At 46.9% G+C, this 288358-nt stretch overlaps 1 protein-coding gene and 3 long non-coding RNA genes across 12 annotated transcripts; 3 read left to right on the forward strand and 1 right to left on the reverse strand.

Annotated features, from left to right (window-relative positions):
* Positions 1-32365: 32365 nt before the first annotated feature.
* GRK3 (G protein-coupled receptor kinase 3) lies at positions 32366-196163 on the forward strand. Of its 8 annotated transcripts, none has more exons than XR_013390519.1 (23): positions 32369-33964; positions 66348-66424; positions 113879-113952; positions 124181-124282; positions 125219-125293; positions 131060-131121; positions 132646-132697; positions 134102-134193; positions 135022-135121; positions 143399-143477; positions 156430-156560; positions 161470-161564; positions 163514-163621; positions 169077-169143; positions 170681-170781; positions 171851-171917; positions 172168-172263; positions 172870-173032; positions 186409-186545; positions 186717-186752; positions 188687-188800; positions 191086-191937; positions 193125-196163. XR_013390519.1 is itself a non-coding variant. In XM_028703679.2 (23 exons), the coding sequence occupies exons 1-22, from the start codon at positions 33852-33854 to the stop codon at positions 191245-191247; spliced, it is 2103 nt and encodes a 700-aa protein (XP_028559512.1). In that variant the 5' UTR covers positions 32369-33851; the 3' UTR covers positions 191248-191254; positions 193125-196163. The 8 variants fall into 8 exon arrangements, 7 of the variants coding, with proteins under 7 accessions (XP_077773886.1, XP_028559512.1, XP_028559511.1 ...); XM_028703679.2 differs by having other exon boundaries at positions 191086-191254; XM_028703678.2 differs by having other exon boundaries at positions 191086-196163.
* A 40133-nt stretch (positions 196164-236296) lies between these two features.
* LOC144325186 (uncharacterized) lies at positions 236297-239945 on the reverse strand. Its single transcript, XR_013390524.1, has 2 exons — positions 239900-239945; positions 236297-236852 (listed from the first exon to the last, which is right to left on the reverse strand). It is a non-coding gene; the product is annotated as an uncharacterized LOC144325186 (long non-coding RNA).
* A 416-nt stretch (positions 239946-240361) lies between these two features.
* LOC114589712 (uncharacterized) lies at positions 240362-246910 on the forward strand. Of its 2 annotated transcripts, none has more exons than XR_013390522.1 (2): positions 240362-240623; positions 246707-246910. It is a non-coding gene; the product is annotated as an uncharacterized LOC114589712 (long non-coding RNA). The 2 variants fall into 2 exon arrangements; XR_013390523.1 differs by lacking the exon at positions 240362-240623 and adding an exon at positions 241204-241656.
* Positions 246911-254267: 7357 nt separating this feature from the next.
* Positions 254268-257636, forward strand: LOC114590099 (uncharacterized). Its single transcript, XR_003704938.2, has 3 exons — positions 254268-255191; positions 255405-255515; positions 255896-257636. It is a non-coding gene; the product is annotated as an uncharacterized LOC114590099 (long non-coding RNA).
* Positions 257637-288358: the final 30722 nt, after the last annotated feature.

Here is a 288358-nt window from a genome sequence, read left to right on the forward strand (position 1 = left end):
CCGAGACCAGGAAGAAGGGACGTTGGATGGAGATTGGAAGAAAGTTTATAAAGAAAAATTGTTATTTTGGGAATTAGTGTAAATTAATGAATATTAGGGAAAATGTTGGAATGAAACTATCTGGCTTTAGTAGAAATGATATAAGGAGTTATGTATAAATAAGTATTAAGATTTAAGCTCTAAGGTATTTTACGGTAAGATAAGGTTAAATAAATTAAGGCAAATTGGTAACAGAATATGGTGAAAGATGGAAAGGATCTGCTGAGTTAAGTAATAGGTTAGACTGTTAAGATAAATTATTTAATAAAAATTGAGAAAGATGGAAAGAATTTGCTGAAACAACTAATTAAGCTAGAATACAAAAAGGGAGGTGTGAGGAGGTCAATGAAACAAGCAAATGAAAGGTAAAGATATGCAATATGGGATTTGTATTTTTTTCTTTTTGTTGTGTTGTTGTATTGTTTTTTTATTTATTTTTTTCTTTTTTATGTATTGTAGTGTTGTTTCTTCTTCTTCTTTTTCCTTTCTTTTGAAACTCTTAATAAATATTATTTAAAAAAAAAAAAAAGGGGGGGGGGGAGACCGGATATTAACAAGCTGGAAGGTGTGCAGAGGAGGGCAGCCAAGGCCTAGTTGGTGGAGTTAGGGATGTTGAGCCTGCAAAGAAGAGACTGCGAGGGGACAGGATGGCCAGACGTACAGGGTATGAGAGCTGTCATCGGGAGGTTCTGCCTTCCCCAACAAAAGGCCTGCCCCCTCCAACAAAAGTCCTGGCTTCACCCATGGTTGGACTAGATGAACCTTCTATGATTCTAAGTCTGTTGGTGTCTTTAAAAGACTGACTGTTGCATAAACTCCATTGGACTGGTGTTGTGAGCGTGAGGGTACTACAACAGACTTGGGAGTTTGTATGTGTGTTGTTCAGCTGAGTTCATTTGCTAGGAGGCAGGCATTGTAGGCATGTTGCCCATGTTAATCCCCTTCTAACGTGTATATGTGGCATGACCATGTATTTATATGCAAAGGTAACCTTGAGCAAATAGACTGGCACCTCCGCCCCAGCGCTGGCAGAGTTAGTGTTCCTTTAACAAATTATGGCAGGCAGAAATTCAGCAGGTCAGAACTAGCCTATGGGATTTAAATTAGGGTTACCAGACGTCCCCGTTTCCCTGTTTCCCGGGGACAGTCCCTGCATTTGCAAATAAGTTCCCTGGAATGTCCCCGGATTTCATCTAATATTCCCGGGAAATGCAGCAGCGGCAGTCTCAGCAGCCCGGAGCAGCTGGCTCTGGCTGGCTTCAGGAGCTGCTCAGAAATCCCCATATGATGGTGGTGCAGGGGCTCTAAGATGCAGCTCCCGGGCTGCCTCCACCTTCCCTGACCCCAGCAACTAAGCTGTGAAGGGAGGCTTCACGATGCCTATCAGAGCTTGCGTGCAAGCAGGAGGGGGCAGGAATCTCTCAGTTAGGCAATGGGAAGCCTCCCTTCCCAGCTGAGGGATCCTCACCCCCTCCTGCTTGCACACAAGTAGGACTGGGATTGGGGCTGCTCCGATGGGAAGGGAGGCATTATGCTACCCTTGCCTCGCCACCGCAACTGCTCTCGGCCCTCCTTCTCCGCCTTCCATGCACACCGCTTCCCCACCACCTCCACCACCATCGAAGAACCAACAACTCAGGGGCTGCCCAGGGCTCACGGGGAAAGGAGATAGAAGCCTCAGAGGAAGGGGAAACGTGGCTGTTGAGGTCAAGGCAGCCGCCGCCCCTCTGCCACCGCCATTGCTGCAGCATCAACGTCCTGAACATGTAGTATCTATTTATTTATTTCATTGAAAAAAATATGGTAACCTTAATTTAAATTCCTACCTGTAACAGTTTAAAAAGGTTGCAGATCCCTTTGTGTGCACTTACTGACTTGAATGGGACAGCATGTGCATAAGATTTCAGATTGCGTACACTTGTATTTGAACTTGGTGGAGCTTACAGTTTGAACCCTGCGTGTTTGCTTAGACGTAAGGCCTATTGGGGCAGCTCAGCCAACCCCACCCTTTTCCTGTAGTCCATGGGCAGAGCACGTATCTAGGGTGTCAGGTGGGGACACCAGTGCAAAACAGAATGTCCATATTTTCATCTGAAAAATGTTGGCGTCAACAGCTGTTAATAGTGATGGGCAAATAGAAACTCCAGGTTCAGAGACAGCAGAAGAGACAATTGCCTTCATGCCTTGCTTGTGTGCTGGTCCTGTGGGTTTCCCTGAGGCGTGGTCCAAGTCCAGTCCGAGGTCGAGGGTGCAGTATTGAGGCCGTCTGTCAAAGTTGAAGCTGGGTCCAAAGCAGGGAGTCGGGCGAGGTCAGGAGATCTGGCAGGACAGGGTGCAGGCAGGAACTGGCTACCAACAACGTTGCTCCCGCAACCTGGGACTGGGGCTGCCTGGGTTACCGGACCCAGAGGCAACCTCAGCTTCCCCTGATGGGGCTGAGAGTGGAGCACCTGCAGGCAATGGGTCCTCTATCACTTCAGGAGCCAGAGCAGACTCAGCTGGTGCCTGCACCTGAGGATCCAGCACAAGTGAGGACCCTTCAGGCTCAAGCCCCAGCCCCGGCTCAGCTGCTTCTGGAGGCAGGGAATCCTGTGCAGGTTGGGGTTCCTCAGCTTCAGCTTCTGAATCCGAATCCCAGGCCATCACAGCTTGTGATGGCCTTTGTGAGAAGCAGGATGAGAGTCTCTGGACTCTTTGCCTACCACCCCACCTTTGTTGTGTAAAACTCACCCGTGGTGCTCCTACCATGGTGCCCATGTCCCAGCCAAGGACTATTTTTATCCATCTCCTTTGTTTATAGTTTTGAGTGTGGTTTTAAATCTTCTCCTTCATGTGAAATATATTTTCTTCCCTCCAATAATTTTCCATTTCATGGTCTGAGCCGCAGCAGCCAAGTCTCCAGATTAGAACTGAGAAGGAAATGAGCTGTGACGGATGGACCCCTTGCCGTGGAGGGTACCAGGCCTCTTTCTTGTCAGTTGGGGGCCTGAGCGGGGTGGCCCACAGTTGAGGGAGGTGGAGGGGCTGTCTTTGCAGCCCTCAGCCCAAAGAGCTACTCAGTAGTCCTGTGAGGGTCAGAGGAGGGTGGCATTCACTGCTGCTCTTTAGCACCACCAGGCTCTCATGCCCAGGCTAGCCTCTATCCAAAAGGAAGGTGCGTCCCAATCCACCCACAAGAAATTCTTCTCCAGCCTCATGGGAATGAAAAAAGACTGAGACATTCCCCCCTGAGGTGTAGTGATTAGGAAACTTTACCTGTTGAATGTCCTTGGCACACAGCTCTTAGAACTACACAGCCCCTGGCCTGCTTCCTTGCAATCTAAAATACATAGCACAAAAGGAAAAAGAGATGAGGAGGGAAGAGGATATCCTGCTCCCCAACATAAATCCTGGCTGTGTCCATCCTTAGTGGGGCTGCTGGAAGGTCATGGGTGGCAAATGAGCAGCAGCAAGTGAGTGGTCAAGTTGGTTGAAGGAAGCAAAGAAAGAAAGAAAGAAAGAAAGAGAAAGAAAGAGAAAGAAAGAGAAAGAAAGAAAGAAAGAAAGAAAGAAAGAAAGAAAGAAAGAAAGGAAGGAAGTGTTCCATTTTGGGAAGTGTGAATGATGGAAGTTTGCAAATATGAACTGAGCTTGCAGGGCAGCAGCTGAAGAAGGAGCAAAAGAGTTTTCTTGTGTGTGTGTTTCTCTGTGGCTGATTAGCTGCTCTCCCTGTGCAAAGGTCAGAGGGGGCAGGGTTTCTGTTGAGTCAGGTGATTAGCTGTGGGAGGAGCTTATCAGAGCTTGCAAGGCAGCGGCTGAAGGAGGAGCAAAAGGGTTTTCTTGTGTGTGTGTTTCTTTGTGGCTGATTAGCTGCAGTTTGATCCATCTTTTAGATTTAGGGGAGCTAGTCTCAAACGTTTGTTGGGGGAGACCTAGGTTTTTTTGGGAGGGGGGTTATTTGTCCTGTCTTCACGCTTTTTAAGATAGAGGACCACTGTAGCCACCCACAACGACACGTTCTCAAGATGGAGGGTGAGGGAACAGCTGCAGTCGCCTGCGGTTCCTGCGCAATGTTTGCCATCTTGCCAAAGGTTGCAGGCAGCTTTACCTGCAGCAATTGTATGTTGATTGCCCTCTTAGAAGACAAAGTCCAGCAACTGGAGGAACGTGTAGCTACGCTCCAAAGAATTAGAGAGCTGGAGCTCTTCTTGGAAGCAACAGAGAACACCGTCTCCACCAAGGAGGAGACAGGGGACACTCAGTGGATTAGTAACTGGCTGACTGACCGAACCCAAAGGGTGCTCATCAATGGTTCCTCTTCATCCTGGAGAAGAGTGACTAGTGGGGTGCCACAGGGTTCTGTCTTGGGCCCGGTCTTATTCAACATCTTTATCAATGACTTGGATGATGGACTCAAGGGCATCCTGATCAAATTTGCAGATGACACCAAACTGGGAGGGGTGGCTAACACCCCAGAGGACAGGATCACACTTCAAAACGACCTTGACAGATTAGAGAACTGGGCCAAAACAAACAAGATGAACTTTAACAGGGAGAAATGTAAAGTATTGCACTTGGGCAAAAAAAATGAGAGGCACAAATACAAGATGGGTGACACCTGGCTTGAGAGCAGTACATGTGAAAAGGATCTAGGAGTCTTGGTTGACCACAAACTTGACATGAGCCAACAGTGTGACGCGGCAGCTAAAAAAGCCAATGCAATTCTGGGCTGCATCAATAGGCGTATAGCATCTAGATCAAGGGAAGTAAGAGTGCCACTGTATTCTGCTCTGGTCAGACCTCACCTGGAGTACTGTGTCCAGTTCTGGGCACCACAGTTCAAGAAGGACACTGACAAACTGGAACGTGTCCAGAGGAGGGCAACCAAAATGGTCAAAGGCCTGGAAACGATGCCTTATGAGGAACGGCTAAGGGAGCTGGGCATGTTTAGCCTGGAGAAGAGGAGGTTAAGGGGTGATATGATAGCCATGTTCAAATATATAAAAGGATGTCATATAGAGGAGGGAGAAAGGTTGTTTTCTGCTGCTCCAGAGAAGCGGACACGGAGCAATGGATCCAAACTACAAGAAAGAAGATTCCACCTAAACATTAGGAAGAACTTCCTGACAGTAAGAGCTGTTTTGACAGTGGAATTTGCTGCCAAGGAGTGTGGTGGAGTCTCCTTCTTTGGAGGTCTTTAAGCAGAGGCTTGACAACCATATGTCAGGAGTGCTCTGATGGTGTTTCCTGCTTGGCAGGGGGTTGGACTCGATGGCCCTTGTGGTCTATTCCAACTCTATGATTCTATGATTCTATGATCTTTCTCCCTCTCTCCCAGAGAGGAGACCCTCCTGCCATGTTTGGGTCAAAGGCATGTTTCTGCAGGAACATTGTTTCTGCTGATCCTCACAGCTTTGGATTGACTGGAGGGTCTGTGCGTTGGCTTCCTCTTCAAAAGAAAACAGATCTTCATACTTGACAGTGCCTGTGTCAGACTAGTTAGCTGCAGCCAAGCCTGGCTGACCTACCCTCCTAGTGCCCCCAAACACGTCATCCTAATATAACTGTTGCCTAGGGAAGGGGGGAATAGCACAAAAGAGTGATCATTAGAGAGCCAGCAGGTGGCCACCAGGCATTGTATAATATCTGGTAGCAAAAATAACTGCTTGGAATTTCTCAACAAATGTCATTGACGAGAAACAGCAGGTGCAATCCCCCTACCCCTCCCAAAGCAGAGAGAGGCAAACTCTAGATGTTGTTGGACTCTCAACTCCAGGCAGCTCCAGGCAGCATGTACAATGGTCAGTGAGGAAGGGAATTGCAGCCCAGCAAGAGCTGGAAGGAGACATAGCATGTTCCCCATGTCTTGTGAAAGAGATTGTGGGAACAGGATTCTGTTCTTGGTTCATAGGGGCAAAAGAAAGCAGAGATTGACCCATTAGAAAAAAGCATCCCAAACCCACCATTGGATAGAACCCATGAAAATGTCAAGAGGTTCTGGCAAGTTTGTTTGAGTCCTCCAGAATGCTGTTGGGAAAGATGTTACCCAAAGCAGAGGGCAAGGGGCACAAGGAGGAACAACAGCCAGTGCTTTTTAAAAAAAAATGTTTAGGGGTACTCTCATATTGACTCAAGAAAATCGTCATTTTACTGTTCAAATCGGGGAAAATAAATACAGTAGATGGAGAAAAGTACAGAGATCCATAAAATGTTTTGGGGTATGCGTACCCCTGTGTACCCCCAGAAAAAGCACTAACAACAACAACAACAACATGTACAAATAATAGGCTGATGGTGTAGTCACAGGAGAGCAGGGCAGATCAGCAGACAACAGGTAAAAACAGGTAAAAACTCAACATCAGCAGTTCAGCAATTTCAGATATCCTCTGCATTTGAACTCTGCCACAACTTCATTCATTCCTCAAAACCAAACAGTGCAAAAACAATTTCACAACACAGAAAAAGAACACAACAGCAAATATAACCTAGGGGATTTTTTTAAAAAAATATTTTAATTAAGTTTTACATAACAAATTTAAATTCAAACAAATCCACATCATCATTTAGGATTCCCTGAATCCTTTGACTTCCCTCTGTCCTTCCACGGTTACCATTAACAACCCCCGCCCCGCTTATTTTCTCTATTTTTTAAAAAGAATAGTAATACGTTTTTCCATAGTTTTTCATACATTACAAGCATTACTTCAATCCTGCCAAAGGAATTTTTAGTTGTTTACAGTATTCTCTTAAATACATTATAATTTTTTCCCATTCCTTCTTAAAATTCTTCTCTTCCTCATTTCTGATTTTCCCAGTCAGTTTTGCCATTTTGGTGTAGTCCATCATCTTCATCAGCCATTCATCTCTGGCTGGAACTTTATCTTCTTTCCATCTCTGGGCCAGTAGTATCTGCGCTGCTGTCATTGCATACATGAATAGTTGTTTCTGCTCCTTCAGAATCTCTGTACCTAGAATAGCTAGCAAAAAAGCATCTGTTTTTCCCCACAAATGTTATTTTAAACATTTTTTTCAACTCTTTGTAAATCATTTCCCAGAATGCTTTTGTTATCTTGCACGTCCACTACATATGGTAGAACGTGTGTTCTTTCTCCTTACATTTCCAGCAAACATTTGAAGCAGTTCTATACATTTTTGCTAATTTTACAGGTGTTTTGTTGTTTAGTCGTGTCCGACTCTTCGTGACCCCATGGACTAGAGCACGCCAGGCACTTCTGTCTTCCACTGCCTCCTGCAGTTATGAGAAAGGTGAATCCCACGCTAGGAATTATTAGGAAAGGGATTGAAAATAAAACTGCCTATATTGTGATGTCTCTACAAATTTGGGTTGCAACCAGACTTGGAGTCCTGTGTATAATCCTGCTGGCCTCATGTCAAGAATGATTTAGTAAAGGTTCAGAAAAGGGCAACCCATGTGATCAAGGGGACGGAGTGTCACCCCTAGAAGGAAAGGTTACAGGATTAGAGGCTTTTATGTTCTGATGAAAGGCAAGCAAGAGGTGACATGCATCACAGAATTATAGAATTGTAGAGTTGGAAGGAACCACCTTCCACGAGAGACCGTTCCACTGTCAAACAGTGCCAGAAAGTTCTTCCTGATGTTTAGTCAGTATCGCCTTTCTTCTAACTGGAAGCCATTGGTTTGAGTCCTACTCTCTAGAGCAGGCAAAAACAAGCTTGCATCCTCTTCCATGTGACAGCCCTTTAGATAGTTGAAGTCTCCTCATTTCCAGACTGTTGTTGTTGTTTAGTCCTTTAGTCGTGTCCGACTCTTCGTGACCCCATGGACCAGAGCATGCCAGGCACTCCTGTCTTCCACTTCCTCCCGCAGTTTGGTCAAACTCATGCTGGAAGCTTCGAGAACACTATCCAACCATCTCGTCCTCTGTCGTCCCCTTCTCCTTGTGCCCTCCATCTTTCCCAACATCAAGGTCTTTTCCAGGGAGTCTTCTCTTCTCACGAGGTGGCCAAAGTATTGGAGCCTCAGACTTCCGGTCGGCGCCAGCGTTTAATGGCGGTCCTTGCCTCGAGCTCCGAGGGAGGACTGCTCCGCGAGTTCGTGTCTGACCCGCTACGGCGAGCGGGGGACCCCTAAAATCACAGGCGCTGAAGCCTGTGAACAAGGAGACTCGGCGGGCACCTTTCGCACCCCCGGTACTGCAAAAGAGCCTTTTTAAAGGCTCCGGAGCGGCATCGGGTGTGAGCGCGGTGCTGAGAGTCGTAACCCAGCCTGCGGAGTGAAGCCGCGTCGCCATTGAACGGAGAGCGCCGATTCCTTCCTGAAACTGGAATCTGACCATAAAACCCGTGAGTAAGACTGACAGACGTGAACGGGATATTTAAATTGAATTCTGGAAATTTGGCTGAAAACGGGAAAGGCATAAAGTAAGGAAGTCTGCCTCCCCGGACTGCATGGCAATTAAAGCAACGAAAGAGCAAAGCTGCACTTAAATGAAGGCTAACTTTTAGGCTGTCAAAACCTGACATCTGACTTAAACTTCCCCCCAGTAAGCAGGAGAAGGGGGGAAGGAAAATTGGAAATTGTAAACCTGCTTGAAGTAAACTGAGGAAAAAGATCTTCCACTGTCAAAACCCTGAGACGGGCTGCCGAAGTAAGGCACCGGGAAAGTGAACTGTCAATTTAAACTGGATACAAAGTTGGGGTTTTGACTGAAACAAAGTTATGAGACTTTAATGGAGCTATTTTGTTGAACATCTGAGGATACTGAAACTGTAATAAGAACTTTAACTGTGGACTTTTGGGCTCTTTGTTTTTGGACTCTTTGTTCTCTGTCTCATGTTTTTCTGACTTTTCTAATTGGATACAACTAAATGCTCCCTCTAGAGGATTTAAAGAGAATCTGCTACAGTGAGAGGAAAAGAGTGGAATTCTCCACTTGCAAGCCTTTCCTGTGAGAACTGACCTTGAGGATATGAGTGGCCAACCAGAAGAGATAACAACTAGATCAAAAGCAAAACAAACTCAGCAAGCTCAAAAGAAAAGGGGTTCGATGCAAGGCACAACACCAGCTGGACAGGAAAAAGTAGCAACTGCATCTATGGAGTCAATGACACAGGCATTGCTCAAAATAAACCAGTCTTTGGAAGCATTGACAAAGCAGTCAGCGGAGAACTCAAAAAAATTGAATGATTTGACAACAAGATTGGACTTGAATACGGCAAGTGTAGCTTCTAATACAGAATCTATAAATAAATTGATTCAAGAAAATTCTGAAACAAGAAAGATTGCTCAAAGTGCAAAAGATACTGCAGATGAGACAAAGAGGGAGCTTGCACCAATTACAAAAAAGGTGAACGAACATGATGCAACTTTATCTTTGTGGGAACTCCAGAGAAAGGAGAAAAAATTGAAATTAAGACTGGTTCCAGAGAATGAGAAAGACAATCTTGCGGAATTCCTCACAGAAAACATTTTGGAATTTTGGCAGGACGAGTTACAGGAGGAAGAACTTGAAATAACAACGGCCTTCCGGCTGGGCAGAAGGCAAGGTAAGAAGCCTAGGGATTGCCTGATTACATTGAGATCCAAAGAAGAAAGAGACAAAATACTAAATCTACATTACCATAAGGCCCTTGAAATTCAGAATCGTCAAGTCCAGATCTTCAAAGACATCCCTAAATACATCTTGGAGGTGAGGGCCCTCTACAAAGACTTGGTTTACCTGCTGAAGAAGAACAATATACTCTTCAGGTGGGAGTTCCCACAAGGATTATCTTTCAACTACACAGGAAGGAAGATCAAAATAAAAACAGTTCAAGACAAAGAACTGTTTTTGGAAAGATACCAGGAGGATCTGCAGAAAGGAGTAGTAGAAACAACAGTAGATAAAGAATCGACAGATATTGCAAATCTCTCATTTGGACTTTTACCACCATCGGAGGAGGAACAAAAACTTGGAGCAGTTGGAGGAATAGGCACATAGTAGTAAAATGTCTCTGCAACTTCTCAGCTGGAATTGTAATGGCCTGAACCTTCCCAGAAAAAGACGCCAAGTTTTCCATATTTTGAAGAGAGAGCAATTGGATCTAATATGTCTACAAGAAACGCATGTGACCAGGATACACAGGAAATTACTTGTAAATAAGAGACTTGGACAAGAATTTATCTCATCAGATAAGGTTAAAAAAAGAGGCGTCGTGATTTATGCAAAAGAAAAATTGGCTCCTAAAATGATATTTAAAGATGAACAAGGAAGATACCTGGCAATAGAAATACAAGTTCAAGGAGAAAAAATTATGATATTGGGAATATATGCACCAAATGAAGGGAAGGCGGAATTTTTCAAGAAGTTGCATGAGACTTTAATGGACTATTTGGATTTTAAAATTATAATGATGGGAGACATGAATGGCGTTGTCTCCACTAATATGGATAAGGCACAGAGACAAATAATTTCTAAGGATGGAAGACTACCAAAGACTTTTTTCGAAATGACTGAAACACTGGACTTGATTGACATTTGGAGAGTAAGGAACCCTCTGGAGAGGGAACCTTTTTCTCTGAAGCCAAAATGACATGGACAAGGATCGACCAAATTTGGGTAACTAGTAGCATGGCACCGAAGATAAAAAAAGTAGAAATCTGCCCAAAGACTTGCTCCGACCATAATGCCGTGAAGATGGAGATGAAACTAACAACAACTGGAACCTTCAGATGGAGGATGAATGACACCCTATTTAGAGATTAAGAGATCTATAAGAAGGCCCAAAAAACACTGAAAGACTATTTTGAGATAAATTTGAGAACTGATGTGGAGAAAAGAATAATTTGGGACGCTAGCAAGGCCGTGATGCGAGGTTTCCTAATACAACAAAATTCCATAAAGAGGAAAAAGCAGAATGAGAGGAAAGAAAAACTTTTGGAAAAGGTAAAAGAAGCTGAAAAGAAATTGAGGTCCAAACCAAAGTCTCATGAGATTTTGAGAGAAATAAAGTATTACCAGACGCAATATATGGAATTGATGAATCAAGAGATAGAATGGAAGATAAAGCAAATGAGACAAAGGACATTTGAATCGGCAGACAAATGTGGAAAACTTCTGTCATGGCAACTGAAAAAGAGACAAAAACTGAATACTGTGACAAGTTTGGAAATGGAGGGAAAAATTATCCACAAACCAAATGAGATAAATAATTGCTTTCAAAGTTTCTTCAGGAAACTATATGCACAAGGGCCAGTCAATGAGCAGGAAATAGAAGAATTTATTAAAAAGTATGGATTACCAAAGATCTCAGATCAAAGTAAAATGATTCTGAATGAGAAAATAACAGGACAAGAAATAGAGGATGCCATTCAGAATATGAAATTGGGAAAATCTCCAGGACCAGATGGTTTGACTGCTAGATATTACAAGGCACTGAAGGAATGGATAATACAACCATTGAAGGAGGTCTGTAATGAAATTTTGGAAGGGAAAAAGGCACCCGAATCGTGGAAAGAAGCTTTTATTTCACTTATACCGAAAACTGAAAAGAACCAGGTTAAAAACTACCGCCCTATATCATTACTTAATGTGGATTACAAAATCTTTGCAGACATTTTAGCAAAAAGATTGAAGAGAGTTTTGGTAGAGGAGATTCACAAGGACCAAACAGGCTTTCTCCCAGGGAGACATATGTCGGACAATGTGAGGAACATTATAGACATTTTGGAGTTGCTGGAAGTGAACATTAATAGAAAGGCGGTGTTAATCTTTGTGGATGCGGAGAAAGCCTTTGATAACATTTGTTGGACCTTTATGAAGAAGAATCTTCAAGGGATGGGGGTAGGCCAAGGTTTTGAAAATGGTATAGGTGCTATATACTCTAAGCAAAAAGCAAAGTTGATTGTGAACAATGTGGTTACGGAAGAAATACCTATAGAAAAAGGTACACGACAGGGATGCCCAATATCACCTTTACTTTTTATAACAGTCCTGGAGGTTTTGTTAAACATGATTAGAGGGGACCAATTGGTTAAAGGAGTTCAGGTCGGAGCCAGAAATTACAAACTAAGGGCATTTGCAGATGACTTAGTATTGACTTTGCAACAGCCAGATACTAGTACCAAAAGAGTATTAGAACTAATTGAGATATTTGGTCAAGTAGCAGGATTTAAGCTGAACAAGCAAAAAACTAAAGTGTTGGAGAAAAATCTAACAATGGCAGAAAAAGAGAAGTTTCAGAGTGAAACAGGTTTAGTAATAACAAAAAAGGTGAAGTACCTGGGTGTGAACTTGACTTCTAAAAATGTGAATTTATTTAAAGACAATTATGACAAATGCTGGACAGAGGTGAAGAAAGATCTAGAAATATGGTCAAGGTTGAGACTTTCCTTGTTAGGCCGAATTGCTGTCATTAAGATGAATGTATTGCCTAGAATGTTGTTTTTATTCCAGACACTCCAGATCTTGGACAAGATGGACTGTTTCAAGAGGTGGCAAAAAGACATATCAAAATTTGTCTGGCAGGGCAAAAAGCCCAGAATAAACTTTAAGATCTTAACTGATGCAAAAGACAGAGGGGGGTTTGCCCTGCCGGACCTGAGACTTTACTATGAATCGGCAGCGTTCTGCTGGCTGAAACAATGGCTGCTTCTTGAGAACACAGACATTTTGGATCTGGAAGGGTATGACAATAGATTTGGTTGGAATGCATATATATGGTATGACAAGGTAAAACTGCATAAAGGCTTTAAAAACCATATTGTTAGGAAAGCATTGTACAATGTCTGGATAAGATATAAGGATCTACTGGAAAGTAAAACTCCCAGGTGGTTATCACCAATGGAGGCTAAAGAGACAAAAAAAACTTAATATGGAGTCCAAATGGCCAAAATATTGTGAAATTTTAGAACAAGATGGTGAAAGAGTTAAATTACAGAGTTATGACAAACTAAAGTCTAAAGTACGAGATTGGTTGCATTACCTTCAGATAAACGAGGTATTTAAACAGGACAGGAAAATAGGTTTCCAGATGGAGAGGTCGAAATTAGAAACAGAATTGTTAGAACCCAATACTAAGAACTTGTCAAGAATGTATAATTTGCTGCTGAAATGGAATACACAAGATGAAACAGTAAAATCAGCTATGATCAAATGGGCACAAGACATAGGTCATGACATTATGTTTGATGATTGGGAACAGTTATGGAACATAGGTGTTAAGTTTACGGCTTGTAATGCCTTGAGAGAGAACATAATGAAAATGATCTATAGGTGGTACATGACCCCAGTCAAACTTGCAAAAATTTATCATTTGCCCAATAATAAATGTTGGAAATGTAATGAGACTGAAGGTACTTTCTATCACCTTTGGTGGACCTGCCCGAAGATTAAAGCCTACTGGGAAATGATCTATAATGAAATTAAAAAGGTCCTCAAATGGACATTTCCTAAAAAACCAGAGGCTTTTCTCCTGGGCATGGTGGGCCAATTGGTGTCAAGGAAGGACAGAACTTTTTTCATGTATGCTACTACAGCGGCAAGAATTCTTCTGGCAAAGTATTGGAAGACGCAGCAGCTACCCACTCTGGAAGAATGGCAAGCGAAGGTGATTGACTATATGGGAATGGCAGAGATGACCGGCAGAATCCGTGACCAGGGGAGTGAGACAGTGGAAGAAGATTGGAAGAAATTTAAAATATACCTTAAAAACTGTTGTAAGATTGATGATTGCTGAGATGTTATGGTGTTAAGAAACAGAGAATTGCAGCTGTAAATCATAAGTTTAAGGAAATTATAACGAAAATGAGTTAATTAATTGAATGGAGGGTTGCTGAGAAAGGGTAAATATAAGGATGCAGAAAAAGGGAGGTATGGGGAAGTCCGGGAAGTAAGATGAATGAAAATAAGTTTAAGAAATTATATATGTTTATTTGTTTGTATGTTTTGTTTTGTTTTATTGTGTGTTTTTACTATATGTTTGGAAAATTAATAAAAAATATTTAAAAAACACACACAAAAAAAACAAAGTATTGGAGCCTCAGCTTCACAATCTGTCCTTCCAGTGAGCACTCAGGGCTGATTTCCTTAAGAATGGATAGGTTTGATCTTCTTGCAGTCCATAGGACTCTCAAGAGTCTCCTCCAGCACCATAATTCAAAAGCATCAATTCTTCGGCGATCAGCCTTCTTTATGGTCCAGCTCTCACTTCAATACATCACTACTGGGAAAACCATAGCTTTAAGTATATGGACCTTTGTTGGCAAGGTGATGTCTCTGCTTTTTAAGATGCTGTCTAGGTTTGTTATTGCTTTTCTCCCAAGAAGCAGGCGTCTTTTAATTTTGTGGCTGCTGTCACCATTTACAGTGATCATGGAGCCCAAGAAAGTAAAATCTATCACTGCCTCCATTTTTTCCCCTTCTATTTGCCAGAGGGTGATGGGACCAGTGGCCGTGATCTTCGTTTTTTTGATGTTGAGCTTCAGACCATATTTTGTGTTCTCCTCTTTCACCCTCATTAAAATATTCTTTAATTCCTCCTCACTTTCTGCCATCAAGGTTGTGTCATCAGCATATATGAGGTTGTTGATATTTCTTCCGGCAATCTTAATTCCAGCTAGGGATTCATCCAGCCCAGCCTTTCGCATGATGAATTCTGCATATAAGTTAAATAAGCATGGAGACACTATACAGCCTTGTCATACTCCTTTCCCAATTTTGAACCAATCAGTTGTTTCATATCCAGTTCTAACTGTAGCTTCTTGTCCCACATAGAGATTTATCAGGAGACAGATGAGGTGATCAGGCACTCCCATTTCTTTAAGAACTTGCCATGGTTTGCTGTGGTCGACACATTCAAAGGCTTTTGCATAGTCAATGAAGCAGAAGTAAATGTCTTTCTGGAACTCTCTAGCTTTCTCCATAATCCAGCGCATGTTTGCAATTTGGTCTCTGGTTCCTCTGCCTCTTCTAAATCCAGCATGCACTTCTGGGAGTTCTCGTTCCACATACTGCTTAAGCCTTCCTTGTAGAATTTTAAGCATAACCTTGCTAGCGTGTGAAATGAGTGCAATTGTGCGGTAGTTGGAGCATTCTTTGGCACTGCCCTTCTTTGGGATTGGGATGTAGACTGATCTTCTCCAATCCTCTGGCCACTGCTGAGTTTTCCAAATTTGCTGGCATATTGAGTGTAGCACCTTAACAGCATCATCTTTTAAAATTTTAAATAGTTCAGCTGGAATACCATCACTTCCACTGGCCTTGCTATTAGCAGTGCTTTCTAAGGCCCATTCGACTTCATTCTCCAGGATGTCTGGCTCAAGGTCAGCAACCACACTACCTGGGGTGTACGAGACATCCATATCTTTCTGGTATAATTCCTCTGTGTATTCTTGCCACCTCTTCTTGATGTCTTCTGCTTCTGTTAGGTCCTTGCCACTTTTGTCCTTTATTATGGTAATCTTTGTACGAAATGTTCCTTTCATAGCTCCAATTTTCTTGAACAGATCTCTGGTTTTTCCCATTCTATTGTTTTCCTCTATTTCTTTGCATTGCTCGTTTAAGAAGGCCTTCTTGTCTTTCCTTGCTATTTTTTGGAAATCTGCATTCAATTTCCTGTATCTTTCACTATCTCCCTCGCATTTTGCTTGCCTTCTCTCCCCCGCTATTTGTAAGGCCTCGTTGGACAGCCACTTTGCTTTGTTGCATTTCCTTTTCATTGGGATGGTTTTCATTGCTGCCTCCTGTATAATGTTGCGAGCCTCCATCCATAGTTCTTCAGGCACTCTGTCCAGCAAATCTAAATCTAAATCCTTAAACCTGTTCCTCACTTTCACTGGGATTTGATTTAGATTGTATCTTACCAGCCCAGTGGTTTTTCCTACTTTCTTCAGTTTAAGCTTGAATTTTGCTATAAGAAGCTGATGATCTGAGCCACAGTCAGCTCCAGGTCTTGTTTTTGCTGACTGTATAGAGCTTCTCCATCTTTGGCTGCAGAGAATATAACCAATCAAATTTCGATGCTGCCCATCTGGTGATGTCCATGTGTAGAGTCGTCTCTTGTGAGCCAGTGTGGTGTAGTGGTTAAGAGCGGTAGTCTCGTAATCTGGGGAACCGGGTTCGCGTCCCCGCTCCTCCACATGCAGCTGCTGGGTGATCTTGGGCTAGTCACACTTCTCTGAAGTCTCTCAGCCCCACTCACCTCACAGAGTGTATGTGGGGGAGGAAGGGAAAGGAGAATGTTAGCCGCTTTGAGACTCCTTAAAGGGAGTGAAAGGCGGGATATCAAATCCAAACTACTCCTCCTCCTCCTCCTCTTCTTCTTCTTCTTCTTCTTCTTCTTCTTTTGTTGGGAAAGCATGTTTGTGATGACCAGCTTGTTCTCTTGACAGAACTCTATTAGCCTTTGCCCTGCTTCGTTTTGAACTCCAAGGGCAAATCTGCCAGTTGTTCCTTTTATCTCTTGATTCCCCTATAATGAGAAGAACATCCTTCTTTGGTGTCACTTCTATAAGGTGTTGTAAGTCTTCATAGAATTGGTCCATTTCAGTTTCTTCAGCACCAGTAGTTGGTGCATAAACTTGGATTACTGTGATGTTAAACGGTCTGCCTTGGATTCGTATCAAGATCATTCTATCATTTTTGAGATTACATCCCAGTACAGCTCTCGCCACTCTTTTGTTGACTATCCTTTTACAGGATTCTTGCCCACAGTAGTAGATATGATGGTCATCCGAACTGATTTCGCCCATTCCCGTCCGTTTTAGTTCACTGATGCCCAGGATGTCAATATTTATTCTTGTCATCTCATTTTTGACCACATCCAACTTACCAAGGTTCATGGATCTTACATTCCAGGTTCCTATGCAATATTTTTCTTTACAGCATTGGACTTTCCTTTCGCTTCCAGGCATATCCGCAACTGAGCGTCCTTTCGGCTTTGGCCCAGCTGCTTCATCAGCTCTGAATCTACTTGTACTTGTCCTCCGCTCTTCCTCAGTAGCATGTTGGACGCCTTCCGACCTGAGGGGCTCATCTTCCAGCGTCATAACTTTTATATGCCTGTTGTCTTTGTCCATGGAGTTTTCTTGGCAGGGGTACTGGAGTGGCTTGCCGGTTCCTGCTCCAGGTGGATCACGTTTGGTCAAAACTCTCCACTATGACCTGTCCATCTTGGGTGCCCTGCACGGCATAGTTCATAGCTTCTCTGAGTTATTGAAGCCCCTTCGCCACGGCAAGGCAGTGATTCATGAAGGGGCATTTCCAGACTAAACATACCCAACTCCGTCAACCATTTCTCCTAAGACTTGGTTTCCAGCAACTTGACCAGCTACAAAGCCATCTAACAGTTACCTCATCCAGTCCACATTTTACCAGCTTCTCTACAATAATATTGGGGGGAGGGGCTTTATCAAAAGCCTTAATGAAACTCACAGCATTCCTCTGATCCAACAAGCTTGTAACTATCAAAAAAAGAAATGAGATTCATCTGGCATGACTTGTTTTGGAGAAACCCATGCTGGGTCTTAGCAATTACAAAATCCTTTTATAAGTGCTCACAGACCAACCGTTTAATTATCTGTTCTAGGACCTTTCATAGATTCATTGAATTGTAGAGTTGGAAGGACCACAAGGGTCATCTAGTGCAACCCCCTGCAATGCGGGAAACTTTTGGGACTCAAATCCATTACCTTGAGATTAAGAGTGTCATGCTCTACCAACTCAGCTATCCCAGGAGATTTATCAGTGCTAAGCTCACAGAACAAAAGTTACCTCTGTCTTCTTTTTGCTCAGTTTCTACATTCCAGTTATGAGTCTCATCCCACCATGTTTCACTAATGCCTATTAGGTCATATTTTCTATTTTGTATTAAAAGCTCAAATTTGTCTTGCTTATTTCCTGTACTCTGTGCATTAGTATAGAGATACTGTAATGGAAATCACAAGTCATTCCCTCCAGCTGCTTCCTTCTTGTTTCCTGCCCTTTAGCAGGGCATAAAATTATGTGGAGAATCTGAACAGAGAGAAGTTTTTCTTCCTCACTCATAAATAATGCTAGAATCCAATGGAATGATCCAAAGATGCTGAATGTTGAAAGATATAGAACAGATTAAAAGAATGACTTCTTCACAAAGTGCATAGTCAGACTATGAAATTCACTCTCCCAAGAAGTAGTGATGGCTGCCAACTTGGATAGTTTTAAATGACTTTTAAATTTACTCACAATGCCCCAGTGTAGTATTGTCCAAGGGAACTGTGGTTAACTAAAATAGTGGGTGGCTCACAGCTGTCCACCTGCCAGTGATAAGTCCTGCTAGGGCACCAGAAGCCCCAGCAACTGTCTGGTATGCCAGTCCTGCACATGGTTTATATAAGCCTCATATCATTGAAGTCTGGTAGAGTCCACATTTTGAATCAACGTCTTTATAAGGAATAGAGGGGATGCTCATCAAATTTGCAGCAGGCACCAAACTGGGAGAGGGAGCTAATGCTGCAGAAGACAGAATCAGAATTCAAAATGACCTTAACAGATTGAAGAACTGGGCCCAAGGTAACAAGATGAATTTCAATAGGGACAAAAGTAAGGTTCTGCAGTTAGGCAGGAAGAACCAGATGCACAAGTATAAGATGGAGGCACCTGACTTACTAACAGTACATGTGAAAAGGATCTTGGGGTCTTGGTGGACCACAAACTTAACATGAGTCAACAGTGTGATGCAGCAGCAGCAAAAAAAAAAAAAAAAAGCTAATGTTCTTCTAGGTTGCATTAAGAGGGAAGTCATAGTCCCACTCTCTTCTGCCTTGGTCAGACCACATCTGGAATACTGTGCCCAATTCTGGGCACCACAATTTAAGAAGGATGTTGACAAACTGGAGGGTGTGCAGAGGAGTGCATCCAAGTGGATCAAGGATCTGGAAACCAAGCCTTATAAGGAATGGTTGAAGGAGATGGGCATGTTTATTCTGGAAAAGAGATTGAGAGGAGATATGATAACCATCTTCAAATATCTTAAGGGCTGTCACATGGAAGAGGGAGCAAGCTTGTTTTCTCTTGCACTGGAGGGTAGGACTCGAACCAATGGCTTCCAGTTAGAAGGAAGGAGATTCTGACAAAACATCAAGAAGAACTTTCTGACCGTAAGAGCTGCTTGTCAGTGGAATGGTCTCCCTCGGTAGGTTGTGGACTCTCTTTCCTTGGAGGCCATCTGTCCTGGATGCTTTAGCTGAGATTCCTGCATTGCAGGGGGTTGGACTAGATGACCCTTGGGGGTACCTCCCAACTCTTTTATGATTCTAATCTGACCTCTGCTGTGATAAACTCAGTGGAAAGCCTTAGCTCTCACTCTCGCCAGCAGTCTCCTACCTGCTTCTACTGTGATGTGGAGATAAGAGCTTCTTCTTCTTTGGCGATCAGACTCCAGATCTGAAAGCAGGGGAAGGCTGAAAGCACAAGCTTTGCACACAGAAGGTTCCAGTACATACTTTGATAACCTGCATGGGAAGAGATGTAAAAACTGTAACAAAGTGTGTGAAAGGATATTGTTAGGAGAATCTGCTTACTCAGCCTGTATTACAAATGTGTCAATGATGTTATGCAGGAAAAACTCTTCTTTCTGAATCAGGCATCCAGCTCTGATAATGCAAGCTTCTCCTCTGAGAATGTGACTTAATTTCTACATGTGTAAAGAAAGCTAAGGTGAGGGAATGCCTTTCTATAAGCCTGTGCATTTTATGGGTCTGAGCACTCTTTCTTTTATGGGTTCCCAGTAGCCACTGTTATGACCAAGTAAGGCCTTCTCCAACATCACGATGATGCGATTATTGAGGACATCTACTGCAGACACCCTTGCTCTCCCTTCTGATGGCTCTTCCTCTTTAAACTGATCTTGGGCTGGACAGTCTTTCAAAGAGAGGACTGCTTCCAAATAGCGGACTGCCCTCTTTCAAACAGGACACATGCAGACTTTCCTTGAACATTCAAAACATGCTACATAAGTGCTGGTTTCTGATTGATTTGTTTTTTGAAATTGCATTAGCACATAGAACCCCAAGGACCTTTCTGCTGGACCTTCGCCACCTCTCCTGTAAGCCAGCTGGGGACGTGGAATCTCTCCTCTTACCTGTTGCTGTGATGCCTGAGGACTTGAGTGGCATTCCCAATAAGGTTTTAAAAGGGACCCCTGATCATTAGGTCCAGTCGTGACCGACTCTGGGGTTACGGTGCTCATCTCGCTTTATTGGCTGAGGGAGCTGGCGTACAGCTTCCGGGTCATGTGGCCAGCATGACTAAGCCGCTTCTAGTGAACCAGAGCAGCACATGGAAACATCGTTTACCTTCCCGCCGGACCTATTTATCTACTTGCACTTTGATGTGCTTTCAAACTGCTAGGTTGGCAGGAGCAGGGATCGAGCAACGGGAACTCACCCCGTCGCGGGGATTCGAACCGCGACCTTCTGATTGGCAAGTCCTAGGCTCTGTGGTTTAACCCACAGCGCCACCCACGTCCCTAAGAAGGTTTTAGAGGACTATTATAGAAGGTGATTAGTGCTAAAATTAGTGCCTGTGGGCTGAGATGGCTCTTTTTTTGTTGAGAGAAGGAAATCCTCTGGGTGATCCACTCTTTCCCTGGCCCCCACAAGGAATGCAAGCCCCAACCTTCATTGCATGGATTGGGGGATGAGGCTGTGGATTGTAGCTTTACTGCACTGATGCACACTTCTAAGTACACCCGTCATTAACAGAGCTGGCTTGGGCTGGGTGTGTGTGATTGTGATGGGCAGTAGTGGAGGAAGGGGGGCGGGGGAGGTCTGCCCCGGGTGCCATCTCTAAGGGGAGTGACAAGAAGGCACCTTGCAGGGGGCACAAGTTGCTGCCATCGTGCTGCCACCGCCACATGCAGAGGATCCTCCGCTCACAGCTGTGGCGGTGGCAGGATCCTACTGCCGTCTTGCACGGCGCTCGAGCGGTTCGTATGGCACTCATACAGATCCCTCCGCTGCCACTGCAGCCATGAGCAGAGGATCCTGCTGCCATCTGTATGGCACTTAAGCGGCTCCGGAGGCAAACTGCCCCACAGCGCATGCACAGCGCCATAATGTACTGCAAATGTGCATGCACAATATGTAGTAGCACCGCGCATGCGCCGTACATATGGTGCAAGCGCCGCTGGGCAGTTTGTCCTGCCCCCAAAACCCTGCCCCGGGTGCTGGTTAGCATTCCTTTGCCCCTGGTGACAGGCAGCTTCTGTCATCCATCCATGAATGATTTCATAGGATCCTAGACTTAGGTGAAACTTTGCAGGACATCTAAACCAACCCTCCTGGAAACCCAGACCCAGAGCACCCCTAGCAGATGGCTGCCTGGTCACCCCATATCTAATGACTGAGTGCTGCTGACTCTCCATGGTGGTCTTTGTGCAAATATGACAGAGAGGGGCAAGTAAAGCAATGGGGGGGGGGGTTGTGGAAACGCTCAAAGTGCATTGGGGACCTCTTAGTTCAGAACAGGGATGAGGAACCTGGTGTCCTCTGGAATGTGCTATTGGATTCCGGCTGCACTCTTCCCTGTGACCAGTGGCTCTGCAGGCTGGGGCTGGTGGGAGTTGGAGGGCAGTAATAGCTGGACAAGCTCCACGGGTCACCAGTACTAAGGTGGGACCAATACTGAAGCCTGTCAGTTACATGGTACAGTGCAGAAAGTGGTTGGAGAGTTTCACATGCAAATAGAACTTGGGCTCCACAAATGAAATTGATGCGCAGTAGACTCAGGACAAACCAAAAGTCTTCACACTATGCCTTATGGAACTCAGCACCATTACCAGGTGGGGTGATGGTCCCTGGCAGAGGGCTATAGGTGGTCCCTGGTGTTATAAGAATTCTAAGGTGTCATTAACAAAATGAATATTCATAAGTGCACAAGGTAAACACACATCCATAAGTATATAAACCACATGTCTGAAATAGTACAGGAGAGCAATCCTGAAGCCATTTTGACTCTTAATGACCCCAAATATTTCTCTGCAGAAGGAAGTATCTTGGAAAAACCTTTCCCAATAGTTCTTTTCACTTACAAATCCTTCAAATCCTATCTTACGGGCATATTATCTGTTGTAGATACCTCTTTCTGTGAGGTATGATGTTTTTACGTGGTCTTTGACTAAGGTAGGCATAGGCAAACTCGGCCCTCCAGATGTTTTGTGACTACAACTCCCATCATCCCTAGCTAACAGAACCTGTGGTCAGTGGCTTGGGCAATTTCAAAAGTCTTTGTCAACTGGGACCTCACCTCCTTGCAAGTTGCAGGGAGGCAGGGGGGACTCTGTTGCAACAGAAAATTAAAGATCTGCCTTGCTTTGATTGGTTCCCGCCTCCATCCCTTCTTATCTGATTAAATGATGGGCTATGGGGACACGGAATCCCATGATGGGGAGTTGGGCTGTAAAAGCCAACCCCATTTTTTTGTATAATATCAGTATCTATTCAAGAGCCCTTGCCTGGAAACAGGGCACCACATGGTGCCTTCTGCAGAAGAAACCAGAGGCCTTTCTCCTTGGAATAACAGGTTCTGAATTGCCAAAAAAAGATGTAAAAGTATTTTTGTACGCCACAACTGCTGCACGGATTTTATTAGCCAAAAAATAGAAAACACAAGAATTACCAACGGTAGAAGAATGGCAGATGAAGATGATGGACTTTATGGAGTTGGCTGATCTCAATGGGAGAATCCGCGACCAGAAAGAAGAGGAATATCAAGAAGATTGGAAGAAATTTAAAGACTATTTGAATAAATATTGTAATATTAAAGATTTGTAAGTACTTTAAAGAACTAATTAGGCCTAGGATTAAATTAGGATTAAATAAACAAATAAGAAACAGTACGATAAGAAAAGTTAGGAAATTTGATTATGACCAGAATATTGTTATATGGAATAATGATATTGGAAACTGCTACATTCAATTACAAGGAAATTCAGTTGGAAGAGATTAGAGGAAGTCAAGTAATATGTTTATGAAGTTGGATTTTAATTAATTAACTTATTGTATTTATGTATGTGGTGGTATAGGTGAGGTCTGTAATACTTTATTTACTTTATTTTATTTTCTCTTTTTATTTTATTATTGTCTTCTTTTTTCTGTTATGTTAAAGTTATGTCTTTGTATGAAATTTAATAAATGTTATGGGGGGGGGGGAGTTGGCAGGGGAGATGCAGCTCCTTGGGAGGAGAGGAGGAGGAACAGATGGCAGGTTGCAATTCCTTGTCTCCCACCATCCTTGCAGAAGTCAGTGCCACTGCGGCTTTCAAAACTGCTGAACCAGCTGGGCAGGAACTTGAACATGGAGCTCTCCAGGCTATAAAGCACTCCCAAGCACATGCTTATCAGACATTTAAGCATCTCTGCCCCAATAATATTTCGAATTGTAGTTCACCTCTCACAGAACTACATTTCCCATCACCCTTAACAGACACATTTCCCAAAACATTGGTGGGGGGCAGTGTGTGTTTGCACGCATGCGTGTTAAATGAATGGTTTGCACACAGCCACGGCAGGATGTTTTTGCAATACTCATTAAGGTGCATGGCATTTATGCAAGTGCAGGAGGAAAAGAAATGGTTAAACTGTGGCCCATCTAGCTTTGCATCGTCTCCATGGGCTAGTTGTGGTTCTTCAGGATTTCATGCAAGGAGACTCTCCCAACCACATGTGCCAATTTGCCCCCGCAATAGAGGGGGCCAAGGCTGTGCGATATCAGTACACCCTACAGCCTGTGCACATGACATCCGCACGCCCAGCGTCATGCTCATGCCATGCGCACATGCCCCATAGCGTGCTGACATTGCTTTGAGGGGGCCTGGCCCCTTCATTGAAAATATTTGAGTGGGCCTGGCCTGCCTGCCGCCCCTACTTGGTGAGACTGCTCCCAACCCTACCTGGAAATGCCTCTGAGGATTGAACCTGGCATCTTCTGCATGCAAAGCAGACGCTCAATTGCTTCCCAACGGGCCTTCTTGCTTTTTTCACATAAAAGTCTGCTCCTGGTTAGCTTTCTTCATTTCAGAAGCCTAATTAAAGTGGAAATAAGTCATTCTGTTGCTGCTTTTGTTAAATAATTGGGAATCAGAAATCCTTCCTGCTTTACTGCAGATTGCCCAGATATCTACTAGCTAATCCTGAGATCTTCCTCCTGATGCCTCACTGCACAAAATCACCCCAGAAGTCGATCCAAGATGTGTCACACCAAGTCCTGAATACCTTGCTCCAATTTATATATTTGCCCTGCCAATATGAACTTAGAACGTTTTCCTTTGATAACAATGCTAGCACTTTTCAAAGCCTCAAAACCGCTGGCTTTTTTCTTCTTCCTACAGTGCTAGATTAATGTGCCTCTTCTCATAAATGATTCCGTTTAGAATTTTCACACAGGACTGCTTTCTATTGCAGTGTTTCCCAACCGGTGTTCCGCGGCACACTAGTGTGCCGCGAGACGTTGCCTGGTGTGCCGCGGGAAAAATTAAAAAATTCGAAAGATATCTGGAGAGGCGGCCTTCAGGCGAGTTTTAATTTTCCTTCTCCCACTTAATGCCCCACGCTCGCCCGAGCAGCTTGCAGTCCTCGGTAACCACGGCGACCCGAGGGAGGGGAGGGAACAGGGAAGTCGAGGGCGGCGGCGAGCCGCGATGACGTCAGTGGGCCGGGCCGCCTCGCCCTGGCACGGTGTGAGAGCCCCGGCTAGTGGCGCGAGCTTCGGAATAAGTGGGATCCGCGTGCGCAAGACCGAGATCGCGGGTAAGGAGCTCAGCCCTGGGCAGGAGGAAGCAGGGCCACGCGTGCGGGCCACATCCCCACAGAGAGCGAGCCTCCCCCGGCCCACCACTCCGGGCAGGTCCACTCGCATGAGGGGGCGGCGATGGCGACGGCCGGCAGCTTGCCTGCAATGCCATCCCTCGAGCAGGCGAGGAGCCCGGAGGCTACCAGATGCGAGTCCTCTTTCCCACCCTGCTCGGGAGTCCAGAGCACTTGGTCGCATTCAGGATCTAGAGTGGGGAAGCGGGGCTTGTGTCTGGGCTGGACACATTGGGCTGCCTGTGCCGCTCGACCTGCGGGGAGAAATCAGGGTGGGAGTCACGACCGTGAGGCAGGGCTGCCAAGTGTGGCAGAAGAGGACACGGCCGTTGCACCTGTCCTTAGGTAGGAGCTTCTTCCGTGTCGACCTGCTGCCCTAAAGTCTTGGCTTTTTTCTTGGCTTTTTGGCGGTTGGCACAGAAGGAAGGCAAGGGGGAGCGGAAAAAATTGAAACTTACACTTTCGTGCGTCCCTCCCGGCGTGACGCTGCGCGCTGACGTCACGGGGCTGTAATGGTGGTGTGCCTCGAGATTTTTTTCATGAAACAAGTGTGCCTTTGCCCAAAAAAGGTTGGGAAACACTGTTCTATTGAAACAACAGTCAATTATTCTGAGAAAGTCAGTGAATGGATGTAATATGGTGTATAACTGATGTTGTCCACTATCCCCCATGATCACAATCAATCTCAGAAAGTCATTAATTCTATTTTTGTGAGGGGGTGGGGAAATAAATTTGTGTAAAGCAGAACTATTAAGGCAATGCTGCTAATGGGCTGGTGTTGGCTTTTCTCTTTGCTTCCCAATTAGATGGTTGTCTGGATATTTAGCAACAAGTGTGGAAGATCATTTCAGCTGATGTTCTTGTCATGAATGTTTCATGCCGAAAGTGTTTCAGAAGGGAACAGTTCCTTTTCCTTGGAAAAAGAAAGAAAAAGTTCATTTGAAGTCATAACCACAGAAGGTTACAGAGATCAAGATCTGATATATAGCCCATTTTATGAGCATGGCAGTGAATAATGTAAAATATAGCAAGGATTATTTATTTATTTATTTATTCGTTCATTTGTCAATATGTGCACATGACTTCTGCTTTAACAACAGCTTTTGGATTTGAAAGCTGAAATGAACAGAATCTCAAACAAAATTTGCTTTGGAGATATAAAAAATGGGAGAATTTATGGAACATACAGGACCCGTTGGAAAGAAGCTGGAATGCAGGGAGCCAGTGCAGGAAATAGCTATGGAAGGCAAATCCCTACAGTTACTGGAAAAATCAGAAAGGAAAGCTGTTTTGCTTACGGAAGAACTAAATGAAGCTAGGGTCAGAGAAGATGGAAGACATCTACAAGTGGTGGAGCTTAAAGGTAAAGAGATGGCTGCAAGACAAGAAGCTTCTAGGCCATTGATGGCTGGTGTAAGAATTGGAAAAAGCATAGAAAGGACTTTAATATTAAGATCTGATGGAATTTTTGGAAAGAATTTACTGAATTGTGATAAAAGGGTTATTGGTTTGTTTATTTTCTCTCTATCTTGCCTCTTTGTTTCTTGTTTATTATTATTTATTAAATGTGTATACCAGCCTATACCTCCCTGCTGCACCAAGGATTCCCTGCCCGAGCTGCTTCAGGTTGTGGCGGATGTTCTCCTGAAGACACCTAGTTTGGTTGTCCTAGGGGATTTTAACATCCATGCTGACATGACCTTACAAGGGGCTGCTTGGAACTTCGTGGAAAGCATGGGCTCCATGAATAAGTTTGGCCCAACTCATAGTCATGGACATGCCTTAGACCTGGTGTTCACCTCTAGTGATGTGGGTGATCTGACACTAAGTAAAAGTGAAACAAAAGAAGTGCCATGGTCAGATCACTTCCTGGTGCAACTGGACTTCTCCGCAACCCTTCACCTCTGCAGGGAGGTGGGACCATTTCAGATGATTCGCCCCCACAACTTAATGGATCCATTTGGCTTCCAGGAAGTGGTAGGGGATGCTTTATTCCATGTTGATGGTCTTTCAGCTGATTCCCTGGTAGCCCATTGGAATGCGGAGTTAATCGCATCTGTCTATCGACTGTCTGGCTCCGAAGCGCCCTCTCCGATAGCATGGAGCCCGGACAGCCCTATGGTTTCCCCCGGAGCTGGGGGTGAGGAAACAATTGCTGAGACGGCTAGAGCACCGGTGGCAGAAAACTCATTCTGAATCGGACCGGACACAGGTTAGAGCTCAACGTTGAGCCTACCAAGCGGTGATAGCGACAGCGAAGAAGACTTTCTTCACCGCCTCTATTGCACCTGCAGAAAATAGTAGCAGGAGACTCTTTCAGGTAGTTCACAATTTAACGGAACCACCTTTACCATCGGGGCCTTGTAAAGACCCCAAGATCTCCTGCAAAGATTTCGCGAAGTTTTTTTCAGATAAAGTCACTCAGATTCGGAAGGAGGTAGGCACCACCATGGGAGCAGGGCCGGGTCGGGAGAGTGCTAGAGCCCTGTCTGGTCGACTTGAAAGGAATCAATTTCAATCCGTTACCCCTGGGGATGTGGACAGGCTGCTTGGATGCGTGAAACCAACCACCTGTCTCCTTGATCCTTGCCCATCCTGGCTAATAAAAGCAAGCCGGGAAGGGCTGGGCGATGGGCTCTGTGGGGTGGTGAATGCTTCCTTCTGTGAGGGAACGTTCCCAGACCCGCTGAAAGAGGTGGTCATTAAACCGCTTCTTAAAAAAACATCTTTAGACCCGGCCAGTATGGCCAACTATCTTTTTTTTTAAAAAAATAATATTTATTACTTTTCCAACAATTTAAACACTACAAAAAAGGGGGGGAAAATACAATGCCAAAACACTACATAACACTTAACACATTAAACTAACAAAACAAAACAAAAAACACATCAAACCACATCGAACAACATCAAATCAACAACAATTTCAATATCTTATCTTTCATTCACTTATTTCAACGACCTCCTCACACCTCCCTTTTTGTGTTCCACTTCTGTTAATTGTTTCAGCAATTCCTTTCCATCTTCCTCTGTTTTCTATCCTATAATTATCTTAACACATTCTAACCTTATTTTTTCCTTTAATACTCTATTAATTTTATACCTTGTTCCTTATAACATTTCTACTAAAGCCATATAACTTCATTCCAACATTTTTCTAACATTTATTAATTTTACAATGTTTCTGTAGATAGTCTTTAAACTTTTCCCAATCTTCTTCCACCGACTCTTCTCCCTGGTCTCGGATTCTGCCAGTCATTTCCGCCAGTTCCATATAGTCCATCAACTTCATCTGCCATTCTTCCAGAGTGGGTAAATCTTGTGTCTTCCAGTACTTTGCAATAAGTATTCTTGCTGCTGTTTTTGCATACATAAAAAAAGTTCTATCCTTCTTTGGCACCATTTGGCCGACCATGCCCAGGAGAAAGGCCTCTGGTTTCTTCAGAAAAGTATATTTAAATATCTTTTTCATTTCGTTATAAATCATCTCCCAGAATGTCTTAATCCTTGGGCATGTCCACCAAAGGTGAAAGAATGTACCTTCAGTCTCATTACATTTCCAATATTTATTATCAGGCAAATGGTAAATTTTTGCAAGCTTGACTGGTGTCATGTACCACCTATAAATCATTTTTATTAAATTTTCTCTTAGGGCATTACATGCCATGAATTTCATACCTGTGGTCCATAACTGTTCCCAGTCAGCCATCATTATGTTATGTCCAACATCTTGTGCCCATTTAATCATAGCTGATTTCACCATTTCATCCTGAGTGTTCCATTTCAACAGCAAGTTATAAATTCTTGACAAATTCTTGATTTTTGGATCTAACAATTCTGTTTCCAATTTTGATTTTTCCACCTGGAAACCAACTTTTTTGTCCAAATTGTATGCCTCCATTATTTGGTAATAATGGAGCCAATCTCGCACTTTGTTTTTCAATTTTTCAAAGCTCTGCAATTTTATTCTGTCTCCATCTTGTTCCAGAATTTCCCAATATTTCGGCCATTTGGCCTCCATATTGAGTTTTTTCTGTGTCTTGGCCAACTATCGCCCAGCCTCAAATCTTCCATTCTTGGGCAAGGTGATTGAGCGGGTGGTTGCTGAACAACTCCAAGCACGCCTGGAGGATGCGGACCATTCGGATCCCTTTCCAATTGGGATTCAGGCCTCACCATGGGACTGAAACTGCCTTGGTCGCGCTGGTTGATGATCTCCGGCAGGCTAGGGACGAAGGTGAGAGCTGTTTCCTAGTTTTGCTGGATCTCTCAGTGGCTTTTGATACTATCGATCATAATACCCTTCTGGACCATCTAGAGGAGCTGGGAGCAGTTGTGCTGGACCCGAGGGGGGGGGTTACCGAGAGGCGTGGTCAGAGTCCGGTCCTGGGTCGAGGGTCTGGAGACTGTCCACCAAGGGCGAAGCGGGGTCCAAAGCAAGAAGCCGGGTGTGGTCAGGAACTCCGGAAGAACAGGTCTGGGTGCTGGCAGAAACAGGTTTCCAACAACGTTGCTCCCGCAACCTGGGACTGGGCTGACTGGCCTTTATCTCCTCTGAGGCCAGGGGCCGCCCCGGCCCCACAGGTGACCCGCCTCTCCTGGCCTTAAGGCAAGCACTCCTCCTGAGAGAACTTAGTTCCCTCCGCCTCTCTGCCCTGAGTCTCTGCAGCTCAGGAGAGGCTGGAGGGTTACTGGACCCAGGGGCAGCTTCACCTTCCCCTGACAAGGCTGGGAGAGGAGCACCTGCAGGCAATGGGTCCTCAATCACCTCCAGAGCCAGAGTGGATATATCTGGTGTCTGCTCCTAAGGATCCGGCACAGGTGCAGGCCCTTCAGATTCAAGCCCCTGCCCCGGCTCAGCCGGCCCTGGAGGCGGGGACTCCTCAGGTTCAGCTTCTGAATCAGATTCCCAGGCCATCACAACTGTTATACAGTGGTTCCACTCCTTCCTCATGGGCCATGTCCAGAAAGTGGGGGGGGGGGATGAGTGTTTAGACCCCTGGGCTCTCACTTGTGGGGTGCCTTAGGGTTGCATCTTCTCCCCTATGCTTTTTAACATCTACATGAAGCCGCTGGGAGATCATCAGGGGCTTTGGGCTGGGTGTCCATCAATATGCGGATGATAACGAGCTCTACCTCTCTTTCAAATCAGAACCAGTGAAGGCAGTGAAGGTCCTGTCTGAGTGTCTGGAGGCGGTTGGAGGATGGATGGTGACAAGACAGAAGTACTGTTTTTAGGGGACAGGAGGTGGGCAGGTGTGGAGGACTCTGTGGTCCTGAATAGGGTAACTGTGCCAGGACCAGGTACGCAGCCTGGGAGTCATTTTGGACTCGCAGCTGTCCATGGAGGCACAGGTCAATTCTGTATCCAGGGCAGCTGTCTACCAGCTCCATCTGGTACGCAGGCTTAGACCCTCCCTGCCCACAGACTGTCTCGCCAGTGGTGCATGCTCTAGTTATCTCCCGCTTGGACTACTGCAATGTGCTCTACGTGGGGCTACCTTTGAAGGTGACCCAGAAACTACAACTAATCCAGAATGCGGCAGCTAGACTGGTGACTGGGAGCGGCCGCCGAGACCATATAACACCGGTCTTGAAAGACCTACATTGGCTCCCAGTACGTTTCCGAGCGTGTGGGACGCAGGTGGCGCTGTGGGTTAAAGCCTCAGCGCCTAGGGCTTGCCGATCGAAAGGTCGGCGGTTCGAATCCCTGCGGCGGGGTGCGCTCCCGTCATTGGGTCCCAGCGCCTGCCAACCTAGCAGTTCGAAAGCACTTCAAAGTGCAAGTAGATAAATAGGGACCGCTTACAAGCGGGAAGGTAAACGGCGTTTCCGTGTGCAGCTCTGGCTCGCCAGAGCAGCGATGTCACGCTGGCCACGTGACCCGGAAGTGTCTCCGGACAGCGCTGGCCCCTGGCCTATAGAGTGAGATGGGCGCACAACCCTAGAGTCTGTCAAGACTGGCCCGTACGGGCAGGGGTACCTTTACCTTTACCTTTACTTACGTTTCCGAGCACAATTCAAAGTGTTGGTGCTGACCTTTAAAGCGCTAAATGGCCTTGGCCCAGTATACCTGAAGGAGCGTCTCCACCCCCATCGTTCTGCCTGGATGCTGAGGTCCAGCGCCGAGGGCCTTCTGGCGGTTCCCTCACTGTGAGAAGCCAAGCTACAGGGAACCAGGCAGAGGGCCTTCTCGGTAGTGGCACCCGCCCTGTGGAATGCCCTCTCATCAGATGTCAAAGAGAAAAACAAGTACCTGACATTTATAAGACATCTGAAGGCAGCCCTGTTTAGGGAAGTTTTTACTGTGTGACATTTTAATGTATTTTTAATTTCTGTTGGAAGCTGCCCAGAGTGGCTGGGGAAACCCAGCCAGATGGGTGGGGTACAAATAATAAATAATAATAATAATAATAATAATTAAAGAGTGGAGGATACTTGCTGCACAAAATCCTTTGCTGACTTGGTATATTTTCTAACGAATGCCTTCATGTACATCAAGGATATCCAAAGATACAGTTGGGCTTGTGGAAAATGAAAATGAGTTAGGGTACATTGGATAACTTGATTTGGATTTGCTGTGCCAGCTCCAGATGCAGGAAAAAGCAAAATGTTTGCTGCAATTTAATAAAGGAAATAATTAAGGGGGGGGGAGTAATCCAGCGTACAAGTTTCCAAGAGAGAAGGCCCTGGGCTAAAATGGTGCTTGCCACCTGCAACTTTTATAAGGACTTTATTATTAACTATGTCCTGTTCTAGAAATGCAACTGGGATGCCTGTAGGGGAGAGTGGCAAAGATGATGAAGTACAGTGGTACCTCGGGTTAAGAACTTAATTTGTTCTGGAGATCCGTTCTTAACCTGAAACTGTTCTTAACCTGAAGCACCACTTTAGCTAATGGGGCCACCTGCTGCTGCCGCGCTGCCGGAGCACGATTTCTGTTCTCTTCCTGAAGCAAAGTTCTTAACCCGAGGTAATATTTTTGGGTTAGCGGAGTCTGTAACCTGAAGCTTATGTAACCCGAGGTACCACTGTAGTGGAAAACAAGTCCTTGGAGTTGGCTGGCCTGGAGAAGAGCCTATTAAGAGGCAATATGATGGCCACCTTCAACTATGTGCAGGACTGTTACACACACAATGGATCAAATTCATTTTCTGTTGCTCCCAGAGGGTAGCTATTGAACCAGTGGATACAAATCAGAAGGATTTATTAGGAAGAAGTCCCTGGTGGTTTGAGCTTTTGGACAGGGGAACCGGTGGACTCTCCTTCACTGGCAGTTTTTGAGCAGGGGCTGAATGGCTACTGCTAGTAGGGGGCTAAACAAGATGATTCCTGAGGTCTCTTCCAACCCCAAGTTTCCACTTTTATTTAAAATAATGACCTTTATAAAGCTTACCTGGCTGATCTGAGGTGCCCCTTTAGTTGAAACCCTTTTGCACTATATATTCAAGGCTGCAGTTGTTATATACTGTTTTTAATAATAATTGCCTCCCACTGAGGCGTCCAGGCTCACAGGTCAGCAGGAGAGCAGCAGCTTTCCAGGCAGGTCGGAGCTTCAGTCTGCAGCACCTCCAGTTTAAAAGGAAGGATTAGGCCTCAGCTATGAGGAGAGGCTTTTCTCTTCCCTGGTGGGCTAGGAGATGAACCAGGGGCCCGACTGCTGGCCTAAAGCAGCTTCCTCTTATGCTCCTGGATGAAGCAGAACTTCTAATCGGAATCAGAAGCCCACGGTCCATATTGCGGATCAGTAAATCGCTTCGTGTGAGGAAGTGCAGCGCCTCGCAGGAGGCCGCTTGGAGGCAACCACGCGCGGTGCCTGCCAGCAGTCTGGCCCCTCCAGCGCCCCCGCCCCACTATTCCGGAGCGGCGAGGAAAACGATCCAGCGCCGGAGTTTGGAAGGCGCCGCCGCCTCGTCCTTGCAGTCCTTCTCCTGCTCCTGGGCCGGGAGAGGAAGTTCAGCCTCGGCGGGCAGAAGCAGCAGAAGCCCGCAAAGGAGGAGCGGGGGGCAGCGCGCGAAGGCGGCGGCGGCTGCTGCTGCTGCTGCTGCAAGGAAGCTGCGTCGGGGCGTTTGCGCCGGATTGCCCAGCGGCAGCGACCCTTCTTCGCCCCCCCCCCCGGGCAATAGGAAAGGAGCCGCCTTGCGGGGCGGCACAGCTCTCTGCTCCCCCGGCGTGCATTGCCCTCTCCGGGCATAGGCTGCTTTTTCCTTCTTTGCAACGGGCCCCCCCAGCCGCTCTCCCTCGCTGCCCCTGCCGAAAGAGGGGCGCTGAGGGCGGGGGGAGCAGCTCCGGGGGGGGGCCTTGCCTGCGCTGCGCCCCCCCAAGCCTTTCCCATCTTTTGCTCCCTCGCGATGGGAAGGCGGCGGTGGCAGCAGCTTCTTCTTCTTTGAGGGTCTCGGCTTGGCGAGGAGGGGGGGGTCCCCGGTAGCCTCCCAGGCCACGGGGGGGGTGGCCCCCCAGGACTAGCAGAACTCCGAGCCCCCTCCCCAGCCCAGATATATAGGGTGGGAACTGGCAAGGCTTCGGGGGACCTGGAGGAGGGGAAAGCGGGGCCCAAAAGGGTTTTTCGGGGGGGGGGGGGTTAGGCCGTAAATGAATGGGAGCGGTTTCTTCAGAGCAGGGGAATTTCGTGTGAGAGAGTTTAGGGGGTTCATTTAGAAGAGCCAAGGTGAGGGGGTAGTCTATATATAAAAGGAGGGACGGGGGGGGGAGTCTGTTGGTCATTTTGTGGGTGATAGGGGGACAGTGTTCATTTTAGCCCCTATTTGGAAATGGGGACATAAAGTGAGGGTATTGGGGGTCAATCATAGGATCCTGGGTTAGGGGGGTATGCCAGTTAGCAGGGGAGAAGGGCTTGCTTACATGGGGGGTCCTTTGTTTTTAGGGAGGAGGAGGGGCTAGCCAGCTGAGGGGGGGGGGCTCCTGGGGAGAGAAGGAGGGACACCCCACCCCCACCTGACAGGTGTTTTTTGCCAAGTGCGGGCCCTGGCCAGAGTCCCAGGCCAAAGGCCCAGGCCTGTGGGCAGCCAAGATGGCGGACCTGGAGGCCGTGTTGGCGGACGTCAGCTACCTCATGGCCATGGAGAAGAGCAAGAGTTCGCCTGCCGCTCGCGCCAGCAAGAAGATCACCCTCCCTGAGCCCAGGTGAGAGTGGCTGGTGGGAGGTGTGTGTGTGTGGGGGGGCTTGCAGTGTGCTCCTCCTCCCCGCCAGTACTTTATTTAATTTATTATTTATTTGCTTCATTTCTATCCCAACCTTTTCTCTTTCCAAGGAGTTCCACATGGGTGTAAATGGTCCTTGCCCCTCCCCGTTTGATACCCCCACGACAACCTTGTGAGGTGGGCTAGGCTGGCTGGTCTTTCCCAAGTTCTAATCCTTTTTTATCCTGACAGCAACCACCACAATCCTGAGAGGTAGGCTAGGCTGAAAGACAGTGCCTGGCCCAAGATCACACCCAGAGAGCTTCGTGGCTGAGTGGAGGGATTTGAACTCAAACCACTGTGCCACGCAGGCTATCTCTACCACCCCCACCGCCAACACCTGCAGGCCAAAAGCACCTGTGATGGAACTCTGCCAAGGAGGATGAGCCAGGATTAGTACTGCCCATCATCCTTGTTATCATCAATATTATTACTGCATTTCTGTCCCACCTTTTCTCCAAGGAGTTCCAGGGTCCTTGTCAGACACTAACTCCTGCACCACCCTGGCTCCAATTATGAGTCTCCCCTTCCTATGAATATCTTCTAGAGCCTGCTTCTCCTATCCAGATACCCCTCTCCAATATCCCAGATACAACTCCTCCGCCATGACGGCTGACTGAAGGGTCAGCCAGGATAGATCCCTCTTTGCTCTTTCCCAGCACCATACTTTTATAAACCCCTCACCCTTGTCTCCCCCAAATTGCCCCCCAAACCAGCACTCTGTGAGAGTTGGGGTACAGTGAATGTGAACCAAATGAAGGATTGCAACCCATCCCCCTTTTTCTTTTGCATGTGGTCCGCTTGGATTCCCTTCAGGAGGTGGAAGCCGCTTCAGGTCTTTGCATTCCCCTGACCTTGGCCTTTGACTGCTCTTAAGTTATGTTTGATTTATTTATTACATTTTATATCCTAACTTTCCCCCTGTGGAACTCAAGGTGGCATGCATGGTTCTCCCTTCCTCATTTCATTTAATCCCTACTACAACTCTGAAGTAGGTTAGGCAGAGAGGTAGTGACTGGCCAAAGGCCACCCAGTGAGCTTGGTGGCTGTGTGAGGATTCGAACCCTTGTCTCCCAAGGTCAGAGTCTAACACCTTTAAGCATTACACCACACTGGTGCTTAAATCACACAGTCACAAGACCATCCAAGAGCATAACCCAAGAGGGTCTGAGCATATCTGGTTTGACTGCACTGGCTACTACTGATTAGTTTGGGGACTGGCTTTTGACCTATAAAGCCTTAAGTGACTCAAGATCCTGCTACTTCAAGGACCGCCTTTACCCACATGAACCAACGTGGACTCTGCCCTTCCTTGTGGTCTTTGTGAGGGAGGCAGAGAGGATGTCAGCATGAGAGTGGGCCTTTTCAGAGGGGGTTCCCTGTTGGCAGAATGCTCTCCCCAGGCTAGCACGATTTTAGGTGCCAGGCAAAACCACCCTTATTTAGGCTTCTGGTTTTTAATTGCAAGGGTAGTTAGTTATGCCAATGACCTTTGCTTAGCCACTGAGGATGAATCATAGAATCATAGAGTTGGAAGAGACCACAAGGGCCATCGAGTCCAACCCCCTGCCAAGCAGGAAACACCATCAGAGCACTCCTGACATATGGTTGTCAAGCCTCTGCTTAAAGACCTCCAAAGACGGAGACTCCACCACACTCCTTGGCAGCAAATTCCACTGTCGAACAGCTCTTACTGTCAGGAAGTTCTTCCTAATGTTTAGGTGGAATCTTCTTTCTTGTAGTTTGGATCCATTGCTCCGTGTCCGCTTCTCTGGAGCAGCAGAAAACAACCTTTCTCCCTCCTCTATGTGACATCCTTTTATATATTTGAACATGGCTATCATATCACCCCTTAACCTCCTCTTCTCCAGGCTAAACATGCCCAGCTCCCTTAGCCGTTCCTCATAAGGCATCGTTTCCAGGCCTTTGACCATTTTGGTTGCCCTCCTCTGGACACGTTCCAGTTTGTCAGTGTCCTTCTTGAACTGTGGTGCCCAGAACTGGACACAGTACTCCAGGTGAGGTCTGACCAGAGCAGAATACAGTGGCACTATGACCTTTAGGTGAAGTGGGGATGGTCTGTTCATTTTAAATTTATTGTCGGATGTTTGCTGCTCTTTTCATCTAATGCCTTTGTCATTTTATTTTTTCCTTCTTAAGTAGCTTTGAGGTACATGAGTCCAAAAATGTGACAAATAAATAGAATAAATAAAAAAGTTTATAATGACCCCCCTCCTCTACATAAAAGGATTCCCACCCCCACCCTGGCAAGTTGTTCCAATGATGCTTCTTTGGCTTCAGTTGTCCTTCATCCTACTACTCTTTTTACTATTATTTAAATTAAAATGATACTGTTATTAAGTGACCATAGTAAACCTCCACTTATGGTTGGTGGATGTTTTGTGTCCTTTGGTGGTGTCCACAACCAGACACCTGGGTCATATAAATAATCAAATTGATCCTTTCCATGTCAGACCCTTCCCCTGACCCCCTCAACTTAAAGTTTGACAAAGAAATTATGAAAATAGCTGGGCTTTTGTAAGGCTTTTCAGAGCTGCTGTCCCTGGTAGCAACTGTCTTTCTCCAGTGTCACCAAAGTCAGCGTAAACGTTGGCAAGCACCTCTGCTGCAGCGCTTTAGTGGGAATTCACATCTTGGTCTTCTTCCTCTACCTGCTACTCTTAGCTACCTTGGTACCATTCTCCTTGGCCTCCAGTTGTCTAAAATCTTGAGTGGCCAAGGTTTTCCCCCTGCCCCCCAAAGTCCCCTTAGAGATGGGACACCCAGACATCTTATTCTGTTTCATGGGAGCTGATGTGAATATACAAAGGTGCCATTGGCCCATTCATGCCCAGCTTTCTCTGCTCTGACCAGTGGCAGCTCTTAAAGGCTTCAGGACTTTCCCAGGTTTGTTCATCCCCCTTCCTTCCTCCTTTTAGCTGGAGATGTCAGGTCTTGAACCCAGAACCATTTACATGTAAACCTGATGCTCTACCACTGAGCTGTGTTGGTCCTTTTTGTTAGGCTGCTACTTCTTCCTGGAATGGTCCTCCCTGTGATTGGATGGGGAACCAAAAGCCTCCTCTCTGCTTCCAGGGATTTAAAAGCCTCCCTCCCTCCCTATTTTCATCCAGCTACTCTTATCCCTTTGGGGGATATTTCTGTCCCTGATTCCACCACCCCCCCCGCCCCTCCTGAGCTCATCAACTTGTATCTAAGCTTCCTAGGGAACCAGTGTGGTGTAGTGGTTAAGAGCGGTAGACTTGTAATCTGGTGAACCAGGTTGCGTCTCCGCTCCTCCACATGCAGCTGCTGGGTGACCTTGGGCTAGTCACATTTCTCAGAAGTCTCTCAGCCCCACTCACCTCACAGAGTGTTTGTTGTGGGGAGGAAGGGAAAGGAGAATGTTAGCTGCTTTGAGACTCCTTCAGGTTGTGATAAAATGGGATATCAAATCCAAACTCTTCTTCTATTAGCACCTCTGTGTCTTCTGCTACAAATCACTATCCCAGCCATGTGGGATGTTCTGCACCCTCTTTTGACTCCATGTCAAAGGACAGGTACAACAAACACTTTCCTGATTGCTGTTTGTAAAAAGTACAGAAAAAAAGGGGAGTGGGAGTGGTAATTGGGAGTTTCGTATATGCCCACATCAGACCACCTAGCTTAGTATTGTCTACACTGACTGGCAGCAGTGTTCCAGGGTTCCAGGCAGCTGTCAGGGATTGAACTTGGGACCTTTTTTTATACAAAGCAGAAACTGCCCTTGCCCATGGACTTGCGTTGGAAGGCTTCAAATTGCCCGAGACATGGACTTCAGAATTTGGGAATCCTAAAAGGACATGTGGACTGTGAGATTGAAATGTTTCTGATCAAATGAGGAAGTGTGTTGTGAGGGAAAACATTCTTTCCCAGGAAGAGACCATATTTCTCCAGTTATCTTTAGACAGGGTGCTGAACCAGCAATAATACTGGCTTCCTGCAGCTCCGTTTCTCCATGTGCTTGACTTCCATGGAGCCCTTCGTGGTCAAAGTTCCTGTTTTCTACCTTGTTTTTTTGGCCTTGTTCGTGCAAGTCTGGGTTGCCTTGCAAGGGGGAAAGAGCTCATCCTTTTTGGGATAAATGTAGATGCATTTCTTTCTTGAAAGGTAAAGGGACCCCTGACCATTAGGTCCAGTCGTGGCCAACTCTGGGGTTACGGCGCTCATCTCGCTTTATTGGCCGAGGGAGCTGGCCAGCATGACTAAGCTGCTTCTGGCGAACCAGAGCAGCGCATTGAAACGCCGTTTACCTTCCCGCCGGAGCGGTACCTATTTATCTACTTGCACTTTGACGTGCTTTCGAACTGCTAGGTTGGCAAGAGCAGGGACCGAGCAACGGGAGCTCAACCCGTTGCGGGGATTCGAACCACTAACCTTCTGATCGGCAAGTCCTAGGCTCTGTGGTTTAACCCACAGCGCCACCTGCGTCCCATTTGTCTCTTAGAGGACACGTAAATGTTCCCTCCCTGAACTGATGGTGAATGATGTTCCTGCTCCTGTTTTTTAGGCTAGCCAGGAGATCAAGAACTGGAGTATAGCTAGAGGGAGGAAATCTCTCCCCGCCCCTTTAAGGTGGGCACTGTTGGGGTCATTTCACATGGTTTTAAGTGCACCATCTGTGTGTGTACATTTGAGTGCACCTTCTCCTGTGTAGGACAGGCAATTACCAGGCTGGCTTGTTAAATCTCAATGAGTCATCACCATTATCCCTTGCTGGGTTTCCTTTTGACCACTTACTTGACAGGTATATCTCTATTTCTAGACCAGGGGTCAGCAAGCGTTTTCAGCAGGAGGCCGGTCCATTGTCCCTCAGACCTTGTGGGGGGCTGGACTATATTTTTTCTTTTGGGGGGGGGGAATGAACAAATTCCTATGCCCCACAAATAACTCAGAGATGCATTTTAAATAAAAGCACACATTCTACTCATGTAAAACATGCTGATTCCTGGACCATCCGCAGGCCAGATTTAGAAGGGGATTTGGCCGGATCCGGCCCCCGGGCCTTAGTTTGCCTACTCATGTACTAGACAGGCAGGGCTGAGTCTTACGCATGCACTGAATGTCAATGCTTCTGGCCTAGGTGGCTGTGGAGGGATGCGGTGCTTGTCTGCTCAGAAAGAGAGAGATGACTGTGCTGATGCAATCATAGACTGATACCCAGACAAGAAAGAAACACCCCCATGTGATACTTGCTGTTGAAAGGGATGGAACAACTGCAGTGTGATTTAGATCAAGTGCTGAGCAGCACTGGAGGTTTTTCCTTTTCTTTCAGGAGAACATTTTTTTCTTTTTTTAGAAAGAGTATGAGGCAAGGAGAAAAAGGTCTACTCTCCTGTCCTTCAAAGTTAGGGTTGGTTCCCAAGTGTAGCATATAGGTTTTTTAAAATCCTGACATTGGTGTTTTCTGCAAAAGAATCTAGTGAAGAAGCAACATTAAGATGATGTTGGTGCAAACAAATGCATTGGCCTTGTTGGTGCTCTTGTCAGCTCCAGTCTGGTTGGCTGGCCTGGCAGGGAACAGGGCAAGGAGAGAGCAGTTTTAAGTGTGTGTGTATTTATGTTTGTGAGCCAGGTAGCTCCCTGCTCAATAGGAAATATTCCTGAGAGGTAATTGCTGAGTGATTAGGGGCAGGCACACCTGCAGTGATCCCCTCCTGCCCTCAAATCACGTAGATCAGGATGTGTTTAAACCAGATTCTTTAGCTTAAACATAGATTTCAAAGCAACGAAGCCTATTTGGTTTTTATGTATGTTAGCTCCACTGCTTGTAGGATCAAAGAGGTGAGAGCAGGCTTTCCTAATTAGATTACAGGTAACAATCTTTGTCCTGGGAAATGGCTGAGAGCTTAGGTGTCCTGAATCCTTCAGAGACAACACAACAAATGGCAAATGACAACAGGATGATGAGAACCCCAGGTGTTTCCTTCCATGTCTCACCTGATGTTTAATATGCTGGCAGTGAGCTTTTGAGTCATACAGATCTCTTGAAACCAAGGAAAACAGAAATTTCCAGATGTGCACTCCCAGGACAGTTGCCTGGATGTTCACTCCTGCACAAACCTGAGAAAAATGAATGGCTCAAATGGCAGAGCTCATGCTTTGCGTGTCCCAGGTTCAATCCCTGGCAACATCTCCAGGTAAGGTTGAGAAAATATCCTTGCCTGAAACCCTTGAGAGCTGCTGCTGGCCAGTGAAGGTAATACTGAGCCAGCTGCTTTAATGGTCTGACTTGGGATTGGTGAGGCAGATTCTGATGGGATCAGAAGTTGCACTCACTTCAGTGGGACTTGTGCAAGGAGCTGGGGGGGGGTTCTTTTGCCTCTTAACTTTTGCTGTTCAGCAGCCAACCTCTGTCCCAGCAGCTCCGCTGGCCCTCTGCCTCGTCCTGGAACTGCCATTGACTTTGTGTGTCTCAGTGACTGTTAGCCATGGAGTTGGCCATCTTTCCTCATGATCAGTCTTCATGTGCACATGTAGGGGATTTTCTTGCAATGCTGGCAGCCATGGGGGCAGCCTGCACATGAGGTAGGTGACATGGTCCTCATACTGAGCTACTGCAGTAGTAAATTTGAACATCTTGTAATTGGCCACTCACCCTGGGCTTAGCAACAGTTCCCAGCAACTTAATTCAATCTGCCATTTATTCATCTTGTCTCACACAGGGTTCATTGGTAGGTTTTGCTTCGCTCGTGTCCTTCTGGAAGAATTTAGTTAGATGGGAGGGCCTGCAGCTCAGGGCGAGAGTGCCTAAGGTTGCAAGTCTCAGCCTGGCCCTGTGCTGGGATGTTTCTGCTAGCCAGGATTGTCTGCAGTGAGCTAGATGTCAGACATGGAGTAAACAAGATGGAGGAGGGCCCACAGCCCAGTGTTAAGGCATCCCACTTAAGGAGGGGAAAAGAGCAGGGCACAGGTGATTGAAAAAGGAGCTGAATTTTTCCTATAGGTTGTAACAATTGTAATTGATAATTGCATTTGAGTAAGATGGCAACCAAGGAGCAGACAACACCAACGATGACTAGGAGGGCACTCTAGTCAGTCCCACTCTGAATTATTTGATATGATTTCTGAGATAAAATCAGATTTGGCCAAGGAGATAACACAGCACTCAGACAAATTAGCAGATAACTTACTAGCCCGAATTGATAAAAATACGGAAATGGTGACACAATTGTCAAGTACAGCAGTACCTTGGGTTAAGAACTTAATTCGTTCTGGAGGTCTGTTCTTAACCTGAAACTGTTCTTAACCTGAGGTACCACTTTAGCTAATGGGGCCTACCGCTGCCACTGCGCCACCGCTGCACGATTTCTGTTCTCATCCTGAAGCAAAGTTCTTGACCCGAGGTACTATTTTTGGGTTAGCGGAGTCTGTAACCTGAAGCGTCTGAAAGGCTTGGAGGAAAAATCAGGGAAACTGGAGACTGAAACCAAAGATTTAAAAACTTTCAGGAACTGCCAAAGGAGGATGTGTCCTGGCAGACAGGAATCATTTGCGGATTCTCTAGCGGTCCTTGAAATGAAACAGAACAGACAGAGAGAATGATGGGCGTCCCTGAGGAGGGTGAAAATGACCTGAAAGAATTCCTTTCATTGCTCCTTTAAGAAGGCCTTCTTGTTTCTCCTTGCAATTTTTTGGAAATCTGCATTCAATTTCCTCTATCTTTCACGATCTCCCTCACATTTTGCTTGCCTTCTCTCTCCCCCCCCCCCTCGCTATTTGTAAGGCCTCGTTGGACAGCCACTTTGCTTTCTTGCATTTCCTTTTCATTGGGATGGTTTTTGTTGCTGCCTCCTGTATAATGTTGCGAGCCTCCATCCATAGTTCTTCAGGCACTCTGTCCAGCAAATCTAAATCCTTAAGCCTGTTCCTCACTTCCACGGTGTATTCATAAGGGATTTGATTTAGATTGTATCTTACCGGCCCAGTGGTTTTCCCTACTTTCTTCAGTTTAAGCTTGAATTTTGCTATAAGAAGCTGATGATCTGAGCCACAGTCAGCTCCAGGTCTTGTTTTTGCTGACTGTAGAGAGCTTCTCTGTCTTTGGCTGCAGAGAATATAATCAATCTGAATTCAATGCTGCCCATCTGGTGATGTCCACGTGTAGAGTCGTCTCTTGTGTTGTTGGAAAAGAGTGTTTGTGATGACCAGCTTGTTCTCTTGGCAGAACTCTATTAGCCTTTGCCCTGCTTTGTTGTGAACTCCAAGGCCAAACTTGCCAGTTGTATCTTTTATCTCTTGATTCCCTACTTTAGCATTCCAATCCCTTATAATGAGAATAACATCCTTCTTTGGTGTCATTTCTATAAGGTGTTGTAAGTCTTCATAGAATTGGTCAATTTCAGTTTCTTCAGCACCAGTGTTTGGTGCATAAACTTGGATTACTGTGATTTTAAAAGGTCTGCCTTGATACTGGTGATTAAAATGAACGTATTGCCAAAAATGTTATTTCTATTTCAGTCAGTCCCAGTGATAAGCAATATGAGATGCTTCAAAGAATGGCAGAAAGATATCGCGAGATTTATCTGGAAACGGAGGATACTGAGAATAAAATATAAACTCCTTATGGATGTTGAAGAAATAAGAGATTTCTCCCTACCAGATTTAAAGTTATATTATGAAGTATCTTGTATCTGTTGGATTCGGGATTAAATTAGAAAACACGGACCTTCTAGATTTGGAAGGGCATGACAATAGATTTGGTTGGCATGTGTATTTATGGTATAATAAAGCCAAAGTCCACAAAGGATTCCAGAACTACATAATAAGAAATGCAATTTTAAAAGTATGGGAGAGATACAAGGATTTACTAGAACAAAAGACACCATGGTGGATCTCACTGACAAAAGTAATATCAGTAATATCAGTAAAAAAAATGAACATGAGCTGTTAACAGAAGTGGATAATCAATTAAAGTTGTAAGATTTTGAGGAAATCAGCGAGAAAGTTATAGATTGGTTACAAAACTTTCAACTAAATGAAACCTTTAAAAATGATAAAAAGAAAGGATTTAGTTACACCATATCAAGATTTCAAAGAGAAATAGTGGAGGATAATATAAAATTATTGTCAAAAATTCCCATTGCTGTTGGAATGGGAAACAAAAGACAAAGAGGTTAAGTGTGTAATGATAAAGTGGGCAAAGGATCTGGGACATAACATACAAATGAATGATTGGGAAAAACTTTGGAAGGCGGATCTCAAATTTACTGCATGTACCACACTGAAAGAGAACTATATGAAAATGATGTATTGGTGGTACTGTATATAACACTGGTAAAACTTGCTAAATAAATACTGGAAATGCAGAGAAAAAGAGGGTACATTTTATCATATGTGGTGGGAATGCAAGGTTATTAAAAGCTTCTGGGAAATGATATATAATGAATTGAAAAAAATGTTTAAACTAACCTTTGCAAAGAAACCAGAAGTGTGTAATAGGAACAGTAATTCCCAAGGAACTGAAGAAATTACTTATGTATGCCACAACAGCAGCCCGGCTCCTGTTAGCCCAAAGATGGAAAGAATAACAGTTGCCAACAATAGAAGAATGGCAAATAAAACTTATGGACTATGCAGAAATGGCAAAACTGATGGCAAAATTAAGAGACTCTGACAATGAGAAGTTTAAAAAAGAATGGGGGAAATTTATTGTGTACATGCAGAAATACTGTAAACAAGTTGGTACATTGGCAGGTTTAGATTAAGCACTTGTAAGTCGTAAATAATTAGATAATTAGATAATTATTAGATAAAGGTGTAACAAGTGGATAAAAATGATAACAAAATGCAGAGAATGATGTAAGATGTAAAGAACCAGTAGAAGGGGGTGGAAGGAAGTCTTGAGGTTTAAAGAACCTCAAAAGAAGGTTTGTAAAATAGTAGATTTTTTTATTAGAAGTATAAATGTTAATGGTGGTTTGATTTTTGTATCCTTATTTTATTGATTATTTTTTGGGGAAAAAATTATTTACAAAAGAAAGAAAGAAAGAAAAAGGTGCCTCCTTTGAAGAGTCACTGCCCATCAGTATTAAGCCAGAGGGACAAGTGTTTTGTCTTGGTTATCAGAGAGCTTTGTGTGCCCAAGAGACATGTACCTTAGTCTTGTTTGAGGTCTGAGCCTAACCATTTTTCAATAATCCTTAGCAGAAATAAAATAGTTTTTAAAACAGAGAATCATTTCCTGTTTTAGACAGCTGGATGGCTCCATTAAAAAGTTTGTCTCCCCCGTTCCAGGTTGTTGCTGGTATATTTGTCCCCCTAACTCTGAGCAGGACAGGATGGTGCACATTTGACTATCCTGTGTTGTGTTTCCAGGGTGAAAGCATGTGACTTTGGTAGGTCTGTCCAGGGGGGATCACAGCTGAATCCAGATTAGCCCTCAAGTGTAGCCTATGCTAGCTGTTTGGTTGAAGGAAACTGATCTCTGTACAACATGATGTTGGGTTGGGTTGTTCCTTTAAACCAAGAGGCGGCAAATTGTGTAGCTGTTTATCTGGAGCAGGTGATTAGCGACTGTGCTTTGTTCCAGTTACATTATCACTTGAAAGAAATACACCAAGTGCAGTTTGGTTGCTCCTTCATGGTTTGTCAGCTGTCTAAAGCTACGGCACCTGCCTTCCATAGGTAAGTTGGGTCCTAAAGGAAGGAAAGGACTTGATGGAATGGAAATTTTGAAGCTCCTTTCTTGTTTTATTGTGGCATAACTGAACTGTTGGCTCAACTGACCCCTACACACACAAATCTTTTTTGTGCTGTGGCCTTTGTAGCATGAAAGGCAAACATGAGTAGTTTATTGGCCGTGCTTAGGGGAGTTGCAGAAGGTTGATTTCAAGGCTATTTACTAATGTATCATCAAACCTTTTATTGGCATCACATACAAGCATACATAGCAAATCAATACAGAATTACCACCTTCCCAGTGACACAAAACATTTGTCAAATGAAAGAGGCAAAGCAGTCTAACATTACATCTCTAGGTCTCCAGGGAGATCAGACGTCTGCAATGTGTTTCAATGACAAAAAAACAGATAAAGATATTTAGCCACTAACTTGGTGAGCTCCTGATTATTCCCCAATAATAGAAAATATATGACCTCTGACTCTGGTTTCCATTTGGGGATGCAGAGTTGTTCTAGGAACTGCTGGTGGAGATCCACATATAGTTTACATATAAGAACCATATGTGTAAGAGTTTCCACCTGATGGACTTCACATGGGCAAATTCTTTCTCCTTCCACCATTCCCGAGAAGCTTCCCCATAGGAGGTTTGAAGGATTTGAATTAAACCTGGCCAGCGAAAATGCCCTTCTTTCTTGAGGATTAAGCAAAAATGCAAGATAATTGTTGTTAATTTCATGTGCCCAAGAAAGTTGAAAGTTAAGAGGGGAACATGTTTTCGCTGCTGCTGCTGTTAGTTCCTGGCGTTCAATGTCCCACAACCTAGTTTTTATTATAGCCTTGGCAGATGGTGGGGACATCGATTGCAAAAATTCCACTGACAGCCCAAGTTCCTGTACCGTTAGATTAAACCGTTGTAGCCCTGGGAAAAGAAAAACTTCACTAAGGAGAGGATCTTTTTAAAAAAAATCATTTTTATTGATTTTCCAATAAAAAACATCCAATTAATATATCTAATCATAATACTCCAATTAAAGTAAAAAACTAAAATAAAAAAGACCAAATTATAGTCCAAATTATAATTATTTTTTCAGAGCTCCCCACAGTCTGGATCTCTGAAGCATATCTCCACATCTCAGTCCTGCCTCTCCTCGTTGTTTCCATATTTTCCACATCTCGATTTTGACGCTTTATAATTCTCCGTCCCTGAGTCCACGATTCTCAATCATGTCAAACATCATATACTTTTATCCGTCGAATACAGCTTTATTAGTGACTTGTGATCTCGGTCACACGCAGTCTGTAGTCCACTGGCAGCAGGAGTTCAATATGGGTATGTCTTTGAGTTAACATCTTACATCAAAAACCTGACAGTACCTAACTATCGAAGGCTTTTCACCAAGGCCAGACTGAATGTCTTCCCCTCTGCAGTGCTGGATGGTAGGTTGAGAGGAGTTCCCTACCAGGACAGACTTTGCTTGTGTGCTCAAGACATCGATTCCATAAATCATATTTTGTTACATTGTGCGAAGTATGAGCAGGCCAGGGCTGAACTGATACTACCCTTGCTGGTGCCTTTCCCGGGAAAGTCAGAGGCTCACTATGTCAGGTTCCTACTGGAAGACCGGACAAAAGCTAGAACGTTGGCAGTGGCAAAGTTTTTATCGGTGGTTGCAAGAACAAATGAGCCCTATATTCCAAACAAAGTGCTTGATTAACCTGGAGGTAGGCTGTATGAACTCTGTATTGATTTGTAATGTTTTGTTGGTCTCTGGACCGTAATAAAGATTGTTGTTGTTGTTGTTAGTATATATTTTTCCAACTGTCTTTTTATCAGCGCAGCTTCCTCTGACTCCGTTCCAATCCGGGATGTTGTCCAAGTCTGTTATCTAAAGTTTAATGGCGCAGCAACTCCCAATCATTAATTGTCCAAACCTTCCTTTTGAGCTTTATTGAACCAGTACCTTCCAAGTTAAATTGTTAGGCAAAACTGTTTGCAATATTACAATGTAGATAAGCTGTATTTCACAAATATCAGTCATTTGGCGATCGATCAGCCTTTGGAAACCGTGCTCTCCCCCCTCCAGACCCTAGAGGGAGGGCTGCTAGACACAACTTAGCCTTCTCTCTTGCTCATAATGAATATAAAAAAATCTTCAAACAGCTGCACTGTATATTGTTCCAAGTTGTTCTCTCAAATCATTGCAAAATCAGCCAGCACATAACTCCTGCTTCCCTTGAAGAAAGGGAGGAATACATTTTTACGTGCTGCGTCATATTAGCGGCATCTTGCCTCCTCTTCCATCTTTATCAAGTCTTTCAAGTCTTAAGTAAAGCTGCTCAATTAAATGCCTAATTATAAATAGAAGTCCATCTGTACTCTTTTTTAAAAAAAAAGTTCTTAATGAGGCTTGGCATTGAAAACCAATTGTAGATGTTAAGTGGGGGGAGGGGCATACCAAACACCTCCGTTATCCAAACTCCATGATGATTATCTTTTTGAAGTCTGAGCTTAAACCCCCAGGGACTGTACACTTCTGCAGGTTTTTTCTTAAGCTTCTTCAATCCAGTCCCATGTCTGTTTATTGTCCAAATCTGTTCATTTTTTCAAACAGATGTTCCCGGCTAGGAGAATGGCATTGGAGAGTGCCGGCCGTACTGTGCTCTGCGACCCAGTGTTCTGCCGCTTGCACCTTGATGCAAGTCAGCATTCTCGGACAATCTGCGGGTCTACGAGACAGTCCTCCCCCAACCTGGGGAGTCTGCCAGGGCTAATTACCCCCATATCAGCCTTGAATTACTGGCACAGCTGGGGTCCGGCTATATGGGAGTCAGCCATTTCCCACCGCCGGAAACAGGAAGCTCCAAGGAGAGGATTTTTATCTGTTGTGAGGCAGATGTTTAACCAGCATGTAAGAAATCTCACCCAGGCTATGGTTGACCTCTCTCTAGACACAAGGCTACATAGGGTACACAACGTGGGACAGCAAAAATCTTAAAAAGGAAAGCTGCCTTTACTCGTTCTACCAGCTGGGTAAACCCTGGCAGCCAGACTGGAATTCCGTAGAGCAATTGAGCTATAACTTTGACGTTGAAGACCTTGAGGGCAAAGGGGATATGTGAATTACCTTTTGTTAATAAAGAAACACATTATGGCATGCATAGACATCTTACTGGCATTCACCGCTGTTGCACCGTGCGAGGACCATAGAAGCCTACGATGGAATGTGATTCCCAGGTAGTTGAATTTGAATACCTACTGGATGGGTTTTCCACCAAATACCTAGCTATAGCTTTTGCATGAATTCCCAAAAACCATTATTTTGCTTTTATCAAAGTTCATGCACAATTTCATTCTGGACAGATAGTCAATTCAGGAATTTAACAAACGTTTTAGGCCAATTCTTGTCCGTGAAAGCAAAATCATATCATCTGCATATAGAAGGATGGGAATGCTTGATGCGTTGAGTTTTGGGCTGTGGGCATCCATCTGTTTTAGTAAAGAAGTGAGGTCGTTAAGAGAATATTAAAAATAGAGGGAGCAAGTACACAGCCCTGCTTTACTCCTCTGTTTATAATGACAGGATCTGTCATTACATTCGTTGGTGTTGTTCTTATGCAACAGGTGTTCTTTGTGTAAAGATTTTTAATCAAGTAAAGTAATCTAGGTTCTAGGCCCATTGTCTCTAATTTGGACCATAACAGCCCCCTGTCAACAGTGTCAAAAGCAGCCTTGATATCAAGGAAGGCTGCATAGAGACATTCTTTATGAAGCCACGTGTACTTAGCAGCTAAATGAGTTAACACCAAACAGTTGCGTAAAGTAGATTTCCCTGGCCTGAACCCTGCCTGCTCTGGACCTATGATGTTATTCTCATCAAGCCAAATAGTTAGTTTATTTAACAGATGTTTAGCATACAATTTCCCGATGCTTGACAGTAGACTAATTGGCCGATAATTGGATGACAGCTTTTTGTCACTCTTTTTAAAGATTGGGATAATTATAGATTGCTGCCATGAGTTAGGTATGATACCAGATCTATCTATCATAGTGAATAGTTCCGCTAGTATCAGAGCCCACCACTCTGGCTTGGCATTGATCAGTTCAGATGGAATAGCATCAGGGCCGGCAGCCTTTCCTGCTTTCATCTGGTCAGTTAAAGTTATAACTTCAGTGATGGAGACAGGGTGCCACTCATCCACGAAAGTAAAAGTGGTACGGTCATGACTATCTGGTAGAATACAAAAAAAATTCCTTCCAGTAGCACCTTAAAGACCAACTAAGTTAGTTCTTGGTATGAGCTTTCGTGTGCATGCACACTTCTTCAGATACAGAAGTGTGCATGCACACGAAAGCTCATACCAAGAACTAACTTAGTTGGTCTTTAAGGTGCTACTGGAAGGAATTTTTTTTGTTTTGTCTATGGCAGACCAACACGGCTACCTATCTGTAACTGGTAGAATACAGTCATCAAAGAAAACCGCCTTAAAATGCTCTACCCATGACAAAGATGGAATCAATGTCAGCGAATCATCCTGTGTCTGTGGGGAGACTGCTACAGCCTTCCAAAATTTCTTATGATCTTTCATTAGGATGGCTGAGAGTAGCGTATCCCAGCATGCCTGATTATATCTTATCCGGCTGAGCTGGATAGTTTCCCTAAGTTGTTGAGATCTGGAGAAGTAAATGTCGGGCAATGGAGAACTGCCCGTCTCTCTGAACTCTATAGATTCTCCTAACCTCAGTTTTAATTGCTATGGTTTCTTTGTCAGTCCAATCGCAAAACCCCCTCTTCTTAGGTGGCCTGTGCGAGTGTAAATGGGACAGTTCAGTTGTTAAAGTGTCAATAAGTTCTTCAAACTGAGAGACTCCAACAACATGGAAAGTTCACCTTTCTCTACCGCAAACAAATGAATCACACTGTCAGAATTCACCAAGCTTTGGAAAAGAGATAGTGTATGCTCGTTAACTTGTATCCTTGTGTGCTGGAGACTTGGTTCCTGGGGGGATGGATTAATTAACTCTTCTGACTTCCTCAATGGAAAGACAAGTTTGCAATGTAGAGGGAGATGGTCATTGAGCATAGGATCACCTACGTAGAACTCAGCCACATAGGGCATCAAATTAGTGGGTATCAGAATATAGTCCACCACACTATTTCCCTGCAGGGAGATATAGGTAAAATTCCCAGAGCCTTCCCAGTCAGTTAGCCCATTGAGCCACGTCAGGGCCCTGGTGGTGGTCAGCTTGGTGAGTCACAGACCAGCCAGACTGATTACTGGATCCTGGGATCTACATTCCCCAAAACAGAAGTCTGGGAGAACAGAGGTATCCAAGATTTCCCATGCTTTTGTATACACTTCCTACCCTTGGCCTAGGCGGGCATTAAAGTCTCCAGTCAATGTAATAGGTAGGTCAGGGCAGATGAAGTCCAGATTCTTGAGCACATGTGCAATAAATTCCCATTGTAGGTTCTTGGCTGTGACAGTAAGGAGTGGGAGGGATATACACATTGATCAGTAACATTTCCTGGCATACTAGCTCTATCTTTGTTACTAGTAATATACAGCTAGCATTTGCACAGCTGTCAACTTTTCCCTTTTCTTGCAAGGAATCCTATTCGGAATAAGGGAATTTCCCTTAAAAAAAGGGAAACATTGACAGCTATGCATTTGTCGACAGGATGTGTTCACTTTTTATATGGGGAGCCACCAGGGTTAACAATCCACCCGAAGGCCTACCTTTCTTGTGGCTTTTGGTTGCTGGAACTGAAAAGGCATTAAAACCTGCAAGTTTGATGTGACGTAATGACCAGGTTTCTTGTAAACAGACTACAGTGGTACCTCGGGTTACAGACGCTTCAGGTTACAGACTCTGCTAACCCAGAAATAGTACCTCGGGTTAAGAACTTTGCTTCATGATGAGAACAGAAAGCGCACAGCAGCGGTGCAGCAGCAGCGGGAGGCCCCATTTGCTAAAGTGGTGCTTCAGGTTAAGAACAGTTTCAGGTTAAGAACGGACCTCCAGAATGAATTAAGTTCTTAACCCGAGGTACCACTGTATATCATGTGCCCTTATTAACTTTGTAGAGTCAGGGAGACACAACTTAGAAAACCACCCTGCCACATTCCACGATAACAGCTTCAAAGAGGAATGTTACACCAAGTTCCCAGGCATGGCATAAAGTCAATCTAGGTGCATGTCGGAAGGTTGGTTATCACTTGGAGCCCCAGACGGTTCCTGTTTATTTCCTCCACTACCTCTGGGGCGCCAGTTGTTAGTCCGTTGACCCTGGTGTCATCACTTCTTGAACTTGCAACTGTCATCTCCTTGATCGTGCTCAAGTTAGCGATTTGATGGGTGAGTTCACTAGAACTTGGAGCAATGTTAGAATTATTGTTGTTGTTGTTTAGTCGTTTAGTCGTGTCCGACTCTTCGTGACCCCATGGACCAGAGCACGCCAGGCACCTCTGTCCTCCACTACCTCCCGCAGTTTGGTCAAACTCATGCTGGTAACCTCAAAAACGCTATCCAACCATCTCGTCCTCTGTCGCCCCCTTCTCCTTATGCCCTCCATCTTTCCCAGCATCTTTCCCAGTTAGAATTATACTCCCCTGTAATTTCTCCTGGAGCCAGTGTTAGCTGATTTGCTGAGATCATGGGGGGGGGGGGCTTTATAAAAGACAATTAGATCTATCTCTGACTTTCTGTGTGTCACGTTACCCTTGGGAGGAGTGTCATTTGTCATTGGCTGAACAGATTCCAGCCGGGGTAAATAATGGTGAAATTCAGGATCTGCCAGAGGTCTGATGGATCTTTGACTTATCTAGATTGGGCTGGCGTTCTTTATGTGTTTGGCCTATTTGCTCTGAAGTTTTCCTCTCCAAGGGAGTATTACAGCTGGGTTCACTGCACATATCCATCTTTGACGGCCCTTCTGAATGAATCGTGGCCCTATGACAAAATCTCTTCAGCAGAGAGGGCATTGGTTTCTTGGGGCTGATCGGCTATACGGCAACTTTGGTAGTAGTTGTTTTCGTTCCGTATCTTTAAAAACGTGCCTCAAATCAATATTATAGTCCTGTAAGAGGGCCCTATAATTCAGGAGCTTTTTAGGAGTAGCCGAGTCAAAAAATGTCAGCATGAGTCTAGTGTGCTGGGGGTCCGTGCAAAGCAAGTTTATCGTGATCAAATTGTCGCACTGGATGTTTAGTAAAAGCTTAAAGTTTCTCTTCACGCTGTCAATTGATTTCCAGTAAGGCAGCTTACCACTGAAAGGATATATATCAAGAGCTACTTGAGTGCTTTGTAGGCTTAGGTCCCTACTTTCACTATTGTTATTTTTACTATTTGTAGTCTCTTGGTTATCAAGTCCAGACCGATTACACGCCTGTACACGATGGTCATGGGGGAGGGCAACGCTGTGGTTGGCCTCTTTAGAATTGAGGGTGCTACTTCTGGTCGCCAGAAGCACCAATTCAGTCAAAAGAGACATTACTTTTTTAATTTGCTGTTAATTTCCTCCACTGTTCTTGCAGTCAGCAAGCAGTGGTCTGCGAGTATTTCCACATAGAGCGGTGCCCCCTCTGATGTTCATTGGATAGTTCATGGGCACTCGTCTCAGCATTCTTCCCTGGGTGATCTCCACCCATTAAAGTGTTCCCACCTACCTGGGAATGTGCTCTGTTGGATGTGGTGGGTTCTGAATTCTGTGCTCTTACAAAATCATCCAGTTTACTCTGCTTGCACTTCTGCTGTGGGCTCACTTGTGGAGAAGAGACTGGTTGCTTCTTTTTCCTAGTCATTTTCCTGGAGATGCAGCCACTACTAATTTCAGCTGTGAATCCGAAAGCTTGGCGTCCTCCTAAAAGAGAGCAATTAATCTCCACTCCTGCTGATAAGTAGTTGGTAGATTGAGTTGAGCTGGAGCTAACTCCCCGAGACTTTCCAGGACTTTTTCTAAGACTTTTAACTTGAGCTTTTAACTCAAGCTTTGTGAATATATTAGTTAAGGAACAGCTGCCAAATGTTGTAGATAAAATACTGAGGCTGATAAAAGCTGAATAAAAACTGATAAAACTAATAAAAACTAATAAAAACCGCACAACTGCTGCGGAGCTCAAGTCAATGCTTCCACTAACGACGCCATCTTGGTGCCTCTCCAATTTACTAATCCTATTTGCATGTCACCCAAATAATTATTGTTTCTGGCTAGTTTACTGAAACATTAGACAGATACAGATACAGAACTTTACAGAACAGCAAGAGTAGTCTAAACTCACCACAAGCACAGCAGCCAAAACATTTTAGGATTTGAAATGCAGGGCTAGGAAAATGGTGCATGAAGAGTCCAGAAGGGACCTGGTCATCTGCTCTTTCCCCCTTTGGCCTCATTCCCTTTCTCCCCAGAAGGCCTGTGAGATCTTATTTCCAGCATGAGAGTCAGTTTGCTTTCTCCTTGAGATGAAACATGCCTTGAAAGGAAGGCCTGCCCCATTTCAGTGACATCCCACATGGTCTGGTAGATGTTCTGGGGCACATATGGGCAGGCAGCCTGCAGTGTTTGGATTCTGAGTGGCTGTGGACCTGGTTTCATCATGGGAGTGGCAGAGAGAGAGACTGGGGAAGGAAGGTAGAAGGAAAAGTGGGTGGCCCTGCCCATCACCATTAAGTGTCCTGGCAGATTCTCCCCATTTCTGAACAACAATAGAAGTTTCTCACCTGTGTTTGAGAGGGAGGGGGTACTTTGGAACATGGAGAGGACCATACATGAAAGGATTTAATAATTTATTTTGCTTTTCAGTCGGATAAGCAGCTTGTGGCTTCTGCCTGTTGTGCCACTTTGTGGGTTTCTCCAGGTCACTTTCTCCTCTAGGAATCCTGAGAATGCAAGATGCATTGTTCATTGCTAGTAAAAATTCTGAAACTTTCCTGGGGGAAGTGTGAACATGGGCGTAGGAGGATTCTGGTGATAAATCAAAAACTAAGAGGCAGAGTTGACTCTTTTATTAGAGGAGGTGAGAAATCACCATTTAGCAATTTCAAATTGAGCCAGCAGAGTTTAGGAAGTACCCACCCTGTATAGCAACCTATATCAGATCTCCAGAAGTTCTCTCCCTCTCTCCAGAGAACTGGTCTGGGAAGATTCCATGGTCAAGGGCACCACCCCAAAGGCATCAGCTGGGGGTCATGGGTCTTGGTGAGAGACTTCCATATTCAGGGCTTGACAGATTACAACACAACACGTAGCACCCTGGTCCTCCCCCCACCCCCGCCATCCCTTGGGTTGTGGGTGGAATGCCAGGGGACAAACCATTCAGAAGAACTTCCTGAGAGTAAGAGCCGTTTGACAGTGGAACGATCTCTCTCAGTAGGCAGTAGACTCTCCTTCCTTGGAGGTTTTGAAATGAAGGTTGGGTGGTCATCTGTCAGGGATATTATTGAGTTGTGATTCCTGCATTGCAGGGGTTGCACTAGATGACCCTTGAGGGCACATTCTGACTCTACAGTTCTGTGATTTCATGATTCCTTCTGAATGACTTGTCCTGGATTTGATTTTAGTTAAGCTAGCTAATTTGCATAAGTTAATTTGTTTTAGGGGGAGTGAGACAGGCCTGCCCAGGAGTGAGCCCCAGCCAACACTAGGGTGGAGGCATTGGGACATCCAATCTCAGTGATCATGGGCAGGAGGAGGAGTTACACTAAAACTAGACCACGTCATTACCAAGTAGGCCAGTTTAGTCACTGTCTTAAGGCTGTCCCTGCCTCCAGGTCTGGTTCTGACCAGAAGTATACAGGTATCATCAAGGCCTGCAGGACCTCAAGGTGGTGCTGTGTAATACCAGGTAAATGACCAGTAAGACCAGTGCCATCCATAATCTGATTGTGGATGGTAGAATTGACCAGGCATGTATAACAGATACCTGGATGGTCATGGCAGGTGGGCCTGTTCTTGCTGCTGCTTGTCTGCCAGGCTTCTCTTATACACAGCAACCCGGGTCGTGTGGGCAGGGAGAGAGGGTTGCAGGGATTTTTAGGAAGTCATTAGTTTGCACCAGGCGTCCTATTAGGGAGACCCAGTTTCCTGAGTGCATGTTCTGGACATTGGGCAGTACTGGATTCCTATTGGTGTACTGACCTCACCGTTACATCAGGGATTCCCTACATGAGCTGCTTCAGGTCATGGTGTATGTTCTCCTGGAGACACTTAGTCTGGTGGTCCTAGGGGATTTTAACAGTCATGTCAACATGACCTTACAAGGGGCCACTTGGGACTTCATGGAAAGCATGGCCTCCATGGGTCTGTCCCTGAATAACTCTGGCCATACTCGAATGCCATGAACATGCCTTAGATCTGGTGTTTACCTCTGTAGACGTGGGTGATCTGACACTAAATTCCAGTGGAACAAAAGAAGTACCATGGTCTGTGACCCTTCCCCTCCGCAGGGAGGTGGGATTGATTTGAATGGTCCATTGTTGCCACTTAATAGATCCAAATGGCTTCTGGAGAGTGGTAAGGGATGTTTTATCCCATGTTGATGGCTTCTTAGCTGATGCCCGGGTGGCCTGCTGGAATGCGGAGCTAACCAGGGCTATGGACTGCCTGGGTTCATCCCCCCTCTGCTGCAAAAAAGGCTACAGAACAATTTACAGTAAAAAGTAAAAGTAAAAACACAATTTAAAACACAATTTTAAAAGAAGAATAAAAGGCCCCTGCAGCTCTATGGAGGATGGTTGCGGTGCAAAAAGCAAAGGTAAGCAAAACCAAAAGCCTAGTTGTGCACAGAATGCCTCCTGCATGTGCTCGGAGTTCCCTTTGGGGTGGCTCAATCACACACTCTTTTCTTCTGCTGCACAGATTGAGTTAGATCAGGCATAGGCAAACTTGGCCCTCTAGATGTTTTGTGACTACAACTTCCATGATCCCTAGCTAACAGGACCAGTGATCAGGGATGATGGGAATTGTAGTCCCAAAACATCTGGAGGGCCGAATTTGCCTATGCCTGAGTTAGATTTACTAGATTTTTACATTGTGAGTTGTAAAACTGGTTCTTACATTAGAATTTATGGTTTGTGGAGAAAACTCTCTGCTAGAAAATTCTCCGGAGAATATTCTCCACAAACTTTATTTTTTTTTTAATACTTTTAATACTTTGAAAACCTTAATAAAAAGTATTTTTTAATACTTTGAAAACCTTAATAAAAATTTATTATTCTCCACAAACTTTAAACTCTAATGTAAGAACCAGTTTTACAACCCACATTAAAAAAAATCTAGTAACTAATATGTCAAGCTATGATGTTACCAGTGTAAGTAATTGTTAAGTTGTGGGCGAACATATCAGACGACACAGCGGTTCTTCAAACAGCTCTTGTTTATTCAGAAGCCAGAAGAGAACTGAACTGAAGAGCTCAGTCAGCCTGCTTATATAGAGCTCCAGAACAATGTAACTGTAGCAACTTTCTAAAACTATCCAATCACTGAACGTCACTTTCGATCCTTCATTTGCATAACTATCTACAGTATCCCCCTGCTGGCCCAGGTGAGAACTTCAGTACATAACAGTAATGAATAGTGATTTTTTTGATCCAGTTACGTTACTGGGCATTGTGTCATTTACCGTTGGCAGTTTTGAAATGTGAGCTACAGAAAACATTTTTTTAAAAAAAAGCTATGCATTTAATTGGATGAACATTTGAATTCATATGTATTTCAACTATATGTAATAGCCTTTTTTCTATTTTGCGGTGACCTTATTCTTAGCAATTCTATATCCTTGGCCATACAGTGTGATTTTTTTTTTAACAGAAAGTAGCTTTAATGGTTTATACACTTAAAGTACCTAGGTCTATACAGTTATATGTAGCAGCATGTGAGGTGGCCTTGATTTAAACAGTTAACATTTCTATATTTTTATTTAGTGCCAGTAACTGATTTTTGCAGTGCCATTCATTGGTACAAGGTGCCTGTCAGGGGTTCAGGGACAGAGGCACAGGTGAGGGAGGAGACAGAGAGCGAGGGGGAAGAATCCCAGGGCAGCGAGGAAGAGGATGACGATGACTTGAGGGATTCCGTGAGTCTTTCAAGTGAATCGGAGGATTCCCAGAAGGGGGCGCCTGTGGTCAGGCCAAGGGGAGTCACAGGGGGGACTCGTCAGGAGCAGGGGACCAGCGGGGGAACCCAAAGTGGGAGCTGGGAGTCGGGACCGGCTTCTCCGCCAGAGCGCAGTGAAGGGGGTGGAGATTCCAGAGTGACAGGAGAAGCAGGTCCGAAAGCAGAGAGGGAGGGGAGATCGGAACAAGACATCCTCCAGGAAGGGGAGGGGAGTAGTGCAGGGAGTAGTGTAACTGTCAAGAGGAAGGTTAGCGGTTGCGAACGCGCGCCAAGTTCAAATGTGGAGGCGCGCGGAAGAACAGGGAGCCCGGAGGAGGAGCCAGGTCCCAAAGCACGCAGGAGGGGGGAAGAGCTATCTGGGGATTCCGCGTCAGGGGAATCCAGGAGGGGCGAAACCCCAGGGGGCAGGAAGACCCTGCGGAAAAGGAAGGAAAGGAAGAGGTGGAGCAGCACAGCCCTCTTAAACTGGTACAGAGGAGGGACTGACTCAGAGGGGACTTCAGCGGTCTAAGCGTAACAGACGTGGGGCTGCGCGCCTCGGCTGTGGAGCGTACAATGAACTTCAATAAACATTTTTGTATATAAACTGGACTTGGCGTTGGTCTCTTGTGAGCTGGGACCTGAGGCAGCCCTGACAGTAAGTCCCCTCTCAAAAAGAACGCAAATTTTTTTTTGCAAAGCTCACGAAGTTTGGCAGCCATGAATGCGGAGGAACAGTTGGCAGCCCTCTGAAACGCAGTCTCCGAGCTTTCCACTGCGGTAGTGGTCTCCCAGAAGAAGAGTGAAGAAGCGGAGGCGCGATGCCACGATCTGCAAGTCAGGTGGGAATGTGCGTGCAAAGAGGGGTTCCCGGGGTCCAGATCAGAGGGAATCGGACTCGGAAGGCGGGGGGGCAGTTTAGTAGCCCACTTCGATGGGAACCTGAAGCACTATCCCAGTTTCAGAGCAGACGTCGTATATGCGCTGCATTTGCTTCAGAAAGACTTTAAAGATGAGGAGGAGAAAGTGGGTTTTATTGTGTCCCACTTGCATGGGGAAGCTAGAGCCTGGCTGCGCAATTTGTGGCGCGAAGATGGTCCTGCCCGCAGAGATTCTGACGAATTTATCAAAGCTATGGACGCTTGCTTCCTATCTACCGTGGACGTTGATGTGGCGTGTCGGGAGATGCATGGATTGCGGCAGGGCAAAGCAACAGTGCGTCAGTACCATTCTCGCTTTTTTGCATTGCTGAACGTACTGGGTTGGGAAAAGGACTCCCAAGCAGTGAGAGATTTGTTCTGGGAAGGGCTCCATGGCTCCATAAAGGATGAATTGGCCAGGGGAGACAGACCTCAGACCCTAGCAGACGTCGTGCAGAGGGCACTCCCGATTGGAGTGCGGCACGAAGAATGTCCTTGGCACAGTGAGGAGGGTCGCCAGGTGCGCGCACCAGCTAAAGCGCCTCCTTTTATTCCCAGGGATCTGGGCCGTGCGCATCCCTCGCCTCTGCTGAGGCAGGGGGAGGAACCGATGGAGCTTGGTGGTGCTAAGGCTCAGACAGCGGCCGGAGCCCCAGCGTCTGGTGCAGTCAAGGCGAAGCCTCCTAGAGGGAGAAGGAAGTGTTACATCTGTGACAGTGTGCAGCACATGGCCAAAGAGTGTCCCCAGAGGCTCCAGAAGCACACTGCAGCATTAGCAACAGTAACAGAAGAGGTGCTTCACGGAGAGCAGCTTCAGGGAAATGACAGTGCCTGGCTGGAGTCAGCGATGCTGGGGCTCAGCCAGGCGAGTCAGTAAAGCAGTCCCCAGCGATTTTGCAGCATACAGACCCCTTACCACCCAAGCCGGTGGTGCAGCTCACTGCAACGCTCCAGCTGCCCAATGGACCCACCCTGGAAGTCCCCATTACAATCGACTCCGGTAGCAACGCGGACTTCGTGGGGGTGCAGTTCGTCAAGCAGCATCGCATAGCGCTTCTACCAGCCACACTGCCCCTGAACGTCGTCACGGTCGATGGCAGGAAGTTGCTGGGCGGGCAAGTGGTGCAACAGACGCCACCCATGGTGATGCAGATTGGGAATCATCGCGAGGTCATCAGCTTCAATGTCACCCGCCTGTCAGACACGCCTATAGTGTTAGGCATGAGCTGGCAGGATAGACACAGTCCAACATTAGCGTGGTACCAGCGGCAGCTCACCTTTGGCTCATCTTACTGCGCACAACATTGCATCCAGACAGGCCAGGAGGAGGAGGGCCAGGAGGAAGGGCGGCAGTTACACCTCAGCATGGTGCAGGCAGTGCCCCACAAGTACAAGGGGTTTTTGGAGGTCTTCTGCGAAAAGGAAGCTGACCAGTTGCCACCCCACCGGCCCTACGACTGTGCGATTGACTTGTTACCAGGGGCGACGCTGCCGACTGCCAAGCTGTATTCCATGTCTGAGGATGAGATGCAAGAACTCAGGGAGTTCATAGAGCACAATTTGAAGCGGGGATTCATCCGGGAATCCAAAGCAGTGGGGGGCAGTCCTGTGTTTTTCGTGAAGATACCTGTGTAATACCAGGTAAATGACCAGTAAGACCAGTGCCATCCATAATCTGATTGTGGATGGTAGAATTGACCAGGCATGTATAACAGATACCTGGATGGTCATGGCAGGTGGGCCTGTTCTTGCTGCTGCTTGTCTGCCAGGCTTCTCTTATACACAGCAACCCGGGTCGTGTGGGCAGGGAGAGAGGGTTGCAGGGATTTTTAGGAAGTCATTAGTTTGCACCAGGCGTCCTATTAGGGAGACTCAGTTTCCTGAGTGCATGTTCTGGACATTGGGCAGTACTGGATTCCTATTGGTGTACTGACCTCACCGTTACATCAGGGATTCCCTACATGAGCTGGGGATTCCGCGTCAGGGGAATCCAGGAGGGGCGAAACCCCAGGGGGCAGGAAGACCCTGCGGAAAAGGAAGGAAAGGAAGAGGTGGAGCAGCACAGCCCTCTTAAACTGGTGCAGAGGAGGGACTGACTCAGAGGGGACTCAGGGTAACAGACGTAGGGCTGCGCGCCTCGGCTGTGGAGCGTACAATGAACTTCAATAAACATTTTTGTATATAAACTGGACTTGGCGTTGGTCTCTTGTGAGCTGGGACCTGAGGCAGCCCTGACACTGCCATTTATATTTGACATACTGAAATATATTATCATATAACGATAATATATTTAATGTTAATGACTTCTTTTTTCTACCTATGCATATAGTTTTGTTTATCAAGCTGTGTTTTAGTCACCAAAACAGTTATTAAGTGTTAGACCTATTAGAAGCATTAAATGCATTAAATGAATATTCTCCTATTTTAAATGAAAATTATCTAATATTCTCATTAATCAAGAATATTCTCGAGAATGTTCTCCAAAAGATTATTCTCAAGAATTTAACATCACTAGTGTGAGCCTCTTTTCCACAGACACAGCCTCCATCACGTTCTCCTGGGGCACCTCATGATCTCAGGCTTAAGCACTTAAGAGCTCTTCTGCGCTGGCTCTTTGCTGTTTTAAAGAAGAGTAGATATATTAATTGACTCTCTTTCTCATGCATTATGAATGAGGACGGGGCACAACTTGTTGATCAGAGGATGGTTTGGAGGAAAACAAGAACAGTCACAGGGTTTGAAAGATGGGAGAGTTTGCCTGGTCAGTGAGAACGGAAGGTGAACATTTTCAAAATATATAAATCTGCAGAGGCCTTCTTGGTTTAAAATTGCTGGTGTTTGGGATAGGAGCTACAGCTGTTGGGTTCCTGTCAACCTTTAACCTGTGGTTAAAGGGTTGCTTAAAAAAAAGAAAGAAAAGTCACTCACCCCACTCCCTCTCTTCCAGAATCTCTGGAAAGCTGTTGCTAGCAGTGTTGACATTACTTTTTTTCACTTCAAAATAATGAATGAACTTTATGAGACTAATTACATAAAATGAGAGTTTTGGAAGGCCTTTCCCAGAGAAATGCTTTCAGCTATGAGTATAGAGCATTGTATAGGTGGACACATTTACAAATGGCTCAGCAATTTCTTCTTGTTTCAAAGAAACTGGCTTGTTTCTGGTATGAACTGGATGTGTTGAACTGGATGGCCTTTGGTGTATCTAGCTTGGAGGTTGTGTTGGAGGTTGTGCTATGAGCAGGCATTGTCAAGGAGGTGGAGCCAGACTTACAAACCATCTCTTGCCTAATCATCTGTGGTGAGTAAGAATCTCTAGGCAACCAGCTTGGAAGCATGTGTAAACAGAAAGAGACTTGGTTCCTTTGACGTGCTACTAATAAGTGACCAAAGGAATGCCTGGGTAAACAACTTGAATAAAATGTTTTGCGATCCGGTTATACTTTTGTGATGCTAATTTGCAAGGCAGGGCACCAGTGCCAACTTGCACCTCACTCATTAAAAGCCTGGCACACCTAACCCCAATGTGCTTTATTTGTCCTGATGCATAGAGCACAGCAGATGCCAAAATAACTGCAGTCACAAGGTGACAGAAGAAAGTGGCTGTTGCTCAAAAGAAAGGGCAGGAAGCTTTTTAAAGCGACACTCATTTCCAGCTGCTGGGGTTCTTTGGGTGGGAAATCGCTTCTCCCCTCCTGCCCCCCTTTTGGGATGCCTTCCGTGAAGGGAACTGCTTGAAACAACATTAGCTTGAGTTTGAGCTACAGAAATGAGTGTGCCAGAACGGGACCAACCTTGGATGAACCAGGCTACTGGTGCTGGGTCAGCCAGAGCTCCCCTGTAGCCCTTGGCATCATCTCTGGTGGAATAGAGAAGTGTGTCGCCATGCCACACCTTAGATCTTTATGCACCTCTCCTGCTGGGCAGGTAGACATCTTAGCATGGCAGCAGCAGCAGCAGGTGGTCTGGCTGCCTTCCAGTAGAACTAGGAAACAGTCCCAGCTGTGCACAGAGGGCAGTTCTGCTGCTTTGACAAGCTGCCTGCCAGGCTTTGACCAGGGCCAGGCTACAGGCAGGCCTGGTTGTTTGCCCAAGTAGAAGCAAATGTCTTAAGATTTGGCTTTCTGTCCAGCAGTGCCTAAGAAATGCAAACAGGTCCTTGCTAGTGTGGTTTTCTGTGTGCAAGATATTCTCATGGTCTTCAGTACAATTTTTACAGACCTGTACTGATTCCTCCCTATCTCCTTACAAAGTCCTTTCCTCAGCATCTTCTTTCAGCCCCCACTGAAATATGCAGGGATGATTCATTCCTACTATCTCCACATGTGACTAATGTGGCGATCCTCATTTATTTGAACAAATGGCAGGTCTTGTGTTCCCTTTGGGAAGAAGCACCTCTCCATTTCTTAAGAACACAAGAAGAGCCTGCTGGATCAGACCCAAAGGGGCACGTCTCGCCCAACATCCTGTTCTCAGTGTGGTGTAGTGGTTAAGAGCGGTGGACTCGTAATCTGGTGAACTGGGTTCGTGTCTCCGCTCCTCCACATGCAGCTGCTGGGTGACCTTGGGCTAGTCACACTTCTCAGAAGTCTCTTAGCCCCACTCACCTCACAGCGTGTTTGTTGTGGGGGAGGAAGGGAAAGGAGAATGTTAGCCGTTTTGAGACTGCTTAGGGTATTTCTGCCTCAGACCATGGAGGCATAGCTTAGCTTTAAAGTCTCCTCTCCCTTAAAGACTTCCTGTAGTTGCAAAACATGGCCAAGTCCTAGCTGCCTCATGTTTCCTACTGAGTTGGGGAGGCAGAAGATCAAACCTTCTCAAGCTGGTCCTAGTCTGCCCTTGTGTTTTCCACCCCCATCGTTCTGCCCACACACTGAGGTCCAGCTCCGAGGGCCTTCTGGTGGTTCCCTCACTGTGAGAAGTGAGGCTACAGGGAACCAGGCAGAGGGCCTTCTCAGTAGTGGTGCTTGACCTGTGGAATACCCTCCCATCAGATGTCAAGGAAATAAACAACTATCTTTTAGAAGACATCTGAAGGCGGCAGCCCTGTTTAGGGAAGTTTTTAATGTTTGATGTTTTATTCTGTTTTTAATCTGTTTGGAGCTGCCTAGATGGGCTGGGTAAACCCAGCTGGATGGACGGGGTATATTATATGCATAAGCAAATGAACCACAACTCATTTGTAAGACAAACCAATCCTCACATCTGGTCACTCACGCAAAGGCAAAGAACCGTTTCTGCTGATGGCATTTAAACATGAGCTTGCATGTTGTGAGAGGTGGGGATCTTAGCAGGAAGAGGGCAACCCAAATGATCAAGGGCAAGGAGCAACTCCCCTGTGAAGAAAAGTTACAGTGTTTGGAACATTTTACTTTAGCGAGTGGTTTAGAGGTACTGTATATAAAATTATGCATTGTGTGAAAAAAGTTCATTAACAGGGGGGCTCACCCCCTCCGCCAGTTTATGCACTGTGAAGAATCCCCCACTTCTGTATGATTCCTATAAGTATATTTCTAACCACCAAAGGCTATCTCTTGGATTTAGTGTGAAGGAATTCTTAGGAACTTGGAAACTCAGGCAAAAGTTGAACAAAGAAAGATTTATTTTACAGAACAAAGTGGATAAAACAAAGGTTATATCAGGAAGCAGTGTTCTTTCAGAAAATGATTAACTTAATAGTTATATTAAAACTAATGGATGTGACAGGCTTCTAATCAAGCACAGCTTCTTTTAAACTTCAGTTGCTTATGTTCAGTTATTACGTTTCAGGTAGATGTTACAGGTTTCTAGACTAGATGGTAAATGCTAAGCTTATTTTCAGTTATTTCACTTCAGTTCCTTAACTCAGTTGCTGTGTTTGTGGCGTTTGCCCTCCTAGGTGTGTGACATCATACTGGGTCACAAGGAAAGGGTTAACTAAGTGTAAAATGATTAACCAATAGGAACCCAAGGGGAGGGGTTAGAGTTAGAGTTGTTAAGAAGTCAGTCTGGAGTTAGAGAAGAGAGAGGGAGGATAAGTCGGTGGGTTGGGCAAGTCTGATGTGAGAGAGTGAGAGAATCTGTTAAGAGGAGTCAGTTAAACAGTTGGGATAATCAGTCAGAAGGTATTAGGAAGGTATAGGCCGTAAAGAAACTAAGGTTAAGAGACTGACAAGAAAAATTATCTGAAACCATAAACTTGTTAATGCTTATAAAATAAACTTGGTTATTTGGTTCAATTTTAAAAACTGTCTGGACTCAGTGTGTACCCGAGAGTAACGGGCTGGTGGCAGCGGCGAAGCGAGCACGGTGGCACAGGAATCAGTAGACTGTCAAACGTCCGGGGACACTGTGTGATCGCCATAGTGTTACATCTTAATACTTTGGTTCTTAAACCAGGTGGTACTTTCTGTCAGTTACCCAACCTTTTAACAGTCACACCCCTGAGGTGCTTCAAATAATACAACAGACCCAGGGGATCCCCACACCCCTCTTAACTGGACTTAGGTTCTTCTTTTCTTTCTAGAAGATGTCTCCTCTCCTGACTGGAAGGAGACCCAAGGAGACAGCTTCTACTTCTCCTGGCTCATGCTCAGCCCTCCAATTCACTCCTCTCTGAATACTCTCCCAATACACACAACATTGTCTTCCAGCCTAAGCTCAGAGGCTCTTTTCTCTAGCTGTAGATATTTTCCTTAGGGTACATGTTCCACACACTGATCAGAACCAAATCCCTCCATCTCCATCTCTCAGAAACAGCCCCTTTTATTCTCCCTCCCAAAGTGCTGTCTCCACCCCCTCTGGCTTGGTGGCCAATCAGAGAGAGGCTCCAGCCCCCTGGTGGAATTCTGAGGCACTGCATCCCCAGATCCTGGTCTCACTCTGCTGTCCATCACATGCACCTTCCCTGTTGGGCTGCATGCACACAGGTGGAGACTACAGCTGCATAAGAACTGCCTCTGTTCTTCCCTCTTCAATCTCCTCCTGGTTCTGGGAGAGGGTGGGGAAGCATTTGGCCCTTCACTTGCCTGATCTGCCTCTTCCTCCTCGTCTACCAACCCATCCTGAACTCTACCCTCCAACTCTGAAGGTTTTCCTGCCTCTGCCTCTTGCCTCCTGGCTGGTTCACAGGGCCCCTCTCCCGAGTCAGCCAGCAGCCCCCTTCCCCTGGTGCACACTCGCCTGGGTCCTGCCAGTCCCCGACAGCTACTAGTCATGGTGGTTATATTCTGCCTCTGGTACTGGAGACAGTGTGCCTCAAAACCAGTTGCTGCGGAACAACAGCAGGAAGGGGCAGTTGCTAATGCTGTGTGTGTTTGTGGGCTTCTCAGAGTCATGTTTACAGAAGATGTGCCCTGCTGGATCAGGCCAGTGGGTGTCCATCTAGTCCAGCATCCTGTTCTCACAGTGCCAACCAGATACCCCAGTGGGAAGCCCACAGGCAGGATGCAAGCCCCACAGCACTCTACACAATTGTGATTCTCAGCAACTGATATTCAGAGGCATACTGCCTCCGACCATGGAGGTTAGAGATGGGGAAAGAGTAGGGGGGGGGGGATTTCAGGAGTAAAGCTGAATGGCCTGGTGGGAGAAAGTGGAGCAAAACAGGAGTTAGGGGAGAGATGGCGTCAGAATAATGCAGGATATGTGGGGGAGGCCAGAGAAGGCCATATGCAATGAAATTTGAAATTTGCAAATTATTTTTGCCTACAGTCTCCCTCTCCAACTGCCATCAAATCACCAATCATGTATTTTTCCACTGACATAACTGTAATGGGTTTAGGGATTGCTCGTGCGTAAGTTGCCGCCACTCCTGGCTAGGTTACCTGGTTAACCCTTTCTGACTGAACAGCCTCCAGCATTGTGACTGTCTCAGTCGCTGGCAGAATCCGTCAGTGGGTGTTTCTTGAACCTTTTCCAGCATAAAAGCTGTTTGACGCCAAGTCTCCTCCTACTCTCCCTGCGTGGAAGTCTTCTGCGCAGGGAAGGTGTGGGCAGCGGAGTACCCGTACTTTCTCCGCTGGTCTCCGGCGAAGAGTCCTGGAGCCTCCTCTCCGATTCCCCCATCTGCCCCCCTTCTCCACTGGTGTTACGCTGATTTCCTTCCCAGCAGATGGGCTGCCTCTCTCCCTGCTGGGACCCTCTCCAGCATCACTCTGGAGCCTTCCCTCCGCCTCTAGCTCCGATGGCAGTTCCCTGACAATAACTGATCTGAATTCACTGATCTGGTGGTTTCCAGTGCTGCTGTGGTACAAAAACATAGAATTGAGGCACAGATCCTTAGGGATCCTCACAATTATTTAAAAGGGATCCCCTCCAAACCACCAACAAATCTGTTGGGAGAGGAGCAAGCAAAGTGGGTGGTGCCCACGGCCCTCTCTCAAAATCCCAAATATGTCTACTGGCCTCCAAAAGGTAGCAACCACTAATACTCACATACATGCATGTGAAAGTGAATCCCATGCAGACATTTTCTGTTTGATTTATCCATTTCTGATTGAAAACCAAAACCCCAAATCCTTCAGGATGACATCTTCAGGGTTTTGTAGTTGATTTGGCCTGTTGTTCACCATATCTATCTTTTAAAGGTACCTTTTTATACCTCTCTTTCTTCATTTCCTTGTTGTGTGTGTGGTTGCAAGGAGTAATGTGTGTCTGTGATTTCTCTTTCAGTATCCGCAGCGTGATGCAGAAGTATTTGGAGGAGAGAGGTGAATTAACCTTTGACAAGATTTTTAGTCAGAAGATTGGTAAGCCATCGTGTGCTTTTTTTTACTCCTCCCACGCTGATGTTCAGAACTGCATGCTATAAATTGGTGTTTTCCAAAATGTGGATATCTGGGGCGGAGTTGTGTGCTTTCCTGAGGGGAAATTGGGAGGCAAATGGTGCTTCACATACAAAGCAAGATGTGAGATATATTTTTGATAATGTGACAGAACAATGGACTGCGAGTTAAGAGCCCAGTTGGTTTTTGATTCTGGGATTTTTGTTGGAAATTGGGGTGCAACTCAGCTGGCAGAAAAGGATTTGCATGTGCTTAAAACAGCAAGAGACCTCCTGACTATCCCTGTACCTTTGACCTCTGTGCTGACCTCCCTATCCTTCAAAGTTTGGACTGATACAGCTTAGGTTGCAGCCTGTTTAGAGCTCCATCCTCCTCCTTACACTTCTCTCTTGGACCACAGAGAAAAAATTATCACTGTCTTTGTCTTTTCTAGACTAGTTAGTTAGTTTAGAAACATTTATTTCCAAGTTATGTACTTCCTATGATAAGCAATTTTGTTATTTTTCTTACTCTGCAAGCATCTCCGTCTGTGTGTGATGGCAACAGGTAAAGTCTGCTCTCCAACCAGCTTCACAAGCCATACTCTGCACATGGTGCGTAACAACAGACTCCCAATAGATCTGTCCTCTTGGCTCAGGGATAGGACTGTGCTTTCCTGGCAAGGGTGGGGCTTTTGACATTTCCCACTGGATCAGCTATGTGTAGCAGCTTTCCCCAACCTGGTGCCCTCGAGATGCTTTGGACTACAACTTCCATCAGCCATGACAATTGGCTGTGCTGCTTGGGGCTGATGGGAGTTGACCTCTGGAGGGCTCCAGGTAGGAGGAAGGTTCAGCTGAAGCCTGGGCCTGTGATCTAACACCTCCCTTGTGGGTGTGGGAAGGGGTGTCAGTCTTCCATGGGGCCTCCCCAGTCTGAGGAACATAGACTGATGGATGCATCCAGTAAGGTGGCTCGTGTCCAGGATGGTAACTTGATTGCTCAAGGCATGCCACCACAACATCATACAGTTTGGAAATGTTTGCCATAGCTATGCCTTGTCTGTTTTTGTGGAACCATAGTTCTAACTGTGGCTTAGCAGTGCAAGTGGTTGGGATTGCAGTCTCAAATCTTCCATTCTTGGGCAAGCTGATTGAGCAGGTGGTTCCTGAAGAACCCCAGGTACTCCTGGAGGATGCAGACCATTTGGATCCCTTCTAATTGGGATTCAAGCCTCATCATGGGGCTGAAACTGCCTTGGTTGCGCTGGTTGATGATCTTCGGTGGGCTAGGGACAAAAGTGAAAGCTGTTTCCTAGTTTTGCTGGATCTCTCAATGGCCTTTGACACCATCAACCATAACATCCTTCTGGACCGTCTAGAGGAGCTGGCGGCACTGTTATACAGTGGTTCCACTCCTTCCTCCTGGGCTGTGTCCAGAAAGGGGGGGGGGATGAGTGTTCAGACCCCTAGGCTCTCACTTGTGGGGTGCCTTAGGGTTCTGTCCTCTTCCCCCATGTTTTTTAACATCTATATGAAGCCGCTGGGAGTGATCATTAGGGGGTTTGGGATGAGTGTTCATCAGTGTGTGGATGATACCCAGCTCTACCTCTCTTTTAAATCAGAACCAGTGAGGGCAGTGAAGGTCCTGTGTGAGTGTCTGGAGGCAATTGGAAGATGGATGGCAGCTAACGGACTGAGGTTGATTCCTGACAAGGCAGAAGTGCTGTTTTGGGGGGACAGGGGGCAGGCAGCTGTGGGGGACTCCTTGGTCCTGAATGGGGTATCTATGCCCCTGAAGGACCAGGTGTGCAGCCTGGGAGTCATATTCGACTCACAGCTGTCCATGGAAGCGCAGGTCAATTCTGTGTCCAGGGAAGCTATCTACCAGTTCCATCTGGTACGCAGGTTGAGATCCTATCTGCCCACGGACTGTCTTGCCAGAGTGGTGCATGCTCTAGTTATCTCCTGCTTGGACTACTGCAATGCACTCTACGTGGGGCTACCTTTCAAGGTGACCCAAAAACTACAACTAATCCAGAATGTGGCAGCTAGACTGGTGCCTGGGAGTAGCCACCAAGACCATATAACACTGGTCCTGAAAGTCCTCCCAGTACATTTCCAAGCATAATTCAAAGTGTTGGTGCTGACCTTTAAAGCCCTAAACGGCCTTGGCCCAGTATACCTGAAGGAGTGTCTCCACGCCCATCGTTCAGCCCAGACAATGAGGTCCAGTTCTGAGGGCCTTCTGCTGGTTCCCTCACTGCGAGAAGCGAGGTTATAGGGAAGCACTCGCTCACTGGATCACATTGGATCACTCACATTGTCGTGGTGGTGAGTGGTGCCCTAAACCTAGGTGCCCTAAACCTAGTCTGCCTCCCTTTTCCCCTGACCACCCAGTAGTCGTAAAAGAAAATTGAAGTTTAGAACAGGGAATATATGGACTTTGTCAGATAACACAGATAATAAGCATCCCGAACGCAGAACTTGCCATCATTGCAAGACAGCTGTGACGTTTTAACATTGATCTTGCAGCGCTTCAAGAAACTCGAAGATCAGGTGAGGGACTACTGAAGGAAGAAAAAGGAGGCTACACATTTTTCTAGAAAGATGTACCTGAACAAGAACATCAAATACATGGGGTAAAAAGGTAAAGGAACCTCTGACCGTTAAGTCCAATCACGGACGACTCTGGGGTGCTCATCTTGCTTTACTGGCTGAAGGAGCCGGCATACAGCTTCCGAGTCATGTGGCCAGCATGACTAAGTTGCTTCTGGTGAAACCAGAGCAGCGCATGGAAATGCCGTTTACCTTCCCGCTGGAGGGAAGGTGCCTATTTATCTACTTGCACTTTGTGCTTTCGAACGGCTAGGTTGGCAGGAGCGGGGACCAAGCAACGGGAGCTCAACCCATCGTGGGGATTCAAACCGCCGACCTTCTGATTGGCAAGCCCTAGGCTCTGTGGTTTTAGACCACAGCGCCACCCATGTCCCTTAGATGTGGTAGTGTGATGGCCTGGGAATCTGATTCAGAGGCTGAACCTGAGGAATCCCAGCCTGCACAGGAGTCCCCGCCACCAGGGCAGGGGCTTGAATCTGAAGGGCCTGCACCTGTGCCGGATCCTTAGGAGCAGACACCAGATATATCCACTCTGGCTCTGGAGGTGATTGAGGACCCATTGCCTGCAGGTGCTCCTCTCCCAGCCTTGTCAGGGGAAGGTGAGGTTGCCTCTGGGTCCAGTAACCCTCCAGCCTCTCCTGAGCTGCAGAGGCTCAGGGCAGAGAGGCGGAGGGAACTGGGTTCTCTCAGGAGGAGAGCTCGCCTTAAGGCCAGGAGAGGCGGGTCACCTGTGGGGCCGGGACGGCCCCTGGCCTCAGAGGAGATAAAGGCCAGTCAGCCCAGTCCCAGGTTGCGGGAGCAACATCGCTGGAAACCTGTTCCTGCCAGCACCCTGACCTGCTCTTCCGGAGTTCCTGACCACGCCCGGCTTCTTGCCTTGGACCCCACCTTGCCCTTGACGGACAGCCTCCAGACCCTCGACCCAGGACCGGACTCTGACCTCGCCGCATGGTAACACCCCCCCCCCCCCCGGGACCAGCACAGGTAGGCTTTGCTATTAAAAATGATCTTGTGAGGCTCTTGTCATAAGTTATCTCCCGCTTGGACTACTGCAATGCGCTCTACCTGGGGCTACCTTTGAAGGTGACCCAGAAACTACAACTAATTCAGAATAACACTGGTCCTGAAAGATCTACATTGGCTCCCAGTACGTTTTTAAGCACCATTCAAAGTGCTGGTGCTGACCTCTAAAGCCCTAAATGGCCTCAGCCCAGTATACCTGAAGGAGCGTCTCCACCTCCATTGTTCTGCCCGGACACTGAGGTCCAGCTCTGAGGGCCTTCTGGCGGTTCCCTCACTGTGAGAAGTGAGGTTAGAGGGAACCAGGCAGAGGGCCTTCTCAGTAGTGGCACCCACCCTGTGGAACGCCCTCCCATCAGATGTCAAGGAAATAAACAACTACCTGACTTTTAGAAGACATCTGAAGACAGCCCTGTTTAGGGAAGTTTTTAAATGACTGATGTTTTATCATGTTTTTAATATTCTATTGGGAGCCGCCTAGAGTGGCTGGGGAATCCCAGCCAGATGGACGATAAATAAATAAATAAAATTATTAATCATCATTATCATTATAATCACTATTGGCATCAGAAAGTGTGTGTCCAGCTGTTTTGGGGAAAGCGGATGGTTTTAGCTGTCCATTGTTAACTCCAGCTGCTTTTCAGCTTTACTCACTTGTAGGGCTAACAGGCTTATCTTCTAGAGCAGGTGTGGGGAACCTTGAGTAGCTGTTGTTGGACTCCAACTCTCACCAGCCCCAGCCAGCGTTGGAGTCTTTAAAAATAAATTTATGGTAGTTGCTGTCAGTATACCTGGTTACATCTAGGAGCAAGCCCATGACTTACAATAGGTTCTGGGATATCTTCCTTGGGACATTCCTATGCATGCTCATGGTCTTCTGAGCATTACTCTGGCACCCCAGGAGCTGCCACAAAAATGAGATGGCTCACAATTTTCCTTCACCTCATTTCTTTAACTCCCATGGTGCAGGATAGAGAATTGAGGGAATATTTACATCACAGACTAGAACGGTCAGTTCCATTTCCCTAGAGAGCCCTGTGAACTGTAGTTCTCTTTTTTTTTAAAAAAAAATGATATTTATTAGAAGTTTAACAGTTACAAAAAAAAGGGGGAAAAAGAAAGACAATAAAAAGTTACAATACATCAAAAATAAAAAGAAAAACAGAAAACAATACAGCAAAACAATAAGAAAAACAAAAACACTTAAAAACACATCCAATATTTCCTTATCTTTAGCTTTCATTTACTTGTTTCTTTTTTTAAAAAAAAGATATTTATTAAGATTTTCAAAGTATTACAAAATGAAAAAAGAAAAAAGAAAAATACAAAATAAAAATAGTTAAAAACAATTCCATCTTTCCATTACTTATCTTTCATTTGCTTGTTTCCCGGACCTCCTCACACCTCCCTTTTTTGTATTCCAATTCAATTTGTTCGTTCAGCAAATCCTTTCCCTCTTTGTTTATCCTAGTCTTTAATCTTAAAATATAGTAACATTAAATTTTTATCTGTTAATAATCCATTTTTTCATATTCCTTATAGCATTATAGCTAAAAACCACTTAACTTCTTATCCAACATCATTCTAACATTCATTAATTTTACAGTATTTCTGTAAGTAGACTTTAAACTTTTTCCAATCTTCTTCCACCGACTCTTCTCCCTGGTCTCGGATTCTGCAACATTTACTTGTTTCATCGACCTCCTCACACCTCCCTTTTTTGTATTCTAGTTCAATTAGCTATTTCAGCAAATCCTTTCCATCTTTCTCAATTTTTGTTCTATAATATATCTTAACACATTGTAACCTTAAATTTTACACTTTGGCCCATTGACAATCTATTTTTACTTAGTTCTTTATAACATTTCTGCTAAAACCATGTAACTTCATTCCAGCATTCTTCTAACATTCATGAATTTTACAGTATTTCTGTAAATATACTTTGAATTTTTTCCAATCTTCTTCCACCGACTCTTCTCCCTGGTCTCGGATTCTGCCAGTCATTTCCGCCAATTCCATGTAGTCCATCAGCTTCATCTGCTGTGTCTTCCAGTCTTGTGTCTTCCAGTGCTTTGCGATGAGTATTCTTGCTGCTGTTGTAGCATACATATAAAAAGTTCTATCCTTCTTTGGCACCAATTGGCCGACCATGCCCAGGAGAAAGGCCTCTGGTTTCTTCAGGAAGGTATATTTAAATACCTTTTTCATTTCATTATAAATCATCTCCCAGAAGTTCTTAATCCTTGGGCATGTCCACCAAAGGTGAAAGAATGTACCTTCCTTACATTTCCAACATTTGTTATCAGGCAAATGGTAGATTTTTGCAAGCTTGACTGGTGTTATGTACCACCTATAGATCATTTTCATTAAATTCTCTCTTAAGGCATTACATGCCGTAAACTTCATACCTGTGGTCCATAACTGTTCCCAGTCAGCCACCATAATGTTATGTCCAACATCTTGTGCCCAGTTAATCATAGCAGATTTCACCGTTTCATCCTCAGTATTCCATTTCAACAGCAAGTTATACATTCTTGACAAATTCTTAACTTTGGGATCTAACAATTCTGTTTCCAATTTTGATTTTTCCACCTGGAAGCCTAGTTTTTTGTCCAAATTATATGCCTCCATTATTTGATAATAATGGAGCCAGTCTCGCACTCTATTTTTTAATTTTTCAAAACTCTGCAGTTTTAGTCTATCTCCCTCTTGCTCCAGAATTTCCCAATACTTCGGCCATTTGGCCTCCATATTGAGTTTTTTTTGAGCCTTTGCTTCCATTGGTGACAGCCATCTCGGGGTTTTATTTTCTAACAGATCTTTGTATCTTATCCAGACATTAAACAGTGCTTTCCTAACAATATGGTTTTTGAACCCTTTGTGTGCTTTAACCTTGTCATACCACAGATATGCATGCCAACCAAATACATTGTTAAAACCTTCCAAACTTCACCAAACTGGGAGGGGTGGCTAACACCCCAGAGGACAGGATCACACTTCAAAACGACCTTGACAGATTAGAGAACTGGGCCAAAACAAACAAGATGAACTTTAACAGGGAGAAATGTAAAGTATTGCACTTGGGCAAAAAAAATGAAAGGCACAAATACAAGATGGGGGACACCTGGCTTGAGAGCAGTACATGTGAAAAGGATCTAGGAGTCTTGGTTGACCACAAACTTGAAATGAGCCAACAGTGTGACGCGGCAGCTAAAAAAGCCAATGCAATTCTGGGCTGCATCAATAGGAGTATAGCATCTAGATCAAGGGAAGTAAGAGTGCCACTGTATTCTGCTCTGGTCAGACCTCACCTGGAGTACTGTGTCCAGTTCTGGGCACCACAGTTCAAGAAGGACACTGACAAACTGGAACGTGTCCAGAGGAGGGCAACCGAAATGGTTAAAGGCCTGGAAACGATGCCTTATGAGGAACGGCTAAGGGAGCTGGGCATGTTTAGCCTGGAGAAGAGGAGGTTAAGGGGTGATATGATAGCCATGTTCAAATATATAAAAGGATGTCGCATAGAGGAGGGAGAAAGGTTGTTTTCTGCTGCTCCAGAGAAGCGGACACGGAGCAATGGATCCAAACTACATTAGGAAGAACTTCCTGACAGTAAGAGCTGTTCGACAGTGGAATTTGCTGCCAAGGAGTGTGGTGGAGTCTCCGTCTTTGGAGGTCTTTAAGCAGAGGCTTGACAACCATATGTCAGGAGTGCTCTGATGGTGTTTCCTGCTTGGCAGGGGGTTGGACTCGATGGCCCTTGTGGTCTCTTCCAACTCTACGATTCTATGAAATCCAACACATCAGTATTTTCAAGAAGCATCCATTCTCTCAGCCAACAAAAAGCGGCTGATTCATAATAAAGTTTAAGGTCTGGCAGGGCAAATCCACCTCTTTCTTTAGCATCAGTTAATATCTTAAATTTTATACGAGGCTTCTTGCCCTGCCAGACAAATCTAGAGATATCTCTCTGCCAGTTCTTGAAACAGTCCATTTTGTCCAAAATTTGCAGTTTGAAAGAGAAACAGCATTCTTGGCAATACATTCATTTTTATCACAGCAATTCGACCTAGCAATGATAACTTCAAATTTGACCATATTTCTAAGTCCTTTTTCACTTCAGTCCAACATTTTCCATAATTATCCTTAAATAAATTCACATTCTTAGCAGTCATATTAACCCCTAGATATTTCACTTTCTTAACCAGTGTTAATCCTGTCTCCTTCTGAAACTTATCTCTCTCGATCTCAGTTAGATTTTTCTCTAAAACCTTAGTTTTCGTCTTGTTCAACTTAAAACCTGCTACCTGACCAAATTCTTGGATCAGTTCCAGTACTCTTTTAGTACTAGATTCTGGCTCCTGTAAAGTCAATACCAAATCATCAGCAAATGCTTTCAGTTTGTACTGTTTGGCTCCCACTTGTATACCTTTTACCAATTGGTCCTTTCTAATCATATTTAACAAAACCTCCAGTGCCGATATAAAAAGCAATGGAGAAATTGGGCAACCTTGTCGTGTTCCTTTCTCAAGATCAAATTCTTCCGTCACTACGTTATTCACAATTAATTTAGCCTTCTGTTCTGAATAGATTGCACCTATACCATTTCCAAAACCGTGACCAACCCCCATCCCCTGTAAATTCTTCTTCATAAAACTCCAAGAAATGTTGTCAAAGGCTTTCTCCGCGTCCACAAATATCAAAACTGCTTTAGTATTAATCTTCACTTGTAGTTTTTCTAAGATATTAATTATATTCCTCATATTGTCAGACAAGAAAACCCGCTTGATCTTTATGAATTTCTTCTGTTAACACCTTTTTTAATCTTCTAGCCAAAATGTCTGCAAAAATTTTATAATCCACATTAAGCAGTGATATGGGGCGGTAGTTCTTAAGCTGTGTCTTTTCAGTCTCTGTTTTCGGTATAAGTGTAATATATGCTTCTTTCCACGACTCTGGTGCCTTTTCCCCTTCCAATATTTCATTACAGACTTCTTTTAAAAGTTGTTGTCAGGGGCTCAGGAGCAGAGGCACAGGGGAGAGAGGAAATGGAGAGCGAAGGAGAAGAATCTGAGGGCAGCGTAGGGGAGTATGACAGTGACCCGAGAGATTCCATGAGCTTCTCCAGCGAACCAGAAGATTCCCAGAAGGGGGCGCCGATGGTCAGGGCAAGGGGGGTCCCAGGGGGGACGCACCAGAAACAAGGGGCCAGCGGGGACTCCCAAAGCAGCAACGGGAGATCAAGACCAGCTTCCCCACCAGAGCGTAGTGGGGGGGAAGAGTCCCATGTGTCAGGGCCAGCGTCTCCTCCAGCGGGGAGAGAAGATGAGTCAGGGCTGACCACGCCTCTATCGGAGAGTGGGGGAAGGGAGGGGAGGTCAGGTCCAGCTAGCCTCACCGAAGGGGGAAGCATTGACAGGAGCAGTGTAACGGTCAGGAGGAAGGTTGCCGGCTGGGCGCGCGCGCCAAGTTCGAATGTACAGGCGCGCGGGACAGCAGAAAACCCGGATTGGGAACCAGGTCCTAAAGCCCGCCGGAGGCAGGGGGAAGACTCAGGGGACTCAGCGTCAGAAGAGTCTAGGAAGGGCAAGACCCCAGAGGACAGGCGGAACCAGAGGAGGAAAGAGCAAAGGAAGAGGTGGAGCAAGGCTAGAGTCTTAAACTGGTGTCTGGGGGGAGGAGATTCAGACGGAGCTTCAGCGGTCTAGAGTTTGAGACGTAGAGCTGCGCGCCGCGGCTGTGAAAGCGAAACTGAACTTCAATAAAGACTTTTGTATATAACAACGGACTGGCGTTGGTCCTTTGTGAGCTGGGACCTCGGGCAGCTCTGACAGTAGACCCCAGCGGACAGGCGGAACCAGAGGAGGAAAGAGCAAAGGAAGAGGCAGCTCTGACAGTAAGCTCCGTCTCCATTATAGAATTGAACCCTCGCAGCTTAAGTTGATTCAAAAGCATTTATCAAGGCTATGGACGATTGTTTTAAATCAACAGTAGATGTGGATGTGGCCAGGAGGGAAATGCATGGGCTGAAGCAGGGCAAAGCCACTGTGAGACAATATCACTCCCGCTTTTTTGCGTTAGTAAATGTGCTGGGCTGGGAGAAGGACTCCGCTGCCGTAAGGGATCTGTTCTGGGAGGGACTAAATGGGGCCGTGAAAGATGAGCTGGCGAGGGGAGAGAGACCTAACAGCACCACAGAAGTCGTCCAGAGAGCGCTGGCGATAGGAGTGCGCCTGGAAGAACGCCCTTGGAGCAGGGATGAGGGACGTATGGCACGCACACCAGCCAGAACAACTCCCTACCCAGAGAGACAGGGCGCGCGCAATCCACGCCTCCACTAGTGGGGGGAGAAGAGCCGATGGAGATAGGTGGTGCCAGGGCTCAGACAGTGACCAGAGCCCAAACACCAGGAGCAGTCAAGGCGAAGGCTCCTAGAGGGAGCAGGAAGTGTTATATCTGCGACAGTGCACAGCACATGGCCAAAGAGTGTCCCCAGAGGATCCAGAGGCACACTGCAGCCTCAGCAACAGTAAGGGGAGCAGTTCAGCAGGGGGAACAGCTACAGGGAAACGACGAAGCCTGGTTGGAGGCAGAGGCACTGGGGCCCAGCCAGGCGAGTCAGTGAAGCAGTCCCCAGAGATTTTACAGCCCACAGACCCCCTTCCACCCAAACCAGTGGTGCAACTCACCGCATCGCTCCAGCTGCCCAATGGACTCACCCTGGAAGTCCCTATTACCATTGACTCTGGTAGTAATGCAGACTTTGTAGGAGTGGACTTCATCAGGCAACCTCGCATAGCGCTCCTACCAGCCACGATGCCCCTAAACGTCGTCACGGTCGATGGCAGAGAGCTACTGGGAGGACAGGTGGCACAGCAAACACCGCCTATGGTAATGCAAATTGGAAATCACCGTGAAGTCATCAGCTTCAACGTCACCCACCTGTCGGACACGCCCATAGTGTTGGGCATGAGTTGGCTGGATAGGCACAGCCCGGCATTAGCATGGTACCAGCGGCAATTGACCTTCTGCTCCTCCTACTGCGCAGAACACTGCATCCGGACCAGCCAGGAAGAGGAGGGGCAAGAGGATGAACCACAGCTACACCTAGGCATGGTGCAAGCGGTACCCAACAAGTACAAGGCGTTTTTGGAGGTCTTCTGCGAGAAGGAAGTGGACAAGCTGCCTCCCCACAGGCCCTACGACTGCAAGATTGACCTCCTGCCGGGGGCGACGCTGCCGACTGGAAAACTGTATTCCATGTCTGAAGACGAACTGCAAGAACTCAGGGAGTTCATAGATCACAACTTGAAGCGGGGATTCATCCAAGAATCCAAAGCAGTGGGGGGCAGTCCCGTGTTTTTCGTGAAGAAGAAAGACACACCCCAACGGAGGCTGGTAGTTGATTACAGAATCATCAATTCCAGGACAAAGCCCACAGCATTCCCCATGCCCAAGATCGACGACCTGCTCGCGATGGTGAGGAAGGGACGAATCTTCACCAAGTTGGATCTACGAGGGGCGTACAACCTTATACGCATGCGGGAGGGCGATGAGTGGAAGACGGCCATGTTTACGCCTTTAGGCACCTATGAATATCGAGTTATGCCGTTTGGTCTGCAAAATGGCTCCCATTGTTTGCAAGCCTTCATGCACCACGTTAGCGGGACTCCTCTACAAGAAGTGCGTATGCTTCCTAGACGACATCCTGATCTTCTCGGAATCGCAGGAGGCTCACGAGGGAGACGTCAAGGAGGTCCTGCAGAGACTACGGGAGCACAGACTTTACGCCAAACTGGAGAAGTGCCAGTTCGACATGACGGAGGTGGATTTCCTGGGCTACAAGCTGTCCGACAAGGGACTCGCCATGGACAGCACCAAGGTCCGCTCGGTGTTGGACTGGAAGAGCCCGCGCAATCGGAAGGAGGTCCAGAAGTTCGTCGGCTTCGCCAACTTTTATCGCAAGTTCATCAAGGGGTTCGCGATGGAGACGGCGGCCATCACGGACACCCTCAGCTCCAAGAAGAAGAAGTTCACCTGGACAGACCAGGCGGAGCAGTCCTTTCGGAGACTCAAGCGTCTCTTTGCGTCCGAAGAACAGCTGCTACACGTAAACCCCAGCAAACCAATGAAGGTTGAAACGGACGCCTCGTACAGAGCTGTGGGGGCGGTCCTGTTGCAGCAAGATCCGCAAGGGGACTGGAGGCCATGCGCATTCTACTCCAGGAAACTCAGCAAGTCGGAACAGAACTACACCATCTGGGACAGGGAGTTGCTGGCCATACATGCAGCCTTCAAGGCGTGGCGGCACTTCCTCATCGGAGCCAGACACACAGTGCAGGTCCGCACGGACCATAAGAACCTGGAGTACTGGCGCACGGCGCGGTTCCTGAACCAGAGACACATCCGCTGGGCGGAGTTCTTTGCGGATTTCGACTTCCGGATAGAATACATCCCGGGAGACAACAACGTCATGGCGGATGCACTATCCAGGAAGCCGCAGTATCTCGAGGAAGCGGCACCGGTGGCGGCCAAACACATTTTCGCACCGAAAGCGTGGGCCTGCGCTTCAGCCACCGTGGACCTGGACTCGGTGTGCCGCGCACTGCAGATGGATTCGTTCGCACAATCCAAGATGGAGGAGGTGCGAAGGGGCACAGCGAAGGACAACGAGTTCCAGATACGCGACGGACTGCTCATCCGCAAAGGGGCTCTCTACGTGCCGGGAGACGACCTCCGCGCGAAAGTCCTGCAGCAGTTACACGACGCGCCCAGCGCTGGGCACTTCGGCAAGGACAAGACGGCGGACTTAGTACCCAGAGACTTTTGGTGGCCCAAGATGACGGGAGAAGTCGCGGATTACGTCTCTAGGTGTGACACATGCCAAAGGGCCAAACCAGTACACAGGAAGCCGGCGGGACTGCTGGAACCGCTACAGACGCCGCTCGAACCGTGGGAGAAAGTGGCCCTGGACTTTGTCACAGATCTGCCCAGCTCGCGAGGCAAAACAGCGGTGCTCATGGTCATAGACCTGTTCACCAAGATGGCACACTTCATTCCTTGCGCGAAGGTGGCCACAGCGGAACAGACTGCCAAGCTGTTCATAGACCACGTGTTCAAAGTTCACGGCTTACCGTGGTCCATCCTGTCCGACCGAGGTCGCCAATTCATCTCGAGCTTCTGGCAGAAGCTGCTGGGCATCCTGAACGTCAAGATCAACTTAGCGTCGGCACGACACCCGCAGACCAACGGGCAAGCGGAGAGGGTCAATGCCATCATGCAGCAGTACCTGCGATGCTACGCGAATCAACAGCCCTCGACCTGAGTGGACTACCTACCGCTGGACGAGTTTGCCTACAACAACACGAAGCACGGGTCTACAGGGGTGACACCGTTCTTCGCCAACAATGGGCGGCATCCCAGAACCTTCCCGGGGTTAGAGACGAAGGGGGAGGGGGAGCCACGGGGAGCAGAGCACTTGGCAGCAGAGTTACAGGAGGTCCACGAGCAACTCCGAAGGCACTTGGAACTAGCAAAACACGCCTACAAGATGCAGGCAGACAGGCACAGGAGAGTCGGGGAAGACATCCAGGTGGGGGACTGGGTCTGGTTAGCAGCCCAGGTAGTGCCGGCCAGAACGTTAGCTAAGAAGAAGCTCAGACACAAGCAGCTAGGGCCTTACCAAGTCGAGGCACAAATCAATCCAGTGGCCTTCCAGTTGACACTCCCGGAGGGCTCCAGAATGCACCCGGTCTTTCATAGGTCAGTGCTCACACCCTACAAGGAACCCCACAGGTTTCAGGCGCCAGGGAACGCACCAGACCCACTCAGCAAATCACCAACAGGGGAGGGGTCACCGAGGGCGGCGCCACTCAACGAGGTCACGGAGATTTTAGACTCGAGATGGGGGGAAGAGGGAGTTGAATATCTCCTCGCCAGGGAAGGTACCCCGGCCAGCGCCAACAGGTGGGTACCGTACTATGCCGTGGAGGAGCACTACCTCAAAGACGAGTTCCATGCACTCTTCCCACACAGACATATGCCGGCAGATTATTTCGACGACTGGCTTTTCACACCCACACTTTCAGCCAGTACGTTCCAGGGGTTCTCATCAGCTGAGGAAACGGCGCCAGAAACAAGCTCCCCAGAGGGATCACTCTCGGGGTTTGTCACAGACCGCTCTTATTGATGGGACAATCAACCGGAGGTGGGGTGGAGCAGGGAACTGCTGAGGGGGCCCTTACACGCAGCATCACCCGAGGTAATGGGGAGGGAAGGACATGGACGTGTTGGGGGAGGATCCTGGGTTCGAGCACAACTGCAGAGAGATGGAAGCAGAGGAGATCGACGTCGACGAGCCCATTACGGGCTGGCCGGATCCCACTGGCCGGCTGCACACCAGGGGGAAAGAACAGTATCCCGCACTCACCCCCACAGCACTGGAGCACCCGGAACCCGCACCCGAAGAAGGGGAGGGGGAAGGGGGGGCTTCGAGGGGGGGATGGATGTCGGGCTCAGGAGCAGAGGCACAGGGGAGAGGAAATGGAGAGCGAAGGAGAAGAATCTGAGGGCAGCGTAGGGGAGTATGACAGTGACCCGAGAGATTCCATGAGCTTCTCCAGCGAATCAGAAGATTCCCAGAAGGGGGCGCCGATGGTTAGGGCAAGGGGGGTCCCAGGGGGGACGCACCAGAAACAAGGGGCCAGCGGGGACTCCCAAAGCAGCAGCGGGAGATCAGGACCAGCTTCCCCACCAGAGCATAGTGGGGGGGAAGAGTCCCATGTGTCAGGGCCAGCGTCTCCTCCAGCGGGGAGAGAAGATGAGTCAGGGCTGACCACGCCTCTATCGGAGAGTGGGGGAAGGGAGGGGAGGTCAGGTCCAGCTAGCCTCACCGAAGGGGGAAGCAGTGACAGGAGCAGTGTAACGGTCAGGAGGAAGGTTGCCGGCTGGGCGCGCGCGCCAAGTTCGAATGTACAGGCGCGCGGGACAGCAGAAAACCCGGATTGGGAACCAGGTCCTAAAGCCCGCCGGAGGCAGGGGGAAGACTCAGGGGACTCAGCGTCAAAAGAGTCTAGGAAGGGCAAGACCCCAGCGGACAGGCGGAACCAGAGGAGGAAAGAGGAAAGGAAGAGGTGGAGCAAGGCTAGAGTCTTAAACTGGTGTCTGGGGGGAGGAGATTCAGACGGAGCTTCAGCGGTCTAGAGTTTGAGACGTAGAGCTGCGCGCCGCGGCTGTGAAAGCGAAACTGAACTTCAATAAAGACTTTTGTATATAACAACGAACTGGCGTTGGTCCTTTGTGAGCTGGGACCTCGGGCAGCTCTGACAGTTGTATCAACCATTCTTTCAAAGATCTGTAGTATCTTGAAGTCAATCCATCCGGTCCTGGGGATTTACCCAATTGCATGTTCTGAATGGCCCCTTCTATTTCCTGTTCTGTTATTTTATAATTCAGCATTAACTTGTTTTCCTGGGAAATTTTTTGTAGTCCAAAAATTTCAAAAATTTATCAATATCCGTTTCTTTCTGTGTCTCCTGTGTATATAGTTTTTAAAAATACCTCTGGAAGCACTTTCTGATTTCGACTGGATTCTGTATATTCTTTCCTTCCACTTCTAAATTCGTAATAGTATTAAGTTTTTGTCTTTTTTTCATTTGCCAAGCCAACAGTTTCCCGCACTTGTTTGCCGATTCAAATGTCTTTTGTCTCATCTGTTTAATCTTCCATTCTATTTCCTGATTCATCATTTTCATATATTGTACTTGATATAACTTTATCTCTTTTAAAATCTCCTGCGACTTTGGTTTCACCCTCAGTTTCTTCTCTCCTTCCTTTATCTTTTCCAGGATTCTATCTTTTTTCTCATTTTGAGTTCTCTTCTTAATTGCATTCTGTTGTATCAAGAATCCTCTCATGACCGCTTTACTTGCATCCCAAATTACTCTTTTTTCCACAGTAGTGTTCATATTTATCTCAAAATAATCTCTCAAAGTTTTTTGGGCCTTCTTAGTGAATTCTTCATTCCTAAACAAAGTATCATTCATCCTCCATCTAAAGGAGCCAATTGGCATCAATTTCATTTCCATCTTCACGGCATTATGATCGGAGCAGGTTTTGGGGCAAATTTCCACTTTACTAGTCTTCGGAGCCAGTCCTCTCGTTACCCAAATTTGGTCAATTCTTGTCCATGTCATTTTAGCCTCAGAGAAGAAAGTTCCCTCTCTTCCCAGGGGGTTCTTCGTTCTCCAAATATCAACTAAATCCATATTTTCAGTCATATCAAAGAAAGTTTTTGGTAGTCTTCCATCCTTGGTGATTACCTGTCTCTGCCTTGTCCATATTTGTAGACACCACACCATTCATATCTCCCATCAAAATCATATTGTAATCCATATAGTCCATCAGAGTCTCATGTAACTTCTTAAAGAATTCCGATTTTCCTTCATTTGGTGCATAAATACCTACTATCAAGAATTTTTCTCCTTGCGTTTGAATTTCAATTGCAACGAATCTTCCTTGATCATCTTTAAATATAAATTTTGGTGATAGGCTCTCCTTTGCATAGAGGACCACTCCTCTTTTTTTGACTTTATCCGATGAAATAAATTCTTGGCCTAATCTTTTATTATTCAATAGCTTCCTGTGTAGCCTTATCATGTGTGTTTCTTGTAAACAAATCAAGTCCAAATGCTCTTTTTTCAATAAATGAAATACTCTCCGCCTTTTCTCAGGGGAGTTCAGTCCATTCACATTCCAACTCAAGACCTGCAGCGCCATCATGTGGTTACTTTGGTGCCCCCCCAGCTGCCCCCAAAGCTCGCTCCTCTTCTGTTGGTAGTGGTGGTGGCGCATTCACTGGGGGGTCCAATCCAAAGGATAATGTCAATATGTCCAACGTTCCCCTGTTTGGTGATCTTCTCTCCAATGCTCTTTGCTCTGATCCTCTATCTGGTGATCTTCTGTCCAATACTGTTGGCTCTTTTCCAATTCCCTTCTGCAGATCTTCTTCGTATTTAGACAGAAACTTTATTTTATCTTCTACTGATCTTATTTTTATTTTCCTTCCTTTAAACTGAAAGATAGGCCTTGAGGAAATTCCCACCTGAAGATAATTTTGTTCCTTCTCAGCAGGGCAACCAAATCTCCAAAATTGGACATAAGGTCCAGAAGATGTTTTGGGATATCTTTAAATATTTCCACTCTTTACTGTTGTATTACCAAAGTCTTCTCGTAATGCCAGCCCAAAATTCTATCTCTCTCTTCTTTAGATCGGAGGGTAATCAAACAGTCTCTTATTCTGTTCTTCTCCTTCTTCCCTCCTCTTCCAAGTCTGAAGGCCCTCACAATTCTAAACTCCTCTTTTTCCAAGTCCAAATCCCAAAAGTCTGCAAATTCCTCCGTGAGATAGTCTATCAAAGAGTCCTTTTTCAGTTCAGGTACAGCTCTGATCCTCAAGTTTGTCTGTTTTTCCTTGAGCTCAATCATAGAGAGCACCAACTTATGGTCCTCAAGTTGCTTCTGTAGGTCTGGAACTCTCTCTGTTTCCAGTTGAGTTACCTTCGCTTCCCCAGCCACAACTTTTTCCTTGACTTCCTCTGCGATCTGTCGAGTTGAATTAGACTCCTGAATCAATTTCTCAATAGCTTCTGTACTTGTATTAACTTTTTGTCCCAAACTATTTATACTTTATTAGGGATGCGGGTGGCGCTGTGGGTAAAACCTTAGCGCCTAGGACTTGCTGATCGCATGGTCGGCGGTTCGAATCCCCGCGGCGGGGTGCGCTCCCGTCGTTCGGTCCCAGCGCCTGCCCACCTAGCAGTTCGAAAGCACCCCCAGGTGCAAGTAGATAAATAGGGACCGCTTACCAGCGGGAAGGTAAACAGTGTTCCGTGTGCTGCGCTGGCTCGCCAGATGCAGCTTGTCACGCTGGCCACGTGACCCGGAAGTGTCTGCGGACAGCGCTGGCTCCTGGCCTATAGAGTGAGATGAGCGCACAACCCTAGAGTCTGGCGAGACTGGCCCGTATGGGCAGGGGTACCTTTACCTTTTATTTATACTTTGTGTATTCTGATTTATACTTTGTGTATTCTGATCTAATTTTTTATTCATTTGTTCCAATGATTCATTTATCTTGCTTAATGCAAGCGCCAAAGCCTCTTCTGATATCATTCCTTTTGATTTAGAGTGCGTTAATACAGCTGCAGATGGGGCAGGAGGGGCAGATGTAGAAGCTCTTCGCTGCCAAGACTTCCCAGACCTTGTTGTTTTGTCTTGGATTGGCGGGTCTATTTTTTCTTCTCCATCTGCCATAACACTTAAGCCCTTCAAGGTCAATTCCGCAGTCCCAGAGTCTTATCTTTAGAATTGGAAAATTCCAACCCTTGTAGCAATTTCAAAACCCTCCTCTAGAGGGAAATAGTTACTAATTATATTGTGTTAGTCCAAAATGCCACTTTTAAAAAAATACAGTTGCCCCAATATATTTGGTATCAAGTCTCAGTTACTATTACTCAGTTGCTTTTGCTCCTTTTAGCCCCTTTTGTAGTCAGAAGAGGATAATTGAAACAATGTATCACTCTTGTTTCACTAGCTGTCAGTGACGGACTATTCACAGTCTATGCAACACTCCAAAGTACAACAGTCTTAATGGCAGCCCGTTCCCAGATTCTGAGCGATGGAAATTTAGCTTCTTTCCCTCTTTTTTTGCAGGCAAATATTGTCCAAAACTCCCCCCCTCTTCTCCTGCTTCCAAGGGTTTTTTTGCTATTTTTAATGCTGGAAATTTGAACGTTTGAAATAGTCTTTCCAAGGCTTTAGCTTAAGCCTGTTTGCTTCCGACTATTTACGAAGGAGGAAGGCGGACTTCCTGTTTTAAGCCTCCCCCCGTTCGTTGCCAAATTCAACTTTTAAAACTCCAATTCTTCGCTTTACTCACGGGTAGTTACTTTTAGATCCAATTGTCCACAGGAAAAAGTCAGCGCTCTCTGGCAGTGGCTGTGTGGCTTCACTCCATGGAAGTAGCAGTCGATTCAAAGCACCGCGCCGCTCACCCCACTTCGCTCCGGATCCCCGAAAATGGGTTTCCCCGCAAGTAGGGGAGGCGCAAAAGGTGCCCGCCGAATCCCACGTTCACAGGCTTCACCCGCCTGTGATTTTTTAAAAAAATAATATTTATTCAAAGTTTCATCAATACATAAAAAAATCCCTAACCCTAACCCAAAAAAGAAAAAAGAAAAAAATACAAATCTCAGATTACAGTTTTTCATTTGCTTAATTCTTGAACCACCTCACACCTCCCTTTTTGTATTCTAGTTTAGTTCGTTATTTCAGCAAATTCTTCCCATATTTCTCAATTTTAGTTTAAATAATTAATCTTCACAATCTATCTTATTTATTAATCAGCATAACCTTTCCCTCTTTTAATATAATCTGTTATTCAATTTACCTTAATCTCTTTAACCTTATCTTATCTTAAAAATCTTATAATTTCAAAATTACATCACATTCATACATTTCTCCTTGAAATCATTTCTACTAAAGCCAATTTAGTTCCTTTCCAGCATATTCCCTCAAATTTCAATAATATTACACTAATTCCAAAATTAACATAAGAATTTCCCTTCATATCTCTGATTTTCATCCAACGTCCCTTCTTCCTGGTTTCGGGTCATATCAGTCCTTTCTGTCCATTACATAGTCCATCGGTCTGGTGTTCTAATGTCCGAGGCCCTTAAATCTCTTCTAGGCCCCTTCTGCAAAAAAATTTGTTCTTGTTTGTGCTTACGCAGTTCTTTGTCCATTGTTGGTTTCTGGGGGAGTCGGTCTCCGGAGTGTTCCATCCAGTAATGCTTTCCATTTTCCTTCATCCGATTGTCCCCTTCCCCCCAGTCCCACTCCCACTCTTCATCTTTGTAGTCCAAAAAGTATTTATCCAGAAGATAGTTGTTCACCTGTTTCATAGTCCCACTAGAGTTAAAAGCTTCCTTGACTTCAAATACTTCCCAGCACTCTCCAAGTTCAATCTTCCAACGCAGTAGCTTTTGTTCCTGCAGAACTTTGGATCTTTCCATTTGTGTTGTATAGGAAATAGCTACTACCTCTTCCTTCTCCATCTGCCCTTGGACTTGCCTTGTCAAACCAGATTCCTGAGTTAATCGCTGTGTAGCTTCTTTATCCTTGTTCCCTGTTAAATCATATTCACTGGCCACAGCACTCATGAAGTCCAATTTTTCATTCATCAAGCTCATTTTCTCGTACAACTGCTCCAGCAAAGCATTAGTCCTGCCAAGGGCAGACACCAAACCTTCCTGCCAACACATTTCTGTTCAAGAACAAGGTCAAACGGCTGTTCCCACGATCCAAATCTCGCATATGTAAGCTGCGACCGCAAACTGACAGGCTCCCTCTAGGGAACACAATTTCTATTTGTATCCATTTTTTTTAAAAAAAAGTATCCAACAAAGGAAATTACTTTCGATTTCAAGTCCTTTCGATTTCAAATACTTTGTTTCTTTAAAGAGCAAAAATGCAGAAGGTAGCGTTGAAGTTAATTTGTTTCTCTCTCTCTTTTTTTTGACTATCTGTCAAAGTACTCCACTTTCAATCAATGGACGTCTCAAGCAGTTTCTGTCCCGACACCCCATCCCCAGGTTTGGGACGGTGGAAACTTATATTCCTTTTCTCACTTCCTGCAGGATTAAACAGTCAAATTTCCCCCCCTTTTCTCCTGCTTCCAAGGGGGTTTTGTCGGTTATGGGTGCAGGAAATTTCCAACTTTAAAAGAGCTTTTCAGGCTGTTAGGTTGCAAGATCTTTGCTTCAATCTGTATACAAGAACGGGAGGCGGACTTCCTGTTTACACCTTCCCGCTTCGTGCCTAATTCATAAATTTGCAAATTTCTTAGTCCGATTCTCCGTTTTTACTCACGGGTACTTGATTTAGAGTCCAAATGTCATCAGGAAAAAGTCAGCGCTCTCCGGCGATGGCTGCGCGGCTTCCCTCCATGGAAATAGCGATCGGTTCGCTGCACCGCGCTGCTCACCCACTTCACTCCGGAGCCCCGAAAATGGGTTTCCTCATGAGTAGGGGAGGCGCTCTTGGTGCTCTGCCAAACCCCACGTTCCCAGGCTTCTTCCGTCTGGGATTTCTAGCGGGCCCCCGCCTTCACCGCGGCAGGAAGACCCAATTTCCACGGAGCCCATTCCTCCGGTCGGAGGAACTCCACCATTCGCCAATGGCGCTAACCCGGAAGCCCACCCACCTGTGATTTTTGAAGGGTCTCCGCCTTTGCCGCGGCAGCCAGACCCGATTTCCACAGAGCGGATTCCTCTTACTCAGAGGAATTCCACCATTGCCGATGGCGCTAACCCGGAAGTCTCCTGTAGCGCTCTCTCTCTCTCTCTCTCGTGATCACTCTCAGCCTTGCAATCATTCTTAGGATTTTGGGAGTAAGGACTGTCAGGACTGGTTGTTGTCCTCTTCAGATCACAACACAAACGCTTCTTGTTCTTTTATAACTTTTTGTTGTGTATTAACAAAACAAGCTTATAAACAGTTCTTCTCTTTAACTACTATTCCTCAGAGTCACTTACTGCAGCTACCTTCTGAGCTCTGCTTCTCCGTGACCAGCCACTCTCAAAATGGCGAAGGCGCCCTTCCTTTCGCTTTCCCGCTCTTTTTCCTACCCTCCTGGCTAGAGCTGGCTTGTATCTCCCCTCCTCCCAATCTGAGCTAGAACTGAACCCTTGCCTTTCCTGGGAACAGCTGGTCCCTCCCTGTTGTTCCTGTTAGATTCACTGCTTTCCTCCCGGCCTTGGGGAAAACATTCTCCCTCTGGGAAACTGGAAACTTCTAACTCTAACTCTTCCCTGACAAAAGCCATGGCATTTAAATATATAAAACCCTTCCTTCTCCAGTTACTAGGGCTGGGTGATACCTGGTTTTCAACATCACGATATGTAACCAGTTAAATATTGTGATATTTCAGTATATCACAATATCTGAAATAAGGCTGGAGCTATGTAGAGGTGAACATGGTCCTGGCAACTGCTATTACTTATGGCTCTTAACTCTAAAACTGATAAAATTTTACTTAACGTATTGTTGCAACTGTTGTGTTATAGTACTACTGTACCGATAATAGCACATTTTCTCTAAAATTAAAGCTGTGGAAGTAATTAGAAGCTAGATACCAAAGGTTCCCTAAACATTTAATTACATTACTAAACAAGAAAAAAGCAAATTCAATGTCACATTTTTAGATATTCAAATATAATTCACTATCGAGTCTTAGTTGAATGTATACATCGCACAACACCAGTTATTTGATTGTTTGTTAATTTTCTTTTCTAAACAAGGCCAAAATAGAAAGAATGGAATGGATAAATTTTAACAGAACAAAATATAAACAAAGTTTATATTTTTATTGCCAAGAAAATTTGCATTTCTTTTATAAACCAGGCCAAACCGGAAAGCATGGATAAAATTTTACAGAACAAAAACTATTAAACACAATTTATATTTTTTGCAAGGGAAATTTGCATTTTGGCGTTTTCTGGCAATAGAGATGCCCTTTGTATTTGAAGAACATTGCCAGCCGAGCTGAACACACTTTCAGATTGCACACTTGTTCTTGGAATAGCCATAAACTTTTTTGCAAGCTCCTTCAACATTGGGAAGGATGCCTAATGCGCCTTCCACCTCATCCGAGGGCATTTGTAAGTGTCCACTCTTGGCGTAGCCATCTAGGAGAAAATGGGCAGCATAAGGAGGTGGGGGGGGGGAGACACCCAGAAGAGGCTCAAACGCAAAGCGGGGTGGGGTTTTTTCCTTTTACTGTGAAGCAACTTGCAAGCCAACCAGCATCTCAAGAGCATATTTCCCTCCTGTTTGCGTCAGGGGAGGGGAGAGCTGAAGACTGGCAGAGTTAACCTGAGGCTGGCAGCGTAGGCTGGGTTAGTAAGAAACCTGTGGGCTGCACTTCTTCCCCAAAGAAAGGCACACACAACAAACACTGGGTGTTTCCCCCCTTTTATTCTGAAGAAACATCCGAAAACACACACACACACACACACACACACACACACACAGAGAGAGAGAGAGAGAGAGAGAGAGAGAGAAGCAGGGAAGGTGAATTGGGGCTCATTCACAGAGCAAGAAAGGGAGAGAGAGAGCGTGCAAGCGAAGCCCTGCAGGGCAGACTGAGCTCAAGAAACCTGGGGCTCCCGAAGCCTCTCTGGAGATGGAGATTGAACCTGGAGGCCCATTGCCTGACTAGGATGTGCTCTGCCACAGAGGTGTAGCCCTTCCCACCAAGCAGGTCAGGTTTTGCACACGGAAAGTTGAAGGGAACATTCCTTGCCTCAGGCACTTGGCTAGCAGGCCCATAAAGCACACTCCTTCCTTGCCCAGCTCCATGACGGATTGTTGGAACAGAATGCCAGATGCGTTGCTCTGGAGAACAAGCCCATCCTGCCCCGTCAAAGTAAAACTCTTGTTAGTGTTTCTGTCTCCCTGACACATCACACCTTCTGAATAATCCATGCATTGTTGCCTAGCATTGGTCAAATATGCACAGAAACACCACCAAATAAAGAGCTGTTGTGCAGCAGCCGGGAGGCCTCGCGGAGGCTGCTCTTGGTCTGTCCTTGGTGACCTTGAGCTCTTCAGTGTCTTTTGTCTGATGGAATCTGCTCTGACAAAGGAGGCTGCCGTGAGAAATCTCATCAGAGCCTGGTAACCAGAATTTTGCCATCAAAATGTTAGCATGTGTGTTGCCAAAATTCTGCAGTTATAACAATTGTCAACTGTCTTTGAAGCTGCTCAAGATGGCATAGATTCCCAGTTAAAGAATTGAAAAGTAGTTGGCATCTTAACTTTTCCCGTCAACCTAGCAGTTCAAAAGCACGTGAAAGTGCAAGTAGATAAATAAGTACCGCTCCGGCGGGAAGGTAAACGGCGTTTCCGTGCGCTGCTCTGGTTCGCCAGAAGCGGCTTAGTCATGCTGGCCACATGACCCGGAAGCTGTACGCTGGCTCCCTTGGCCAATAAAGTGAGATGAGCGTCGCAACCCCAGAGTCGGCCACGACTGGACCTAATGGTCAGGGGTCCCTTTACCTTTACCTGGCATCTTCACTTTAAGTGCCTGGCTTAGCAAGAGCGGACCCCTGCAGCTTCCTGTTTGCAAAAGAGGGATAAATGGGACATTGCCCCACCAACCTCGGCTACCCTCAGTAAGCCACCGCCTGCCTCCCTCCTTACATACAACCTGCACAGTGGGTGGTGCTGGAGGTTAGCTTCTTCCATCTTAGGGTTGCCTTTGAAGAACTCAGCAGAGGGGGACAAAAAAAGGTGTTGGCTCTGCCCCTCATTGGTTGTGACTCCACTTGCTGTTGACCTCCTTGTCCTCTACCCTGCCAGTACTTTTTTTTTTAAAGACTTTCATTAAGACTTTTGATAATACATTGTAATAATAGAACAAACTAAGTGTGAGAGAGAGAGAGAATACACAGTCCTCTTTCACGTGTAAATCTTGTCCCACACAGAGAAAGGTGATCCCTCCCAACTCTCACCTGGGAACTTCCCTTTCTTCTCTCATCCTCCCACCTGGGAGATACTCACTTCCGAGCCTCTCACACAGAGTCCTTCAATATCTAAACAGCAATCTGCATGTTAACCCCTCCTTAGATCTAAGTAGGGGACAACGCAAAATGCAAAAAGACAGAACAGAACAAGAAGAAGAAGAAGAAGAGTTTGGATTTGATATCCCGCCTTTCACTCCCCTTCAGGAGACTCAAAGCGTCTAACAATCTAACAGAAACGCAAACTCAGCAAAAAGAGAAAACAAGAAATGGAAAAAGGAAAAGGAAAGGAAAGAGAGGCAAGAGATAAGGATATTAAAGGAGATAATAAAAAAATTAAAAAGAAGAAGAAACAAATCAGAAAAAGGACTTCCTACTATCCCTCTGTTGGCTATACTGTATAAAAGTGTTCTTCAAGTGTTCTTCAAGATAGTCAAATGTTCAATCCAGAGTAATACCCAGTTGTTCCTCCCTCTGCTAGGCAATGTGCTTTCAGTCTTCAGTTTGGGCATTTCAAGTTCATTCATTTTTCTTTCAGAGCAAAAAGCCCAAAAGAGGTTCTCCAGTAATTGTTATAAATAAACATCAACCATAGTGTTCCTTCAGTCCCACATCACAACTTTATCTCCAATGTTAAGAAACATTCAGTCCTTGTTCCTTATTCACTCAAAAGTTTCTTCATTGTGTTTAATAATAATTTATTATTTATACCCCACCCACCTGGCTGGGTTTCCCCAGCCACTCTGGGCAGCTTACAGCACATAAAAAATTGTAAAACATTAGACATAAAATAATTATGATTACAATTACAATTTATTATTTATACCCCTCACACCTGGCTGGGTTTCCCCAGCCACTCTGGGCAGCTGCCAACGGAATATTAAAAATAGAATCAAACAATAAAAATTTCCCGATACAGGGTTGCCTTCTAAAAGTCAGATAGCTGTTTATTTCCTTGACATCTGATGGGAGGGTATTCCACAGGGCAGGCGCCACTACCGAGAAGCCCCTCTGCCTGGTTCCCTGTCTTCTTCTTTTGCAATCACTCATAGCCGAGTAAGATTGTTTTCCATAAACACAGTTTTAACAATGGGTTCGTAAGTGACTGTGGAGGCCAATTCTGGATCCACACGTCCTTCCACAGTGGGGACATTGATTTCTGGGTGGGACTTGATCATGGTGAGAGTTTACCAAGCATGCCTTCCTCTTAGCACACTTCTCCCTTTCATCCTGAGTTCGAGCGTCTTCAAAGCCCATGACACCTTTGGTAAAAGCTGTTCTCCAGTTGGAGCACTTGCAGGCCAGTGTTTCCCAGTTCTCAGTATTTGTACTACATTTTTATTTTTTAGATTTGCCTTGAGAGAGCCTTTAAACTTCTTTTGTTGACCACCAGCATTACACTTTCCATTTTTAAGTTCTGAATAGAGTAGTTGCTTTAGAAGACAATAATCAGGCATCTGAACAACATGACCAATATAATGAAGTTGATGTTGAAAAATCAATGTTTCGACCCTGGTGATCTTTGCTTCTTCCAGTACACTGGCTTTAGTTCACCTGTCTTCCCAAGTGCTGTGTAAAATTTTTCGGAGACACCGTTGATGGAATCTTTTGAGGAGTTGGAGATGGCGTTTATAAATGGTCCATGTTTCACAAGTGTACAGTAAGGTTGGTAGTACAATAGCTTTGTAAACAAGCAGTTTGGTTTCCCTGTGAATGTCCCAGTGCTCAAACACTCTGCACTTCAATTGGGTGAAAGCTGCACTCGCAGAGCTCAGGCAATGCTGGATTTCGGCATCAATGTGGGCCCTTGTGGAAGGATAACTGCCCAGGTAGAAGTGATTGACATTTTCCAGCATTGCACCATTGAGTTGGATTTGTGGTGCTGCAGAGGGATTGTTTTGTGCTTGATGGTGCAGCACTTTGGTTTTTTGGATATTGAGCAATAGGCCAAGCTTTTCATAAGCTTCTGCAAAGATATTTAGGATGGTTTGGAGGTCTTCCTCTGAGTGTGCACACACTACATTGTCATCAGCATACTGAAGCTCTAGGACTAAAGTTACAGTAACCTTACTCTTTGCTTTCAGCCTGCTCGATTAAAGAGCTTTCCATCTGTTCGATATATGATTTCTACACAGGAGCGGAGTTTCCCTTCAACAAAGTGTAGGATCGTAGCAATGAAAATAACGAATAGAGTTGGGGCAATAACACAACCCTGTTTAACACCTGATCCCACTACAAATGGTTCACTTTGAGAGTCATTGTTATCTGTGATTGTTGCTATCATATTATCATGGAGGAACCAAATGATGTTCTCAAATTTATCTGGGCAGCCAATTTTCAGAAGGACAGTCCACAGGGCATTATGATTTACAGTGTTGAAGGCCTTAGCTAGGTAAATAAATGCCATATACAGGGGTTGGTTTTGCTCTCTGCACTTTTCTTGAAGCTGTTGAGCAGTGAAAATCATGTCCACTGTCCTCCTAGAAGGTCTAAAACCATTTGGGGATTCAGGGAGGATCGCATTGGATATTGTTAAGAGATGGTTTGCTAAGATGCTTGCAAGAAATTTGCCAGCCGCAGCTAATAAAGAGATGCCTCAATAGTTTCCGCAATCCATTCTGTCACCTTTTTTAAAGAGATTGATAATTTTGGCATCCCTAAAGTCTGCTGGGATCTCCTCTCTCTCCCAGATTTTTTCGATGAGCTTGTGAAGGTGTTGTGCAAGTTCTATTCCTCCCACTTTGAAGACTTTGGCAGGTATCCCGTCAGGTCTGCTGGCTTTAGTGTTTTTCATTTGGTTAACAGCTGTTCACAACTCACCCAGATTTGGAGATACTGCAAGCTCATCTCTAATTTGTTTTTGTGGGATTTGTGAGAGGACATCAACAGCTACAGGGGAGTTGCGGTTAAGGAGTTGCTGGTAATGTTCTTTCCAGAGCAGTGCAATAGATTCTTTATCTTTTAGAAGTGTGGTACCATCTGTTGATTGTAGGGGGCATATGCCATGATTTATTGGCCTGTAGATGGTCTTTGTAGCCACAAAGAAACTCTGTGCATCATGAGTGTCGAATAAGTGCTGGATCTCTTGACCTTTTTAATAAAAAAACCCCAGGTGTTCTTTAGTTCTCTTGTTCTTCTTTGAACCTCAGCCTTAGCGTTGGCATAGGTTTTTTTCTTAGGGGCACAGTTTCTATCTCTTTGCCAGACCTGAAAGGCCTTCCTTTTCTTGTCAATACAGTGGTACCTCAGGTTAAGTACTTAATTCGTTCCAGAGGTCCGTACTTAACCTGAAACTGTTCTTAACCTGAAGCACCACTTTAGCTAATGGGGCCTCTTGCTGCTGCCGCGCCGCCAGAGCACGTTTTCTGTTCTCATCCTGAAGCAGAGTTCTTAACCTGAGGTAATATTTCTGGGTTAGTGGAGTCTGTAACCTGAAGCGCATGTAACCTGAGGTACCACTGTAATGAGTTCAATCTCACTGTCATTCTCATCAAACTGGTCCTGGTATTTCTTGGTTTGGTATCCAATAGTTTGTTCACAGGCTGCAGTAATGGATGTTTTTAACTTGGTCCAGTGTTCCTCGATGTTATCAGGGAACTCCGAAAGCAGATGGTCCTTAAGAGTCGTTTGGAAGCAATCCTGCTTAATAGGATCTTGAAGGGCTTGAGTGTTCATTTTGTGCCCTGGTTTCCTTCCTTGAAGCCTGCATTGAGGTAAAATCTTGATGGCCAACATGGAACGTATTAATCAGTGATCTGTCCAGCAGTTGTTGGCACTCGTCATAGTTCTGGTAAGGAGCACATCACGGCCATCTTCAGCTTGGACGATTACATAATCTAAGAGGTGCCAGTGGTTTGACCAAGGGTGCCTCTAAGATGTTTTAAATTTATTTCTTTGTCAAAAGAGTGTGTTGGTAATTACAAAGTTGTGCACTGCACATATCGTCAAAAGTAAGATTCCGTTCTGGTTGCTGTTGCCAATTCCTTCTTTCCTAATAGTCCCAGGCCACAGATAGAAATCTTGCCCAACTCCTGCATTAAATTCACCCAAGATTCCTCCTTAGGTGTCTCTGATAGGATGATATCCAGCCAAGAGTAAAAAAAAAAACCTTAATGTCTTCATCAGCATCCAGTGTTGGTGCGTAAGTCGTTCATTAATGTCGGTAGGGATTTCTGACAAGAGCTTCACAAGATGGTTTTTAATAGCAAAGCCTACCCCATGTACAGTGGTGCCCCGCAAGACGAATGCCTCGCAAGACGAAAAACTCGCTAGACGAAAGGGTTTTCCATTTTTTGAGTTGTTCCGCAAGACGAATTTCCCTATGGGCTTGCTTCGCAAGACGAAATGTCTTGCGAGTTCTTGCGAGTTCGTTTCCTTTTTCTTAAAGCCGCTAAGCCCTTAATAGCCGCTAAGCCGCTAATAGCTGTGCTTCGCAAGATGAAAAAACCGCAAGACGAAGAGACTCGCGGAACGGATTAATTTCGTCTTGCGAGGCACCACTGTATTTGACATTCTTGTTCCAGTAGACCTTTCTAGAAGAATGTCTGTTGTTGTTGTTTAGTTGTTTAGTCGTGTCTGACTCTTCATGACCCCATGGACCGGAGCACGCCAGGCACTCCTGTCTTCCACTGCCTCCTGCAGTTTTATCAAACTCATGTTAGTAGCTTCAAGAACACTGTCCAACCATCTCGTCCTCTGTTGTCCCCTTCTCCTTGTGCCCTCTATGTTTCCCAACATCAGGGTCTTTTCCAGGGAGTCTTCTCTTCTCACGAGGTGACCAAAATATTGGAACCTCAGCTTCAGGATCTGTCCTTCCAGTGAGCACTCAAGGCTGATTTCCTGAATGGATAGGTTTGATCTTCTTGCAGTCTGTGAGACTCTCAAGAGTCTCCTCCAGCACCATAATTCAAAAGCATCAATTCTTCGACAATTAGCCTTCTTTATGGTCCAGCTCTCACTTCCATACATCACTACTGGGAAAACAATAGCTTTAACTATACAGACCTTTGTCGGCAAGGTGATGTCATTGCAGTCTGTAGTCTCCAGCTACTTAATTCGACTGTACACACAAACACACATCTCTGCTCTCCCTGAGCAGTCCAGCATCAGAGTCTGCGACTCAACACTGCTTCAATCCAAAAGCGGAAGGACTCACTGAAACTCCACCCCGATTACACTCAGGACTGTCTGAGAACTGGCTCAGACTTCCTTTCTCACGCTGAGTAACATCACATGATGTAAACAATGTAACTGCTTCTCCGCTGTTTGTGGGAACTGAAATCCCAACACCATGACACCCCCCAGAAGCCCCACCCTACTCTGCCAATCCTAATGGGTGCCAGTCACCACTGTTATAAGGACAAACATAAAAAGAAAATTGATAGGAAATTGCTGCCTAAACGAGGAGGAGACAGTTATCAATGCCTCAGACTGGTGCTTCCCGAGGTCTAGTTGATATCTTTTTAAAACAAGCACCAGTTGCCCCTGATGATCTTCTGCACAACTGAAAATGAACAGGAGGGCTCTTGCATAGGTTGATTTCAGTGGTGACTATGCAGCAGAACTTCCTGGGGGATTATTGTGCACCCATTGGGTCAGATCGCTGGATCATTCTTCACCCCTCTCTGCTGTATTTTGATGCCAGCCAAAATCAGCCTGCTCTCCTTGCCTCCTTGGGGGTGGGAGGAGTCCCTTGTTAAATAAAATAGGAAGTGGGAAAATTTTAAGGCAGTGCATTTATCTAAAACCCTATTTTTATCTGCAATTAAGCTTCTGTTTATTATGTCCCAGTGCATTCTGCTTCCTCTGAGGCCCCCAGCTCTGGGATGAGAGTGCAGTTCTATCTTGAGTCAATGAACCACCTTTAACTTGTTGCTCTTCTCCACTTCCTGTTTGCCACAGGATGAGCCGGATGGCACGGGGCTTCTGGTTTCGAAGCGTTGTTTTCTTTTGCCTGTCCTCGTTTTAAAAAAGTCTTATTTGAACTCCTTGACCCATATTGGGTTTCTAAGCAGTTTAAAATTAGGCAGCAGGAATGATATTTGCCATGTTGAAAACATCAAGCGATACAAATGGTATTACTTGATCAAGGGCTCCTAAGAGGGGGATGCTGATAAGCCAGTGAGATGGGTTAGTCCAGGGGTCAGCAAGGCTTAGCTTGCCTGAGCTGGTTCACTGCCGTGGAGCCCTCTCTGTGGGCTGGACCGCGGGCACGCATGAGTGCGCACGCCTGCTATTACCGGCGTCTGCGCAGACGTGATTTCCGGCACTGCGGAAGCGAGCCCCCGCGCCATGCTGCACCAGTTTAGCGCAGCACGTGGGGGCTCGCCGAGCAGGCGGCTCAGTTCAGGGATGGCTCATAGGCTGGTAAAACAACCCCTGTGGGCTGCTTGTGGCCCATGGGTCTTTGGTTGCCGACCCCCGGGTTAGTCTCTGTTTCTTGTTAGCTGGTTTGCTTATCTGTGGTCTCAAAGCTTTGGAAAGCTTTTAAAATAGAATACAAGAAGGGAAGGCGGGTGGAAGTAAAGAGAATAAGGTTCTGAAAGTTATCAAAATGAAAGAGTGTTCTTTTTTATGCTATACTTTTTTCTGTATTCTTTTTTGTATTTTTTCCTCTTTTTTTGATATTTTATTGTTTGGATTTTTGAGGTTTGTCTGTTCTTTTTTGTGGTTTTTTTTCTGTTTGGTTGTTAATTCTTTGGAATTTCTAATAAAATATTATTATAAAAAAAAATCAAAGCTTTGGAAAGGATGGCCCAGAGCAAATGGCTTGGCACAGAATAATTTTCTCCCTTTGCGATGTGTTGCCATTTCTCCCTCTCCTCCAGTTTCTGGAGATCAGTTAGAGGGTGTGTGTGTGTGTGTGTTTCAGAGGGGCCCCATTCACCACAGCTTCAGCCCCTCTTGCAGTAGGTCAGTAATTGTGGTAATCAGGGGCTGCCCCAGTTCACTGGCCAAATAAATACCCAATTAGTTCAGCATTGTTTGCCTCGAGCTGCTGCATGCTGCTCCAGCAGGATCTTCTGCATCCCCAAGTAGAGCCTGCTTTACTTTTCTCTCTTCCTTCCCTGCCTGATATTCCAGCAGGATTTTTTATCATTAAAGCAAACGGGCCCAAGACAATGTGCAAGTTCGCAAGAATTACAGATGAAACTCTGCTGTTAAATAAAGGAAGCCTATGTGAAAATAAAACCGTGTTTAATAGTAAAATGGCTGGGTTTCCCCAGCCACTCTGGGCGGCTTACAATAGAATGTTAAAAATATGATAAAACATCAAACATTAAAAACTTCTCAAAACAGGTCTGTCTTCGAATATCTTCTAAAAGTCAGATAGTTGTTTATTTCCTTGACATCTGATGGGAGGATGTTCCACAGGGCAGGTGCCACTACCGAAAAGGCCCTTTGCCTGGTTCCCTGTAGCCTCACTTCTCGCAGTGAAGGAACCACCAGAAGAGCCTCTGAGCTGGACCTCAGTGTCCAGGCAGAATGATGGGGGTGGAGATGTTCCTTCAGGTATACTGGGTCAAGGCCATTTAAGGCTTTAAAGGTCCGCACCAGCACTTTGAATTGTGCTCGGAATTGATCCCATGCAACTTGACTACACAGGACTCTAGCACTCTCCTGCCCCAGCCCTGTTCCCATGGTAAAGTCTACCGCTTTCTGAATCTGAGCGACTTTATCTGCAAAAAACTTTGCAAAATCATTGCAGGAGATTTTGGGGTCCTTTCCAGGCCCTGATGGCAAAGGAGATTCCATTACATTGTGAACCACCTGAAAGAGTCTCCTGCTGCTGTTTTCTGCAAATGCAGTAGGGGCAGTGAAGAAAGTCCTCTTCACCATCACTGTCACCACTTGGTAGGCTCAACATTGAGCTCTAACCCATGTCCGGTCTGATTCAGAATGAGTTTTCCTCCACCGGTGCTCTAGCCGTCTCAGTGATTTTTTCATCGTTCTCAGCTTTGGGGGAAACTATGGGACTGGCTGGGCTCTATGCAACTGGAGAAGGTGCTTCGGAGCCAGACAGTTGATAGCCCTGGTTAACTCCGCATGGGCCACCAGGGAATCAGCTGAAAGGCCATCAACATGGGATAAAACATCCCCTACCACTCTCTGGAAACCATTTGGATCCAATGGTCCAAGTGGTGGGGGCAGATTATCAAAATTGATCCCACCTTCCTCAGAGGGGAAGGGTCACGGAGAAGTCCAGTTGCACCTGTTAAGGGCTTTATATACTAATAGTAACACCTTGAACATGGCAAATTGGTAACCAGTGAAAATCTCTGATCAGAGGGTCTGAGGGGCTTACACCTGTCAGCAACCGTGCTGCAACATTCTGCACTAATGGCAGCTTCTGGATCCAGCATCTGTAAAGTCCCACATTTTGTTGCATTGCAGTACAGTGGTACCTCAGGTTAAGAACTTAAGAACACCAGAGATTTTCTTCTAAATCTGAAGTGAGGACAGATAATTTATCTGTACAGTGGTAAAAAGGTAAAGGTACCCCTGCCCGTACGGGCCAGTCTTGACAGACTCTAGGGTTGTGCGCCCATCTCACTCAAGAGGCCGGGGGCCAGCGCTGTCCGGAGACACTTCCGGGTCACGTGGCCAGCGTGACAAAGCTGCATCTGGCGAGCCAGAGCCGCACACGGAAACGCCGTTTACCTTCCCGCTAGTAAGCGGTCCCTATTTATCTACTTGCACCCGGAGGTGCTTTCGAACTGCTAGGTTGGCAGGCGCTGGGACCGAGCAACAGGAGCGCACCCCACCGCGGGGATTCGAACCGCCGACCTTTCGATCGGCAAGCCCTAGGCGCTGAGGCTTTTACCCACAGCGCCACCCGCGTCCCATCTGTACAGTGGTACCTCGGGTTAAGAATTTAATTCGTTCTGGAGGTCCGTTCTTAACCTGAAACTGTTCTTAACCTGAGGTACCACTTTAGCTAATGGGGCCTACCACTGCTGCCGTGCTGCTGGTGCGTGATTTCTGTTCTCATCCTGAAGCAAAGTTCTTAACCCGAGGTACTATTTCTGGATTAGTGGAGTCTGTAACCTGAAGCGTCTGTAACCCGAAGTACCACTGTAATCCAGTCTTGAAGTACCCATTGTTGAAATAATAAAATATCTGGGGTCCTGCAAGTGCCTGTGAGCAGCAGAGAAATATATGGAAGCTATTTGGAACAGATACATGAAGGGGAAAAACAGAGGCTTTGTGGACCTGGCACAGTTCATGTCAGGCACCAAGGGCAGCTAACATGGTGCCCTGACAACAGTCCCAGCCAGCACTGCAGTGAAAGGCATTAAATGAGCCCAACGGTGAGAGGTGGAGACTAGTGACACCTGGAGGTTGGCTGACCGTGGCCATTTGTGGAGGAACAGTGCCTCGTGCCTTTCTCAACCAAGTTTTCGGCTAACAGCTTGGAGGAGTGGATACTACAGACTTCAATTGACTTTTGTAGCTTGAAAACATCTTAAGAGCTCTGCTTGAGTACCCTAATGTGGATCTACGTAGTCCAGCCTCCTGCTTGCCACAGTGGCCAACCAGATGGCCTTAGGAAGCCTAGAAGGGACAACCCACCAGGCACTTGGAGGCAGTTTACATTTAATGTGGTTCTGGTCCTATCACTGCTAATAGACATATACCAAGAGAGTCACGCTGGGCAGACCATGGTGGACTTTCTAGGTCAGCATCCTGCTTCCTACAGCCACCAACAAGATGCATGGAGGCAGTTGTCCTCTTCCTGCTTCCTCACACACTGACCTCATTTGGATGACAATGCTGAACTATGGTTAGCACAGGCTTCCACAACCTGCTGCCTTCCAGGTGTTTGTTTTGGGGTCGGACACTGAGTGGGGTGGGGATTGGTTTTGTTTGAGCATAATTGTTTTTGGTTGTTTTGTTTTGTTTTCTATCTTGTAAATGGAGGTTAGTATGAGGCTTGGGATTGCTACCGTGATGGGGCGAGGGAGGTATGGCGGTGGGGGCAGATGTTATAGGCGAAGGGGATCAAGATACGGATATGCTCGTACCCCTTCCAATCTGCGCCCCATCCCGAGAGACGAGGGTAGGGTGAGCAAGGATTACTCACCTCCTTCACTGGTGTTGTGCAATGCCAGGTCTATAGGCAACAAAACCGCCACCCTGCGAGATTTCTTTATCTCGCTGGGGGTCGACCTGGCTTGTGTGACGGAGACCTGGGTGCGCGAAGGGGTAACTGTTACCTTACGAGAGATGGCGCCCCCGGGTTTCTCCGTCCTCCACCAGTCACGGACTGTGGGCCAGGGGGGAGGGGTGGCAGTATTAATCCGGGAAGATTGTCCTTTCAGGGCTCTACCATCGCCATCGATCCCCGGCATTGAATGTGTTGGCCTAGTGTGGGGCTCCGAGGAGAGCTTGGCTGTCTGGCTGGTGTACCGGCCACCTAGCGCACCAGCAGCCACCCTGTCAGGCCTGCTGGAGGTAGTGGCCGGCTGGGCCTTGGAGTTCCCTAACCTATTGGTATTGGGAGACTTCAACTTCCATGCTGATGCCACTCCCTCCTCACAGGCTCTGGACCTGGTGTCTTCCATGGCGACACTAGGGCTCTCCCAGTTTGTTTCGGGCCCCACACATCAAGCAGGCCACACGCTGGATTTGATCTTTGGCGCCAGTATAGATGTGATCATGTCTCCTTCGATGAAGGTGCCATGGTCTGATCACTACGCTCTGAAAGCCAGGATTGACTTTCCACCCCCACCCTGCTTAGGTGGCGAGCCGATTTGGGCTCGCCCGCAGAGGCTGATGGACCCTGATAGATTCCGTCAAGCCTTGCGGGACCTTGCTCCCCCTGGCGACTCATTGATTGAGCTTGTTGAGGGCTGGAATACCCAGCTCCTGGCAGCCATCGAGGAGATCGCACCTAAGCGCCCTCTGCGACCCCGCAGAAACCGGGCTCCCTGGTTTACCGAGGAGCTTCGGAAAATGAAGCGGGACCTCAGACGGCTAGAGCGAGTATGGCGGGGTGCCCGTGACGGAGCCTCAAGAACATCTTATAGGGTTTTTATGAAAACCTATGAGATGGCAGTGAAGGCCGCTAAGAAGTCTTACTTCTCGGCCTCCATTGCATCCGCTAGCTCTCGCCCGGCGCAATTATTTAGTATAATTCGGTCTTTAACGTCCCTTGAAGGACAGCCAAATTTAAATAACAATCTGACACACAGCTGTGAGGCATTTGCGAGCTTTTTTGCGGAGAAGGTCCTGTTGCTCCGCCATGACCTCCCTGCCAATTTGGATACAATAAAGGAACTGGAGGCCCCTCGACTGTCCTCGGGTCCAGTATTGGACCACTTTGACCAGATATCTCCAGCTGATGTGGACAGATTCCTCCAAGCTGGAAAGCCCACCACCTGTCCTCTTGACCCGTGCCCGTCATGGCTAATTAGAGCGTGTCCAGACGAGGTGCGGGCCCCCCTGGGGGATATCATCAATTTGTCCCTTGGCACCGGGATATTCCCAGGGGAACTGAAGGAGGCGGTGGTGCGTCCGCTCTTAAAGAAAACATCATTAGATCCCTTAGATCTATCCAATTACCGCCCAGTCTCAAATCTTCCATTCCTGGGTAAGGTGATTGAGAGAGCGGTTGCTGAACAGCTCGGTAGGTTTCTGGATGAAACATCTGCTCTGGATCCATTCCAGTCCAGCTTCCGTGCTGGGCATGGGACCGAGACGGCTCTGGTCGCCCTAACAGATGATCTCCGCAGGCAGCTAGATCGAGGCGGGTCGGGGCTGCTGATTCTTCTTGATCTGTCAGCAGCCTTTGACATGGTCTACGTGGGGGTGCCCTTGAAACTGACCCAGAAACTCCAGCGGGTGCAGAATGCCGTGGCGAGACTCCTTATGGGGTCTTCGCTGCGAGATCACATTCATCCGGTACTATACTAGCTGCACTGGCTCCCGGTGGAGTACAGGATCAGGTTTAAGGTGCTGGTTTTAACCTTTAAAGCCCTATACGGCCTAGGACCCTCGTACCTACGGGACCGCCTCTCCTGGTATGCCCCACAGAGAAACCTACGGTCTGCAAATAACAACATCCTCAAGGTCCCAGGCCTCAGAGAGGTTAGGCTGGCCTCAACTAGAGCCAGGGCCTTCTCGGCTGCGGCTCCAATCTGGTGGAATGCTCTGTCACAAGAGACTAGGGCCCTGCGGGACCTGACATCTTTCCGCAGGGCCTGCAAGACAGAGTTGTTCCACCAGGCCTTTGGTCAGGGCGCAGCCTGACTCCCTCCTCTGGCAACCTGCACAGAATCTTGCCTAATCGGTTGCCAACAATTTGATTTTAATTAATTTTATAATGAAATGTTTTTAGAATGTTTTTAGAATTTGACTGTTTGACTATTTGTTTTTTTTTTTTATAATAAATTTTTATTAGTTTCCCATAAATAAAGAAAAACAAAGCAATAACATAAACATAATCAAACACAAAATCGACTTCCCCATACCACCCCCTTTTCTGCATTCTTGTTTCTAGATTTTTCAGCAACCCTCTGATAATAAACTTGATTATATTTCATAAATTTAGCTTCTGTTAGTTATTAATACAACTGTAGTTCTTTATCTCTTATAACTCTGAGCCCCTAATTTTCCAAATTACAACAGTTTTTGAGATAAGCTTTAAATTTGTTCCAATCTTCATCCACCGCCTCTTTCCCCCGGTCTCGAATTCTGCCAGTCATCTCTGCCAATCCCATATAATCGATCACCTTCGTCTGCCATTCTTCCAACGTGGGTAGATCTTGCATCTTCCAATACTTTGCTAGAAGAATTCTTGCTGCTGTAGTGGCATACATAAAAAATGTCCTATCCTTCTTTGGCACCATTTGGCCCACCATGCCCAAGAGAAAGGCCTCTGGTTTTTTAACAAAGGTTCTCTTCAGAACTTTTTTTATTTCATTATAGATCATTTCCCAGAAAGCCTTAATCTTCGGGCAGGTCCACCAAAGGTGATAGAAAGTTCCCTCCGTTTCATTACACTTCCAACACTTGTTATTGGGCAAATGATAGATCTTTGCTAACTTAGCAGGAGTCATGTACCACCTGTAGATCATTTTCATAATGTTTTCTCTTAAGGCATTACATGCCGTAAATTTAACACCAGTGGTCCATAACTGCTCCCAGTCAGCAAGCTCAATGTCATGCCCAATATCCTGTGCCCATTTGATCATACTGGATTTCACCATTTCATCTTGAGTATTCCATTTCAACAGCAAGTTGTACATTCTTGACAAGTTTTTAGTATTGGGTTCTAACAGTTCTGTTTCTAGTTTTGACTTCTCCACTTGGAAGCCTTTCTTTCTGTCCTGTTTGAATACTTCATTTATCTGTCGATAATGTAACCAATCTCTCACCTTAAACTTCAGTTTCTCAAAACTCTGCAATTTTACATTTTCACCATCTTGTTCTATTATTTCACAATATTTAGGCCAATTTGAACCCATATTCAATTTTTTCACCTCTTTTGCTTCCATTGGTGACAGCCACCTGGGGGTTCTACTTTCAAACAGATCTTTATACCTTATCCAAACATTATACAAAGCTTTCCTCACCATATGGTTCTTAAAACCTTTATGCAGTTTTACCTTGTCATACCATATATATGCATGCCAACCAAATCTGTTATCAAATCCTTCAAGATCCAAAATGTCTGTATTCTCGAGGAGCAGCCAATCTTTCAACCAGCAAAACGCTGCTGATTCATAGTAAAGTCTTAAGTCCGGCAGTTTGACTATTTGACTGTTGTTAGCCGCCCTGAGCCCGGCTTCGGCTGGGGAGGGCGGGATATAAATAAAATTTATTATTATTATTATTATTATTACTTGTGAAAGTTGCTTTACCACTAAGGGCACTAGGTGGGTGAATGCTGGTTTAACATTAAGGAAATAAGCCCCAGGCTTGTGTGTTCCCCTCTCCACTGAAGCCATGTGTATCGTAACTCACAATTTGAAGCTGGCTTGTTTGAACAAACCATAGTTTATCCTGCAGTTTATCCTGCCTTGGACATAATGACAAACCATGGTTACTCTAAAACAGGAAATGAATCTTTCTGCTCTTCTCTTTTTGGCTGCACTGGACTGTGGTGCGGGACTTGCTCAGATTCATTCCAGTGGTGGTAAACAGTGGTTTTTTAAGCATTATGTCCAGACAAGGCCACTCAAGGACTTTGGGGTTTACAGGTTGCCGTGTGCTGTGGGAATTCTCTGTGGGGCTTCAAGGGAAGAGCCAGGAGGAGGAAAGCTTAGGGTGTCATAGTTGGCAGTTAATTGAGTTGCTCCTTCCAAATTAGCTCTAGTTGCAAGAAGCAGTGATGACAAAATCCTGGCTGGCTTTACTGGATGGTCGGCCAAGTTTCAGCCCATAAAGGTGGTTATGTGAAAGAACTGAATTGGGGTGGGTTGCAGTATAGAAAGGATCCCAGTAAATGAAAGATAAAGCAGAGTTTTATGGTGACTGTGTCAACACAAGCAACTGATGATTCTGCCCTAGGAAACTATATGTACCGATCTTGATAAGACCCAGAGGGGGAAATCACACTATTCACCCAACAAATATTTGTATTTCGTAGCAAATAAAGCCAAGTCTGTCCATAAATCCATCAGCAAATGCCAAATATATTTTAAGGTTGTGTCGGCTTTATGGGATGTAACATAAACATCACTTCCTGTTTGCCTAGAGTGGACACAGACAGGGGGGTGGTGATCCAGCCAGCTGAACTTCCTGTTCCACCTGGTCTGGAGCATCCTCCCCCTGCTTGTGAACAGATAGGTGGGTGTGACCCTTGCAGACCCTACAAAAGGTCCAGTCATGCAGTCATCTTTCTCTTTTTGACTCTCTTCTGATGCCATTTCTTCTCTTGGACTGCATTGCTGGCTCTCTGCCAGCAGCACATGGGACCATCCTTACAAGGATGTAAGCCACACTGTAAAGCCTGCCTTCAGGAATCCAACTGTGAACTGAACGTGGGTAAACTTCTTTTAAAAGAAGCTTCTTGTGTCTTTATTCTTTTTAGAAGGGATAAAAGGGGTCTTACCAGGAACAAAATCCAGTCTGAACAAAGCCAGATTGGATTGCTTAAGTATAGAGATTCAAACAAATCTACCAACTAGCTTCCTGCTATATATTGGGGAATGAACTCTGCTGTATGACTCACTAGCATGAGTTAGGAAGGATATTTAATCAATATATCCTCTCCTAGTTTGTACAATATTCCTGCAGGCTTATTTCTTCTTTGACACTTCACAAAACTAATAGTATGTGCTTTGTGTTTTCAGGCTGTGGTTATTTTTAAAAAGTGGTTGCATACTGGTGGTGTCTTATGGATTAGGTTGTCCTGCTTTTGTGACTTGCAAGGGAGATCCACCTCCACCCATTGAATGTGTGAGTCAGCCGGCTGGAGAACGCTAACAGTATTTGCTGACTTAGAAAAGGAACTCTTTTTGAGGCTGTTCAATGTCTCCTAAAGACAAGAACTCTGGGGAAAATTATGTGACCGGAGTTGAAACAGGGTTGCCTCCAGAAACAATTGTTGCTGTAAATTGTAAATTGTTGTTGTAAATGTATTCCTACAATAAATGGAGTGAATGTAGCTCCTCGTTGGAGTTTTGTGAGGGGTTTTGTAACTCACAGTAAGACACAGGTGCACACCCCATAGTCCACCTCGCCACATTTAGCATAACCCAGTTTATTCATTTAGTAGGATGCTGGGCCTTGGGAAGGAAGAGAAGTGGGATACTTAGGTCTCTGGGATGTGAGCCTGAGGCAGTTGGGCAGGCTGCGGAGCAAAAGTGTGTTTGTGTGCAAGTGGGGTCTCTTTGCTGCTACATAAAAGCAGAGTACTGGGGACTTTCCATGAGCAGGATCTCCATCAAGGTGTTGTCACTGGGCTTACAGTACTGGTAAAATATATTTTCCCAGTGGTAGAGATTCCACTTAGAACAGGCCTCATCAGGTTCAGGGTCTGGCCACAGAGGCTTTTCTCACAAAAATGTGGTGGTAAAGAATATATTGAGAAGTCCCTCCTCTCCTTTGTGTGAGAGTTTAAAATAGTTGTGGAACTGATTTTAAAAGCTAATTTTAAGGTATGTGTTATTTTTCATCTATATGATGGAGACCTGTTGTACCAGTATGCTTTTGGGTAACTGGTTAGCCAAACAGTTTGACAGAAGGCAAAAGTTCTTGGGTAAACCCTTTTGCAGTGTTTCCCAAGGGGATTAAGCCAGTGGCATTCTAATTCTCTCAGATGCACATATGTTTGCTTTAGATCTACATTCCTTGCCACTGGGCTTTATCCGGGCCTGTTGGGAATTTTCTTCCGTAGAAATAAATTTACCGCATTGCTGCCTTTATTGTAGAGTATCCAAACATCACTCTATGCAAAAATTTCCTGGTGCACATGGTCTTGTGTGGGAATGTTTTGTGCTTCAGGTTTGGCAGCTTCCTTGCCTAAGTACGTATCCACCCAAAATAAGTTTTCTGTGCCCAATACTGGGCCAACAATGATTGGTGGGCCAGCACTGGCATCTGCAGGGGGAAAACAGCGCAGATGAAATTTTATTTATTTATTTTGTTAAATTTATGCTCAGCTTGATTGTAAAAAAACCTTAAAGCATTTCACAAAATGAAGAAAATCAATAAAAGTATTAGTAAAAACAACTATTTAAACTATTCAATTGGCGGTATACTAAAGACAGGGATGCGGGTGGCACTGTGGGTTAAACCACAGAGCCTAGGACTTGCCGATTTGAAGGTCGGTGGTTCGAATCCCCACAACGGGGTGAGCTACCATTGTTCATTCCCTGCTCCTGCCAACATAGCAGTTCAGAAGCACGTCAAAGTGCAAGTAGATAAATTACCTTCCAGCGGGAAGGTAAACGGCATTTCCGTGCGCTGCTCTGGTTTGCCAGAAGCAGCTTAGTCATGCTGGCCACATGACCCGGAAGCTGTATGCCGGCTCCCTCAGCCAATAAAGTGAGATGAGTGCCGCAACCCCAGAGTCGGTCATGACTGGACCTAATGGTCAGGGGTCCCTTTACTTTATACTAAAGACAGATTAAACCACACATCACATTCCACATAACTGGGTAGACTTGTTTAAACAAAAATATTTTTAGCAGGTGCTGAAAAGAGTACAGTTCTGGATCAAGTGCAAGCTTCTAGATCAAGAGCTCATTGCAGTAATCCAGCCTTGAAGTAACCAACACATTAACTACTGCAACAAGGCTTTCCTCTTCCAGGAATGGCCGTAGCTGCCAAAGCAGCTGCAGTTGGTCAAAGGCACTTTGAGTCACTGTGGCTGCATGAGCCTCCAGGGACAGAGCACCTCCAAGCTGCAAACCTGCTTCTTCAAGGGAAGGGCAACCCCATCCCAGGGAGGCACCTGGCCAATTTCCTGGACATGGGAGCTACTGACCCACAGTCCCTCTGTCTTGCCAGGATCCAAGCTCAGTCCAACCTCAGGATCCAACCTCATCCTTCTCAGCGCTGCATCCAAGCAGTGGCCCAGGGGCATTGCAGCCTCTCCCGATTCAGATGTCATGGAGAAATAGAGCTGAGCGTTACTGGCATACTGAAGAGGTTTGCATGGGGATAAAGTAGAGGAATTGCCAGACTTCCTAGACAGTCTTTCTAACCTAACCTGTGCTGATCTCTCCTGAATTGCTAGGCTGCTGTTCTTAGGGCCCCTATCTAGCTTCCTGTTCCCCCCTGCCCCATGCAGGGTGGTCAAAATATTAGGGTTCTGGGACTTCCGGGTTAGCGCCATCGACTAATGGCGGATTCCCTCTGAGCTCCGGAGGGAATCGGCTCCGCAGGATCGGGTCTTGCCGCTGCGGCGACGCGGGGACCCTTAAAAATCACAGGCGGTGAAGCCTGTGAGCGTGGTGACTCGGCGGGCACCATTTGCTCCCCCCCGACCCGCGAAGGAGCCTTTTTAAAGGCTTCGGAATGGGGGACGGGGTGAGCGGCGCGGTGCTGAGAGTCGACTGCTTCTCCTGCGGAGTGAAGCCGCACTGCCATGGTCGGAGAGCGCTGACTTCTTCTTGTGAGCAATTGGACTTTAAAGTAACAACCCGTGAGTAGTACGGAAATTGGAATTGTAAAGAATTTTTTTATGAATTAGGCACGATCGGGGAAGGTGTAAACAGGAAGTCTGCCTCCCCTCCTTGTAAATAATTTAAAGCAAGGACCTGCTAACTAAGGTCGAGAGAACCTTTTTGTTTTTCCTTCTTTGGTAAAAGATTTTAATTTCACGGTTTGGCAGCATAAGAAATCTTACTGGAGGATAAAGAGCTAACTTTTGGAACTGAAGTGCCACCCCCCCGGACTCAGGAGTGCTCCGCGAGAGAGCCTGTTGATGAGGTACTGAAGAGTTTGACAGCTGTCAAATTAGCTGTCAAGACGGAAAAAGAGAATTTTGTTTCTGTTGCTTCTGCTGGTTATGTTTGTTACAATTTTGTTACAATTTGTTGAAAACAAGGAAGAGCCGATATAAACTAACTTGATTTTTGGATTTGAACTGGAAGGAATATTAAGGCAGTGTTTCCCAACCGGTGTTCCGCGGCACACTAGTTGCCTGGTGTGCCGCGGGAAAAATTAAAAAATTCGAAAGATATCTGGAGAGGCGGCCTTTAGGCGAGTTTTAATTTTAATTTTCCTTCTCCCACTTAATGCCCCACGCTCGCCCGAACAGCTTGCAGTCCTCGGTAACCACGGCGACCCGAGGGAGGGGAGGGAACAGGGAAGTCGAGGGCGGCGGCGAGCCGCGATGACGTCAGTGGGCCGCGCCGCCTCGCCCTGGCACGGTGTGAGAGCCCCGGCTAGTGGCGCGAGCTTCGGAATAAGTGGGATCCGCGTGCGCAAGACCGAGATCGCGGGTAAGGAGCTCAGCCCTGGGCAGGAGGAAGCAGGGCCACGCGTGCAGGCCACATCCCCACAGAGAGCGAGCCTCCCCCGGCCCACCACTCCGGGCAGGTCCACTCGCATGAGGGGGCGGCGATGGCGACGGCCGGCAGCTTGCCTGCAATGCCATCCCTCGAGCAGGCGAGGAGCCCGGAGGCTACCAGATGCGAGTCCTCTTTCCCACCCTGCTCGGGAGTCCAGAGCACTTGGTCGCATTCAGGATCTAGAGTGGGGAAGCGGGGCTTGTGTCTGGGCTGGACACATTGGGCTGCCTGTGCCGCTCGACCTGCGGGGAGAAATCAGGGTGGGAGTCACGACCGTGAGGCAGGGCTGCCAAGTGTGGCAGAAGAGGACACGGCCGTTGCACCTGTCCTTAGGTAGGAGCTTCTTCCGTGTCGACCTGCTGCCCTAAAGTCTTGGCTTTTTTCTTGGCTTTTTGGCGGTTGGCACAGAAGGAAGGCAAGGGGGAGGGGAAAAAATTGAAACTTACACTTTCGTGCGTCCCTCCCGGCGTGACGCTGCGCGCTGACATCACGGGGCTGTAATGGTGGTGTGCCTCAAGATTTTTTTCATGAAACAAGTGTGCCTTTGCCCAAAAAAGGTTGGGAAACACTGTATTAAGGAACCAAAATCCCTCTAGAGGGGGTTGTAGGACATTACAAGAATGGCTGGAGAAGGGAAAATTCAGGCTGAACTGGACAGAGTATTTGTTCTCTTGGGAAAGTTACAAGGCCAAATTGATGTTTTGGCTACAAATGTTACAACTCTGGACTTAACAGTAAACAACATCATTGAATTTGATAAGGATTTGAATCAGGAAGCCTATTCAATTGGACAAAAAGAGAAACTTGAGAGCTTTGAGAATTTGGAGAAGGAGATATATGTTGTCCCTGAAGAAAAGGAAGGAGGAGCTGTAATTTTGCAGATGACAAAGGAGAGTTTGAGGCCTGACATGATGGCAACAAAGGAAAATAAAAGCTTGATGTGGAAAATTTGGCCTGAATTGGAGATTGAAAAATGGAGAGATCTCCTTATGTGGAGATCTGAAGACCTAAGGATTACAAATTTGCTTAAGGTGGAAGTTGGAGCTTTGGGGACATTTGGACTTGAAAGGAGTAAGAAACAAGATTCGGGCTCCACTTTTAAGTATGGAGGTCTGGCTGGAAGAAACATGGATCTCGTGGGGCCAGAGCTTCTCCGAGATTTGGTGTTCAATATTAAGGACTATCAAAAAAAACCGGCAGAGAGGAGTTGAGAGAGAATTAAGAGCCTTGGATGTGAGATCTCCAGGCTGATAGTAGATTAAGACTGATGGACATTTGTTGGGGACTGAAACCGGGAAAGGGGGGGTGGAGTCTGGGAATCCAAAGGGTACATAATTATAATCTGTTCTGTTTTCATTTTGTTTTGTTATTTGTATGAAAAATGGGAAATTCGTGGAAGGGAATTTGGGTCGACTTTAGAAAATATGTTTTAAGAATGAGTATTGATGTATAAGTATTGATGTATAAGTTTGGATAAGGCAAAATTGGATAAGGATTTGCTGAACTAATAATTTGAATTGGAATACAAGAAGGGGAGGTATGAGGAGGTCAGGGAAATTTGTTATTGAAAAATAAGTATTGTGAACTCTATGTGTTTTTAAACTCTTTTTCTTTTTCCTTTTTGATTCTTTTTTATTGTATTAAATTTGAAAACTTTAATAAATATCTTAAAAAAAACAAAACAAAATATTAGGGTTCTGTATCCAATACCATGAGGGTTTAGTCTGGACAGCCAATAAAATCCTGACAAGGACATTTACTGAGGCATTGCAAGACTGGTGCAACACCTCAACCAGCAAGGAGTTTGGGGTGGCGCACCAAATATGAAAACTGTGCATCATCCATACACTTCCAAGCAAAGGGGCAGTTATGTCCATCTTTGGCAATACTTCCTTCTACAAGCTTATGCTGGTTTAATCATGAGGCAGAACAACTTTCTTCTAACTTCCTTACCTCTTCTGCAGAGACTGAAATAGCAGGCACATCTCCTTTGCATGTCCATCTTAGTTAAATAGGATTAGGGCCTCTTTCCTGTGTCTTATAATGAACAAGCTTTTCTTCCCCTCCCCTGCACTTACAAGGAGGGGGGGGCTTCTTACACGCTTTAAGTCAAGGGTCAGCAACCTTTTTCAGCTGCGGGCCAATCCACCGTCCCTCAGAACATGTGGGGGGCCGGACTATATATTTGAGGGGGAATGAATGAATTCCTATGCCCCACAAATAACCCAGAGATGCATTTTAAATAAAAGAACACATTCTACTCACGTAAAATCACACTGATTCCCAGACCGTCCACAGGCTGGATTGAGAAGGCGATTGGGCTGCATCTGGCCCCCGGGCCTTAGGTTGGTGACCCCTGCTTTAAGTGCTCAGGTCAGTGCTCTGGCTGCACCCGGGAATTCCCAGGGAGGAGCTCTGGGAGGGGCCTTTAAGCTCCTGATGGTTCCTTAGTAGCTGTGCCCTTAACTGCCTCACACCTGCTGACATGTATTGTGGCCAGCTGTTTGGCAGCAGTGGGTGGTGTGGCTCAAATCAGGACCTGATAGGGCTGGCAGGCTGGCTGTTCCCCACCTCTGTGTTAGACATAAGATTTTTCTACCTTGCATTGCACAGAGCAGTCTTTGCCAACCTGGTGCCCTCCATATCTTTTGGACTAAAATGTAGCATTCCTTCCTTCAGCTCCAGCATCCATGTGGGGCTGCCTTTGGAAAGTGCTCAGAAACGTCAGCTGGTTCAAAGACCTGCAGCCAGATTGTGGACTGGGGCTGGTTATAGGGAGCAGACGACTCCCTTGCTAGAACAGCTCCACTGGCTACTGGTCTGTTTCCTGGCACAGTTCCAAGTCCTGGTTATGACCTGTAGATCCCTATATGGCTTAGGCCTAGTCCATCTGAAATACCATATTCCTCCGTATGAACCTGCCTGGGCTCTGAGATCTTTGGGAGAGGGCCTTCTTGGTGGTGGCTGCTCCCATACAATTTTGGAACTCCCTCCCTAGAGAAGTTAGACTGGCTCCTTCCTTGCTGTCCTGCTGGCAAATGAAGACCTTCGCGTTCCAACAGGGTTTTGGGAATTGGCTGCTTTTAAGGAAATGGTTGGTGCCATTCTGTTTTTGGTTTTTGGTTTTGGTGTAATTGTATGTTTTTAATAGATCTGGGAGAGTGTGTGTGTTTTAATTCTATTAATGTCTAATTGTTAAGGATTGTTCTTTCCCCATGTTTTTAGCAGTTCTAATTCTGTCTGTAATCTACCTTGAGTTCCTGTCAGGAAGAAAGGTGGGGACAACTAAATATATAACAACAACAACAACGTTATCTGGGGCTAATGAGAGTTGCAGTCAGACTCTAGTCCTCCAGCTGTGCAAGGCCTGCTGGCCTAGAGACTCCTGGCTTGCCTCTTGTTTCTTGTGAGATGAGAGAGAATCAGCTGCTGGGGCAAGGTGCCCCAGCCCAAGTAGGTTTTCTGTCACTAGATTGTAATGTTCCTTTGTTTGAAACCATTGCTTGAGTCAGCAGAAATGTTTGGAAAGCAATTTTGTGTAATTGTGCAAAAGGCTACGTCAGTGTGGTTTGAGTGGAACTTGATTGTGCCTGAGTAAAGTGGGCTTCTCACCCCAAGCAGTGGCGGAGCTTCATGCTCCGGCACCAGGGGGCGGAGAGCAGGCGGGGGCAGGGCTGGCACACCTCCTCCAGGGGCATGGCGCCCAGCACGGGCGGGGGGGGGGGCAGCCACGATGGCACCCCACTGGGATCATGCTGCTGGGGGCGGTGCACTCCCCCCGCACTCCTCTTCCTCCACCAGTGATCCCAAGGCTAATATTGAGTGCTCCTTCTCTCCTACTTGCTCCCAGTTTTAATTGATCATGAAATTATTTTTATCAAGTCAAATTCTGCATGATGGACATGTGTGACAGCCCGTATATCATGCACTTTTGCAGGTAAGGAAAATGTTTACGAAGGTAGAGAATGTATTGTTCTGCTGGTGTTAAGTGTGGACACTTTAAAAAATCGTCTGGTCAAAATTCAGCAGCAGGTTCCTTGGTAAATGGTTCTAGCCATTTAGCACCAACTGAAAACAGTGTTATATCATGCAAACCTATATCTTTCTGCATTTCCAAATTCCTGTTCAGACCTCAGTTTATCCCAGTGCACTGAGGTAGATAAGGACTTGCATGTGGGATTCCTTTATATGGGATTCCGTTTCCTATTACATTACATTCCTATTACATTGACAACACTCTTCTGTCTTTACTAGGGTTTCTGCTCTTCAAAGAGTTATGCCAAATGAACATGGAGGAAGGGGTTCCTCAGCTGAAGTTCTATGAAGAGGTAAGAGATCTGTCCTCTATGAGATTCAAATCTGGTGAATCGTGTCTGGATCTTTCTTCAACTTGGTAAAGGAATCTCTTCCCCCACCCCACCCCTCTTTTTTTTTTTAAAGAGCTAGGTTCAGGGGAAATTTTTGACACTACATGGATGGTGATAAAACAGCTCTTTTGCAAACTTCCCTTTTTGAGTTCAGAACCATTCAGCCCCTCCCTCTCCATTCTTAAATGCCCAAGAAAGGATCTCCCTCTTTTCCTTGGACTTTTCAGTGTTTCTCTACAACCACAATAAATTCTAGGAAGAAAAGGAATTGAGTTTGTTTTTGGTTCTGGTGTATTTGTTGTGCAATAGGGAATAAATAAGAAAATATGAAAAGATACTCTGTTATAAGAACATACGAAATAGGCTTATATTGGGATCTGGATATTGCCTCCTCTCCTCTTCCCCAACCTGGTGTTCTCCAGATGTTGCTGGACTGCAACTCCCAGCAGCCCCAGCAGCATGGCTAGTGGTGAGGGTTTCTTCCTTCCTTCCAAAGGTAAACAACAGCAGCCTTTTGGGCAAAATGGCAAGCTAATAGAAGTCATAAATAAATCTAACTTCTTTTTTCTCTGTCCCGACGCATAAAATAAATCAAACACAAAGGAAGACAGGTGCATTGTGGTTCAACAGTGCTTGTAAACAGGCTAAACAACTTCTTGGTAACATCTACAAAGAGTATAAAGCCTCTGGGGCAACGGTCTTGCCAAAAGAATATTTCCAAGCAAAATCGGCCTACAAGCAAATTCAAAAGGGTGCCAGACTGGAATGGCAAGTGAATCAATGGCGGGCAATTGTAGAAGCCTCATAATCACGGAACACCAGACAATTTTGGCTCCTGGTAAATAAGAGAACTAAAAGATACCCTTTAACTATTATTCCCGCCCTGGTTTGGGAATCTTATTAAAAAAATTACTTTGCCACAACTGACTGTATCGTTAACACAAGAGACGAATTTCAAGATCAGCTTCCCCTCTGGCCCCCTACCGATCCGGAAGACATCCATGACTTGATCGTCAACCTTAAAACAGGGAAAGCGCCTGGGCCAGACCTGATCCCGGCAGAAGCTATAAAATACCACGCGGACTGGTGGGCCAAGGTCCTGGCGAACATCTTCGATGCAGTTAACAACTCTGGAAAGATTCCGGAAGTATGGAAGGACACTGTCATTGTTCCAATCCACAAAAAGGGCTCACCAGATGACCCGGGGAACTACAGGAACATCAGCCTGCTCTCAATAGTGGGGAAACTGTATGCCCGCTCCCTGTTGAACAGACTTATCCAATGGGCCGAAGAGAGAAAATTAATTGGGCCCGAACAAGCTGGATTCCGCCCAAAACAGTCAACAATTAATCATATTCTAATTTTACAGCATCTTGCCTGGAAATATTCCACCCCAAAGCGTGGCCAACTCTGTGTGGCATTCATTGACCTAAAGGCAGCATTCGATAGTATCCCCAGGAGCATCCTCTGGGAAAAACTCACCCGCTGGGGCATCGACAGAAGGCTTCTCTGGCTAATAATCAAACTCCATGAGAACTCAGCGGCCAGAGTGAGATTCACCCCGGAGGGTGATCTCACGAATTCAATTCCCATTAACAGAGGTGTCCGACAGGGTTGTATATTGGCTCCACTCCTGTTCAATTTGTTCATAAGTGACATGAGGACTCCCCTAATAGAGGCCCAAGAAAGGATTCATGCACCCCGCCTAGCACTTTATCGCTGCCCCTTGCTACTATATGCGGATGACGCAGTCATTCTTTCCTTTTCTAGAGTAGGTCTCAGGAGGGCCCTAAAATTTTTTGGATCATACTGTAATGCAAATTCCCTTACAATTAATTATGGGAAATCTAAGATCCTGATTTTCTCAAAGAGCCGGAAACTCCATAATTGGAGAATTGATGGGAGAGTCATCGAACAAGTCTATAGATTCCAATGTTTGGGAGTTTGGTTACAACATAACCTCAGATAGAAGGCCCATGTAGCCTATGTTACAAATAGAGCCAAAGCTATCTCCTTGGCGATCTTGCGATTCTTCTTCACCGATGGGGCCCTTCATATCCCATCGGCGTTGAAAGTCTTCAAGGCCAAGGTGATCCCAACAATTGCTTATGCCATCTCAATCTGGGGGACTTTTGCCAACCTATCTCACCTGGAGTTCATTCAAAACCAGTTTTTAAGAGGGATATTGAAACTGCCCAACTGTGTAAGTAATACAGCGTTACGCATGGAACTCAATATTGTATCCCTGGAAAATGCTCTGTGGAAGCACATACTTTGTCACTGGTTATCTCTATGGCACAATCTCCCAAACTTGTACTTGATACAATGTATGTGGAGAGATGATTTCCAGAGCCCATGGGTAAAAAATTTACAGCTGAAAATAACGACAATGGGAATCTCCCCATCCAAATTACTAGAGCAGGACATAGCCCCAGCTAAAAGAACAGTAACCTGTAAGCTAGAGGAGATGGACTTGCAGCAGAAAATGATCTTGGGCAATGGTACCTGCTCACCTCTAAATCTTGGTTTATTACCCCTCTTAAGGCTCCCAAACTATTTGAATTCCCTAACTTCCTCAGCTCATAGATATGCCTTTGTAAAGGCAAGATTCAACACCTTCCCATCGAACGTGCTGAGAAATAGATTCTCCAATGGACAGATATCACTCTTATGTGATTGTAATAGTGGGGCACCGGAATCGTTGCATCACATAATCTTTGACTGTGCTTCTCACTTACCGGCCAGGAGCAAGTTTCTTGCTCAATATCTTAAGGGAATTGCCGATGATACGATTGAAGCCAAACTGAGATATCTACTAACTGATGATGACCCCCTAAAATCACTCATGGTTGCCAGATTCCTGATCAGCGTCCTATCCCTAAAGAAGAGAAACGGTCTCCTGTGTGATTCGGATAACCCCTTTAAACCATGACCTATGTTTTAGGCGATATCACCATTGATATCCCTGATTAATTTATGAGCAGAGGGCGATGTATAGGTTACAAATTTATTGTAATGTATGATGGTGGTTTCTGTTTTGGTATGATGGTGGTTTTGGTTTTTGTTTTGCTTCGATTATTGTCTTTTGTAAGTTTTGGCGATTTTAAATTTGGAGGTTTAAGTATAATATGTTGGTATGGGAAACTGTTGTGTAACGGGCCAATGGCCGTAATAAAGATCAATCAATCAATCAATCAATCAATCTATAAGGTGGTGGTTGCTACCTTCAGTTTTTAAAAAATAAGTATTAGAATCTTTTTTTTAAAAAAACCTCCTGGCTGATTAATCACATGTCCTTCATGGAATTATGCTACATTTGATCCCTTTCTTATTCTCAATGAGAGCAGAAGAAATCCAGGCACATCAACACATCCTTAAATGCAGAAATAGAATCTCACCTGTTGCTGTGCGAGTCACGATTATTTATTTATTTATTCATTCCCTTATTTATTGGGAATGATTCAGCCATAGCTGTCAAATGGGTGTTTATTGTTGTTGTTGTTTAGTCGTTTAGTCGTATCCGACTCTTCGTGACCCCATGGACCAGAGCACGCCAGGCACTTCTGTCTTCCACTGCCTCCCGCAGTTTGGTCAAACTCATGCTGGTAGCTTCGAAGACACTATCCAACCATCTCGTCCTCTGTCGTCCCCTTCTCCTTGTGCCCTCCATCTTTCCCAACATCAGGGTCTTTTCCAGGGAGTCTTCTCATGAGGTGGCCAAAGTATTGGAGCCTCAGCTTCATGATCTGTCCTTCCAGTGAGCACTCAGGGCTGATTTCCTTAAGAATGGATAGGTTTGATCTTCTTGCAGTCTATGGGACTCTCAAGAGTCTCCTCCAGCACCATAATTCAAAAGCATCAATTCTTCGGCGATCAGCCTTCTTGATGGTCCAGCTCTCACTTCCATACATCACTACTGGGAAAACCATAGCTTTTACTATACGGACCTTTGTTGGCAAGGTGATGTCTCTACTTTTTAAGATGCTGTCTAGGTTTGTCATTGCTTTCCTCCCAAGAAGCAGGCGTCTTTTAATTTCGTGGCTGCTGTCACCATCTGCAGTGATCATGGAGCCCAAGAAAGTGAAATCTTTCACTGCCTCCATTTCTTCCCCTTCTATTTGCCAGGAGGTGATGGGCCCAGTGGCCATGATCTTCGTTTTTTTGATGTTGAGCTTCAGACCATATTTTGCGCTCTCCTCTTTCACCTTCAATAAAAGGTTCTTTAATTCCTCCTCACTTTCTGCCATCAAGGTTGTGTCATCTGCATATCTGAGGTTGTTGATATTTCTTCCAGCAATCTTAATTCTGGCTAGGGATTCATCCAGCCCAGCCTTTCGCATGATGAATTCTGCATATAATTAAATAAGCAGGGGGACAATATACCCTTTCCCAATTTTGAAGCAATCAGTTGTTCCATATCCAGTTCTAACTGTAGCTTCTTGTCCCACATAGAGATTTCTCTGGAGACAGATGAGGTGATCAGGCACTCCCATTTCTTTAAGAACTTGCCATAGTTTGCTGTGGTCAACACAGTCAAAGGCTTTTGCATACTCAATGAAGCAGAAGTAGATGTCTTTCTGGAACTCTCTAGCTTTCTCCATAATCCAGCACATGTTTGCAATTTGGTCTCTGGTTCCTCTGCCTCTTTTAAATCCAGCTTGCACTTCTGGGAGTTCTCTGTCCACATACTGCTTGAGCCTTCCTTGTAGAATTTTAAGCATAACCTTGCTAGCGTGTGAAATGAGTGCAATTGTGCGGTAGTTGGAGCATTCTTTAGCACTGCCCTTCTTTGGGATTGGGATGTAGACTGATCCTCTCCAATCCTCTGGCCACTGCTGAGTTTTCCAAACTTGCTGGCATATTGAGTGTAGCACCTTAACAGCATCATATTTTAAAATTTTGAATAGTTCAGCTGGAATACCATCACTTCCACTGGCCTTGTTATTTGCAGTGCTTTCTAAGGCCCATTTGACTTCACTCTCCAGGATGTCTGGCTCAAGGTCAGCAACCACACTACCTGGGGTGTACAAGACATCCATATCTTTCTGGTATAATTCCTCTGTGTATTCTTGCCACCTCTTCTTGATGTCTTCTGCTTCTGTTAGGTCCTTACCACTTTTGTCCTTTATTATGGTAATCTTTGAATGAAATGTTCCTTTCATATCTCCAATTTTCTTGAACAGATCTCTGGTTCTTCCCATTCTGTTTCCCCCCTCTATTTCTTTGCATTGCTCGTTTAAGAAGGCCTTCTTGTCTCTCCTTGCTATTTTTTGGAAATCTGCATTCAATTTCCTGTATCTTTCTCTATCTCCCTCGCATTTTGCTTGCCTTCTCTCCCCCGCTATTTGTAAGGCCTCGTTGGACAGCCACTTTGCTTTCTTGCATTTCCTTTTCATTGGGATGGTTTTTGTTGCTGCCTCCTGTACAATGTTACGAGCCTCCATCCATAGTTCTTCAGGCACTCTGTCCAGCAAATCTAAATCCTTAAAGCTGTTCCTCACTTCCACTGTGTATTCATAGAATCATAGGATCATAGAGTTGGAATAGACCACACGGGCCATCGAGTCCAACCCCCTGCCAAGCAGGAATCATAAGGGATTTGATTTAGATTGTATCTTACCAGCCCAGTGGTTTTTCCTACTTTCTTCAGTTTAAGTTTGAATTTTGCTAGAAAAAGCTGATGATCTGAGCCACAGTCAGCTCCAGGTCTTGTTTTTGCTGACTGTATAGAGCTTCTCCATCTTTGGCTACAGAGAATATAATCAATCTGATTTCGATGCTGCCCATCTGGTGATGTCCATGTGTAGAGTCGTCTCTTGTGTTGTTGGAAAAGCGTGTTTGTGATGACCAGCTTGTTCTCTTGACAGAACTCTATTAGCCTTTGCCCTGCTTCATTTTGCTCTCCAAGTCCAAACTTGCCAGTTGTTCTTTTTATCTCTTGATTCCCTACTTTAGCATTCCAATCCCCTATAATGAGAAGAACATCCTTCTTTGGTGTCACTTCTATAAGGTGTTGTAAGTCTTCATAGAATTGGTCAATTTCAGTTTCTTCAGCACCAGTAGTTGGTGCATAAACTTGGATTACTGTTATGTTAAAAGGTCTGCCTTGGATTCGTATCGAGATCATTCTATCATTTTTGAGATTGCAGTGTGGTGTAGTGGTTAAGAGCGGTGGACTCGTAATCTGGTGAACCGGGTTTGCGTCCCTGCTCCTCCACATGCAGCTGCTGGGTGACCTTGGGCCAGTCACACTTCTCTGAAGTCTCTCAGCCTCACTCACCTCACAGAGTGTTTGTTGTGGGGGAGGAAGGGAAAGGAGATTGTTAGCTGCTTTGAGACTCCTTAGGGTAGTGATAAAGCGGGATACCAAATCCATACTCTTCTTCTTCATCATCCCAGTACAGCTTTCGCCACTCTTTTGTTGACTATGAGGGCCACTCCATTTCTTTTGCGGGTTTCTTGCCCACAGTAGTAGATATGATGGTCATCCGAACTGAATTTACCCATTCCCGTCCATTTTAGTTCACTGATGCCCAGGATGTCAATATTTATTCTTGCCATCTCATTTTTGACCACATCCAACTTACCCAGGTTCATGGATCTTACATTCCAGGTTCCTATGCAATATTTTTCTTTACAGCATTGGACTTTCCTTTCGCTTCCAGGCATATCCGCAACTGAGCGTCCTTTCGGCTTTAGCTCAGCCGCTTCATCAGCTCTGGATCTACTTGTACTTGTCCTCCGCTCTTCCCCAGTAGCATGTTGGACGCCTTCCGACCTGAGGGGCTCATCTTCCAGCGTCATAACTTTTATATGCCTGTTGTCTTTGTCCATGGAGTTTTCTTGGCAGGGATACTGGAGTGGCTTGCCGGTTCCTCCTCCAGGTGGATCACGTTTGGTCAAAACTCTCCACTATGACCTGTTCATCTTGGGTGCCCTGCTCGGCATAGTTCATAGCTTCTCTGAGTTATTCAAGCCCCTTCGCCACGGCAAGGCAGTGATCCATGAAGCGGGGTGTTTATTAGAGGGGGGTAATGTATGTAGAGCAACCTTTGCCAACGTAGTCCCTTCCAGATGATGTGGACTACAACTCCTATCAGCCAGCGCTGTCATGCTTGACTGGAGCTGATGGGGGTTGCGTAGTCCAAAACATCTGGAGGGTGTCCTGTTGGTGAGGGCTGATTCAAGCTGACAGTCTTCACGCTGGGAAGTCAGCTGATTCTGTCCCGGCTGGAACTGCAGGCCAGAGTGTTTCTTCCTCCCCTTTCTTCCACGGTAGGGCTGTAGCCCAGGGGACAGAGCTGCCGCCTTGTTGCAGGTTCAGTCCCTGGCAGCATCTCCGGGTACGACTGGGAAAGTCCCCTGCCATTGCTGCCAGTCAGTAGACAGCATTGAGCAAGATGGATTGACCAAGGGTCTGACTCAGTACATGACAGCTTTTAGAGACATTGCAGCAAAGGAGATGAACAGAGCTGTTGAGAGTGGCTGCTGAAAGTCCTGGTTTGGGACCCCTCACCCAGTGACTTACATTTATTTATTTCATAAAATTTGTATGTCGTTTAATTAGATTACTGCAATGCGTTATACATAGGGCTGCCTCGGAAACTTCAGCAGGTGCAGAATTCAGCAGCCAGGTTGCTCACCAGAGCAAGACAGTTTGAGCATATTACACCAATCCTGGTCTGACTGCACTGGCTACCAGTTAGTTTCTGGGCTCAATTCAAAGTGCTGATTTTAACCTATAAAGCCTTAAATGACTCAGGACCGCAATACCTCAAGGACTGCCTCTTCCCATATGAACCTACTCGAACCCTGAGATCAGCTTCTGAGGCCCTCCTTTGTGTGCCCCCTCCTCAAGAGGTCCAGAGGGCGGCAACACGAGAAGGGACCTTCTCTGCAGTGGCTCCCTGTCTGTGGAAGGCTCTCCCCAGGGAAGTTCGCCCAGCGCCTTCATTATACACCTTTAGGCACCAGGCAGAAACATTCCTTTTTAACTAGGCCTTTGGTTGATCCGATTTACATCCTATGCCCTTTTAAAATGTGTTTTTTTTGGGGGGGGGGGGAGATTGGGTTGTTTTTATTTTTATTATGTATTTTGTGGTTTTATATCTTGATTTTATTCTGTGCACTGAGAGCCCCAGGTATAGGGTGGTATAATAATAATAATAATAATAATAATAATAATAATAATACATTTATAACTCTCAAAGCAGGTTACAAAAAGAATAAACAATAAAATTATTAGTAAGAACAATTAAAAAAAAAATTAAAACCAGCAATAAACTAAAAACATACCTGCACCCTCTATATCTGGACAGGCTTGTGTAAACAAACATTTTTTATTGTTGTTGTTGTTTAGTCGTTTAGTCGTGTCCGACTCTTCGTGACCCCATGGACCAGAGCATGCCAGGCACTCCTGTCTTCCACTGCTTCCTGCAGTTTGGTCAAACTCATGCTGGTAGCTTCGAGAAAACTGTCCCACCATCTCGTCCTCTGTCGTCCCCTTCTCCTTGCACCCTCCATCTTTCCCAACATCAGGGTCTTTTCCAGGGAGTCTTCTCACGAGGTGGCCAAAGTATTGGAGCCTCAGCTTCAGGATCTGTTCTTCCAGTGAGCACTGAAGGATGATTTCCTTAAGAATGGAGAGGTTTGATCTTCTTGCAGTCCATGGGACTCTCAAGAGTCTGACGATCAGCCTTCTTTATGGTCCAGCTTTCACTTTCATACATCACAACTGGGAAAACCATAGCTTTTACTATACGGAACTTTGTTGGCAAGGTGATGTCTCAGAGTGATAGGTTTATTTCATCTTGCTCAATATGGAAATGCGACAGGCTTACACAGCCCTGTGGGAGGCTAACCAAGGAGCAGTGTATCATGCAGAGATCCATCAAAAGCCCTCCTCTGGAGGCAGGCCCCCGGTTCATCTGGGAGCCTGGCATGATTGAATGCCCTGCTCTGTGTAGAGATGCAACAGAACTGCCGGCCTTCAGGTGGAGTGGGAGGAGATGGGGCCAAGCACTGCCCACACAAGGGACGCAGCAGACTGCCCTCCTTTTTTGAAGGAGCGTTGGGGGCTCACAGAAACCGTTCATTTAATTTCTGGTGGCACACAGATTGGGAATTGCCTTCATGCCCTCTTGGTAGGCTTCCCAGAGGCAGTGGCTGCTGGAGACAGGATGCTGGGCTGGGTGGACCCATGGCTCCTCTGAGGCTCTTGGCCCTTATGCTGAGGATCACACCAAGGGGCTCTGGTGCCAACACATCCTGAATATGGGGCAACCACAATCAACCAGCATCTACACGCAACCCAGAGCTGCCTGTTAATGAGGCTTAAGCAGCTGTTCCATTCCCCCGCAAATCCTTTCCTGGTGCCAATGCCGCTGCAGGCCTGATGTAAATGCAGAAGTCTCTTTTCCATGGAAACTGATTAGGGGAATTAACGGATGGAGCTGAGTCAGTTAGGGTAAGAGGCTTGATTGCAGCTTGTGAACCCCTGGCCTGCTTTCCAGCACCAGGAAGGCTGCTCTGGCCTTTCCCAAAATAGCCCAGGGTCTGAGAGGTAGGGAAGGAAGAGAGCGCCTGGTGCTGGCCGTAGCAGCCCTGCTTGGACTGTGTACTGGTCACCTTGGGAGAGAAATCTTAGGAGAGCTCCCCTTTTCTGGAAGAGCATTGTAAAAAGGGGAGAGTGGCATGCATTTGGCAACGTAGCTAGAATGTGGCACTAATCTGCTTTGAAAGACAAGGTTTCTCAAGCTGTGATACCTGCATTGAGCTAGATGACCCTTTGGGTTCATTCCAACTATGATTTTACGATCAAGCTCTTTGCCACTCTATCAGCCGCACAAAGAATGGCTTTCGCTGCCTCCAGATGTAGGCAAAGTGGCCTGGAGTGTTGAACTTAGGACATTGCCTTACACTGAGTTGTTCCATCTCTACACTGACCGGCAGCAGCTCTCCAGCATTGCAGGCAGGAGTCTCTCCCAGCCCTACCATTGGATCCTGGTACCTCCTGCATGCAAGGCAGATGCTCTGCCACTGAGCTCAACCTTGCTGTTGTTGGGTTTTGGGCAGTTTCTCCAGTTATTCAGTCGTCTAGCAGTGGGAAAGCCAAGAGAAGAGCCATCAAAGGAGGAATTGAGGAGCTCAAAGGCTCAGTGTGCTGAATCACCACATTTGTGTCTTGCAGATTAAAGAATATGAAAAACTGGACTCGGAGGAGGATCGTCTCAGCAGGAGCCGGCAGATCTACGACACCTATATAATGAAAGAGCTGCTCTCCTGCTCACACGTACGTAAGCACATCCTCCCGGGATTAGTTAAAAGCCAGGACTTAAAACCAGACAGAGATGTCTTAACGTGGAGGCCTAGCCAGGGACTGGAATGCAGCACTTCTTTAAACACAGTGAGGGACAGGGACCCTTTAAAAGCCACTTAAAGCAGTGCTTTTATTAAAAGGATTGGAAGCCAGGAAGAAACGTCTCGTTGATTTGTTACTGTGGTCCTCTTAACACTTACACAGAAGTCGTGGCTTCCTCTGCTTCAGCTGTAATGCCTCTTTTGAGTGCTATAGACCAATTTTCTTCTTCTGCCCATGAAAATATTTAGCATAAGCTGGTGAGGACAACAAACAGTTGTTTATCTATTTATCTATATGAGAAACGGTAGTATATATGTATTTTAATTAATAAATGAAAGCACTTTACTGGCTCCCCCCCCCCCCGCCTCAAACCATCTTTAAAGGTAAAGGTAAAGGTACCCCTGCCCGTACGGGCCAGTCTTGACAGACTCTAGGGTTGTGCGCTCATCTCACTCTATAGGCCGGGAGCCAGCGCTGTCCGCAGACACTTCCGGGTCACGTGGCCAGCGTGACAAGCTGCATCTGGCGAGCCAGCGCAGCACACGGAACGCCGTTTACCTTCCCGCTAGTAAGCAGTCCCTATTTATCTACTTGCACCCGGAGGTGCTTTCGAACTGCTAGGTTGGCAGGCGCTGGGACCGAACGACGGGAGCGCACCCCGCAGCGAGGATTCGAACCGCTGACCATGTGATCGCCAAGTCCTAGGCGCTGAGGTTTTACCCACAGCGCCACCCTCAAACCATCTTTAGCCCATTAAAAATAATTATCCCTCCCTTCTTTGTATTTCTTACTGGATTGTTATTTTAACTTCATAATAAAGTATTGGGGGAAAATTTAATTTAAAAAATCCTTTCCCCCCTCCCACAGCCTTTTTCGAAGCCAACAGTTGATCACGTGCAAACTCATCTTGCCAAGAAGCAGGTCCCACCAACCCTTTTTCAGGTGATTCTGGAATCCTTGTTGTTGTTGTTATTGTTATTTCCTTTTATATACTGCTTACTACCTGAAAGATCTTGAAGCAGTTTACAATGGGCAGATATGTGTCTTCGCTGTGTCTCAATTCTCCAAAGGAACACAGATCCTGGGTGAGTGCCTGGAACCCCCTGGAATCTTGCTACCGCTTGGCAGAGAGCAGGAGTGGCACCCAATGTTTGTAACACTGATGTCAAAAGTGGGATCTGTGTTTCCTGGAGAGAAGGCCTAGGAGCAACATGCGCCTGAAGTCAAAATGGAGGGAGGAATAGCAGTACTCCTTGAGCAAAATGAAGCTGATGGTGGAGTGCCAAAGCCAGCAGTTTGCTGAAGGGAGGGCCTCTCCACAAGATATAAAACACCTGATAGACCCAGGGGGGAAGGAGAGGGGGGCGGGGGGTGGGTCACCCCAGGTGCCATCACCCCAGGTGACAAATTATCAAGGAACAATTACTGCCCTACTAGGGTGGTTCATAATTATTATTTTTTTAAATACCTGCTCCAAAGGCATCTTATTACACTAGGGCAGTGTTTCCCAACCTTGGGCCTCCAGCTGTTTTTGAACTACAATTCCCATCATCCCTGACCACTGGTCTTGCTAGCTAGGGATGATGGGAGTTGTAGTCCAAAAACAGCTGGAGGCCCAAGGTTGGGAAACACTGCACTAGGGATTATATAGCTAAATATGAAATTTCATGCATATCAGTTAATATCTTGACCCTCCTCCATGAAAATAGCTGTTTACTTGGCTGTTTTCCTATGTCGTGAAGGCTGAAATTTCAACAAAGCACATGCCTTTGCTAGACTCTTTTCAGGCACCTGCTAAAGGCATTCTTTTTTAGGCAAGCATACCTAGATGCTTAGGAAGTTGAAGTAATTTTAATCTTAATATTTTAGCTTTTTATGTTTTAAAGTAGGATTGTTAATTTTTCTTGATTTTACTGCTGTGATTTTTTTGTTTTTTGTTTTGGTAAACCACTTTGCAGGTTTTTTAAAAATAAATTTTATTAAATAAATAAACAATAAATATAAATAAAATAACACAAGCCAAAACACAATCCATCCTGTAGATTTAAGTATCTGTCCATAGTCGCCTACTTCTTATCAGAGGCTCAGAATCCACATTCCTTTCTAAGAAAATATGAAATAACGTAAAACCATTTTTGCAGGCAAAAAAACCAAACAACAATTTGGGGAGGGGGTGACAATAAATTTTCCGCACTGGGTACCACCTGACCTTCCTACGCCTCTGGATAGACCAACAGCTGCAGGTGCTGAGGGCTGATGTGGAAGCCCAGTTACGAGGTGCTGATCAGAGGATAGAGGGTAGTGGAAGAAAAAGGTACTGCATTGGCTGGAGCTGAGGAGAGGCTGCTGAACTCCTCCCAGGTTGCCAAAAGAAATTGCCCTGAAGGAAGGCTGGCTGGCAGAGCTGCTTCTAGTTGACCCTGGAAACCTGCTGAGAATGAGGAAGAAAGGAAATTTGTGTTTGATTCTTGGTTTTTTATACTGCCAAATGAATCTTGATAAATCTTTTTGCCATAGTTTAAAACAACCTATCCCTCCAATTACTGGCATCATTTGAAATAAGAACATCATTTTGGGAAGCATGTTCATTTTTACTACTGATACCACTGAATGATAATTTTAACCTATTCCAAATATCCAGATCCTTTTTAATTTCTTTCCAAATTTCCAAATTATTATCATTAAATAGATTAGTATTTTTGTTTGTCAACCAAATTCCCAGATTGTTGTTGTTGTTTAGTCGTTTAGTCGTGTCCGACTCTTCGTGACCCCATGGACCAGAGCACGCCAGGCACCTCTGTCCTCCACTACTTCCCGCAGTTTGGTCAGACTCATGCTGGTAACCTCGAAAACACTATCCAACCATCTCGTCCTCTGTCGCCCCCTTCTCCTTGTGCCCTCCATCTTTCCCAGCATCAGTGTCTTCTCCAGGGAGTCTTCTCTTCTCATGAGGTGGCCAAAGTACTGGAGCCTCAGCTTCACGATCTGTCCTTCCAGTGAGCACTCAGGGCTGATTTCCTTAAGAATGGATGCGTTTGATCTTCTTGCAGTCCATGGGACTCTCAAGAGTCTTCTCCAGCACCATAATTCAAAAGCATCAATTCTTCGGCGATCAGCCTTCTTGATGGTCCAGCTCTCACTTCCATACATCACTACTGGGAAAACCATGGCTTTAACTATACGGACCTTTGTTGGCAAGGTGACGTCTCTACTTCTCAAGATGCTGTCTAGGCCTGTCATTGCCCTTCTCCCAAGAAGGAGGCGTCTTTTAATTTCGTGGCTGCTGTCACCATCTGCAGTGATCATGGAGCCCAAGAAAGTAAAATCTCTCACTGCCTCCATTTCTTCCCCTTCTATTTGCCAGGAGGTGATGGGACCAGTGGCCATGATCTTCATTTTTTTGATGTTGAGCTTCAGACCATATTTTGCGCTCTCCTCTTTCACCCTCATTAAAAGGTTCTTTAATTCCTCCTCACTTTCTGCCATCAAGGTTGTGTCATCTGCATATCTGAGGTTGTTGATATTTCTTCCGGCAATCTTAATTCCAGCTTGGGATTCATCCAGCCCAGCCTTTCGCATGATGTATTCTGCATATAAATTAAATAAGCAGGGAGACAAAATACAGCCTTGTCATACTCCTTTCCCAATTTTGAAGCAATCAGTTGTTCCATATCCAGTTCTAACTGTAGCTTCTTGTCCCACATAGAGATTTCTCAGGAGACAGATGAGGTGATCAGGCACTCCCATTTCTTTAAGAACTTGCCATAGTTTGCTGTGGTCGACACAGTCAAAGGCTTTTGCATAGTCAATGCATAGTCAATTCCCAGATATTTAGCCTTATTTACGATCTTTAGTCCTGAAATTGTTTGTAATTCTTCTTTTTCTTGTATAGACATATTCTTTGCTAACTACTTCTTCTTTGGTGATCACTCGTAGCCGAGTAAGATTGTCTTCCATAAACACGGTTTTAACAATGAGTCTGTAGATGACTGTGGAGGCCAATTCTGGATCCACATGTGATTCCACAGTGGGGAGATTGTTTTCCGGGCAGGAGTTGATCACGGTGCGGATTTGCCAAGCATGCCTTCCTCTTAGCACGTTTCTCTCTTGCATCCTGAGTTTGAGTGTCTTCAAAGCCCAAGACCACTTTGGTAAAGGCTGTTCTCCAACTGGAGCGCTCGTAGGCCAGTGTTTCCCAGTTGTCAGTGTTTATACAGCATTTTTTTAGATTTGCCTTGAGACAGTCTTTAAACCTCTTTTGTTGACCACCAGCATTGCGCTTTCCATTTTTAAGTTCGGAATAAAGTAGTTGCTTTGGAAGATGATCATCAGGCATCCGCACAACATGACCAGTCCAACGAAGCTGATGTTGAAGAATCATTGCTTCAACACTGGTGATCTTTGCTTCTTTCAGTACACTGATATTAGTTCGCCTTTCCAAATTCGAGGATTCTTTGTATTATTTTTGGTACACTTTCCTCCGGGTTTTCGGTAGTTAGTATCAGGTCATCCGCAGAAGTCTTTATCTTATGTGATCCTCCCCCCCCCCCCCGTTATACTTTTACATCTTGGTCTTTTCTTATAGCGATCGCTAGCAATTCTAGCACCATGATGAACAATAAGAGTGAAGGGGGCATCCTTCTCTGCTCCCCTTACTTATCTTAAATTCCTCTGTTATTTTGTTGTTCAATATCAGCTTTGCTCTCTGATCTCTATATATTGCCTAAATGCCCCTGTTGTAATTTCCCCCGAATCCCATAGCTTCTATTCTCCCCCCCCCCCAATAAAAATCCAGGCGATGTTGTCAAAAGCCTTTTCGGCATCTACCAGCATCAGAATTGCTTTTTGGTCAGTTCTGGCTTCCAAATATTCTAAAATATCTATTATATTTCTCATATTGTACATATGCCTGCCTGGTAGAAAGCCAGCTTGATCCTTGTGTATAATTTCATTAAGTACTCTTTGTAATCTATTACCCAGTATGTCAGTAAATATTTTGTAATCGTTATTTAATAATGATATAGGTTATAATTTTTGGTTGACGTTGGAACCGTTCCTTGTTTGGGTATCAAAGTGATGAAGGCTTCTTCCCATGATTTTGATATTTCCCCTTTTAAAAAAATTCCATTCATGACTGCTTTCATTGGTTCTGACAGTATATCTTCTAATTTCTTATAATATGCTGCAGATAAACTGTCTGTGCCTGGAGATTTCCCTGTCTTTGCTTTTGAAATTGATTGTTGCACCTCTATCATAGTTATTGGCAGATTTAATTGGTTGATTTTGTTCACTTGTTATAATTCTGTGCTAAATATTTTTTCATCTCTTCTCTTCTGCTTGATATAACTTCCAATAATATTTCTTTGGGTTCTTCTGTTATCTTCCCTTCTTGTATTAATTTCTCTATTATTCTCTCTTTTTGTTTTTTCTTTATTTGCCATGCAAGCAGTCTACCTGGCTTGTTAGCAAATTAACAAAAAAAGTCTGAATATTTTTTATCATTTGTTCTATTTCATAATTCAAAATCATGGAGAGCTGCATCTGTAATATCTTAATATTTTGTTTTGCTATTTCCTTCTTTGGATTTTTAACCAATTCATTTTCATTTTCTCTTACCTCCTTCAAGAGTTTCTCCATTTTCTGTTATCTCTGTCTTTGGATTATATTTTGTTGGATGAAGAAGCCTTGAATTACTGCCTCGCTTGCATCCCATCCCATATTTATATCAGTTCCCTGATTTAGATTGTTCTCAAAATATTCTTTTAGGGTCACCCTTGCCTTTCCCACTATTTTCTCATCATTTAGTAAATGTTCATTGATTCTCCGTCTTCTTATTTTTCTTCCTTCTTTTATTTTAACGTAATTGGATTATGATCTGATATTGTTTTTGAATGAATTTCCACTTTCCTAATCTTTAATAATAGATCTTTTGATACCCAAATGGCATCGATTCTCCTCAATAATTATTTTTTATTATTTTTTACAATAGAGAGGGGCAGCGAAGTCTTTATGCATCAACTACACGATGCTAAAATTAACAGGGCAATCCGCAATGCTATTTGGTGTATTGGTGGTCACTCCATCAAACACATGGACATTAAGGCTGACAGTCCAGATTTGTTCCTTCCTGATGGCATGCATTTGACCTCGACAGGGAACAACCTGTTGTTGTGGGACGTGAGGCAGGGTCTTGAAGGCTGGATTGCGGACATTTGTTAGGTTTTTTCAGCTGTAGGGATCTTGGTGGCGAGACCGCAATTTCACGATTTTAGGCCTTGGGTAGAATCCTTTAGTCCATTAACAGAATGGGAGGGTAGCGTAACACACCCCTCATGCAATGGTGTTAACAGGGCCTCTTTAGAGGGGTTTGTAAGGTGAGTCACTGACCATCAGCGCTTGGTGTATGATCAAACTCCCAGAACAGAAAGGGGGACAAGCTGTGTAAACGCACATTTTGCAGTGTCCCCCTAAATTCCTGTCTGTCCCTGCTTTGCCTCAGACCCCAACTGGGGGCTGAGAGGGATACATGCCCAATGCCTAAGCCAAGGTTTTCCTACATCTGAAATTAATAAAGTTGTGGCCTATTTTAATCCCATACCTATGCTGTACTGTGTCTTATTTATCTGGGCCTGGCACCTGGGGAGGAGGGTGTGCACACAAAAACTTATCACTGCCTCAAATACAATAAATGTTTGTTTCCCCCTCTAGCCCTACATAGAAGAAATTTGTGACAGCCTCAGAGGAAAAACCTTCCAAATGTTTCTAGAAAGGTATGAATCTGATTGCATGTTTGTCACATGGCCAGTTGCTGAAGGATTGGCATTGGGATGGCTAGTAGGAAGGAGCAGACACAAGCCATTTTGCAAACTGCATCCAGGTGCATTGAATGTGCTAGAATGGTAATGAGTCTGTGCCTTTAAGAGTCTGTGCCTTGTACATGGACCTGCCCACTCTTCTAGTCTAAGCAGAAGGCAGCTATCTTCCTTCCATCCAGCTTCAAAGTCTGCTCTCCTATGTTTCCTCATCATGGAAGGTGTTCTTCACTCTGCTGTGCTTGGCAATTAGATACGCTTTGCAGGAGCTGAGCTGGATTTTCACTCAGCAAGCATTTTATAACGTGGCTCAGCTCTTCTGCAAGATTTACAGCTGATTTTATCTACTTGGTTAATTAAGTTGCTTTATTTTCATTTTCTATTTTTATTAGTAAATAAAAAGAGCTGCAAATCTTGCAGAAGAGCTGAGCCGCATTATGAAATGCTTTGCAGTGCAGCAAACCCAGCTCAGCTCCTGCAAAACAACTGCCATAAGAAATAGTATGAAAATGTTCTCATTGGAGTTTTACTGTTTTTAATAAACAGGAAAGCAGCAGGGACATGCCTAGTTAGGGAAAGCTTTGGTGAGCAAATGGCTTGGCAGAGCTATCTAAGAAAGAGTTCCAACAGGCAGGTGCTGCTGCTGAACAGCACACCACATGCCTGGTTCTGGTTGCCAGCTGAGACAATTTTGTTGAACCTGAGCTGTGTTGATAGATTCCAGTGATGGCCAAACTTGGCCCTCCAGCTGTTTTGGGACTACAACTCCCATCATCCCTAGCTAACAGGACCAGTGGTCAGGGATAATGGGAATTGTAGTCCCAAAACAGCTGGAGGGCCAAGTTTGGCCATCACTGGATTAGACCTAAGGTCTTGCAAAATGAGCTTCTGAGTACTGGCCCTCGGTGTGCTGGAAGGTAGATGCTAAAAGATCCTTTCCTATGTTCTTAATTCTGTTTGCTTTCACAAAAGGACTTGCACCTCAGAGATTTTACTCCCAAATGTAGCAGATGAAATCACTAAATTATATATGAGAACAAAGATCATTATACAATGTGATCTTTCAGGGGTCTACTTTGGAAATAAACAGTCGTTTAACTTTTAGAAAAAAACAAAATTCCCTGGCAGCATATGATAATGACACCTATGTGATTCTTTAATTATTTTATAGAGCTCTAAAATGCAGAGATTAATTACTTTTCCCAGGATATGATTGGAGATTTTTTAAATTAAAAAAATTACGATTGAGTCTTACAGAAATAAGAAATATGGAGGCATTTTTACTGGAATGCTGTCAGAAGCATCGTAAACCATGTATTGCTATAGAACTGTCTTTAATTAACATCTGCTCACTGAAGGTTTGCTCTTCAACAGAGCTTTAAAAATTTTAAATATAGTTTTTACTTTTCATAAATCACCACGTGCACAGTTTTCATCACCGTAATGCACATTCTTTTTTCTTTCTTTTCTTCTCTTTTGCAGTGATAAGTTTACTAGATTTTGTCAGTGGAAAAATGTAGAGCTAAACATTCATGTAAGTAATTGCAGGTGTGTGTGTGTGTGTGTGTGTGTGTGTGTGTGTGTGTGTGCATTTTCTAAAAATAGGGGCAGGGATGAGGTGGATCTGGACCACTGCCTAGTTTCTGGGGGACCTCCAAGCAATTGGTGAAATTCTTTCAGAGAACACTGGGCTTATATGTATTTTGATATGAGCAAGACAAAGGCACTTGTCTTGAGCAGGAACACATTTTTGTTTTATGTTTACAGTATGTTAATAGATAACAGCCCCGTGATGAAACACATACACCTATAGTGACTGAGTGGGGGATATAGAAAATTGAGTAGAGGAAGGCATTGCAATGTCAACTTTTTTCTCAAAAGGAAGGAAGCCTAATTTATTTCAAGAGACTTACTTTTGAGTGTCCCCATGAATAAGCAGACTGTCTTTCTCCACCCAGCTTCAGGCTAGCAGCAACAACAATCTTCCCCTGTCCCCGCCCCGCCCCCCCACCTCTGGGAAGCCCCCCTCCCAAATCCCAGATAGGGATGGTCAGCATTCACTCTGCTGTTTACTTAACAACACTGAGATTGGGTGTTCTTAGCAAAAGCAGCTTTTCTGTTTTTGCTTTTAGAACATTGCCTTCACAGTTTGCTTTCTAACTTTGATTGATTGAATTTATGTTCCACCCTTCATCCCAAAAAGGCCACCTGTATTTCTTTATAGATGAGTCTGGGGGTCCTGCTGGCGCAAGGCCCAGTACAAAGGTTGGCATTCTGGGTTCTGCATGATGTGGTTTCTCCATGGTGAAGAAAGGCACTTGGCACATGCTCAGAGGCAGCCTGTTGCTTCAGGTGCGCAATGAAAGCATTCTGAGATTTTGAGACTATCCTTGACAGTTTGATTTAAGCTCTGCTTTGGACTTATTTCATAGAATCAGAATCGTAGAGTTGGAAGGGACCCTGAGGATCATCCAGTCCAACCCCCTTCAATGCAGGAATATGCAGCTATCCCACACGAGGATCAAACCTTAGTGCTATTAGCACCAAGCTCTAATTAGCTGACTTTGTCTCAAGGTTTCATTTGGAGCACTTATTCTGCAGGCCCCTAGTTTAAATGAACATTCCTCAGTAGTGCCCTCACATTTGCCCTGAAACCTACAAAATCTCTTCTGCCTTCAATTCCTTATAATTTGGGCATTGTCTCCTTTCATGTGTCCCCTATTGATTCCCTGATTTCCAGAGTGCACCACTGCTTTGCAAGGAATAGGATTCCATTTCATCCTTAAATTGCACCAAATCCCTGAAAAGCAAAAGGTGGCAGCCAGTTCGTTGTGACACATTAGCCTGAGTTGTTTTTGGAGGCAGGTGGGTGCTTGCAAGGAGGCATGTGTGCTGGTCAGCACAAGCAAATGTTCATTTCCACCTCTTCCATCCCCAGCTGACCATGAATGACTTCAGTGTCCACCGGATCATCGGGCGAGGGGGCTTTGGAGAAGTTTATGGCTGCCGGAAAGCAGACACAGGGAAGATGTAAGTAGCTTTGTTTGTATTTGTAATGCATCCATATAAAATCCCCAAGTAACAGAACAACCAACGTGAGGGGCATTGCAGTGCTGTGTGTTTAATTGCTGTGGTTCTCCACTTTGGCTGGGAAGTGGGATGCCCTTTCCACCTGAAAAAGCCAGCAGCAAGGTGTGTCTGAGGAGAGGGGAGTGATGACCCATTGAAGCTTCATTGGCTCCCAGTGGGCTTATCACATTTTAACTGAGGTACAGTTAACATGCTTTTATCCACTGCTTTATTCATCTAAAGAATTTCCTTCTAAATTGTGCCAGTGAATGCTGTTTTCACCCTTAACCCAGGGTATGGGTGCAGCATATCTATATGTGAATGTCCAGTTTTGTCTGAGCAGGTACCCCCACCCCAAACTGTCCTTGCTGCTTAGGCAGTCTGGATTTTGCTATGGGCTCTGGTCCCTTTCCAAAGGGGCTGGATCACCTCTTGCAAAATGCATTTCCGTTTTCCAGACTGTTGTTGGGCGATAACAATGGCCTCTTGAGAAAGCATCCCTTAGGTGATGAGAATTACACCAGATTGGGGAAGGCTACTGTAGAGTGACTTATAAACCAAAACTCACAAGCAATAGAGATGGGATAATTGAACCAGAGGAATTGTAACTCAATGGAGCAGCATCTCTTCTTGAGGGACCAGAAAGGTGCACCTTGCCTATGGCAGCATTCCCTGAACCTCTCCTGAACTCCCAGTTTACCTACTTTTCTGCCTTCAAACTACCAGTTGAAAGTGATGAAAATTGAATGCTCTGTTAAAGCCCCTTTCTCAACAAGTTACAATTTTCAGGTATGCAATGAAATGCTTGGATAAGAAGAGGATCAAGATGAAGCAAGGGGAGACTTTAGCCTTGAATGAAAGGATCATGCTGTCGCTCGTCAGTACAGGCGTAAGTATGTTCTGACTCTTTGCTCATTCTCATAATAATAATAATAATAATAATAATAATAATAATAATAATAATAATATTGGGAAATTCCACCACAGGGCAGACTGGGTGTTGCATGCTTTTAATTTTTACATTTGTATTTGTTGCTTTAACAGTGGCATTTTGGTTTTACTGTAACTCACTCTAGGATCACTACCCAATGAAGTTTAGGATATAAATTCAACCAGTGGATTCCCGGAGGTATTCTGCAGCCATATAAACAAATGCTCCCTTGTGTTGTGAGTTGTCACTGCCAAAATAGGGGTCAACCTTCAGCTGAAAGATACCAGCAGGTGCTTTCCAGAGGCCCTTGAAATTGGGTTGGTGACTAAATGGATGAACAGAACAAGACATGAAAGTATGAGGAAGTCCTTGTCATGTTAAGCCAAAGTCAGTCTGGCTACAATAGTCTGTTGTGTGGCCACATTTGAATCGTGGTGTACAGCAGTCTTCCCCAACCTGAAGCCCCAGATACTAGTGGGCTCCAACTCTCAATGCCAGGGCCGGCCTGCCCATGCAGTGGGCCAAAGCAGCTGCCTTGGGTGGCAGAACATCAGGAGTGGCACCTTCCACCGAGAGCTGTGTGAGCACTCATTTGCCCCATGAGATCTCACCAGAATTAGCCATCATTGCTTTGCAGTCACTGCCACATCACCCAGGTAAAGGAGGGATTGGCAGGGCAGCCCCTTCCCATTTTGCCTCAGGCGGTGAAACAGGATGCGCTCTCCTGCCCACTGCCCTTGACCTCTGGCTTTTGGGACTGATGGGAATTGGAGTTCAACAGCACCTGGAGGGCATGAACTGCCCTGGAGGGCGGTATATTAATAATAACAATAATAATAACAATAATAATAATGTGCCTGATGCTCAGCTTTGGCCAGCCTGTCTCAAGCAAGGATATTATAGAGCTGGAAGAAGTACAGAAAATGGCAACCGAAATGGTTGTTGGAGCAGGAACACCTTCCTGATGCAAAAAAGCTAAAGCACTTAAGGAAAAAGGTTCCTGAGGAAGGTCATTAAGGAGGTTTGTGAAAGTAGGCATGGGGTAAAGAAAGTGGAAAGCTTTTCTCTGTCCCCCAAGAGGTCATCCAAAAAGTAGTTTGGTGGGAGATTCAGGAGGAAATGAAGAAAGGTACTCAGACAGCACCTAATAAATTTGTGGAATTGATTGTCATGAGTTGTGGTGATGGCCACCAGCGTACATCAGAGTCCTGCAGCTGGATCAGACCAAAAGCCCATCTAGGCCTATCTTCCCAGGAGTCACCCACATGCCTCCAAGAAGTGTGCAGGCAAGACATAACTGCAACAGCATCCCCCTTATTTGTTCTCCCCAGCACTTGGGACCTAGAGACTTCCCACCTGGAACTGGAGCTTCCCACCCATACTGGAGGTAAGATGCTGCCACCAGGCAGCCTTATCCTCCTCTGTGGATTTGCCTTGCACCCCTTTCAAAACTATCTAAGTTGGTAGCTTTGGGGAAGGGCTGCACATAGCTCAGTGGCAGAGGGAATCTGATTTGGATACAAATCCCAGCCCCTTGAATTTCCAGAGCTGAGGTAGTGTTGGGAATGATTCCTACCTGAAATCCTGGCCAATCATCGTTAACAGTACTGAGCTCAGTGGACCAATCATTTGACTTGGTATAAGGCAAATTCCAGCACAGCCAGCACCACACTATGTAGTAGCTTAGATGACTTTAGGCCAATCTATGAAATGCTGTCCATATGGAACCTCCCTACCCAGAGGCAGCGTGTTTCTACACACCAGTGGCCAGGGAGTTGCTTTCTGACCTTGCTTGTGGGCTTCATGGAGTCACCTGAAATACCTGGAGGACTATCACATGGAAGACGGAGCAGGCTTGTTTTCTGCTGCTCCAGGAGGTAGGACTTGAACCAATGGATTCAAATTAGAAGAGAGGAGATTCCGACTGAACATTAGGAAGAACATTCTGATGGTAAGAGCCGTTTTGACAGTGGAACCGATTCTCTTGGAAGTTGGTGGACTCTCCTTCTTTGGAGATTTTTAAACAAAGGTTGGATGTCCTCCTGTAAGATTCTTTAGCTGTGATTTCTGCATTGCATGGAGTTAGTCTCGATGACCCTTGCTGTCCCTTCCAACTTTGAAGTTTTATGACATTATGATCCGATTGCTTTGATCCAGCAGGACTCTTCTTCAACCCCTCAGTGCTATAATAAAGGACTTTATACACTGAATGACTCTACAGCCATGATATGCAACAGCGGATAGAGATCTTTCCATTTATCTTCAGGATCCAGTTGGCTTACCCGCATTTGGAGAGGCGAATTTCTTGTTTTACATCAGCTCCGTCCTTTCCTGTGGTTGTGACCCAGTGTTTCTCCTGTCGCATAACAAAGCTAAAAAGATACACATGTCAAGTGCACACACAGCACACAACTCCAAATTCTCCTTTCTGGGCTGATTAGGAAACACACATCAAAGTGGCAGCATCTTCAGAGAAAAATAACCTTGTTACGTCAAGCCAAAAGTAGCTCTGATTGCCATAGTTACTGGGGATGCTGGCAGAGAAGTTGATTATTATTATTTTTGTTCTCAGTGACTGTTCCAAATGAATTCATGATTTCCTGATCTATAAAAATGAGTCTTCTGGAAAATGAAACTAGGATAGTGAATAAGAACGTAAGAAGAGCCCTGTAGTTGGATCAGGCCAAAGGGCCTAGTCAAGCATCCTGGTGTTTTTTTTAAAGTCAATCCTTTATTAGGCATAGCAAACCACACATTATCAAACAAACACTGTATACAAATTGTGCAAAATACGAGATCCCGCATCCTGTTCTTGCAGAGGCCAGCCAGATACTTCTTCTGGGAAGCCTGCAAGTGGGACACAAGTGCAGCAGCAGCAGCCTCCCCACTGGTGGTTCTTTGCAACTGGTATACAGAGAGAGGCATGCTGGCTCTGACAGTGGATGAAGAATGCCATCATGTGGGGGTTGAATATGGCAAAGCAAATAGCATCCCAAGGGAAGGAGTGGACCTTACTGGGATCCCCAGGGCCTGGTTTCCTCCATATGGCCTAAGGACTGAAATGGCCCAACTGCCCTTTGAGCTTTTGCAGGCAAAAAAGAAAAGGAAAAAAGAGCACTTCAGCCAGAGGTGTGTGCGCCCTGTAGCATGGCTCTAAGTGTCCATGTGGTGAGAGTCCATCATTTGCTTTGTCACCCTCCTTAAGAACTATGAGGGCAGCTTCCTGGTGGCAAGAGGCAGCCTTTGACCATTTTATGTGAGAGCACACTCTTGTATGGTTGCCAAAGCTGCTTTGCCACTGCTTGATAGAATGCACCGTATTTTTGCTCCATAAGACGCACCTGACCATAAGACGCACCTAGTTTTTAGAGGAGGAAAACAATAAAAAAGCTATTCTGAACAAAACAGTGGATGTATGATTTTTGTGGTTCATGCTGTGGCCACAGACATGTGATATGACGGTGAGTTTGGGGTAGCCCAATGCAAAAATCCTGAGAATCCATGGGGATCCGTTCTTTGTAACCACGTTTTTGCGCCATTGTAGCCCCACAAAACAGTGAGTGCGTGGTTTTTTTGGTGCAGGCTGTAGCCATGGATATGCTTTGTGATCTGATGGTGAATTTGGGCTGACCCAATGTAAAAATTCTGAGGATCCATGCGGATCCGTGCTTTGTAACCACATTTTTGCACCATGGCAGCTCCAGGAAATAGTGGATGCATGATTTTGGGGTGACCCAATGTAAAAATCTTGTGGATCCATGGGCCTTTACCTCCACTAGCGTCCCTTATCTCTCTCCCGATCCTACCGATCAGCTGCTTCCTTTCCCTCTTGTTTGCCTTAGTGTCTTTTTCTTAGCTGGAGCAGTTTTTTGCTCCTCCTTTTCTTCTAATTTCTCTCCTCATTTATTTAGTCTTCCTGTCTCCTCTGCTTGCAAGTTTGCTGTCTTTACCTCCCCCCTCCTAGGCAGCCTCCTTTCTTGCTAGCGTCCCTTATCTCGCTTCCAATCGCTTGATCGCTTGCAATCAGCAGCTTTGTTTCAACACCCACTTCCCTCTTTCAAAAAAAAAAAGGGGGGGGAAAGCATGATCTGCTTTTTGCCCCTGGGCAATTCGGCTCCAGGGAACACGCATCCGCTCCATAAGATGCACAGACATTTCCCCTTACTTTTTAGGAATAAAAAAGTGTGTCTTATGGAGCGAAAAATACGGTATGTAATGATTTTGTAAGTATGTGTTCATTATGTATGTATGTATGTATGTATGTATGTATGTATGTATGTATTGCATTTCTATCCCACCTTTTCCTCCAAGGAGCTTCAAGCTGGTATACATGGTTCCCCCCCACTCCTTTCATCCCAAGCACCCTGTAAGGTAGATAGCCGTGTTGGTCTGACACAGTCAAAATAAATCAAAAAATTTTCCAGTAGCACTTTAGAGACCAACTAAGTTTGTTCTTGGTATAAGCTTTTGTGTGCATGCACACTTCTTCAGATACACTGAAACAGAAGTCACTAGACCCTTATATATAGTGGGAGGGTGGGGTGGGGGTTTTCTCAGAAGGGTCGTAGGAGATGGGTGATTGACTCAATGGGTATGATAAACCTGTTGATGACTGTTAATGACTGCAATTAGTGCTACAGGAAAAAGCAAGGGATAGTATGCAGATGAAACAAAAAATAGCTTTAGCAAATGTCATGAGAATCCAATATCTCTATTCAGACCAGGTCTCCCCATAGTTTTCAGTTAATTAATAAGTTGTAATTCAGCAACTTCTCTTTCAAGTCTATTTCTGAAATTCACTTTTTGTGTGTTGTACAAAATGTTCATGTTTTATTTGATTCCCCTCACCCCACCTTACTATAGTGTAACATGTTTATGTCTGTGTTTTTAAGTGCAAGTTGTTGGGAAACTAATAAATTGAAGAAACAATAATGATATTGACCTTGGCTGGGGTGTCTTGCCCTGCAGATGCTCTGACTGGCTCCTGGGGTCATGCCATGTATTGTTTAGCGGCTCAGTTCCTTTGCCAGGCCTGCCAGCCTTTGTTCAGCTCCTCTCTCCTGACTTTCATTTCCCTGTCCATGCAGTGGGGCTTATCTGAGCAAGCCGAGAAATAAGTCCAGGACCCACCAGTTGCCTTGTCACAGACTCCTCTGTGCCTCACGATGCTGGTGAAGGGGTGGGGGGAGCCCAACATCTGGGCCTCAGTTGCCAAATATATCACTTCTTGGAAAGGAAACTACTTTGTCAGCTGCAGCAAATCAGAGAAGGAGAGGTTTGCAATGGGGTGATTTGACCAAAGGAGGAAAGAAAGAGAAAAATTATTGAATGGTGGAGAGAAGTCTTTGTGTGCACAGATGAAGCACTACCCGCCCCCCAGCCCAGCAAAGAGGTCCCAGAGAAACAAATGAGGTTCGTGGGCAGATGGGCCTACTGTCACTTTGGTACCCTAATTCATAGCACGTTATTTATCTGGGCCGGAAACTTAGGAAGCTGCCTGATACTGTCAGGCCATTGACCCATTCAGCTTAGTGTTTGCCACTCTGGCAGCAGCGTTCCAGGTCTCTCTCAGCCCTATCTGGAGATTCCAGGGAAAGGTTCAGAAAGGGGCAACAGGAATCATCAAGGGGATGGAGCATCTCCACTGTGTGCAAAAGTTGCAGCATTTGGGACTTTTTAGTTTAGAGAAGAGCTGAGTAAGAAGAGACAGTGGATACAGAAAAGTTTTTCTCCTTCTCTTATAACACTAGAACTCAGGGACATCCAATGAAGCAGATTATTGGAAGATTCAGGGCAGCTCTGAAAAAGTACTCACTCCCACAGGAGGCAGAGGTGGCCACCAACTTGGATAGCTTTGAAAGAGCATTAGATACATTCATGGAGGAGGAGGAGGCTATCAATGGCTAGTAGCCATGGTGGCCATGCTGGGCCTCCACTGGCTGAAGCACTAATGCTTCTGATATCAAATGATGGGAACCACAGGAGGGGAGGGTGCCCTTGTGTTTGGGTCCTGCTTGCGGGCTTCCTATTAGGGCATCTGATCGGCCACTATGAGATCAAGATGCTGGCCTACATGGGCCATTGGACCGATCCAACAGCCAGGCTCTTCTGATGTTCTCTGCCACTGAGTCCTTCCTGTAAGGGATCCATTGAGTTTCAGGAGAGTTATGATCTTATATAGGAGTACACAAGCCCCTTCAGGGAAACTTCAGACCTGCTACCTACATTTGTATTGGGAAGTTGAGGGAATGTGTGGAGACTTTTACTTTATGCTTCATTTATATTTCTGTCCCCTCTTATCCCTAGGCACCAGGGTGGGCATCTCTATTTCGCTTCACATAATTTTATCCTCACAATGATCCTGTGAAGGAGGCTGAATGTATAATTGATTGATGAGACTCACTGCCAAAAGATGTCATGATGGCTGCCAGCTTAGAGGAATTTTAAAATGGGGAGGGGATTGTTAGACCAATTCATGGTGGAAAAGTCTAATAACAGTGATGACTAAGTGGAACCTCCAGCTATCTCTGAACACCAGTTGCTGGTTAGTTACTGTGTGAAACAGTGGACTAAGGTGTGTGTTATGATGCAAACCTGCAGTTGAGATTCCTGTGTTGCAGGGGGTTGGTCTAGATGACCGTCAGGTCCCTTCCAACGCTACAATTCTGTGATTCTACGAATCCATAAGCCAGGCTTTCTGAGGTGGATTGTAGATCTGAAAACTAAATGGACAGTGGGTCATGGGTCTGAGCCAAGCTTCTCATATTCCACTGCTGGTCTTGTCGTTCCATGGGGAAAAACAAAGACTGAGAGTTTGTTGAGAGCCAGCTAATAATTCAAAAAATCTTGTGAACTTGGATTTCCTTGCTGGGACATAATTGTCCAGAAGCTGCCCAGGAGCCTTGCAAGAGCCACCAAGCCCCGCTACCTGCCCCCTCTCAAATGCTTTTACTTGGTTGTCCTCCCTCAGTGCAGGCATCTGTGTCTCCTATGGCATCTTTTACCAGCCTGGTACCCACCAGTTGATTTTGGATTCCAGTTCCCAGCAAGCATCCCCAGCAGCCAGCATGGCCAACGACCAGGGATTATGGAAGCTGGAGGGCACCAGGTTGGAGAAGACTGACCTGTCATCAGGCCAGATCGATGTGCACCCTCGACCAGGGTGTCTTGGGCGTCTCCCAGGTGTGTCCCTTAGCTGCCGGTGGCTCAGGCCTCGATTCTTGGCATGCTTGACAGGTGGAAACCCAGGCAGTAATGGCATCGTCCATGTTAGGGCGCCAGACGTAACACCGAGCCAACGCCTTCATTTTGACGATTCCCGGGTGGTCAGCATGCAGAGCCTCCAGGACGCGTTGACGGAGTCTTTGGGGAATCACGACGCGGTCTCCCCACAGCAGACAGCCACGATGAGCAGGCATCTACTGGGAGTCAGCAGCTGGTTCCCATGAGGCTGCAACCTGGCCTGCCTAGAGGTGATGGTCAAAGTATGGCTTGCCTGTAATGGGTGGGGTCTCAGCCCTTTGGCCTCCACCTCCCTTTCAAAGCAGTTATGCGGCAAACTTGGGGGCACATGTAGGATGATCAGGGGGCTGGGACTAGGACTGGAGGATGTCAGTTGGTGGCAGGTCCCAGGTCTGGCCAGCTCTTCTTCCCCCTTGAACTTAGGGGGAAGTTGGCCTGGAGAGGAGAAGACTGGGAGGTCTTGATCTTCAAATATCTAAAGGGTTGTCATATGGAAGATGGAGCAAGCTTGTTTTCTGCTGCTCCAGAGGGCAGGAAGCAAACCAAGGGATTCAAATGACAAGAAAGAAGATTCCAACTGAACTTCAGGAATAACTTACTGTGGGTAAGAGCCATTTGACAGTGGAACAGACTGAGAAGGTGGTGGACTCCCTTTCCTTAGAGGTTTTTAAACAGGTTGGATGGCCACCTGTCCTAGATGCTTTAGCTGTGGTTCCTGTAATGCAGGAGTTTGGACTAGATGACCCTCAGGGTCTCTCCCAACTCTACAGTTCTATGGTTCTGTGAACTAAGGATGCTTCTAGGCAAGAATCAGGACAAGGCAGCACAGCATCCAACTCTTTCAGAGGCTGTTTGGTCTTGCAAAGGTTTGCTGCTTCTTAGTACCAAAAGCAAACCATAAACTTGTACCTTGCGCCAACTGCTGGATCCAGGAGGGGCCAGGAAGGCAGTATCTTGCTTGACAGAAACCCTTTGCTTTCTCTCCCGCCCCAGGACTGCCCTTTCATTGTGTGCATGACTTACGCCTTCCACACCCCTGACAAGCTGTGCTTCATTCTGGACCTGATGAACGGTAAGGAAGATCAAGTGGGAGATCTTGGGGTGGGAATATGCACAGATTGCTATGCCAAGTTCTGAGCTTTGCAAATGGAGGCCAGTCCCTCCATTTGCAAATGGAGGACAGTCATGGGCTTTCACCTCCCCGCTCTGCTTGCCAATGTTGGAAACAGGGTCAGATCCAGCAAGGCCATTGCAGTGTTCTTTTTTAAAACAAAATTATTAACAAATTCAACATAACAAATCAACAATACAAATCATCTTCATTGTTTTTCCCCCTCCCATTTTTCTCCCTCCCACCCCCCCCAACAAACCCCCCTCCCTCCCCACCAGGACTTCCCTCAGCTCCTCTCTCTGATTTCTCATCTCATATTGTTCTCTGCATATTATAAAATTCTATACATCCTTATATTATCTACCCTCCATATTAACCCAATAAATTTGTGTATGTTTATTCAAAAGCTGCCAAGGAGTCCAGTTCATTTTGTTGTCTTTTTAAATAGACTGTAAAAGGTTCACAGTTGTCTTTATCTCGCAATTTACATGTCAGTTTCGCCAGTTCTGCATAGTTCATTAATTTCTCTTGCCACTGTTCTTTTGTTGGGGTTTCCTCATTCGTCCATCCTTGTGCTCTCAAGACTCTTGCCACCGTCATTGCATACATAAAAAAAATCTTTATTTTTCTTGGCAGGTCTTGTCTAACAATCCCTAACAAAAATGCTTCTGTTTTTTTTACAAATGTCATTTTAAACATTTTCTTCAATTATTTGTATATCATTTCCCCCCAAAAATTAATTTCTCTGCATTCCCACCACATATGGTAAAAGGTACCTTCTTTTCCTTTACATTTCCAACATATATTTGACCCAGTTTTATACATTTTTGCTATCTGTACTGGTGTGTTACATCATGTACATCATTTTCATATAATTTTCTTTCAAAAGAGAACAGTCTGTAAATTTTAAATCTGTTTTCCACAATTTTTCCCAGTCTTCAAATTGTATATTATGCCCTATATCTTGTGCCCATCTTCATCTTTTGTTTCCCATTCTAGCAGAATACTATATACATCCTTCAGCAACTTCATTTTCCCTTCTATGACTTCCTTTTGAAATCTAGAAGTAGTATAACTAAATCCTTTCTTGTTATCTTCTTTATGCATCTTATGTAATTGCCTATAGTGTAGCCAACTCTGAAAATGATCTTTTATTTCCTCATACTCTTTTAGTTTCCATTTTCCTTCTTGTTCTTTCAGTAAATCACTATATGTAAGCCACTTCCCTTTCTTTCCAAGTGGCTTGAGCAGCAAAGCTTCAATTGGTGAGAGCCACCAAGGTGTCTTTTGTTCTATTAAATCTTTATATCTCTCCCACACCCTCATTAATGATTTCCTAATTATATAATTATAGAATCCTTTATGTACTTTTCTTTTCCTTTCCCATACCATAAGTATGCATGCCATCCAAATCTGTTATCGTGACCTTCTAAGTCCAATGCTTCTTCCTTTTCCAGTTTTATCCAGTCCCTAATCCATAATCTCACCTGGAGTACTGTGTCCAGTTCTGGGCACCACAGTTCAAGAAGGACACTGACAAACTGGAACGTGTCCAGAGGAGGGCAACCAAAATGGTCAAAGGCCTGGAAACGATGCCTTATGAGGAACGGCTAAGGGAGCTGGGCATGTTTAGCCTGGAGAAGAGGAGGTTAAGGGGTGATATGATAGCCATGTTCAAATATATAAAAGGATGCCACATAGAGGAGGGAGAAAGGTTGTTTTCTGCTGCTCCAGAGAAGCGGACACGGAGCAATGGATCCAAACTACAAGAAAGAAGATTCCACCTAAACATTAGGAAGAACTTCCTGACAGTAAGAGCTGTTCGACAGTGGAATTTGCTGCCAAGGAGTGTGGTGGAGTCTCCTTCTTTGGAGGTCTTTAAGCAGAGGCTTGACAACCATATGTCAGGAGTGCTCTGATGGTGTTTCCTGCTTGGCAGGGGGTTGGACTCGATGGCCCTTGTGGTCTCTTCCAACTCTATGATTCTATGATTCATACCAAAACTGCCTCTTTCTTTTATATCTGTAAGTATCTTATGCTTTATCCTTGGCCTTTTGCCCCCCCCCCCCCGATAAACTTGGAAATTTCCTTCTGTCATCTTTTGAGGCAGTCATCTTTCACCATTACTGGGACTGTCTGGAAAAGAAAGAGCATTTTTGGCAAAAAATTCATTTTTACCGCTGCAATTTTTCCTAGTAGGGAAAGGTTCATTCTACTCCTTATTTCTTTTTATCTCAAGCCGCACTTTTTCATAGTTGTCTTTATAGATATTTATATTTTTTTGATGTTAACCATATCCTAGATATGGCCTTCTATCTCAGTACTTTGCTCCAGCTCTTCTTCTTTCAAATTATTAACTAATAACTTAGTTTTATTTCTATTTAATTTAAATCCTTCCACTTCCCCAAATTTATGAATCTTTTCTATAACTCTGAGTAGAGAGTTTTTTGGATCTTCCACTGTAATCACTAAATCATCAGCATATGTTTTTAATTTAAACTCACTTTTCCCTGTTTTTATCCCAGTGATCTTCTTATGTTTCTGGTAAGTACTTCCAGGACAAGAATGAACAAAAGCGGTGATAGTGGACAACCTTGTCTAGTTCCTTTTTGTATCTTACAGTCTTCTGTTATCACCTAGAATCATAGAATCATAGAATCATAGAGTTGGAAGAGACCACAAGGGCCATCGAGTCCAACCCCCTGCCAAGCAGGAAACACCATCAGAGCACTCCTGACATATGGTTGTCAAGCCTCTGCTTAAAGACCTCCAAAGAAGGAGACTCCACCACACTCCTTGGCAGCAAATTCCACTGTCGAACAGCTCTTACTGTCAGGAAGTTCTTCCTAATGTTTAGGTGGTATCTTCTTTCTTGTAGTTTGGATCCATTGCTCCGTGTCCGCTTCTCTGGAGCAGCAGAAAACAGCCTTTCTCCCTCCTCTATGTGACATCCTTTTATATATTTGAACATGGCTATCATATCACCCCTTAACCTCCTCTTCTCCAGGCTAAACATGCCCAGCTCCCTTAGCCGTTCCTCATAAGGCATCATTTCCAGGCCTTTGACCATTTTGGTTGCCCTCCTCTGGACACGTTCCAGTTTGTCAGTGTCCTTCTTGAACTGTGGTGCCCAGAACTGGACACAGTACTCCAGGTGAGGTCTGACCAGAGCAGAATACAGTGGCACTCTTACTTCCCTTGATCTAGATGCTATACTCCTATTGATGAGGCCCAGAATTGCATTGGCTTTTTTAGCTGCCGCGTCACACTGTTGGCTCATGTCAAGTTTGTGGTCAACCAAGACTCCTAGATCCTTTTCACATGTACTGCTCTCAAGCCAGGTGTCACCCATCTTGTATTTGTGCCTCTCATTTTTTTTGCCCAAGTGCAATACTTTACATTTCTCCCTGTTAAAATTCATCTTGTTTGTTTTGGCCCAGTTCTCTAATCTGTCAAGGTCGTTTTGAAGTGTGATCCTGTCCTCTGGGGTGTTAGCCACCCCTCCCAGTTTGGTGTCATCTGCAAATTTGATCAGGATGCCCTTGAGTCCATCATCCAAGTCGTTGATAAAGATGTTGAATAAGACCGGGCCCAGGACAGAACCCTGTGGCACCCCACTAGTCACTCTTCTCCAGGATGAAGAGGAACCATTGATGAGCACCCTTTGGGTTCGGTCAGTCAGCCAGTTACAAATCCACTGAGTGGTAGCATAGTCAAGACCGCATTTTACCAGCTTCTTTACAAGAATATCATGGGGCACCTTGTCAAATGCCTTGCTGAAATCAAGGTAGACTACATCCACTGCGTTCCCTTCATCTACCAGGCTTGTAATTCTGTCAAAAAACGAGATCAGGTTAGTCTGACATGACTTATTTTTCAGAAATCCATGCTGACTATTGGTGATCACAGCATTCCTTTCTAGGTGCTCACAGACTGTTTGCTTAATGATCTGCTCCAGAATCTTCCCTGGTATTGATGTCAGACTGACTGGGCGGTAATTATTTGGGTCCTCTCTTTTCCCCTTTTTGAAAATAGGGACAACATTTGCCCTCCTCCAGTCTGCCGGGACTTCGCCTGTTCTCCAGGAATTCTCAAAGATGACTGCCAGTGGTTCTGAAATCACATCTGCCAGTTCTTTTAATACTCTTGGATGCAGTTCATCTGGCCCTGGAGACTTGAATACATCTAGACTAGCCAAGTATTCTTGTACTATCTCCTTAGTTATTCTGGGCTGTGTTTCCTCTGCTGAATCATTTGCTCCAAATTCTTCAGGTCGGGCATTGTTTTCTTTATCGGAGAAGACTGAGGCAAAGAAGGCATTGAGGAGTTTAGCCCTTTCTGTGTCCCCTGTTTGCATTTCACCATCTTCTCCTCTGAGTGACCCCACGGTTTCTTTGTTCTTCCTTTTGCTACGAACATACCCATAAAAGCCTTTTTTGTTGCTTTTAACCTCTCTAGCAAGCCTGAGTTCATTTTGTGCTTTAGCTTTTCTGACTTTGTGTCTACACGTGCTGGCTATTTGTTTGAATTCCTCTTTGGTGGTTTCCCCCCTTTTCCATTTTTTGTACACATCCTTTTTTAATCTTAACTCAGTTAAAAGTTCTTTAGATAGCCACCCTGGCTTCTTTAGGCACCTTCCATGTTTCCGTCTCATTGGTATTGCTTGAAGTTGTGCTTTTACTATCTCCCTCTTAACAAACTCCCAGCCATCATGAACTCCCTTTCCTTTTAGTCTTACTGTCCATGGGATCTCACCCAGCACTTCCCTAAGCTTTATGAAGTCGGCTTTCTTAAAGTCAAGAAATTGAGTCCTAGTATGCTTGGCTGCTCCTTTCCGCTGTATAGTAAACTTCAGAAGAGCATGATCACTCGCGCCTAATGATCCTTCCACTTCTACCCCACTAACCAGGTCATCAACATTGGTTAGGACCAGATCTAAAATGGCTGTTCCTCTTGTTGCTTCTCCCACTTTCTGGACAATGAAGTTGTCTGCAAGGGCAGTGAGGAATCTGTTTGACCTTATGCTCTTGGCTGAGTTTGACATCCAACAAATATCCGGGTAATTGAAGTCCCCCATTACTACTATCTCCCTTCCTTTTGCATGCTTGGCCATCTGTTCCAGGAAGGCATCATCTATGTCCTCCGTTTGGCTTGGGGATCTATAGTAAACTCCCACAATGAGGTCACTGTTATTCTTCTCTCCCTTAATTTTGACCCAAATGCTCTCACTTTGGCTTTGAGGTTCTAAATCTTGGATCTCTTCACAGGTATACACATCCCTGACATATAACGCCACTCCTCCTCCTTTCTTGTCTGGTCTGTTTCTTTGAAATAGATTGTATCCCTCCATTATTACATTCCAATCGTGGGATTTATCCCACCAGGTTTCAGTGATTCCTATTATGTCATATTTAGTTTGCTGTACCAGGAGCTCAAGCTCATCTTGTTTATTTCCCATGCTTTGCGCATTAGTGTACAGACATTGAAGTCCATTAATCATTCCCCCGTGTCTCTTATTTAAGGATTTTCTCCTCCCACCACTAGGTCTGCATGCTCTTTGCTCCATTCGGTCTATGACATTTGGATGATCATCTTCATCAATTGATAGACTCCTACCTTCAGGAGCACTGTCTCCCTCCCCCACATTAGTCAGTTTAAAGCCCTCCTGATGAGGTTTCTGAGATTTTTTGCAAAAACATTCCTCCCAACCGTTGTGAGGTGCAGCCCATCGCTTGCCAGAAGTCCATCTTCAAGAAACTGCATTCCGTGATCTAAGAATCCAAACCGTTCCTGTTTGCACCATTTGCGAAGCCAGTTGTTCACTTCCACTATTTTTCCCTCTCTCCCTGGGCCACGTCGTTCAACTGGGAGGACAGATGAGATGACAATTTGTGCATTTAATTGCTTCAATTTCCTGCCCAGAGCCTCGTAATCTCTTTTGATCTTCTGGAGGCTATTGCTTGCAGTGTCATTGGTTCCCACATGAACCAAGAGGAAGGGGTATTTGTCAGTGGGTTTTATGATTCCTTGCAGTCGTTCAGTTACATCTTGGATCTTAGCCCCGGGGAGACAGCACACTTCCCGAGACATCTTGTCAGGCCCACAGATCACTGCTTCTGTTCCCCTCAGTAGGGAATCCCCTATCACCACTACACGCCTCCTCTTAGGTCTGGTCGGGGTTCTTCTGTGAGCTGTCGGTTCCAAGGTCGCCTGGACATTCCCAGAGGACTGCCTTTGCTCCTCGTCTTCATATACCTGATCGACTGTAATGAGGGAGAGATCCTCAAATGGAGTCTGCTCTTCGTCTTCCATGCTAGGGGAAAGGACCTCAAAGCGATTGCGTATTTCTAAACAATCAGAGCGAACCCTGGGCCTCCTACTTCTTTGAGTCACGTTTCTCCATATATCTGACTCCTGTGTTGGTGAACTAGCCACCTTCTCAGGGGAGTCCCCTGTCTCTTCCTTGGTGGAGACGGTGTGCTCTGTTGCTTCCAAGAAGAGTTCCAGCTCTCTAATTCTTTGGAGCGTAGCTACACGTTCCTCCAGTTGCTGGACTTTGTCTTTTAAGAGGGCAATCAACATGCAATTGCTGCAGGTAAAGCTGCCTGCAACCTTTGGCAAGATGGCAAACATTGCGCAGGAACCACAGGCGACTGCAGCTGTTCCCTCACCCTCCATCTTGGGAACGTGTCGTTGGGGGTGGCTACAGTGGTCCTCTATCATAAAAAGTGTGGAGACAGGACAAATAAATCCCTCCAAAAAAACCTAGGTCTCCCCCAACAAATGTTTGAGACTAGCTCCCCTAAATCTAAAATATGGATCAAACTGTGCGCGCCGCTAGGCGCGCGCCGCTGCCCTAAAGCTCTGATAAGCTCCTCCCACAGCTAATCACCTACCTCAACAGAAGCCCTGCCCCCTCTGACCTTTGCCCAGAGAGAGCAGCTAATCAGCCACAAGAAACTCACACAAGAAAACCCTTTTTGTTCCTTCTTCAGCTGCTGCCCTAAAGCTCTGATAAGCTCCTCCCACAGCTAATCACCTACCTCAACAGAAGCCCTGCCCCCTCTGACCTTTGCCCAGAGAGAGCAGCTCTCTGATTTACAATTAATTTGGCTTTTTGTTCTGAATATATTGCTTGCATTCCTTTAAAAAATTTGGATCCACAATTAATTTCTTCAAGTAATTTTATCATAAAATTCCAAGATACATTGTCAAAAGCTTTTTCAGCATCCATAAACTTCACTGCTGCTTTCTTTTCATTTTTAACCTATAGGTATTCAATTACATTCAGAATATTTCTTATATTCTCGTTCATTTGTCTACCTGGAAGGAATCATGCCTGATCTTGATGTATATCAAGCGGGTCTTCAGCACAGTTTGGGGATGGTCCTTCAGAGCATCGCAAGGATGGGCAGGTTGCTCCCTTTGGGTTCTCCACAAACACAGAATCATTGCTTGAAATTTTTAGATTTCTCTCCTCAATCATGCATTCTCTTAAGTAGCTTTTGCTAGGATGAAGCTCTCTTTCTTGGGAGGCTGGTGTGGTCCCTTCCCTCTGTTGTGTTCCATTTTTAAATTGTTTTGTGAACCACTTTGATGACCTTTGGAATGCCAAGAGGAATATACCATATTTTTGGCTCCATAAGAAACACTTTTTTCTTCCTAAAAAATAAGGGGAAATGTCTGTGCATCTTATGGAGCAAATTTGTGGTCCCTGGGGCTGAATTGCCCAGGGGCAAAAAGCAGATCATGCTCTTTTTTTTGAAAGAGGGAAGTGGGTGTTGAAACAAAGCCACTGATAGCAAGCGATCGGAAGTGAGATAAGGGACGCTAGCAAGAAAGGAGGCTGCCTGGGAGGGGGGAGGTAAAGACAGCAAACTTGCAAGGGGAGGAGACAGGAAGACTAAATAAATGAGGAGAGAAATTAGAAGAAAAGGAGAAGCAAAAAACTGCTCCACCCTAAAAGACACTAAGGCAAACAAGAGGGAGAGGAAGCAGCTGATTGGTGGGATTGGGAGAGAGATAAGGGATGCTAGTGGAGGCTGCCTGGGAGAGGGGAGGTAAAGTCCATGGATCCTCAGGATTTTTACATTGGGTCACCCCAAATTCACCATCACATCGCATGTCCATGGCTACAGCCTGCACCAAAAAAAACCATGCATCCACTGTTTCCTGGGGCTGCAATGGTGCAAAAATGTGGTTACAAACAACAGCAATGGGATTCATTAACAGTCTGTGGGCAGGTAGGGTCTTAGCCTGCGTGCCAGGTGGAGCTGGTAGACAGCCACCCTGGACACAGAATTAACCTGCAGCTCCATGGACAGCTGTGAGTCCAAAATGACTCCCAGGCTGCACACCTGGTCCTTCAGCGGCACAGTTACCCCATTCAGGACCAGGGAATCCCCCACACCCGCCTGCCCCTGTCCCCCCAAAATAGTACTTCCGTCTTGTCAGGATTCAACCTCAATCTGTAAGCTGCCATCCATCCTCCAACCGCCTCCAGGCACTCACACAGGACCTTCACCGCCTTCACTGGTTCTGATTTGAAAGAGAGATAGAACTGGGTGTCATCTGCATACTGACGAACACCCAGCCCAAACCCCCTGATGATCTCTCCCTGCGGCTTCATATAGATTTTAAAAAGCATGGGGGAGAGGACGGAACCCTGAGGCACCCCACAAGTGAGAGCCCAGGGGTCTGAACACTCATCCCCCAACACCACTTTCTGGACACGGCCCAGGAGAAAGGAGCGGAATCACCGTATAACAGTGCCCCCAGCTCCCAGCCCCTCTAGACGGTCCAGAAGGATGTTATGGTCGATGGTGTCAAAGGCCGCTGAGAGATCCAGCAGAACTAGGAAACAGCTCTCACCTTTGTCCCTATCCTAGATCATCAAGCAGCATGACCAAGGCAGTTTCAGTCCCATGATGAGGCATGAATCCCGATCGGAAAGGGATCCAAATGGTCCGCATCCTCCAGGCATGCTTGGAGTTGTTCAGCAACAATCCGCTCAATCACCTTGCCCAAGAATGGTAGATTTGAGACTGGGCGATAGTTGGCCATATTGGCCGGGTCTAAAGATGTTTTTTAAGAAGCGGTTTAATGACCGCCTTTTTCAGCGGGTCTGGGAAGGCTCCCTCACAGAGGGAAGCATTCACCACCCCGCAGAGCCCATCGCCCAGCCCTTCCCAGCTCACTTTTATCAGCCAAGATGGGCAAGGATCAAGGAGACAGGTAGTCGGTTTCACTTGTCCAAGCAGCCTGTCCACATCCTTGGAGGTAACAGATTGGAATTGATCCCATGTAACAAGACTAGACAGGACTCTAGCACTCCCCTGCCCTGGCCCTGCTCCCACGGTGGAGTCTACCTCCTTCTGAATCTGAGTGACTTTATCTGCAAAAAACTTTGCAAAAGCATTGCAGGAGATCTTGGGGTCCCTACCAGGCCCCGGTGATGCAGGTGGTTCTGATAGATTGCGAACCACCGCATTGCAGGAGATCTTGGGGTCCCTACCAGGCCCCGGTGATGCAGGTGGTTCCGATAGATTGCGAACCACCTGAAAGAGTCTCCTGCTGCTGTTTTCTGCAGATGCAATAGAGGCGGTGAAGAAGGCCCTCTTCGCTGTTGCCATTGACACTTGGTAGGCTGGACGTTGAGCTCTAGCCCTTGTCCGGCCTGATTCAGAATGAGTTTTCCGCCACCGGCGCTCTAGCCGTCTCAACGATTGTTTCATCACCCTCAGCTCCGGGGAAAACCACGGGGCTGTCCGGGCTCCATGCAATCAGAGAGGGCGCTTCAGAGCCAGACAGTCAATAGCTCTGGTTAACTCTGCATTCCAGCGGGCCACCAGGGAATAAGCTGAAAGGCCATCATCTTGGAATAAAACATCTCCTATCACTCTCTGGAAGCCAATTGGATCCATTAAGTGGCAGGGGCGGACCATCCGAATCGGTCCCACCTCCCTGCAGAGGGGAAGGGTTGCAGAGAAGTCCAGTTGCACCAGGAAATGATCTGACCATGGCACTTCTTTTGTTTCACTTTTAGTTAGTGTCAGATCACCAACATCCGTAGAGGTAACCACCAGGTCTAAGGCATGTCCGTGGCTATGAGTTGGGCCAAACTTATTCAGGGACAGCCCCATGGAGGCCATGCGTTCCACAAAGTCCTGAGTGGCCCCTTGTAAGGTCGTGTCAGCGTGGATGTTAAAATCCCCCAGGACAACCAAACTAGGTGTCTCCAGGAACATATCCGCCACGACCTGAAGCAGCTCCGGCAGGGAATCCTTGGTGCAGCGGGGAGGTCGGTACACCAAAAGGAATCCTGTACTGCCCCTATTGCCCAACTTCCAGAGCATGCACTCAGAAAACTGGGTCTTCCCAATAGGATGCCTGGTGCAGACTAATGACTTCCTAAAAATCACTGCAACCCCCCCTCCCCGCCCACATGACCTGGGTTGCTGTGCATAAGAGAAACCTGGTGGACAAGCAGCAGCAAGGATAGGCCTATCTGTTTCATCCAACCAGGTCTCTGTCACACATGCCAAGACAAATCCTCCATCCACAATCAGGTCATGGTTGGCAGTGGTTTTATTCACCATTGACCTGGCATTGCACAGCAACACTTTCAGGTCATGTGGGTTTCTCTTGCTGATTCCAGTATCCTTCCGGTCAGGACCAGACCTGGAGGCAGGGATAATCCTCAAACAACGACTAAGCCTGCCTCCTCGGTAATGACATGGTCTGGTCTTAGCATAACTCCTCCTCAGGATTTTTGCATTGGATCACCCCAAATTCACCATCAGATCACATAGCATGTCCATGGCTACAGCCTGCACCCAAAAAATCACGCACCCACTGTTGTGTGGGGCTGCAATGGCACAAAAATGTGGTTACAAAGCACAGATCCACATGGATTCTCAGGATTTTTGCCAAACTCACCGTCAAATCACATGTCTGTGGCCACAGCATAAACCACAAAAATCATACATCCACTGTTTCGTTCAGAATAGTTTTTTGTTGTTGTTGTTTTCCTCCTCTAAAAACTAGGTGCGTCTTATGGTCAGGTACGTCTTATGGTGCGAAAAATACGGTATATTGCAAAGCTGTATTGACCAGAGAGTGTTCTCAGTTCCCTGAGCTTGCATAGTCCTGGTCACTGTTCCATTCCCACCACCCCTGCAGAAGAGGGCCTCTGGAACTTCTGGGGAGCCATCCAGAGGTTGCTGTGTTGCTTCAGGACTGGCAAGGCCCTAGCAGAGCTAGTTTAGCTGCTCCTTTCCTCCCGGTCCCAGATCCAGGGCATGTGAGGAGTCATCCTTCTTCCTCATCAGTAGGATTTGGTCCCCCTCAGAAGTAGGGGGCCTCATGCTGTCACACAGGCAGGCGTCCTCCTGTGCTGCTGGGGATTTTCTGACGCAAGAGGGTCAGGCCATTGGCCTGACCGGCATGCATTGATTCTCCCTAAACCTGTGGTATATACTATAATGGGGTTTCTTCCTGGGTGGTGGCCTCCGGAGAAATGCTGATGTCTGTTGACTTCCCCCTTAAGTGCTTGAGCTAGAAATAGGGTGGTCTTCTTACTTGTCCAACACTGGGCTTGTACTGCCAGGATTGTGGTGGAACTCAGCAGTAGCTCACTGGACTCACTCTCAGCATTGGAGTGCAGTGTTTTTAGGGAAGGTCCTGGAGTCCCTGACAGGTTCAGCCACTGATTAATGTCTACAAGGAAGGCAGCTGGGACTTGAGTGTTTCAAGACCTTGTTGTCCCAGATGTGCTTTGACTGCTTACAGTTATTGGGCAGTCATTTCCTTTCCCCAGCACTCCATTGTGGGAAACCAATTGGCACTTGCAACTCTGCAATTAAGTGTAGAGGAATGTGTTCATTTGCTTGGGGGAGATTTGGAGGCAAGCATAGGAGGAAACTCTGCTTTGGAAGAGTGAGGCCTGGGGGTTCTGTGTCGCTCTTTGCTCCACTATAGCCTTGCCCATCTTTGCTTAAACTGCAGAATCAATGAAGGCAGCAGAATTCAGCTTTTTCCTGGCACAGGATTTGGATATGTTAAAAGTATTTTTCCAACTCAACACTTGCAATGGTTGACAAAGAAAACCTTTGAAGGAAAGGGGAGTGTTGAGTGGAGGTTGGGAATAGGAAGATCTGGATGTGGATTGGAAAAGGGGGGGCAAGTAGAGGCCAGGAAAGGCTAGCAAATCTGGTTGCTCCTGAAATCTCTTCCTTCTTCTTCTTTGCCTCCTCTTCATCCTCTTGCTGTTAATGTATTTCCCTATATTCACACCCTGTTCCCTCCCCCGTAGTTTGATATTAAACAGGGTAATAATCTACAGTGGTACCTTGGTTTACGAACTTAATCCGTTCCGGAAGTTCATTCTTAAACCAAAGTGTTCTTAAACCAAGGCATGCTTTCCCATAGCAGTGGGGAAATTTACAAATGAACACACTCAATAGGAAACGGAACATGTTCTGCTTCCAAGGCAAAGTTCACAAACCGAAACACCTACTTCCGGGTTTGCAGCGTTCTTAATCCAAGTTGTTCACAAACTAAGCTGGTCCTTAAACCAAGGTACCACTGTAGTTAAGCAACTCTTCTTAAGACGTAGACATCAAAAATAAAAAACATCACAGTTAAATTATGGATAAAAATAAGATAATTGCACTCTTAGAAGTAGCTTCAATGTCATTTAAAGATCCAGCTAAGCGGGTGGGTCTTAAGTACCAACCTGAACACCATCTTCCCACTTAAGTGTCCTGGCATTTGCTCTCCTGGCCCAGGGGAGACTGCCTAGCTCAATGCAGGCTCTCCAGGCTCATCGGCAAAGGTGCTGGAAATTGAGCCTGGCTTGTTCTTCCTGTGAAACTGACTTCTGGGCCCTTTCTCTCCTCCTCTTCACCTCTAGGTGGAGATCTTCACTACCACCTCTCACAGCATGGAGTGTTTTCGGAGAAGGAGATGCGCTTTTATGCCACTGAGATCATCCTTGGGCTTGAGCACATGCACAATCGCTTTGTGGTCTATAGAGACTTGAAGGTAACTTTTACCTAGGAGATGAAAATGCCACCATGGTGCCACACAGATTTGAGGAATGAGTGCCAAAGGAGTGCCAGAGATGGATGTGGGGAACTGCAGGCTGGTTTTGGAAGGAGTGAGGGATGTTCATTACAGGTGCTTGCTGTAACTGGCCTGAGAGGCAAAGGCAGAATGGGGCAGAGGGAAAGTGGCTGAAAAACCTATAGCCCTGTTCAGGCATCAGGGCAACCCAGAGTCCAACATGACAGGTGGGTGGATCTCGCCACCCACCCCGCTTTGTGAGTTGCAGGACGACTGTGAAGAGTAAAATTCAGGACACATAATAGGAAGTCCTTCTTTACACAGCACATAGTTAAACTATGGGACTTGCTCCCCCAGTGAAGCAGTGATGACCACCAACTTGGATGGCTTTAAAATCACATTGGACAAATTCATGGAGGAGAGAAGGCCATCAATGCTCTGCCCTCTTGATTGCCCTCTTAAAAGACAAAGTCCAGCAACTGGAGGAACGTGTAGCTACGCTCCAAAGAATTAGAGAGCTGGAACTCTTCTTGGAAGCAACAGAGCACACCGTCTCCACCAAGGAAGAGACAGGGGACTCCCCTGAGAAGGTGGCTAGTTCACCAACACAGGAGTCAGATATATGGAGAAACGTGACTCAAAGAAGTAGGAGGCCCAGGGTTCGCTCTGATTGTTTAGAAATACGCAATCGCTTTGAGGTCCTTTCCCCTAGCATGGAAGACGAAGAGCAGACTCCATTTGAGGATCTCTCCCTCATTACAGTCGATCAGGTATATGAAGACGAGGAGCAAAGGCAGTCCTCTGGGAATGTCCAGGCGACCTTGGAACCGACAGCTCACAGAAGAACCCCGACCAGACCTAAGAGGAGGCGTGTAGTGGTGATAGGGGATTCCCTACTGAGGGGAACAGAAGCAGTGATCTGTGGGCCTGACAAGATGTCTCGGGAAGTGTGCTGTCTCCCCGGGGCTAAGATCCAAGATGTAACTGAACGACTGCAAGGAATCATAAAACCCACTGACAAATACCCCTTCCTCTTGGTTCATGTGGGAACCAATGACACTGCAAGCAATAGCCTCCAGAAGATCAAAAGAGATTACGAGGCTCTGGGCAGGAAATTGAAGCAATTAAATGCACAAATTGTCATCTCATCTGTCCTCCCAGTTGAACGACGTGGCCCAGGGAGAGAGGGAAAAATAGTGGAAGTGAACAACTGGCTTCGCAAATGGTGCAAACAGGAACGGTTTGGATTCTTAGATCACGGAATGCAGTTTCTTGAAGATGGACTTCTGGCAAGCGATGGGCTGCACCTCACAACGGTTGGGAGGAATGTTTTTGCAAAAAATCTCAGAAACCTCATCAGGAGGGCTTTAAACTGACTAATGTGGGGGAGGGAGACAGTGCTCCTGAAGGTAGGAGTCTATCAATTGATGAAGATGATCATCCAAATGTCATAGACCGAATGGAGCAAAGAGCATGCAGACCTAGTGGTGGGAGGAGAAAATCCTTAAATAAGAGACACGGGGGAATGATTAATGGACTTCAATGTCTGTACACTAATGCGCAAAGCATGGGAAATAAACAAGATGAGCTTGAGCTCCTGGTACAGCAAACTAAATATGACATAATAGGAATCACTGAAACCTGGTGGGATAAATCCCACGATTGGAATGTAATAATGGAGGGATACAATCTATTTCAAAGAAACAGACCAGACAAGAAAGGAGGAGGAGTGGCGTTATATGTCAGGGATGTGTATACCTGTGAAGAGATCCAAGATTTAGAACCTCAAAGCCAAAGTGAGAGCATTTGGGTCAAAATTAAGGGAGAGAAGAATAACAGTGACCTCATTGTGGGAGTTTACTATAGATCCCCAAGCCAAACGGAGGACATAGATGATGCCTTCCTGGAACAGATGGCCAAGCATGCAAAAGGAAGGGAGATAGTAGTAATGGGGGACTTCAATTACCCGGATATTTGTTGGATGTCAAACTCAGCCAAGAGCATAAGGTCAAACAGATTCCTCACTGCCCTTGCAGACAACTTCATTGTCCAGAAAGTGGGAGAAGCAACAAGAGGAACAGCCATTTTAGATCTGGTCCTAACCAATGTTGATGACCTGGTTAGTGGGGTAGAAGTGGAAGGATCATTAGGCGCGAGTGATCATGCTCTTCTGAAGTTTACTATACAGCGGAAAGGAGCAGCCAAGCATACTAGGACTCAATTTCTTGACTTTAAGAAAGCCGACTTCATAAAGCTTAGGGAAGTGCTGGGTGAGATCCCATGGACAGTAAGACTAAAAGGAAAGGGAGTTCATGATGGCTGGGAGTTTGTTAAGAGGGAGATAGTAAAAGCACAACTTCAAGCAATACCAATGAGACGGAAACATGGAAGGTGCCTAAAGAAGCCAGGGTGGCTATCTAAAGAACTTTTAACTGAGTTAAGATTAAAAAAGGATGTGTACAAAAAATGGAAAAGGGGGGAAACCACCAAAGAGGAATTCAAACAAATAGCCAGCACGTGTAGACACAAAGTCAGAAAAGCTAAAGCACAAAATGAACTCAGGCTTGCTAGAGAGGTTAAAAGCAACAAAAAAGGCTTTTATGGGTATGTTCGTAGCAAAAGGAAGAACAAAGAAACCGTGGGGTCACTCAGAGGAGAAGATGGTGAAATGCAAACAGGGGACACAGAAAGGGCTAAACTCCTCAATGCCTTCTTTGCCTCAGTCTTCTCCGATAAAGAAAACAATGCCCGACCTGAAGAATTTGGAGCAAATGATTCAGCAGAGGAAACACAGCCCAGAATAACTAAGGAGATAGTACAAGAATACTTGGCTAGTCTAGATGTATTCAAGTCTCCAGGGCCAGATGAACTGCATCCAAGAGTATTAAAAGAACTGGCAGATGTGATTTCAGAACCACTGGCAGTCATCTTTGAGAATTCCTGGAGAACAGGCGAAGTCCCGGCAGACTGGAGGAGGGCAAATGTTGTCCCTATTTTCAAAAAGGGGAAAAGAGAGGACCCAAATAATTACCGCCCAGTCAGTCTGACATCAATACCAGGGAAGATTCTGGAGCAGATCATTAAGCAAACAGTCTGTGAGCACCTAGAAAGGAATGCTGTGATCACCAATAGTCAGCATGGATTTCTGAAAAATAAGTCATGTCAGACTAACCTGATCTCGTTTTTTGACAGAATTACAAGCCTGGTAGATGAAGGGAACGCAGTGGATGTAGTCTACCTTGATTTCAGCAAGGCATTTGACAAGGTGCCCCATGATATTCTTGTAAAGAAGCTGGTAAAATGCGGTCTTGACTATGCTACCACTCAGTGGATTTGTAACTGGCTGACTGACCGAACCCAAAGGGTGCTCATCAATGGTTCCTCTTCATCCTGGAGAAGAGTGACTAGTGGGGTGCCACAGGGTTCTGTCCTGGGCCCGGTCTTATTCAACATCTTTATCAACGACTTGGATGATGGACTCAAGGGCATCCTGATCAAATTTGCAGATGACACCAAACTGGGAGGGGTGGCTAACACCCCAGAGGACAGGATCACACTTCAAAACGACCTTGACAGATTAGAGAACTGGGCCAAAACAAACAAGATGAATTTTAACAGGGAGAAATGTAAAGTATTGCACTTGGGCAAAAAAAATGAGAGGCACAAATACAAGATGGGTGACACCTGGCTTGAGAGCAGTACATGTGAAAAGGATCTAGGAGTCTTGGTTGACCACAAACTTGACATGAGCCAACAGTGTGACGCGGCAGCTAAAAAAGCCAATGCAATTCTGGGCCTCATCAATAGGAGCATAGCATCTAGATCAAGGGAAGTAATAGTGCCACTGTATTCTGCTCTGGTCAGACCTCACCTGGAGTACTGTGTCCAGTTCTGGGCACCACAGTTCAAGAAGGACACTGACAAACTGGAACGTGTCCAGAGGAGGGCAACCAAAATGGTCAAAGGCCTGGAAACGATGCCTTATGAGGAACGGCTAAGGGAGCTGGGCATGTTTAGCCTGGAGAAGAGGAGGTTAAGGGGTGATATGATAGCCATGTTCAAATATATAAAAGGATGTCACATAGAGGAGGGAGAAAGGCTGTTTTCTGCTGCTCCAGAGAAGCGGACACGGAGCAATGGATCCAAACTACAAGAAAGAAGATTCCACCTAAACATTAGGAAGAACTTCCTGACAGTAAGAGCTGTTCGACAGTGGAATTTGCTGCCAAGGAGTGTGGTGGAGTCTCCTTCTTTGGAGGTCTTTAAGCAGAGGCTTGACAACCATATGTCAGGAGTGCTCTGATGGTGTTTCCTGCTTGGCAGGGGGTTGGACTCGATGGCCCTTGGGGTCTATTCCAACTCTATGATTCTATGATTCTATGGTCCAGCCTCTAAAGTTGGAGGCAGTGATGCTCCTGAATAGCAGTAGCTTGATTTCCAGGATCTGCCTCTGCTTCTGATTCTCGCCCCCAGCTCACAGACTGGTGGAGGAACCATTTCATCACCGTGCCACCCCCTCCACCCTCTTTGGATTTCTAGATTGCCCTGATGCTTGAGTAAAGCTTTCCACTTTCTGTGGTTTAGCTTAAGATGGGCCAAATAATTGCATGCTTCCAGGGGTTCAAATGCTCTTCATCTTCTGTCTGTGCCCGTGCTTAGCATAGCTTGTGAGCATTTTGACCTTTCCCCCTCTGCCCCTAACAGATGAAAGGTAAGGGGGGGGGTGTCAGCTGTGCCAAAGACACAGGCCAGTGTTAGTTTTTCAGCAAGTCCATTTTCTTTTTTTTTCTGGGTTAAGCATGTGCACAGTTTGGTGAACTGACCCTGTTGGTCGAACATTTCTTCGTTTCAGTTGCTAAGTAACAGGTGCTTATTGATGTGCTTCTAGCCAGCAAATATCCTCTTGGATGAACACGGCCACGTGAGGATTTCCGACCTGGGGCTGGCTTGCGATTTCTCCAAAAAGAAGCCTCATGCCAGCGTGTAAGTATTGTGCAAACACAGCTTCTGGCTGACACTTTGCACCGCTGTTACTTTCTCTTTGCCAATACCACCATGATTATTATCATGGAATTTATCACTTATTTATTTATTTCATAAAATTTATATTGCTACCATTTATTAAATTTATAAGCCACTTTTTTGGTCAAGGCAACTCAAAATGACTTTTAACCAACCAAACAAGCAAACAAACCACCAATACATTAAAACACATTAAAACTAAGGGGAAGAAATACATTTAAAATATCCCTCCCATCCACTCTAAAAGGCCAGAGATAGAGGCCAAAGGCCCAGTTAAAGAGGAAAGGTTTCGCCTTGATATATTGCTCATATGCTGTTTGATTGTAAAACACACACACACACACACACACACACACACACACACACACACACACAAACCAAACCCTCAAAAACCCTCAAAAAGAATAAAGCAAAAAAATTATCAGTAAAGGAAATTATTTAAAACATTCAAAAAATGATTAAAATCAGAGATTGGCTAAAAACAGCTTAGAACGCCCATCAACATTATGAGGCTGGGTAGGCATGTTCAAGCAAAATGTTTTTAGCAGGCACTGAAAAGAGTACAGCGAAGGAACCTGTCTGATGTCAACAGGCAGCAAGTTCCAAAGTGCTGTGGTGCCACACTAAAAGATTGATTTCTTACAAATGTGGAACATGTATTATGTGGCACCTGTAACAGTGTCAGTTTTGCTCTTATTGGAATGCAGAAAGCTGCCTTCCACCTAGTCAGGCAGAATGGGGCCACTAACTCTGACTGGCAGCAGCTCTCCAGGGCCTCAGGTGTTGAGACTGCTTTAATGTTAAGTTCTCGGGAGGCATTTTGTGACAAGTGGCGCTTACATAAATAAGGACTGCTACCTGACCTTTTTTCACCTGGAGGTGCTGGATTGTACCTAAGGCCCTATGTATGCATAGAACATGTTCTGATGCTGAGTTATGGTTCCTGCTTTTCGGACACAAGTTCACCAGCAACTCCATGTTTCAGTCTTAGGTCTGAAATCCTGGAAAACTGCTGTCAGTCAATGTAGACAATATGGTGCTAGATGGATCAGTGGTTTGATTTGGTACAAGACAGCTTCCCATCTTACTATTTAATTCAGAACTATGAAGACTAAAAACTAAGTTTATTTTTAGAGAAATATGCTTTGCATGGCCAGGAGGTTGTTTCTCAAATCAGTTTGATCTCAGCTACCTGTGGGCAGCACATGCACAGCAAAGTATTTCTCCAAGGCCACCTACTTCAATAAGAAACTTATTCTTGGAGTTTAGCCAAGTTCTCAGCATTTTTCATAATTTGGGCACTAAATTGTTGCAGAACCTTCTCACCAAAAGTGTGTGCCCCTTTGCTGCATCAAAAGATTGTTAAGTTCAGAGACAGTAGTTGTGGGAGTTTCAAGAACATAACAAAAGGAGAGCCTCCTGGATCAGGCCAATGGCTCACCTAGTCCAGCATCCTGTTGCCACAGTGGCTAAGCAGATGCCTCTTTTGGAAAACCCTCCAGCCCAGACCTGAGTACAAGAGCCCCCTTCCTTCCTGTGGCTTCTTTCTACAACTGATATTAGTTGGAGGCAGAGCCAAGCCATCCTGGCTAGTAGCTATTGATAGCCATGTCCTCCATGAACTTGTGCAGTCCTTTTTTAAAACCATCTAGGTTGGCAGCCATTACTGCCTCCCATTGGTGTAAGTTCCATAGTTTTAAGTATGTGAATAAGTACTTTCTCTTATCTGTCCTGAATATGCCTATTTTCAGCTTCATTGGATGTCCACGAGTAACCCTGCCCCTTGCTTGCAGATTTTAGAAATGAACCATTGTAGGTGGTCCATCAAGCATCGCCCCCATAGCATCCTAAACTGCAGCCAGGCATTCACTAGTTGTCTGACTCGCTCCTTTTGCCTCCCTTAATCACAGCGGCACCCATGGCTACATGGCTCCTGAGGTGCTCCAGAAAGGGACAGCCTATGACAGCAGCGCAGACTGGTTCTCCTTGGGCTGCATGCTCTTCAAGCTTCTCCGAGGGTGAGCCCAGCCATTCTGGGGAGCGCAGAATTGGGGGGGGGGGTCCTCCTAAGCCATTGCTGCCTTCTGTTGTGCACGTGAGAAGTGCTTGGAGCTCCTTGGAGCAACAGGGCTTTGTGATGAGATGCAAAAAGAAAGTGATTTCTAGAATTTGAGAACAATTCCCAAAGATATGTATGTAATCTGCTTTATTTAATCCACACCTCCAACATTTATCCAATCCTAATTTATAAATTAAGTTCAATGTATTGTTAAATACCATTGATAGGGGTTTTTAAAACAGTTCTCATTTAGGTCTGCTGAAATTATATTAGAACGGAAGTTAACCCAAATTGAGTTCCATTTTTTCCTGGTTATTCTTTGATCCAAATCTGACACCCATTTTCTCATACGTGTATCCTGGTTCCAATCCAAGTTTAATCCATAGATAGCTAGAATTAATTACTTTATCCAAATGATCAGACTAATGATCAGACTTCGATATATTAGCTAGCGTATACCCACTGGATATTTAAATATTTCTGCTGGGTTATCAATAATGTTATTATAGATGTTATTATGGAAAATGATAAAAAAATAGTGTTCAACTTTATAAAGGTAAAGGTACCCCTGCCCGTACGGGCCAGTCTTGACAGACTCTAGGGTTGTGCGCTCACCTCACTCTATAGGCCGGGAGCCAGCGCTGTCCGCAGACACTTCCGGGTCACGTAGCCAGCGTGACAAGCTGCATCTGGCGAGCCAGCGCAGCACACGGAAACGCCGTTTACCTTCCCGCTAGTAAGCGGTCCCTATTTATCTACTTGCGCCCGGGGGTGCTTTCAAACTGCTAGGTTGGCAGGCGCTGGGACCGAACGACGGGAGCGCACCCCGCCGCGGGGATTCGAACCGCTGACCTGACGATCGGCAAGTCCTAGGCGCTGAGGTTTTACCCACAGCGCCACCCGCGTCCCTACTTTATAACTGCTGCTAAAATTATAATAGCCAAAAATTAAGGGAAAATCATATCTCCTGCTGAATGGACTGAGAAAATTTGGTCCATAGTAACTGTGGTTAACTTAACATTTCAAAAGAATACATAAAAACCAGCCTAGCAGGTTTATGGGAAAATTAGATTATTCGGCACTTTGAAGTGCCAGGGACAGGACTTTGAAGCACCACACAGGCAGCAAGGCACTGCTAAAATGAAGGAGGGGGTAACCCTTTGTTTTAGCAGCTGTTCCAATGCAAACCCTTTCCTGATTCTAAAACAACAGAAACTGCTGAAACTTTGCTGCCTCAGCTAGGCTGAGCTTCATTGCTAGACTGAGTTTTCATTGAAACTGCTGCTAAAAAGCAGGGGGGAAAGCAGGAAAACATTGGTTTCAGCAGGGCCTTTCCATCCTGCTTAGCACTGGGTTTGGGTGTGCAAGAGAGTTCCCTGCAGGGAGTTATCTTGCTTTACTGGAACTGAGCAAGTTTCACCTCCTTTTGCATCAGCTGTTTAGTGCTGGGTTCAAGAGCATGAGGAAAGTCTTTCACATGCGCATCTAGTAGGATTGGCCTGCAAGCCTACTTTCTGCAGTGCTCCAGAAGGTGTGCAGGGGCTTTTGGCCAAGCCCCACCTTTGTTGTTTAGTCGTTTAGTCGTGTCCGACTCTTCGTGACCCCATGGACCAGAGCACGCCAGACACTCCTGTCTTCCACTGCCTCCCGCAGTTTGGTGAAACTCATGCTGGTAGCTTCAAGAACACTGTCCAACCATCTCGTCCTCTTTCGTCCCCTTCTCCTTGTGCCCTCCATTTTCCCAACATCAGGGTCTTTTCCAGGGAGTCTTCTCTTCTCATGAGGTGGCCAAAGTATTGGAGCCTCAGCTTCACGATCTGTCCTTCCAGTGACAGGGCTGATTTCCTTTCAGCACTCAGGGCTGATTTCCTTCACAATGGATAGGTTTTATCTTCTTGCAGTCCATGGGACTCTCAAGAGTCTCCTCCAGCACCATAATTCAAAAGCATCAATTCTTCGGCAATTAGCCTTCTTTATGGTCCAGCTCTCACTTCCGTACATACTGGGAAAACCATGGTTTTAACTATAGGGATCTTTGTTGGCAAGGTGATGTCTCTGCTTTTTAAGATGCTGTCTAGGTTTGCCATTGCTTTTCTCCCAAGAAGCAGGCGTCTTTTAATTTCGTGACTGCTTTCACCATCTGCAGTGATCATGGAGCCCAAGAAAGTAAAATCTCTCACTGCCTCCATTTATTCCCTTTCTATTTGCCAGGAGGTGATGGAACCAGTGACCATGGTCTTTGTTTTTTTGATGTTGAGCTTCAGACCATATTTTGCACTCTCCTCTTTCACCCTCATTAAAAGGTTTTTTTAATTCCTCCTCACTTTCTGCCATCAAGGTTGTGTCATCTGCATATCTGAGGTTGTTGATATTTCTTCCGACAATCTTAATTCCGGTTTGGGATTCATCCAGCCCAGCCTTTCGCGTGATGAATTTTGCATATAAGTTAAATAAGCAGGGAGACAATATACAGCCTTGTCGTACGCCATTCCCAATTTTGAACCAATCAGTTGTTCCATATCCAGTTCTAACTGTAGCTTCTTGTCCCACATAGAGATTTCTCAGGAGACAGATGAGGTGATCAGGCACTCCCATTTCTTTAAGAACTTGCCATGGTTTGCTGTGGTCAGCACAGTCAAAGGCTTTTGCATAGTCAATGAAGCAAAAGTAGATGTCTTTCTGGAACTCTCTAGCTTTCTCCATAATCCAGCGCATGTTTGCAATTTGGTCCCTGGTTCCTCTGCCTCTTCTAAATCCAGCTTGCACTTCTGGGAGTTCTCGTTCCACATACTGCTTGAGCCTTCCTTGTAGAATTTTAAGCATAACCTTGCTAGTGTGTGAAATGAGTGCAATTGTGCGGTAGTTGGAGCATTCTTTGGCACTGCCCTTCTTTGGGATTGGGATGTAGACTGATCTTCTCCAATCCTCTGGCCACTGCTGAGTTTTCCAAATTTGCTGGCATATTGAGTGTAGCACCTTAACAGCATCATATTTTAAAATTTTGAATAGTTCAGCTGGAATACCATCACTTCCACTGGCCTTGTTATTTGCAGTGCTTTCTAAGGCCCATTTGACTTCACTCTCCAGGATGTCTGGCTCAAGGTCAGCAACCACACTACCTGGGGTGTGTAAGACATCCATATCTTTCTGGTATAATTCCTCTGTGTATTCTTGCCACCTCTTCTTGATGTCTTCTGCTTCTGTTAGGTCCTTGCCACTTTTGTCCTTTATTATGGTAATCTTTGAATGAAATGTTCCTTTCATGTCTCCAATTTTCTTGAACAGATCTCTGGTTTTTCCCATTCTGTTGTTTTAATCTATTTCTTTGCATTGCTCGTTTAAGAAGGCCTTCTTGTCTCACCTTGCTATTATCTTGAAATCTGCATTCAAATTCCTCTATCTTTCACTATCTCCCTCGCATTTTGCTTGCCTTCTCTCCCCTGCTATTTGTAAGGCCTCGCTGGACAGCCACTTTGCTTTCTTGCATTTCCTTTTTATTGGGATGGTTTTCGTTGCTGCCTCCTGTATGATGTTATGAGCCTCCATCCATAGTTCTTCAGGCACTCTGTCCACCAAATCTAAATCCTTAAAGCTGTTCCTCACTTCCACTGTGTATTCATAGAATCATAGGATCATAGAGTTGGAATAGACCACACGGGCCATCGAGTCCAACCCCCTGCCAAGCAGGAATCATAAGGGATTTGATTTAGATTGTATCTTACCAGCCCAGTGGTTTTTCCTACTTTCTTCAGTTTAAGTTTGAATTTTGCTAGAAAAAGCTGATGATCTGAGCCACAGTCAGCTCTAGGTCTTGTTTTTGCTGACTGTATAGAGCTTCTCCATCTTTGGCTGAAGAGAATATAATCAATCTGAATTCGATGCTGCCCATCTGGTGATGTCCATGTGTAGAGTCGTTTCTTGTGTTGTTGGAAAAGAGTGTTTGTGATGACCAGCTTGTTCTCTTGGCAGAACTCTATTAGCCTTTGCCCTGCTTCGTTTTGAACTCCAAGGCCAAACTTGCCAGTTGTTCCTTTTATCTCTTGATTCCCTACTTCAGCGTTCCAATCCCCTATAATGAGAAGAACATCCTTCTTTGGTGTCATTTCTATAAGGTGTTGTAAGTCTTCATAGAACTGGTCCATTTCAGTTTCTTCAGCACCAGTAGTTGGTGCATAAACTTGGATTACTGTGATGTTAAAAGGTCTGCCTTGGATTCGTATCGAGATCATTCTATCATTTTTAAGATTGCATCCCAGTACAGCTTTCGCCACTCTTTTGTTGACTATGAGGGCCATGCCATTTCTTTTAGGGGATTCTTGCCCGTCAATGAATTCGCCCATTCCCGTCCATTTTAGTTCAGGATGTCAATATTTATTCTTGCCATCTCATTTTTTACCACATCCAACTTACCTTGGTTCATGGTTCTTACATTCCAGGTTCCTATGCAATATTTTTCTTTGCAACATTGGAAAGGAAAGCCTTTCGCTTCCAGGCATATCTGCCACTGAGTGACCTTTCGGCTTTGGCCCAGCCACTTTATCAGCTCTGAATCTATTTGTACTTGTCCTCCGCTCTTCCTCAGAAGCATGTTGGACGCCTTCCGACCTGAGGGGCTCATCTTCCAGCATAATAACTTTTATATGCCTGTTGTCCATGGAGTTCTCTTGGCAGGGATACTGGAGTAGCTTGCCGGTTACTGCTCCAGGTGGATCACGTTTGGTCAAAACTGTCCATCTTGGGTGGCCCTGCATGGCATAGCTTATAGCTTCTCTGAGTTATTCAAGCCCCTTTGCCACGACAAGGCCGTGATCCATAAAGGGGAGCCCTGCCCTTACTTGCACCATACCTGATGTAGGTTGGGTGGGCCTGGCTTTCTCCAAGTGACCTTGTGGACTAGCTAGAGAGGCCCGGCAGGCCAAGTGTAGCCCACTGGCTGGAGAAACACACACACACACACACACACACACACACACAGTTTATCTGTTCCATGCCACACCTTGGATTTTCCTGAATGTTATAGCACAGAACGTCAGGCAGCTAGCTGGGGAACATGCTTTATTCTTCTACAGTTTAGGATATAAAACTTTCCCCCCGGTATGAAAGTGTTTCTATGTCCCAATCCAAAGGAGCAGATGCAAACTTCTCTGTGCATGGATGCATGCCTTTGCCGAACTGGTGACCTCGAGATTTTTTTTGGACTACAACTCCCATCAGCCCCAGCAGGATCATACAACTGTGGTGACTGGGGTTGATGGGAGATTTTGATCCCAAACACCCAGAGGGCACCAGCTAATTTTATTAATCCCATTCTCCCATGTGCTGCCTAGTGCTCATGTCCCTGTTTCCTTCCATTCCCTTCTCTCCCTGCTTCCCCACACACCAAATCAGTGCTTTAATTTTTCTTCTTTCTCTAGGCACAGCCCTTTCAGGCAGCACAAGACCAAAGACAAACATGAGATTGACCGCATGACACTCACAGTGGTAAGGATTCTGAATGATGCCATTGTGTTTGTGGGAAGGGTCGTCGTTCAGTGGTATAGCAGCAGCAGAAGGTCCCTGCTTCCATCCCCACTGACCTCTCCAGATGGGAGAGATACCTTTCTGAAATTCTGGAGAGCCTGTGCCAGCCAGCATAGATATTACTGATCTAGAGGGGTCAATGGTCTAAGGCAGCTTCCAGTGTTTCTACTGGAGTTATACTCTTTGGCCAGACGTGGTTCTGTCTCTGCTTTTGTTTGTTCATTTCAATCACTAACTATACTTCTTTTCAGGTGCAAGCCATCACTCAAAACAGTTTGCAATAATATTAAAATGAAAGATCAGTTGGAAGACAATTAATGAAGAGCAGCAATAGCCTTCTTCCTATTAAAAAAAATCTATAAAAGGCCTGATGAAGCAATACTAAAAGTTAGAGCATCCCAAACTCTTCCTTTGGCAGCAACAAGAGAAGTTCCCTGGGGAGACTGCTCCAAAGTTGGGCTTCCACCACAGAGAAGGCCCTCAAGGTCATTGATCCAGCCATCCACTGAATCTGCCTCTTTTCCTTATTCTAGACATGCAAAGTGCTTGGCTGCTCTTAGTTTAGGTACCCATACAGCTACCAGGAAGACATTTTTTGTTTAAAAGGAGGCTGAACTGTTTTATGGAAAACTAATTCTGTAGCTGTAGTGATGGCTTTAATTGCTTTTGGAATCTGTAGCATTTGAATTTTGTCTCATTTTATCTTGCTATGCCGCTTTGATAACTTTGGCTATGAAGCAGTATATGCATTTGTTAAATAAATAACATCAGCCCTGCAAGGTAGGGCCCAGCCAGCCTTGAGAGTAGTATCAGACAAGGGCTCTGGAGACCTTAGGCCAGTCACCATCTCTCAGCCTCACCTACACCATAGCTTCACCCGTGCTGAATGTACAGAAGTAAGTAGCTTCTTTTTTTGCTGCCATCTTTGCTTGCAGATGATTCTGTGGGGTCTTTTGTGGGTGTTGTTGTTGTTGTTCAGTCGTTTAGTCGTGTCCGACTCTTCGTGACCCCATGGATCAGAGCACGCCAGGCACTTCTGTCTTCCACTGCCTCCCGGAGTTTGATCAAACTCATGCTGGTAGCTTCGAGAACACTGTCCAACTATCTCGTCCTCTGTCGTCCCCTTCTCCTTGTGCCCTCCATCTTTCCCAACATCAGGGTCTTTTCCAGGGAGCCTTCTCTTCTCATGAGGTGGCCAAACTATTGGAGCCTCAGTTTCACGATCTGTCCTTCCAGTGAGCACTCAGGGCTGATTTCCTTAAGAATGGAAAGGTTTGATCTTCTTGCAGTCCATGGGACTCTCAAGAGTCTCCTCCAGCACCATAATTCAAAAGCATCAGTTCTTCGGCGATCAGCCTTCTTTACTCCCAGCTCTCACTCCCATACATCACTACTGGCTTTTTGTGGGTTGGGGGCACTGATACCTGTCTGGAGGATCCTAACTTTTGAGCAACTCCATTCAACTCTCACTGAGCTTATAGCCCTGTTTTCTTCTCAGAATGTGGAATTACCAGAGTCATTTTCCCCTGAACTCAAGTCTCTTTTGGAAGGTCTTCTCCAGCGAGACGTGAGCAAGAGGCTTGGCTGCCAGGGTAGTGGGTAAGTCCTCACTGATAGAAGAAGTGTTGCATGCCTTAAGAACATCCAAAGAGCCAGGCAGTAGGCTAAAGATGGTAAGCTAAAGATGGCCCAGCCTCCTCTTCTCACAGTGGCCAGCCAGAAGCACAGAAAGACAGAAAGCAGGACCTTCCAGAGTTGGAGGCAGCAATACCAGATGCTGTAAGCCAGGAGGGGTTTTGTGTTCAAATGCTGCTTGCGGGTTTCCCACAGGCATCTGGTTGGCCACTGTGAGCGGAGGATGCTGGACCTGAGGGGTCGCTGACCTGATCCAGCCAGCTCTTATTATGTTACTATGAGTGCAACAGCAGCACTCTCCCCATTGTGATTTCTAGCAACTAATGTTCAGGGTTGTGCTGTCTCTGGCAGCGGAGGTGGAACATAGCCATCATGGCTAAAGTTAGTAGCCCTCAGAAGTTTTGTTTTACTTCAGCCTTAAACAAAAGATCTAGGGCTGCCCTTGCTGAATAAATTAAATCAGTGAAAAGACACCCTTCATATATTGGTTGCAGATTTTGTTTTAAAAAATCACTAACACAAGTAATACAGACTGCAAGCCCTGTCTTCAAAGAGGCATTCCTTCCCTTTTCCTCGCATAGGACAGAATGCCTTGTATGATGCCCCCTACAACACAAGAGAAGCGCATAGTCTAAAAATGAACAGAAAAGCAAAAGAAGCATGCTGTTTGCTTCAGAACTTATGCAAATAAAATTGATCAATTTGCAAATAGCAGTGCAGCCCCGAGAAAATCCGTTGGTTTTCCATTTCTATGGATTGATTCTCTGATGTCTTAGATAGCACCTAGATAGCCCTAAGCTACCTTTTAAAATATTTAAAGCAGCAGGGCTGTAACTCAGGAGATAGAGCACCTGCTTTTCATGCAGGAGGTCCCAGGCTCCTGGTGCAAGTCAATGTAGATAATACTGAGCTAGAATACTGAGCTCTATATGCCAGACACCATATAGAGCACCTCTGTGTTCATAGCAAATTGGTCTGCCTGAAAGCGTTATTGCCTAAGACAATCACCATCTGGTTGCAATTCATTCCTCAGGGCGCAGGAAGTGAAGGAGCACCCCTTCTTCAAAGGCATTGACTGGCAGTACGTCTACTTGCAAAAGGTGATCTGCTGCTATTTTTTAATCACACCCCTTATGTACGCTTGTACATTTTTTCTTAGAGGCACCAAAAGTTCAAATGGGGCGTTTGATGCAGTTTTGTGCTGAATTTTTGCCCTGTTGTTTGTTTTTAATTCTTATCACACATTGTCCTGATAGCTCAGCTGAAGGGCAACCTACCTTTTTAAATAACTACTAAGACTCCGTATCACCATGGCCTGTGGATTTGTAACTGCTACTCTTGCTTTGGCAGTACACACCGCCTCTGATTCCTCCGCGGGGAGAAGTGAATGCGGCGGATGCTTTTGACATTGGCTCCTTCGATGAGGAAGACACAAAAGGCATCAAGGTGTGAGGGGGACATTTCCTTTAGCCATTGAGACCAGAGGAGGTGGGCTGTTTGTGATTTCCACCATGCTCACCCAGAAGCTTCTTGTGCTTCTCGTTTGACCCTCCTGTTCCACTCTAAACAGTCTTCTTGGCTTCCAGTGGTCCATAATGAGATGGGAGAGTGTTGGCAAGTGAGGGTGATAGATGGGGAAGGTGCAATGTAGCTGAGGATGTGTCCTTGCACCAGCTGGTGCAAGGATTACTGAGAGAATACATGCAGGGCCATTCAAAGATTTCCCTAATATGATAGCGACATGTTGGACTCCAATTCCCATCAGCCCCAGCCAGTCAAGGATGATGGGAGTTGTAGTTGTACATTCAACGTTAAGAATTGTTTTATGACTGTTGGGTTTGGAAAGGCCTTTGTCCAAGACAAGGTTGGGACTTGAGGACCAATTTCTCCCAGTAGGATTACCCCCTCCTCTCCAGATTGATTATATATTTTTAATCCATAGGCATAATTCCAATCAGTTTTATGGATATGATGGAAGGCAGCTGGTTTTGCCCTTTTGGTGATGTCTCTTCTCTCTCTCTCTGCTTCCTTGTACTGCCCACTTTTTATCAGTTGCTTGATAGTGACCAAGAACTGTACAAGAACTTTCCCCTGGTCATCTCAGAGCGCTGGCAACAAGAAGTGGTGGAAACGGTTTATGATGCAGTGAACAGTGACACGGACAAGATCGAAGCCAGGAAGCGAGCGAAGAACAAGCAACTGGGGCACGAGGAAGGTAGCAAAGGCAGCTCTGGTTCTGGAATGTGAGGTGGGATTTGCCAAGTCATGGCAGAGAGTGTGAGGGTCTTTGGGGGCTGATTTCTGCTCTCCCATCATTAAGGACTTCTTTTTAGGATTCTTTTAGTGCTCTCTTGCACTTCTGTTTGACTTCTTAAGGAGAGGGGCCTGGAAGTTCTTCCTGCTGAATCCCAGATGCATAAGGATTGACTGTGGCTACTGGGGACCTGCTTGTTAGTTTCTTTATTTAGATAGTACCCTCATTGTGGGCAGTGCTTTAGAAGAGGAGAGGGAAGCTTTCAGTCTATAATTCAGTGCATGGAGGAGACTTCAGGTAGTGGAGGGTGGTGGAGCGGCAGGAGCGAATGTCACCAGCACATATGTTGTGCAGGAGGCTTGTTATCCGACGGTTATTGCTATGTGTGAGCTGGTGATTCTCAAGTCCCTCTGGTACATGTAACTGCATTTTGCTCACATTCATCCCTTTTGCCCTCCCATCCTGAGAGGATAGGAAGATCCATTGGCCAATCTAGTCTCACCAAGCAGATGCCTGTGGGAAACCTGCAGGCAGTATTCAAGCATAAGAACACTGCAGCTTCCAGTGAAAGCATTTACCATGGTGGCAGAGCATAGCTATCATGGCTAGTATCCAGAGAATCAGACTTTATTGTTATGATCTCAGATCAGCCACTAGAATAAAGTTGTCACAGTAAAGATTGGCTATTAGCTCTTTCATGAATTTGGCCAATCCTCTTTTAAAGCCACCTAAGTTGGTCGTCATCACTGCCTTCTATGGGAAGGAGTTCCATAGTTTAACTGTGTGCTATGTGAAGGACTTTTCTTTTGTGATTCAAGGACCTGCCACATGGGCACAGGTTAATGGGCTAAAAAAGGCCACATCATGATTACAGCATGTGAGAGGTATTGGCTTAGGCATTGGATAAAACAACAGAGCATGACTCCACCCCCTCAGGGAGGGGTGAGTCTATCAAGGGTTAACCACCAGTGGGAGGAGCCTGTTGATGCAAATACAACTGAAAGCCCTCCCCCCCGATGTCACCGGGGGTCGTACTATGGCCCTAGCCACCAGCAAGGGCGTTGGACAGGATCCACAACTGCCGGATTCCTTAAAATTGAGGGGTATGCAATGGCCACTCCCTGCCCTCCAACACACGACCACCTGACCGCCACCTGAGCCAAAAGAGGCTCGCCGCCAATACCCTCACAGCTGCAACCAATCCCTAAGGCTTCTGATGTCGGCCAGCCAAATATAATTGCCGAGGTCCGAGAGGTGAACTCCATCATGACGAAATAAAGACCATTCGCTGAACCGGATGTCAGCATGCTGACCACTTGGCCATTCATATGTGTGCACCAGCAGCACAATGGCTGAGAAACTAAACCCTGCCCCCAAGCCTCCAGCTGATTGGCTGGCCACCAGGGGGCGTGCCAATGGGGGAAACGGCTCCTGCTCACAACTCCTCCCCTCCCTGAGGAGGAGAGCTTTGTCCCAAATCTCCCAATATTCATCTTCAGGTAACATTCAGACCCAGGTAACTACCAACTGGTGAGCTTGACATCAGTACCAGGAAAGGCCCTAGAATAGATAATTCAACAGTTGGTCTGTAAACATTTAGAAGAGGATGCTGTGATTACTAAAACCCAGCATGGGTTTCTCAAAAATAAGTCATGCCAGACCAATCTGATTTCTTTTTTGGCTGGAATTACAAACTTGGTGGATCAGGGAAATGCTGTGGACATAGAGTATACTGATTTCAGGAAGGCTTTTGACATGATATTTTCACAAGGAAGCTGGTAAAATGTGGGTTGAACGAGGTAACTGTTAGGTGGATTTGTAGCTGGTTTACTGACTGAATCCAAAGAGCACTCATTAGATGCCGAAAATCGGGCCTGCGCAGAAGCGATTTTTGGCATGTGGGCATGCACACAAGCGATTTCCGGTGGCACTGACATGCGCACAATTTCCAGTGTCACGGACATGCGCACAAGCTTGTTTTCTCCTGCTCTAGAGGGTAGGACTCAAGTTACAAGAAAGGAAATTCCAACTAAACATTCAGAAAAACTTTCTGACTGTTTGGCAGTGAAACGGTCTCCCTCGGGAGGTGTGGACTCTCCTTCCTTGGAAGTTTTTAAGCAGAGGTTGGATGACCATCTGTCATGGATGCTTTAGCTGGGATTCTTGCATTGCAGGGCCTTGGACTAGATGACCCTGGGGACCCCTCCATCTCTAAGATTCTCTGATTGGATGCCCACTAGTGCTACTGCTTCTGCTGCTTCCTCTGCCTTCCTCTCTCTCTCTCTTTTTAAATGATATTTATTAGAAGTTTAAAAATTACAGAAAAAAGAAAAAAGAAAGCAATAAAAAATTTAACAAGACATACATTACATAAAAAGAAAAACATAGAAAAACAATACAACAAAAAGAAACAATAGCACTAAAACACACATCCAATATTCCATATCTTTACCTTTCATTTACTTGTTTCATCGACCTCCTCACACCTCCTTTTTTTGTATTCTAGTTCAATTATTTGTTTCAGCAAATTCTTTCCATCTTTCTCAATTTTTGTTCTATAATTTATCTTAACAGTCTAACCTTAAATTTTTCTTTTGGCCCATTATCAATCAGCTTTTACTTAATTCTTAATTACATTTCTGCTAAAACCATATAACTTCATTCCAGCATCCTTCTAACATTCATTAATTTTGCAATGTTTTTGTAAATATACTTTAAATTTTTTCCAATCTTCTTCCACCGACTCTTCTCCCTGGTCTCGGATTCTGCCAGTCATTTCCGCCAGTTCCATGTACCGTATTTTTCGCTCCATAGGACGCTCCTGACGAAAAGACGCACCAAGTTTTTAGAGCAGGAAAACAAGAAAAAAAAATCGGACTCAAATGTTGTACTAAGCTATTTAAAACAGCAAAGTGTGTGGCTCCTGTCCACTTTGCTGCTTTAAAGCGAGCCACGGTATATAATGAAGTGAATGGGAAAAGGACAGACATTCCATTATAATGCAGCTGTTTTCATTATCACTGGGAAGTCAGTATTGGCAGCAGTCATAAAAACTAAAATTTGAGCATTTTACTGTTATTAATCAAGAATATTAATAGTCAGGGAGAGAAACCAGGGCTGTGCAAATGAGAAGTGCTTGGAGTATGGAGGAACAGCAAAGAGATAAAATGATTGCGCTCCAGTTCCTAAATCTCTGAAGTTTTCTCAAAACAGGCATGGTTGTTTTGAAAGGAAGATTCAAAATGGAGTGACTGAGCAAAGAACAGAGGAGGAAAAGAGGGCAGATAAATAGCTTCCATTCAATAACAAGAGAACACAATGTTTTTGGTTTGGTATAGGTGGACTGTACTTGTAAGAATTTGTACAATGAATTATAGATTTGGAGTGGAATATCAGTGTCTCTTTTCAGCAATAAAGATTAGCTGCTAGGAACATGGTCCACACACAAACACACAGGATGTCTGGTTATAGTTGTGCAGTTTAAACTGTTCCTGAGCCAGATGCCTGCTCAGTTGTAGCTGAGCTCACTATTACTGGTTTGTGGAGATGCTTTGCATGTATTTATGACTATTTCTGCAAAACTGCTACTTGAAGAAATCCCCAAACTTAATATTTTTAAACTTCAAATGGAGCTCAGAATCCTGTTAGGCAATCCTCTGCAGTTGAATAAGGAGGCACTGAGAGACAGCAATTTGCTGCTCCCCACCAAGCATCCCAGGGGTGCAGGGCAAAGAGCACCCCAGGAGCACACAGCCTTCCCTCTGCATGCAAACCTTGTCGGGGCTTCAGGGGAAAGCAAAGGCTGTAGGCAGAGCAGTGTGGCTCCTCCCCCCCACCCCAAAGAGCACCCCAGGAGCACACAGCCTTCCCTCTGCTTGCAAACCTTGTCGGGACTTCAGGGGAAAGCAGAAGCTGCAGGTAGAGCCGCGTGGCTCCTCCCCCCACCCCCAAAGAGCAGCCCAGGAGCACACAGCCTTCCCTCTGCATGCAAACCTTGTCGGGGCTTCAAGGGAAAGCAAAGGCTGCAGGCAGAGCAGTGTAGCTCCTCCCCCTCACCCCCAAAGAGCACCCCAGGAGCACACAGCCTTCCCTCTGCATGCAAACCTTGTCGGGGCTTCAAGGGAAAGCAAAGGCTGCAGGCAGAGCAGTGTAGCTCCTCCCCCTCACCCCCAAAGAGCACCCCAGGAGCACACAGCCTTCCCTCTGCATGCAAACCTTGTTGGGACTTCAGGAGAAAGCAGAAGCTGCCAGCAGAGCCGCGTGGCTCCTCCCCCCCCACCCCCAAAGAGCAGTCCAGGAGCACACAGCCTTCCCTTCTGCTTGCAAACCTTGTCGGAGCTTCAGGGGAAAGCAAAGGCTGCAGGCAGAGCAGTGTAGCTCCTCCCCCCCCCACCCCCAAAGAGCACCCCAGGAGCACACAGCCTTCCCTTCTGCTTGCAAACCTTGTCGGGGCTTCAGGGGAAAGCAAAGGCTGCAGGCAGAGCAGTGTGACTCCCCACTCCACCCCCAAAAAGCACCCCAGGAGTGCGGGGCAAAGGCGCACAGCCTTCCCTCTGCTTGCAAACCTTGTCAGGGCTTCAGGGGAAAGCAGAGGCTGCCGGCAGAGCCGCGTGGCTCCTCCCCCCACCCCCAAAGAGCAGCCCGGGAGCGCACAGCCTTCCCGCTGCTTGCAAACGTTGCCGGGGCTTCAGGGGAAAGCGGAGGCTGCCGGCAGAGCACCGTGGCTCCTCCCCCCACTCCTAAAGAGCAGCCCAGGAGCGCAGGGCAACAGCGATTTGGCTCCAGGGACCACACATTCGCTCCATAAGACGCACAGACTTTTTCCCTTACATTTTAGGAGGGAAAAAGTGCGTCCTATGGAGCGAAAAATACGGTAGTCCATCAGCTTCATCTGCCATTCTTCCCTGGTGGGTAGATCTTGTGTCTTCCAGTACTTTGCAATAAGTATTCTTGCTGCTGTTGTAGCGTACATAAAAAAATCCTATCTTTCCTTGGCACCAATTGGCCAACCATGCCCAGGAGAAAGGCCTCTGGTTTCTTCAGGAAGGTATATTTAAATACCTTTTTCATTTCATTATAGATCATCTCCCAGAATGCCTTAATCTTTGGGCATGTCCACCAAAGGTGAAAGAATGTACCTTTTGTTTCATTACATTTCCAACATTTATTATCGGGCAGGTGATAGATTTTTGCAAGCTTGACTGGTGTCATGTACCACCTGTAAATCATTTTCATTAAATTCTCTTTTAAGGCATTACATGCCGTAAATTTCATACCAGTGGTCCATAACTGTTCCCAGTCAGCCATCATAATATTATGTCCAACATCTTGTGGCCATTTAATCATAACAGATTTCACCGTTTCATCTTGAGTATTCCATTTCAACAGCAAGTTATACATTTTTGACAAATTCTTAACTTTAGAATCTAACAATTCTGTTTCCAATTTTGATTTTTCCACCTGGAAGCCTAGTTTTTTGTCCAAATTATATGCCTCCATTATTTGATAATAGTGGAGCCAGTCTCGCACTCTGTTTTTTAATTTTTCAAAACTCTGCAGTTTTAATCTGTCTCCCTCTTGTTCCAAAATTTCCCAATACTTCGGCCATTTGGCCTCCATATTGAGTTTTTTCTGAGCCTTTGCTTCCATTGGTGACAACCATCTTGGGGTTTTATTTTCTAACAAATACTTATATCTTATCCAAACATTAAACAGTGCTTTTCTTACAATATGGTTTTTGAACGCTTTCTGTGCTTTAACCTTGTCATACCACAGATATGCATGCCAACCAAATACATTGTTGAAACCTTCCAAATCCAACACATCCATGTTTTCCAGAAGCATCCATTCTCTCAGCCAACAAAATGCGGCTGATTCATAACAAAGTTTAAGGTCTGGCAGGGCAAATCCACCTCTTTCTTTAGCACTTGTTAATATCTTAAATTTTATATGAGGCTTCTTGCCCTGCCAGACAAATCTAGAGATATCTCTCTGCCACTTCTTAAAACAGTCCATTCTATCCAAAATTTGGAATGTTTGAAACAAAAACAACATTCTTGGCAATATGTTCATTTTTATCACAGCAATTCGACCTAAAAACGATAGCTTCAAATTTGACCATATTTCTAAATCCTTTTTCACTTCAGTCCAACATTTTTCATAATTATCCTTAAATAAATTCACATTCTTAGCAGTCATGTTTACCCCTAAATATTTCACTTTCTTAACCAGTGTCAATCCTGTCTCCTTCTGAAACTTATCTCTCTCAATCTCAGTTAGATTTTTCTCTAAAACTTTAGTTTTCGTCTTATTCAACTTAAAGCCTGCTACCTGACCAAATTCTTGAATCAGTTTTAATACTCTATTAGTGCTTGATTCTGGCTCCTGTAAAGTCAATACCAAATCATCAGCAAATGCTTTCAATTTGTACTGTTTGGCTCCCACTTGTATACCTTTTACCAATTGGTCCCTTCTAATCATATTTAACAAAACCTCCAGGACCGATATAAAAAGCAATGGAGAAATTGGACAACCTTGTCGTGTTCCTTTCTCAATCTTAAATTCTTCCGTCACTACATTGTTCACAATTAATTTAGCCTTTTGTTCTGAGTAAATTGCACCTACAGTGGTGCCTCGCAAGACGAAATTAATTCGTTCCGCAAGTTTTTTCTTCTTGCGAGTTTTTCGTCTTGCGAAGCACGGTTTCCCATAGGAATGCATTGAAAATCAATTAATGCGTTCCTATGGAAACCGCTTGCCAGGCTGGCGGTGCGGAGAAGGGCTTTTCTCCCCACCGCAAGCCTTCAGGACAGGTACGGGAACAGAGGGGAAGGCGCGCAGCGCCTTTCCTCTGTTCCCGGGGCTTGCGTGGGAGGAGGGTTTTTCCTCCCCACTGCCAACATTCAGAACAGCATTCTGAATGTTAGCGGTGGGAAGGAAAACCCTTCTCCCACCCCAAGTCTTCAGGACAGCCTTCCGAAGCCTGGCGGCGGGAGGAGGTCTCTCTGCCCCCCCGCCAGGCTTCGGAGCATCCTTCCAAAGCCGGGCGGCGGGAGGAGGTGTCCCCGCCCCGCCGCCCGCCTTCGGAGCAGCCTTCCAAAGCCGGGCGGCGGGAGGAGGTGTCCCCGCCCCGCCGCCCGGCTTCGGAGCATCCTTCCAAAGCCGGGCGGCGGGAGGAGGTGTCCCCGCCCTGCCGCCTGGCTTCGGAGCATCCTTCCGAAGCCGGGCGGCGGGAGGAGGTGTTCCCGCCCCGCCGCCCGGCTTCGGAGCAGCCTTCCGAAGCTGGGCGGCGGGAGGAGGTGTCCCCGCCCCGCCGCCAGGCTTCGGAGGAGGTCCGAGGACAGTGGGGAAGACGCGCTGCACTTCCCCGCTGTCCCGGAGATTTCGCTATGGGCTTTCGTCTTGCAAAGGAAGCCCATAGGGAAATTCGTTTTGCGAAGCGCCTCCAAAACGGAAAACCCTTTCGTCTAGCGGGTTTTCCGTCTTGCGAGGCGTTCGTCTTGCGGGGCACCACTGTATACCGTTTCCAAAACCTTGACCAACCCCCATCCCCAATAAATTCTTCTTCATAAAACTCCAGGAAATGTTGTCAAAGGCTTTCTCCACGTCCACAAATATCAAAACTGCTTTAGTATTAATCTTCACTTGTAACTTTTCTAAAATATTAATTATATTCCTCGTATTGTCAGACAAGTATCTGCCCGGGAGAAAACCCGCTTGATATTTGTGAATTTCTTCTGCTAACACCTTTTTTAATCTTTTAGCCAAAATGTCTGCAAAGATTTTACAATCCACATTAAGCAGTGATATGGGGTGGTAGTTCTTGAGCTGCGTCTTTTCAGTCTCTGTTTTCGGTATAAGTGTGATGTACGCTTCCTTCCACGACTCTGGTGCCCTTTTCCCTTCCAGTATTTCATTACAGACTTCCTTTAAAGGTTGTATTAGCAGATTAAGACTGATGGACATTTGTTGGGGATCGAAACCGGGAAAGGGGTGGGGTGGGGTTTGGGAATCCAAAGGGTGCACAATTATATTCTGTTTTCTTTTTATTCTGTTTTGTTATTAGTATGAAAATTGGGGAATTCGTGGAAGGGAATTTGGGTCGACTTTAGAAAAAGGTTTTAAGAATGAGCACTGATGTACAAATATTGATGTTTATAAGCTAAAATTGGTTTCTCTAAAATGAATTAAATATAAAAAGGTTAAAAATCGGGGACAAGAACTTGTTGAATTAACAATTTGAATTGGAATACAGGAAGGGGAGGTGTGGGGAAGTCAGGGAAATATGTTATTGAAAATAAGGATTGTAAACTTTATGTGTTTTTAACTTTTTTGTTTTTTTGTTTTTTTTTAATGTAATAAGATGGAAAATCCCAATAAATATCTTTAAAAAAATAAAAAGAAAGGTTGTATTACCCATTATTTCAAAGATCTGTAATATCTAGAAGTCAGTCCATCCGGTCCTGGAGATTTACCTAATTGCATATTCTGAATGGCCCCTTCTACTTCCTGCTCCGTTATTTTGTAATTCAGCATTAATTTATTTTCTTGAGAAATTTTTTGTAGTCCATTCATTTTCAAAAATTTATCAGTGTCCATTTCTTTCTGCTTCTCCTGTGTATATAGTTGTTTAAAATACCTCTGGAAGCACTTTCTAATTTCCACTGGATTCTGTATATTCTTTCCTTCCACTTCCAAATTCGTAATGGTATTAAGTTTTTGTCTTTTTTTCATTTGCCATGCCAGCAGTTTCCCACACTTATTTGCCGATTCAAATGTCTTTTGTCTCATCTGTTTGATCTTCCATTCTATTTCCTGATTCATCATTTTCATGTATTGTACTTGGTATAACTTTATCTCTTTCAAAATCTCCTGGGACTTTGGTTTCACCCTCAATTTCTTCTCTCCTTCCTTTATTTTTTCCAAAATTTTATCTTTTTTCTCATTTTGCATTCTCTTCTTAATTGTATTCTGTTGTATCAAAAATCCTCTCATGACGGCTTTGCTTGCATCCCAGATTACTTTTTTCCACAGTGGTGTTCATGTTTATCTCGAAGTAATCTCTCAAAGTTTTTTTGGGCCTTCTTAGTAAATTCTTTATTCCTAAACAAAGAGTCATTCATCCTCCATCTAAAGGAACCAATTGGCATCAATTTCATTTCCATCTTCACAGCATTATGATCGGAGCTGGTCTTAGGGCAAATTTCAAATCTTCGGAGCCAGTCCTCTGGTTACCCAAATTTGGTTGATTCTTGTCCATGTCATTTTAGCCTTGGAGAAGCAAGTTCCCTCTCTTCCCAGAGGGTTCTTCGTTCTCCAAATGTCAACTAAGTCCATATTTTCAGTCATATCAAAAAAAGTTTTTGGTAGTCTTCCATCCTTGGTAACTATTTGTCTTTGTGCCTTATCCATATTTGTAGACACTACGCCATTCATGTCTCCCATCAAAATCATATTGTAATCCAAATAGTCCATCAGGGTCTCGTAGCTTTTTAAAGAATTCCGATTTCCCTTCATTTGGTGCATAGATACCTATTATCAAGAATTTTTCTCCTTGTGTTTGAATTTCAATTGCTACAAATCTTCCTTGATCATCTTTAAATATAAATTTTGGTAATAAGCTCTCCTTTGCATAGAGGACCACTCCTCTTTTTTTGACTTTATCCGATGAAATAAATTCTTGGCCTAATTTTTTGTTACTCAATAACTTCCTGTGTAACCTTGTCACATGTGTTTCTTGTAAACAAATCAAGTCCAATTGCTCTTTTTTCAATAAATGAAATACTCTCCGCCTTTTTTCTGGGCTGTTCAGTCCATTCACATTCCAGCTCAAGACCTGCAGTGCCATCCTTTGGTTACTTTGGTACCCCCCCCCCCAGCTGCCCCCAAAGCTTGTTCCTCTTCTGTTGGTAGTAGTGTTGGTGCGTTCACTGGGGGGTCCAATCCAAAAGATAATGTCGATATGTCCAGCGTTCCCCTGTTTGGTGATATTCTCTCCAGTGCTCTTTGCTCCGGTCCTCTATCTGGTGATCCTCTGTCCAATGTTGTTGGCTCTTTTCCAATTCCCTTCTGTAGATCTTCTTCGTGATTGTACAGGAACTTTATTTTATCTTCTACTGATCTTATTTTTATTTTCCTTCCTTTGAAGCTGAAGGATAGGCCTTGAGGGAATTCCCACCTGAAATTGATTTTGTTCCTTCTCAACAAAGCAACCAGATCTCCAAAATTGAACCTAAGATCCAAAAGGTGTTTGGGAATATCTGAATATTTCCACTCTTGACTGATGTATTACCAGAGTCTTCTCGTAGTGCCAACCCAAAATTTTATCCCTCTCTTCTTTAGATTGGAGGGTAATCAAACAGTCTCTTATTCTGTTCTTCTTCTTCCCTCCTCTTCCAAGTCTGAAGGCTCTCACAATTTTAAACTCCTCTTTTTCCAAATCCAAGTCCCAGTGGGCTACAAATTCCTCTGTAAGATAGTCTACCATAGAGTCTTTTTCTAGTTCAGGTACAGCTCTAATCCTCAGGTTTGTCTGTTTCTCCTTGAGCTCAATCATAGAAAGCATCGACTTATGGTCCTCGAGTTGCTTCTGCAAGTCTGGAACTCTCTCAGTTGAGTTACCTTCGCTTCCACAGCAACCACCTTTTCCTTAACTTCCTCTGCTATCTGTCGAGTTGAATTGGACTCCTTAACCAATTTCTCAATAGCTTCTGTATTGGAGTTAACTTTTTGTCCCAAACTATTTATGCTTTGTGTTATTTTGATCCAATTTTTTATTCATTTGTTCCAATGAATCATTAATTTTGCTCAGAGCAAGTGCCATAGCTTCTTCTGAAATCATTCCTTTTGGTTTAGAATGCATTAATGCAGCTGCAGATGAGGCAGGAGGGCCAGATGTAGAGGCTCTTCGAAAAGACTTCCCAGACCTTGTTGTTTTTTCTTGGACTGGGGGATCTATTTTTTCTTTCCCATCTGCCATAACACTTGAGCCCTCAAGGTCAAATACAGTCCCAGAGTCTTATCTTTAAAGTTGGGAAATTCCACTCCTTGTAGCAGTTTCAAAATCCTCCTCTAGAGGGAAATAGTTATTGTTTATATTATGTTAGTCCAAAGTATCCCCTTTTTAAAAAAATTACAATTGCACCAGTATATTTAGTATCAAATCTCCACTTTTAAGTCAGGAGAAGATAATTGAAACTTTTGAGCCAGGAGAAAGTAATTGAAACAATGTATCACTCTAGTTTCACTATTTCACTGACAGTCAAGTAAGCGGTCTGTTCACAGTCTATGCGGAGCTCCGAAATGCAGCGATTTTAATGGCTGCCGTTCCCAGGTTCCGAGCGATGGAAAGTTAACTTCTCCCTCTCTTTTTGCAGGCAAATAACGTCAAAAACTCCCCCCCCTTTTCCCCTGCTTCCAAGGGGGGGTTCGCTATTTTTGTGCTGGAAATTTAGGCGTTTAAAGTAGACTTTCCAGGCTTTAGCTTAAGCCTATTTGCTTCCGACTATTTACAAAAAGAGGAAGGCGGACTTCCTGTTTTAAGCCTCCCCCCGTTCGTTGTCAAATTCAGCTTTTAAGACTCCAATTCTTCACTTTATTCACGGGTAGTTATTTTTAAGTCCAATTGTCCACAGGAAAAAGTCAGCGCTCTCCGGCAACGGCTGTGCGGCTTCACTCCGTGAAAGTAGCAGTCAGTTCGCAGCACCGCGCCGCTCACCCCACTTCGCTCCGGAGCCCCAAAATGGGATTCCCCGCGAGTAGGGGAGGTGCTCTTGGTGCCCTGCCGAATCCCACGTTCCCAGGCTTCCTCCACCTGGGATTTCTAAAGGGTCCCCACCTTCGCCACGGCGGGAAGACCCAGTTCTCATGGAGCAGGTTCCTCCGGTCAGAGGAACTCCACCATTAACCGATGGCGCTAACCCGGAAGTCCCTCTGCCTTCCTCTCTCCTTCCTCTAAAGAAGGAGGAAGGAAGCAGTTGAATCGGACTAGAGGGGACCCATTTAGCCCAGTGGGTCCAGATGCCTCCAGGCTGGACCAGGCAGGAGACAAACGAAACCGTCTTCTCCCACTGTTGCCCCCTAGCAGTTGGCAGGATGACTCTCAACATAGTGGTGGTACAGAGACATCAGGGCCCTTCTTTCTCCCTTAATTTGCCTTGTCCCTTTGAAAGCCACTTCAGCCAAATATTTTGGAACAGAGAATAAGGGCCTGTCCATAGCTCAGTTTAATATGGATTGTCAACCCTTCTTGTGCCTCCTTTTATTCCCCCTCCATACAGAGTTCTTCTCAGGGGCTGCTCCGGCACCTGGAGCGGCAGGGGCGGGGAGAGCTGCCCACAGGAGCATTGTGGTGAGGTGATCTGCGCACGGGGCACCACATGGGGGCACTGTGGCACATGGGGTGGGGTGGCAAGGTGCCCACGGAGTCTGCCTGGCAGACGCAAACCCCACACTGGCATTTTGGGCAGCGCGGGGCTGCGAGCCACTGCATCACTCCCAGGAGAGACGTATGGCTTGGGCATGCTGCAGGCCAGGCCTCACGGTGTGCCATTTTGTCACCCCCCTCAAGGATGCCACCCAGGGCGGACCTCACCCCCTTCCTACGCCCCTGGTTTTCCTCCAACTACTTCTGTCCTAGATTTCCTATTTGGATTTTCAAAGCATAGGGAATCTCCAGCATTAGGGAGAAGAGGTGACGTGAGAGAAGTTTATAAAATTATGCATAGCATGAAGAATTGGGCAGAGAATAGTTTTTCTCCCTTTCTTAGAACACAGTGAAGCTGAATGTTGGAAGATGCAGGACAGATGGAAAAAAAGGCCTTCAAATCACAGTGCATGGAAACTATGGAGCTCCCTCCCACAGGAGGCAGTGAGGCCACCAAAAGAGGCCTTAAAAGAGGATTACACAAATTCATGGAAAGAGAGGGTCTTTTTAAGATGGCGATGCTCTGCCTCCACACTTGGAGGCAGCAGTGCTTCTGAATAGAAGCTGTTAGAAACCACAGGAGGGGAGAGTGCTGCTGGGGGGTTTTCTGTTGTCGTAACTGTCTGGCCTCTGTGATTAGACTGGATTAGAAGAACTATTGGCCCAATCCAGCAAACTCTCCTTATGCTCTTAAAATGTGTGATAGCACATTTGGAGGAGAATGCTACTACATGGACAAGGGGGAATTGAGGCATAAGTATTCCACAAGCCACGTATGGAGTGGCCCTCTGACTGTAGCCTCCAGGGACCTCTTTCTGGCACGTCTTCCTCTGCAAATTGCTCCTTCTGCCGATGGAACTATAGAGCTGCAAAGCTCCCCCCTTAACGGTGGATTTTTTCTGCCTTGTGACAGACTATGCTCTGGGGAAGGACTGCATCATGCACGGGTACATGCTGAAGCTGGGGAACCCCTTCCTGACTCAGTGGCAGAGACGCTATTTTTACCTCTTTCCAAACCGGCTTGAATGGCGTGGAGAAGGAGAGTCACGGGTGAGTTGGGCAGCTGGGCTGGCAGGGGGATGTCAGTGGTGTCACATGATGTCAGTGGTGGTGGTGGGTGCTCTGCCTCCTCTCCGGTATGCTAAGGCTTGAGGGGCCAACGCAGGAGGGGATATGCCAAGCTCCAGGTGCTCCAGGTAATCTTCTTGTTTTCCTGTTTAGGACACCTGGCGCACTTACACAAAAAGACGCAAGCGGGTAAGGCAATGAAACCTGCCTAGCAGCAGTTCCCAAAGCACCGCCCCTACAGCCTGTGAGGAAGTGAATCCAGCTCCTGTGAACCCCAAATGGCCACCCACAGAGCTGGGAGGCTGGCTGGCTCTTTTGCCCTTCTCCTCTCTTCCCAGTCTGGCTCTGCTGGGCTGGGCTGGCCAAGGCTGGTGGGACTAGCTGCCTGAAACACCTGGAGAGCACCATTTTGGCTGAACACAGCACTTCTGCTCTTGAGGCTGAAGAATTACCACCCTCTAAGGGAGCTGTCCCAAAACATCTCTAAATCTGTCGCTTCTCTGGGTTACTTTTTTCACCAGGCAGGAAGTGTGCCCAGATCTGTTGTGGGCTCCGCTTGTGGCCCTTTTTCGGTTGCAAAAGTGAAGCTCTGCTCCTTGTACTTTCAATTCAGGTGAAGTGTGTCACAGGTCCTTTGCCTTTGGGAACTGCTGCTTTGTAAGGATGACCCCGAGACTTGCCCTGTAGCAGCTGTAGAAGAGAGCATCTTTGTTGCTGCTTTAGGGGAAATCACCAGGGAACATCCCCGCTTCCCTTCCCCCAGAGCTCCCCTTTTAACTCCTGCTTTTCGCAGAATTATGACTGATTTCTTTCCGCATCCTTGGGCCCCATCGAAAATGGTAAACTATCCATGAAAGGGCTTTGGGACACACACCCATGCTAGTCACAGAAAAAGGCAAAAGCTTGCTCCAGAGGGCAGGATTAGATCTCAGGGGCTGAACATGAGGAAAAGCTGAGCCATTGGAAGACGTTGCCTAGAGGGGTGCTGGGCTGTTCCACCAGCCAGAGGTCTTCTTGCAAAGTCTGTGCAATCATCTGTTGGAGGGGCTCGCTTGCTGAATTTCCTGTATTGAGTAGTGCAGTAGGGTGGACTAGAAGCCTTCGTCTGATCCGACTCTGTTCACTTAAAGTAAATCATTGGGGGGGGGGAGGCCATATTCACTTCCTGTCTGAATACTCATGAACCACCTGGGGTAAAAAGGTGTGTGTCTAATCCCTGACCACTGGTCCTGTTAGCTAGGGATGATGGGAGTTGTAATCCCAAAACATCTGGAGGGCCAAGTTTGGCCATGCCTGGTCTACCTCCATAAGGTAGGCATAATTGCCACCCCTTTTCCTTCTCCATAAATATTGTAGAGCCTTCAGTATTCAGCATCTGAGAAATTTTCCAAGCAATGACTTGGGGGTTGGGTAGGGAAGGCAGGAAGAAGTAGCCATTGCTTCTAGGCTTAGATGCCAAAACCTGAAACATCAGCTTGGTTTCCTTCACCCACCCACCCTGGTCTGCCCTGTGGGAAAAGATTGCCCTGTGGAAGGGAAAAGGCCTACCCTGTTGATTCTCCAGCAGAATCAAATCTCAGCCGACTTGCTGCATGTCCTCTCTCCCACCCCAGGAGAAGACAGGATGGGTGGACAGGAAGCACGCTGGTGACCAGCCCCCCTGCAAAATGCCCTTATCTACTTCTTAGATCTTTCCCATCCAAGTTTGAGGGGGGCAAAAGGAGAGATGAGGACTTGGGTTTGGCATGCATGAACAGCTTTCAGAAAAGTGTAAGAAAGGAAGGGATTCCCCCCCCCCCCACGTAGCATTTTTTAAATTAAGACTTTTGGGGTCCTTTGCTTAACCTTTTTCTTTGGTTTGACAAAGCCACAACCCTTGTGATGCTGTGCACAGGTTGTGACATTTATGAGTTGCCTTGTGAGGAAGTGCCACTTCTGTAGAGAGAAGCTAGCTGTATTGCTGCTAAGATTTCTTCCTTTTCCAAAGTCCCACCTCCCACCCCCTGTAAGCAATTTATGAAAACCCAAGGAAGCTGGATTAAGGTTTTGGCCAGTTTCATTCTCAGGGCTGTGGTAGCAGCTGGGCCTTCAATTCAACCTGTCTTTCCTTTTTGCTTCCTTAGCAAAATTTGCTGACTATGGAACAGATTTTGTCGGTGGAAGAAACTCAGATCAAGGACAAAAAATGCATCTTGCTCAGAATTAAAGGGGGGAAGCAGTTTGTCCTGCAGTGTGAGGTAGGCTGTGTGTCTTTGAGGGATGAGGGGAGGGAGGTCCTGAAGCTTAAAGGTCTTTTTAGAGGTGGGGAAGGTTTGGGTTCAAAACCCAAAACTGTTAACGTAGGAAATGCTTCCCTCCACACACATGAAAATAGCCTCAACCTGGAAATTGAGCATGTTTTGATTATCTAAGTAAGCCCTTTCAAGTGCTGAGAGCATACCCTCATTGTCCCAGTAATCCTTAACCACCACCACCAGTATTATTGGGGAGGTGCTGAAAGCCAGAGCACCCATTTGCTGTGCAGAAGGTCCCAGATTCAGTCTCCAGCCAATTAGAGCTGGGAAGATGACCTCATCCAAAAACTGAGGGAGCTGCTGCCAGATAATACTGAGCTTGGTGGATAATACTGACCTTGGTGGACCAGTGATCTGCTTTCTGTGCTCCTAAATGTTCCCATTTTGCAGATATGGGAACTGAGACTGATAGAACAGCGTGGTTGCCAAAGCAGTCTGCTGAGTTTATTGGAGTGACAAGGTTTGGGCCTGTGAATTTTTCTAGCTCACATCCGTCGGGATTGTCACGACCTCAGAAGCCATCAGTGATTGAGGCATGGTGTTGGAGGCTGCAGCATCAGCTGCTTAGGAGCCAGTCCTATCTGATTTATGGGGCTCCTGCCAGTGCCAGTGCCCCATGAATCAGATTCCTCCGCACCAGGGCTTGTAGAACTTGGACACTGGACCCACATGAGCACCTTGCCCTGAGCCTGAGGAATGGAGCACCTCAGCCACTGCCTTGCCTGCTCAGCAGTGCAGGGATGCACAAGGCAAGAACTTATGAAACACAGGGAATGTGCCCATCCTGAGGCCAGAGGGCTAGCCCTTTAAGAAAGGTGTGGCACCAAATTTCTTTTTCTTTTTTTCTTTTCTTTTTTTGATGTGTTTTTAAATTGTTTTTGTTTTGTCTTGTTAGTTTAATGTTTTTAGTGTTATGTAGTGTCTTGTATTGTATTGTTTTTTCTTGGGTTTTTTTTTTAAGTGCTTAAATTGTTGTAAAAGTAATAAATATTAATAATAATAATAATAAATAAAGAAAGGTGTGGCACCTATGAGAGGTAGGCTGGGAGGCAGAGGCTTGAAAAGCCTCCATCTCTCGCTGGAGCAGGTCACTCATCCAGAGCGACCTGCCTTCTGCCTGGGGCTCTTCTGCCACCGCAGGGCAGGGTTTCACTGCTCTGATGTCCACTAGTTCTTTTAGGAGCATGCAGTGGGCATGGAGAAAGCTGGTGGGGCCTTTAAAATAGCAGAACAACAGGTGTGCCGCACCAGCAGTGACTTTGGGCATGTTTCTTCCTTAAATATATTTTGAGCCATTTTAGCACATAAGATACCATTGTTGGCTAATGCAATGTTGCATCCCTCTTGGGTACTGGGAGCACACCTCTTTCTGAACCCAGATGTCCATAGGAACAGATTTGTTCTGTTAAAGTTCTGTGTTTCTGAGGACTGTAAAACTTTTTTGAGAGAGTGATTCCCTCATTTAAGTTTGCTTTAGCCGCCCTCCTAGGAATTCCTGAGACATTTGCTGTCTGGCTTACGAAAGCAGCTTTGTGTCTGCCCCAACTCCTTTGGAGAGGATCAACCAGTCTTGCACATGCCCCACCACCCTGTGCAATAAAATAGTTGCATGCTTCCACCTGGCCCCTGGCCCTTTAGAAGAAGAAGAAGAGTTTGGATTTGATATCCCGCCTTTCACTCCCTTAAAGGAGTCTCAAAGCGGCTAACATTCTCCTTTCCCTTCCTCCCCCACATACACTCTGTGAGGTGAGTGGGGCTGAGAGACTTCAGAGAAGTGTGACTGGCCCAAGGTCACCCAGCAGCTGCATGTGGAGGAGCGGAGACTCGAACCCGGTTTCCCAGATTATGAGACTACCGCTCTTAACCACTACACCACACTGGCTCTTTGAGCATTTGCAAATAGCAACTTTGAACTTGCTGGAGTCAGACTCTTTAGCTCAATAATGCCTACACTGGCTGGCAGTGACACTCTGGGATCTGAGGCACAGAGTTACTTTTTCCCCACTCTTCATTTTACTAGGCATTCCAAGAGTCAGATTAGGGACCTTCTGCAGGTGCTCCACTGAGCTGTGGGCTCCCAACTTCCGGTAGTGTTTGTCTCTATCTCTATCGAGAGTCTTTCCTCAATGAGTTCAAAACTGTATGAGACAAGTTGTAGTTATCTTGCTGGTACAATGGATTCTGAAGAAAAAACTGATTTTTGTGTGTGTGCATTTGTTTTTCCCCAGAGTGACCCAGAGTTTGTACAATGGAAGAAGGAACTGACCGAAACGTTCACAGAAGCACAGCTGCTCTTACGTCGGGCACCCAAGTTCCTGAATAAATCCCGCTCTGCAGTTGTGGAGCTCTCCAAGCCCCCCCTCAGCCACAAGAACAGCAACGGCCTTTAGGACCCAGGCAAGGAAAGCCTGTGCCATTGCAGGGGATGTCTGTCTGTTGCTGCATCGCTGTTAGTTCCTTGCCCACTCCCCGGAGTTGGGTGAAGGGCTCAGGGGCAAGTGCTGAGCTCAAAAAATAGTGGCACAGGGACCAAGGCCTCAGAGAAGGCCGATGCAGCAACCAGGGGATGGGGAGGGGCGTTGTTGCCAACAACGGAGCAGACAAAAGAAGTGTTTTGCACTCCCAGGCAGCTTGCACTCCCAACAGGGCAGCCCCCGAAAATGTTGCTTATTTGCAATAAACCTCTTCAGGTGCATACTGTAGACTTGCAATCTGAATGGGCAACTATCTGATTTTCATGAGTGCATTTTTATGCCACGGGGCTGTGTGTTGGACCTGTGGAAAGAGTTGCCACCTTCCAGGGTGGACTGACTCCTCCCATGACATCACCAGTGACTTCCATATCCACATTCTGTTCTGCTGGCCACCAACAACATGTCTCCTTTTCCCATGTCCTTGGAATGGACTGAACTATGTGTCCTGTGGTTTTAAATGTTTCCTGCTGCTGCTGCTGCTGCTGCTGCTGCTTCTAGGGGAACAAACACTTCGTGCTGGACTGTACTTGACAGCAGATGATGATGAGCTATGGGCAGAAACCGTTTCTTTGTGTGTGCGCGTGTGTGCTAGTGTTGTTCAGTTGTGTAAGTGTTTCTCTCTGTGTGCTTTTCCTGGGTTTTTTCTTTTACATATTTTTTACTGCTGGTTCTGTTAGACAGGTTTACGGGGAATGCAAAATCAGCTTCTCTCCATTCCTGGCCAATGGCACTTTCTTTTAAAAATGTTTAAAACAAATCCAATTTTAAGATCCTATTGGATTGGGTGTGGATTCTTTGCTGTCCCAAAGTGTCGCCCTGACAATCTTGTCTTGCAAGGGATGCTGTCAGCCTCAGGCAACTGCAGAGGGAACCAGCAGAAAGGAAGAGAGAGTGACACCTGGGGGGTCATGCAGGGGGTCATGCAGAAATGACTGGAAAAATGACCATTGGCTAACCACCACATTTTCAAATAGTTAATCACTTTTGCAGAATAATATTGGAAGTCCCTTTTTGTTGGACTGGATCTTGAAGGGAGGACATTCTGTAGCATATGATTCTGCATTGATGCTCTCCTCCCCAGGGCTCCATCATTCTTTATTGTGTGCATGTTCCTTCCATTGAACCAATGGTTCATCTTGTATGGTTGGTTGTGCACAACTTCTGCAGCCCAAAGAATTGTGTTCTCCAAGAAAAGCAAGCTAAAGTCCCCCAGTCCTAGAATTTGTCGTAGAGCATCACTCTCTGTCCTCTTGCATGTTAAGGAGCTGGGGTGGAGCAGCTTTGAGTGGGCTCCCCATTCATCTGTGATCTAGACACTTTCTCCATGGAATGGAATGCATTTTTTTCCTTTTGTTTGACAAATTGCACTTAAAATTATCTTCATTATCTGCATTTTAATACATTCCAGGTTACAGTTTTTTGAGAGTGCTGCTAAGTCCATTGCCCTAAACCTCCAAAACTGTCCTCTGGGACACAAATCTTGGGCAACCGATTCACAGGCCAACTCCTGGCTTTCCCCCCCTGTGGAAATGGCCCTCTGAGGTTCCAGGCAAGCATCCTTTTGGCTCCATACAATAAGAAGTCCTGAAATGTTTTCTGCCTCTTTAAGTAGCTTCTGAGTTAAGGAATTTGGAACCACAGCAACCATGGATTAAGGATGTCTGCTGACCATGGTTGCATTTTAGGGTTGCTAAAGTGCCCCTGTGCATTCTTTGGTGCATTCTTTGCACCAAAATTCTTTTAAGTTGTGTTCTCTGTATTCTAAAATTCTGATCAGATCCTTTGTTTCTTAGATCATACCTGCAGAGTCCCTGCTAAGAGAAACCGCTGCCTTGGGTTGGTGCATCCTCGGAGCATGCACAGAAAGCCCCTTGGCCCTCCTGCCTGGAAGAGGCCACATGACTCCTTGGGGTCCTCTAGTCTGTTTGGCTAGCCCTGAAGCCAAATGTGTCTGGCTGCCTCTGCACATTCCACTTGGACTTCCCCTTCTTTCTTACCTTTGTTAGTTCATTTAGTTCCTTCAGTTAGTTCTATGCCTTCTTAGCATGGCACCCACAGCCTTGTGTTGGCGCTATGTTTCAGACTTATCATTGGAAGGAACAGGGCGTTGCTTTCTTTTTTGGATCCGCTCTTATGAAGGGGATGTGAATTTTAAAAACTGCTGTGCAATGACCTCATTTTTGTAAACATTGAGTAAGCTATTATTTAAAATAGCCTAGGTTTAGATTATTGTTTTTCCAGAGGCAGCTAAAATGCTCTGTAATGTAATAATTCCTATTTTCATTTTAGCAAATTCCCAATAGCAGTAAAAAAAATATGAATATGACCTCATTTGATTTCAGTTCTGCTGTGCTCTAGAATATTCTCAAATTTTTATGGAAGGTATGTTTTTAATCTGTTATAAGTGTCTTAGTTCAACTGCTGTGTGTGCAGAGAAGAATCCAAGGGACGCATTTGTTGTATTTAAGTCCTGTTGAAACACAGATGAGCCATGATTTCATATTTCAAAGGGACTCAAATGCCATTCACCTCTCATGGATGGTCGGGGAAAATATATGAATAACAGGAAGGAAAATGGCTGAAATGTTTTGGCATTTCACTACTGGAAACAGTAGTGAAATATATGTGTGGGCTTCTGAAAATTGAGACTTATAAAACCCTAAATATATTTTTAGTGGTGATGCTGTTTTAGATTGCACATTGTTTAATTTCTCCTTAAGTTAAATTAAATTTTGGATATTTCTGTCTCCTCTGCACACCCCAGGAGGGAATTTAAAGCATACATGTAAAAGTGACATGGATGGTGATTAAACTGTAGGCTTTTCTGCTCAGCCCATTGTTCCATTTTGGACTTCCTATGCTCTTCAAGGCTTGGCAGTTCATTCAGCAGAGCTGTGGGGGAGGCGAGGAGAAGAGCCTGCAATGGAATCAACACAGCTAAGTGATTGCATCTTTATATAGGAAGATAATTAACCTGTAATAAAGTCAGGAACTTGAAACCATTATAAGGAAATTAGGTAAGTAATTTCCTTCGTAGTTTTTGCAAGCACAAAAAGACATTCTAAGAATCACAAGAACTTCAGAAGACGTTGGAAGTATGTTGAAATAATAATATTATATATTTTTATCTAGTGTTCGTTTGGGCACGAGAATGAATGAATGAATGAATGAGTGAGTGAGTGAGGTGGTCTTGCACTCTGACCACCTTTAATGCTTTATCACTGGAAGGAAATTTGTTGTGGTTTCTGGTGTATGATCAACCAGACGGTCACCCATCCAGTTTGAATGACATAAAACTGGTCACCAGTACTTGACAATCGTTGAGCTGTGACTGTGTGCAGAGGAGGGGACTGCCCTTGGGGCAATGCTATGGGCCTCCATACTTCCAACATAGGGAGGGAGAATAGGGACAGCTCACACCGTGCACCATGTTGATCTGTTGTGTGAAAAACTCTTTGTCTCCCAATAATCCCTGTGCATGCACTGAACTGCAGTTTGAGTCCTCTGTCTCCAACCCACCCATCCCCACACCACCACCTGTCTCTTTCTCAGGTTGTTGAGACAAGAGACACAAATATCCTGGGAGCTTTTTAAAAGGACCCTTTAAGGGAAGGTAGAATCGGGTGCTCACCCACCCAAAGGGTGCTCCGACTCTGCTTATTTTCTTTTTTTATATCTTCTTATTTTTTAAAAGATTGTGTGCATGTGCAAAGCTGCTCTAAATCTTAAGCTGTTGCAAAAGCACTATTCTGACCATGTACCAAGTGGGTGTAAAAAGGAATCTTGTAGTTTTGGCAGGGATGCAACACACTGAGTTTGCTGCAGAGGTGAGTTTTGGAAATCGTAGTGTTACATTTCAAATTTACATTTCAAATTGCAGTGTTAAATTTGAACTGTCCTGTGTGTGGAATCTGTGAAATATGTCCTGTTTGCACCTGGTGCTAGAAAGAGTAAGATCACATCCTGCAAAGAACAGCACTTGAATTAGGATCTGGGCCATTGGTTGCTACCAAACTGCCTCATGAAAGGTTTTTATGGGGTGGGAGACTGGTGTGTTCTGCTCTCTCGACTGGCTCCTAGTGATGTGTTCAGTATCCGTGAGTGTACACAGTTGCAATCTATATCCCCCCCCCCCTCCCGAGCAACACAATCTTGTTGGAGCCATTTTTGAAGGTATCTACCATCTTGGAGCTATGGTGTATTCATACTCTTCAATAAAAATGTAGGAAGACTGTGCTGTAGACACTAAGGACTTACAGTTGTTTTTAAACAGCAGAGGACCAGTTGACAGTAATATATTTTTAAAAAAATATTGAAGGTATATTATTAACCTAATTAATATAATTTTGAGTAATGGGAGGAAATTAGTCTATATATATTGATAATATATGTATATCCAAAACATCTCCTGTGATTCATAATGGTTTCCCTTTCTGTGTTGCCTGCTGATACAATATTCCATGATGTAAATATTATATGGGCTAAGCACTTCGGAATATTGGAGAATGTTAATACATTTGTTAAATCAATTTTTAATATTTTTGTGTTTTTGTTACTGTACCAGGTTACTTTTATCTAAGGGAGTATTTTAAAAAAAAACAACACCTCAAGAATTCTGTTTTCTCTGAGAGGCATTTTTTTGTTATTTATTAAGTCTGCACATTTCTTTCAACTTATTTAATTCCTTGTACAATTTCCTCTCCTTTTTGCCTGTGTGTTATTTAAGTGACAGTTACTTGAGTTGGAAACAGCATTATTACAGTTTTCACAAATTAATTCTAGTAATAATAAGTTTGCCATTTTGTCTCTAATAAAAGAAACAGAGAAAAACAGAGTTGTTTCATTTTGTTTTTCATACCTCCACTGGCCTTTTCCATGAAGACCCAAATGTTCAGTAAGACGAGAGAGTCTCAGGGACCTGCATTCCCCCGTCCCAAAATGGTGCAACACCCAAAGACACATGAGAGCATATTCACCAAAAAACACAGAACGAATGACACAATGCCGTTAGGGTTAGGGCCAGGGCTAGGACTAGAGGGTTAGGGGGTTAGGATTAGGATTATGTGAGCCTTATGTGAGGATTATGTGGGTTAGGGCACCTACCTGCTGCTCCTACCTACCGGCAGTCTACAAATTCACGGAGTTGTACGGCAGCTGTCGCCATGAAACCAACCCTTTATGAAGGTTTCCCCATGGTGGCTGGGGAAACTCTACCAGATATAAATAATAAATAATAAATAAATTTATTATTATTATTATTATTATTATTATTATTATTATTATTATTATTATTATTTAGTGGATGTTTTCCGGACACCTTTGGCAGGCTTCATGACTACCCCGGGCAGTCTACGCCTCCCCCAGCACCCGGTAGACCGAGCAGCTCCAGCCTCCGCAGCAAGTAGGCCGGAGAGCACTCGTCTCCCCATCCCATGTGACTGGGTAGACCTGGAGGTGCCGGTAGACTGGGAAGGGGTCCTCCAAAGGGGACCAGGAAGCCCGAACCTCGCCAGTGAGTAGACCGGGCAGTCATTCCAGTCCCCACTGCTAGGTAGTTCCGGCTGGTAGATCAGGGTCACAATGGGGCTAGACCTGGTAATGCTGCCAACTCCTCCACCAGGTAGACCGGCGTCTCCCGGCACTGCAGTAGGTAGACCAGGTAGTTGAGTAGACCAGACAATGCTTCCAGTCCCTTCCCCCCAGGTCCCTTCCCCTCAGGTAGACTGGCTTTTGTTTTGTTCCTGTTTCTATCGTAATAAATGAAAATCTGCCCTTATTCCCTTATACACAAGAGTCCTTATAGAGTCCTTTGCAGGTTCTCCATCAATTGGAGAAAGGAAGAGAGGCCAACCAGAGAATATACAAAGCTGCTAGTAAGCCTGATCTTTATTGAACTGTTGCAACAGGGTGCCCCCTTCACACGCAGGAGGAGAGGACCCAGAACCTAGGTGTGCCCGCCCTTATATTGACATTTTAAATTGCCCGCCCTGGAGTCCAAGACCACCCCCCAGAAACACCTACACCACAGAAAGGGGTTGTCTACAACAGAAATCTGAGTGCGTTGTTTACCAGAAATCTGAGTTGTTAGCTGTTAATGCTATACAATAATGCTATACAAGTAAATAACTTTTGAATGTTTTTAAATAGCTCTTTTTAACTTTTTGTTGATCATTTTATCGATATCCGCTCTGAGGGTTTTTCTCATAGTCGAACAGTATATAAATGCTATGAAATGCACAAGAAATAAAGACATTCTTATCTGATCACAATTGCATCCACACACCTATTTCCTCTGCTTAAATTGTGTTCTGTCTTTAATTTGGGAAGTGGGGCAATGAAACGGGAGCTGTTCAGCAGCAGAAAAATCCCTATTTCAGCAGCAGCACTTTGCCTGCTGCCAATCCCATATTTTCGGCCATGACGGTTAGGCACTTGCTTTTTGCAAAAAGCAAGTGTAATAAAAATTAGGGTGTATATATATATATATATATATATATATATATATATATATATATATATATATATATATAAAATAGGTAAAGGTAAATGTACCCCTGCCCGTACGGGCCAGTCTTGACAGACTCTAGGGTTGGGCCCCCATCTCAAGAGGCCCGGGGGCCAGCGCTGTCCGGAGACACTTCCGGGTCACGTGGCCAGCGTGACAAGCTGCATCTGGCGAGCCAGCGCAGCACACGGAAACGCTGTTTACCTTCCCGCTAGTAAGCGGTCCCTATTTATCTACTTGCACCCGGGAGTGCTTTCGAACTGCTAGCTTGGCAGACGCTGGGACCGAACAACGGGAGCGCACCCCGCCGCGGGGATTCGAACCGCTGACCTTTCGATCGGCAAGCCCTAGGCGCTGAGGCTTTTACCCACAGCGCCACCAGCGTCCCTATATATAATAAATGTTCATAAATGTACCAATGTCTGGAGCAGCACAGGAAAACCTTCCTGAAACCATTTTGACTCCTTAAAACCATTTTGACACCCAAACTGACCAAATGTTTTCTCTTGCCTGTCTACACCTTGCCCAGTGCCCCCATGCTGGCTGACTTGGAGGACACTGACGATGAAGGAGATACTGCCGCACCTCGCCCCTTTGTCCATGGGAGTCCCCCTCTCCGCCCCCACTTGCTGCCCCACCAAAAGTTTCTGTGACCTTATACACGAGTCCCATCGACTCCCAGCTTCCCAAACTGCATGGTTTGAGTTTTCCTTGCCCTGCATCCAAAGCTCAGCCTCGCCCAGCCTTTTCTTTCTCCCCAAAGATAACGGGGCAGCTGGAGAAACCTCACTTGGACTCGTGGAGCCTGGTGTTTGAGCTGGATCCATGCAGAGGGAATGGGAAGGTCTGCCTTGTGTACAAGAACACCATGTATGTTGAACACCAAGAACACCAGAAGCCCAAATGCTGCCTGCAGTAATCAACCCCGTCTGCAAACCCCAGGTAGCTTTTGCGTTTGTGGGAGATGTTTTGGACTACTGTTCCTAGCACCATACAGTTGTGCTGGCTGAGACTGATGGGCTTTGTAGTCCAAAACATCTGGAGGGCACCAGGTTGACGAAGGCTGACATCTATCATGGCCTGTGATGAGGTCTTCCTGAAGCAAGCTATGCCTGGCTTTCATCTTTCCCTATTATTATTATTAAGGGACGCGGGTGGTGCTGTGGGTAAAAGCCTCAGCGCCTAGGGCTTGCCGATCGAAAGGTTGGCGGTTTGAATCCCCGCGGTGGGGTGCGCTCCCGTTGCTCGGTCCCAGCGCCTGCCAACCTAGCAGTTCGAAAGCACGGCGTTTCCGTGTGCTGCGCTGGCTCACCAGTTGCAGCTTTGTAACGCTGGCCACGTGACCCGGAAGTGTCTCCGGACAGCGCTGGCCCCTGGCCTCTTAAGTGAGATGGGCGCACAACCCTAGAGTCTGTGAAGACTGGCCCGTACGGGCAGGGGTACCTTTACATTATTATTATTATTATTATTATTATTATTATTATTATTATTATTATTATAAAAATTTGCATACCTTTTGTCAGAGCTGCCCCTGGTCCCAGCTCACAAAGGACCAACGCCAGTTCCTCTTTATATACAGAAGTCTTTATTGAAGTTCATTGTTGGTTTGACAGCCGTGGCGCGCAGCCCTACGTCTGAAACCCTAGACCGTCGAAGCTCCGTCTGAGTCTCCTCCCCCCAGACACCAGTTTAAGACCCTAGCCTTGCTCCACCTCTTCCTCTGCTCCCTTTTCCTCTGGGTCCGCCTGTCCGCCGGGGTTTTCCCCTTTCTGGACTCTTCTGACGCTGACTCCCCCGAGTCTTCCCCCTCCCTCCGGCGGGCTTTAGACCTGGTTCCCAATCCGGGCTTTCTGCTGTCCCGCGCGCCTGTACATTTGAACTTGGCGCGCGCACCCAGCCTGCCACCTTCCTTCTGACCGTTATACTGCTCCTGTCGCTGCTTGCCGGAGGAGACGCTGACTCTGACCTATGAGACTCTTCCCCCCCACTACGCTCCGGTGGGGAAGCTGGCCCTGATTTCCAGCTACTGCTCTGGGAGTCTCCGCTGGCCCCCTGCTTCTGGTGTGTCCCCCCTGGGACCTCCCTTGCCCTGGCCATCGGCGCCCCCTTCTGGGAATCTTCTGATTCACTGGAGAGGCTCATGGAATCTCTCGGGTCACTGTCATTCTGCCCTCCGCTGCCCTCAGATTCTTCCCCTTCGCTCTCCATTTCCTCTCTCCCCTGCGCCTCTGCTCCTGAGCCCCTGACACCTTTCTTCATCCACAAATCTCAGGGCGGTTTACCACCTAAAACTGCAATATAAAAAACACAAAATGCATAATAAAAATAAGAAGAAAAACAAGCAAACCAGCTGATTACGCAGGGATCTCCAAGAGAACAGATGGCATAAAAAGGAAAGAACGAAATTAAGTCTGTTCATACTTAATTCCAGAGCCAGTTGATGTTTCTTGAATGCTGGGAAGATTCAGCACATTTGAACTCTGATCAAACGTGTGTATCGTACAATGAGTTATACAGATATAATAGTGTAGCAATTTGCTGCTGGTGTTTCTGTATATAATGATCTTGTTTTACAAAACAAAGTTAAATAGGAATCTCTAAATGACACCAATAAAACACTTACAAAATTGATAGCACAACGGCAGGGGGAGGAATTGTGTGAGGATAACCTGGAGGATACTATCGCTGGAAGATGAGCCCCTCAGGTCGGAAGGCGTCCAACATGGAAGAGCGGAGGACCTGAGCCCCTCAGGTCAGAAGGCGTCCAACGAGGAAGAGTGGAGGACAAGTACAAGTAGATTCAAGTACAAGTTGGATGTGGTCAAAAATGAGATGGCAAGAATAAATATTGACATCCTGGGCATCACTGAACTAAAATGGACGGGAATGGGCGAATTCAGTTCGGACGACCATCATATCTTCTACTGTGAGCAAGAAACCCGTAAAATAAATGGAGTGGCCATCATAGTCAACAAAAGAGTGGCGAAAGCTGTACTGGGATGCAATCTCAAAAATGACTGAATGATCTCAATACGAATCCAAGGTCTCTTTTAACATCACAGTAATCCAAGTTTATGCACCAACTACTGGAGCTGAAGAAACTGAAATTGACCAATTCTATGAAGACTTACAACACCTTATAGAAGTGACACCAAATAATAATAATAATAACAATAATAACAATAATAATAATTTATTATTTGTACTTCGCCCATCTGGCTGGGTTTCCCAAGCCACTCTGGGCAGCTTCCACAGAGACCAAAAAATACACTAAAATGTCACACATTAAAACTTCCCTGAACAGGGCTGCCTTAAGATGTCTTCTGAATGTCAGGTAGCTGTTTATCTCTTTGACATCTGATGGGAGGGTATTCCACAGGGATGGCACTACTGAGAAGGCCCTCTGCCTGGTTCCCTGTAGCTTTGCTTCTCACAATGAGGGAACTGCCAGAAGGCCCTCGGCGCTGGACCTCAGAGTCCAGGCAGAACGATGGGGGTGGAGATGCTCCTTCAGGTATACTGGGCCGAGACCGTTTAGGGCTTTAAAGGTCAACACCAACACTTTGAATTGTGCTCGGAAACGTACTGGGAGCCAATGTAGGTCTTTCAAGACCGGTGTTATGTGGTCTCTGCGGCCGCCCCCAGTCAGCAGTCTAGCTGCTGCATTCTGCATTAGTTGTAGTTTCCCGGTCACCTTCAAAGGTAGCCCCACGTAGAGCGCATTGCAGTAGTCCAAGCAGGAGATAACTAGAGCATGCACCACTCTGGTGAGACAGTCCACGGGCAGATAGGGTCTAAGCCTGCATACCAGGTGTTGGTAGACAGCTGCCCTGGATACAGAATTGACTTGCGCCTCCATGGACAGCTGTGAGTCCAAAATGACTCCCAGGCTGCGCACCTGGTCCTTCTGGGGCACAGTTACCCCATTCAGGACCAGGGAGTCCTCCACACCAGCCCGCCCCCTGTCCCCAAAAACAGTACTTCTGTCTCAACCTCAATCCATTAGCTGCCATCCATCCTCCAACTGCCTCCAGGCACTCACACAGGACCTTCACCGCCTTCACTGGTTCTGATTTGAAAGGGAGGTAGAGCTGGGTGTCATCTGCATATTGATGGACACCCAGTCCAAATCCCCTGATGATCTCTCCCAGCGGCTTCATATAGATGTTAAAAAGCATGGGGGAGAGGACGGAACCCTGAGGCACCCCACAAGTGAGGGCCCAGGGATCTGAACACTCATCCCCCACCACCACTTTCTGAACACGGCCCAGGAGGAAGCAGCAAAATCACTGTATAACAGTGCCTCCAGCTCCCAGCCCCTCTAGACAGTCCAGAAGGATGTTATGGTCAATTGTATCAAAGGCTGCTGAGAAATCCAGTAGAACTAGGAAACAGCTCTTACCTTTGTCCCTAGCTCGCCGGAGATCATCAACCACTGCGACCAAGGCAGTTTCAGTCCCATGATGAGGCCTGAATTGGAAGGGATCCAAATGGTCCGCATCCTCCAGGCGTGCCTGGAGTTGTTCAGCAACCACTTGCTCAATCACCCTTGCCCAAGAATGGAAGATTTGAGACTGGGCGACAGTTGGCCATACTGGCTGGGTCTAAAGATGTTTTTTAAAGAAGCGGTTTAATGACTGCCTCTTTCAGCGGATCTGGGAATGTTCCCTCACAGAGGGAAACATTCACCACCCCGCAGAGCCCATCGCCCGGCCCTTCCCGGCTTGCTTTTATTAGCCAGGATGGGCAAGGATCAAGGAGACAGGTGGTTGGTTTCACGCGTCCAAGCAGCCTGTCCACATCCTCGGGGGTAACGGATTGAAATTGATTCCATGCAACTTGACCAGACAGGGCTCTAGCACTCTCCCGACCCGGCCCTGCTCCCACGGTGGTGTCTAGCTCCTTCCGAAAATGAGTGATTTTATCTGCAAAAAACTTCGCAAAATCGTTGCAGGAGATCTTGGGGTCTTTACAAGGCCCCGGTGGTAAAGGTGGTTCCGTTAAATTGCGGACCACTTGAAAGAGTCTCCTGCTGCTGTTTTCTGCAGATGCAATAGAGGCGGTGAAGAAAGTCTTTTTTGCCATCGCTATCGCCACTTGGTAGGCTTGACGCTGTGCTCTAACCTGTGTCCGGTCAGATTCGGAATGAGTTTTCTGCCACCCACGCTCTAGCCATCTCAGCGATTGTTTCATCGCCCTCAGCTTCGAAGAAAACCACAGGGCTGTCCGGGCTCCATGCAATCAGAGAGGGCGCTTCGGAGCCAGACAGTCGATAGCCCTGGTTAACTCCGCATTCCAGCGGGCCACCAGGGAATCAGCTGAAAGTCCATCAACATGGGATAAAGTATCCCCTACCACTCTCTGGAAACCATTTGGATCCATTAAGTGGCGGGGGCAGACCATCCGAATTGGTTCCACCTCCCTGCAGAGGGGAAGGGTCGCGGAGAAGTCCAGTTGCACCAGGAAGTGATCTGACCATGGCACTTCTTTTGTTTCACTTTTACTTAGTGTCAGATCACTCACGTCACTAGAGGTGAACACCAGGTCTAAGGCATGTCCATGACCAAACTTATTCAGGGACAGCCCCATGGAGGCCAGGCTTTCCACGAAGTCCCAAGCGGCCCCTTATAAGGTCGTGTTGGCATGGATGTTAAAATAACCTAGGACAACCAAACTAGGTGTCTCCAGGAGAACATCCACCATGACCTGAAGCAGCTCAGACAGGGAATCCTTGGTGCAGCGGGGAGGTTGGTACACCAAAAGGAATCCTGTACTGCCCCTATTGCCCAGCTTCCAGAACATGCACTCAGAGAACTGGGTCTTCCCAGTAGGACGCCTGATGCAAGCTAATGACTTCCTTAAAATCACTGCAACCCCCCCTCCCCGCCCAAATGACCTGGGTTGCAGTGCGTAAGAGAAACCTGGTGGGCAAGCAGCGGCAAACACGGGCCCATCTGCTTCATCCAACCAGGTCTCTGTCACACATGCCAGGTCAAATCCTCCATCCACAATCAGGTCGTGGATGGCAGTGGTTTTATTTATCATTGACCTGGCATTACACAGCAACACCTTCAGGTCATGTGGGTTTCCTCTGTTGATTCCAGTATCCCTCCGGTCAAGGCCAGACCAGGAGGCAGGGATAGTCTTCAAACAATGACTAAACCTGCCTCCTCGGTAATGATATGGTCTGGTCTTAGCGTAACTCCTCCTCCTGCCCATGATCACCAAGATCGGATGTCCCAGAGCTTCCTCCCCTGTGGAACTTGTCCCAGCCATTGTGTTGGCTGGGGCCCCACTCCCAGGCAGCCCTGATCCCACCCCTTAAAAACAAAACACAAACTATACACAACCAATAAAACAACAAAAAACAAAAACAGAACAATTATACTCAAATTAATCCCCAACCAAATATCCATCCCACTCACCCACCCCCAATAAAGCAAAAAAGGGAAAAAAAGAAATAAAAATTTAAAATGGCACCAACTACTTGAGGTCATTTTAAAATACATTAACCACTTGGAACAGGGAAGCAACAGCAGAACAACTTCCCACACTTCCCCAAAAGTTTGTTCCAAATAAGGGCCTGGGCCATGCCCCCTGAGCCAGCTGCAAAGGCCTTGGAAGGGAGCAGGCCCTACAGTCCTCACCACAGCCGATGGTCCAAGGTCTCACCTTTGTAGCTAGGAGAGTGAGAGCCTGGGCCAGGTGGAAAAGGCCCTGGAAGGGATCAGGCCCTGCAGTCCTCACCACAGCCGATGGTCCAAGGTCTCACCTTTGTAGCCAGGAGAGTGAGGACCTGGACCAGGTGGAAAAGGCCCTGGAAGGAAGCAGGCCCTGAAGTCCTCACCACAGCCGATGGTCCAAGGTCTCACCACAGCAGAAGTCCCTTTGTAGCTGGGAGAGTGAGGGCCTGGGCCACGCCCCCTGGGCCAGATGGAAAAGGCCCTGTGTCAGGGGCTCAGGAGCAGAGGCGCAGGGGAGAGAGGAAATGGAGAGCGAAGGGGAAGAATCTGAGGGCAGCGGAGGGCAGAATGACAGTGACCCGAGAGATTCCATAAGCCTCTCCAGTGAATCAGAAGATTCCCAGAAGGGAGCGCCGATGGCCAGGGCAAGGGGGGTCCCAGGGAGGACACACCAGAAGCAGGGGGCCAGCGGAGACTCCCAGAGCAGTAGCTGGAAATCAGGGCCAGCTTCCCCACCGGAGCGTAGTGGGGGGGGGGAAGAGTCTCATAGGTCAGAGTCAGCCTCTCCTCCGGCAAGCAGCGACAGAAGCAGTATAACGGTCAGAAGGAAGGTGGCAGGCTGGGCGCGCGTGCCAAGTTCAAATGTACAGGCGCGCGGGACAGCAGGAAGCCCGGATTGGGAACCAGGTCCTAAAGCCCGCCGGAGGGAGGGGGAAGACTCGGGGGAGTCAGCGTCAGAAGAGTCCAGAAAGGGGAAAACCCCGGCGGACAGGCGGACCCAGAGGAAAAGGGAGCAGAGGAAGAGGTGGAGAGGTTTCAGACGTAGGGCTGCGCGCCACGGCTGTCAAACCAATAATGAACTTCAATAAAGACTTTTGTATGTAAAGAGATACTGGCGTTGGTCCTCTGTGAGCTAGGATCTGAGGCAGCTCTGACAGTAAGCGCCATCTCAGAAAAAAAAATTTTTTTGTGAGCTCACGAAGATAGGCAGACATGACTACTGAGGCGAAAGTGGCAGAACTGCAGAAGGCAGTCACCAACCTTTATGCAGAAGTAGCAACCTCCAGAAAGAGGGAAGAGGAAGCAGAAGCGCGCTGCAAAGATCTACAAGCCAGGTGGGAACATTTGTACAAGCAGGGACCCAGATCGGAGGGAGTTGGCCTCGGCAAGAGGTGGGGCAGTATAGTCGCCCACTTCGATGGGGACCTGAAACAGTATCCCAACTTCAGAGCAGACATTGTCTTTGCGCTAAGATTGCTTCAAAAAGACTTTAGAGATGAGGAGGAGAAAGTGGGATTCATCATAACTCACTTGCATGGGGAAGCTAAATCCTGGCTGCGCAATTTATGGCGCGAAAATGATCCCGCCCTCCAAGATTCAAAAGCTTTTATCGCAGCTATGGACGCTTGTTTTAAATCAACCATAGATGTAGACGTGGCCAGGAGGGAGATGCATGGACTGCGGCAGGGCAAGGCAACGGTGAGACAATACCACTCCCGATTTTTTGCATTGGTAAATGCGCTGGGCTGGCAAAAGGACTCTGCGGCAGTGAGGGATCTGTTCTGGGAGGGTCTAAACGCCTCCGTGAAAGATGAGCTGGCCAGGGGCGACAGACCTAGCACCACCGCAGAAGTCGTTCAGAGAGCGCTCCCGATAGGGGTACGGCTGGAAGAACGCCCCTGGAACAGGGATGAGGGTCGTCTGGCACGCACACCGGCCAGAGCACCTCCCTTAATACCCAGAGAAACTGGGCGCGCGCACTCCACGCCTCCCCTGGGGGAGGGAGAAGAACCAATGGAGTTGGGTGGTGCTAAGGCTCAGACAACGACCAGAGCCCTAACACCGGGAGCAGTCAAAACGAAGACTCCTAGAGGGAGCAGGAAGTGTTTCATATGCGACAGTGCACAACACATGGCCAAAGAGTGTCCCCAGAGGATCCAGAAGCACACTGCAGCCTCAGCAACAGTAAAAGGAGCTTTTCAGCAGGGGGATGAACTGCAGGGAAACGACCAAGCCTGGTTGGAATCAGAGGCACTGGGGCCCAGCCAGGCAAGTCAGTGAAGCAGTCCCCAGAGATTCTGCAGCCCACAGACCCACTCCCGCCCAAACCAGTGGTGCAACTCACTGCATCACTCCAGCTGCCCAATGGAGTCACCCTGGAAGTCCCCATTACCATTGACTCTGGTAGCAATGCAGACTTTGTGGGGGTGGACTTCATCAAGCAACACCGCATAGCGCTCCTACCGGCCACGATGCCCCTAAACGTCGTCACAGTCAATGGCAGGAAGCTGCTGGGTGGACAGGTGGTACAGCAAACACCACCTATGGTGATGCAAATTGGGAATCACCGCGAAGTCATCAGCTTTAACATCACCCACCTGTCCGACACACCCATAGTGTTGGGCATGAGTTGGCTGGATAGGCACAGTCCACACTTGGCATGGTACCAGAGGCAATTGACCTTCTGCTCCTCCTACTGCGCAGAACATTGCATCCAGACCAGCCAGGAAGAGGACGGACGGGAGGATGACCAGCAGCTGCACCTCGGCATGGTGCAGGCGGTACCCGACAAGTACAAGGCGTTTTTGGAGGTTTTCTGCGAGAAGGAAGCTGACAAGCTGCCTCCCCACCGGCCCTACGACTGCACGATTGACCTCCTACCGGGAGCGACGCTGCCGACGGGGAAGCTGTATTCCATGTCTGAGGACGAAATGCAAGAACTCAGGGAGTTCATAGATCACAACTTGAAGCGGGGATTCATCCAAGAGTCCAAAGCAGTGGGGGGCAGTCCCGTGTTTTTCGTGAAGAAAAAAGACACGCCCCAAAAGAGACTGATAGTTGATTCCAGGACGAAGCCCACAGCCTTCCCCATGCCCAAGATCGACGACCTGCTCGCGACGGTGCGGAAGGGGAGAATCTTCACCAAGCTGGACCTACGAGGCGCGTACAACCTGATACGCATGCGGGAGGGCGATGAGTGGAAAACGGCCATGTTTACGCCTTTAGGCACCTATGAATACAAAGTTATGCCGTTCGGCTTCCAAAATGGCTCCCACACTTTCCAAGCATTTATGCAGCACGTGTTGGCGGGACTCCTCTACAAGAAGTGCGTCTGCTTCCTCGACGACATCCTGATCTTCTCGGAATCGCAGGAAGCTCACGAGGGGGACATCAAGGAGGTCCTGCAGAGACTACGGGAGCACAGGCTTTACGCCAAACTGGAGAAGTGCCAGTTCGACGTGAAGGAGGTAGATTTCCTGGGCTACAAGCTGTCCGACAAGGGTCTCGCCATGGACAGCGCCTAGGTCCGCTCGGTGTTGGACTGGAAGAGCCCGCGCAATAGGAAGGAGGTCCAGAAGTTTGTCGGCTTCGCCAACTTTTACCGCAAGTTCATCAAGGGGTTTGCAAAGGAGATGGCGGCTATCACGGACACCCTCAGCTCCAAGAAAAAGAAGTTCACCTGGACGGACCAGGCGGAACAGTCTTTTCAGAGACTCAAGCATCTCTTCGCGTCCGAAGAACAGCTGCTACACGTCAACCCCGGCAAACCGATGCGGATTGAGACTGACGCCTCAGACAGAGCGGTGTGGGCAGTCCTGTTGCAGAGAGATTCGCAAGGGAACTGGAGGCCCTGCACATTCTACTCCAGGAAGCTCAGCAAGTCGGAGCAGAACTACACAATCTGGGACAGGGAGTTGCTGGCCATTCATGCAGCCTTCAAAGCGTGGCGGCACTTCCTCATTGGAGCCAGACACACCATGCAAGTCCGCACAGATCATAAGAACCTGGAGTACTGGCGCACGGCGAGGTTCCTGAACCAAAGGCACATCCGCTGGGCGGAGTTCTTTGCGGATTTCGACTTCAGGATAGAATACATCCCGGGAGACAACAACGTCATGGCAGATGCACTATCCAGGAAGCCGCAGTATCTCGAGGAATCGGCACCGGTGGCGGCCAAGCACATTTTCGCACCGAAAGCGTGGGCATGCGCTTCAGCCACAGTGGACCTGGACGCGGTGCGTCGCGCGCTGCAGTCGGACTCGTTCGCACGATCCAAGATGGAGGAGGTGCAAAGAGGCACAGCGAAGGACGGAGAGTTCCAGATACGCGACGGATTACTCCTCCGCAGAGGGGCGCTCTATGTGCCGGGGGACGACCTCCGCGCGAAAGTCCTGCAGCAGTTACACGACGCACCCAGTGCTGGGCATTTCGGCAAGGACAAGACAGTGGAATTAGTAGCCAGAGACTTTTGGTGGCCCAAGATGAGGGGTGAAGTCGTGGATTACGTCGCTCGGTGTGACACATGCCAAAGGGCCAAACCAGTACACAGGGCGCCGGCGGGACTGCTGGAACCGCTTCAGACGCCGTTTGAACCGTGGGAGAGAGTAGCCCTGGACTTTGTCACAGATCTGCCAGCTCGCGAGGCAAAACAGCGGTGCTCGTGGTCGTAGACGTGTTCACCAAGATGGCGCATTTCATTCCTTGCGCGAAGGTGGCCACTGCAGAACAAACCGCCAAGCTGTTCATAGACCACGTGTTCAGAGTTCACGGCTTGCCGAGATCCATCCTATCCGACAGGGGGCGCCAGTTCGTCTCGAGCTTCTGGCAGAAGCTGCTGGGCATCCTGAACGTCAAGATCAACTTAGCGTCGGCACGACACCCGCAGACCAACGGACAAGCGGAGAGGGTCAACGCCATCATGCAGCAGTACCTGCGATGCTACACGAACCAACAACCCTCGACCTGGGTGGACTACCTACCACTGGCCGAGTTTGCCCACAACAACACGAAGCACGCGTCTACAGGGGTGACGCCGTTCTTCGCCAACAATGGGCGGCATCCCAGAACCTTCCCAGGGTTAGAGACGAAGGGGGAGGGGGAGCCACAGGGGGCAGAGCACTTGGCAGCAGAGTTGCAGGAGGTCCACGAGCAACTCCGAAGGAACTTAGAACTAGCAAAACAAGCCTACAAAGTGCAGGCAGACAGGCACAGGAGAGTCGGGGAAGACATCCAGGTGGGGGACTGGGTATGGTTAGCAGCCCAGGCAGTGCCAGCCAGAACGTTAGCTAAGAAGAAGCTTAGACACAAGCAGCTAGGGCCTTACCAAGTCGAGGCGCAGATCAATCCAGTGGCCTTCTGGTTGACGCTCCCGGAGGGTCCCAGAATGCACCCAGTCTTTCACAGGTCAGTGCTCACACCCTACAAGGAGCCCCACAGGTTTCAGACCCCAAGGGCCGCACCAGACCCACTCAGCAAATCACCAACGGGGGGGGGGGGTCACCGAGGGCGGCACCACTCAACGAGGTCACGGAGATTTTGGACTCGAGATGGGGGGAAGAGGGAGTCGAATATCTCCTCGCCGAGGAAGGTACCCCGGCCAGCGCCAACAGGTGGGTACCGGACTATGCCTTGGAGGAGCGGTACCTCAAAGACGAGTTCCATGCACTCTTCCCTCACAGACCTATGCCAGCAGATTTTTTCGACGACTGGCTTTTCACACCCACACTTTCAGCCAGCACGTTCCAGGGGTTCTCATCAGCTGAGGAAACGGCGCCAGAAACAAGCTCCCCAGAGGGATCACTCTCGGGGTTTGGCACAGACCGCTCTTATTGGTGGGACAATCAACCGGAGGTGGGGTGGAGCAGGGAACTGCCGAGGGGACCCTTACTCGCAACATCACCCGAGGAGACAAGGGGAGGGAAGGACATGGACGTGTTGGGGGAGGATCCTGGGTTCGAGCACACCTGCAGAGAGATGGCAGCAGAGGAGATCGACGTCGACGAGCCCATTACGGGCTGGCCGGATCCAGCTGGCCGGCTGCATTCCAGGGGGAGAGAACGGTATCCCGCACTCACCCCCACAGCACTGGAGCACCCGGAACCCACACCCGAAGAGGGGGAGGGGGAAGGGGGGCTTCGAGGGGGGTGGATGTCAGGGGCTCAGGAGCAGAGGCACAGGGGAGAGAGGAAATGGAGAGCGAAGGGGAAGAATCTGAGGGCAGCGGAGGGGAGAATGACAGTGACCCGAGAGATTCCATGAGCCTCTCCAGCGAATCAGAAGATTCCCAGAAGGAGGCGCCAATGGTCAGGGCAAGGGGGGTCCCAGGGGGGACGCACCAGAATCAAAGGGCCAGCGGGGACTCCCAAAGCAGCAGCGGGAGATCAGGACCAGCTTCCCCACCAGAGCGTAGTGGGGGGGAAGAGTCCCATGTGTCAGGGCCAGCGTCTCCTCCAGCGGGGAGAGAAGATGAGTCAGGGCTGACCACGCCTCTATCGGAGAGTGGGGGAAGGGAGGGGAGGTCAGATCCAGCTAGCCTCCCCGAAGGAGGAAGCAGTGACAGGAGCAGTGTAACGGTCAGGAGGAAGGTGGCCGGCTGGGCGCGCGCGCCAAGTTCGAATGTACAGGCGCGCGGGACAGCAGAAAACCTGGATTGGGAACGAGGTCCTAAAGCCCGCCGGAGGCAGGGGGAAGACTCAGGGGACTCAGCGTCAGAAGAGTCTAGGAAGGGCAAAACCCCAGCGGACAGGCGGACCCAGAGGAGGAAAGAGCAAAGGAAGAGGTGGAGCAAGGCTAGAGTCTTAAACTGGTGTCTGGGGGGAGGACACTCAGACGGAGCTTCGGCGGTCTAGAGTTTGAGACGTAGAGCTGCGCGCCGCGGCTGTGAAAGCGAAACTGAGCTTCAATAAAGACTGTTTTATATAACAACGAACTGGCGTTGGTCCTTTGTGAGCTGGGACCTCGGGCAGCTCTGACACCATGTGAATTGAAATAAGCCCAATCCAAGTTTATTCGTCTTCTTTCTACGCATATGGAAACGAAAAGACGGTGCTTTGTTATTTAGGTCTCACTAAATACACTTTGCGATTTCAGGATCAATGTGCATTTACAACAAAAGAACACGAATTAAAATAAGCGCAATCCAAGATTCTTCTTTCTATGTAGATGGAACCCAAAACACCTTTTTGCTTTGGTTGGGGGGGATTCTGGTGCACACCCAAAAAACACCATGTGAATTGAAATAAGCGCAATCAAAGCTTATTTGTCTTCTTTCTACGCATATGGAAGCATATTCTTTAGACTGATTACACTACGCTTTGCTATATTTGAGTGAATGAAAAACGAAGGAAGTATCAAAGCTTATTCGTCGTCTTTCTATTGAGATGGAACTAAAACACCTAAGCTTGATTTGGGCTGATAACATACATTTCAGTTTGAGTTTTGGGTTAGTGTGCATTCCAACCCCTAAAACAGCAATTGGAAATAAGCACAATCAGAGATTATCATCATCTTTTTATGTAGATGGAACCTGTCAGGGCTGCCCCAGGTCCCAGCTCACAGAGGACCAACGCCAGTCCGTTGCTATATTAAATAGTCTTTATTGAAGTTCAGTTTCTCATTTACAGCCACGGCGCGCAGCTCTACGTCTTAAACCCTAGACCGCCGAAGCTCCGTCTGAGTCTCCTCCCCCCAGACACCAGTTTAAGACCCTAGCCTTGCTCCACCTCTTTCTCTTTTTTTTTTAAAGTTTTTTTATTGCGTTTCTTTCCGTAATTTTGTACATTCCACACAAATACAGTAGATACAAGAAACAATTTTTTCTTTTTTAACAATAAAAAAAACAACAAAAAATAAATAAATCCCTATTTGGACTTCCCCACCCCTTCCGGATCTGCGTTCTTTAAGTTGACAATGTCAGCAATTTGTTACCTTATTTCATACCTTATTGTAACTTTCAATTGTTATGTATCCAAATTCAATGTATTGTATCTCAGTTTTAATGCCTTTAAAATAAACATAACATGTTCGATTCAATTTGTCTCCTTTTCTCTTTTATCACTTGTTTTACCATTTACTTAATCATAGTTGCTAAAGCATAACACTTCCTGATCATGCACTATCTTAGGATTCATACAGTTTGTAATATTTTTGCAAATAGTCTTTAAATTTTTTCCAGTCCCCCTCAATTGTTTCTTCATCCAAATCTCGGATTCTGCCGGTCAGTTCAGCTATCTCCATGTAGTCCATCAACTGCGTCTGCCATTCCTCCAGCGTGGGCAAATCTTGTGTCTTCCAACTCTTTGCGATGAGTATTCTTGCTGCTGTGCTAGCATACATAAACAAAGTTCTGTCCTTCTTTGACATTTTCTGGTCCACCATACCCAGCAGGAAGGCCTCTGGTTTCTTGGGAAAGGTATACCTAAATACCTTTTTCAATTCGTTATAAATCATTTCCCAGAAGGCCCTCACTTTTGGGCAGGTCCACCAGAGATGGAAGAAGGTCCCCTCTGCCTCCTTACACTTCCAACATTTGTTGTCAGACAGGTGATGTATCTTAGCTAACTTGACTGGGGTCATGTACCACCGGTATATCGTTTTCCTTCAGGGCACTACATGCCGTGAATTTCATTCCGGTGTTCCATAACCTTTCCCAGTCTTCAAACATAATGTTGTGTCCAACATCCTGTGCCCATTTTATCATGGCAGATTTAACTATCTCATCCTGTGTGTTCCACATAAGCAGCAAGTTATACATTCTCGATAGAATCTTGGTCTTTGGTTCTAACAATTCTGTCTCTAGTTTCGATTTTTCCACCTGGAAACCAACTTTTTTATCCATTTTAAAAACCTCTTGAATTTGAGCATAGTGTAACCAATCTCGCACCTTATTTTTTAGTTTATCCTGGCTCTGCAACTTCCAGTTATCTCCAATTTTTTCAATTAATTCCCAATATTTCGGCCAGTAGGCCTCCATATTGGGTCTTTTTCGAGCCTTGGCCTCCACCGGTGATAACCACCTCGGTGTTTTGCTCTCTAATAAGTCTTTGTATTTCAACCAGACTGCAAAAATTGCTTTTCTGACAATATGGTTTTTGAACAATTTATGAACTTTAACCTTGTCATACCATAGGTATGCATGCCAACCAAAAGCATTGTCAAAGCCTTCCAGATCTAGGACATCAGTGTTTTCCAACAAGAACCAATCTTTCAGCCAGCAGAAGGCTGCAGCTTCATAGTACAACCTCAAGTCCGGCAGGGCAAACCCCCCTCTTTCTTTCGAGTCAGTTAATATTTTAAACTTTATTCGGGGCTTTTTGCCCTGCCAAACAAACCTGGATATATCCTTCTGCCATTTTCCAAAACATTCCATTCTGTCCACGATCTGTAAGGTTTGAAACAAAAACAACATTTTCGGCAATACATTCATTTTTATGGCTGCGATTCTTCCCAACAAGGAAAGTTTCAATCTTGACCAAATTTCTAAGTCCTTTTTAACTTCCAACCAACATTTCTCATAATTGTCTTTAAATAAATTCAAATTTTTGGAAGACAAATAGATCCCTAAGTATTTCACTTTTTTGACCACACTTAATTCTGTTTCTCTCTGAAACCCCTCTGTTTCTGTAAGTGTCAAATTCTTGGTCAGAACCTTAGTTTTTTGTTTGTTCAACTTAAATCCCGCCACCCGACCAAACTCAGATATAAGTTCAAGAACTCTTTTTGTACTGGATTCTGGCTCCTGCAGTGTCAAAACTAGATCATCTGCAAAAGCTTTCAGTTTATATTGTTTCACCCCGACCTCTATCCCTTGTACCGACCGGTCCTCCCTTATCATGTTCAGTAGCACCTCCAGGACTGAAATGAATAAAAGAGGGGATAGAGGGCACCCTTGTCGTGTCCCTTTTTCAATTTTAAATTCCTCCGTCACCACATTGTTCACTATTAGTTTAGCTTTCTGTTCTGAATAAATTGCTTGTATTCCATTTTCAAACCCCCGTCCCACTCCCATCCCTTCCAAATTTTTCTTCATAAACATCCAAGATATGTTGTCAAATGCTTTCTCCGCATCAATAAAAATTAACACCGCCCTTGTGTTCCTATTGGTTTGCAAAAGTTCCAAAATGTCAATGATGTTTCTGGTATTCTCATATAAATGTCTACCAGGGAGAAAGCCTGCTTGGTCTTTGTGAATTACTTCATTTAAGACCTTTTTAAGTCTACTTGCCAAAATGTCTGCAAATATTTTGTAATCCACATTCAGGAGTGAGATGGGACGGTAGTTCTTAAGCTGAGTCTTTTCAGATTCTGTCTTAGGTATCAATGTGATGAAAGCTTCTTTCCACGTTTCTGGTGCCCTCTTCCCATCCATGATCTGGTTGCATACCTCCAACAGAGGTTGTGTCAGATAATCCTTCAAAGTCTTGTAGTATTTGGAGGTAAGCCCATCCGGGCCTGGAGATTTGCCTAGTTGCATATTCTGAATGGCACCTTCGATTTCCTGTGAAGTTATTGTAGAGTTCAAGATTGATCTTTTATCTTGAGTTATTTTTGATAGTCCATTTATCTTTAGAAATTGATCTATCTCTGATTCTTTCTGAGGCCCCTGTGCATAAAGTTCTTTAAAATATCTGTGGAAGCACTTCCTAATTTCTTCTGGTTTCTGCACCGTTCTTCCTTCAATCTCTAGATTTGTAACTGTGTTTAACTTTTGTCTTTTTTTCAGCTGCCAAGCTAGCAGCTTTCCACATTTATTTGCTGATTCAAACGATCTTTGCTTCATCTGTTTAATTTTCCATTCAATCTCCTGATTTATCAACTTAGAATATTCTGCTTGATGGAATTTGATTTCTCTCAGCACCTCCTTTGACTTTGGTTTAGTTCTCAATTTTTTCTCTCCTTGATGTATTTTCTCCAGTATTTTATCCTTCTTTCCATTCCAGAGCTTTTTCTTAATTGTGTTCTGTTGTATCAGAAACCCTCTCATAACGGCTTTGCTTGCGTCCCAGATCGTTCTTTTTTCTACTGTAGTATTCAGATTTATCTCAAAATAGTCCTTTAGCGTTTTTTGGGCCTTTTTCACAATCTCTTGATCTCTTAATAGTGTGTCATTCATTCTCCATCTGAAGGAACCGGATTGAGTTAGTCTGAATTCTAATTTCAGAGCGTTGTGGTCGGAGCATGTTTTTGGGCAGATTTCCACCTTTCTGGTCTTGGGTGCCAGCCCTCTAGACGTCCAGATTTGGTCGATCCTTGTCCAGGACAAGTGGGCCTCAGAGAAAAAAGTTCCTTCTTTACCTAGGGGGTTCTTTGTCCTCCATATGTCAATCAAATCCAAATTGTCAGTCAATTCAAAAAAGGTTTTAGGCAGTCTACCGTCTGATGTTAAATTTTGACTTTGAGACTTATCCATATGTGTAGACACCACTCCATTCATATCTCCCATCATTATAATGTTAGTATAGTCCATATAGTCCAGCAAAATCTCATGCAGCTTCTTGAAAAATTCTGATTTCCCGTCGTTTGGAGCATATATTCCTAATATCAAAATTTTTTCTCCTTGTGTCTGGATTTCAATCGCCAAGATTCTTCCTTGTTCATCCTTAAATAAGAATTTGGGCTTCAGGCTCTCCTTAGCATAAATCACCACTCCTCTTTTCTTAACCTTATCTGATGAGATAAATTCTTGGCCTAGTCTTTTGTTAACCAAAACTTTTCTGTGGAGCCTGGTCACATGAGTTTCTTGTAGGCAAATAATGTCCAATTGTTCTTTCTTCAATATATGAAATATCTTCCTTCTTTTCTCCGGGGAATTTCCGCCATTTATATTCCAACTAAATAGCTGCAGAGACATCCTGTACTATTTTGTTACACCTAGAGTGGTGTATCTTCTTTATCCTCTGGTCCCGAAGGTATAGGCGTTCCTCCGCCACCAGGCGGTATAGGCCCAGATTGAGGTAGGGGCCAATGAGCTGCTGCTTCTTTTTGGAGATCTTCTCCGTGGTCGTGCAGGAACTTTTGTAGGTCCTCTGGTGTTCTTATTTTAACCTTCTTCTGTTTGTAGGTAAATGATAATCCTTGTGGGAACTCCCACCTATAAAGAATTGAGTTGAGTCTCAACAACTTTGCCAATTCTGAGTAGGTGGCTCTCAAGTCCAATAACTGTTTAGGTATATCTCTATAAATTTCCACCCTTTTGTCTTGTATCTCAAGTGAGTTTTTAAAATGAAGGCCTAGTATCTTGTCTCTCTCTTCCCTTGTTCTCAAAGCTATCAAACAGTCTCTAGATCTGTCCTTTCTTACCAATCTTCCCAGTCGAAAAGCCGATACTATTTTAAAGTCAGTTTCTTCTTTTATGGCCCAGAACTTTGAAAATTCTGTTGTCAGAAATCCGATCAGATCTTCTTGTTCAATTTCTGGGATAGCCCTCAGTCTGAGGTTGGTCTCCCGATTTTTCAATTCCACCAAAGAAAGATAGGTTTGCTGGTCCCCAATCTGTTTATGCAGAGGCTTGACTTCTGCTTTAACTTCCTCGACCTCTTTCTTAGCTGACGTTGCTATTTGAATGGCTTCCCCTGCTAGTTTACGATTCTCTTCTGTTGCTCCTTGCAATTTTTCAATTGCTTGTGTGTGTTGGGAAACCTGATCCGTCAATTTCTGAATCGAGGATGTAGCTTGGTCAATTTTGATTGATTGATTATCTACTTTTTGATTTAAGGTTGACAGTTGTTCCAAAATTTGCTTCAAAACAGCCTCTGATCCTCCTGCTGCCATATCCTCCTCTTCAGATTCTTTAGGCTTTTCAACTTCTAGCTTTTGTGTTGCAAGCACAGCTGGAACCGATAATCTGCATCCCTGAGTCAAAGTTGTTTGTACAAGCTGTGCCTGCTTTTTCGCTTTTTCTTTTTCCTTAGCTTCCTTAGCTTTGGCTGCTCTTGTCTTTCCTGTACCACTCATCAGTCAATGTTCAAGGTCAAATATTGTAATCCCATGGGAAAGACAAGTCCACTTTAAAAACAATCCAATGAGAGAAAGTAAACAAATAGAGCTGTTCCCAGGCCTTTATATTCCCAAAATCCTCTAGGGGGAGTGCCACCAAAGTTCAGTAAGAAGAAGGCAACTTTTCCGCCATTAAAGTCCCTATTGTTCCAATTTTAAAAGCACAATTGTCCCAAAACACTAAAAAAGCAGGTTCTGCAGAGCACTTCCAAACTTTAACAAAGTTCCAACAAGGTGCCTGCAACAATATCCAGTCTAGCTAGTTAAGCTCAAAAGTGTCACTTTAGTATCCAAAAGTATCTAGGAGTTTTGTAACAGTTCCGCGGTTAAAGCAACTTCCCCCCGGCAGCCCGATGATTTGGAGATCAAAACCTCTGTTGCCCCCAGGCAAGGGGACCGCTCCAAATTAATTTTTAAAGGTTTACTCACTGATAATTCTGTGTTTCTTCTTTGAGAGTAAGTTTAAAAATGCACGAACGTCCCTCTTTAACGCTTCCCCACACAGCGCATTCAGCTCCTCCTGTCCTTTGCTTTGATCTTAAAAGCAGTGCCGGAAGACGGACTTCCTTTTTCTCGTCTCCCGGTTTCAGCCAAATTCTTTAAATTTATTCCACCGAATTTCAGGTCCTTACTCACGGGATTGTTGTTTCAGCCTGATGTTTCCAGGAAGAAAGGTCGGCGCTCATCCGTGACAGCCGCGCGGCTTCGCCTCCGCAGAAAGAGCGATGAACTCACAGCACCGCTCCCCCTCCTTCACTCCGGAGCCCCTTACGGGGTTCCTTCCGCGAATTCGGGTTCGCTCCAGGTGCCCGCCGAGTCCCACGGCCACGAGCTCACTCTGCTCGTGGTTTGTCTTAATGGGTTGCCGCTGCGCCGTAGCGAACAACCCTTTTCTGCGGTGCCCCTCTTCACAGCTCGAAGAGGTCCGCCATCACGGTTTCGCGCCGCCTCCGAAAGTCTCTCCACCTCTTTCTCTGCTCCCTCTTCCTCTGGGTCCACCTGTCCGCCGGGGTTTTCCCCTTTCTAGACTCTTCTGATGCTGACTCCCCCGAGTCTTCCCCCTCCCTCCGGCGGGCTTTAGGACCTGGTTCCCAATCCGGGCTTCCTGCTGTCCCGCGCGCCTGTACATTTGAACTTGGCGCGCGCGCCCAGCCTGCCACCTTCCTTCTGACCGTTATACTGCTCCTGTCGCTGCTCCCCTCTTCGGGGACGCTAGCTGGGCCTGACTCCTCCTCCCTGCTTGCCGGAGGAGACGCTGACTCTGACCTATGGGACTCTTCCCCCCCACTACGCTCCGGTGGGGAAGCTGGCCCTGATTTCCAGCTACTGCTCTGGGAGTCTCCGCTGGCCCCCTGCTTCTGGTGTGTCCCCCCTGGGACCCCCCTTGCCCTGGCCATCGGCGCCCCCTTCTGGGAATCTTCTGATTCACTGGAAAGGCTTATGGAATCTATCGGGTCACTGTCATTCTGCCCTCCGCTGCCCTCAGATTCTTCCCCTTCGCTCTCCATTTCCTCTCTCCCCTGCGCCTCTGCTCCTGAGCCCCTGACAGAACCCAAAACTCCTTTTTGCTTTGGTTGGGGTTGATTCTGGTGCATATCCAAAAAACACCATGCGAATTGAAATAAGTGCAATCAAAGCTTATTCGTCCTCTTTCTACACATATGGAAGCGAAAAAATGGTGTTTAGTTATTTTGGTCTCATTACATACACTTTGCGATTTCTGGGTTAATGTTGCATTAACACCAAAGAACACGAATTGAAATAAGCGCAATCCAAGATTCTTCTTTCTAAGTAGATGGAACCCAAAACAACCTGTTTTGCTTTGTTTAGGTTCATTACACTTCGCTTATATATGTGGGTGAATGAATACCGAACGAAAAACCATAGCTTATTCGTCCTCTTTCTTTTGAGATGGAACCAAAACACCTATGCTTAATATGGGTTGATAACAAACATTTCACTCTGCGATTTTTGGGTGAAGGTGCATTCTAACCCGAAAAACAACAATTGGAAATAAGCCCACCGAGAGCTTTATCATCTTCTTTTTATGCAGATGGAACCCAAAACGCTATTTTTATTTGGTTAGGGGTGATTCTGGTGCACACGCAAAAAACACCATGCGAATTGAAATAAGCCCAATCCAAGTTTATTCGTCTTCTTTCTACGCATATGGAAGCGAAAGGACGGTGCTTTGTTATTTAGGTCTCATTAAATACACTTTGCGATTTCATTAAATACACTTAGCGCAGTGCACAGGTGACTTGCCGAGCGGGCGGCTTGGTTTGCAGGCAGTTCGTGGGTCGGTGAAACCGCATCTGGCCCATGGCCTGCACGTTTCCAACCCCTAGGGTTTAAGGGTTTAATGTTTGCGGTTAGGGTTAGGATTTAGAGTTTAGAGTTAGGGGTCAGAGTCTAGGATAGGGGTGTAGGGTTAGGATTTAGGATTTAATGTTTGGGTTTCGGTTAGGGCTAGGGTTAAGGTGTAGGGGTTGTGGGTTAGGTTAGGGTTAGGCTCAGGGTCTAGGGTAAAGTTTTAGGGTTAGGAGTTAGGGCTCGGTTTAGGGCTAGGAGTAGAGTTGGGGTTGGGTTAGGGTTTAGGGTTGGGGTTTACAAGTGGTTAGAGCGAGTGTGGCTGGGAAGCATTACCTAGTGGTTACAGCGAGGGACTGGGAAGCTTTGCCTAATTGTTAGAGTGACTTAATGGGAAGCATTGTCCAGTGGTTAGAGCAAGTAGCTGTGCTTAAGAGTGAGTGGCTGGGAAGCAAGCAGCACTTCCTCTGCTCCCAGTCAGTTAAGGGGGATTGCAAGGTGTCCTTCGTGGCATAATTGGATACCTAAATATCCCTTAACGTGCCATTTAAGAGTGCAACATCTAGCAATTAAATTCAATCAGCTTTGAGCACAAGGTAGTGACGTTGTTCTGTGTAAGGGACACCTGCATATTTCTGCCTTTCAGCGGGCTGGACTGGATGACCCTTGGGGTCCCTTTCAGCTATATTATACGATTCTTTGGAAAGTGCTTCAGAAAGAAAAAACGGTGGGGGGGGGATTTTTTAAGTTAGCTCACATGGCGAGGTGGTCCCTCTGAAACTTTATTATTTCTTGCATGGCAATTTGAGCTTGACATATGCTGTGCCTGTTTTTACACGGGGCTCCTCTTTCTGTTCTTGTGGGTGGGGGGGAAATCGGTCCCACTGATATTTCTTAGGTTTGTATGGGCACTGCTGAATTCTTGCTCCGAAAAGGTGAAGGAGAAGGAGGGAGGGAGAAGAGGAGGTAGAGTAAAAGTCAGCAGCCGGACCTCAGGAGGCGCCCTCTGCAGCCATTTTAGGAGAGGCACGGAGGATGGAAGAAGAATGGCAAAAAAGGGCGGAAACAGAATAGCCAGGATGAGGGGGACTGCATGTGGAGAGGCTGCGGGTGCCATTTTTGAAGAGGGAAATGGCTGCCCGGAAGTGGAAAAGGGCGGATAAATGTTACCGTAGCTATTTTGGATGAGAGAATTAATATCCGGAAGCGCCTCCATTTATGGCGGTTGTTGCCAGCGGCGCCATTTTGTGTCAGGGAAATAGATGCCGGAAGCGCCTCCATTTTGAAAGATGGGGGGGTAGGGACGTCGGCGGCAATAGGCGGAACTTCTCATGGATCTGGGCAAATCGCTAGGCGGATTAGCTAACCCTTTCTTCTCCGAGGAAGACGGAGCCGCGTGTTTGCCACCAGCCAGAGCTCGCGGTCCACGGGTAGCCGCTGGCCCCGGAGGGCGAGTCCTCTTTGCCCCTTTTCCTGCTTCGTTGAGAGGGGGAAATGTGTGGCCTGTATGCGCGGCTGGGGAACCCTTGGTCAAAATTCATTTTAAGGGCTGGGGGGGGGGGGCAGAACCGAATTAACGGAGACGTGTTATTTAATATAGTGGATTTATCTGGCGGTTCACAGGATAAAAAGACGGGGTAGAAATATCTGCAAATAGTTTTTTAAAACACCAATAACCTTCCCTCCCAGAAGCGTTTAAAGGCTGTAGAATATTAATTAGCCCTTTAAAAATGCCTAAAAAGAACATTTGGGGCTTGGTCTCGTCCCCCCTAACCCTTAACAGTAGAGGTTTTTTAATTTATTCTATTTTGGGGAGAAACACCCCCTGGCCCTGTCTTCTTTCCCCATTTCTCAGCAACTCCCAAGTAATTGCCTTGAGATCTCTATTGCATTTAACCCTTAGACAGCTTTTGTGAGCCTAATCAAGCAATGCGCTGAAAATTAATTTGCTCAGATGAACCATTGCTTCCATCAGTGGTTTTGGAACCAGGTAATTCCTCAAGATTTATCCACACTAGCCAAGTAAAGTCAAAAACACATATGTCAGGGCTGGCTCCAGGTCCCAGCTCACAGAGGACCAACGCTAGCCGGTAGTAATGTACAAAAGTCTTTATTGAAGTACAGTTTCCATTTTCAAGCCGCAGCGCCCAGCTCTACGTCTTAGAGGCTAGACCGGCGAAGCTCCATCTGAGTCACCCTGTACACCAACTTAAGACTCTAACCTTACTCCACCTCTTCCGTCTCTCCTTTCTCCTCTGGGTCCTTCTGCCCCCCGGGGTCTCCTCCTTTCTGGACTCTTCTGACGCTGACCCCCCTGACTCCTCCCCCTCTTTTCGGCGGGCTTTGGGACCTGGCTCCCTATCCGGGCTGCCAACTGCGCCGCCCTCCTGTACATTTGAACTTGGCGCGCGCGCCCAGCCTTCAACCTTCCTCTTGACCGTTTCCTCGCTCCCCGATGGAGGCGTGGCCAATCCTGACTCATGTCCTCCCGCTGGCAGTGAGCCGCCTGATCCCGATACCTGGGACTCCTCCCCCCTACTGCGCTCTGGTGGGGAAGCTGGTCCTGATTTCCAACTGCTGCTCTCTGAGTCCCCTCTGGCCCCTTCTTCCTGGGGTGTCCCCCTCGGCACCCCCTTGCTCTGACCATGGGAGCCCCTTTCTGTGAATCTTCCGATTCGCTGGAAAGACTCAGAGACCTCGGACCGCTGTCATCGCTAACATTTCCTTAGGATTCCTCCCCCTCGCTCTCTATTTCCTCCCTTTCCTGTGCCTCTGCTCCTGAGCCCCTGACATCCATCCCCCCCTCGAAGCCCCCCCTTCCCCCCTCCCCTCCTTCAGGTGTGGGTACTGGGTGCTCCGTCATTGTGGGGGTGAGTGCCGGATACAGTTCGTCCCCCGTGGCGTGCATCCAGCCGGATAAGTCCGGCTCGTCCTCCGTGCTCTCGCCAACGTCGATCTCCTCTGCTTCCATCTCTTTGCCTCCGTGCTCGAACCCAAGGTCCTCCCCCAACACGTCCATGTCCGTCTCTCCCCCGGTCTCCTCTGGGGACGTTGCCTGCCAAGGACCCCCCAGCCACTTCCTGCGCCACTGCTCCTCTGGTCGATCGTCCCACCAATAAGAGCGGTCTGAGGCAGACCCCGAGGGTGATCCCTCCGGGGAACGTGTGTCTAGTGCCGGTTCCTCGTCCGAGGCGAACCCCTGGAATGTGCTGGCTGAAAGTGTGGGTGTGAAAAGCCAGTCGTCAAAATACTCGGCTGGCATGGGCCTGTGTGGGAAAAGGGCATGAAACTCGTCTTTGAGCAGAGGTTCCTCCAAAGCATAGTCCGGCACCCAACTGTTGGCGCTGGCCGGGGTGCCTTCTCTGGCGAGAAGATACTCCACTCCTTCTTCCCCCCATCTCGAGTCCAAAATCTCTGTGACCTCGTTGATGGGTTCCCCCCTTGGCGACCCCCCCTTTGTGGGCGTTTCCCTGAGCAGGTCTGGTGCCGTCCCTGGCTCCTGAAATCTGTGAGGTGCTTTGTAGGGCGTGAGCACTGATCTATGGAAGACCAGATGCATCCTGGATACCTCCGGAAGTGTCAACCGGAAGGCCACTGGATTAACCTGTGCCTCGACTTGGTAAGGCCCTAGCTGCTTATGTCCGAGCTTCTTCTTCGCTAAGGATCTGGCCGGCACTGCCTGGGCTGCTAACCAAACCCAGTCTCCCACCTGTATGTCTTCCCCAACCCTTCTGTGTCTGTCAGCCTGCAGTTTGTATGCGTGCTTTGCTAGTTCTAACTGCCTCCGAAGCTGTTCGTGGACCTCCTGCAACTCTGATGCTAAGGCTTCCGCTGCCTGTGGCTCCCCCTCCCCCACTCTCTCTCTTCCCGGGAAGGTTCTGGGATGCCTCCTGTTGTTGGCGAAGAACGGTGTCACCCCCGTGGACACGTGCTTCGTGTTGTTGTAGGCGAACTCGGCGAGCGGCAGGTAGTCCACCCATGTTGCAGGCTGCTGATTTGCGTAGCATCTCAGGTACTGCTGCATGATGGCGTTGACCCGCTCCGCTTGTCCGTTGGTCTGCGGGTGTCTCGCCGACGCTAGGTTGATCTTGACATTCAGGATGCCCATCAGGTTCTGCCAGAAGTTCGAGATGAACTGTCGCCCCCGGTCGGACAGGATAGACCGTGGTAGACCGTGAACCCTGAACACGTGGTCTTTGAACAGTTTGGCGGTCTGTTCCGCCGTGGCCACCTTCGCGCACGGAATGAAGTGGGCCATTTTGGTGAACATGTCCACCACCACTAGCACTGCTGTCTTGCCCCTCGAGCTGGGCAGATCCGTGACAAAGTCCAGGGCCACCCTCTCCCACGGTTCGAGCGGTGTCTGCAGCGGTTCCAGCAGTCCCGCCGGCGGTTTGTGCACTGACTTGGCTCTTTGGCAGGTGTCGCACCTCGAGACGTAATCCGCGACTTCCCCCCGCATCTTGGGCCACCAAAAATCTCTGGCTACTAATTCTACAGTCTTCTCTTTGCCAAAGTGCCCGGCGGTGGGTGCGTCGTGCAACTGCTGCAGTACCTTCGCGCGGAGGTCGTCTCCCGGTACGTAGAGGGCCCCTTTGCGGATGAGCAGTCCGTCGCGTATCTGGAACTCGTCGTCCTTCGCCGTGCCCCTGTGCACCTCCTCCATCTTGGCTTGTGCGAAGGGGTCCTCCTGCAGCGCGCGACGTACAGCATCCAGGTCCACGGTTGCCGAAGCGCACGCCCACGCTTTCGGTGCGAAAATGTGCTTGGCCGCCGCTGGTGCCGCCTCCTCGAGGTATTGCGGCTTCCTGGACAGTGCATCCGCCATGACGTTGTTGTCGCCTGGGATGTACTCTATCCTGAAGTCGAACTCCGCAAAGAACTCCGCCCATCGTATGTGCCTCTGGTTCAGGAACCTTGCCGTGCGCCAGTACTCCAGGTTCTTATGGTCTGTGCGGACCTGCACTGTTTGTTTGGCTCCGATAAGGAAGTGCCGCCACGCCTTGAATGCTGCATGAATGGCTAGCAACTCCCTGTCCCAGATGGTGTAGTTCTGCTCTGACTTGCTGAGCTTCCTGGACTAGAAGGCGCACAGTCTCCAGTCCCCATGCGGGTCTTGCTGCAACAGTACTGCTCCCACGGCCCTGTCTGAGGCGTCCGTTTCAACCCTCATCGGTCTGCTGGGATTCACATGCAGTAGCTGCTCTTCTGACGAGAAGAGACGCTTGAGTTTCTGAAAGGACTGCTCCGCTTGCTCCGTCCAGATGAACTTCTTCTTCTTGGAGCTGAGCGTGTCGGTAATGGCCGCCGTCTGCATAGCGAACCCCTTGATGAACTTGTGGTAAAAGTTAGCAAAGCCAACAAACCTCTGGACCTCCTTCCGATTGCGCGGGCTCTTCCAGTCCAACACTGAGCGAACCTTGGCGCTGTCCATGGCGAGCCCCTTGTCCGACAATTTGTAGCCCAGAAAATCCACCTCCGTCATGTCGAACTGGCACTTCTCCAGCTTGGCGTACAGTCTGTGCTCCTGCAGTCTCTGCAGAACTTCCTTGACGTCTCTCTCGTGAGCCTCCTGCGATTCTGAAAATATCAGGATGTCGTCCAGGAAGCAGACGCACTTCTTGTAGAGGAGTCCCGCTAACACGTGATGCATGAAGGCTTGAAAACAGTGGGAGCCATTTTGTAATCCAAAGGGCATAACTCTGTATTCATAGGTGCCCAGGGGCGTGAACATGGCCGTCTTCCACTCGTCGCCCTCCCGTATGCGAATCAGGTTGTACGCCCCTCGCAGATCCAACTTGGTGAAAACGCGTCCTTTTCTCACCGTCGCGAGCAGGTCGTCAATCTTGGGCATGGGGAAGGCTGTGGGCTTGGTTTTCGAGTTCAAAATTCGATAGTCCACCACAAGCCTTTTTTGGGGCGTGAGCTTTTTCTTCACAAAGAATACGGGACTGCCCCCCACTGCCTTCGACTCCCGGATGAAGCCGCGCTTCAAGTTGTGATCTATGAACTCCCTGAGTTCCTGCAGTTCGTCTTCAGACATGGAATAGTTTCCCGGTCGGCAGCGTCGCCCCCGGCTGGAGGTCAATCTTGCAGTCATAGGACCTGTGGGGAGGTAGCTTGTCCACTTCCTTCTTGCAGAAAACCTCCAAAAACGCTGCGTACTTGATGGGCACTGCTTGCAGCGTGCCTAATTGTAGCTGCGGGTCTTCCTCTTCCCCTTCTGGGCTGGGTATAATGCAGTGTTCCGCACAGTAGGAGGAGCCGAAAGTCAGTTGGCGCTGGTACCAAGCCAATGCTGGGCTGTGCCTGTGCAGCCAACTCATGCCTAATACTACAGGCGTGTCCGACAGTTGGGTGACATTGAAGCTGATGACTTCTCGGTGATTCCCAATTTGCATCACCATCGGAGGCGTTTGCTTCACCACCTGCCCCCCCAGCAATTCCCTGCCATCCACCGTGACAACCTTCAGGGGCAGCGTGGCTGGCAGTAGCGCTATGCTGTGTTGTTGAATGAAATCCAGTCCTATAAAGTCTGCGTTACTGCCAGAGTCAATGGTAATTGGTACTTCCATAGTGAGTCCATTGGGTAGCTGGAGCGATGCGGTGAGCTGCACCACTGGTTTGGGTGGGAGGGGGCCTGTGGGCTGCAAAATTTCTGGGGACTGCTTCACTGACTCGTCTGGCTGGGCCCCAGTGCCTCTTCCTCCAGCCAGACTCCGTCGTTTCCCTGCTGTGGTTCTCTCTGCTGAGTTGCTTCTGTTACTGTTGCGGAGGCTGCAGTGTGCTTGTGGAGCCTCTGGGGACATTCTTTCGCCATGTGCTGAGCACTGTCGCAGATGTAGCACTTCCTGTTCCCTCTAGGAGGCTTCGCTTTGACTGCTCCCGGTGTTAGGGCTCTGGTAGCTGACTGAGCCCTGGCGCCTCCAATCTCCATCGGTTCCTCTCCCCCTCCCTGCAGAGGCGTGGATTGCGCACACGCTGCATCCTTGGGAAAGAGGGGAGGTGCTCTCGCTGGCGTGCGTCCCCAACGCCCTTCTTCTCTGCTCCATGGACGTTCTTCCAGGCGCACCCCAATCGTCAGCGCCCTCTGGACCACCTCCTGAGTGCTCTGGGGTCTCTCCCCCCTTGCAATTTCGTCTTTCACATTTGCATTCAAGCCTTCCCAAAAAAGGTCTCTGACTGGAACAGAATCTTTCTCCCATCCCAGCGCATTGACTAATGCAAAAAAGCGGGAATGATACTGCCTTACACTGGCTCTCCTTTGTTTCAGCCCATGTATGTCTTTTCTGGCGATATCAATGTCTATATTTGATAAAAAACACGAATCCATCGCTTTAATGAATGCATCCGCACTTCGGAGCGCCGGATCCTTATCTCTCCACAGATTGCGCAGCCACGCTTTAGCTTCTCCATGCAAATGGGATAAGATAAATCCCACCTTCTCTTGCTCATCTCTAAAGTCTTTATCCAGCAGTTGCAGCGCAAACAGCACGTCTGCTCGGAAGTTAGGGTACTGCTGTAAATTCCCATCGAAATGAGATACAAGGCTGCCTCCTCTTTTCCCCAGCCCAATCCCCTCTGATTTGGGTCCCGGTTGCCCCTGCTTAGTAAGCACTTCCAACCTGGCTTGGAGATCCCTGCAGGCGGCAGCCGCTTCGTCTTCCCTTTTCCTGGATGCGAGTATCTCCGCGTTGAGTTGTGTCGCTGCATTTTGCAGGGCTGCTATTTGCTGTTCTGTAGTCATCTTGCCTGATTTTGTGAGCTCGCGAAGCACCAATCTTCGCCCCCCGCTGCGTCCACTCACGTTGCGAGGTTTTTGGTGCAAAACAGAGATGGAGCTTACTGTCAGAGCTGGCTCCAGGTCCCAGCTCACAGAGGACCAACGCTAGCCGGTAGTAATGTACAGAAAGTCTTTATTGAAGTACAGTTTCCATTTTCAAGCCGCAGCGCCCAGCTCTACGTCTTAGAGGCTAGACCAGCGAAGCTCCATCTGAGTCTCCACCCCCTGTACACCAACTTAAGACTCTAACCTTACTCCACCTCTTCCGTCTCTCCTTTCTCCTCTGGGTCCTTCTGCCCCCCGGGGTCTCCTCCTTTCTGGACTCTTCTGACGCTGACGCTGACCCCCCTGGCTCCTCCCCCTCTTTTCGGCGGGCTTTGGGACCTGGCTCCCTATCCGGGCTGCCAACTGCGCCGCCCTCCTGTACATTTGAACTTGGCGCGCGCGCCCAGCCTTCAACCTTCCTCTTGACCGTTTCCTCGCTCTCCGATGGAGGCGTGGCCAACCCTGACTCCTCTCCTCCCGCTGGCGGTGAGCCTCCTGATCCCGATACCTGGGACTCCTCCCCCCTACTGCGCTCTGGTGGGGAAGCTGGTCCTGATTTCCAACTGCTGCTCTCTGAGTCCCCTCTGGCCCCTTCTTCCTGGGGTGTCCCCCTCGGCACCCCCCTTGCTCTGACCATGGGAGCCCCTTTCTGTGAATCCTCCGAGTCGCTGGAGAGACTCAGAGACCTCGGACGGCTGTCATCGCTAACATTTCCTTCAGATTCCTCCCCCTCGCTCTCTATTTCCTCCCTTTCCTGTGCCTCTGCTCCTGAGCCCCTGACAGTATCAAAGCTTATTCGTCCTCTTTCTATTGAGATGGAACTAAAACACCTATGCTTGATTTGGGCTGATAACATACATTTCATTTTGAGTTTTGGGTTAGTGTGCATTCTAACCACTAAAACAGCAATTGGAAATAAGCACAATCAGAGCTTTATCATCATCTTTTTATGTAGATGGAACCCAAAACTAGTTTTTTCCTTTGGTTGGGGGTGATTCTGGTGCACATCCAAAAAGCACCATGCGAATTGAGATAAGTGCAATCAAAGCTTATTCGTCCTCTTTCTACACATATGGAAGCGAAAAAATGGTGTTTTGTTATTTTGGCCTCATTACATATACTTTGCGATTTCTGGGTTAATGTTGCATTAACACCAAAGAACACGAATTGAAACAAGCGCAATCCAAGATTCTACTTTTTAAGTAGATGGAACCCAAAACAACCTGTTTTGCTTTGTTTAGGTTTATTACACTTCGCTTATATATGCGAGTGAACGAATACCGAAAGAACAATCAAAGCTTATTCGTCCTCTTTCTTTTGAGATGGAACCAAAACACCTATGCTTAATATGGGTTGATAACAAACATTTCACTCTGCGATTTTTGGGTGAAGGTGCATTCTAACCCGAAAAACAACAATTGGAAATAAGCCCACCGAGAGCTTTATCATCTTCTTTTTATGCAGATGGAACCCAAAACGCTATTTTTATTTGGTTAGGGGTGATTCTGGTGCACACGCAAAAAACACCATGCGAATTGAAATAAGCCCAATCCAAGTTTATTCGTCTTCTTTCTACGCATATGGAAGCGAAAGGACGGTGCTTTGTTATTTAGGTCTCATTAAATACACTTTGCGATTTCATTAAATACACTTAGCGCAGTGCACAGGTGACTTGCCGAGCGGGCGGCTTGCTTTGCAGGCAGTTCGTGGGTCGGTGAAACCGCATCTGGCCCATGGCCTGCACGTTTCCAACCCCTAGGGTTTAAGGGTTTAATGTTTGCGGTTAGGGCTAGGATTTAGAGTTTAGAGTTAGGGGTCAGAGTCTAGGATAGGGGTGTAGGGTTAGGATTTAGGATTTAATGTTTGGGTTTCGGTTAGGGCTAGGGTTAAGGTATAGGGGTTGCGGGTTGCGGGTTAGGTTAGGGTTAGGCTCAGGGTCTATGGTACAGTTTTAGGGTTAGGAGTTAGGGCTCGGTTTAGGGCTAGGAGTAGAGGTGGGGGTGGGTTAGGGTTTAGGGTTGGGGTTTACAAGTGGTTAGAGCGAGTGTGGCTGGGAAGCATTACCTAGTGGTTACAGCGAGGGACTGGGAAGCTTTGCCTAATTGTTAGAGTGACTTAATGGGAAGCATTGTCCAGTGGTTAGAGCAAGTAGCTGTGCTTAAGAGTGAGTGGCTGGGAAGCAAGCAGCACTTCCTCTGCTCCCAGTCAGTTAAGGGGGATTGCAAGGTGTCCTTCGTGGCATAATTGGATACCTAAATATCCCTTAACGTGCCATTTAAGAGTGCAACATCTAGCAATTAAATTCAATCAGCTTTGAGCACAAGGTTGTGACGTTGTTCTGTGTAAGGGACACCTGCATATTTCTGCCTTTCAGCGGGCTGGACTGGATGACCCTTGGGGTCCCTTTCAGCTATATTATACGATTCTTTGGAAAGTGCTTCAGAAAGAAAAAACGGTGGGGGGGATTTTTTAAGTTAGCTCACATGGCGAGGTGGTCCCTCTGAAACTTTATTATTTCTTGCATGGCAATTTGAGCTTGACATATGCTGTGCCTGTTTTTACACGGGGCTCCTCTTTCTGATCTTGTGGGTGGGGGGGAAATCGGTCCCACTGATATTTCTTAGGTTTGTATGGGCACTGCTGAATTCCTGCTCCGAAAAGGTGAAGGAGAAGGAGGGAGGGAGAAGAGGAGGTGGAGAAAAAGTCAGCAGCCGGACCTCAGGAGGCGCCCTCTGCAGCCATTTTAGGAGAGGCACGGAGGATGGAAGAAGAATGGCAAAAAAGGGCGGAAACAGAATAGCCAGGATGAGGGGGACTGCATGTGGAGAGGCTGCGGGTGCCATTTTTGAAGAGGGAAATGGCTGCCCGGAAGTGGAAAAGGGCGGATAAATGTTACCGTAGCTATTTTGGATGAGAGAATTAATATCCGGAAGCGCCTCCATTTATGGCGGTTGTTGCCAGCGGCGCCATTTTGTGTCAGGGAAATAGATGCCGGAAGCGCCTCCATTTTGAAAGATGGGGGGGGGGGGAGGGACGGCGGCGGCAATAGGCAGAACTTCTCATGGATCTGGGCAAATCGCTGGGCGGATTAGCTAACCCTTTCTTCTCCAAGGAAGATGGAGCCGCGTGTTTGCCACCAGCAGGAGCTCGCGGTCCACGGGTAGCCGCTGGCCCCGGAGGGCGAGTCCTCTTTGCCCCTTTTCCTGCTTCGTTGAGAGGGGGAAATGTGTGGCCTGCATGCGTGGCTGGGGAACCCTTGGTCAAAATTCATTTTAAGGGCTGGGGGGGGGGGGCAGAACCGAATTAACGGCGACGTGTTATTTAATATAGTGGATTTATCTGGCGGTTCACAGGATAAAAAGACGGGGTAGAAATATCTGCAAATAGTTTTTTAAAACACCAATAACCTTCCCTCCCAGAAGCGTTTAAAGGCTGTAGAATATTAATTAGCCCTTTAAAGGTAAAGGTAAAGGTACCCCTGCCCGTACGGGCCAGTCTTGACAGACTCTAGGGTTGTGCGCCCATCTCACTCAACAGGCCGGGGGCCAGCGCTGTCTGGAGACACTTCCGGGTCACGTGGCCAGCGTGACATCGTTGCTCTGGCGAGCCAGAGCCGCACACGGAAACGCCGTTTACCTTCCCGCTAGTAAGCGGTCCCTATTTATCTACTTGCACCCGGGAGTGCTTTCGAACTGCTAGGTTGGCAGGCGCTGGGACCGAACAACGGGAGCGCACCCTGCCGCGGGGATTCGAACCGCCGACCTTTCGATCGGCAAGCCCTAGGCGCTGAGGCTTTTACCCACAGCGCCACCCGCGTCCCCAATTAGCCCTTTAAAAATGCCTAAAAAGAACATTTGGGGCTTGGTCTCGTCCCCCCTAACCCTTAACAGTAGAGGTTTTTTAATTTATTCTATTTTGGGGAGAAACACCCCCTGGCCCTGTCTTCTTTCCCCATTTCTCAGCAACTCCCAAGTAATTGCCTTGAGATCTCTATTGCATTTAACCCTTAGACAGCTTTTGTGAGCCTAATCAAGCAATGCGCTGAAAATTTAATTTGCTCAGATGAACCATTGCTTCCATCAGTGGTTTTGGAACCAGGTAATTCCTCAAGATTTATCCACACTAGCCAAGTAAAGTCAAAACACATACCTTTAATTGAATGCCACAAGAATAAATGGGGATCAGCCCCTGCTATAGTGGCCAGCCCCAAAAGCCATTTGTGTTGTTAAGATTTTCAAAAGCAGAAATAAGATTTACAAAACAGCAACTTCAGACCAGTTTTGGACACTTGCAGCACGTTGCAATGTTAAGAGGTGCTCTAAAGAAAAGCACTTTCTACATTCATGAGCCTCATTTTTTCCCCTTTTGCTGCAGGTATAAATGTTGTTAGCAATGTGCAATCACCCTGAAGGCTTCAGGCCTGCTCCTGACTGTTGAAATGATCCTGGGGAGGCTGTAAGTCAGTCAGTAAACTCTGCTTCCAGTCAGTAAACTGATTGCAAGGCGTCCTTCATGGCATAACTTGCAGCTGCAGGGGAAGGTGTGGATCCTATACCTAAATATCCCTGAAAGTGTCATTTAAAAGTGCAACATCTAGCAATTAAATTCAATCACCTTTGAACAGAAGGTTGTGACACCTGCATATTCCTGGGTTGCAGCGAGCTGGACAGGATTCTTTGGAAAGTGCTTCAGAAATAATAAACAGAAATAGCATTCATTTAAGTTAGTCGTATGATGGCACTGTAGTCTCACTTCCCTGTAAACTACCGTATTTTTCACCCCATAGGGCGCACCTAGTTTTTTTTGGGGGGGGAATAAAGGGGGGGAAATTATTTCCCCCCCCCCAGGCTGCGCTCCCCGGGTTTCGGGATGCAGGCTGCTATCCGCAAGCCTAGGGTGGGAAGTCGCGCTGGTCTCCCAAGGCTTGCAGAGAGCTGCCTGAAGCCCGGGGTGCACTCCGCTGCGCTCCCCAGGTTTCGAGCTGCAGGCTGCTGTCCGCAAGCCTAGGGAGCCCAGCGGAAACTCCCACAGAGCTTCCTGAAGCCTGGAGAGCAAGAGGGGTCGGTGCGCACCGCTCGCTGGGATGGATCCCGCTCGCTGCCTTGCCTTCTTCCATAGCTGCGCGCAACCCCTCCGCAAGGAGAGGCAGCGCGGGGCTAAAGGGGAAGGCAAAACAGCGAGCGGGATCCATCCCGCTCGCTGCCTTGCCTTCTTCCATAGCTGCGCGCAACCCCTCCGCAAGGAGAGGCTGCACGGGGCTATGGCTTCTTTAGCCCTGCGCAGCGTCTCCCGGCAAGGAGAGGCTGCATGGGGCTAAAGGGGAAGCCAAAACTTGGCTTGCTCCATAGCTGTGCGCAACCCCTCCGGCAGGGAGAGGTTGTGCGCACCCTGTACGCTGCTCTTTGGGGCTGGGGGGGGGAAAGATTTTTTTCTTGATTTCCCCCCTAAACACTGGGTGCGCCCTATGGTCCGGTGCGCCCTATGGTGCGAAAAATACAGTATTTAACCCACCACGGCATCTCTCAAAGCATAGGAACTGTAGTTTCCTATGGGGGGAGAGAATATTCTGTGCAACCTTTCCCAAGGGAACTCTGGGAGTTATAGCTCTGAGAGGGTCTCTTTGGGAAACGGAACAAACTACAGTTCCCACGATGTCCCCCCAAAGCACCCTGGGAACTATTGCTTGCTCTGGGTGTTGAGGGTTGTGGCATCTGAACAGTAAACAATCTGTCCTTGCATTCCACAGTATACAACTCCTTGCCGTCCCAAGCCCATTTCTCTTCCTAGGGAACTCTGGGAACTGTAGCTTATGGGAGGAACAGCACTTGGTGCCCTGAACTCTGGGAACCAATGGGCTGGCACCGCTGAGTGTCGCCTTGGCCTGCGACTTTGAAGGCACCACCTGCAGCTGGGAGGACGTCAGCATGTCTGGGTACTGGTGGCACCCAGGGTGGGGTGGAGGCTGGGTGCCCCGACTCCCCCTTCAACCACACGCTGGGCACCGACCAGGGTAAACTTGCTTCATTTGAAAGGCAGAGAAGCATTGCTAAGCAGTTAGAGCACCCCTTTGACCTGGTGCCCCCCAACCAGGCTGGTACATGAGCACCTCGGAGCAGCAAACCAAGCCACCTGACTCCGCTCCCTGACCGTGAGTGACACAGCCACAGCCTGTGAACTCCGCATCTGGTACAGTATGGCCGAGAAAGGTAAGCTTGGGGCACTGGTGGTCAGAAATCCAACAGGCAGAGCCATGTACTTGGCCTTTTTCCCTGTGTGGAGGAAATGCCACCAGGCACAGTTGTCATAATTCCATATTGATATCACATATTACATTTCTAAGCTGCAGGACATATCGTGGTGCTATCATATAATTATTATTTATTGATTTCCAGACTACTGACCGCCTGGTAGGGCCGGCATAATGAAATACCATTCTTATCATGAAATTTACTGATGCCCTGCTTCCCGTCCCCCTTTGGGATTCCTGGCAGCTGACCGATAAAAATGAGAGCGGTTGAGACTAGATGTCATTCTGCAATTCTTGCAGGGTCCCATCTCCTCTGTTTATATATCTATGGTTCCCATCTGCAAGGGTCAGGCTAGATGGCCCCTGGTTCATCACCCCTCCGCCCTTCCCCTGCAGGACTCAACGGGAGCTTCCCAGTGGAGCTGAGCCATGGAAGCCAGATTGTCCCCTGTGGCGAAGCCCTGAGTCACCCTTAGGCGCCCGGCGCCCCCTGCTGGCCTACACCGGAAGAATCCGCAGTGCTTTCCAGGTGGGTCTTGGGCTCCTCACCCTCCCCGGACGCTCCTTAACTGGAGCATGTCAAGAGCGCAGGTGACCTTCTCGGTGATGAGTGTGGCACTGGACAATGTGTAGTTCAGGAACTGTCGCCCCCAAAGTAAAGCTTTATTTTCCGCCTCCCCAAAACCTGACCAACCAGATAGATTGCTTGGAGGCAACCCATTAATCGTCCCAACATTTCCAGGTCCCCGGACCGGCGCCCCAGGTGAGCCGTGCCTGCCAAGCAGCTGCGTGGCCCCTGCCCACACCAAGGACTGTGGCGACGGTGGAGATGAATGGGGTTGCGGTGAGCGGTCAAGGGGGCATTTGAGGCCAGGGGAACATTGGTGCCACCAGAAGGGAGGGGGTTACCAGTGTCGCAGGAACCCCCCCCCCCAATCATTCAGTTTTTACAAACTTCACTCACACACTACATACGCTACACTTCTGTTATAAATTCATAGAAAATCAACCATACATCGGATTTGCACTGTTCCACTTTGCAACCACGTTTTTGCACCACTGTGGCCCCAGGCAACAGTGGGTGCGTGATTTTTTTTGGTGCAAGCTGTAGCCATGGACATGCTATGTGATCTGATGGTGAATTTGGGGTGACCCAGTGCAAAAATCCTTAGGATCCATGTGGATCCGTGCTTTGTAACCACGTGAATGAAGGAACTGTCAGTAATGTATGGTATCTCCAATAGTGATGAAGGAAGGGGGGGGGGAGCTCACACTTATCGTAGGCAAAGCAGCCAACTCCTATAGGCCTAGGTGCCTTCACCCCCTCCATTAAATATTTGAGGGAGTCATCCTCCCCCCATGCTGATGGGCATTGCCATTCATATAAGGTACCAGTGTGCATGCGCTTTGTCTTGAGACCATTGCAGTCTGTGAGATGGGGCTTACCTGTACCTGCCCCCCCCCCCATATTTTATTGAAATTGGAAGAGGGAGGGAGGGAGGGAAGAGAGATGGAGAGCTCACATTTGTCCTAGGCAAAGCAGCCAACTCCTATGGGCCTAGGTGCCTTCACCCCCCCATTAAATATTTGAGGGAGTCATCCCCCACCCCCCATTGTGGTATGTGAGTGGGGCGTACCTGGCTGTCCCCCCAATATTTTCTGAAGTTGGAAGAGGGAGGGAGGGAGGGAAGGAAGAGAGAGGGGGAGCTCACTTTTGTGCAGCTGCCTTGCCTCTAACCGAAGCAAAAAGAGGAGGAGACGCAGGGACACGAGCCTTGTAAGCCGCTTTGTTTGAATTTACCGGTGAGGTGCTGGGGGAGGGACAGAAGGGGATGCCCTCTTTGTCCCTCCTTCCAGCTCATTGTAAAGAAAGCAGAGTAAGAGCCACTTACATGTGTGTAAGGGAGAGCCATAGAGCAGGCAGACAGGAGGGAGAGAGGCTGTCTCCCTCTCCCACCTTGGCTTTTACACGCTGCAGGCAGCTCTTGCCGGCTTCCAAGCTGCCTCCCTTCTCCCACCTCGCCAAAAAGCCATAGACAGGAGGGAGAGAGGCTGTCTCCCTTCTCCCACCTTGGCTTTTACACGCTGCAGGCAGCTCTTGCCGGCTTCCAAGCTGCCTCCCTTCTCCCACCTCGCCAAAAAGCCATACAGCAGGCAGACAGGAGGGAGAGAGGCTGTCTCCCTTCTCCCACCTTGGCTTTTACACACTGCAGGCAGCTCTTGCCGGCTTCCAAGCTGCCTCCCTTCTCCCACCTCGCCAAAAAGCCATAGAGCAGGCAGACAGGAGGGAGAGAGGCTGTCTCCCGACACTCAGCTGTTGTTCAGCTGTTGCCGGCTTCTCAGCGAGCCAAGCGGAGGAAGAGAGGCTGCCGAACAGCCAGCAAGAGCGGCTCTTCCTGCCTGCATTCGCTCCATAACACGCACACACATTTCCCTTTACCTTTTGGGGGGGGGGAACTGAGTGTTATGGTGCGAAAAGTACGGTAGCATTTTTGGTGATCATCCCTTCTGCACACAGAGTTTCCAAGCCTCTAATACTTGGAAAACTCTCACATCTACAGGTGAAGAAACAGGTGAAGAAATAATAATAATAATAATAATAATAATAATAATAATAATAATAATAATAATAAATTTTATTTATATCCCGCCCTCCCCAGCCGAAGCCGGGCTCAGGGCGGCTAACAACACTAAAACAGTACAACATTATAAATACATTCTAAAAATTAATTAAAATACAAATTGATGGCAACCATAGACTAAAGCTTTGTAGAGATTGCCAAAGGAGGGAGTCAGGCTGCGCCCTGACCAAAGGCCTGAGGGGCTCATCTTCCAGCGTCATAACTTTTATATGCCTGTTGTCTTTGTCCATGGAGTTTTCTTGGCAGGGATACTGGAGTGGCTTGCCGGTTCCTGCTCCAGGTGGATCACATTTGGTCAAAACTCTCCACTATGACCTGTCCATCTTGGGTTCCCTGCTCGGCACAGTTCATAGCTTATCTGAGTTATTCAAGCCCCTTCGCCATGGCAAGGTTGTGATCCATGAAGGGGAATCAAAGTATTACAAAACTCTTAATGAACAGCTGATACTGGTACTCTGTGAGGTGATGAACTCAATTCTACAAGGAGGAAAGATACCAAATTCCTGGAAAGAGGCTTATATAACGCTGATCCCTAAACAGGATACAGATTATTTGAACGTCAGTAATTTCAGACCAATATCACTGTTAAACAATGATTATAAATTATTTGCGGACATTATGGAGAACAGATTAAAAATAATACTAAATGAACTGATCCATAAAGACCAAGTAGATTTTTTACCAGGCAGACAACTAAAAGATAATGTAAGACACATTGTTAATATTCTGGAATACTTAGAGGTTAGAAATAATAAATCAGCTATATTAATGTTTATTGACGCTGAAAAAGCATTTGACAACCTGTCTTGGTTATTTATGAAGAAAAGTATGGGGATGATGGGTAAGTGGCTCTTTTCTGAGAGGAATTGAGGCAATCTATTCAGAACAGAGAGCAAAGTTAATAGTGAATAATGTATTGACAGAATCATTTGACATCACAAAGGAAACCAGACAGGGGTGCCCACTGTCTCCACTATTATTTATAATGGTATTAGAGGTATTAGAAAATTATATGAGAGAAACATCAGAGGTAAAAGGAGTTAAAATAGGTGCCAAAAAAATTAAGCTTAATTTAAGAGTATTAACTCTAGAAGAACCCCAAATGAGTGTCAAAAAAGCAATGGAAGAAATTGAGAAGTTTTAGCAACTGGCAGGATTCAAATTGAATAAGACAAAGACGAAAATGGTGATTAAAAATATGGAAAAGAACGAGATAGAAATATTGGAACAAGAAAGTGGAATCAAGGTGGTTAAGAAAGTCAAATACTTTGGAGTCTGGATGACGGCAAAGAATATAAATTTGTTCAATGACAATTATCAACCAGTGTAGAAAGAGATTAAAAGAGACTTGGAAATATGGGATAGACTAAAGTTGTCAATAAGTGGAAGAATGTCAGCGATTAAAATGAACATATTATCAAAGATGCTATTTTTATTTCAAACGATTCCTATAATTAGAGGCACAGGACAATTCAGAGAATGGCAGAAGGTTCTCTCACGTTTTACCGTATATGGCAAGGGAGAAAACCAAGGATTACATTTAAAATACTGACGGATAGAAAGGAAAGAGGTGGTTTTTTGATACCTGATTTAAAACTTTACCATGAAGTGGCTTGCTTATGTTGGATAAAATATTGGATAATTTTAGAAAACACAGACCTGTTAGATTTGGAGGCATACAATAACAGATATGGGTGGCACTCCTATCTCTGGTATGCTAAAGTGAAAGTGCACAGAGGATTTACAAACCATGTGATACGGAGTGCCTTGTATGAGGTATGGGATAGAAACAAGAATCTGTTAGAAAGGAAAACACCGAAGGTTGTTGAAAAACGCTGCTCTAATTGGTTCCAACCCAATTTCTTTTGCAGGCCAGAGATGCTGGATGCTGCAAGGAACAAAGCCCGAGTTAAGGCCTGTTACATTATGATTGCCCTGACAATCATGGCTTGCTTTGCTGTGATTGCCTCTGATAAAAGGGCTGTTGAACGCCATGAATCCTTCACAAGCTGGAACTTAGCAAAGAAAGCCAAGTGGCGTGAAGAGGCTGCAACAAGAGCAGAGGAAAAGGCAAAATAAGAGTCATCTGCTCTTGAAACTGGAGCTGTGCTGGGAACGAAGAAAACACACAAAATTAGCAAGTTAGCAAAAGAGATACCCTCCAGGGGAAAACACTGAAGTTGAACACAACTTACATTTCTACTTGTGTAACAAATACTGGGAGAGAATTATTTTTTTCTGTCACAAGTGAATAAATAAATCAAGTTCAGTAAAAAAAAATTAAAAAAAGAAAAAGAAAGGAAATCACCGTGGTGGGTCTCACAGTTGAAATGTTAACAGTAAAGAAATTGAACATGGAGGGGAGGTGAGCCACATATGAGGAGATTCTGATGAAAACAGAGAAAGGATGGAAACTGAAGCCCTATAATTGCATTGAGGAGAAATTTACAGGATGGCTGCAATACCATCAAGTGAACGTGTTTAAGGATGATAAAAAATTAGGATTCGATGATAAAAAAAATTCTAAATTTCAAATTGATATACTAGAAAGTAGGACCAAATAACCTTTACAAATGTACAATTTCTTACTAGAATGGAACACAAAAGATGAACTGATAAAAGAGGCAATGATAAAATGGGCAATAGATTTTAGGCACAACATTGATTATGATGCATGGATGAAACTTTGGAATGAGAATTTAAAATTTACTGCATGCATTACTCTAAAAGAGAATGTAACGAAAATGATATATCGCTGGTATTTAACACCTGTCAAACTAGCAAAAATGTATAGGACGAGTAGTAAAATTTGTTGGAAATGCAAAGAAAAGGATGGTGATTTCTACCACATGTGGTGGACATGTGACAAAATGAAAAAAAATTGGGAACTGATCTATAACAAATTAAAAAAGATACCCGAAGCTTTTTTGCTAGGTTTGATGGAGGAGGATATCAAGAAGGCAGACCAAAGATTATGCAACGGCTGCTGCCAGTATCTTGATAGCCCAAAAATGGAAAACACAGGAATTACCAACTGGAGTGGCAGACGAAGATGTTCGAATATGCGGAATTAGCAAAACTGATCCATAGGATCCGCAATCAGGAGGAAACAAAGTACCAAAAAGAATGGAGTAAATTTATGGATTATATAAGTGAGAACTGTTGAAGTTTGAGGACGTTAGCAGGACTGAAATAAATCTTATGTCATGGTTCAGATACTACTCAGGAACTGTGGATTAGAGATTGGAATAAGAAAACCTGCGGAAGGGAAGGAGGGAAGTCAATGCTCTACGGGGAGTAAGGAAAGGTATGAAATTGTGTATTTTGTTTGTGTATTTGAAATGAAAATGTAATAAAAAACGTATTTATTTTTTTTTAAAATCTGCTGATGAATCAGGAGACTAGTCACCTGCAGTTTCTGCTATGGCATTCTGCATGTCTCTGTGGTATGCAACACCTAGAGCCCAGCTCATGTAACATGTGGTAAGATGACATGCAAGAGGATGGGGATGGGGCAATGGACAGGCGAGCCAAAGATGCATAGTGACTGCTAAACACAGAAAAATGTCAATACTTAACTGAAAAGAGTTAGCAGAGCTGCAATTCTGGGCGCTGCATCTCCCATGCTGGCTGAAGCTGATGGGAGTCCTAGTCCTGCGACTTTTGGAGGACCCCAGGTTCCCCACCCCAGCCAGCCAGAGCGAGGTGGCAGGTGCAGGTAGCTTGATTCTGGACTGTGTCACTTCCATTGGTAGGCATGACATCATATTTTTTGAATGCTCTAACAAAATACCTCCCTTCCTGTGTAAGCATATATGAGATGCGCGAACCCTATGCGCGCAGAGTCGCTCTCTCCTGCGAGGGAGAAGGCCGGCCCCCACCTTCGCGCGTGTTGCTGTTGTGGTCGCGCGTGAGGCAGGGGCGGCAAGCTGCAGTTCCTTGCCCATGAGAGGCTCCGTTTGGCTTCCGCAGCCCACCCGCACCATCCCTCCACAAAGGGGCACGAGAGGAAGGCCACTGGGGGAGAAAGGCAGGTGAGGGCGGGGCGGGGGGCAGGGCTGCCCCCTGGGGAGAGCGGGGTCGAGAGAGAGCGGCTGGGAGAAAGAGAGAGGGCCAGCCTGGCTCGGCACGTCTCTGCTGGCCCAGCGTCGCAGCGCCTCTCCCCCCCTTTCCCCTCCCCTTCCTGTCCTCTTGCCTCTCCTCCGGTGGCACTTCCTCCCGGTACCCGTGCCCTCGCCCAACATGGCGGCAGCACAGCCCAAAATGGCGGCACTAGAAGAAAGCCACTGGGGGAGAAAGGCAGGTGAGGGCGGGGCGGGGGGCAGGGCTGCACCCTGGGGAGAGCGGGGTCAAGAGAGAGCGGCTGGGAGAAAGAGAGAGGGCCAGCCTGGCTCGGCACGTCTCTGCTGGCCCAGCGTCGCAGCGCCTCTTCCGCCCTTTCCCCTCCCCTTCCTGTCCTCTTGCCTCTCCTCCGCTGGCACCTCCTTCCGGTACTCCTGCCCTCGCCCAACATGGCGGCAGCACAGCCTCTTCCGCCCAGTTCCCTCTCCTTCCTGTCCTCTTGCCTCTCCTGTGGCACCTCCTTCCGGTACACCTGCCCTCGCCCAGCATGGCGGCAGCACAGCCCAAAATGGCAGCACTAGAAGAAAGCCACTGGGGGAGAAAGGCAGGTGAGGGCGGGGCGGGGGGCAGGGCTGCCCCCTGGGGAGAGCGGGGTCGAGAGAGAGCGGCTGGGAGAAAGAGAGAGGGCCAGCCTGGCTCGGCACGTCTCTGCTGGCCCAGCGTCGCAGCGCCTCTCCCCCCCTTTCCCCTCCCCTTCCTTTCCGCTCGTCTCTCCTCTGGTTGGAACCTCCTTCCGGTATCCCTGCCCTCGCCCGTTTCCCTCCCCTTCCTTTCCGCTCGTCTCTCCTCCGGTTGGAACCTCCTTCCGGTATCCCTGCCCTCGCCCGTTTCCCTCCCCTTCCTGTCCTCTTGCCTCTCCTCCGGCGGCACCTCCTTCCGGTACCCGTGCCCTCGCCCAACATGGCGGCAGCACAGCCCAAAATGGCGGCACTAGAAGAAAGCCACTGGGGGAGAAAAGAAGGTGAGGGCGGGGCGGGGCTGCACCCTGGGGAGAGCGGGGTCGAGAGAGAGCAGCTGGGAGAAAGAGAGAGGGCCAGCCTGGCTCGGCACGTCTCTGCTGGCCCAGCGTCGCAGCACCTCTTCCGCCCTTTCCCCTCCCCTTCCTGTCCTCTTGCCTCTCCTCCGGTGGCACGTCCTTCCGGTACCCCTGCCCTCGCCCAACATGGTGACAGCACAGCCTCTTCAGCCCTTCCGAGCTAGGAGTGCAGAAAAAGGTGAAACTGCCATGAAAAGGAGGAGTGAGTGTGTGAGTGAGCGAGAGAGAGAGAGACAGGGAGCATACTAGAATGGTAGAGATGGAATGGTAGAGATGGAAGGGAAACCAAGGGTCATCTAGTCCAACCCTCTGTAAAGAAGCTCAGAGCTACAATTCCCAGGTCTTCTTTGGGAATTCTATGGGAATTGAGAGTTTCTAAATTCATGAGCATTCATGAGCATCCGCTCATGTTTTTACCTTTTATTGAAAGCGGCCACAAGTGACTTGGGAAACGCAGCCAGATGGGTGGAGTATAAATAATATAATTATATTGCTCCTGCTGCTGTTCTTCTCTTACTCAAACCCAACCCTATCCCAAACCTTAACCTTAATGCTCACCCTAACTCAAACCTAACCCTCACCCTAGCACTCACTAATATTAACTTAAACCGAACCTTAACCTTAAACCTAAACCTAAGCCAAATTTAACCCTATACCTAACCTTAACCCTAATTCTAATTTAAACCTAACTCTTAACTTAACCCTAACCCTGATTGTAATCATTACCCTAACCCTGGCCCTAACCCTAACTCAAACCCAACCCTAACCCTAAAGGTGCAAGAAGTATCTGTGGTTTAGGGGGTAAGGGGTGTCCTACAGTTTAGGAGTTAGGGTCAGGTTGTGGGTAGGGTTTAGGGTTACGGTATAAGGTTAGGGTGGACTGGGACATGGATGGTGCTGTGGTCTAAACCACAGGGTCTAGGGCTTGCCAATCAGAAGGTCCGTGGTTCATATCCCCACGACAGGGTGAGCTCCCGTTGCTCGGTCCCTGCTCCTGCCAACCTAGCAGTTTGAAAGCACGTCAAGTGCAAGTAGATAAATAGGTACCACTCCGGCAGGAAGGTAAATGGCGTTTCCATGTGCTGCTCTGGTTCGCCAGAAGCGGCTTTGTCATGCTGTCCACATGACTCGGAAGCTGTCTGCAGACAAACGCTGGCTCCCTCAGCCAGTAAAGCGAGATGAGTGCCGCAACCCCAGAGTCAGGGGCCAGGGCCACAGCAAGGTCCTCCTATATGCTCAATTTGCAAACTAAATCAGGAACTCTGCATCTGCAGTTTGTGAAGGGATGAAGAAAAGAAACCTGCACAGAACTATGCAGTTAAGGTCAACTGTTATCTGTTGACTATTGGTATGGGATAGAGCATTCCATTCCGGTCACTGAATGGGCAAAGTGCTTTGATGGGCATATGATGGGCTGCTTTGTGTGGAGGGAATTGGAGCTTAGATTTGTCATGGAACCCTTATCAGGGAAGGTGGATCTGTGCCTTGAACTGGTTTGATTGAGTTTGGGATTTGACCAAATTTGGTATGCAGCTCTACTGCATACTGCTAGCTATATCTATATATTTGCACTTTATTATAATAATAAAGTATTATTATACTTGGAACATTATCCTTTTTTAAATGAAAACATATTTTTATTAAGTTTTACATAACAAATTTAAATTCAGACATTAATCATCATTTAGGATTCCCTGAATCCTTCGACTCCCCTCCACCCTTCCATGGTTCCCATTATCAATCTCCCTCCCCAGCTGCTTCCCTTATTTTATTACTTTTTTTAATATAAAAATAATCTTTCTACCTTTTTTTTGTACATTACAAGCATTTCTCAAATCCTGCTAAAGTTTTTAGTAGCTTATACAATATAATTTTTTCCTATTCTTTCTTAAATTTATTCTCTTCCTGGTTTCTGATTTTCCCAGTCAATTTCCAATTTCGCCATATCAACCATTCATCTCTGCTCAGGACTTTATCTTCTTTGCAATAGTATCCACACTGCTGTCATCGCGTACATAAATAGTCATTTCTGCTCCTTTGGAATTTCGGCACCTAAAAAACCTGGTGTTATGTATTGAAGTTCTCACCCTAGCCACCCAGAGTATCGTGTATAGTATATAGTTTTCACACAGGTCCACATCAGTTACTTTAGGCGGGAAACCCTGGGTTGTTGTTGCTACAATGTTGACAGCCGGCTGCCTATAAAAGCAGGCCGGCTGAGCTGTTTGCTATTCTGTTCTGTTCCAGCTTACAAATAAAGAGCTGCTTTGGAGAAATTGCTGTGTTGTCTGCTATGTCTACCCACTATTTAACACCTAATAAAAGACTCTGGATTTTTCGCAAATGTTTCTTTAAACATTTTTTTCAATTCATTATAAATCATTTCTCAGAATGCTTTTGTCCACCACATTTCTTTCTCTTTGCATTTCCAATAAACATTTGAAGCAGTTCTAACCCTCCATAATTTTTCCCAAGATGAAAATTGGATATTATGCCCAATATCTTGTGCCAAATGTATCATTACCGATTTAACTTTTTCATCTTTGGTATGCCACTTTAGCAACAATTTATACATTTTAGAAAGTAACCACATTATTTTCCATTAAAGATTTTTCAAACCTTGAAATTTCTTTACTGAATCCAATTTTCTTATCTATTTTAAACACATCATTTAATTGATATTGCAACCAGTCTGTTACTGTCTTATATCCTCAAAACTTTTTCAATTTCAATTGTTGCTCTACTTCCATAAGCAACTCTCTATAGGTTGCCCATTCATTTTTTGCATTAGTCTTTCTCATATCGCTTCCCTGGGGAAAGCCACTATGATGTCTTCTGCTCCAACAAGTTTTTATATTTCCCCCATAAATTGCTTTTCTTACCAAATGATTCAAAAACCATTTATGCACTTTGGTCTTCTCATACCTTAGATGTGCATCTATCTGCTATCATGACCCTCAAAGTCTAGAATATCTGTATTTTTTAAAAGTTATCCATTCCTATAGCCAGTAGGGACATGACACCTCATAATATAATTTCAAATTCGGCAGAGAGAAGCCACCTCTTTCTTTACTATCTGTTAATAGTTTGTATTTAATCTTTGGTTTCTTCCCCTGCCAGATGAATTTAGATACATCTTTTTGCCATTGTTTGAAGCTCCACTGACCACAGGTATTGTTTGAAATAAAAATAACATTCTTGGCAATACTGTACATTCATTTTCATAACTGAAATTCTTCCCCAAAGTGATAAATTCATCCTTCCCCAGACATCCGTAATTTCTTTATCTCTTTCCACGTTGTTACATACCTATCCTTAAAAATATTTATATTCTTGACTGTTAGCCATACCTTCACCTTTCCCCTCAATTATCAATTGTGTTGCTAGTTGTAGCTCATTTTTATTTTGTTCTGTCATATTTTTCACCAGTAGGTTTGTTTTATTTTTATTTAACTTGAATCCTGCCACCTGTCCGACCTCATATATTGTGTATATTTGGTATACTCGCCAACAGGTTTCCTACAAGGTCATCTACAAATGATCTCCTTTTATTTGCTGTGCACCCATCTGTTATACCTTTTATTTCTTCATCAGATCTTTTGTTCCTTGCCAGGGTCTCTAATACAAATATACAATAAACAATAAAATAAACAGTAACTAAAATAAACAATAACAGTGACAGGGGTCAACCCTATCTTGTCCCTTTTGTAATTTTACATTATCCTGTGCCTCATTACATCAATACATCAAGCCCAAATAGGCTCACCACCCAAGCGGGGTGGGGGCGGGAAGTCAATCCTGGCTTTCAGAACGTAGTGATCAGACCATGGCACTTCCACAAGTGAGGACATGATCCTCACCAAAAATCATACTATACCCGCACCAAAAATCAAATCCAGCATGTGGCGAGAGCCCTAATATTGCCATGGAAGACACCAGGTCCAGAGCCTGTGAGGAGGGCGTGGCATCAGCATGGACATTGAAGTCCCCCAAAACCTCCAAGACCCAGCCTGCCGCCACATCCAACAGGCCTGACAGGGTGGCTACTGGTGGTTGGTACACCAGCCAGACAGCCAAGCTCTCCTTTGTGCCCCACACTAGGCCAACACATTCAGTGCTGGAGATTGATGTGATGGCAGAGCCCTGAAAGAGCAATCCTTCTGGATTAACAACGCTAACCCTCCCCCCCCCCCGACCCACAGTCCGCGATTGGTGGAGGATGGAGAAACCTGGTGGTGACATCTCATAAAAGGTGAATACTTCGCCTTTGTGCACCCAGGTCTCTGTCACACAAGCCAGGTCAACCCCCAGCGAGATAAGTCTCGCAAGGTGGCAGTTTTATTGCCTATGGACCTGGCATTGCACAGCACCAATGACGGAGATGGATAATCCCTGTTCATGTCCCTTGGGATGGGGCGTAGCTTGGAAGGGGTTCGAGCATCATCGCATCTCAAAATCCTTCATAGATAATATTTACCCCCACTGCCGTACCTCCCTTGCCCTTTGACGGTGGCAATCCCAGACCCCACGCTAGCCTCCCCTGTAGAGGAATGATAACATAACATCCCTGGGCCAAGTCTCCCAAATTGAAAAGGTATGATATTGAGATGAAAAATCAGCAGGACAAACATCCCCAATAGGTAAAACCCATCCAGCCACACCCCAGGTAGTGAGGGGAGCCCCACACTAGTCCACTAACTGTCAATCCCTCTCTCCCTCATAAGGTAGCCAGGCTATTAACTCTTTCTGTGCCTTTGGGAGTATTAAAGAGGCATGTGCTGTAAAATGGAGGTCACTAGCCAGCAGAGAGCCGCTTCATGTTCAGAGACTCCGTCCGTCCTATCTCACCAAAGATGCAATAGAGTCAGTCATTCTTGTAAGTTTTAGGAGTATTAGGCAAAGGCCCAAGTATAGCCTGGGTGCTTGGTTTCTGCAATCTATCTGCGACATGAAGTTCTTTAGAAGTTGTTGCCATGAGAGTGTCAGAGTTGCCAGTTTCATCTTCTCCATCGCTATCGCTTGGGAAAAGATCAGGGAATTGCATAGTCGTCTTTCCTCGAGATGAAGGGCTATTGGGCATATTTCGATATTGTGTTCCGAGCTATAATGTCCTTATGTTTTGAATTGAGATTTCAGTCTTTATGCTCAATAATCTCCTCTTCAGTTCTTCTAATTCTTCTAATTCTTCTAATTCCAAACTCACGGGTTTATCTTCCTCCTTCGTGCAGGTATTGTTTCTTATTGGCGTTTGCTTTGGTTCTCTGCCGGGGACTGGCTGCCTCACTGTCTCATCCTTGAAAACCCTTATCAGGTAAAGAAGGTGAGACCGCCATAAAATGTTTTTCATCTCCATAAGTCGAGATGGAAGAGCTGGCATTCTAAAAGTCATAAATAGGTGTGTGATGTTTCTTATGCTGGGCAGGAAATGGAAATTTTTCAGATCTACTTTTTGGTAATGGCAGGTCAAAAGCTGAGATAAGGACGTCATAATTAACCTGCAATTCATCCACTTGTACTCATTTTGATGAATCTCAAGCATTATCTGGTTCACTTGGAGGACTTGGCAAGGCTTTATTTCATCCATGACTTGTACTGATAGTTCGCATGCATAGTTGTGTCTAATCCTCCTTTTAGCCCTTTGGGAATTTATAGAGGGAGGGCAATTATCCAAGTATTCCTCTATATTAGTTATTTTGGTGAAAATTTCATTCAGTCTTTGAAGAACTAAGACCATAGTTTCTGCTGACATCATATAAATCTCTTGGTAAGGGTATATATCTGGAATCTGCTGGAAACAAGTGTCAGGGGCTCAGGAGCAGAGGGACAGGAAAGGGAGGAATTAGAGACCGAGGGGGAGGAATCCGAGGGGGAAGTGAGCGATGAGAGCCGCCCGAGGTCTCTAAGTCTCTCCAGCGAATCGGAGGATTCACAGAAAGGGGCTCCCGTGGTCAGAGCTAGGGGGTTGCCAGAGGGAACACCTCAGGAAGGAGGGGCCAGAGGGGACTCGGAGAGCAGCAGCTGGAAATCGGGACCAGCTTCCCCACCGGAGAGCAGTAGAGGGGAGGAGTCCCAGGCATCGGCAGCAGGCAGCTTTCCGTCAGCAGAAGGACATGAGTCAGGGTTAGCCACGCCTGCATCAGAGAGCGAGGAAACGGTCAAAAGGAAGGTCGGAGGCAGCGCGCGCGCGCCAAGTTCAAATGTACAAGAGGGTGGCGCAATGAGCAGCCCGGATAGGGAGCCAGGTCCTAGAGCCCGCCGAAGGGAGGGGGAAGAGTCCGAGGGGTCCGCCTCCGAAGCGTCCAGGAAGGAAGGGACCCCGGGGGGTGGTAGGACCCAGAGGCGGAAGGAGAGACGGAAAAGGTGGAGTAAGACTAGAGTCTTAAGCTGGTGTACAGGGGGCGGAGACTCAGACGGAGCTTCGCCGGTCTAGTGTCCAGACGTAGAGACGCACGCTAGGGTTTGAAAATGGATAATGTACTTTAATAAAGACTTTTGTATATTACCGCTGGCTAGCGTTGGTCCTCTGTGAGCTGGGACCTGGAGGCAGTCTCTGACAGTAAGCTCCGTCTCTGATTTCATCAGTTTTCTTCACCGAAGGAGTCGCTGCGTGAGTATACGCAGCGCGGGAAGAAGACTGGTGCCTCGCGAGCTCACAAGAGTCAGGCGAAATAACTACCGAACAGCAAATAGCTGCCTTGCAAAATGCGGTGACACAACTCAACGCGGAGGTAATCGCATCCAGGAAGAGAGAAGACGAAGCGGCTGCTGCCTGCAGAGATCTCCAAGCCAGGTTGGAAGTGCTTGCGAAGCAGGGGCAACCGGGACCCAGATCCGAGGGGATTGGGTTGGGGAGGAGAGGAGGCAGCCTTGTATCTCAGTTCGATGGGAATTTACAGCAGTACCCCAATTTCCGAGCAGACGTGCAGTTTGCGCTGAAACTGCTGGAAAAAGACTTTAGAGATGAGCAAGAGAAGGTGGGGTTTATCTTGTCCCATGTGCAAGGGGACGCGAAAGCATGGCTGCGCAATCTGTGGAGAGATAAGGATCCAGCGCTCCGGAGCGCAGATGCATTCATTAAAGCAATGGATTCCTGCTTTTTATCAAACATTGACATTGACATTGCCCGGAAGGACATATTTGGGCTAAGACAAGGGAAAGCCAGCGTAAGGCAGTTTCATGCCCGCTTCTTTGCATTGGTCAACGTCCTGGGTTGGGATAAGGATTCTCCGCCTGTTAGAGACCTCTTTTGGGAGGGATTGAACCCGCAGGTCAAGGATGAGATCGCAAGGGGGGAGAGACCCACAAGCACTCAGCAAGTGGTTGAAAGAGCGCTAACGGCGGGTGTGCGGCTGGAAGAACGCCCATGGAGCAAAGAAGAAGGGCGTTGGGGACGCACACCAGCGAGAGGGCCCCCCCTCTTGCCCAGGGATGTCGCGCGTGCGCAGTCCACGCCTCCACAGGGAGGGGGCGAAGAGCCGATGGAGATTGGCGGTGCTAGGGCTCACTCAGCAACCAGAGCCTTAACACCGGGAGCAGTCAAAACGAAGCCGCCTAGAGGGAACAGGAAGTGCTATATCTGCGACAGTGGACAGCACATGGCGAAAGAGTGTCCCCAGAGGCTCCACAAGCACACTGCAGCTTCATTGACAGTAATGGAAGCAACTCAGCAGAGAGGACCACAGCAGGGAAACGACGGAGTCTGGCTGGAAACGGAGGCACTGGGGCCCAGCCAGACGAGTCAGTGAAGAAGTCCCCAGAGATTTTGCAGCCCACAGACCCCCTCCCGCCCAAACCAGTGGTGCAGCTCACCGCATCGCTCCAGCTGCCCAATGGACTCACCTTAGAAGTGCCTATTACGATTGACTCTGGCAGTAATGCGGACTTTATAGGACTGGAGTTTATTCAGCAACACAACATAGCGCTACTGCCAGCCACGCTGCCCCTGAAGGTGGTCACAGTAGATGGCAGGGAACTGCTGGGGGGGCAGGTGGTACAGCAGACACCACCTATGGTGATGCAAATTGGCAATCACCGGGAAGTCATCAGCTTCAATGTCACCCAATTGTCGGACACGCCCGTAGTTTTGGGCATGAGTTGGCTGCACAGGCACAGCCCAGCATTGGCTTGGTACCAACGCCAACTGACTTTTGGCTCCTCCTACTGTGCGGAACATTGCATCCTACCTAGCCCAGAAGGGGAAGAGGATGACCCGCAGCTACATTTGGGCACGCTGCAAGCAGTGCCTCTCAAGTATGCGGAATTTTTGGAGGTATTCTGTGAGAAGGAGGCGGACAAGCTACCTCCACACAGACCCTATGACTGCAAGATTGACCTCCTGCCGGGGGCGACGCTGCCAACCGGGAAACTGTATTCCATGTCTGAGGATGAACTGCAGGAACTCAGGGAGTTCATAGATCACAATTTGAAGCGCGGGTTCATCCGGGAGTCGAAAGCGGTGGGAGGCAGTCCAGTATTCTTTGTGAAGAAGCGGGATACGCCCCAAAAAAGACTTGTGGTGGACTATAGAATTTTGAACTCGAAAACCAAGCCCTCGGCCTTCCCCATGCCCAAGATAGACGACCTGCTCGCGACGGTGAGGAAAGGACGCGTTTTTAGCAAATTGGATCTGCGAGGGGCGTACAACCTGATTCGCATGCGGGAGGGCGACGAGTGGAAGACGGCCATGTTCACGCCACTGGGCACCTACGAATACAGCGTTATGCCCTTCGGATTACAAAATGGCTCTCACTGTTTTCAAGCTTTCATGCATCACGTGTTGGCGGGACTCCTTTACAAGAAGTGCGTATGCTTCCTGGACGACATCCTGATATTTTCTGAGTCGCGAGAGGCGCACGAGAGGGATGTCAGGGAAGTTCTGCAGAGACTGAAGGAGCACAGGCTGTACGCCAAGCTGGAGAAGTGCCAGTTCGACATGACGGAGGTGGATTTCCTGGGCTACAAACTGTCGGACAAGGGGCTCGCCATGGACAGCGCCAAGGTTCGCTCAGTATTGGACTGGAAAAGCCTGCGCAATCGGAAGGAAGTCCAGCGGTTTGTCGGCTTTGCCAACTTTTACCGAAAGTTCATCAAGGGGTTCGCTATGCAGACGGCGGCCATCACCGACACGCTCAGCTCCAAGAAGAAGAAATTCATCTGGACGGAGCAAGCGGAGCAGTCCTTTCAGAAACTCAAGCGCCTCTTCGCGTCCGAAGAGCAGCTGCTGCATGTGAATCCCAGCAGACCGATGAGGGTGGAGACAGACGCCTCAGACAGAGCCGTGGGAGCCGTCCTGTTGCAACAAGACCAGCAGGGGGACTGGAGGCCGTACGCCTTCTATCTCGAGGAAGCTCAGCAAGTCGGAGCAGAATTACACCATCTGGGACAGGGAGTTGCTAGCCATCCATGCAGCGTTCAAGGCATGGCGGCACTTCCTTATCGGAGCCAGACACACAGTGCAGGTCCGCACGGACCACAAGAATCTAGAGTACTGGCGCACGGCGAGGTTCCTGAACCAGAGGCACATTAGATGGGCGGAGTTCTTCGCGGACTTCGACTTCAAGATAGAGTACATCCCGGGCGACAACAACGTAATGGCGGATGCATTGTCCAGAAAGCCGCAATACCTAGAGGAGGCGGCACCGTCGGCGGCCAAGCACATTTTCGCACCGGAAGCGTGGGCATGCGCTTCGGCAACCGTGGACCTGGACGCCGTACGTCAAGCGCTGCAGGAGGACCCCTTCGCACGAGCCAAGATGGAGGAGGTGCACAAGGGCACGGCGAAGGACGACGAGTTCCAGATAAGAGACGGGTTACTCATCCGCAAGGGAGCGCTCTACGTGCCGGGAGATGACCTCCGCGCAAGGGTACTGCAGCAGCTACACGACGCTCCCACCGCCGGGCACTTTGGCAAAGAAAAGACGGTAGAATTAGTGGCCAGAGACTTTTGGTGGCCCAAGATGCGGGGGGAAGTAGCGGATTACGTCTCGAGATGCGACACCTGCCAGAGGGCCAAGTCAGTTCACAAACCGCCGGCGGGACTGCTGGAACCGCTGCAGACACCATCGGAACCGTGGGAGAGGGTGGCCCTGGACTTTGTCATGGACCTGCCCAGTTCGAGGGGAAAGACAGCAGTGCTAGTGGTGGTGGACATGTTTACCAAAATGGCCCACTTCATTCCGTGTGCGAAGGTGGCCACGGCGGAACAGACCGCCAAACTGTTCAAAGACCACGTGTTTAAAGTCCACGGTCTGCCACGGTCTATTCTCTCCGACCGGGGGCGACAGTTCATCTCGAACTTCTGGCAGAAGCTGATGGGCATCCTGAACGTCAAGATCAACCTAGCGTCGGCGAGACACCCACAGACCAACGGGCAAGCGGAGAGGGTCAACGCCATCATGCAGCAGTACCTGAGATGCTACGCCAATCAGCAGCCTACGACATGGGTAGACTACCTGCCCCTCGCAGAGTTCGCTTACAACAATACGAAGCACGTGTCGACAGGGGTGACGCCGTTCTTCGCCAACAACGGGAGGCATCCCAGAACCTTCCCGGGTTTAGAGAGAGTGGGGGAGGGGGAGCCACAGGCAGCGGAAGCCTTAGCGTCGGAGTTGCAGGAAGTCCACGAACAGCTCAGGAGGCAGTTAGAACTAGCAAAGCACGCATACAAACTGCAGGCTGACAGACACAGAAGAGTTGGGGAAGACATACAGGTGGGAGACTGGGTCTGGTTAGCAGCGCAAGCAGTGCCGACCAGATCGTCAGCGAAGAAGAAGCTAGGGCATAAGCAGCTAGGGCCTTACCAAGTCCAGGCACAGGTCAATCCAGTGGCCTTCCGGTTAGCACTTCCGGAGGGTTCCAGAATGCATCCGGTGTTCCATAGATCGGTGCTCACGCCCTACAAAGCACCTCATAGATTTCAGGAGCCAGGCACAGCGCCAGACCCGCTAAGAGAAGGGCCCAGAAAGGGAAGGTCGCCAAGAGGGGGGCACATCAACGAGGTCACAGAGATTTTAGACTCGAGATGGGGGGAAGAGGGAGTAGAGTATCTCCTAGCCAGAGAGGGTACCCCGGCCAGTGCCAACAGTTGGGTGCCGGACTATGCCTTGGAGGAGCCTCTGCTCAAGGAAGAATTTCATGCCCTCTTCCCACACAGGCCCATGCCAGCCGAGTATTTCGACGACTGGCTCTTCACACCCACACTTTCAGCCAGCACGTTCCAGGGGTTCGCCTCGGACGAGGAACCGGCACCAGACACACGCTCCCCGGAGGGCTCGCCCTCGGGGTCTGCCTCAGACCGCTCTTATTGGTGGGACGATCGACCAGAGGAGCAGTGGCGCAGGAAGTGGCTGGGGGGTCCTTGGCAGACATCACCCTCAGAGGGGAACGGGGGCGAGACGGACATGGACGTGTGGGGGGAGGACGTGGGGTTCGAACACGGAGGCAGAGACATGGAAGCAGAGGAGATCGACGTCAACGAGTGCATGGAGAACGAGCCGGACCTAGCCGGTTTGATGTACGACACGGGGGCCCAACTGTATCCGGCACTCACCCCCGCTACGACGGAGCACCCAGTACCCACACCGGAAGGAGGGGAGGGGGGAAGGGGGGGCTTCGAGGGGGGGATGGATGTCAGGGGCTCAGGAGCAGAGGGACAGGAAAGGGAGGAATTAGAGACCGAGGGGGAGGAATCCGAGGGGGAAGTGAGCGATGAGAGCCGCCTGAGGTCTCTAAGTCTCTCCAGCGAATCGGAGGATTCACAGAAAGGGGCTCCCGTGGTCAGAGCTAGGGGGTTGCCAGAGGGAACACCTCAGGAAGGAGGGGCCAGAGGGGACTCAGAGAGCAGCAGCTGGAAATCGGGACCAGCTTCCCCACCGGAGAGCAGTAGAGGGGAGGAGTCCCAGGCATCGGCAGCAGGCAGCTTTCCGTCAGCGGAAGGACATGAGTCAGGGTTAGCCACGCCTGCATCAGAGAGCGAGGAAACGGTCAAAAGGAAGGTCGGAGGCAGCGCGCGCGCGCCAAGTTCAAATGTACAAGAGGGTGGCGCAATGAGCAGCCCGGATAGGGAGCCGGGTCCTAGAGCCCGCCGAAGGGAGGGGGAAGAGTCCGAGGGGTCCGCCTCCGAAGCGTCCAGGAAGGAAGGGACCCCGGGGGGTGGTAGGACCCAGAGGCGGAAGGAGAGACGGAAAAGGTGGAGTAAGGCTAGAGTCTTAAGCTGGTGTACAGGGGGCGGAGACTCAGACGGAGCTTCGCCGGTCTAGTGTCCAGACGTAGAGACGCACGCTAGGGTTTGAAAATGGATAATGTACTTTAATAAAGACTTTTGTATATTACCGCTGGCTAGCGTTGGTCCTCTGTGAGCTGGGACCTGGAGGCAGTCTCTGACAACAAGTTTCTCTATTTGTCTTGTTCTAAAGACATGGGTGGGTCAGCATTTGGGTTGGGGGGGATCCCTCCTACTCCTGTTTTCTGGGTGAAATCATCTCCTTCCCTCCTTGAAAGGGGGGAGGGGTCGGATCATCTCCTTCCTTCTTAGAGTGGGGGAGGGTTCCCCCAGCAACATTACTCACAATTTGCTCTGTTTCCGAGCTAGGAATGAAGGTGTTGGCTTTCTGCCGCTTCTCTGCGTTGGAGGAATTGTGAGTCCCAATTACCGTATTTTTTGCTCTATAAGACTCACTTTTTCCCTCCTAAAAAGTAAGGGGAAATGTGTGTGCGCCTTATGGAGTGAATGCAGGCTGCGCAGCTATCCCAGAAGCCAGAACAGCAAGAGGGGTTGCTTCTTTCACGCACAGCGATCCCTCCTGCTGTTCTGGCTTCTGAGATATTTTCAGAATATTTTTTTTCTTGTTTTCCTCCTCCAAAAACTTGTGGTCTGGTGCGTCTTACAGAGCGAAAAATATGATATGCTGTTTTGGCTCTTAATGCCTCGTTTTTTCCTTCTAGCAAGCATAATTAGCAGCGGGGTGAGCTCCCATTGCTCGGTCCCTGCTCCTGCCAACCTAGCAGTTTGAAAGCATGTCAAAGTGCAAGTAGATAAATAGGTACTGCTCCAGCGGGAAGGTAAATGGTGTTTCAGTGCACTGCTCTAGTTTGCCAGATGTGGCTTAGTCATGCTGGCCACATGACCCGGAAGCTGTACGCCGGCACCCTCGGCCAATAAAGCGAGAGGAGTGCGCAATCTCAGAGTTGGCCATGACTGGACCTTTTATCAGATCAAGGCCAGGTCTTATGTTCAATGGATGAAAGCTGTGTGTTAGTTGCAAAGACTGCAGTCTACCTTCTTTAGTGTTCCTTCTTACGCTAAATCGAGTTGAGCCGTAAAATAGTAGATAATAAAACATTAAAACAATAAACCACTAGGCTAAAAGCAAAGAAAACAAAATGACAACTAAAAATATAAACATAGGGTCAGAAGATGGCTAAAACCTAATTAAAAGCTTAATTGAAGGCAGGAGGTTCTGGCTAGGCTGCTACCTCCGTCGCCATTTTGGCTCACAAATGTTTGTTTGCTGCTGCTGCTGCTGTTTTTATTGTTGATGTTGCTGCTGTGCACGTGTCCTAGGGGTACTAGGAGGCCATTTTAGATGAAGGCAGAGTGACCGGAAAGAGGCGCCACCAGAGGAGAGGCAAATTAAGACATGCCACCACCGCCATATTGGTTGAGGGCAGTTGGGCCTAGCCTGGCCATTTTGTGGCACTGGTCTCCCTTGTGAGGTGGGCGCCTCATCTCTTGAGGGGTCCCAGGAGAAGTTAGGGGTCCCTGCAGAGAAGGAAGGCTGGAGCCCCCCCCCATCCCCTCAGGGAGGAGTTCCAACAGTGCCTTAGGGGCCTTGGCCTTTCTCTGGTTTGTTGTTGTTGCTGCTGCTGCTGTTATCATCATTATCCTCAGTATTATCCTTATTCTCTTCCTCCTTCTCTTCCTTGCAGCATTTCCCTGAGCGCTAAGCTCCTTCAGGAGCTGCCCAGGTAGACTGCCACTGGCACGGGAGGCTCCACCCGAGAGAAGAAGCGCCTAGGAGGCCAGGGTAGCCCCACAAGGTGGGCTTCTGTCCCCCTGGGCATCTTTTGGGTTTCTGCCTCCGCCCTGCCAACCTTTGGCCCCCCTCACCCTGCCGGCTTGCAGATAAGGTGGGGGCGAAGACCTGCTGGGTGCTGCTGTGAGGACGGCGCGCCTGAGGGGTGCCCTGCTGGGCTGGGGTGAGGGAGGGGGGCTGTGAATCCCATCCCTCTCTCTATGCTTTTTATTTCTCTCTCTTCCCTCTTTCATTTCCCAAAGAAGTCCTGGGAATTATAGCTCTGAGCTTCCTTTCAGTGGGTTGGACTAGTTGCCTCTTGATGCCCCTTCCATGTCTCCCATGCTCCCTATCTCTCTCACTGTTACTCTCCTTTTAATGGCACTTCCCCCTTTTTTTCCCTAGCTGGGCCTCCATTTCTTAGCTGGGCCGCCTCCAGGAAGCCAAGTGCTGGCGCCTGCAACTTTGCCTGCGACTGCTGGGATTGCTCTGACAAGATCCATTGACACTAGTTTTGGCGTCACCAAAGGAATCAGGGAGATGTGCTTCAATTCCCCTCGCAGATAGTATTTAACCCATCACGGCATCTCTCAAAGCACCCTGGGAACTGTAGTTTCCTATGGGGGGAGAGAATATTCTGCACAACCTTTCCCAAGGGAACTCTGGGAGTTATAACTCTGAGAGGGTCTCTTTGGGAAACAGAACAAACTACAGTTCCCACGATGTCCCCCAAAGCACCCTGGGAACTATTGCTTGCTCTGGGTGTTGAGGGTTGCGAATCCCTTGACAGATCTAGTTCCCAAGGCCATTTCTTTTCCTAGGGAACTCTGGAAACTGTACCTCATGGGAGGAACATCACTTGGTGTCCTGAATAACCTAACCCTCCCCAAAACCTGGCCAACCAGATAGATTGCTTGGAGGCAACTCATTAACGGTCCCAACATTTCCAAGTCCCTGGAGCTGCACCCCAGGCAAGCTGTGCCTGCCAAGCAGCTGCGTGGCCCCTGCCCACACCAAGGACTGTGGCGACAGTGGAGATGAACGGGGTTGCGGTGACCGGTCAAGGGGGCATTCGAGGCCAGGGGAACATTGGCACCACCAGAAGGGAGGGGGTTACCAGGAAACCTCCAAACCAGGCCAAAGCATTTGAGGAGGGTGCAGAGTATGCTGGCTGAAATGGGGCTTACCCTGGGGAAAATCCTGAGCGGAAGTTGCAAATTGATGGCCACCACTGCCTCTTGCAGGGTCCCATCTCCTCTGTTTATATATCTATGGTTCCCATCTGCAAGGGTCAGGCTAGATGGCCCCTGGTTCATCACCCCTCCGCCCTTCCCCTGCAGGACTCAATGGGAGCTTCCCAGTGGAGCTGAGCCATGGAAGCCAGATTGTCCCCTGTGGCGAAGCCCTGCGTCACCCTTAGGCGCCCGGCGCCCCCTGCTGGCCTACACCGGAAGAATCCGCAGTGCTTTCCAGGTGGGTCTTGGGCTCCTCACCCTCCCCGGCCGCTCCTTATCTGGAGCATGTCAAGAGCGCAGGTGACCTTCTCGGTGATGAGTGTGGCACTGGACAATGTGTAGTTCAGGAACTGTCGCCCCCAAAGTAAAGCTTTATTTTCCGCCTCCCCAAAACCTGACCAACCAGATAGATTGCTTGGAGGCAACCCATTAATCGTCCCAACATTTCCAGGTCCCCGGACCGGCGCCCCAGGTGAGCCGTGCCTGCCAAGCAGCTGCGTGGCCCCTGCCCACACCAAGGACTGTGGCGACGGTGGAGATGAATGGGGTTGCGGTGAGCGGTCAAGGGGGCATTTGAGGCCAGGGGAACATTGGTGCCACCAGAAGGGAGGGGGTTACCAGTGTCGCAGGAAACCCCCCCCAATCATTCAGTTTTTACAAACTTCACTCACACTCACACACTACATACGCTACACTTCTGTTATAAATTCATAGAAAATTAACCATACATCGGATTTGCACTGTTCCACTTTTATTTTACTCCATGAAGGAAGGACTACAAAATGGGGAAGGTTTGATACAGGGCAGCCATAATCCCTTCAGCATACCAGCACATACACAGGAGCCCTGCCCAGTTGCTATGCCAACCCTGATGGTCCTAGACAGAAGACCATCAAGATCCCAAAGAACTTGCATATCATAGAATCATAGAATCATAGAGTTGGAAGAGACCACAAGGGCCATCGAGTCCAACCCCCTGCCAAGCAGGAAACACCATCAGAGCACTCCTGACATATGGTTGTCAAGCCTCTGCTTAAAGACCTCCAAAGAAGGAGACTCCACCACACTCCTTGGCAGCAAATTCCACTGTCGAACAGCTCTTACTGTCAGGAAGTTCTTCCTAATGTTTAGGTGGTATCTTCTTTCTTGTAGTTTGGATCCATTGCTCCGTGTCCGCTTCTCTGGAGCAGCAGAAAACAGCCTTTCTCCCTCCTCTATGTGACATCCTTTTATATATTTGAACATGGCTATCATATCACCCCTTAACCTCCTCTTCTCCAGGCTAAACATGCCCAGCTCCCTTAGCCGTTCCTCATAAGGCATCATTTCCAGGCCTTTGACCATTTTGGTTGCCCTCCTCTGGACACGTTCCAGTTTGTCAGTGTCCTTCTTGAACTGTGGTGCCCAGAACTGGACACAGTACTCCAGGTGAGGTCTGACCAGAGCAGAATACAGTGGCACTATTACTTCCCTTGATCTAGATGCTATACTCCTATTGATGAGGCCCAGAATTGCATTGGCTTTTTTAGCTGCCGCGTCACACTGTTGGCTCATGTCAAGTTTGTGGTCAACCAAGACTCCTAGATCCTTTTCACATGTACTGCTCTCAAGCCAGGTGTCACCCATCTTGTATTTGTGCCTCTCATTTTTTTTGCCCAAGTGCAATACTTTACATTTCTCCCTGTTAAAATTCATCTTGTTTGTTTTGGCCCAGTTCTCTAATCTGTCAAGGTCGTTTTGAAGTGTGATCCTGTCCTCTGGGGTGTTAGCCACCCCTCCCAGTTTGGTGTCATCTGCAAATTTGATCAGGATGCCCTTGAGTCCATCATCCAAGTCGTTGATAAAGATGTTGAATAAGACCGGGCCCAAGACAGAACCCTGTGGCACCCCACTAGTCACTCTTCTCCAGGATGAAGAGGAACCATTGATGAGCACCCTTTGGGTTCGGTCAGTCAGCCAGTTACAAATCCACTGAGTGGTAGCATAGTCAAGACCGCATTTTACCAGCTTCTTTACAAGAATATCATGGGGCACCTTGTCAAATGCCTTGCTGAAATCAAGGTAGACTACATCCACTGCGTTCCCTTCATCTACCAGGCTTGTAATTCTGTCAAAAAACGAGATCAGGTTAGTCTGACATGACTTATTTTTCAGAAATCCATGCTGACTATTGGTGATCACAGCATTCCTTTCTAGGTGCTCACAGACTGTTTGCTTAATGATCTGCTCCAGAATCTTCCCTGGTATTGATGTCAGACTGACTGGGCGGTAATTATTTGGGTCCTCTCTTTTCCCCTATATGGGAGTGGATTCGGCAGGGACTGGAACAAAGGACAATAATCAGCTCTTCCCTCTGGGGGCAGGAAACTGCAAACTCCCCTCTGTCACCTGGAAAATACTCATGGGGGGAAAGGGGGAACCAGCCAGGAGACAGGACACTCAGGTTACCACCACAACTCCTCCCTCAACCCCTCCTTTCTGTGATGTATGTTTCTGGGGGTGGTCTTGATCTACAGGGTGGCAATTTCAAAAGTCTTTATAAGGTCTTGCACACCATTTTTCTGGGTCCTTCCTCTCTCCTGCAAGTGAGGGGAGCACCCTGTTGCAACAGATCAATAAAGGCCAAGCCTACAGGCTGCTGTTTTGCTCCAAGTTATCCTGGTTGGTGTCTTTGTTTTTGTCCAAGGGAGCCCTCAAATTTTTCCGTTAACACCAGGAAACCTCCCAACCAGGCCAAAGCATTTGAGGAGGGTGCAGAGTATGCTGGCTGAAATGGGGCTTACCCTGGGGAAAATCCTGAGCGGAAGTTGCAAGTTGGTGGCCACCACTGCCTCTTGTGGCAGGAAGTTCCATAATGTGCGCTTTGTAAAGAAGTACTTCCTTTCTTTGATGTGTCCTGAATCTTCCAGCGTCCAGCTCTGTGAGTTCTACCATTATGAGAGGGAGAAAAACTTTCCTCTATCCACTTTCTCCAGGCCAGGTCTCATTGGCCTGGAGAAATCACATCTTTGCACAATTCAATGGACAAACAGTCAAAGAACAAATAGGAAATAGGAACAAATAGGAAAACTCCCCTGCGTTTGCTAAAATAACCACATCCCTCATTTGTGTTGCTGCGATAAATTTATTTAACACTCTGACGAACTCACCTGCCAAAACACAGGAGAATATCAACAATCCAGCACAGAAAATTTTACCCATGGTGTTTTGTTTTTCCAGAATCAGCTAAAACAGAAGGGAGAGGTCACCCGTTAACCTGTAAGGGAGCAAATATTCCTTTGAGAAGTTTCTCCCAAAATGGAAGGCACATGAGACTCTGTAATTCTCTTCTTTGGGAGGTGGGTGTCGTGCAAAGTGGCCTTGGGGAGCTGGATGCGAAGGAGGCACGTCCCAGGCCTTTGAACTGCAACAAGAACAACCTGGGAGTATCTCTCACTCCGGGAGCATGCACCTCCTCACTCTCTCAATCGCTCCGCTCCCAGGCGAGAACAAAGACCAACCTCTCTTGTGGGGTTAATGTTACATATGGTGTTCCCATTATGTAGGGACTGGTAATTCGCTTCATCATTAGGGTCCAGACTGAGGTTCCCAGGGTGGCACGTGGACTCCATGGCACCCTCTTAGCACTCACCAAGGCCCCCTCTTTAAAAAGTTTCCCCAAAATCTTTTAGTTTTTACAGTGCTACAAGACCATTTGTTTTGGCAGTTGAGGGATTATTTATTTATTTATATCGCCCTTTATTTTACATCACTGTAAATTATTAAATAATAAAAAATAGTGTTTTGTTATTTAGATCAATCCATATAGCTCATTGGGCAGAGCACAAGACTCTTAATCTCAGGGCCATCCTTTGAGCCCCATGTTCCCAGAGTTCCCTGGCAAGAAGGGAACCCCACCCCTAACAAAATCCTAACCCTAACCCAGGGGTTGGCAAGGTTTACCGGCCATGGGCCAGATCACTCCCACAGAAATTGCATCTGTGCATGTCTGTGGCGCTGGAAATTGCTTCTGTGCATGCCCAGATACCGAAAATCACTGGGACAGCTCAGTCTGAAGAGCAGGAGAATTTCCATCTCAAAGTCCTGGGTTTGAGGGGCAAAAAGATTATTCCCTTGCAGAGGATTGGACTACAAAAGGACCTTTCTTTCCTGCTCTCTCCCAAACTGGGAAACTCCCAATGGAAAGTGCTCTGACCTTTCTCTTTTTCTTCATAGGGGTTTTCACACCGTACAGTATCTGCTGTCTGACTGGGCTTGGTTTAAAAGCCTCCCAAGTATTCCTTGGATTGAGCAGTGCTAATATTTGCTCTGCTAATCTTTCCACCAAAGCTGGCCAGCTTCTGGATTAAACACTGGATGAAATGCAGATTACGTTCTGTATTTAAAACAAATGTCAAATCAATAAAATTCAAGAGAAACACTAAAAATATAATTGAGACAAGAAAATTTAAGGAAAATTCACCAGAAAGTATTCCTCTTTCTTGCGGTTAGTGGCTGTGGACATGGCATAACATTACAGCAGATGACTTCACTCCCCAAGAATCATGGGAACTGTAGTTTGCCCCTAAACTATAGGTCCCAGCACAACACATGACTGGCTTATCATAGAGACCACTGCATGCAAAAACTTGCGGTGCTAGAAGATCTTGCGCCTCATATTTACCCTGGGATCCCAACCACCTTTGCCCAGAACACCGGACTCAGCTCTACGGCTGCAAATATAATGTTTGAAGTGTGTTTAAGGTGCATTATACAAATGTGACACTAGATGGCGATTGTGAGCTTATGGCACAATCTTGTATGGTATTCTTCGAAACGCTTTTTTTAAAAAAGTGTTTTCATTTTTAGATTCCACCACTCACACAGGGTCAACGGAGTTGCTGTCCCTCTGAAGATCATAATGCCTTTTGTGCCTATATCAATCCCTCAGGTGGTAAAATCAAAGAAGTACAAAATATTTTACAACTATATCTATATATATGAGGAGCCTTTGCTGGAAGGCTGCGGGGCTATGCAAACTTACCTGTGAATCAAACTCACTGAACTTCAAAGAACTTCTGAGTGAATGTGTATAGGATTGCACTATAAAGGCCTAAAATTTTGACCAAGACTCATCTCAGACTCGTGGGTTTGAGTCATTCCTGGATGACCCTTGGGTTCTCTTCCAACTCTACAATTAGCAAAGTATACACAAATAAAAAATAAAAATGTGCTTTATTGCGTGAATATGCATTCTAACCCGAGAAGCAACAATTGGAAATAAGCCCACTGAGAGCTTTATCATCTTCCTTTTATGCAGATGGAACCCAAAACGCCATTTATATTTGGTTGGGGGTGATTCTGGTGCACATCCAAAAAACACCATGTGAATTGAAATAAGTGCAATCAAAGCTTATTCGTCCTCTTTCTACACATATGGAAGCGAAAAAATGGTGTTTTGTTATTTTGGTCTCTTTACATACACTTTGCGATTTCTGGGTTCATGTTGCATTAACACCAAAGAACACGAATTGAAACAAGCGCAATCCAAGATTCTTCTTTCTAAGTAGATGGAACCCAAAACAACCTGTTTTGCTGTGTTTAGGTTCAATACACTTCGCTTATATATGTGGGTGAATGAATACCGAAAGAACAATCAAAGCTTATTCGTCCTCTTTCTTTTGAGATGGAACCAAAACACCTATGCTTAATTTGGGCTGATAACAAACATTTCACTCTGCGACTTTTGGGTGAATGTGCATTCTAACCTGAAAAACAACAATTGGAAATAAGCCCACTGAGAGCTTTATCATCTTCTTTTTATGCAGTTGGAACCCAAAACGCTATTTTTATTTGGTTAGGGGTGATTCTGGTGCACACCCAAAAAACACCATGCGAATTGAAATAAGCCCAATCCAAGTTTATTCGTCTTCTTTCTACACATATGGAAGCGAAAGGACGGTGCTTTGTTATTTAGGTCTCATTAAATACACTTTGCGATTTCAGGGTCAATGTGCATTTACACAAAAGAACACGAATTGAAATAAGCGCAATCCAAGATTCTTCTTTCTATGTAGATGGAACCCAAAACAACCTGTTTTGCCTTCTTTAGACTGATTACACTTTGCTTTGCTATATTTGAGTGAATGAACAACGAAGGAAATATCAAAGCTTATTCGTCCTCTTTCTATTGAGATGGAACTAAAACACCTATGCTTGATTTGGGTTGATAACAAACATTTCACTCTGCGATTTTTGGGTGAATGTGCATTCTAACCCGAAAAACAACAATTGGAAATAAGACCACTGAGAGCTTTATCATCTTCTTTTTATGCAGCTGGAACCCAAAACGCTATTTCTATTTGGTTAGGGGTGATTCGGGTGCACACCCAAAAAACACCATGCGAATTGAAATAAGCTCAATCCAGGTTTATTCGTCTTCTTTCTACGCATATGGAAGCGAAAGGACGGTGCTTTGTTATTTAGGTCTCATTAAATACATTTTGCGATTTCAGGGTTGTCAGGGGCTCAGGAGCAGAGGCACAGGAAAGGGAGGAAATAGAGAGCGAGGGGGAGGAATCCGAAGGAAATGTTAGCGATGACAGCGGTCCGAGGTCTCTGAGTCTTTCCAGCGAATCGGAAGATTCACAGAAAGGGGCTCCCATGGTCAGAGCAAGGGGGGTGCCGAGGGGGACACCCCAGGAAAAGGGGGCCAGAGGGGACTCAGAGAGCAGCAGTTGGAAATCAGGACCAGCTTCCCCACCAGAGCGCAGTAGGGGGGAGGAGTCCCAGGTATCGGGATCAGGCGGCTCACCGCCAGCGGGAGGACATGAGTCAGGATTGGCCACGCCTCCATTGGGGAGCGAGGAAACGGTCAAGAGGAAGGTTGAAGGCTGGGCGCGCGCGCCAAGTTCAAATGTACAGGAGGGCGGCGCAGTTGGCAGCCCGGATAGGGAGCCAGGTCCCAAAGCCCGCCGAAAAGAGGGGGAGGAGTCAGGGGGGTCAGCGTCAGCGTCAGAAGAGTCCAGAAAGGAGGAGACCCCGGGGGGCAGAAGGACCCAGAGGAGAAAGGAGAGACGGAAGAGGTGGAGTAAGGTTAGAGTCTTAAGTTGGTGTACAGGGGGTGGAGACTCAGATGGAGCTTCGCCGGTCTAGCCTCTAAGACGTAGAGCTGGGCGCTGCGGCTTGAAAATGGAAACTGTACTTCAATAAAGACTTTTGTACATTACTACCGGCTAGCGTTGGTCCTCTGTGAGCTGGGACCTGGAGCCAGCTCTGACAAGGGTCAATGTACATTTACACCAAAGAACACGACTTGAAATAAGCGCAATCCAAGATTCCTCTTTCTATGTAGATGGAACCCAAAACAACCTGTTTTGCCTTCTTTAGAATGATTACACTGCTTTGCTATATTTGAGTGAATGAACAACGAAGGAAGTATCAAAGCTTAATCGTCCTCTTTCTATTTAAATGGAACTAAAACACCTATCCTTAATTTGGGCTGATAACATACATTTCATTTTGAGTTTTGGGTTAGAGTGCATTCTAACCCCTAAAACAGCAATTGGAAATAAGCACAATCAGAGCTTTATCATCATCTTTTTATGTAGATGGAACCCCAAACTCCTTTTTGCTTTGGTTGGGGGTGATTCTGGTGCACATCCAAAAAACACCATGCGAATTGAAATAAGTCCAATCAAAGCTTATTCGTCCTCTTTCTACACATATGGAAGCGAAAAAATGGTGTTTTGTTATTTTGGTCTCTTTACATACACTTTGCGATTTCTGGGTTCATGTTGCATTAACACCAAAGAACACGAATTGAAATAAGCTGTCAGGGCTACCCAAGGTCCCAGCTCACAAGAGACCAACGCCAAGTCCAGCTTATGTACAAAAGCTTTTATTGAAAAACATTGTTAGCTCCACATCCGAGGCGTGTGACCCCACGTCTGTTAGGCTTAGACCTCTGAAGTCCCTTCTGAATCAGTCCCGCCTCTACACCAGTTTAAGAGGCTTGCGCTGGACCACCTCTTCCTCTCCTTCCTTTTCCGCAGGGTCTTTCTGCCCCCCTGGGTTCCCTCCCTCCGGGATTCCCCAGAGGCTGAATCCTCTGACGCCTGCTCCCCCCTCCTCCGTGCTTTGGGACCAGGCTCCTCCTCCGGGCTCTCCTCACTTCCGCGCGCCTCCACATTTGAACTTGGCGCGCGTACGCTGCTTCTGACCTTCCTTTTGACAGTTACACTGCTCTCGGTACTACTCTCCGCCCCTTCCGGCAGGACGTCTTGCCCCGATCTCCTTCCCCTCTCTGCTTCCTGCTCTGCTCCGTCTGACACACTGGGAACTCCACCCCCTTCACTCCGTTCTGGCGGAGAAGCCGGTCCCGATCTCCAACTCCCACTGGGGGTTCCCCTGCTGCTGCCCTGCCCCTGACTACTCCCCCCTGTGGCTCCCCTTGGCCTGACCAGGGGCGCTCCCTTTTGGGAATCCTCCGATTCACTGGAGAGACTCATGGAACCCCTCGACTCATTGTCATCTTCTTCCTCGTCGCCCTGGGATCCTTCCCCCTCGCTCTCAGTCTCCTCCCTCATCTGCGTCTTTCTCCCTGAACCCCTGACATCCATCCCCCCCTCGAAGCCCCCCTTCCCCCCTCCCGCCCGTCGGGCGCAGGTTGTGGGAGCTGCGTCTCTTCGGAGGTAGATGCAGGATACAGCTCGTCTACTTCGATGTCCTCTGCTAGCAGCTCGGTGTATGTGTGCTCGAACTCGGGTTCGTCACCCAAAGTGTTCTCAGTTTCCTCTTCCATTGTTACTTCGTCTGGTGCTGTTGGCCAAGGCCCCGTCATCCACCTCTTGCGCCAGTCCTCCTCCGGTTGCTCGTCCCACCAATACGAGGGTTCCGTTTCCACCCCCGAGCACGATCCCCTGGGCGGGCTTGACTCTGGCGTTTCCTCCTCGGCGGAAGAAAAGCCCCGGAAAGTGCTGGCTGAAAGTGTGGGCGTAAAGAGCCAGTCATCAAAGTATTCGGCTGGCATGGGCCTATGTGGGAAAAGGGCATGGAACTCGTCTTTGAGAAGAGGTTCGTCCAAAGCGTAGTCCGGCACCCAACTGTTGGCACTGGCTGGGGTACCCTCTCTGGCGAGAAAGTATTCTACTCCCTCTTCCCCCCATCTCGAGTCCAGGATCTCTGTGACCTCGTTGAGTGGTTCGGCCCTAGGTGACCCCCCCCCTCTTGGGTGACTCTCTGCGTGGGTCTGGTGCCGTCCCTGACTCCTGAAACCTGTGCGGGGCCTTGTAGGGGGTGAGCACCGACCTATGAAAGACCGGGTGCACTCTGGAGCCTTCGGGGAGGGCCAGTTGAAACGCTACGGGATTGATCCTGGCCTCAACTTGGTATGGCCCTAGCTGCCTGTGTCCTAGCTTCTTCCTAGCTAACGACTTGGCCGGCATCGCTTGGGCTGCTAACCATACCCAGTCCCCCACCTGGATGTCTTCTCCCGCCCTCCTGTGTCTGTCCGCCTGCACCTTATAGGCTTGTTTGGCTAGTTCCAAATGTCTCCGCAGCTCCTCGTGCACCTCTTGCAGTTCTGCTGCGAACTGGTCGGCCTCTTGCGGCACCCCCTCTCCCGTCGCTACGAACCCCGGGAAGGTTCTGGGATGACGCCCATTGTTCGCGAAGAACGGCGTCACCCCTGTCGACGCGTGCTTCGTGTTGTTGTAGGCAAACTCAGCCATGGGCAGGTAGTCCACCCAAGCTGCGGGTCGCTGATTGGCGTAACATCTCAGGTACTGCTGCATGATCGCGTTGACCCTCTCTGCTTGGCTGTTGGTCTGTGGATGTCTCGCCGACGCTAGGTTGATCTTGACGTGCAGGATACCTAGGAGCTTCTGCCAAAAATTGGAAACAAACTGGCGCCCCCTGTCGGACAGGATGGACTGTGGCAGCCCATGCACTTTGAACACGTGGTCGATGAAGAGCTTGGCGGTCTGTTCCGCTGTCGCCACCTTCGCGCAAGGAATGAAGTGCGCCATCTTGGTGAACAGGTCCACAACCACCAGTACCGCCGTCTTGCCTCTGGAGCTGGGCAGATCAGTAACAAAGTCCAGCGCTACCTGCTCCCACGGTTGCTGTGGCGTCTCCAGCGGTTCCAGTAGTCCCGCTGGCTTCTGGTGTACTGGCTTGGACCTCTGACAGGTGTCACACCTGGCGACGTAATCCGCGACCTCTCCCCGCATCTGGGGCCACCAAAAGTCCCTGGCCACCAGTTCCGCTGTCTTCTCCTTGCCGAAGTGGCCCGCGCTGGGGGCGTCGTGCAACTGCTGCAGAACCTTCGCGCGGAGCTCGTCCCCTGGCATGTAGAGGGCACCTTTGCGAGTTAACAGCCCGTCGCGTAGCTGGAACTCATCGTCTCTCGCTGCACCCCTGCACAGCTCCTCCATCTTGGATTGTGCAAACTGATCCGTTTGCAACGCGCGTCGCACCGCGTCCAGGTCGACGGCGATGGCAGCGCACGCCCACGCCTGCGGTGCGAAAATGTGCTTGGCTGCTACTGTTGCTGCTTCCTCAAGATATTGCGGTTTCCTGGAGAGCGCATCAGCAATGACATTGGAATCCCCCGGGATGTACTCTATTCGGAAGTCGAAATCCGCGAAGAATTCCGCCCAGCGCATGTGCCTTTGGCTCTGGAGCTTCGCCGTGCGCCAATACTCTAAGTTCTTGTGGTCCGTGCGGACCTGCACGGTGTGCTTGGCTCCTATGAGGAAGTGCCGCCACGCTTTGAAAGCTGCGTGAATGGCCAACAGCTCCCTGTCCCAGATAGTGTAGGTTTGCTCCGCCTTGCTGAGCTTTCGGGAGTAGAAAGCACAGGGTCTCCAATTCCCTTGCGGATCTTCTTGCAGAAGGACAGCTCCAACCGCTCTGTCTGACACGTCAGTTTCGACTCGCATGGGCCTGCCGGGATTTACGTGCAGCAGCTGCTCCTCGGAGGCGAAGAGGCTTTTAAGCTTCTGAAAAGAGCGCTCCGCCTGGTCCGTCCAAGTGAACTTCTTCTTCTTGGAACTGAGAGTGTCCGTGATAGCTGCCGTCTCCTTCGCGAAACCTCTGATGAACTTGTGGTAAAAATTGGCGAACCCGACGAATCTCTGGACTTCCTTCTGATTGCGTGGGCTCTTCCAGTCCAACACCGCACGGACCTTGACGCTGTCCATGGCCAGTCCCTTGTCGGACAGCTTGTAGCCCAGGAAATCCACCTCCGTCACATCAAACTGGCACTTCTCCAACTTGGCGTAAAGCCTGTGTTCCCGTAGTCTCTGCAGGACCTCCTTTACGTCCCTCTCATGAGCTTCCTGCGATTCCGAGAAGATCAGGATGTCGTCGAGGAAACACACACACTTCTTGTAGAGGAGTCCCGCCAGTACGTGATGCATAAAGGCTTGGAAACAGTGAGATCCATTTTGGAGACCAAATGGCATAACTCTGTATTCATACGTGCCCAGAGGCGTGAACATGGCCGTCTTCCACTCATCGCCCTCCCGCATACGTATGAGGTTGTACGCTCCACGCAGATCCAACTTGGTGAATATCCTCCCCTTCCGCACGGTTGCTAGGAGGTCGTCAATCTTGGGCATGGGAAAGGCCTTGGGCTTAGTCATCGAGTTTATGGCCCGGTAGTCCACGATGAGCCTCTTCTGGGGCGTGTCTTTTTTCTTCACAAAAAACACAGGACTGCCCCCCACTGCTTTGGATTCCCGGATGAATCCGCGCTTCAAATTATGCTCTATGAACTCCCTGAGTTCTTGCATCTCATCTTCAGACATGGAATACAGCTTTGCAGTCGGCAGCTTCGCCCCCGGCAGCAGGTCGATCGCACAGTCGTAAGGCCTGTGGGGTGGCAACTGGTCAGCTTCCTTCTCGCAGAAAACCTCCAAAAATCCTTCGTACTTGCGAGGGACTGCCTGCACCATGCCGAGTTGCAGCTGCTGCTCAGCTTCCTCCTCTCGGCTGGACTGGATGCAATGTTGAGCACAGTATGATGAGCAAAAGGTGATCTGCCGCTGGTACCACGCTACAGCTGGACTGTGTCTCTCTAGCCAACTCATGCCTAATACTATAGGCGTGTCTGACAGGCGGGTGACATTGAAGCTAATGACTTCTCGGTGATCTCCAATCCGCATCACCATAGGAGGCGTCTGTTGCACAACTTGCCCTCCTAGCAATTTCCTGCCATCAACCGTGACTACGTTCAGGGGCGTCGTAGCTGGCAGAAGCGCTATGCGATGCTGCTTGACGAACTGCACCCCCACAAAGTCCGCGTTGCTACCAGAGTCGATTGTGATGGGGACTTCCAGGGTGGTTCCATTCGGCAACTGGAGTGTTGCAGTGAGCTGCACCGCTGGCTTGGGTGGTAAAGGGTCTGTGTGCTGCAAAGGCGCTGGGGACTGCTCTACAGACTCGCCTGGCTGAGCCCCAGCATCGCTGTCTCCAGCCAGGCATCGTCGTTTCCCTGAGGCTGCTCTTTGTGCAGCACGTCTGCTGCCACTGTTGCTAACGCTGCAGTTTGCTTCTGGAGCCTCTGGGGACACTCTTTAGCCATGTGCTCTCACAGATGTAACATTTCCTGTTCCCTCTAGGAGGCTTCGCCTTTACTGCACCGGACGTTGGGGCTCTGGCTGCTGTCTGAGCCTTAGCGCCGCCAATCTCCATCGGTTCCTCCCCCTGCCGCACCAGAGGCGAGGGAAGTGCCTGGCCGAACTCCCTGGGGATAAAAGGAGGTGCCCTCGCTGGCGCACGCACCTGGCGACCTTCCTCACTGTGCCAAGGACGTTCTTCGTGTCTCACTCCAATCGCAAGAGCCCTCTGTACTACGTCTGCTAGGGTCTGAGGTCTGTCACCCCTGGCTAATTCATCTTTTATGGGGCCGCTGAGACCCTCCCAGAACAAATCTCTCACTGGTTTGGAGTCCTTTTCCCAGCCCAATACAGTCAGCAATGCAAAAAAGCGTGAATGATACTGAGGCACAGTGGCTTTGCCTTGCCGGAGTCCGTGCATTTCTTTGCGCGCAACATCAACATCCACGGTGGACTGGAAGCAAGCGTCCATAGCTTTAATAAATTCATCAGAATCGCGGCGGGCAGGGCCATCTTCGCGCCACAAATTGCGCAGCCACGCTCTAGCGTCCCCATGCAAATGAGACACAATAAATCCCACTTTCTCCTCTTCATCTTTAAAGTCATTACGAAGCAAATGCAGTGCATATAAGACGTCTGCTCTGAAACTTGGGTAGTGCTTCAGGTTCCCATCGAAGTGGGCAACTAAACTGCCCCCCCGCCTTCCAAGTCCAATTCCCTCTGATCTGGACCCTGGGAACCCCTCTCTGCATGCACGCTCCCACCTGGTTTGCAGATCCTGGCAGCGCTTTTCCGCTTCGTCACTCTTCTTCTGAGATGCAACGACTGCAGCGGAGAGCTCGGTGACTGCGTTCCGCAGTGCTGTCATCTATTCCTCCGCACTCATGGCTGCCACACTTCGTGAGCTTTGCAAAAAAATTTTTTTTGCGTTCTTTAGGAGAAGGGACTTACTGTCAGGGCCACCCAAGGTCCCAGCTCACAAGAGACCAACGCCAAGTCCAGCTTATGTACAAAAGCTTTTATTGAAGAACATTGTTAGCTCCACATCCGAGGCGTGTGACCCCACGTCTGTTAGGCTTAGACCGCTGAAGTCCCTTCTGAATCAGTCCCGCCTCTACACCAGTTTAAGAGGCTTGCGCTGGACCACCTCTTCCTCTCCTTCCTTTTCCGCAGGGTCTTTCTGCCCCCCTGGGTTCCCTCCCTCCGGGATTCCCCAGAGGCTGAATCCTCTGATGCCTGCTCCCCCCTCCTCCGTGCTTTGGGACCAGGCTCCTCCTCCGGGCTCTCCTCACTTCCGCGCGCCTCCACATTTGAACTTGGCGCGCGTACGCTGCTTCTGACCTTCCTTTTGACAGTTACACTGCTCTCGGTACTACTCTCCGCCCCTTCCGGCAGGACGTCTTGCCCCGATCTCCTTCCCCTCTCTCCTTCCTGCTCTGCTCCGTCTGACACACTGGGAACTCCACCCCCTTCACTCCGTTCCGGCGGAGAAGCCGGTCCCGATCTCCAACTCCCACTGGGGGTTCCCCTGCTGCTGCCCTGTTCCTGACTACTCCCCCCTGTGGCTCCCCTTGGCCTGACCAGGGGCGCTCCCTTTTGGGAATCCTCCGATTCACTGGAGAGACTCATGGAACCCCTCGACTCGTTGTCATCTTCTTCCTCGTCGCCCTGGGATCCTTCCCCCTCGCTCTCAGTCTCCTCCCTCATCTGCGTCTCTCTCCCTTAACCCCTGACAATATGCATAAATTAAGTGACAATCAAATAACGCTTGTAAGCTTAAATGAAGCTCTGTAAAAAGAAATGTTAGAATTGGAGTAAAGCAAGGCTTTAGTTTTAAGAATAATTGAAGTAAGACCTTAGAAATGTGTATGAAACTTAAAGTGGAAGGAGTATCAGGCAGGATGAGGGAAGTCCAAAAAGGGAGTGGATATTATAAAAAAAGATGTATTATTTGTATAATTTTGTATTGGAAAAATTGAATAAAAATGATTAAAAAAAGAAGAAGATTTAACTTGTTCATCCTTCGTATGCCACTCTAACAATGGGAAATGTAGTGTTTTCAAAGCCCCCCCCCCCAATGTTGCAGGGGGCATTCTCTGGGTGTTTGGTGCTGCTTTGGAGTGAATCAGATGACATTGGACCTTTGGAGAAATCGTGACCCTGTGGGTTAGGGCACTGAAGCCTCATTTTGGGGGGGGGGCATAAAACGTGGGGTTTTCACTGCCATGGATCACAAAACGGCTGCTGTTTTGTGCAAAGCTGGTAGACTGAGAAACTAGTATTTTATTTTTATTTTTAAAAAGATAAACTAAAGGTGTGTGCTTACAGGTAAACAGATACCAGTGTGCATGCCCATTATGACCTCAGGCAAGAATCAAGAAAATACAAGTGGTCCCTCTTAACTGACATTCTGAACTGAACAGAACTGAAGGGAGGGGCTGGTTCTGGAGCAAAGCTGTTTAGATTGGGTTTGGGTGGATGCGAAGAGGATGCCTCCAACTTCTTGGGCTTTGCTTCTCAACTTATTCTGCCTTCTGGGACCCCCCAGCCCAAGACCAACCACCTCTTGGATAGGTGAGCATGCAGATATTTTGGAATGTGAGTGTGGGGCAGGATGACCGCGTATGAAAGCTCATTTGAGCACAAGTGCTGGCCCCCCTTTTCTCTCCCATGGAGGCCCTGAACTGGCCAGCTCCTGGTTCAGGGCCTCCAAGGGAGAGAAAAGGGAACCTCAGTTACTCTTTGCCTTCTGAGGACAATGTCTCCCTCCCAGAGCCCCAAGACCTACGGCGGCTGCTCTAACAGCCTCAGGACATCCAAGGGATCATGAGCAAAGCACACAAGCCCTGCCCGCCAGATGTGAAGCACTCTACGGAGAGAATTTGGGTTTTTTAACTGGCTGAACAGAGTTTCAGCCCTTGGGGAATTTGATTTCTTAAACATACACCTTCCCCTTCCTTGTGTCCCTGGGGAGAAAAGCCAATCCTGCTTTCTTCCTTTGGTAATTTAATCAGAGGAAATAACTCTTTCAATGGTCTAATAGATTTGCTGAATCATGAATTCTGTACATGCACAGAGGCTATACCTCTTGAAACCCCAAAGATGGGCAAGATGGGGCATTTCTCTCCACCTGGCTCCACCGGATATTGCTGATGGCCAATGAAAGCCCAAGTAGGGATTCCTAGTGGGGGATGTTGCTGTGGTATAGTGGAGGGGCAGGGCCAGGAGGCTAACTTGGACACCTGAGAACACAAAAAAGCAGCAGCAAAACAACTACATGTTTCCTTTTAAATGGGCCTTCCTGCTGAGTGTAAAGCATAGATCCTCATTTTTTAAGGGAAAAGGGAGAGAAGGCTTCTCCCAAAGTGTTAGAAGGCCACAAATAATGTAACAATAGAACAAAACAAATGTGCCGTTTCATGTGATACAGAATCCTATGTGCAAATCTGTTAGATTGAGAAAGTTGTATTAAATAAGGGGGGGAATTAAAGGTGTGTGCTTGCAGGTAAACAGATTGGAGATTTTCTGCAAGATCTTGTGAGATCTCATTGAAGTCTTGCAAGTTGTCTAGGAAAGCAAAATATGTATTGAGATTTGGGAGAGATCTTGCATGCTCTTTCAGGGACCAAAGCCATCACTGCTGCAGCGCCAAAGGCAGGTGGCTAAGGGGTGGTGCGTGTCCCACGGGGCGAAATGGGATGTACCCCCCCCTCAAGCTCAGGATTCCAGAACTAACAGCTGTCAGTTGGGAGGGACGGAAGGCAAGGACCCACAGCCCAGGTGGGGCTCGCTAGCTTGGGGAGGAGGTGTGTGATTCCTCAGCTGGAGTAGATGCAGGACAGTTGAGGCTCACATGCCTCATCACCGCAGAAGCTATAACTGGAAAGCTGTCCTGGCCAGGCCTGTGTCCTTTGGCTCCAGTTGGGAGTGAGACGGATGACGTCTGATTTTTGGCGAAATATTTGTTTTTTAAAAAATTATGATTTTCAAGTTTATACATTTCAATAATTTTGCAGTCATTTTAACATTTCAAAACTTGACTTCCTTCCCCCTCTTTCTGCAGTTCTTTAAATTGATTCTTCATATCTTATGCATATCCAAATTACCTCAATTTCTTCATTTATGCATCTGCTTTAATAATATAATCTTATTCAACTGCAGGTTATTCCAATAATCCTGCCAATGTTCTTATCTGTTTACAGTTTGTAACTATTCATTAAACCATTTCCGTTCTTTAATAAAAAGTTTGTTCTCTTGCTCCTAGAAACGGTCAGCATGTGACAGAGGCCACATCCTGGGAACGGTTTGACTGACCACCTAAACCAGGTGAGAGCAGCCAAGGAGTCTCAAATGCTCAGGAACTTCCCCTGTGTGCAAAGACGGGCTCCAGCAGATTGAGCGGACAAGACCAAGCGTGGGCCCAGTGGTCAAGAAGGTGGTTTCTGCAATGCTGTGGAGGGAAGTGAGGGGCAGATGGGGCTCATCCACCTATAAAGATAGCCCATCGAAGAGAAGGAAAACTCTGATCCTAATTTGCCTTGTGGGATATCTTTGGGAGCTGAAAAGGCTAAGGAGTAAAGCCTACACAAATCTGGAGTGGAGTCCCTCAGGCGGTTGGATGGCGCCGTTTACAACCCCTTCTGACAACTCCTGCAGCCCAACTGGTGCCTAACTCTGCTTTCCTTGGAGACACATCTGCAAAGCCAAGAGAGGGAGTCTTGTCATCTGGGAAGCCCAGGACCTCCAGACACACTGCCCAGTCTTGCTCCCTGGAGAGGTCACTTTGGGACTGCTGACAGCGTTGCTTGACTTTTGACCTCACCCCCGGAGGTGCACTCCATTGCTTCTCAAGACAGACAAATGCCAACATTAAAAAACTATTTGAAAGAATTTTATTTCATTCACAAAAGACAATCTGGCATGTGATTAGGACAGTGGTTTTCAGACAACGGGTGACACGTTTATTGATCCAGTTTGGAAGTCTCTGTCTTGTCTTCGCACATGCGCACTTCCATCTAGGAGCAACAACAAGGGAAGGAGCCAAACTGTCGACTCCTGCAGCGAGACTCAGGATTTCCACTCATGCTCACAAACGTAGGAAAAAGCACCGCCTAGGATAAAAGGATGATCACAGAATAGCATGTTTGTAAAGGAACATGATTAGAATAATAATGGTGATGATGATTTTTATTTTTATTTTCTATTTGGGTTTGTGGGGAAGGGGGGGACTGGGTCTTGGTGGGGAGGGAGATCTGTGCTGGAGTTGCTGGCCTCACTGCTGTCGCTGCCCGGAAGAGAGAAGAAGAGGAAATATTTTTAATCTTTCCATTGATTATTCTGTTGACAACCCATCTTTCCTTCAAGGATCTCCAGGTGGCTTACGCTATTCTGCCTTTCTTTAATTATATTTACTTCCTCATTCCGTTTCTCTTCCAATATCTCTTCCTCCTCCTCCTCGGAGACCAGGGGGTGGATTTTAGGGGCACGACAGCAGGAGGCCAGCAGCTCGCACAGCCTGCCACACTGGCCATTCTCTCTTTCAACAGCCTTGGAGAACAACTGAGTAGGCATCTAGAGCGTCAACTGAACAGGCATGTGGATCAGCTAGTCACTGGGCACAGTCTATTCTTTTGGAGGGGGCTTTCCCCAGTTTCCATTTATAAGAAGTTTGAAAGGTTGCCTCTTTATAAAGTCTGTTTCCTTGTGACGAGAGACCACACTGGAGACTCAGTGTTTTTGAAATATATCAAGGTAAAGGGACTCCTGACCATTAGGTCCAGTCGTGGCCGACTCTGGGGTTGCAGCGCTCATCTCGCTTTATTGGCGGACCGGTCATGAACAGCTTCCGGGTCATGTGGCCAGCATGACTAAGCTGCTTCTGAACCAGAGCAGCGCACGGAAACGCCCTTTACCTTCCCACCGTAGCGGTACCTATTTATCTACTTGCCCTTTGACATGCTTTCGAACTGCTAGGTTGGCAGGAGCAGGGACCGAGCAACGGGAGTTCACTCCGTCGTGGGGATTTGAACCGCCGACCTTCTGATAGGCAAGTCCTAGGCTCTGTGGTTTAACCCACAGCGCCACCCGCATCCCTATTATTTATTTATTTAGATACTTGGGTTTGGGGCGAAGGGAGAACTGGGTCTTGGAGCGGGGTAGAGCTGTACTGGAGCTGCTGGCCTCACTGCTATCACTGCCTGAAGAGAAATGAAGAGAAAAGATTCTTAATTTTTTCATTAATTATTACATTGATGACCCATCTTTCCTGCAAGGATCTCCAGGTGGCTTGCGTTATTCTCCCTTCCTCCCTTCCTCATCCCATCCCTGAACTCTTCTTGAATGAGGGAGCTGCCTCCCCCCACCCTCAGTGATCCAGATTCTCTCTGGCCTCCCTGTTCCTCCTGAACAAAGATCAACACTCACCATTGGTAGTAGCATCTGTGGTATCCATCCTCTGGTCCCTTGGCCTTACGTAGATCGTTCTCACCTTTACCCTTCTTTCCTTTCCATCCTTCATTACACTCACTGTGTCCTCCTCCTCACAGACCAGGGGATGGATTTTTGTGGCACGACAGCAGGAGACCAGCAGCTCACCCAGCCTTCTCAGACTGCAGAATCTAGGGAAGAAGAGGGAAAATAGTCAGGAAATGGGTTCTAGATGCTTCCTTGATACTCTTTATCTGGCAGATAAACCTACTTTCAGAAACCTCTCATGGCGATTGCAGCAAGCAGCTGAAACCAGAGAGGAGGGCATCTTGTCAAGAGACCCTCCAGAACTGGGAGATCCCTTTCTTGTGGTGATGCCCGCAAGGGAGAAGGCAAGCCATTTCCCTCAAAGGATCTAAGAGGGTCCTGAGGTCAATCTTTAAAAATTAATCTAACCATGATATGGTTCCTTATATATCTGAATCTTGAGGGATAGCAAATGAAGCAAAATGCAGGAAGAATAAGAGATCCTACGTATACACGAGATGAATAAATTTTCATTTTTCAGAAAACACAATTCACACCAACAACCTATTTTCTTTGAGCTATCCTCAAATAGTTGCTCTTCCCAAAGTTGTCAGCCAAATCTGTCAGCCGGAGAACGCGTCACAATGGAGGACATGACACCGTCACTTTAGCTACCTGTCTTTACAAGGGACATGGCTCCCTTTAATATTCATTTTTAAAAATATATATTTTAGTGGGTTAAGCAGTTTTGTTTAGTTTATTTTAAAAAGTTCGATACCTCTTCCTTTTCATGTAGCACAGTGATTTAGGCATTCTACTTACGCTTTAGATGAAGAAAGTCAATTCGTTGCGCTAAAAAACATGTTTGCTTCCTCAAAATCTTCCTCCTCTCGTCTGAACTATCCTCAAATAGTTTCTCATCCCAAAGTCCTCATCCCATCCCTGAATTCTTCTTGAATGAGGGAGCTGCCTCCCCGATCTCCAGCCAGCGGGATTTTCTCTGGCCTCCCTGTTCCTGATGAACAAAGATCAACACTCACCATCTAAATTGGTATCAGTGGCATCCATCCCCTGGTCACTTGGTCTTACATAAATTATTTTCACCTTCACTAAAGATTCCTTCTGATCTTCATAACCATCACTTCATCCTCCCATTTCTCTTCCAATATCTCTTCCTCCTCCTCCTCACAGACCAGGGGATGGATCTTTGGCACGTGACAGCAGGAGACCAGCAGCTCACGCAGCCAATCTTTATAAACTAATCTAACCATGACTTGGTTCCCTACGTTTCTGAATCTTGAGGGATAGTAAAAGAAACAGATGCAGAAGGAATTAGGAATCCTACTTATACTTTAGATGAAGAAAGTCTCTTCGTTACACCAGAAAACGTATTTCCTTTCTCACAAACCACCTCCTCCTTCTCCTAGACCACGCTACGCCATCTTTGCCATCTTTATAGGTTAGTGTTTAATATAAGTTCAATATTAAAAGTGTTGCCTTCTCTTTTACCTTTGTTTTCCAGTAACTTCCACTCTTTTACCACAAACAGCGCTGACAATCCAAGTCTTTTAACTCAGTCTCTTTCGCTGGGCTCACGCCACTTCAAAGTAAAAAACAAGTTAAGTCCTTGAATTCCGCTTCTTTTAATGGGCTACTACTGCTGCTGCAGAGTGAAATTTGAATCTGTCTTCCTTTTCTTACTGGTACTTGTTAGAGAAATCTTTGCTTATGGTTACGTATAATGAGAAAGATTTCCAATATGTTTAAGATAAAATCTCCCGTTCTTTACTCTTTATGTGCTAGCCTTTCGGGTCTGTTTCTGAGCAGTTCAGTTTGTATAAATAAGTCTCACAGACCCTCTTCTCCTCAAGCTCTCCTTGTTAGCTGCCGTTCTTACCGTTTCGGACTTTGAGGCTTGCTGCTGAGGATTTCTCGTGTCCTTGCGTCTAGGTACTCTCTGTCGACTCACCTCCTGCTTAGGACGTGGGCTTCGAAGGGTTCCTTTTTTGACGCTGCCGGACAATGTCAGCCCTGGGCCACGCCCAGAGCCTTTTGGGGGTCGTGTAGCCTCCGCGTTGCCCCCCAAAGTTCCCTCTAACAGCTGCTAGGCACGGAGAACCCGCAAAGCACATCCACAACGGAGGGCGGAAAAACCGGAAGCCCTTACATACCAGGTTTGGGAGGGGGATTTGGTCTGCGATAGGCTTTTTCCGTAGGGACACGGGTGGCCACAGAGCCTAGGGCTTGCTAATCAGAAGGTCGGCAGTTCGAATCCCTGCGACGGGGTGAGCTCCCGCTGCTCGGTCCCAGCACCTGCCAACCTAGCAGTTCGAAAGCACAAAGTGGAACTAGATAAATACCATATTTTTCGCTCTATAGGACACAATTTCCCCCCTCCCAAAATTAAGGGGAAATGATCAAAGCAGCAGAAATAAGAGATGATTGGATCCCTTTAAGAGCTCGAAGCATGGGTACCCCCAACCAAAATTTAAAATTCGTTTTTGTAATTTGGAACTAATGTGATTTGATTGGTTTGCTAATAAAAAATATTTTATAAAAAAAACAAAAATTAAGGAAAATTTGTGTGCGCCCTATGGAGTGAATGCAGGCTGCGCAGCTAAGCCCAAAGCCAGAACAGGGAGAAGGAGCGCTGTGCAGCGCTCCGTCTCGCTGTTCTATCTTGGGGTTAGCTGCGCAAAGCCACCGCAGGGCAGCAGGGTGAAGGAACCCTGCCGCCCTGCGGAGGCTTCAAAGGGCGTCCCCGAAGCCAGAACAGTGAGGCCGAGCGCTGCGCAACGCTCCGTCTCACTGTTCTAGCTTGGGGATGGCTGCGCAAAGCCTCCGCATGAAAGCGGGGTGCCTTCACCCCGCTGCTCTGCAGAGGCTTCAAAGGCTGCACTCCGTTGGCTTCAGGCAGCTATCCGCAAGCTTTCGGAGCGCAGCAGGAGTTCCCGCTGTACTTCGAAGGCTTGCGGATAGCCGCCTGAAGTCACCTAGCAGTTTGAAAGTGGAAGTAGATAAATACCGTATTTTTCACTCTATAGGACGCACTTTTCCCCCTCCCAAAATTAAGGGGAAATGATCAAAGCAGCAGAAATAAGAGATGATTGGATCCCTTTCTGAGCTCGAAGCATGGGTACCCCCAACCAAAATTTAAAATTCGGTTTTTTAATTTGGAACTAATGTGATTTGATTGGTTTGCTAATAAAAATTATTTTATTTAAAAAAAAATCAATTAAGGGGAAATGTGTGTGCGTCCTATGGAGTGAATGCAGGCTGCGCAGCTAAGCCCAAAGCCAGAGCAGGGAGAAGGAGCGCTGCGGAGCGCTCTGTCTCGCTGTTCTAGCTTGGGGTTAGCTGCGCAAAGCCTCCGCAGGGAAGCGGGGTGAAGGCACCCTGCCGCCCTGCGGAGGCTTCAAAGGCCGTCCCCGATGCCAGAACAGTGAGGCGGAGCACTGCGCGGCGCTCCGTCTCACTATTCTAGCTTGGGGATGGCTGCACAAAGCCTCCGCAGGGCAGCGGGGTGCCTTCACCCCGCTGCTCTGTGGAGGCTTCAAAGGCTGCGCTCTGGGGGCTTCAGGCAGCTATCCGCAAGCCTTCCAAGAGCAGCAGGAGTTCCCGCTGCACTCAGAAGGCTTGCGGATAGCCGCCTGAAGTCTGGAGAGCGAGAGGGGGCGGTGCACACCGATCCCTCTCGCTCTCCAGGCTACGCTTCGCTGGAGAGGCGCTGCACAGTTTTCCCTCTCTGCGCAGCGCCCCTTCAGTGAAGCGGGAGAGAGAAATGGAAGGGGCTCCGTTTCTCCTGCCCCTTCACTGAATGGACACTGAGCAAGGAGGGAGAGAATTCCCCCCCCCCTGTTCTCCCCCTCCTATGATCCGGTGCGTCTTATGGTCCGGTGCGTCCTATAGAGCGAAAAATACGGTAGGTGCCGTTCTGTCGGGAAGGTAAACAGCCTTTCCGTGCACTGCTCTGCTTTTGCCAGAAGCGGCTTCGTCATCCTGGCCACATGACCCGGAAGCTGTACGCCGGCTCCCTCAGCCTATAGAGCGAGATGAGCGCGCAACCCTAGAGTCGTCCGCGACTGGACCTAACGGTCAGGGGTACCTGTACCTTTACCTAGGCTTTTTCCAGATCTGCCTTACTGCCCTATGTTTCTAAATCTTGAGGGAGAGCAAAAGAAGCAGAATGCAGAAAGAATTAGACATCCTACTTACACTCAAGAAGAAGAAATCTTTATTTTGCCGGAAAACATCATTACTTCTCACAAACCACCTCCTTTCTCCTGAACTATCCTCAAATAGTTGCTCTTCCCAAAGTCCTCAGCCAAGTCACTCCGCAGGGGGACGTGTCACAATGGAGGCCCTGACCCTGTTGCTTTAGCTACCTTGCTTAACAATGTGAATTGTTCCCCTTAACATTAATTTTTCAAATATATATTCCCGTGGGTTTTTATTTTATTTATTTAGGAAGGATCTAGAGCTGGCTTCATCCAGCACGGTGCATTTCTGGACAGGACAGGAAACACCTTGCAAACACACACTTTTCAACATGGCGGTGTCACCAAGGAAAAACACTCCTGGCCTAGACTATGGCTGCTGTTTCTCAATTAATAGTAAAAAATGGCCCTTCTCAACATCCTGTAATAATCTGTCCAGTATTAGGATGGACAGGAGCAGGACTTCACCCTTAGACCCCCTCATCCCCCTGTTTCTTTCTGTTTCTGCCCAGTGTCTTCTGCCAATCAACAGCTTTCCTTAGCTTGCAAGGAAGTGAAATGTTATGAGTTACTTGGTGCCAGACTCCCCTTTGCCATGAGTTTCTGGGTGCCAGGCACTGAACCCCTGGACACTGAACATCGGGGGAATTGATCTAAGCTGTACCCCAAGCACTACATTTGATTGTTGGTTATTAAAAACTGATTGAAACCATTTTATTTCATTCACAAAAGAAATTTTGACATGTGATTATGATAACCGTTTATATAATAAAGGTGACACGTTTATTGATCCTTTTTGTAAGTTATTATTTGTCTACTTTAATGTATTTTATATATATATTAATCAGTAAGGGGGTGGGGTGGGAAGCAGTTTTGCATATGAAACTGGTGGATGGCTGTCATTAATCCAGATCAATTTCATAGAATCATAGAAACTTATAGCTGGAAGGGACACCAAGGGTCATCTAGTCCAACCCCCTGTGATGCAGCAATCTCAGCAAAAGCATCCATGGCAGACGGCCATCCAACCTCTGCTTAGTAACCTCCAAGGAAGGAGAGTCCACCACCTCTCATGGGAATCTGTTCCAATGCCAAACAGCCCTTACTGTCAGAAAGTTTTTATGAATGTTTAGTTGGAATCTACTTTCTTATAACTTGAATCCATGGGTTCGGGTCCTACCGTCTAGAGCAGGAGAAAAGAAGCTTGTTCCCTCTTCCATGTGACAGCCCTTAAGATATTGGAAGATGGCTGTCAGATCTCCTCTCAGTTTCCTCTTTTCCAGGCCAAACCTACCCAGCTCCTTCCAGTGTTTCTCTTCAATCTTAGTTTCCAGACCCTTGGTTGTCTTCGTTGCCCTCCTCTGCACACATTCCAGCTTGTCAACATCCTTCTTAAATGATGGTGCCCAGAACTGGACACAGGACTCCAGGTGTGGCCTGACCAAGGTAGGAGAGAGTAGGACTTGGACTTTGTTTCATCAGGACCCTGGACTTCCATAGATGCAATCTAGAACAGCCTTACCATTTTCTGCTGCTGCACATTCCTTGTGGCTGAGGCTCAGGGTAACGCCCCTGGGACCTTTCAGTTCATGGTGTCCATGGAGGCGCAGGTCAATTCTGTGTCCAGGGCAGCTGTTGACCAGCTTCATCTAGTACGCAGGCTGAGACCCTATCTGCCTGCGGATTGCCTCGCCAGAGGGGTGCATGCTCTGGTTATCTCCCGCTTGGACTACTGCAATGCGCTCTAGGTGGGGCTACCTTTGAAGGTGACCCGGAAACTACAACTAATCCAGAATGCGGCAGCTAGACTGGTGACTGGGGGTGGCCCACAAGACCTACATTGGCTCTCAGTATGTTTCCGGGCACAATTCAAAGTGTTGGTGCTGACCTTTAAAACCCTAAACGGCCTCAAAGGCCCAGTATACCTGAAGGAGCGCCTCCACCCCCATCATTCTGCCTGGACACTGAGGTCCAGTGCTGCTGGCCTTTTGGCGGTTCCCTCCCTACGAGAAGCCAAGTTACAGGGTAGTGGTGCCTGCCCTGTGGAACCCCCTCCCACCAGATGTCAAAGAGATAAACAGCTACCTGAAATTTAGAAGACATCTGAAGGCAGCCCTGTTCTGGGAAGCTTTGAATGTTTGACAGACTATTTTATTTTAATATTTTGTTGGAAGCCGCCCAGAGTGGCTGGGTATAAATACTAAATTATTATTATTATTATTATTATTATTATTATTATTATTATTATTATTATTATTATTATTATTATCATGATGATGACTGTGAGGTGTTACAAGTCATTAACTTCAAGCCACACTGCCATGCCTTTGAAGACACAAACCATCCCAGCTTTTCAGAGCTGGCTATCATGGCTTCTTTAATCTTTGTGTATTGCTCCACCATTTGGCTGAATCATATAAAGCACTGACTTTTACATATCTCTTGACCTCTAATTGCAAGAAGATCTCGTTAACTTGGATTATAATCTTTATAAATTGGAGTTGTGGAGCAGGTCCTCGAGAGTGGGGGGGGGCTCCCACCATTCCTCCTCAGTCCCGCCCCTGAAAACCTTGTGGGTTACGGCGTCGAGGGTTCATTTTGTGGGGCGATGTGAAACGTAGTGTTTTCACCCCCAAAACTTGCAGGCGGCATTGTCTGGGTGTTTGGCGCCGCTTTGGAGTGAATTGGACAACGTCTGACTTTTGGAGAAATTGGGATCCCGTGAGTTGGGGCGCCGAAGGCTCATTTTTGGGGTTGCCATGAAATGTGGGGTTTTCACTGCCAAACATTTCAGGGGGTCTTTAGCAGGTGTTTGCCGTTGCTTTGTTGTGAATCCTAAGACATCGGGTTTTCAGCGAAATCGTGGCCACCATATCTATCCTGACAGATGATTTGGCCTGTCACCCTTGTGTGGAAGTAAAGGATGAGATTCCCCTACTACTCCACCTGGGGTCTCCGATGTGGTGCACCCAGCCTCCACTCACACTATTCCTATGCTGGGGAATTTGGGGGTGGTTTGTGGGGATGTTATGTACTGAGTTGAATAGGATCCAAAATGCTACAGTCTGATTGGTCCTAGAACAATAGGATCCAACATGCAGCAGTCTTATTGGTCCTAGAACAATGCAGCAGTCTGATTGGTCCGCAGGAGCCACCCAATCCAGCTCCAGGTGGAAGTGAATCCACAACCTGATTGGGCTACAGGAGAATCCCAGAATTAGCCAATCACGTGCAGCCCATTGTGTAAATAATGTATATAAAGCAGATATTGTGGGGGAACTTTCATTCCTCGCTACTATGAGCTGAATATAGAGCATGAAATCCACTCTCGACTCCGAGTATATTTCAGGGGAAGAGCTGTTTGGGATATTTCCTGCTTGTGAATTATAATTTTTTTTTTTGTGTGTGTGTGTGTGTAAAACACATGCCTAAAGCTTTAAATCTGGGATGGGCATGGACGTTCCGAGGTGGGCCACCAGGTGGCACTGCAGGCCATGCTCCAGCTGCTGCTGCTGCTGCTCCAGGTGCCAGTAAGTCTCGCATTTTCAACCTCTTCCTCCTCCATTGCACTAGCTAAATGATTCCTTGCTGGACTCCCATCGCTGAGGCCAAATGTACCTTTACCGAGCAAAATATCCTTTCGAATTATACACCCAGCACATGGAACCTGACAAAGGGGCAATACAAGCGGACTCTCTGTGCCCTTACCACAGTAAAAAGACTGATACTGGTGAGCTGGAAAAATAAAAATGCGTCTCCCTTCTATGATTGGATTGAAGATTTCTACAAACTCACCACATATGAACAACCTGCAGATAAACGCAGACTTGCCATGGACAAATTCAATGATACAGTGGTACCTCGGGTTAACATACACTTCAGGTTACAGACTCTGCTTGTAGCCTTTTTAGCCTCGGGTGAGAAGAGCGACACTCAAGGAATAGTTTCAGAGAAAAGCTTTATTCTGCCATCCGGGGTGGCAGAAGGAGCAAGTGTGATAGATTCACAAAACAAGCATGAGTTCACAGCCATTTGCGCAGAGCATATATTCCCCTCCCAGTTCCCTCCCCTTTCTCCTCCTCCTCAAGAGTCCTGCCCCATTGTGATGAAATTCCAGTGCCTGTCTTCGGAGAACTTCCTGACATTAGTGACGAAGATGCCTCCAGTGCTGAAGGACATGAAGAAGAAGTGGTTCTTGAAGATGATGCTCCACATCCATTTTCCCAAAAGGAGTTGAATGATCTAGTTCGCGACCTCAGCTTGTCAAAGGACAAAACTGGTTATGGTCAGCATAAGTGGTTTATTTGTGTAGACCTGAAGATGGTGAACTTTTTGGTGGGACAACAGGCTGGCTTCAACAAGTACCCATGTTTTCTGTGCATGTGGGATAGTAGGGACCGTGCTCAGCATTACACGAAGAAGGACTGGCCTGTACGGGAGGAATTGGTGCCTTGCAAAGAAAGGAACGTCATCAACGACCCTCTGGTGGACAGAGACAGAATACTCTTCCCACCGCTGCACATCAAGCTCGGCTTAATCAAGCAGTTCACCAAAGGCTCTGGACAAGGATGGTGACTGCTTCACTTGTGCCAGGATTGACCATGGAGAAGTTGAAAGCTGGCATGTTTGGCGGTCCTCAGATCCGTCAGCTCATCAGAGATCCAGAGGTAAGAAACTGAATGAAGGAAATGGAACTGGAAGCGTGGAAGGCATTTGTTCTGGTGGTGAAGAACTTTCTAAGCAACAATAAGGTCAGAAACTATGCAGAACTTGTCAACAACATGCTGACTGCTTTCAGAAACCTGGGCTGCAACATGAGCGTCAAGATGCACTACCTATTTTCACATATGGACCGGTTTCCTGAGAACCTGGGTTCAATGAGTGACGAGCAGGGGGAGAGATTCCATCAGGACATGAAAGAGATGGAGACCAGGTATCAGGGTCGCTGGGACGCAGTCATGATGGCTGACTACTGTTGGACTCTGAAGAGAGACCTCCCTGCCGCTGAGCATTCCAGGAGTTCCAAGAAACGGAAGTTCAAGCCCTGAAGTTTGAAAAATGGTGAAGCAACGTGCAATTTATGTATTCTTACCTTTATCAATGCCCAGCATTCAGTTTACAGTAATCGATGTTTCTATCAGGTAATCAATATATGTTCTTGGAAAAACATTATTTTCTCTTAAAAACATATTTAGGATGATATGTGTTGACAAAAATCAGCTGATAATGCCACAAAATGTAATCAATTTTGTCACAAGATCTGATTTTTTACAAATCAACATAGCACAACAACCTGACCTGATGGAGAGAAACGGATGCCATTTCCTGATTCAGCAGTGCAAAAAGACCCTAAATCAATTGTAGAAATCTAGACAACATTCAAAAGGTAAAAAATTGTTGCCCAGTGTATAATTTGACATCTTTTTTATATATATATATATATAAATTTTTATTAAAGTTTCCGAAATTTTATAACAACAAAAAACAAAACAATACAGTAAAAATAACATACAAAAAACATATAAAAAACAAATATAATTTCAGCCCTTCTTTTCTTATACCTTACTTCCCCGACTTCCTCTTACCTCCCCTTCCTGTATTCCAATTTCTAAATTATTCTTCAGCAAATCCTTCCCTTATTTTTCACTTAAATTTTAACCTTTCTTTTTCTTTTAAGCTTATCCATTGCCGCTAATAACCACATATTTTCTAATCCAGCGTCATTCTAACATCCATTGATTTTACAATATTTCTTTAGATAGTCCTTAAAATCTTTCCAATCTTCCTCCGCTGTTTCCCTTCCCTGGTTTCGGATTCTGCTCGTCATCTCTGCCAGTCCCATGTAGTCTATCACCTTCATCTGCCATTCTTCCAAGGTGGGTAGATCTTGTGTCTTCCAGTACTTTGCAATAAGTATTCTTGCCGCAGTTGTAGCATACATAAAAAATGTTCTGTCCTTCTTTGACACCCCTTGGCCGACAATACCCAAGAGAAAGGCCTCTGGTTTCTTCAGGAAAGTATATTTAAATACCTTTTTCAATTCATTATTGTCAGAGCTGGCTCCAGGTCCCAGCTCACAGAGGACCAACGCTAGCCGGCAGTAATGTACAAAAGTCTTTATTGAAGTACAGTTTCCATTTCCAAACCGGAGCGCCCCAACTCTACGTCTTAGAGCTAGACCGGCGAAGCTCCATCTGAGTCTCCGCCCCCTGTACACCAGTTTAAGACTCTAACCTTACTCCACCTCTTCCGTCTCTCCTTTCTCCTCTGGGTCCTTCTACCCCCCGGGGTCCCTTCAGTCCTGGACTCTTCTGACGCTGACGCTGACCCCCCTGAGTCTCCTCCCTCCTTTCGGCGGGCTTTAGGACCTGGCTCCCTATCCGGGCTGCCCACTGCGCCGCCCTCCTGTACATTTGAACTTGGCGCGCGCGCCCAGTCTCCAACCTTCCTTTTGACAGTTTCCTCGCTCTCCGATGGAGGTGTGGCCAATCCTGACTCATGTCCTCCCGCTGGCGGTGCGCCGCCTGATCCCGATGCCTGGGACTCCTCCCCCCTACTGCGCTCTGGTGGAGAAGCTGGTCCTGATTTCCAACTGCTGCTCTCTGAGTCCCCTCTTGCCCCTTCTTCCTGGGGTGTCCCCCTAGGCACCCCCCTTGCTCTGACCATGGGAGCCCCTTTCTGTGAATCCTCCGAGTCGCTGGAGAGACTCAGAGACCTCGGACGGCTGTCATCGCTAACATTTCCTTCAGATTCCTCCCCCTCGGTCTCTATTTCCTCCCTCTCCTGTGCCTCTGCTCCTGAGCCCCTGACATCCATCCCCCCCTCGAAGCCCCCCCTTCCCCCCTCCCCTCCTTCCGGTGTGGGTACTGGGTGCTCCGTCGTTGTGGGGGTGAGTGCCGGATACAGTTCGTCCCCCTTGTCGTACATCCAGCCGGATAAGTCCGGCTCGTCCTCCGTGCTCTCGCCGACGTCGATCTCCTCTGCCTCCATCTCTCTGCCTCCGTGCTCGAACCCAACGTCCTCCCCCAACAGGTCCATGTCCGTCTCTCCCCCGTTCTCATCTGAGGGTGTTGCCTGCCAAGGACCCCCCAGCCACTTCCTGCGCCACTGCTCCTCTGGTTGATCGTCCCACCAATAAGAGCGGTCTGAGGCCGACCCCGAGGGTGATCCCTCCGGAGAGCGTGTGTCTGGTGCCGGTTCCTCGTCCGAGGCGAACCCCTGGAACGTGCTGGCTGAAAGTGTGGGTGTGAAAAGCCAGTCGTCGAAATACACGGCTGGCATGGGCCTGTGTGGGAAGAGGGCATGAAATTCTTCTTTGAGCAAAGGTTCCTCCAAGGCATAATCCGGCACCCAACTGTTGGCGCTGGCCGGGGTACCTTCTCTGGCGAGGAGATATTCTACTCCCTCTCCCCCCCATCTCGAGTCTAAAATCTCTGTGACTTCGTTGATGGGCTCCCCCCTTGGCGACCCCCTCTTTGTGGGCGTTTCCCTGAGCGGGTCTGGTGCCGTGCCTGGCTCCTGAAATCTGTGAGGTGCTTTATAGGGCGTGAGTACTGATCTATGGAACACCGGGTGCATTCTGGATCCCTCCGGAAGTGTCAACCCGAAGGCCACTGGATTGACCTGTGCCTCGACTTGGTAAGGCCCTAGCTGCTTATGTCCGAGCTTCTTCTTGGCTAACGATCTGGCCGGCACTGCCTGAGCTGCTAACCAAACCCAGTCTCCCACCTGTATGTCTTCCCCAACCCTTCTGTGTCTGTCAGCCTGCAGTTTGTATGCGTGCTTTGCTAGTTCTAACTGCCTCCGAAGCTGTTCGTGGACCTCCTGCAACTCTGATGCTAAGGCTTCCGCTGCCCGTGGCTCCCCCTCCCCCACTCTCTCTAATCCCGGGAAAGTTCTGGGATGCCTCCCGTTGTTGGCGAAGAACGGTGTCACTCCCGTGGACACATGCTTCGTGTTGTTGTAGGCGAACTCGGCGAGCGGCAGGTAGTCCACCCATGTTGCGGGCTGCTGATTTGCGTAGCATCTCAGGTACTGCTGCATGATGGCATTGACCCGCTCCGCTTGTCCGTTGGTCTGCGGGTGTCTTGCCGACGCTAGGTTGATCTTGACGTTCAGGAAGCCCATCAGCTTCTGCCAGAAGTTCGAGATGAACTGTCACCCCCGGTCGGACAGGATAGACCGTGGTAGACCGTGAAGCCTGAACACGTGGTCTATGAACAGTTTGGCGGTCTGTTCCGCCGTGGCCACCTTCGCGCACGGAATGAAGTGGGCCATTTTGGTGAACATGTCCACCACCACTAGCACTGCTGTCTTGCCCCTCGAGCTGGGCAGATCCGTGACAAAGTCCAGGGCCACCCT

Source organism: Podarcis muralis, chromosome 13 (genome assembly GCF_964188315.1).
Source record: "Podarcis muralis chromosome 13, rPodMur119.hap1.1, whole genome shotgun sequence".
Taxonomy (NCBI): domain Eukaryota; kingdom Metazoa; phylum Chordata; class Lepidosauria; order Squamata; family Lacertidae; genus Podarcis; species Podarcis muralis.

What these genes read in the sequence shown, in the direction of transcription:
- GRK3 (XM_028703678.2), top strand. Translation starts at nt 33,852, where the DNA reads ATGGCGGACCTGGAGGCCGTGTTGGCGGACGTCAGCTACCTCATGGCC. An exon ending in CTTGGCTGCCAGGGTAGTGG is followed by an intron (nt 170,782 to 171,850) that starts GTAAGTCCTCAC and finishes TTCATTCCTCAG; the next exon opens with GGCGCAGGAAGTGAAGGAGC. An exon ending in AGTACGTCTACTTGCAAAAG is followed by an intron (nt 171,918 to 172,167) that starts GTGATCTGCTGC and finishes TTGCTTTGGCAG; the next exon opens with TACACACCGCCTCTGATTCC.